Genomic DNA, 288,358 nt, shown 5'->3' on the forward strand with positions numbered 1-288,358 from the left:
TACCCCCAATTCAATCTGAAGCCATGGCAATGACAGTCTGTGAGTATTGGGTTACCTCAGGGGTGATGAACCATGTTGCTGGATAGATTGCTGTCTGAAAAGCCAGCTATCCTTCATGTTTGAAGTTATTAAACATGAAAACTCATTACAACAATAATGATGGTTTTGATATTTCCAGCTACCTCTAGTGAGGTGGCAACTGGAGAGTCCTTAATGAGGCATAAAGCTTCGGCTATGCCGTGAATACAAAGCCCAACTGGCTGACTGGTTTTCACAAATCTTACCTTCTGGGGATAAAGTTAAGCACAGGGATCTCTTGCACATAGTGACCTAATTCAAAGTCAATAACCCATGTTCTTCCTACTATTCACAACTGAGAAGACTCATTCTCTGGATTTTCAAATCCTCTTAGACTTCAAAGCACCATATCATGATGATGCTCATGTAATTATTATTTATGTACTCTAAATTTTATAATAGTCTTCCAGGTATATTTTCTAACATAATCCTGGAAATAAACTTGTAATAACAGAACAGCTTATTATTATCCGCTAGTATTGAAAGAATTGTTCTGAGTTTCATTCACATTTAATCTTGTAGTATGCCTATTACAGACACATTCATATCTGTACTGATTGAGATGCAGAGTCCAAGGGGAAATAAATGAATGTTCTTAAATATTTTTATACAGAGAAAGAATGAGATGTGTTCATTGATTTTTTTCTTCCTTTTATTCAGTAAATTTACTTTGTACAAAGCCCTTTACCCAATGGGATAGATCTGAGGGTTGGATATCTTTCTTAGTGGACCTGACAATCAAGGGAAGGGGACACATCTACCAGAGAATAATGGCCCAGAAGTATGGAAAATGTTAATGGTCACTGGATATGAGGAAATCACAGACCAAAGAAGGTCTCTAGGATGTATGATGTATGAATATAAGAATCTATGAAAAAGTTCAATGAAACTGGTTTCCCAGGATAATCTCAATTTTCAGTGTTCTGTGCTAGTATTTAGCCAAGGATGAGATGATATTTCTGAGTTCTTATTCCACTTACAGAAAATACTAAGATATATTTCTGACCCAGGAGGTTTAAGAAGTATGCAAATGCTGACTAAGTAAGAGAGTAACAGGATTTGAAAATGCAACTTTAAATAGAAGAGTAAATACATCATAAATATTAAAGGGAAACTGATTCCTTTGAGTTTTCTTGCTTCTTTTCTGGAATTGCATTTTGGGTAGCCTGAACTAGGAATTATGTTTTATTAAAGGCTTATGTATTCCTAGAGATTGTTAGTTTATCTTAGTAATTTTTTTTTCTTTTTGGTCAATAAAAGACCAAAATGAAAGAGGTGGCCAAGATAAACTTCCCAAGATTGGCCTTGATAATTGAGATCAGAGACATAAAAGTGAAATTTTCTGTATTCCTTAATAGGATGCCCATTTGTCTTTTTCTCTCAAAGGTATAAAAGGGACCAGAATTCAGAGCAAATATTTTGGGGCTTCCTATCTCTCAGATTCTTAAGTTCTTGTATATACAGTTTCAAAGGGGAGAAAACTTGGAGATCAATGGCTACCACTATGAACCTTTGGGGAGAATAATAGGATAAGTGACAGCAACCTAAATGTTCACCATTGATATCATACCCCTTATGGCATGGAGAAAACACTGAGCCTTAGAGTTTGAAAGTAAATACTAAATCCGTGAAGGATATGTGATTAGAATACTTTCCACCAAGTTCAGAAACTCATAAAAATCCACTAGAGAAGGAAATAGGATAATGTTTAGTAGCATGATCAATGGTTTGCAGAAACTTTATGGCACAGTTAGAAGGAAACTGTGCTCCCTCTCTCAACCTACTCTTGCACCATAGAACATTGACTTGACTGACAGTGGAAGGATGAGAAAATTGGATCGCTGTCTGCTGAGAGTGACTGAGTAGAATAAGAGGAATTCCAGTGCCATGGGGAAAAGTGGAAGGGTCTGGCTCTGACTAGCCTAGAATGAAAAGGTTTTTCATATAGGGGACATGATGATCTGTCTTCAGATATGTGGAAGATATACGTTGGTGGATGAGAATCCAAATTAATCAAACCATCCAGTATTTATGATTATAGACTGCAGACCCAATTGATTGAGTTCGGGTAACAGTTCTTTCTTTTATTTATTTAAATTCTTAGTTATTCTTTGGCTATTTCTTCTATTTTAATAGAGATAATTATAGTGCAAACATCATACCTTTGATGTGAGGAATTGTATGACTTTTTACATGTAAAATATCTAGCATAATATAAGGTAACTAGAAACAATTCCATTTGTAATGCATCGTTCCCTGAAGATGTAGTCCTTCATTGTATTAATCAACATTTATATTAGCTTAGATTAATGGTCATAATCAAATGATTATGGAACTGGGAAAAGATATAAATACCAAGATGCTAATCTGAGAGGTCTTAAGTTGCTGAGCACAAAGACACCTCATGGGTGTCTTGGGAGGGTCTGGATGATCTTCAAACTCTTTGAGTACTATAGGATTTCATGATCCCTACCTACAAGAAATCTAAGATAAACTGATAGAGTAGTGAACTATAAGAATGTGAGGAAAGCGTCTCTAGATTCTATCTATATATGTCTCTATGTCTATGTTTATATTTGTGCCTATTTACAACAACTTTAACCTACTAATCCATGTAGGTTTGCATAGAAGTTTAACTCAATGAACTCCTTTGAACTTGAATGATCTGCTTCTAATCTAATACTAACAGTATAATGACCTATTCCACCCTGCTGTTCTCCGATTTTGTAAAAGAAAAAAAATGGCACTTTTGTTTGTTTAAGACAGCTACATTAAGAGTTTCCTGTCTGGTGTGTGTGGTACCAGTGGGAAGGGGAGGAAGTGGGGAAAGGGTTTGGGAGGGTGAATATGGTTCAAATACTGTGTACACATGTATGAAAATGGAAAAAAAATGAGACCTGTTGAAACTATTCTAGTAATGGAGAGATGGGGATATAAAGAGAGTGATGGAGAGGGTGAATTCAAGATGTATTTGATATGTTGTAAGAACTTTTGTAAATGCCACAATGTACCCCTTCCCAACATAACTATAAAAAATTTTTTTAAAACAGTATAATGATTTAAACATTTGCAAATTCTTCTCTGTTTTATATACATTTTCATATATACGATTCTTTTTCCCTTACAACAAATAAATTGTGGAATGACTTTAACTCTGTGGTTGAACATTTTCAGTATATAGTTCAGGTCCACATCCTAGACTGGGTAAGAAAATCTGAACTCACAACTTGATTTAATTCCATTTTGTGCCACTTTTTTCCAGATGTAATCACTGTTTTCTTCACAGAATTATTGACAGGGACCAGTAAACATGTCCCCTTGAGGAGAAAGTTCATTGTAAATAACTTCTCGTTAAAGTCTTACTGGGTTTTTCTTCAGTCAACATGAGTGGTAGTTAATACAGAACGAGGCTCATGTCCCTTCCAGCATTCAAAAGCCAGAGTCCTGGTTTCTCAATTCCAAAGGTAAGTTTTAAAATGTAGCTGCCTTTATCTTACTGGGATGAAATTCTGGTTGTAACTGGAAATTAATAAAGTTCCAAAGCAAGAAGTATGTTATTATTTCTTAAGTCAGAATCTGGCTGCATCCACATGGAGCCAATGAAGGAAAAGTTGCAGTTAATTAATTTGAAATAAGCAATCATTACTTGTGCAATCAGAATCCTTACTTTTCAAAGTAAGAAAACATGTTTTAACATTGGCTTTGGAAAATATTAAAATGTATGCTTACTAAATGACTTAAATGTTTGGAAATTATCTTGCCATAAACAGCAATGCAGACAGAAATAGAGCTTGTTAATATATTGATACTGATGTTGCCATCACCAGGTGCCACTTACATATTGTGCCCTTTCTGGACATCAGAAACATGTTTTCTGCATGTCTATGTCTTTATGCAAGATTATACTTCTTTTCATGAACATACACAGAGATGTTCTTCTCACCAAATGAAAATGTAGCAAAAACATGCAGTTCTTTGGGGGAAAGAAACTGAAATTGGAGTAAATTCAATCACAAATAACCTTCATACCCCAGGCCAGAGAGATTGACAGTTCTATACTGAAATAATTCCAAATAACCAATATTAGATGTATTTGTATGTTCAGTGTATTTGAGGGAAAAAGTCATTTCTGCAAATATATTGTTGAAATGGCATTTATACAAGAGCATAAACAAAGCCTAACTAGACTAAAAAAGATACAAATGTTGCAGAGTGCCTCTCTGACAGATGGAGTTCAGAATGCACAGGTGAGGAAGTAGATAGGGAAAAAAGCAAGTGATTCTGATATTTGCTTGTATAGCTCCATCACTTATTAACCCCCAAAGTCACTCCATATCCCTATACCTCTGCTTCTGAATATTTTAAAAAGAAACATAACAACACTTTTCTTACAGGGTTTGCTGCCAAATTTAATGATAAGGTTCTAGGTCTTTAGAAAAGTGTGGTAGCAAATTGTAATGTCTTACTATCTCTTATACTGTATTCCTGATAATCTATTTTCTCAAAGCATATAGCAAAATACAGTTTTATCATTTTTGATCAGAATTTTAATAAGACTCAAACATACAGTAACTGTTATCAGAAATGACTTTATTAATAGATACATTGTAGCAATTTTTATTTTTATTTGTATTTGCAATTGACAAATTCAAACATATTTATGAAATAAAGTATGATGATTGGGTACATGTATACAACGTTTGATGAACTGAAATCTATCTAATCTCTTCAGTGGAAACATTTTCATTTACTTTTCTTATCTCCCTGCACTAAACAGTGGGGGACTATTCACTGGGTGGGACTGACCTATTTCTAACTGGATCGGGGAGGAGTTGGATGAACAGAGAACCATCTCCTCTTAGCTCTTAGTCCTTGCTCTATGCTACAGGTTGTCTGTATCACTAAGATGTGTGGTAGTGAGATCTCTGATTGCTGAATATTATCTAAGTGTTATTTCTCACTTGATTCTGAATATGTGAAGAGAAGAGGCATTTTATTTACCATAACCCATTAAACACGCCAGCTGATAGAATATGCCCAAAGATACATGTCCATCACTGTGTCCTGGTATATTACAGTCTCCCTGAGCAAAGGGACTATTTGTCTCATCAGTACTACACTAAGGACTAGAATACTTGACCAGCAAGTACAAGTTGATTGCTAAAAGAATTATCCTTCATCAGTCTCTAAGCAACAGCTTAAATTGAATTCTAGATGTTCCAATCATCCTGGCATTGTTATCACCAAAGAATCTGCCTCCTCATTTTTCACACTTCTCTATATCCAAATTTATTACCATAGTATAATTGTGTAATGTTTATTCAGAATACCTATAGGAATCCTGTTCTCTGTGTAAAGAGTCTGGATAGACTATGCTAGATGGCCCTCACAAGTGGACCAATAGAGGCTACAACATGCCAGGCACTAAGAGGAGAGGAACTTAGGGAGCAATAAAGTCATCACATTAAGCTTTAGGGAGATGACCCACTGCACTGTGCTTTATCCATAGTTTGATTATTAGAATGACTACCTAGTGACATGAAGGGAAGGAAAAACCAGCAAGAGATTCCGGGCTGTAATCATACCTGTTGGTATAAAGTTGACAGTGTTGTAGTTAGAATTGAGTGCCCTGAGACTCTAAAATACATGGTTCAACTCCTGGGATGAAGAAAACAAAAAAACAAAAATAATAGACAAGTTTTCTAATGATATAAAAGCACTATGGCCGTATGGTAGAAGAGAATACTAAGGACAGACATCCATAGATATGAAGGTGTGCACGTGATGTAAATAGGCTGTATTCCTGGTGCGTCTTCTCACTTAGACCTGAGTATTTCTAGCATGGACTGCATTATACTTTGACCATGGATATAAAAGAAGACTGCAAGTGGATAATACAGGAGGCATAAACCCTTATTCCTAACAGCATCCGTTTCAAATGCTAGTATGTATTAGTAAACAAGATGATGCTGCTGGACCTGAGGCATAAATTCAGTCAGTGTTAGGTAAGATCAGCTCTGCAATGGTGTAAGCCTACATTTTCGAGAGATGGCCAACTTTCTTCCACTGAACAGGTGAAATCAACAGGGCTGATCAGCTCAAAGAAACAAGTGTGCCCAAATTTATTGTCTGGGAGTTCACTGTTGATCATTATGTTTTCCCCGCCTTCAAGCATCTCTGCATAAAATTCTGTCTTTATGATCACTAGCCAGTGAATCTGATTTGACTACTTGTCATCAGAGATGTGTAAGAAAATTTAGAGGATCCCAGCAAGATTTTCACATCTTTAAATGTAAATAATTGATACACCTACCATATTTATGTTGATGTAAAGATTAAATCAGCTTGCAAATTGCATAGCATAGCGTCTATTATATAGTTGAGTGTTGATAAATTCTACTTATTTTTTAAACAAAAAATGATTTAACAGTTTAACAGCCTTAACATAGCTGCATTGCCGATTTATCTATGCTAGGTATCTCTTTACTGAGGCATAGGCTTGACATTTGTAGAACAGCTCAGCAGATTGTAAGGTTTGTAATGCTCAGCTGAGTGCTCTTGGTCCCCTAATCGGGATCAAACCTCTTCCACATCAAATTCGAACGCTCCACTTCAGATGCCTAATGTGCATATGGAGCAGAAGAAGGTAGAAATTGTTTTCCATATACACAATGTCCATCTATACCTATGTTTTTCTCTGAGATGTTCAAAAATGCTTGGCCAGTTAGCTTTTTGACATTTCCAAGAGCACTTACGTATCTTACATCAGATGATGGCAATACTTTTTTGTAAAGGATCAAATAGTTCCAACTGCAGGCTTTGTGGACATATAATCTCTGACTTAAATGTTACTCTCTGATGCTGCAGTACAAAAGCAACCAGAGACAAAATATGATGGACGAGGATGGCATTCTAATAAAGCCACGTTTACATAACGAGGTGATAGGTAGTTTGCCAGCTTCTACCTTAAACCATCTTAGACTAAGCTAAAAATGCCATGTAAGAATCTGGACAATCAGATTCCGCCACGTAAGAATCTGATGAAAAAAGGGGGAGGTTATATTCAGAAAAGCATGAGATGGCTTTATGAGGCATCAAACATTTTAGAACAGAAATGAGATTATTATTTCTTAACTTCCTGTCATAATGTGATCATGACTGAGAATGTAAGAATTATAAACAGATTTATAACACTGAGGGGAAGAGAAGTGAGCTCTAGCAGGTAGGAGGTCATGGTATACTACTGACCTAGTCATTCTAATATCTATTGATAGCTAGATTTAAAATGAGAGCCTTGTCATAAAAGACACTTAAGTTTGAAAAACAAAAGCTGAGAATTCTTCTAAGACCCAGCTTTCAAAATTACTATATTGATATCACAGAAGTCTTCCCAGTATAAGGGAAATGCAGAGACATCAGCTCAGAGTGAGAGGTGAGTGTAAGTTTATAATAAAATGTTTATTCTTCCCAGAAATTTATTTATTTGAAACATTAAGGAAAAATCCTGCTGTGTGATAAGCACTGCTTGTAATACTAGAAATAAAATGACCAAAAAAACAACAAAAATACCTGGCCCATGATGTCTTAATAATATTGCAAATTTTGTAATGAGGATAAAATTTAATTGACTTTGCTGATGTTCAGCTCCTTCCTCTGCAAAATCTAAATTATTGGTTCATATCTTGTGAGGTGGTAAGTATTTTCAAAGTGTCTGCTGTGTGGAATACCTCACATGAATAAGGGTAATTGCTAGATGCCCAACACAGAGTGGATCCCTTCCCATGCACTTGGACTTACACGCATTTATTACTCCCAACTGCAGGTTCTAATATCTCATTTAACTATTCTGTTGTTTTAAGTGAAGTTGAAAATCATATCACATTAAATAAATCTACATAAAATTGCAAATTTAATATCAACTTAAAAGGTTTTCAAGGATGCAATTATGTTTCAGCATTTTTGTTATTCATTTACAGGTTCACAAGATGAATAATTGAAAGCTAATAAAAGAGTCACATCTATTGTCAGATAACAATGACAGATGTGGAACAACTTGAAACTTTATAATCAAGCTATGACTGAACTACAGGATTACAGGTTTTTGCAGAAGAGCAGGAACTCTGATCTTTATATGGGCATCTCTTCACCTGTGCAGATTTAAGGAAGAGCAGGTATTTCTTGTGTCTGTCTAGATGTGATTGCTAGGTCAGGTGTTGATTTGGTGTGGTTTAAAAACAGTCTCAGCTATAGATTCTGAGTTCAGGAAGATGAACCATGCTTATCTGTCTTATCCAATGTTTCCACCTTGCCCTGACAAATTTAAAATAAGACCACAAAATCTTCCTTGGGTGGGCATCAGCAGCTCATACCTGTAATCCTAGCTACTCCTGAAGCAGAGACCAGGAGGATCATGGTTTGAAGCCAGCCTGGGCAAATAGAGAAACCCTATCTCAAAAATACCTAACACAAAAAGGGCTGTTGGATTGGCTCAAGGTGTAGGCCCCAAGTTCAAGCCCTGGTACTCCAAGAAAATGTGACTTGAATTGGTTCAACATTATGGTATTTGGTCATTTTGTCATCATTGTCTCTAAGTATTTCAGAAAATGTTATACAAAATCTCTTCAGAGCGCTTTTCAGTCTTATAAATATCCATGATCACAGAAAAAGAACAATGACTTTTAGATTCACATAATTCACTCAAAATTATATTTTCATTACTCTAATTCTTTGGGGGGACATTTAAATAACTCTAAATAAATTAATATAATTATCATATGAGACAATCCTTAATTAATACCTTTTTTAATGCTAATGTTATTATCTAAATTTAATTATGGTCTCATTCATGACTATACATAAGTCAACAAATTGTGGGTTCTGGTAGACAAAAGAGGCAAATCTATACAAATAGTTTGTGCATCTTCCAGTGACAAAATTTGTTCCTTTCTTTTTTTTTTTTTTTCTTTTTCTTTTATTATTCATATGTGCATACAAGGCTTGGTTCATTTCTCCCCCTGCCCCCACCCCCTCCCTTACCATGTTCCCTTCATTATGATGAAAAAGGTCTAGAGTAGTCAACTTGGTAACAGGTGATGCTGTAATTTGAGGAGCTAGTACTGGTCTGTGCTCTTGGCACTTAGGGCTTTCTGTTGCAATGGAGTAAACCCAACCTTGGAAGTGGACGTCCATGTTGTTACCACTATGGAAGTAAAGCTACCACATGGCCACTTTGTTTAATTTCCTGGTAAGCCAGAGCAATGGTGGCTAGGAGAGAGGCTGATTGACATCCACTCATGCTTTCTTGCACCCTGATTTGTTGACAGCCATCTGAGTATGAAGAGAAGTGACACTACACAAATATCTTTAGTTTCTGTTTCCAACTTTAGGAGGCTAGCTACACTACCTCTGTAGACCTCTTTGTTCCAGAACTCTGTCATTTCCAAGTCTACAAATCTCCAACCAAATCAATGACCAATAGTCATGTGTCAATGGGGACACTTCATCTAACAAAGTAGAGAATTATGTTGGTCAAAGATCTGCCCACTGAGAGCATTTTCCACGATCTCAATCTTTTTAATTGTCACTCTTGATTAGAGAATTAAGTCTACAGAGGTCAACTGTTGATGATGTTAGCATGTATGTCAGGATCATCAGTAGTGCATGCAAGAGGGATTTTTAATTTTCTTGGTATTCTTGTTTGGTTTTCTTCTAGTCAATTGGTCATAATGTCATAAATGTGAATTAAAAAGAAGAAAACAACATAACAGCATAAAAATCAGCAGGACTGTGAACCAACTACTCATGCAAGGATACAACTTAAATGTGACTCTGAGACGAACTGAGCTGCAATTGCTCATATACCAGCTGATGAGGAATTGCTGCAGAACTCCAGACTTGATGGGCCCCAAGGTAACTCAGCTAAGGAAGAGTGGATCAGAGCACAATGGCAAGTCTAAATCTTTGTTTTAAGTTTGTGTCACAGGGTAGCAATCTTCGGAATGGGGCATCAGAAAAGAGACATCTTGTGAAGAAGCATGAATTCCATTGGATGTATTAAATCATAGTGTCCTAGAATAACAGCTGATTACATTCATCCAGAATGTGATGTGGTCTCTCTTTTTTCTCCATGATCCATTAGAAACTGTAAGTGTTAAGAGAAACTTAGAAAATGGGTTAGAGTGGTAGACTTAGTGAGCCTTATGTTGTCCCCCAGTAAAAGACCCATCAATGACCCTACCTATTTTTGTTCTAATGGAAGACAGTACATCAGAGAAACATGCAAGCATCTTCCAAACCACTGGACTCAAAAACTCTTCAGTGAGATGGAAGCTGCTGAATTTTCATGTGGCTTACCATCATTTTTCAGATCCTATGTGTTGCAGTTTACATATGAAAGGCCCCACAAAGGCTATGTGCTGAAGGTTTGGTCCATAATACGGTGTGTTCAGAGGTGGGGCTTTCTGGAGATATTGGAACATGAGGGCTCTGGTTTCACCAATGGATTAGTCCATTGATGGATTCATAATTTAATGCCATTATTGGGAGGTGGTGGAGTCTTTCAGAAATGGAGTCTAGTTGAACCAAATAGGTCACTGGGGATGTTCCCTTGGCAGTTATCTTGTCCTCACCCCATTCTTGCTCTCTTTTTTATTTTAAATATTTTGTTATATTTTAAATTTACTGTCACATTGGCTATCTGACAACATTTTTAACAATCACAGTTTTTTAAAAATTATTATTGTTCTCATTGCTTCTTGGCCACCATAAAGTCAGCGCTTCTTCTGTGCCATACTTTTCTGCCACAATGTTTCTGCTTGCCATGGGTCTAAAAGCAATGGAGCTAGGCAACCATGGACAGAAACTTGTGAAACCATGAGCTAAATTAAAACTTTCATCTTTTAAGTTGTTTTTCTCAAATATTTTATCACTACAATGTAAAACTGACTATATGCCATATATCTTTCTAATGCATTCAAGTTCTTACTGTTTTCTATTCATCAGATTTAATCAATATGCTGACTCAATATAGTATGCCAGTGAAATAGTTTTGGAAAGCCTACTTAATCAAGATTCCTAAAGAAAAAAATGGAAAAGCTCAGGAAAATTGGCATCATCTTGGATAAGAGGATAGAATGGTCTTGTTCTTCTGGACAGGTAAAAACACAATGCCTTCTCATCATTTTCAAATTGAAATAGAGGAAAATGTATTTACAGTATCAAAAACAGAAGATCAAGTGCCAAGAGCTGTGTACACCTGTTAAGTAAATACACACATTTGGATTACCAGCCTTAATTTATGTCATCACAGATTAGTGGCTGACAATTACACTCACTCTCTAAGATGCATTTGCCCTCTGTGCAGGCTAAATGGGAGAAGTAAGTGTGGACATAGTTGAAATAAGCAATGTTTCATTTTTCATTATTTATGGTAGCCCAATATCCACACTTTGTAATATTGTTTTTCATTTACTGTCTTGATAGAAAGAGTAATTCCTTAATACTTCCACTTGTCTTTTCTCAGCAGAATAGCCTTGACTGGAAGGGCCAGGAGCTGTGAGGGATTTTGATGACTAGAGATTATTAGCTGAGTCTTCAGCTACACTGAGTCTATGTCAGAAGGACTTGGGCCAAAGTACATTTGTCACTTGATGATCATATAGCCTTACTGCTTTGATTGCCATAAGTCAGAACCAATGTAATAATCTCTGAAAAGTTTTGACATATTTCTTTTCTTAATGCACAGTCAGTCCTGGTAATGAGCAAACAAGCAAATATACAAAAAAGAAGCAATAACAAATCATGCATGTATACTTAAACAATGCTTTAAGAAAGATTTATACAAAATTATTCACAAAATTAAAAAGGAGAAAATTCCCTGCAAGCTTTAGGAAGCTAGTTTAATGCTAACAACACAATCTGGAAATACCTTTTAGAAGGAAATTTATAGGCTCATCTGCATTGAAACACAGTGACAAATCATCCTCTCTCTACCCCTTTCCATCTCTTTCTCTAAATTGTACCATGGCCTAGTTGAGTCTATTCTAGGAATGCAGGATTGACTTAACATTTGGAAATCTTTTTTGTCAAATTGGAAAATGAGTGATGAAATCATTTGATGATATAAACAGATTCACAATGTTCCTTAGATAAAAATTCACGAAGCACTTGTGAAACAAAAGTATTTCAATAAAATAAAAATAGAATTCAAGATTATTAGTCAGAGACTCAAGCAATGGTTTGACTTGATGGAAAATGTGGAAAACGTCCCTTCTGAGACTGAGGACAGGGAGAGCATAGCATTATTCTAATTTCCACCCCAATTTGTACTGGAGACCATAGGAAGTCCAACAGCAAAAGAGAAACATGTAAGATATATAAGGGTTATAAAGATAAAAACAACAATCTCATTAGTAAGAGGTGAAAGAATTGCATCCAGAGAAATTCCAAGTGGGTCTTTGCATCAATTATTACAGTTAATAAGGGAATGTTGCCAGGTTGCTAGAAACAATAATCAGTTACATTTGTGTAAACCAGCACTATCCAAGTTAAAAATTGAAATAAAAAAACCCCACTTATTTCCTATCATATCAAATATATTTAATATAGAAAAACACATTTAACAAAATTGTACAGCTCCTAGTTAGAAAGGTATAAAAACATTTCTGAAAGGAATTAAGGAATATATTATTAAATTTAGACATGTGTTTATAAGCTGGAAAATAGGAAATTATAAAGTTAGTGTCTTGCCAGGTTCAACGTTTCCTATCAGTCTTAATATATTTGTGTGGGACTTATTATAAGGTTGTTCTGCAACATTGCATATGGATAATAGTTCTACATATGGGTAATAGTTAAACAAGTAAAATGATTTTTAAGAACATCACAGCAAGAGTTGCTTTTCCAGTAATTAATGCTTAATACAAAAGCCAAGGTAAATGTTATATGCTATCCATGCAATGATATGAAATAAACAGTCAGTATTACATAAAAGAATCAAGTAGAAAGTCGGGCACATTTTAACACTTGATTCATGATAAGGATACAACTTGAGAAAAATAGACAAGAAATTTTATTTTCAGTAAATATTTCAAGGGAGGTATTTATCAATACAAGGGAAAATTGCAATTTGACCTATATCCCATTGTATAATTAAAAATATATTTTAAATATGAATACTTAAAAAAGAATGAAGTTTCTGTGTGATAGGAAAAAATTACCTTCAGTATATCAAGATAGTCAAATAACATTTAGAAAGAATACTGAAAGAACTAAGGGTAAAAATATACTGACAATGTTGATTATTTTAAAATTAAGAATTTCTGAAATGGAAGGATGATTGCATTGCATATTTGGATAAGGAATATTAAAGTCACAACAGTTAAACTTGAAAGACAGGAACTTCCAAGTGAAAGTAAAGATGTAGATACCTGAGAATATTGGTAGAGTATACGTGGGGGCAAGCATGATGCCAATTGTTTGGCAGTTAGTGAAGTATGTTCTAAAAGTAAAGACACAGAGAGGAAAACTCTAGTACGTGATGCTTGGTATATTCCTAAAAGATACATAAATGATTTGCCAGCACACATATACAAGACTCCTTGTCACAGCAATTCTAATCTCCTCATATGATAAATGACATAGATATCCAGTAGAATACATAAATTTTCCCCAAAATTTTATGTCAATGAAAATGAATTCATTAAGCCATCTCAAGGATATATGGCTAATTTTCATGAGCATAGTAGGGACTAAGAGACGACAGATGGTAAGAATTCAGACACTGTCATTCAGAATAGAAAGAGTTCCTAAAATAAAAAAAAAATCAAAATGCAGAATTTAGAGTTGCAAGCTTAAGTGATAAAACCATAAAGAAAATCAATGAAGGTCTAAGCATGAAAGCAATGATTACTTGTGAAGACGGAGTGCTTTGTAAGTGCTGGAGAGAGTCTCTGTCTTGGGTTGGTAGTCACACAGTTTGCAGTTGTAGTTATCACTGAGCTGTTCAAAGCATCTGGAATCACTGAGACCTAGTTTTGGTTTCTGGCATCTTGAAACTTGGGCTAAGTTTTCTGCGTCTGAGCTTCCCTTATCTATATAAACTATGTGTGACATGGGGTGAGGTGGGGGAGGCTGCCTAAGGGGTGTAAGGACTGATGCCACATCTGTAAGACTTCCTAGACCAAATATGCAAAAAGATATCTCCTCCCTCTTTCCTCTACTCAATTGCTCTGCTCCCCCACTCCTCTAAGACACCTTCCAAGACACATTCCTCTCTGTCAAATAAGTAACCAAGGGATTGCTGCTATGTGAGAGAAGCCTGGTTTGGTGGACACAGCAGTTTTTTTGTTTTTTTGTTATTGACAGTTTTCTCCAGAGTGATATGTACTTACTGTGGTGACAAGACCCAGAGGCTTATCCTTAATTTATTGATCAATTATAAGATTTTGTTATTACGAACAGAAATAGTAGATTTACACATTTGAAAATTTAAGTAAATGGATGTGCAACTGAGATAACATTACTAAACAGTATCAAATGTTTTGAATAAAAATGAAGGATATGGAAGAATAAACAGAAATACTGACTATGATCTAGATAAGCAGAGTGTCATGGGAAGCCTAGCAAGGTGCATGATTGAGGTAGTAAACCTGGCAAATACATGAAAGAAAGGGATTTTGGGCAGGGGCAATAAAAAAGAGGAAGACAGTGGGTTTGGGGACAGTAAAGAGCCTAATAGGTAGACAGAGTGAGTGAAAGTATAAGCAAGAGACACTACTGAAGCTTCCCCCAACCAGGTGAAAGCTGATGTAGTGAATGAATGACTACAATATTAACAAATGAGGTTAGATTTCAAGCCTCGCCTTTGCTCTTTACTAGCTTTGTGATGATATTTTTTCTTTCCTTTACCTGAGCCTATTTCCACACCTATGAATGCGATTCACAGAATAGTTTCCTATGTGCTCAAATAAAAAAATATTTTTCAAAGAAATGTTTGCAAATGCTAGGTGTTGTCTACATGCCTAGTGTAATAGAAATTGAAGACCCCTATGTTTTTCCTTAGCAATTGCAGCTTGGTAGAAAAATAACATCATCACAACCACGACAACATAGATTCTGATCTCCATCAAAAATTGATATTTCTCTCATTTATTTCTCATAAACAACTACAGGAACTCCAATTTCCTGTACTGTCTCTCAGCTAGTTCCACTCCTTCGGCAGAAGGTAGGCACAGTAATTCTGGGTGCTTTGCCTGGTCTAGGACTTTCTCTACCATGCTGTTTTTTATTTTCTAGAATATATTTGTTCAAGAGATTTTGAAGAAGTCACTGCAAGTTACTTGGCATATTCCCAACCTTCAGCCTTGCTTGGTTTTGCTCAGGGCTACTGATAAGGAAGCAATTTAAGTAGCTTGTTCTAGGGGTTCTCAGCTTTCTCAATTCTTTATTTGATTTGTAACTCAAGACAAGGTTGGTATTGATAACTGAAGCTGGGCGTGCATTAGCATTCCCCATCAATGCCATGAACAATCAACTGATTGACCCATTTATGCAACAGTTACTATTGTTTGCCACAGACATTCCAGGCTGTATTGAAAGATCTGTGTCATTGACACAAGTGCTGAGTTTCCTGCACTAAAGGGGCTTTCTTTTAACTTGGAAATAGAGAGCATTACGAGGAGTTGTGATGCATTATAAGTAAGATTATCAGGGAAAAGCATTCCTTTAAAATACTAATCCATAGGATAATATCTTGAGAGATGGTACAATTAGTAATGTTACAGTTATTTTCACAAATAATTCACACCAAGAAGCATGCCTCTTTCCTTCAAATGGACTAGATGGCCTTAGTCCTCGTTTGCAAAAGATACTCCTAGTATCTTTTATTATAATTATAATTATATCTTAATTATAATTAATAATTAACTCTCAGTTAATTATTAATAATGCCCATCACTATGGGGTATTTGAAAAAAATTACAATGGCATTCTAGCAAGATTATTTTCTATAGCCAAAAAATTGTTTCATTACTTGTATTTTATGAGACATACAGTGAGATCAGAAAAATTCTTGTTGTGAAAAACTTGAATTTGTTCTAACACTATTGCTTTATTAGAAAAGAGTTCAAGAATACAGTAATTATTTCTTAATTGATTGCATGTATTTTTTTTTATTTATAGAACCAGCTGAACCTAGCTGTACCTCAAACATGCCTAAATAGCCTTATTCCACAACCAGGTTATGAACCACGCCTATCCACAGGTGGTGGTCTAACTTTCTGTTTGATTTCAAGTAATCTTCTTCTACCACTTCACAACACGTCCAAGTGCTTGTCTATGCATTTTTCAAGGCAATGTGTCACATTTATTTTAGTACTTATAGGTATTTATAGTATTATTTTAGTACTTAGGCATATTTAAATATGCCACTATTTTATTATACTCCTATCTTTTTACTTTTATTAGGAGTAATTGGTGAAAATTTTGAGTCTTGTGTACCCAATCCTATTTTCCTAAAATGTTTTGTGGTTTCTACTCTCCAATTTTGCATAGAGTAATGAAGGAACACTATTAGTTCATTACACCAAAACTTACTATAATTACTAATTCAGTGATATGTTTTTTGTCAACAGCCAATATTAGAAAGTCCTTGACTCAAAACAATGAGTTTGAATGCTATACTTCGTATCTAACCAATTCAATTTCATGGTTAACTCCTCTATTCTCCTGGTCAGCAGTTACATACTCAGTTCAGCTCTCAGCCCAGGAATGGAGTCAGAAAAAGAAACAAAGTGCAATCCAAAATAATGATTTAAATTTCTGCTCAGGCTTATGTGTTCTACCTTATCAGTCAGATACTCAGTTAGACACCATGAGGTGGGTTTACAAACTTATGTTTACAAATCAATTGCTTTTCAGTGTTATCTAGATTATTTTCATATTCATATGGTTATGACCTGCTGAAGTCAAAATTTTCTCCTGTGGTCCATCTGATTCCAAAGTGAATGACCTGTCCCTCTGGTTTCATATTTGCTTATGTATGCATTGAACTTTTGTGAAATGTATATTGTGGATGAAGAGATCATTTGTGACATCAGTGTTGGCTGGTTGCCACATGAGTGAATCACTTTGATAGCTTGAAAAAAAAATCAAGTGACTTCGAAGTATAAATCATATTGATATTTCAGGGTTTATCACAACCCTGGAATGCAAGAAAGAAGAGATGGAGGGAGTAAGGAAGGGAACAGAAGAAAAACAAAGGCAGACAAGAAGAAAGTAAAGGTATAAGTAAGGAAGCATCATTTGTCTGTGGTTTATGTTTCAAATCTAAATTCCTCCCCATCTGTGTCATCAGGGTGTGGAATGCAATGTGCTTTCCCTGTCACAATAAATTACCTTGATTATTCATGCTGATGAATCCCGGGACTCACTCCCTGTAATACAAAGGATTTTATGGTCTCTAGCCAGTGCTTCAGATCTACAAGAATACACAGACCACGAAGGTTAATTACAATATTCCACTAATTGTGTTTCCTTGTCCTGTACCACACAGAAACAATAGAATGAATGTGCCTATAATTAAGACTTAAAAACTTTTCACTGAATCTCAGTGAAAGACTCATGATATAAAAGGCCTCATACGAAGAGAAATTATTGTCTTTTCATCCTTCAAAGAAAAAAATTATCCTTGACAAACACCACTGTATTCTTTAGATTCTAGATCAGATTATAACTTTTTTCCCTCATGTTGGACCTGTAACAGTGAGAAGTAGGAAGCACTCAGATTCTTAAATGACACTAATAATGACATTAGCACAATAATTTAGAGTGAAATCAAGTCTCTTTGTTCTTTTGCAATGTGTCTTGACCCACAAATTATTTATTCTTCATTTATAATTATGACATCATCCTACAGGTACAAATAAAGATGAATTTATGCAAGTACATCTTAGAAAACGGTACACGTTGTTATAAAAGAAACATCACTTTTTAAAGTGATGCTGGGATTCATTACTTTTATGAAATCCAATTTCATTCATTCAGAATCACTAAGCCTTAACAATTTTCTTCCTATTAATGTGCAAAAAAAGCCACTATTAGAACTCAAGCCACCTGAGTAGCAATTTTATATTGCTGGAGCTGTCTGTTTTAAACAAAGGGAGAAACGAAACAGTCCATTTCAAGGAGCCAATTATTTTTAGAGGCTTGTTGTATGAATGGAAGCCATTTTAGCCTTATCCTGGTACTTATGTAAACCAGCTCTGAGGCATAATAGAACCAACTTACAGATGTCCTCAAGTGAAGTGGCTAAATGGTGTGATTTCAGAAATAAAAGACTTTGAATATGTGATTAGCTAGCTGTTCCTTATTCAGTCATTTGCTCTATCTAGCTTTGAATTCACCTAGCTTCCTTTTTGAATATATGTGTTCCCTGTCAATAAACACCAATGCATAGCATTTTCAAGGTTCTTTAAGTGATGATTCTGTGACCATTTTTGTCCTTATCAGTGGGTTGCTTGGTCTGAATATGTTCAGTGATTGGTTCTGCAAAGCTAGGAGAAGTTTGCAGTTCCAGGTGCTGAAAGAGGTATTGATCAAATTACATTCCCATATGACATTTATTTATTAACTCTCATTCTTACTGAACTGTCTTGGAGCAGTGAACAATAACAGATTAGCTGTATGATGTACTTACATAGTGAGAGAGAGAGAGAAACATGGCTTTCCATGATCACATTGCTATAAGGCAATAGGTTCAGGAGATGATTAATCTGCTTGGCAGATTACAGATGAAAACCAGAAAGATTAAATTGTCGTGAAAAGATTATGTTCAATTTTCAAGCACTCACCACTCAAATCCATATCTGAGTCCGAATAATAACAATGAAATAAACAAAATGGACAAGAACAAGTTTCTGCAGTTTGGCTGCAGTGCCTATTAACTCAGCCCTAAGCAAGCACGGAATTCCTGGTCTCAGTTTCCAATCTAGCAAATGGAGAGATATCTCACCTACTAGGCCTGGCATGAGGAACAGTGAGACCTTGCAGGTTACAACCTCAGGCTAGTGTCTCTGACATATAAACATTCAGTAATATTGATATCTTTTAAAAATTCTTGCTTTTTTTGTACTGAGATTTAAGAACAACTTCATTTACTTCTTAGGGCAAACTTTAATCCATTTAATATTCTCAACCTAATTTCATGTATCAATAGCAAGGAAGAAAGAAGGCAAGATGGAAGAGTGCTCACTTTCAGTGAGTCTATCACAGGGTATGTTCACCTCTAGGTCATATAAGGGCTTTAATCACATAGTTATCTTAGGATCTGAGTTTTCCAAGAAAAGCAACCAGACATTGGGGAGTACAGTCACTTTGCTTGAGCTACAAAGATACATGTGCAGTGGATCCAGAATTTAGACTCATTTTTTGAATGACATGAAAACCAGTGCTCCTTCTGTGCCAGCTGTAAACCATTTTTATCCTTAACCTCAATATAAACTCTGAAATAAAGTAGAGTTGAGAATTACAACAGATAGCTTATGACTTGCAATTCCTAAAGCATTATCACTCTGGGCCTTTATAGAAAAAGTTTTTGGATCCCTGTTTTATAGTGTTTACTGATTTTTTCATTTGTTCAATATCTTCATAAATTTTTATATTAGTCTACTGATATAATTATTACTATAATTTTAATATGTAGAATTTCTTTGCTTATATTTATCATTAAAATATTTCATTATGACTTCAATATAAAGCCATTATTAGAAAGTAAACAGGAAATAGAGCATGTTTCTTAAACTCCTTCAAAAATATAACAGGAAAGTTCTTTTTACTATACCCTGTGATCAGTGTAAAATATTTAGAAAAGACTTTATTCTCCTATTCAGTAATCATGGTAGATAATTTACCATGAACATAGATGTGGCTATAATTATTTCCTGCTTCAAGTTCTAGAGAGGTATTATTGCCCCCTGTGTTTAGAAGTAATCTGTCATGGAAAAATAGGGTTGAAGCATTCATTCATTTATTTGCAAATGAATGAACATATAAGTGAAGATAGAATAATCATCTGAATGCTGTAAATTGGGATATAGAAGTGGGCAAACCCAGCTGGGAGTGGTCTTACGCAAGGCAGAGCAAAATTTGAGAGAGATGTTTTGCCTCAAAGACAGCAGGTGATACTGATCATAGCATTAATTTGGTCTCTGGGGTTTCAGGTGGTTTTTTTCATATCTAATGTAAGGAAAAACAGATATCCTATAAAATTGTTACTCACTGCTAATCTTGGTTCATCCATTTGTTCACTGCCCAACCATATGCTGAGTGTTGTTCTAAACTCTCCAGTAATCAAAAAAAGACACACTGCCTGCCTTTATTAGGATTACATTATAATTGGTATGTTAATAAATACAACTATCAACCTAATTGAATTCTACAGAACCATGGTGAATGAAAAAAAGCCAATCTCAAAATGCCACATATTCTAAAATTCCCTCTTTCAAAGGACAAAATGGTAGAAATGGAGAACAGAGTACTTGTTGCCAGATGATTAAAAAGCAGTTATAAAAGGGTGGCATCATTGTCCTGTGATCCCAGAAGTGTTCTGTCCCTTTAATAAATCAAAGTATATGGGTTGTGATATTGTTCCAAAGTTTTGCAAAATGTTCTCATTGGGGAAATTGAATAAATAATATGCAAGATATATCTCTATTACTTCCTGCAAATGCATATGAATGTATTACTTTCTCAAATAAAATATCTATTTTTTAACTTATCAGTTATTGAATTAGATTCTTGGTTACAAGTTTAGAACACAATTTTGTGAGGATAAATCCCATTTGCTGAAACAAAAACAGACCAAATGCAGCTCTGGAGCTGAGGAACAGCTTTGAGTTTTTGTAAAATCTGCATGTCCACAGCTTTCTGATCAACCTTGCACTGCTCTGTTATCTCTGTGTCAAAGATCTCACCTCCACTGTGTCTGGGCTTCCATAGATTCTTCTTGAGGTAAGTGTCAGTGAGGTGTTTGGGGATTTTCACATTGTCACAATCAATTTTTATGGGGCTGGTGATAAAGGAGGTCCAGTCACAAGTAGCAAGCCATTTCTCCTCTTCTAGAGGAAAACCACTCTCTTGTCCCTGTGGCACTCAGTGAGGATGATCAGGATGGTCCCCAGAGTGATGCTTATACCCAGCTTCCTCACACAACCACTGAAAGGTTTTTGGCTGTGGATCAACAGTTTCCTCAGGACATCTTCAGTGGGATAATATCTAGATATTTTGCAAAGCTTAACCACTAGGGCAGCACCATTCTTGTCACCACCAATTGGTAACAAGAACCTTTTCCTTCTTTTTCTTTTCACCTTTGGATTTAGCAGAGGAGTACTTCCTCTTGTATGTTGCCTTTCTGGAACACATAGAAGATTGGGAGTATCCGCCAATTCCTCTAACTAGTACTGTTTCAGCTCCAGTGGAACTTTTTACTTTTAGGGTTAGTCCTTCTTAACCTTGCCATTGGTATGAGACTTCTTGGCTTCAGGTTTCTTCTCCTTGGTGGGTGGCTTCTCAGCTTTTTCACCTGCCATCTTGTAAGATGGGAAAGAGCTAAAATAGTTATTTTCAATTAAAATGTTTATTTTAAATTGACTTGCAGGTCAAGAGGAAAGGATGTTTTTCAGTTGGCCAAGATATTTGGGTTGTGATTCTTACCCAAAAAGAGATAGCATGTCAATGACTACTGATAGCATGTCAGTGACTAGTAATCAATGACTACTAATGATTAAAGTATCTTACATACATGTATGAAAATGTCATAATTATTCCCATTATTTTGTACAATTAATATACACAAATTTAAAAAAAAATTAAGAGTCTAGTATCACATGAATAATGTCACTAGTGAAAAAGTCAGAAGACACAAATGTGCTTGCCAAGGTGGGTAAATACTGGTTTGGGCAGACAATGAGGAAGAGGTAAGAGAACGGGAAGGAAAAGGAGATACACGTAAAGGAGCAGAAAGGCAGAAGAGGATCTGAGGTCACTTAGGAGAGAGATGCAGTAGCTCACCCTTTCCACTTTAAATCAATAGATAGCTTGATGAGAAAGGCATAGGCTCCCGGTGTGTTCAAATCAACCAATGTGTGTCCATTCTTATGATATTTTTTATTAATCTCATTCTTCAGGAGTATGACTTTTATATCTAAAAACTTGTAAGGAATGTTTTCATTTAATGTTTCTTAAGGTAATCCTCTGAAAAGGAATATGGGAAGATAAAACTGAGAGAATACCACTATGCTTCTCTGTTTTCTCAATTTGTGCTCTAGATAACATACTGCTAAATTTTGTTTGGTATTTCAGATTTGTTCTTTACGCAATTCTCATGCTCTGAAATAGGGAATTATTGTAATATTTAGGCTGGGATTTCTCTGTTGTGGTCAACTGCCCTCAAACTGCAGTGTGTTCAGCAGCATCTTTAATACCAGCTGCTAGCTGCTTTAGAAACTTCCCCTTATGTGACAACCTGAAATGTCCCAGGACTTTGGCAACTGTCTCCCAGGTGACAAAATCATCCCAAATTGAGAACCTCAGTCTTAGTTTGCCAATTAAAGTTCGGATGTTCAGAACCTTCACTATTTACCTCTAGCCTTCCCTTCTACTTATTTTCTTTCCCTGCTCTACACTATGTATTCCTTGAAGACAGGACCTGACCATACATTTTAGATCCTAATTACCTAGAACATGCTCAGTAAATAGCAGAAACTTGATACAAAGTTAGCAAATAAATCTGTTACAAAACAAATACTATAAATGACTATGAACGAGATATACTTGCTATTTTATAACTTTTAATATTTTTACCTTAGTTTTTATTATGATTTAGCATTAAATTTGTCATCTTAACCATTTTAAGTGCACAGTTTAGTGGTGCTATATGCATTCATATGGTTATGCTACCATCACCAACGTCTGTCTCCAGAACTCTTCATCTTAAAAACTGAAACTTGGCATATGGTAAAAAATAATTCCCCATGTTTTCTTCCCCTTGACCCTTGATAACCAGATCCTTTGAATATGGATTGCACTACTCTATGAGACCTCACGTAGGTAGAACTGTGCAGAATGTCTTTTCATGGCTGACTTGTTTTACTTAGTATAATGTCCTCAAGATTCATTCTCGTAGCATGTGTCAGAATTTCCTTCCTTCCTTCTTAAGATAGAATAACATTCCATTGTATAGATGCCTCTCATCTTGTTTACCTGCATGACATTCTCATTCACAGAGCTTCAGAATAATAAGTGTGCAGACATAGAACACGAGGGAGGCAGGATTCAATCTCAGGTCTTCTTGTAGATGGGGTTGTTCGTGCTAGTCTGTCTTATCCATCTTGCTACTCATCTTCCTAGTCATGTTGCTAGCTCATCATAACAGTTTAAATTCTGATCCATGTTTTTCTTGTTATTCTTCTTTGAAAATGTATCAGGTCATGGTCACATGCTTTTCCTTTTCTTCTGACTGACCTTTCTGACTCAACAGAGGACAGCTGTACTCTCTGAAAGAGAATTTGCTGCTAGTTGATCCCCCAGGACAGTAATGGTGGGGGACAGGGTCAATGAAGGGAGTCCAAGTGGTCAATATCATATTAAAACCATGCACTCTAAGGGCCACTGGACATTTTTGAGTCACAACCCCTTATTTTACACATAACAACGTGGCTACAGAAAAAGAGAAAATAGTTCTGCAAATTCACAGCAAACAAGCCAGAAATCTGGCCTGAAATGCCAAATGACAAGGACCATACATGTCTTATTTCATGGTTTATTCAACAAATAGAGAGACTTACCAGAACAGATGATAATGGAATATCCATAAAATCTGTCACAATATTTGTCCACTTGTATGTTCACTATTCACACATACATATATTATATATAATGCATATGCATATATTTACATAAGTATATATTTTTAAATTCTATAAATTATGCATACATTATATAAAATATGTATATAGTAGCATAGGCTTAAATGAAAATATAAATTCCTTATCTTTATTTCACTTCTGTCAAGATTATCTCCACCCCTCTAAAGAAGGTGAAGATTGGCAATACTTCTCCTAACATTCTTCAAGCACTCAATTCAATTTTATTTCCAAACTATCAATACCCTCTTGTCATCTATATATCCTTTGCCTTGTGTGATCACATCAAAAAGTACTTTCTTCTCTCTACTTAAAGCCACAAAGGACATCCTCAGAAAATTGCTTCTCTCTATAAAGACAGCACTGCCTTCATGTCTAGATTACCAACAAGTGCATTATTGATTTGTTTATGAAGCTTAAGACTATTTCTTTTTCTTTCTTTTTTCCTTTGCTTATTTTAACTTGTATATTGTAGATGTTTTTATAGAAACTTTTAATGGACTTTCAATAAAGAACTATCCTCTAGGAGTTGAAGTAGCATTTATCTAAAAGGGGGTCATTGGTATTTCTCTGTAGAAAGGCAGTACATATATATGGGAAAGGTGGAAGCATCAACTAAGCGAGAAGTGGATCTAGACGGTGAAGTGTGGCAGTAGTTAAGCTGTAAAGATTCTGAGAGTTCATGTTTGGCTCCTTAGTAATTGAGCCTGGCTACTAGCAACTAACACAGGCAATTTTTTTCTACCACCTTCCTTCTTTGAACTTCTTTCTTGGTGGTACTTCCTGTACCTTTGCAGAAGTCCTTGAAACCTGAGACCATACTTTTCTGAGTCCTCAAGCCCTCCCCCAAGTCCTTGTCAATAAGGGCTTTCTAGCAAGTAATGGTGGTGCAATATCCCAGTTCCTCTTCTGACCACATTGTCCCTCCCTCGCCTCTATACTAAAGGTGAAGAAAGCTACATACTTACTAGGGTTAGCATGCAACACAATTATATTGTTCTATAATTGAAAGAGAGCGTCAGACTGAATGGAGAAGTCATACTCTGTAGCTAGAACTGGAGTCTAGGTAAACGTCATAAGTAATAACTAAAAGTAAACATGTACTGAATGATAAGTAGAAATAATAACTTTATGAGACTGCAGAGAACTCAAGAGACCATTGAGGATGCAAAAATTGATGAAAATCTGATTAAACAGATGAGATTCAATTTTACCTGAAAGAAAACCTTAACATATATATGCGTGTATGTACATATATATATTGCATTACTAATCTATATTTATATATGTGTATTCAAATGTGAATGAATATATATTTATACAGAACAAGGATTACAGGCTTCTAAAAAAGCATCAGCAATGGACTAGTGCAAGGGAAAATCACAACATGTCGAAGGTACTGATGTGACGAATTGTACAGCAGCAGAGTTTATATGCAACTATGCTAGAAAATCACATTTGAAAGATGAGGAGGAGCCACAGACAGAAGCTGTTAAATGCCAGGACTTGGTGCTGGCAATTGATAATGGAAGAGAGAGAGACTTGGGAGTGTTTTGAGCATGGTGTGGAATTGCACATGGCAGAGGTGGAAGCAAACTCCAATGGGAGAAGACTGGAAAAATACAGACTGCCTCTTACCAGACTGCCGAAAGTATTTAGAACTTCTCCTTTGTCCCATAAAAACAGATATAATTTATCTTACAGCTGTTTCAAGAACTTCAATCCCTATACCTCTAGGATGCAGTATGCCTTCTACTCATGGAACCTGATTAACTTTGAACTTGTAATGCTGAATTATAATCAGTGATTGACCATTTCCTGGTGTTATTAAAGGAGAGTCAAAGGAAATGTTATTGATTTCCAGATAAGAGTGTCAATAGTTGCAACTGAGAAGAGAAAATTGATTGTTTAGCAGCCCTAGTGAAAGTTCTAGAGATGACTACAATGGGCAGTAAAAGACCCAAAAAGATAAGAAAAAGTTCAATTTTAGCAAAATAATGTGTGGACTCTTCATTACCAAGTAAATAAGGAGAAACAAAAGATTTCCAATTTTGAGTTTTTCTATTATAGGTTCTGTGACTTTTTAAAATGCCCTGGGACCAAGGTAACTCAGTGGAACAGGGTTTGCCTAGCATACATGAGGCCCTGGGTTCTATCCCAGAACCACAAAAGAAACAAGCATAAACCCCCAAACAGCAGTAATAACAATGAACAACAATAGCAGAATCCTTTTTTCTGCAGCCACAAGCAATAGAACATTCATTTGAATAAGTAAGTACCAAGCTGATTCTGAAAGAAGGAGAATATAATCCACACACAAAAAAAACCTAGAGAAATTCTAGCTTGTACTTTACTTACAACTAATCCTCACAAAGGACATTTTATAAATATTTATGTACAAGGAATCATGGACTTGCAAGTTTAAAATACAATGCCAGGGAGCCACAGCTTTAAGTGTCACAACAATGTCTTAAAGTCACATCTTCTAACTCAAGCACTAGTTCTCATTTTACTGCCTTCTGATTTACAGAAGATGAAACTAACATCCTTAATACCAATAGTTGAATCAGAGATGATTCCAGAGTCCAAACACATTTCCAGATCTATGCCATCTCCATCTGCAGTTCTCTTATGAATTTCCCCATATTCAACTCTATTTGCCATGACCTTGCATGGCATCCTGTATAGTCTCACTCACATTTTGACCTTATGTAAAAATGTGCACCCTCCTTTGCTCTGAAGTCCTTGATGGGAGAAATGCTCATGCTGTTCCTATCATGGTTTCAGACACACAGTAGGTTCACGTGAACTTTGAAGTGGAGGAACTATCACTGGGGTAGGAGATGAAGGCAGGACAAAGGGGCCCTTTTCTACTTTCTTTATTCTTCCAGGCAATTTATTTCACAAGTGAGCCTCCATGCATGAGAGTCTGTCATCTATGGAACAGGGGAACCTGGGTGAGAAGTTTGAAATAGTTCCAACTCCAGCTTCTTCATTTCATAGCTTCTCACAATTGTGGGATTAGAAGATATACTTTAGAAAGCAGTGGAACCCATGTTTTTGTAAAAGATATTTGAATAAATCAATATTCTGTTGGTAACTGTGACCCAGCAAATACTTAGGTAGCTTCTGGAAGAAACCTCCATACAACACTGAGAAGCACAATAAAAAAACATCAGGGGCCCAAATTCCAGAAGTGTGCAGGGAGTGAGAAGAGCCGTTGGGCTGGGCGTGACGGTCTTAGGCATGACATGTCAGTTCTACTGCTTACTAGCATGCCTTTTCACAGATTAAGTCACTTTGCCAAAGCTAAACCTGACCTTTGAGAATAGATAAACATATCATATGTGACCTCTACAGTCTTTTCCAACTATTCCATTCTATCCTTAAGTTATAAGGAAGGCACAGATGGGGTGAGATCTAGAATATAGAATAAAAAATTCCTTATTTAATTACAAGTTTTCTAAAGACATCACAGGTATGTATGCAGTGCTGATCAGGTAGTAGAAAACCAGAATATACAAATACCAGGAGCCCCTGACTTTAATCATGTAAATTGCAGATGGAACCAAAATCATTCACACTTGATTTGGAAATGTTCTTTAAGTTTATCTTCATTTTGTCATAGCATGTTTTAGTATACCTGTTGTATATCACTTAAATCATTGCTAGTAATATTTGAATTATAAACCTCAAATTTAAAAATTGCCATTTATAGTTGGTGGCTTATACACACACACACACATACACACACACATACATTAATACACACATACACAAACACATACACACACTAGCACAGTGCTTTGTGCCTTAGCAACCTCTCAACAAATACTTAGTAAATTGATTATAAATATATGCATGACATATCTATATTTGGATAACCAAAAAAGTGAATGTAACCATATATCTCTGTATGCATGTGTGATTTTTCAAATCAGACTTCTAAGCATGTCCACTGATAGGTGAGGAAAAGACTGGATTAACTGCTCCATTTTATAATAAATCTTTTATTCAATATCTATCTTGACATCTCTTGAAAAGCCATGAGAAGTGATTAATACGTTCTTAAACGACAAATGCATGCTTTGTTCCCAGCTATCTATTTAAATAGCCCACTTTAGCCTCCAATCAAGATGGAAATTAATGCAACCAATTTAGAAAGCCCACACGTTTGAAAGCATGATGAGGAAAATGCACGGGAGCGTACGCGCTCTCTTGTTTGCACAGACATAGAATGACATAGTGGAGCCTGACCTTCCCTTACATATATCCACATGCTTTGTGCTTTAAGAATGCAGAGCAGGAGGCATATTGTCAAAATAATTTTGATGTGCAAATAATCACTCAGCCTGAAGGCTACAGGCTCCACAGAGATGTTCATGTTGATGCCTCAATGATTGGTGAGTTGGCAAGACAGGGTCTGAACAATGAGGTTCTACCTCCCACTTCAGGATAGTTCTAGCCTAGCATGCTGACTTGTCCAGCAATGTTACATTTATCTGTTTAAATTACTGCAGAGGAGTGGAGTGACTAAACCTTGAGCAAAGTCTGTTATGGGACACTCTTGTACATGAATGGACCCTGAATTTTCATTGTCTGTTGTACACCTCAAATAGCCTCAAACTTCCCTTCTAGAAGTTCCAGAAGTGGATCTCCTATAGATCCGACATCTGCTTTCCTTTTTGAACATGATGCACTGTTCAATTTAATTAAGCTGCAGTATGTTCTCCAGGTGAACATACCTTCTGATTCTTATTTGTGGCACCCTGAACTCTAGAATAAACCCTTAGGATTGGTGTTCTTGCCAGGTCCATTCTGGTCTTGAAAGTTGAACATGGAAAGCTAAAGGGTCAAAGTATATCCTGTCAAGGAATTTAATGGGACATGATGAACAGCAAGACCTTAAAATACTATGATTCAGACGAAGAAAGAGGAGGAGAATTTTCCAAACTCAAGCAGCTAAATTAATTTCAAATACTTGGAATTTCTCAATTTTAAATTGACAGCAAGTTTAAAAATCCCCTGCCAATTTGTCTTTGGTCAAGAATAAAAATATAGCTCTTTCTCTACTCATTTAGGATGCTGTATGAATATTCCAGCAAAGGGAGATGTGTGTATGTCAAGTTACTCAGGAGGCAGTGATCCGGAGAATCACAGTTGGAGGCAGCCAAAATATGGTTTGGAAGACCCCATCTCAATGAGTAAACAGCTGGGAGTGGTGACACGAGCCTGTCATCCCAGCTGTACAAGATGCATAAACAGGATCATGAGTCAGGCTGACATGGGCATGAAAGTGAGACCCCTTTAGAAAAGTAACAATAAAGCAAAAGGGGCTGGTGGCATGGCTCAAGTGGCAGAACATCTGTCTAGAATGTACGAAACCCTGCATTCAAATGTCAGTGTCACCACTGAGAGTCAGAGAGAGAGAGAGAGATTTAATATGGAAAACTTGTTCTGTTTATGAAGGAAAAGCTCAAAGAATTGGTATTTTGGTCTGCTTTCTGTTTCTGAAACAGAATACCACAGACTGGTTAACGTGTAATTTTTCATGACCTTGGAAGTCCAAGGTCAAAAGACCATGTCTAGTAAAGACTTTCTCTTGCTGCCTGCCCCCTCACATGGCAGAAGTGCAGATGAGCAATTGTAAGACAGATCCAAACTTGTTTTCTATAGGAACTTACTCCCCAAATAACAGTATTTATTTATTCTTAATCAACCTATTTAAATATCTCATCTCTTAATACTGTTGCAATGCCAATCAAATATCTACATGATTTTTTGGTGGAGACATTCAGACATACCGGTTGTGTTGGTTATGACTCTAGTACTGAGAGGAAAAGATAGAGCCTGCTTCACCAGAACCAGAGCCAACCTGTGGGACAAGGGTCTACAAGGAGGCATTCCTGACTGGTATCCTGAGCCTTAACAAGGAGAGAAGAGCAATAGGCAGCAGAGCCACTCAACCCATACCTGCTCAAGGTGCAGCCACAGCCCAGAGACAGTTGTCTGATTTCTCCTGGTTTCACTTTCCCCTCAGCACCTCCCATTTGTTAAACTCAATGGGAAACTGGATGAGGGGGTGTATGGAAGCCTGAAAGATGGAGTTCGCAGTAGTCAAATTCCTACAGGGTAGAGCAGAGGCAGACAAAGGAGTGAAGTGGCTATTAATTTTGCCCATCATTCCCAGATGTGGGAACCTCTGGTTTAGAACTTGGATCTGAGGTGGGATCTTCCCTGCGGTTATTCTATGATTATTTATTTGACCTGAAACAACTCTACTTTCATTAGGATTATCATGCTGCCCCTTTCCCTTAACATTCTTGTCCTCTGGTATGAATACACCTTCTGTGAACCCACAAGATACTGAAAATGGGGATTTAAATGAAAACCCATGATACAGACCCTCCTTTCCTGAGAGGCGCAGCACTGCTAAATTCCTGAATTTCCATTAATTTCAGGTTCTAGATGACAAGATTTCCTATAGGTCAGAATATTAAATATATATATATATATTACTGCTTAAGAAAACTCAAGTGAACAGTCACTATGATATAATTAGACAAGAGAAGACATCATGGAAGGTTCAAGGATCCAAGAGTAGGAAGATCTGCATTTTACCTATTATGATGAGGGGACATTTAAGAAAAACTAGGGAAGAAGAATTGATATTAGAGATTGTATTAAAAAAACAAGTCTTAACCATCTGAGACAGGGAGAAAACATTCCAGAATGAAACAACGGTACCAAACTAAGTTTTGATACTACATGAAGTATTGAGAAATTGTGAAGTATCTGACATAAATGGAAATAAGCCTTAACTTGCTTGCCTTGCTGCTTTCCCAGTGACTCAGATGCTACAAACATGATGCAATTTTAGGGCCAATTCCATGTGGGCTCTTAAGCCTTTCTGATAAGAAGGGGTAAATATGAGGTGAGATTTTATTTTTTTTTTATTTTTATGTTTTGCAGTCCAAATTCAAATTTTATTTTATTTTATTTTTTCTTTTATTATTCATATGTGCATACAAGGCTTGGTTCATTTCTCCCCCCTGCCCCCACCCCTCCCTTACCACCCACTCCACCCCCTCCCTCTCCCCCCCACCCCCTCAATACCCAGCAGAAAGTATTTTTCCCTTATTTCTAATTTTGTTGTAGAGAGAGTATAAGCAATAATAGGAAGGAACAAGGGTTTTTGCTGGTTGAGATAAGGATAGCTATACAGGGAGTTGACGCACATTGATTTCCTGTGTGTGTGTGTTTTCTAGGTTAATTCTTTTTGATCTAACCTTTTCTCTAGTTCCTGGTCCCCTTTTCCTATTGGCCTCAGTTGCTTTTAAGGTATCTGCTTTAGTTTCTCTGCATTAAGGGCAACAAATGCTAGCTAATTTTTTAGGTGTCTTACCTATCCTCACCCCTCCCTTGTGTGCTCTCGCTTTTATCATGAGATTTTAAAAGAACAGCCTACAAAATATAAGCCTTTGTGACCAGTCACAGCACCAGGAGTTACAGACAACTTCTCATCTCCTTTGCTCCAGCCTCACCCACATCTAAGTGGCCATACCCACACTCCTTCCTAACACTGACTCTTGTACTTGTTCCAGGTGGTCTGGGAGCTCTGCCTGTATCCCTGACCTTGGTCTTACTTACAGTCATGGATTCTGTTAGATGGGATCTTGTTAAGATGCCCAAGCAAAAAGACTAAATCTTGTTTTCTTATGTTAACTAATATCAGCTCTGGAACTAGAAAAATATTTTATTTGGAAAGAAGTATTGGTATTTTTATTCTGAAAAGTTGAGTTTGGTGAAAAACCCTCTTTACTACATTCACTCACTCTCTAATTCTTTCATTTGAAGTTCAGTATACACTTATGCTCTAATATGTTCAAGATTCTCCTTTTGTATTTTTTTTTCTAGTTGACCCCTCAACGCCCACCTGAGGGAACATATTGGAATTTATAAAGGGATTTACTGCAAGTATTTGGGAACTGATCTAGATGAAACCCTTTATTTTTGTTGTTTTTTTTGCTTACTTTTCTCCTTTTTTCTCTTCTTTTTTTTATCAACCTGATGTCTCACTATCCTTACAATTTTTCTCAAATGTTTAAATGAAGTTAAATTTTATTGACTTATAAAATCAGTCAGTTTGTTTCAATCCATGGAGATTCGTTTATGTCTATATATCAGTCTACTTAATATAGTAATGATAATTCTATAAAAAGGACAATCCCGTGTTGATTTTATATCTGGAAATATTATGTATTTCTTTAGAACTTAAGTCCTTTTAAACAATCTCAATAAATTTTTTACTTGTATCAGTGGTCAAATTAAATGATACCTCTTAAAAACCATGCTGAGTATTAATTACAGCAGAATCAGTGGAAGATTGGAAATAAACACTTTTCACAGTCAGACAACACATCAAAGCTGGCAGGCACTCTTTAGTGCAAGCTACCCTGGGTTGCTGGCAATCTGTGTCGTGTTGACCTGAGGTCTGTTCTTCAGCGTGGAAGTTTATTTTGGCTCCTTGTCTGTGAGTGTGTGAAAGATAACACATCCAAGCATCTCCCAGGGAACACAAGTTTCAAGTCATGTAGAAAATGTTGTCTGTACCTTGGGCTTTTCTAGATTCCCTTATTGTACATACCAATGTAGCCTCACTAATAGGTTCAGGTCCATCTGAGTTCCCAGTCCTCAAGCAAAGAATAGCAATAGCTGGTCAAGAGAACATAAATATAAGTATCACTTTGAACTTATGGTATGTCTTACACTTTGCCTGAGATGCACGCACAAAAGCTAAAGGAACTGTCATTTGTCAAAGCTTCTATAACCTAGTGCCATCCATATTAAAAATTGATTCACATATTATCCAGAAAAACATATTAGTATCATAGTGTAAAGGCAAACTAAGTATCTTGCTGTATTCAGGCTGCTGCAAAAAAATATCTATACTAACTAATTTATGAACAGCAGAAGTTTCTGTTCTGGAGCCTGGGAAGTCCATGACCAAAGTACCAGCATTCAGTCTCATTCCTTACAGATGGCACCTTCCTTATGTCCTCACATGGCATAGGGACAAAAGGGCTAAGAATCTCCCTTAAGCCTGTTTTATCAGGGTACAAATACCATTCATGAGGACTCTGACTTTATGACCAAATAATTTCCCACAATGCTTACCTTCTATGACCATCACATTGGTGATAATCTTTCAACATAAGATTTCTGGAGGGACATGAACATTCACACTCTAACATCATGTTAAATAGATGAGAGTTTAATAAGATTCTGTAAAACTCCAGATGACACTACCAGAAAAAAGAATAAGGATTAAAGTCTGAGCCTCATTCCAAGAGTTCATTCATTCTCAATAGAGTTTTGTGCCACCAGGCCCAGACTCCTTCCATCTCCTCAGCTTGACCAAGGACAGAGACAGTGGTGTTTTTCCTGGAAGGTCATGTTAAGGTTTAGTTTACGAGCATGAGGGATTTGGTATACACAATTCTAGAGACTATAACCCAGATATTGTTATTCCTCTCTTACAGATTGAGAAACTGAGGTCAAAAGACACTAAGAAAATCCCACAGTCTATGATAAGTACAAGCTGCTGAATTTCATTTACTCTTTCTGCTTCCAGTGTAATTCTGTTTCCAACCTACCATTTCAATGCCCTTCCTTGGGGATGCACTGCTTGTTTTTTTATTTGTTTGTTTTGTTTTTTTAATAAGACTGTTTACTACTTGATCTGATCTTTTAAATTTTATTATTTTCTCGAAAGAAGAAAATTAACTAAATTTTCAAGGGCATTTTGCCATATCCAAGACATGGCTTTTGTTTCAAAGAATCTAGGCTATATTCAGTTTTCTTTCCTCAGAGGACAGAAGTCTTGTAACCCATTACTAGCATAGTCACAGCAGGAGACATTTACAGCATTACATGTAAAGAAGGGTAATTAAAATGTTGTGGGTATGCATTTTTTTTTTCTTTCCCAGAGTCTGCTTCATTCATACTGTGCGTTGGGCATCCTGTGTTGTCCTGCAGGATATACCAACATCCTAATTTGTTCGTCTCTAGTTTCTTGTAGAATTTTGATCAACTGCTGGAGATTCTTCAGGCTCTGCCCTGCTTGGAGGCCATGAGCCCCAGCCCCCCGCCCCAGGCATTCACAGACAACCCACTATATTTTCAAAGGGATAGGAATGCTTTTACTCTGCTCTTCTCTGATTCTTTGCAGAACTCTGAAATAGCTGTGGTTTCCAATTTTTAAGTTTCAGAATTGGTTCAATTTTTCAAACTTAGATATCTGTTTTGGACTGCATTACTTTCCCCTCAAATTCGTATGCTAAATCCCTAATCCTCAGTGGGACTGTACCATGAGGAAGGACCTTCATGAAGCTAAAGATAAATGAGTTCATTGAATAGTGTCTTAATCCCATAGGACATATGTCCTTATAAAAAGAGAAGACTCCAGAATTCTCTGTCTCTTCTCCCTCTCTCCTCCCACTCTGTCTGTCTGTATCTCTTTCTCTATCTCTCTCCTCCACACTCACACAGAATAGATGCCATGTGTAGTTTAAGCCACCCATCTTTGGCATTTCATATGGCAGACTGAGCAAACTAATATACTATTCATACTCTTTTCTTACAAAGAATGTGTTTCTTATTTCTTCATGCCTAATACTTCCATTTTATATATGGCAGCATGCTTTCACGACTTGAGACTTGGCTCATCCAAGCTTTGCTCTATAATATACTTTAAAATCACTGTATTTATCAAACCCCTCAGAAGTTTCATACTACCACACAATATTTTCTCAGTTCTGTACTATAGCACACAGCTCCCATGGCCCAACAGTCACTCAAATCTAAAACTACAACCCCTAAAACACTTTTCACCCATCATTTGGTATGTACTGCAGCAAAATTCAAGTTCTCAGAGATCTACAGGATAACTGGTGCTGTTCTATTCCAAATTTATACAACAGTCCCAATTTCCCTGTAATGCCTTCCACAGATGGTTTTTTTGGGAGTTCATTCTTTGTAGCTTATCTCAAATATTACTACTTGGAACAATCTAAGAATTTCTCCCTCTGCAAGTCAGGTTTCTCAGCCTTTTGAACACTTGGGTTTTGAGCTGTCTAATACTTTTCTGTGTAGAATCACCCTATACTTTGGAGGATGGTTAGAAGCCTCCCTGCTTTACTCAATAAATGCAAGAAGCACCCCAAACTTTGATGACTAATAACCTCTCTAAAATTGGCTGATGTTCCTTCTAGGGGCAAAACCATAATAATTGAAAGTCACTGATCTAGATGCTTCTAAGGGAAGCATTACAGTGGACTGTCATGCTAAAGAACAGACCACAAAAATTTCCATATCCTGATCCTTCAAAATAGTAAACACTTTACCCTAAATGTTAAAAATAAGTTTGTAGGGCTGGATATGGTGGTACACATCTGTAATCCCAGCTACTTTGAAGGTAGTGATTGGAAAGAGTACAGTTCAAGGACAGCCCCAATAAAAAGTTAGCAAGACTATACTCAAGCAACAAGTTGAGTGAGGAGGTGTACATGGTAATCCCAGCAATTAAGGAGGTGTAGGAAGGTGGATCACAGTCCAAGGTTGAACCCTGGCAAAAGCAAAACCCTACCTGAAAAATAACTAAAGCCAAATGGCCTGGGGATGTGACACAGTGGTTAGAGCACTTGCCTATCAAGCATGAGGCCCTAAGTTCCAGGCCCAATATGGCCAAAATAAAAAAAAATAAAATAATAACTTGGTAAATGTATTAAATAAATTAAGGGTCTTGAGAGGAAAGATCTTTTTGAATTGTCTGGGTGAGCCTGATAGCATTAAAACACGTCAAAACAGGAAGGCAAGAAGGTCAAAGGCAAAAGAGAAGGCCTGAAGGAGACAGATTGGAGTCATGCTCCTTGGAGATAAGGTGCAGTTGCTCATGAACACACTAGGGAAGGTGATAGCTTCAAGAAGCTGAAAAAAAAAAAGAGAGAGAGAGAATGGACTATTTCCCACCACCTTCAGAAGGAATTCTGTCCTGATAACTCTGAATTTAATCCACCGAATCTGATTCCAGACTTACTGCTTCCAACAGAACTAACATGTGTTTGTAATCACAGTGTCTCACTGTGAATGATTAATTAAAGACTCACACCCTGAGTCTTTGAGTTCTGGAGGGAAGCAGAGCCCTTGAAGGTCTCCACCTGCTCTTGCATGCATCCAGCTTCTAACACAACATACAGCCAATGGTAAGTGCCCAAACATATTTGTAATGTGGGTAGACTACCATCAAATAACATTTATATTACTGTGTCCCAAAATGTAAATCAGAATACATTACAAAAATCAAAACTATCTAGTTATTTTTAACATTTTTCAGTTTGAAGAACTTGTCCCATTGTATTTCACAGGCAGGATGAAATAATGATAAATTATGTGGAACAACACAGAGGTTGGGCCACAGAGTAATTATTCACTAAGTGGAATATTTTGTCATATTTCTGAGCCCATATTTTTACATCTATAGAAAAGGGATAGAAATACGTGAGGGAAAACATTTTGTATACCACCTAAAAATTAAAAGTAATACTTAAAGTGAACCATGTGGTGACTCATTTCAAAAGGACACAGGAGCAGAATGAGGCTCTCAGTTGGCAAAGCTGTAACAATTTCAGCACTAAAATTAATAAAGTATTACTGGATGTAACCCAAGATATGATATAAGCATCATCAAGTACACACTGATATGAGTAAGTGCTGAACAAATAAGTAAATGAAGAAAATAGACCTCCTCTGTAGAAGAATTTAAAATAATTTCTATTAAACATCATCCAGGTTCATTCCCAGGAGGACAGATGAAAAAAGAAAGAAAAGGTAAATTTCAGTGAAGGAAGCTGACAAAATACCTCATTCCTGTGCTGGAGGTTAACATCAACAGTGAGTCATGATGACAGTATGTACCTTTCATATGATGTGATCAGTGGCACTGAACCTATGTGGTCTTCCCCTCTCAAACATATAACCTGAGTCTAACTATGAAAAAAATCAGAAAAGTCACAGGTGAGGCACAGCATACAAAATGGTCAATTATTATTTCTCAAGGTATGGAAAATCTGAGAACCTGTTAATGTCAAAGAAGAGCATGACGAAATGTAGTAAAAATATAATGTGAGATCCTGGAATAGATGATGGACATTAGGTAGAAAGTAATGAAATCTGGACAAACTGAATTTGTCATAACCACACTGCAAAAGATCTCATTTTATTAATTACAGTACACACACGTTACTGTTGTAAGATCTCAAGTAATAGTGTATGGAGCACATGGCAGCTTTCTGTACAGCAACCACAGTTATTATGCAAAGCTAAAACTGTTAAAAATAAAATACAAGGTAGATATTTTTTCATTTTTGTTTTGAAGACCTCTGGCAAAAGACAATATAATGAAGACTCCATATATTAGTTTGAAGGACAAGAGTTAAAGGAAATGTAGCATGTCTAACGTTTGACATGTAGTAAGCAGCCAGGTGGTCGTTACAGAGGGGCATGCAGCATATGTGGGTGGTGAGTCCTAGAATGCAAGTGCTTCCACTCTGTCATCCCACAGCTCCATGGACAAGGTTTGTTTCATTGAAATATTTTGGAATGCAGTTTGCATTTCTGTGATCTTTAAAATAAATGGCCCAGTCTGTATGGCATATCTTTGCTTTATGTCTTTGATAATGCTTTGCTACCTGTCAGAGCCCAGCTCCTATAAAAATCCTCCATGGCATCTTCATGTAGAAGTGGATCAGGCTTGAATTCCATACTTACTCTTAAAAAAAAAGACTGGTACTTCCTGCTGCGGGGTGCTATATCACAGTTCATTGTACTTGTTAAGCCTGTGTAACTCTCCCCCTAGACTTTGATGCCTTTGGGAACAAAGATTATGTAGTATATATACATTTTCTAAATAAAAAACCCACTACAACATTTGTTACCTACTTTATGAATAAAGCAATTGATACTGAATTAGAGGGAATGATGAAACAGAAACAGACAACCAAAATGAATAATGCATTTGTCAAAAGTGTGTTATTACTTTAAATTTTTTCACCACAAGCCTCAAAGAATGGATCAATGTCAATGCCCTAAAGATGGATCCTAAAAGATTTCAGGAGACAGTGCCCTGGTTTTCAAAGAATGATTTGCCTAATCAGAAAAGGCATTTTCTGTTAGAATCAAGGAGTCAGCTCATGGATAATGAATCCTATTTGAATTATCTCCTCTCTTCTCATCCATTGCAGAGGCCTATTTAATTTTAGGGCTGGCAATTTATCAATTGAATTGTTGTTACATTTAAAAGTACTAAACAGTGTTAACAATTAATATCTTTCTCTTATACAAAGCATTCAGTTTAAATCATAAAAAAAGGCTCCCCCTAAATTTTTAATGCCTATGGACTCATGTACATATCTACATCCAAATGTCCTTTTCTGATGAGGACACTAGTTATATTGGATTATCACCCTCTTTAGTGCTCTGAATTTAATTGGTGCCCTCTGTAATGACCTTATATCCAAATACAGTCACAGCCCTAGATAGTGGCAGTTAGGCTTACATGTATATGAGTTTGACTGGGGATGGCAAGGGAAACAATTATATCCATAATTTTTATTCCCACAGGGTTAAACAGATAGAAATTTAAACTTAAATGTTTTTAATTCGCTCAGAAAAGAAAACAGTGCTCCATCTTCAATAGGAACATCAAAAATCCTGGAGTGTGTCAGGCACCAGACCTCAGAAATAAAAGAAAAATCCAAAACATAAACTTGGACATTTAGTAAAAATGTAAATTCCTTCATTGGCCTTTCTTAACCCATCCCTTTTCTTTCCTTCAATATCTGTGACACTGACTTTAGTCTTTTCACTGACTTTTCACTGACTTTACCATATGGCAGACTGAGCAAACTAATATAGTATTCATACTCTTTTCTTACAAAGAATGTGTTTCTTATTTCTTCATGCCTAATACTTCCATTTTATATATGGCAGCATGCTTTCACGACTTGAGACTTGGCTCATCCAAGCTTTGCTCTATAATATACTTTAAAATCACTGTATTTATCAAACCCCTCAGAAGTTTCATACTACCACACAATATTTTCTCAGTTCTGTACTATAGCACACAGCTCCCATGGCCCAACAGTCACTCAAATCTAAAACTACAACCCCTAAAACACTTTTCACCCATCATTTGGTATGTACTGCAGCAAAATTCAAGTTCTCAGAGATCTACAGGATAACTGGTGCTGTTCTATTCCAAATTTATACAACAGTCCCAATTTCCCTGTAATGCCTTCCACAGATGGTTTTTTTGGGAGTTCATTCTTTGTAGCTTATCTCAAATATTACTACTTGGAACAATCTAAGAATTTCTCCCTCTGCAAGTCAGGTTTCTCAGCCTTTTGAACACTTGGGTTTTGAGCTGTCTAATACTTTTCTATGTAGAATCACCCTATACTTTGGAGGATGGTTAGAAGCCTCCCTGCTTTACTCAATAAATGCAAGAAGCACCCCAAACTTTGATGACTAATAACCTCTCTAAAATTGGCTGATGTTCCTTCTAGGGGCAAAACCATAATAATTGAAAGTCACTGATCTAGATGCTTCTAAGGGAAGCATTACAGTGGACTGTCATGCTAAAGAACAGACCACAAAAATTTCCATATCCTGATCCTTCAAAATAGTAAACACTTTACCCTAAATGTTAAAAATAAGTTTGTAGGGCTGGATATGGTGGTACACATCTGTAATCCCAGCTACTTTGAAGGTAGTGATTGGAAAGAGTACAGTTCAAGGACAGCCCCAATAAAAAGTTAGCAAGACTATACTCAAGCAACAAGTTGAGTGAGGAGGTGTACATGGTAATCCCAGCAATTAAGGAGGTGTAGGAAGGTGGATCACAGTCCAAGGTTGAACCCTGGCAAAAGCAAAACCCTACCTGAAAAATAACTAAAGCCAAATGGCCTGGGGATGTGACACAGTGGTTAGAGCACTTGCCTATCAAGCATGAGGCCCTAAGTTCCAGGCCCAATATGGCCAAAATAAAAAAAAATAAAATAATAATTTGGTAAATGTATTAAATAAATTAAGGGTCTTGAGAGGAAAGATCTTTTTGAACTCCTTTTCTATTAATCTATCATTTATGCATGGTGTTTTCTCCCAAAAGAGAAACTAAAATTTTATTATACCAGACCTATGTCTAATACTCAAACATCAAGCAGAGTTTCCCCACACTAGTCTGGGTATACTTTGGAAATTGCACATGCAATTTAAATTACCATTCAAAAATAAAACAAAAGAATAATCAGTGTTGGAATGTGGAGAACTGAGGTGCTTAGTTTGCTAACTAAATGCATTCTTTCTTTCACATCTTGGACAAGTGTCCCCTGGCCACATATATCTCTCCATTAACTATCATAATGGTCCTGAAAGTGAGATTGTGACTTGCCCATAAGTAGCTGAGCATATGAAGCAATGTTTTCAAATTCACACACTAAATAAGAAAAGATTCTAAATGAAGTAGTTTGGGCTCTCATAAATTTCAAAGCCCATGGTCTGTTGACCTCAAAAATGAGGTCAGATTTCATGTTCAATGTACTCACTTGTAGAGCCCAGATTTTCACCTGAGATTTGCACAGTCCTTAACCTGTGCATATGTCTTCCTTCTCTATCTTATGTCCTAGAAAGGCTTGCTTAAAATTGAGAAGATGAAGGTTGATAACCCTGTACTTCCTCCTTTTCTCTAAGTTCCTTTGTTTTCTTCTGCTATCTGTCTACCACCAAGAGACAGAGACTCAGACTCATCTCTCTTCTGGATTTCTTCCCCAAAACATAGAGAAAGACCTCCTGTCTGTTACAGTTGAACATGCTGAAGAATTGGGAGGACTGAGCATGTATCATAAAATGAATCAACCCAACAAAGAAACAGCTCATAGCAAAAGTACAATTTTATATTAGGTTTACAGTTAGTCTTCTATGCAAAACTGTTTTGTGATAAGCATTCCCCTAGCTTTTCTCACCCGTGGGCTTTTTGATCTGGCTCAGAGACTTTAAATAATAGTGTCTCCTTTACCCATCTCTTTTTTTCTCTTCAAGGTGTTTCTTTCTCTTCTTCACTGTCCTTTTCTGGTAGAATACCCACATCCCACTGTGTCTTCTGCAGAAAAGTTCTGTCCTTGTCTCTAGTCCTTTGGAAGCAAGTCTGAGTGAGACACAAATGAGAATGCAAAATTTAGGTTGTGACCCTGGGTTGGAGAGAAGATGAGACATGGCAGGGCTTTTTTTTTTTTTCTTTTTCTCAAAGGAATAACAAGAGTTAGCCACAGGAGTCTTGGAGGAAGCTGGAGAATTAAGAGACCAATGTTCTAGAGAAAATAAAGCTTTCTTCCCCCCAAAGGATGTCTTACCAATTCAGTGATAAATCTTTAGGCAAACAAATAAAAATAAATTATAAAACATCTTCAAATTACTTTAAAAGAAAAAAACCAGGGCACCAACGCAACAATGGTATTTATTAAAATGTGACCCCCTACACCTTCTCCTTTGCTGTGCATATCTTTATAGTGGAGGGTTCCGAAGGCTTGCAGGACCTTCTCTTCCCCAGAAAATAGGGCACTGCCATTTCTGCCCAGCGTGTTCAGCACACTTTCTCTGAGCTATCTTTGTTGTTGGATGATTCACAGGGCGCTGCCAGACAAGTGTGCCTGGGGCCTATAAAAGCTAGCAGAGTTGTCTTGTATTCAACAATTTAGTTTGAAAGACATGGGCACCATTATCTCTAACACATCTAAAAGATTATAATTAAGGGCGACAGTGCTGAAAGAGGATTTCAGATTTTTTTTTTTTTAGCAACAAGGCTATAAATTGAGGATGGTACAGGATTCCAGACAATTGAACCTTCATGCAGGCATTCAGTCATAATTGGCATTGATTTAACAGTCCATAGCTCACCCCTGCATCATAAATTGATTGAAAATGACAAGCAATGACGATTAATACCTTTCAGGGACAACATTCTCTCTAAATAGCTAAATATCAGAAAAGATAAAATGGTCAATTTTATAGCACTTCATACCTCCCTCTATCCGTGGAAAAATCACACTAAGGAGCTCTAAAATAACAAATCTTTCCCAAAGCAAAACCACTGACTTCTAGGATAATCTAAATAGGATCATCCTCCTGTTGAGAGCTATCTTGGGAGAGTTGTTTAAAGCAGGGAGAATTCTACTCTTTGAACTTTGTGCTTTAACAAAGGCTTATGGCTGAAGTAATTGTTTACTTAGAAAGTTTTAGAGTTATGCTTGGGGTGCAAGCAGTAGGGCTAGGAAGCCTATGTTCGAATACATCTGTCCTTCTTAGGGGTGCATATTCCTTAGTGAAATTCTTCACTCGATTCTTTTGTGGCTCAGTGTTGTAGGGAGGATGTGAAAGTTAAGCAGTGTACCTAACATGAAGCACTAAGAACATGCCTATGTGCCATGAATATCAGCTATTAACATCAGTTACCCTAATAAGGGAGCCTGATGAATAATAGGGTTGAGAGGGAGAAGGGACTGTGGGGGTCTTTTTTGTGTTTTAGGAAAATGAAATTGCTTGTTTAGTTTTGAGTGCTAAATATATCACATGGTTTACAACTCAAAACACATAAACATGAAGGTAAGGAAAACAGTCATTGCTACGTTTGCTCACTTCTTACCCAGCTGCCCCAGAATTCCTGACCCCAGGAGTTCTGAAACAGATGATAAACATGCATGGATACGTTATGTCACCAGAGTTTATGTTAATTTAGTCCTCACAATGAATATTAATGTTCAAAACAAGAGTCTAAGACCAGGCAATCTGTCTTTAAGCTACTGAAGATATAAATACCTTAAACAAGCAAGACAAAAGAGAAATTTCCCCCACATATTTCATTTGCCTTTCATGCCACTTGTTCTCCACTGATGAGTTACCTAATCTTTCTTATGTTTTTATTTCTTCTTGTATCTGTGTCTTAACGTTGTGCCTTTTCCTTTTCTAACAACAGTAGCTTATTGAGCTGAATGTTTATTTCAGGATTGGATAGGTTCATCTTGACACACAGAAGCTTTGCATTTTCCAAAGCATCTTTTGTCCTCTGTTACTGTGGAGACAGACCACTTCCTGCAAACATGGCACCCAAGTGCTACTAAGGAAGGAGCAATGCTTCCTATAATTTTACAAGCTAGAGAAAGACTATGATACTTTCTTTATTAATCCTTGATCAATCCTGTTCCCATTGATATTGCTGAGAAGGAAGCATATACTTCTCTCTAAGATGTTTCTCTGCCTTTTACAAAAGAGTTCTAAAATCTACTAACGTTGAGCCCTCTGGACAGTCTGTTTTCTTCTCTTCATGTCTTCACTCAAATGCTGTGTTATATCAACATCTACTTTGGCCATCTTTACTCCTTACTGGAAAATAGGGACTTTACCTGGTACCTAGATTGGAGAAATATGACTATTTTGTATCATTTTTCCATTTTTATATTTGATAATTATAAGGAAAAGCTAATTCATGTAGCTGCATTCATATAAAATATTTAAGAATTATTTCATGTATCTCTCTTTCATAGGCCTACCCCTCCCACCATTTCATATGAATACAACCCACATTTTAGAGATGAAAGGCTAAGCCCCAGAGAGATTGGCTGACTCCCATGAGATCACATATGACCGAAATGCAAAGTATATCTACTAGTCCTTCCAATCTCTTTAAAATAAATTCTCCTTTAAAGCCAGGAGGGTGTTGATTAATAAGTCCTGTAATCTCATCAGGTAAATAACTATGTGTTGAGCACCAACCACTGTCCTGCTATTATAGAAAATAAGTAAGGTGAATTATAGGAGGTTGTGGCATGAACTATTAATCTTTCCCCAGAGTACAATTTAAATCACATCATAAGAATTAAAATTGTAGTTGACTGGTCTTGATTTTCAGCTAGCTACTGGGCACTTTAACTATTCTCATTTTATTTCCTTTAGAAACTGCTCCCCATTCTGATGGCTGCTTTATTTTTATTTAGGTAAACTAATGGGAATGCTATGGTAGGGCTATGGGAAACACTGGTAACTGTCCACCTCTGTATCATTCAATCCTCATCTTTCTTTTCTGTCTATTTTTTGATGGTAGCCTGGCTATATTTACTTCCTTCCAGATGTGTGTACCCTTCTGACTAACTTCTGATGAGTGGGTGGTATGCCAGTTTCCAATCTGCTGATCAAGATGAATGGACAAGTGTGTCCTACCTAGATTTTACCTTTCCACTCACTGCTATGCAAATGCAATGATTAGAGCTGCATTTGACACAATGAATACAAAAAATAGACCCTTCATGGTCAGGATGCTAGAGCCACCCTCCCAAGTGGGATGCCCACCTCTCAGCTACTACTGAAGTAAGTTATTATCCAGCATGATTAAAGAACTAGAGTCTTATGTCTTACTTTGCTGCAGCCGCATAGTCTGTTTTTCTCCTTAATAAATATGTTAATAGTTGCTGAATAGCATTTGTTCATTCCTTTGCACTCAGTCATAGACTTGTCTGGGAATATTATGTCACATATGAGTAATCTCTTCCTTCAGCCCTATCCCCAAATGCATACACACATGATTAAAAAAGTTTACAACTTGTTCATTTGTGTCCTTCAAGTTAATAAATTGGAACCAAAGAGGACTAGAGAAATCTAATCCACCCATGACCACTTTTTTTCTTTTGGAATCTAGTTTAAGTTCTTGTGACTCTGTTGGAAAAATTCAATCTTTAGGTACCAAATGGAGGGCACACTTCAGGGGTGGCACCCAGTCTGATCTTCAAAGTAAATTCTACATATGACAGAGGCTATCCCCAACTCTTTCCTGATGATCATATTTGCTACAATTCATGATACCTGCAACTCTCCAGGATTCTTGGCAAGAAACACTAACACTAAAACCTGGCTGCGACTTATATTAATGACTATGTCAAAGTTATTGTCCTAGTGAATTCTATTCCGTAGAACTGCTTAATGTTCTCTCCATTATTCTCGTAAGGAACAATGAGTAATAACATCTCTAAGCACTAGAAATAGATTTTCAACTGTCTAGGAGATTAGACTTTGTGTTAATAATATGGGAGATCATCCTTGCTGTCTGAAACAACAACCAACACTTAGTGAGGAATTACCATGAGGGTGGCCTGTTTTAGTGATATGTTATGCAGTAAGTCCTTCATCGCTCATCTGGGCTCTTTGAGTTAGGAACTATTGTCATACTCAATTTTGGATGGCATATACTATTGGGGGTTTTCCAGGATGTTTGGCATATCTCCAGATTACAGATCTGTGCCAGCCTTCAATCTATTTCTGTTGCCAGCACTATGAACCCCAGGGTTTTCTCCTGCTGTAAAGTACATGTTCAAATAACTTCTTGTTAAATGGAGATATCAACTTTCCAAGGTCAAATGAGGGAAAACTGGCATGTTAAGTGACTCTTGTATGCCACAGTGACTATCAGGGAAGCATTACCTAATTATCCAATACTCATCATGTCTCAGCAGATTTGAACCTCCTGGACATGATCAGTTTTCTTGGAAAATCTTCAACCTTTTCAGACGAGCCCTTCCTTGACCATGGAATAGTATAATTTGAAGTATGATTTTGAAAAACCTGAAAATTTAGAGTCACTGAAATAACTATTTTTAAAAAATAATTGAAAAAAAATTTTTTTACTGGAGCCTACATTGAGAGTTTCAAACTTTGACCTCACAGAGTCCAAGTGTCAACAAATTATGACTACAGAGTTTGCTTCTTAGAAGATCACAGTTCTGAATTCTACACCTGCCTCTAGTAATAGTGTGATCTTGAGCAAATTTCACAACTTCTCTATGGCTGTGCTCTATTATGTTGAACTTTTCCAAAGAAGGGGCTGGGTCAAGAATATGATGTCAATTGTTAGCTTATTTGGATAAAAAACTCAGGAAGTATAAATGAAGAAGGGGTGACCTAGGCAAAGAAGGGGAACAAGTCAAGAGATGATACATTAAAGAACAGACAACCACTGGAATGACTGGGATTCAGTTCTGATGGAAACTTGTAGGAAGTTGTATATGACACTCTTTATGTTGTCTCACTAGTGAGGTGAGCAGTCTGGGGTGTTTATCTACCAAATCTTGTCTGCCATTGACTGAGAATTTCTTTGGGAGCTGTTACCTTCTCAAAATGTCTGACCCAACCTACAACCAGCTCATTGGAAGAAGTCCTTGGGTAGAGATGCTTGTAAGGGAACACTGCAGAAAAGCAGAGGATACACACAGAGAGGTGTGGGGACCACATGACTCAGTAGATCAAATAAAAAATCTACATCAATATACTCAGTGTATGGATGCCAGGTAGACCTCAAGTTTATGTGTACTACATTAGTACTAATTATAAGAAAACTTTTTTCATAAGGAATTAAGAATAAGCCACTTACATACATATATATGTATGTATAACATATATGTAAATATATTTATTATTATTCTGTGATGTACCTACACACCTCAGTGACCTTCTCACAGGTATACGTGACTATTGCAGGAGTCACCAGAACCCAAGAGCAGGCTCTGTTGATCCTGTGTTATGGAATTGTGGTTACTCAAGCTAGGAGTGTGTGCCAAAGTGTGGAGTCATCTGTTCATTTGGGTGCTTTGTGATCAGAACATGGAGTCATCTGTTCATTTGGGTGCTTTGTGATCAGAGCATGGAGTCATCTGTTCATTTGGGTGCTTTGTGATCAGAACATGGAGTCGTCTGTTCATTTGGGTGCTTTGTGATCAGAGCATGGAGTCATCTGTTCATTTGGGTGCTTTGTGATCAGAACACGGTTGAAACTGTAGAATATTAACTGAATGAATACACGTCTTAATATTGTATTTTGCTCTATTCCAACACTCTGTAAATTCCTGTTTTTATTCCATTTAAGCAAGTTTACTGACATTTCTTAAAGAATTTCTGCCTCTTCCTTTTAATGAGCTGACACCTAACATCAAAGTGATTTCTGCAGAAGCATACTTTGTGCTTTCTGTGAATGATGGTATATGCATTTATTAAGGCTTGGAGTTTTCAACCTTTGGGAATGATTGATTTTTTAGCTTATTTCCATCCCAGTTAGTTTTAGTCTGATCCGTGATGTAAACAGACTGGGACTCACGAGTACATTAATCCACTTGGCCTGGCATTCCTTGAGCAGCATAATTTCCTCAGTCCAAAGACAAAACCAAGTTTCTGGCATTTTCTCTACTAAATCATTTAACATAAAGTCACAAATAAAGCAGAACAGGATTAAATGATATGTATTATGAAGTCAGCATATTCAGGTCATCTCCTGCCTGACTCTAGTAACAATGAAAAGCATAATACAAGGGCAGTTTACTGCCCCTTGATAGAGAGTTTTCTAGAATGGAAAAGTCCTATTTATTTTGGAGGGTATTATCTTTTGTGGGAAAAGGGCTGGGGCAGAGTCAGCTGGTGTTAAAATGCACTTGATAACCAGAGCGTGGTTAGGAGGTGCTAGTCATATGCTCTGGTGTAAATAGACTAATAAGTTACATATATTTTCTTCTCTGATCATTGCCTCATATTATGCTCTTAAAAAACAGATTTCTAGCTTGGTAAAATGTGATTATAAGTCCTTCCAGGGTGTGTTTTCAATTCTGAAGTTATAACCTTTTAGCTTAGCTATCCAGAATGTACTGCTTTTTATTTTTTGTTACTCCTGAGTTATTTTGGCTTTTTATGAATATATGATTTTTGACTTTTAATTCGTGGTGACAGACATACCCAATGTTACCTTATTTATCATTTGCCCTTAAAAGTATCTGAAAGCTGCAAGAAAACTGGCATGTTCCTGTATCTGCAATTTTATGTTATCATATTGAGTACATCTCAGCTATCCCTTTTCAACATTTTAATACATTTATCCATGCATAGACATCTCCTCCTTAGACAAACAGGCCCCAAATCAATAGAAAATCTTGGGACACAACTTGTTCCAATCTCATCCATCCAAAGGAGTGCAAGCCATAAAGCACCTGCAGATGCTCTTTTTTGATGTATTAAGCCTCTCTTTGTTGCCACTGATCATCCTTAGTCACCTCCCAGGAGAGGCTGGACATTATCTCTTCTTTCTAAATTCAATATGTGCCCATCGCTACCATATATTAGTAATCTACATGAGGGTGGTATGAGATCTTCTAATTCAATCAGTTGCTTCCACTTAGCTCATTCTTGGGGTAAACAAGTAGTGATGCATTAACCACAAATGGATGTCAAGAACTGGTTTTATTCTTTATCAGGTGGTTTTGCCTCAAAAACCTGATGGGTTTCTGGAACCCTTGTGGAAGTCTACAACACTTTAACCCAACACTCTTTAACTTGAAATTAACATTTTATCACAATCTGAAGAGTCTTAGACTCTTCCCAACTCATGTACTTTCCCAAGGAAAAGCTTGATATAGTTTTTTCGTATTATTTGCTCCATGAATGACTTGTTTCAACAAACAACCAAGAATACATACAGGTTTTCTACTCCTCCAGAGCTTATATTTTTGAGGGAGAGAAGGAAATAAAGAATGAAAAAAGAAATAGAAAGAAAAGAATATAAGAAGAAAGGAAGGGAGAAGAAGGAGGGGGATGATTTAAGGCACTGATATGTGCTACTAGGTAAAGAAGAACATGCAAAATGCATCTTGTGTTAGGAGCACATTGTTTATAAAGTTGGAACCAGCTCTTTGAAGAAGGTGACACAACTTTGACCTGAATAATGGAAAAAAGGAATCCCTGAACATACAGAAATAATTATGAGAAAAAAGTAGCAACCATCATTAGAGGTTAACATGTATGCTATCTGAGGTGTACAATGAAGGGTGATGATATTTGAGGAAAGGGTTAAATGGGCTGTGGTGGATTATGAAAGAAGCCTCAAAGAAGCTAGATTGTGGAGAATTTTTACATCATCCTAGGAAAGTGAACTCCTCTAATAAGTAATTTGGGAAAGACCCTCAGGCAATGGTAAAGAAGACAATGTGAAGATAAGAATAGAAGTCAGAGGAGCAGTTTGCAGGTTACTGTAGAACCACAGCCAAGGCATGAGGGTGTTATGGATTAAGTTTATAACAGTGGAAATGGTTAAAATCATGAAATTTGGAATATATTTTGGATACTTGATGATGGATTGACTACAAGGTGGAGAAACTACTTGCAAGGCAGAGACACAAGTCAATGCCATAGGGAGAACAGTACGTGGACAGAATGGAAAAAAATTTTTTATTTTAACATAGTAATTGTTAATCCAAGTAGGGGTTTGTAGATGGCACTGGTATTTATGGTCCCAGATCTCCGGGAAGAATTCTGAGATGGCAATACAAACTTGAAAGTCTTCAATATACTGACTCTGTTTTAAGCCAAAGAAATGCACACAATTGTTAAAGAGAGAAGCTGTGAAGAAAGTCAATTTTATCTTTACATCTTATAGAAATATAGGCAATTTAACTTGTTTTTCTTCAAATGTAAGAGGGGAATAAAAACAGCTACATTACAGATTGGTTGAGAATATTTAGTAAGGAGATACTGCTATAAAACCAGGAGGAAGTCTGATTGACTGATGTCTGGTTCACTTCAAACAACATTTTTATGATGTTTCCCTTCACTCTTTCTTAGACTAATAAGAGTTTGAAACTCTTCGGCCTTTGATTTCCTATACAAGTAATGACAATTTCGTTGTAGAATCTTTCAGGGACATGGCAAGAAGCAATTGTCATATGCAAAATATTAATATGAACAAGTTCAATGACTACTGATAAAGTGTCAACAAAGATAAAACAAACATAAATGGGTGATGAAGATGAAATCTTGGGTTTACTACTCTCATGGTCATTGGCAAGAGAAGGAAGCAAGAAGTAAGTACAAAGGAGCAAAAATTGCAACCAAAGAGATGACGTCATCCCCGCAGCCTCCAAGGCCAAAGGAGAGGAACTCAGCCCTCAAAGCATGGCCAGTATTGGAGGTCACATTGTGGTGAGGTTGAATACATACCTGGAAGTTCCTTTCCTCTCTCACCCTGTCTTCTCCTGATGCTTCCTATTGGTCAGATTCACCTGTAAAACAGAAGGAAATCCACTTAAATCCCACATAGACTGTCTGCATCAATGAATGAATTCTGAAGCAATCTTTTAAGACTTATCTATCCACACTGTAGAGATTAAATAAAATATTTTGTAAATTGTAAATGATTCCATGAAAATAAAAGATCATTCCTGGACTTCTTTGAGAAAGTACTCCTTGTGATACAGTTGTACAGCTTTCTTTTAGTAACTAAGACTCTTCTTGCATGTTGATCATGATTTTTTCCATAACTTAGGAAATTGTGCTCTTTGGTCATTTCTTCCTATGGTTGAGCTACTCTTCCCTGAAAATCTTTCACAACGTCCCATATTGGATTCATCCTTAGTCCCTCTTTAGTTGATAAGCACTTGCTGTGATCTAGGCTCTGTCCTTATGGAGCTATCATGTCCAAAGAATACATGATGCATTGTAATTTCTTGCCATTATAGAGCTTATACACTACCAGAGAAAATTGAATATAAAGAAATTAGTATAAATTTTAATACAAATTCCACAATGAGATCTACACCATCCTGTGGAGACAATAATGAAACTGAGATTTGATTGTGCAGGGAGAGCTGATATGCAAATCAGGATTAGTAGAGTTAGAAGATGGATGGGCATACATTACAGGCAGAAGAGTCAAAGCAGGGTGAAATTACTATCCTGGAAATGAATTTAGCATATTCAAGGTGCCCAAGGAAGTCCAAAGTGGCTAAAGAGGGAAATGAGGGCATAAAAGTAATCAGGATCTTGAGTATTTTGGTTTTCTAAAGTCTGGGAATAAATTCATGTTTTCCTCATAACTTTTTTCAAACTTTTTCTTCTCAATTGAATTTTTTAGTGGAGGTTTGAGCTGATTGGACTTGGTATTTAGAAAGACAATTCTGCTGCTTGAAGAATGGATGGGAGAGCGTAGTGCCAAGAGAAAAGAAAGATGATGAGTTTAGAACCCTCTTCTTACTCTGGACAGTAGCCCATGTTGGTAGTAGGGACTTTGAGAACCAGACAAATGTATGACATATTTTAGAGGTAGAACTTTCTGGTGGAATTATTGAAGATGGATAGAAAAAGAACACAAAAGGACATTATTGTTCATTAAGATGGGATTTCAATGAGACTTTAAGAAATGTGTGGTGTAGTCGAAGTTGGATTTGGAAAAGTGACTCTGGCTGTAGTGTTTGCTAAGCTTCTTATTATAATAGAATCTTATTTCTTTTCTAAAATCTTATATACCTCTGGATATTTAATGCATATGAGCTACTATTCCTTAAATGTATTTATTCTCTTAATAATTTGCATGAGCTGATTTTTTTTTTCTGGCTGACATGTGTTAAAATTAAAAGAAAACTTTATTTTATTATAAGACAGTAAAAGCCAGTGCTACTCCTATTTGCTAAATGTTCTATTTTGGTTTAATCTGAAGGACTTAAATATAACTTAAAAATAGAAATGACTTACTCACACATAATTCAATATTTCCCTCATCCTGTGCCCATACACCCACATTAAAGCATTAGTTAAGAAACACCAGCTTAAAGGAAGGGAAATCTTAGTGAAAGGCTATTAAAATCAAAAGTAACAGTGTCTTTAAATGTAAATCAAAACTATTACAATATTGTTTCTGAAACATTTCTGTGTGGGAGAAGAAACAACAACAAAAAGTAGAAATAGCCCTTATTCTCAATTCATTTAACTTAAGCACAGACTCACATGATAGAAAATATCCTATCGTATGAGACAGTTAATTTCCTAAGCTCCCACACTGCTCACAGAAAGTTAGTGAGGTTGTAGAATGAATCTTGCTCATTTATTCTTTCACTCAAGATTCATTCACTGGCCTCAGGCTTACGATTACTGGTGAAAAATAAATACAAAACATTTAAATTCAATATAGAAGTTAAATAAGAAAGCATGGAGAAATCCCTGTAGGTAAATCAGCAACAAAATTGATTCTTGTACCATTTACTGAAAGCTGACATTGAAGCTCCGGGGTGTAGCAAGAAAGTAGTGGGCTATTTAGAGAAAACTCAAACCATTTAGAATTTTGTGCACCCAGGTCAGACTCTGAGAAGTGTTGGAAGCTGCATTGTTGAATTTAATATAGAAATTACTGTTCATAGCACATTGATGGAGGTATAACATCCTAATATGGATTTTCCTCTAAAGAGTGTAGAGAATAAATGTCTATATAGAACTATTACTCTGAAGGATCCTTCTCCTCTGACTATCTTTCCTAATGAATTATGAAAATTTAGCATGAACAATGATCCCAGTGAAAGCAGTTTCTATTTTGTTTTTTATGCATATAAGAACCAGATCTTTTCATATTTTTATACCAAGTGTATTCCCATTTTTCCTTGTTTGAAGTTTATGTTCTAAGCACACCAGACTTCTCACACCCTTGCATCCTGTGTCTTGTAGTCTCTCATCTCTGTGAATTAACCCTGTCAATCCCTCTATTTATATTCAAAAGTCAACTATAGTCCTTTGCTTCCCAGAAGTCTTCCACAAATCCTTCTCACCCAGGTTCACTCTAGAGCTCACCCTGAACTATTGCATTAGGCTCTCTAGAATAGGGGAATAGTAACTCCTATTTTAAATCAAGGTTTCCAACAATTTTTAGCATCAAGAAAATCTGGAAAAATAGTTCCCTAGTCAAACTCAACTGCCCTGTGGTTTTATACTGTTTTTTGTATATAAGTTTTTTATGAATCTTATGTAATGGAGTTGTTCAGTTACAGAACTGTTTCTTCTCAACTGTGACAATTATTAGCTTATTTGATTGCCCCCTTATTTTTATGCCCAGGATCTATGAATTTTGAGAGTAAAGTAAGTGTATAGTATCATACAAATTCCTATGTTAATATCACAAAAATGGAAGTACATGCCAGTGATTCTATTATTTGGATGCTAAATATTATTGCATTAATTTTTCTTCAAATACAATCATGTTTGTACTATTCCAAGAAATTATTAAGAATTGGAAGCAATAAGAAATATTGCCTACTTTCAGTGGACTTAATCTGAGGAAGCTGTCATGTACTGGAGAATAATTGTGATTTTTGTGTGAATAAAACACACAGGAAGTATCTGTCTGTTGTTGGAAGATAAAATAATGTTTTCTGGAGTCTAATTTAGATGCTACTGTCAAAGCAAAAATTACACTGGGTAAGCTGAAGCAGGCCAGGAGATTTTATTGAAGACTATTGTAAAAGCACAATGCTGGAGTGTTGTACAGTAGGAATACCAAAAATCTTTAGCTTTGATTGATCAGTGGGATGTACCTAGAAGGTTGAGTTCTTCCAGAGTTGGTAAATGTATTTTCTGAGATTTGGGCATCATTTTTTGCTAATTCGTTCCCATCAAATTTAGGCTCTTTCTTCCAACAGAGAAGGGGAGATGCAGGCTTAAGAGTATTACATTTCAAAGACATCGTATCATGAGGAATATATTCCTGGGCTGTAAAACTGGTGAGATTCTTTTTAAAAAATTTACATCTCAAAGGGTCAGAAAAAGAATTTATAATGAAAAGATTTCTAAAGTCAGTGCTCTAAGAAATATAGTTGTAGGTCCCATACTTGGAAAGAAGTCTATTTGAAGGTAAGTGAAATGTACGGGAATGCTCTTTTGCGTACCATCTATGATAATTTCTCCATGATATGAATCTCCAGTAAGATTTCCCAATATAGGCAATCTTGTTCTAATTCTGTGGCAGGTATTTATGCATAATTCTGCTTATGTTTCTGATATATCTACTCTGACCTGGAAGGATGAGTAAGAGTTTGGGATGAGAACATCTGGGGTGAAGCAAATGACATGAGCAAATGAGGAGACAGAGAGATGAAAACACCAAGTATCTTAGGTCATTCCTTCCCATTTGTATCTTTATTGTCTTTTCAGCAGAAGAGTTTTACACAATTCATTGACTTAAGCATGAAACATGAATATAATGTAGTTTTGGTCTAACAACTATTACACATTTGTGTGACTACCATCTACTGCTTACAATATAAGCACCATGTAAATAAATAGTAAAATAAAAAATAAAAATAAATATAAAATAAATACAAAAACCAAAAATAAATAGTAAACACCATGCTGCACATCTTACATTAATTTCCTAATGCTCACAACAACCCTGTAGAATAAGAATTATTAACCCAATTTTCTTGAGAGAACGTTTGCCCAACCAAGTTACACAACTTGTGTAAAGTCACACAGCCAAAAAATGGCAGTGCACATTTCAAACTTAATCCACCTGCATTTAAAGCTTGAATTTTTCAATTTACACCACTCTGATTCCCCACAAAATATATTGGTGTTCTATTGTTGTGGTGTGTTATGCTGTTTATATTATATTATTTCATAATCCTACAGTTGGTTTTAGAGCTTAATCTCTCTGAAATTTCCAAGGCATATGAGATACCTGTGGCTTCTCAAAACTAAAGAGATGTTGGAGACCATATTGCAGGTTACCTCTTACAGTGGAGACCTACACAATTAGTACTGCTTTCAGTCTACAGTCCAGGCAATTAATTCCATGATTAAAACCCAATCAATCAAATCCTACTACATTCCCATTTGAGATATTGAAAATCTAATGATGTTTGAGCATTTTGTGGAGGGGGTGTTTTTCCCCTGCACCCTTTTCCTCTGTCCTTTGATCCTTCCTGAATTATTCTCCTTTTGTCTGCCAGAGACACCCACTTGATTACCTTTTTGTGTCTCTCTTTCTGAGGACAAGAGTAATTGTGTTTTCAGCATTGGTGTGAAAAGCCATGATCACATTAGAGAAATTGTAATTTTTCATTCGCTGGCAAACGAGCTTTAAAGAAGTAAGAGAAAATTTCATGTCAGCTCTAAACAGCTTTCCTCTTTGTCCTTAAAACACTTATCCATGTTTAATTTTTGAAGAGTAACATAGTTGTGAAAACTGGTGGATACAATCATGGCAAGAGAAAGAACCACAGGAAGAACAAAACAAATAAATGTCAAGGAACATGGCCACAACACTAACAATGAATGAGATTCTGCTGCCTAAATCAACAGAAAATGCATGACCTGTTGTTACTAACAAGACCGAAATCCAGCTGGCCTAGAGTCCACATGGCAGGGACTGGAACTAATTATTTGGTCATGCTCCCTCCATAGTGAACTCTGGGATACCTGCCTTTGGCTTCCTGGTTTGGAATTGCCTCTCTTGATGAAAACACTCTTTCAGTGAGAGGAAGTGGAAGGTGTAAACAACCTCCCAGAGTAGCCAGATAAAGAGAATGTACTGATGATTATATACTGCACATTTCACTCTTATAGAATGTCTTAATCTCAAATAACAAAGGAATGAGAAACTATCTGTTGTTATCTTGGCTCCTGTGAGTTCATTCAAACCAATTAACAAGAAATTTCCTACTTTATTGAAAAGATTGTTGCCATTTGTAATGATGAATTGTAAATTTTCAAGACTGACTATTGAGAAATATGGCAATATTCTAGAATGTCTTACTATTTTCTTGCCCATTCATTCATTTATTTGTTCATTTATAATTACTAAGTAGATTTCTGTTGTTAGAAACTATAAAATTGGGTACTAAGGACAGAAAGTTGTTTGGTAGTTAATTCTCCAGATTCTCAGGTCTTTGGATCAAAACTGGATTTATAACATTTTCTCCCCAAGAACTCAATTCTCTGAGCTTAGACTGGAATTGTAGCGCTGGCTTCCCTGGACCTCCAGGTAGCAGAAATCAGATCATGAGGTACATTAATTATATGAATCAATGCTTCAAAATGAATATCTTAGATATATTAATCAAAAACCTCCATATAACTTTTGGAAGACCCTCCTCCTGTTTATATATAACCATTTTATATATATATATATATATATATATATATATATATATATATATATAATTTATAAATAATGAAAATATAAATAACAAATTTATACATATTAATAATGAAACACCTTAAATATAAATACTAGAAATTATCAAAATAATGTATAAAAGCAATTTTTATGTTCATTCTAGTTTGCTTGTAGCAAATAATTAAAACTTTCAACTGTTATTTATAGAAATAAACTGAAGCTCAAGCAGCAAAACTCAGGGAGCAAAATGTTTGCAACAACAGCATTTCTTTCACTTTTTAAAATTAGCTTTGTAGAATTCTTTGTATTTCAAATTCAGTCCTAAAAGTCTCAGAGTCCGTTTGTGCGTTACATTCCCTTGGAACTTCGTCCAGCCCAGGATTCTTGGTTGTACTCGAGTCCTGGATTAAGAAACAAATTATAAGAAATAAAAGAAAATGGAAAAAAAGTTGATAAAGATTATGAGGCTGAGAAACATCTTGACATAGAGACATCCATTCAGAACTCTCAGCACACACATTGAAACAGACAAGTTGTAGTAGGAAATTGGCAAATAGCCAGGAACTAATTAAAGTATTGCTAACTCTGCTGTCCAAAGTTAGAGAATTTTCTCAGCAGCTCTAACAATGAAGTGCTCTTCTATAATGTCCTTTAGTTTCCCCAGCATGGAGTTAGATCCACTGCTGAGAGTGAAGACGACCAGAATTGCAGTGGGAAGTTGGGGAAAACAGAGAAGGGTGAAATACTTATTTTAAACGGTAGTGGGTAAGGTTATGAGAGTGGGGTAATTGTATTCTGGGCAGTTGTAAGAGCCTAATAAAAGCATGAAATCATAAAATTAAGGTAAACTCAATATTCTAGGCAGTATGATCTTTTCCAGTGATGTTCAGCTACTGTCTTATAGGCACTCAGACTTTTAGTTTATCTAAAAAGGATTTTTGTGAAGAAAGAGGAAAGGGCCAAGTGGACACAGAAAGATGTGAAAGAAATTTAAATGATGAGCCCTTGGATTCAAACAGGCCACAGAACAAGTACAAACAGGAGTGAGAAAGTCACAGTATTTCTGGGTATGATAGAGCAATGCTAGTTCTTGAGTAAGGAAAGTGAAAAGGTAATCATGGTGACATATTTTCAATCTGGTCTGCTTTTGAAAATGCTGTCCTGTTGAGTAGTTATGACAATCAAAATACTATTGTGCTCAATATAAAAAAGAGGCAAAGTGCCCAGTTCCCATTAGTAGCAAAGCAGCACTAGAGCTTTACTATTCTCTGAATGGGCTGACAGCATCTTAATCTGCTTGATTCTACTGCTAGCTTGGAATCCTGTGGAGCTAATGTCCAATTTCTCCTCTCACCACTTAATGTTGGCATGACATCACCTCAGACATCTCCTGTGACCTGCTTTATCCAAAATTTCAACACAAGACAAAGTTAGGGAAAAGCATTTCGATTATTAATCTACATACTGGACTTAATGTTGGAAACATAATAATGTCAGGGATATATGTAAACAGTCATACGAAGACAGAAATATTGTATCTGGGCAAATGCACAATGACTTCCATGTAGCAGACCTTCAATATATTTTGCTGCATGGTATTCTCTTTAACAATAGTTAAGGGTTTTCTTTCTTCTTTTCTCACAATAATAAATATTTGACTCAATGTTAATAATCATTTTTCTTTCCAGAAGAAAGACACTACAAAGAAACAGAAGTTGCTATCACCTCTCATGTTCAGTTTTTAACAAATTAAATTAAAAATACAGCCTGAAACTCTGCAGGTTAGAATGAATAGCAAAAAATTCTAACCAAACGCTTAGTGATACAATATTTAAGCTCAATGCTGGTTGCTCTCAAGCTTAGGAATAAAATATCCTAATGGAATAGGTGGTACTGTATAATCCTCTTCCTGGGATTCATTACATCTTGCCTTTCAAAGAGGACAGCTGGTAGATAGAAAGTGGAAGAATTTCAACAGCAATTTTATCAGCTTATAAGCTAGCATTATTTACTTTAAAACTTGCACTAAGAACCCAGCCACAGAGATTTGTCAACCAGCAGTTCATTGATATGCAAAATAGATTGTCAACAATTTCCTAATATTTAAATGGAAGATTATCCTGCAATAATAATAGGAACAGATTCATTAAAGGATATTTTATCTGCTGATTTGAAAGCTAGCATTCAATAATGAGATTTGCTTGTAGACTGGGGAAAAATTAATTTATAGAAAATAGGAGAGATTAGTTTATTTCAGGAATATTTTAGGTCAGAGAAACTCTGAAAAAATTATAAAAATTGAGGGAAAATGCATTCCATGCATTTTATTATCATTTATAATTAAATGAACAGTAAAAAATCAAATTTTGGTAATTTAAGCTATGACAAACCTTTTGTGCAAAGATAAACAAACAGTGTTCTAACGTCACTACAAATCCAGTTCTGATATTGGCTGAAAGTGTCTGTTTCTTGTGTCAATATTACTGTTGTCCAGAGAATGTTTCCAGAGATGATCATATCAGAAAAGACAATGGTAAATCATGAAGAATCTGAATATTTTATCTCCATTCCTGGGATATGTCAAATGCATCTTTAGGGGCTCTAAATTCACACCACATTAACAGATTTACTTTAGCATACCAGTCACCATCTTGTTTGTCCACAAATTTATGTGTCTCTTTATCCATTTGTTTATTTGTTTAACTACAACTTTTACTTTGTAGAAAAAAGTGCTGTTTTTAATATACCTTAAGTAAAAATGGGCTATATCACTTTGCAGCTTTCCCTTAAAACTGATTGCTACAGCTCACATACCACACCACCTCATGCAGCCTTCAACCAAAGGGCAGAGTGAAATGTAGAGTAAGAGGAAGCATGTTTTTGGCAAGGAATCTTTGTAAACATTATTGGTCACCAGGGCCTCCATATGACGTTGTAGTATCATCCCAGTCCTGATCTGATGCAAACTCAATGTTACAAAGGCATGTTAGAATCTAAAGCATAACTATTTTAGAACATCCCTTCTAATTACACACCCCTCCTAAGCATGCCAGTCCACATACTTAGGAAACTGGACATGGGGGACATAGAGAAAGGCCAACACTATCTGGAAAGAAGTTCCTGTGTCTGCCTTTGACCTGGAAGGTCTCACTGCCCTTGAATAAATCAAATAAGCCCTGCTGAGACTTTGCATTCTTCTTGAACTAATTTCAGGTACTCCTTTATTCCTCTAGATATTATATTCATGAAGGGTGAAGATAGTACTAACTTTTCACTATTAATAACATATCTTTGCTTATTGTTGGCTGTAATTGGGTCTAAGTACAGAAACCTGTTGAGTGAAAGGGGAATTTAGTGCTTAGTGAAGAAAATAATAGGGAAAGGAAGGAAAGAAAGTAGTCCTATTTGGAATTGACATTTGACCTATGTCACTTTGCTTACAGTTCCTCTACCTGGAGAAAACTGAAGGTCCTATAATGAGAATATTTTCTTGCTAAAATGAAAGCCACTCCTTTTAAATTACCCCTAGTGGACTCCTGTGCAGTCTTCCTGTGCCTTGAGGCTCACTGCCCAAGGGATGGAAGAGCTGTTACTGGTTCCTGGGGCATAGAGGTCACCTAGGAGTTCTGAATTTGAAGTCAAGTTTTCTTACTTACTGTTTTTCTGATCATATTAGGAGAGGATTTTCAGAGTTCCTCCACACTGCAGATTGTGATCCATTAGTGTGTGTCAGAAAATCAATTGAACGATATTAAGACAAGCTTTTGCATGTTCTTTCTGGTGCTTTTTGTTTTGCTTTGCTTTGTTTGCTTTCCCTTAGTTATTGATTAACACACAACAGAAACAAGTAGAATAGGATGCAGATTGAATCTATCATTCACATCAAGAATAAATATTGTTTTGTGATACATGCTGTATTAGTCAGGGTTGTCCAGAGAAATAGAACCAATATTTAGGAGAATTGGCTCACATGATGATGGAGGCTGGAAATCAAACAACACACTGTCTTCAAGCTGTAGAAATTGGGGAGGCATCTAGTGCAATGCCAGAGACTAAGGCCAGAGAACCTAGGGTGTTTATACACAAGGTCAGGAGAAGATGAGTATATCCAAGCTTTAGGCTTTAGAATGAGAGAGAGAGAGAGAGAGAGAGACAGAGACAGAGACAGAGACAGAGACAGTGAGAGAAAGAGAGAAGCTTCTATCCAGGCTTTACAGTGCAGATAGATCCTGTTTGCACTGGGTAAAGGGAAAGCATATTCTACTTACCCAGTCCACTGATTCAAACACCAATCTCACCTGAAAATACCTTTGCAAGCATAGATCTACACAGAAATAATGTGTTACTAGCTTCCTTAACCCAGTCAAGTTGATGCTACTACAGTCAACCATCACACATGCATGTGCATCTTAGAATGAAGGAAGGAATGGCAGGCAGTAGAAATCCCACAGGGGGCACAATGTGAAAAGGGCTAGATAGAGCCATCAGTACCATTTCCTCTGCCCACTTCCTTTATGGAACTGCAGTAGGAGATGTCTGGCAGACAGCATGCACACTAACACTTACGTACATCTCAGCCTTTCCATAACACCAGAGGACCAGTGGTGACAATGTCCAAGTGAACCTGATGGCAAGATTTGGTTAAGCAGAGAGTCTGATTCGTTCTTCATACAGCCTTTGTTCGTCACTACTGTGATGTGACATTTACATTTTGTGTCTCGTGGAGAGATGTTCAAGTTAAAATGAAGTGCTGAAGGGACCAGAGTGCTAGGCATGTTGTGAAGGGTCACAGGCAAACTTCTTGCCTGAGACCCACACTGTCATCACAGCAATGCATGTTGAGATAGGGCAAGCAAGTGTGTGTGTTTTTCCTCTTACAGATTATGCTGTGCGTGAGTTCAGCAACAGATGCTACAGAAACACAAAAGAAGGACACTCTTCACTATTCTGTGGTGCATTGTACAACCAGTAAAATAACTCCTCTTGAAGCAGAGACTAGGACGGATATTGGTCATTTTCTACAGTGAAGGACCCCTTTTTGCCTCTTCATCACCACAAGATCATGTGACCCACACTTTTTCTCACCCACTCATGTACAATTTGTAGATAGATGACTGGCAGGAGGAACTCTGAATGACTTCTTGAAAGAACTTCTGAACAGATACTGCTTCCTAAAAGACCAATGTGAGTTTGCTGACTTGCTCACAGCATATATCTTATATCACTAAAAGATCTATTTTTACAGAATTTAGACTATATACTGCCTCAGACCGAAGGATCTACTGTATAAGAAAGGGATGATAAAAACAAGCCTGACTATAGTATACCCAAAGTATTTGGAAGCAGCCAGCTATAAAATAAAATAAAAGGTTGGAGTGGTGTGTTCCAGAATGCTGTATATACACATCAGTAACACGTATTTGATGCCATTCTGGCCTCACGAGCCAGAATGCATGGTTCTGTGGTCTGAGTGGTCAAAGTAGGATTGGTCTCTCAGCAAACTGCCAGTATGTCATTTGTGGAACTCGTGCTTCCTAATCTTGAACCTTCAGAGCAGCTGTTAGAGTTCCTAGATTCCAAGGAAGGATAGCTTCCTTCAGGTTATGCTGTAAAAGTACCACTTTCTTGTCATCTGGGGCATGGAGAAGACCCAGAAGACAAATTGAGGTGTTACTCTGTTGATAAGGGCCACTTACCTGCTGATTTTGCAACTCTAGTCTTGCTATTTAACCACAAGAATATGAAGGAAGGTGTCTAACCCCCAGGAATCTTACTGAAGTGCTTCCTATTCCTTGGTATCTGAGGATGACTCTAGAAGAGAAATCAGAATAACTATGGTCCTGTAAGGTAAGGCAAACACAGCCTCTCAGCGTAACCAGGGTCACCCCACTAAATGAGCAATCTACACATTTGAGATGCTGGCTTAAGACATCTGGAATATGTACTAGAGGAGTAGATATTGAAATGATTGCTGTGTTGGTAACAGAGGCAGAAAGTGGGAAGGGTAGATTGCATCACTTCACCTAAATAAAGTATTTCCCAGAAATTGAGCTGGCCACTCCAGTGAATACTATTTGGATTTAAAGGAGACACAATTGAACTGCAGAAGGAGATCCCATAATCTCTTCCTCACATGTGCCTAATTAACCTTTTCTGGGATTGAGGGCCAGTGTTTGTGACATTGTCTCCATTGCCATCAATATCATGACCTGAATTGATAAGACTAGGAAGAAATGATTGTTGTCTCAGCCATCACAACATGATCCAAGCACAGAGTCCAAAGCCTCTCTTTTCTCATTTTATTGTAAGGGATTGAAATCAGTGAAAGCCTAGACATAGCACTGAGCTTTTGATTTAGAAAATTTAAGTAGAGGAAAGGGTTCAAATCAAAAGTAGGGTAGGTGACCTCAGCAATCAGGGGTAGACTTGTTCACTGGTGAAAGCTGGGCTGTAAATACTGCAATGTCATTCCCAAAGACCAAACTCAGGGGAGAGAAACTTACATTTTGATAAATGAGTGGCATTGACCTTAAAGGCCAGGTCTGGGCAGAAATGCAGTCTAAATGGAAACTGGTCAAGCAAAGCTCCCAATTGTAATAAGCACCAGAGTATATAAGCCATAGATACAGAATTGAAGCATACCCAAAATACCTCAATCTCAGTGGCCCCAAGCAAGACCTATTTGTTATCTTTAAGACTGATCTGATCTGAGCCAACAGGACTTGTCTCCAGGCTACTGGTGAGATTTTTATTTCTGGCCTCCACATGTCACTCTGAGGTTCACCTCAGAGGTAGCGGCCAAGTGGCACTTGCTATTCTTGTGGAGGATCACAGCAGCACCAGAGGACACATGGAACACAGGATGTTTAAAGTCCACCCTTGGCATATGCCTTTATCTTCCAGTGCTCCAAATAAATTATGGTCAAGTACAATGTCATTGGAACAGGAACATATGCACTACCCTAAGAAGTGGATATTTGCTGAGCAATAATTCCATGTATTTTTACCAGAGAATCAGTGTCTTTTCCTGACTAATTCTTATGAATCAATGAGTATTTGTGATTGATTTAAAGGGCCAGAAGCAGAAGCAGACTGATCCTCAGAGATGTAGATCCTGCAACTCCATTGTGTCACGTCAACAGCAATCTCAGGCTGTGACTCAGTACCAGTGAGCCTAATGGACCTAGTGGAAGACTGTCATTTCATTAAGTTATAGTAAGTTGACTGTGTTAAGCACTCAAGCTATTTGTTTTGGTTGAACAGAATTGTTACCTACCCCTAAAGTCATACCTATTTCTTGAGTAACACAAAAGACTATATTAAACATTGATCTCTTCTTTTTTCTAATTTTTATTTAAATTTATCTAATTTTGTATTATTTATTGATTGATTGATGCTGGGATGTAGACAAGCACTCTATCACTTAGCTATATCCCCAGCCTGATACTATTTTTTAAATTTATTTTTGTTATTGTTGTACTGGGGGTACATTGTGATATTTACAAAAGTTCTTACAATATATCATAGTTGAGTTCACAACTTCCAACATTCTCCTTTATCCCCCCTTCTGAAATAGTTTCAACAGGTCTCATTTTTCTATTTTCATACATGAGTACATAATATTCCACCATATTCATCCTCCTACACCCTTTCCTTATAGCCTCCCCCTTCCCACTGGTACCAACCCCCAAGCAGGACCTGTTTTGCCTTTCTGTTCTCTTTTTTATAAAAAAATAACATTTTGTTTTAAATAGCTGTATAGGGTGTTTCACTGTGACTTTTCCAGGGATGTACATTATGGGATACAGTGTGACAGTTCTTTTTCAATTAAATTTATTTTAACTGATACAGGAAAATTTCATATATTAATAGGCTGACATGACATTTTGATACATTTACTCATTGTGAAATGTTTAAATTAGGTTAAACTTTCCAAGCATTTATCACACCTTTGTTATAGAACATTCAAAATCCTCTCAACTAGCTATTTTGAAATATATGTCTATTGGATGTCAGGTTAAAAAGCACTCTTTGCCTGGATTCAGAGTAGGACTCAATGGGATAGTGCCACTCATGATCCTGTCCTGTAGATCTGTAAAATAGGAAGGAGCCACCATGAGAATAATCATGCTGGTTGTGGTTGAGTATGACCCCAGTCCTAGGAACAGAAAACTTTGAGTCTGTTTCTTTCATTTGAATTCTTCATTTGAAGCTATCGTTATAGGATGAATATAAAATGTCTCCCACAGGCTCATGCTTCTAATGCTTGGTCTCTAGCTGGTGACACTATTTTGGGAGTCTGGGTCTAACTGGAGGAATTAATCTCTGAGGTCATGTCTTTGAATGTTATATAGGGACTCCAGTCTGCTTCTCTCTGTCTCTGTCTCTCACTCTCTCTCTCTCTCTCTCTCTCTCTCTCTCTCTCTCTCTCTATTTCTCTTTTCCTGTCCATCACAAACTGAAAAACAGCTCTTCTCTGCTACATGCTTCTGTTGCCATGATATACTGTGCCAACACAAGGGGTCAACTGACCATGAACTAAACCCTGGGATACCATGAGCCAAAATAAATCTTTCCTTCTTTAAGTTATTTCTGTCAGGTATTTTGGTCACACCAAACAAAGTATCTAATATAACCACCTTCCTCTGATGGAAATGATCTTTCTTTTCATACATAAAACAACTCATTAGGCTGGAGTTTTGTTTTTTGTTTTTTGTTTTTTTCCTAGCTCTCAGGCTATTTTGGCTTTTTCTGTAAGTAAACTGTCTGCCTATTAGAGAGATCAACCATATGAGTTGCTTTTAATTGTCAAACTTTATGACTTACAAAGATGTCCATTTCCATCACATCCAGCAGCTATGCCTATGAACATTATGACCTACATAACTTGTGTATTCTGGGTTGAGATTTCAAATATTCTGTCTCATTGTTTTATACTTTGATTTTGCATATGATATAGCAATATGTAAAAGTTGCCTCACTTTTTTCCTCTTCTGATGCTTTTGTGAAAATGTAAAATAGTTATTAAAATATTAGTCAGACACCCGGCATAATGCTACTGTTCCTTAATGTGTTACAAAGTTACATGGACATATTAGTGACTGTTTTACCATGTGTAAATTGTAGACAACTACTTGTTCTGTGGAAATCTTGCAAAGGAAATTCAATAACTTTTGAAATAGTTGCTTGGCATATGGAGCGCCAATAAATGACTGATAGACACAATTAAGATTTTAAGTGTTTCTGTAGGCTTTAAAACAATATGCAATATGAGATGAAATTATTAAAATCTGCTAGCCATCTACTACTGTTTTACAAATTCCTTGTGTTTTCTATTTTAATATGCTAAAGACCTTTCTGTCAGGAGACCAAACCAGGGTATGTCTCTTCCTTGACCTTTGTTTTCTAATTCCATTGTGCTTATATTTAGAAAAATCTTGATTGATTTGTACCTATTGTTCCACTCATCAACAAATGACAGTTCAAGTCTGGAAACAATAGAAAAAGAAAATATCAAAAACAATTGAAGAATAGTCCCAATTTTTATTTTACTGAAATCTCCCAAAGGAAGGAAGCAACAAAAATGCCACTTTTGGCGTTGGTAATGTGCATTTTTCTAATTCATCCTTCCTGCGTTATTCTCCCTGGTTCATTTTAATCCTGATGGGATTCTCTATAATGGTCATTAAATTTCAAAGTACAGCACAATTAAGGATTAGTTAACTATTAGACCATGTAATGCCACTATGATTTATGCAAGCTTCATTAAAGTCTTTTTTCAGCAAAGATCTGAAGGGAATATGAAATGCATCAGATTTGAGAATTCAAATCATTTTAATGAGACTCTTTCTTTCTTGAATTCTAACCATGTGCTCCAGTGACGCTAGATGCTTCAAAGATTGTAAAATAGCATAAAAGGTGGGTAGTGATATCAAAAAGGAAATTTAATATTTAAATAACAGAAGAATTTAAAATGCGAAGGAAAAGCAATACATATGCTTATCTATCATTAGCATAGTGATCAAACTAAGGAATTTTAGGTTAGAATGCATTGGACAAGTTACGCAATCTTTCTAAGTTTCATTTACCTTCACTATGCATTAGATTTTTGCCAAGTTATCGCAAATTTAGCAACTTATTATAGCATCCATTCATGGACTCTTAATTCTACAGGTCAGAAGTCGGTGAGCTCAATAGGACTGTCTATTTAGAGTTTTCCAAGATTAAAAATAGTATTTGCTATTATCTGGTGAGTTTAGTGAAGAACTTCCTCCCATTCTCATTCAGGGTTTTGCAGAACTCAGTTCTTTGATATCCTGTTCTCCTGAAGATCATTCCTGTTTGTTTTGACATGTCCCTCTCTGTCACAAAACCCAGTCCTCATGCTGCAAATGTCTATGACATCTCCTTAAATTCCCTGCTCTCAGATTAGGCCTACATGAATATTCTGTCTATCTTATTGTCATCCAATGAGCAGTCTTAATTACACCTGTGGTCTTGGCCAGAGATACTTAAGTTATTTTTTAAAAATTTTTATTATGATAAACTCATTGTACAGGGGGAATTCATTGTCACAATTATGACTAGACTTATATCCCTGCCAAAACCCCCTTCCTGCCCCACTAAGGCAATCGCAAGAAGTTTCATTGTTCTATTTCATATAGGTATATTTATTCCACTAATCTCATTCCCTGACCTCCATTTTTTCATTCACCCTCCCACAAGTACCCCCACACACTGTACCTATTTAACATTCCTGTCTACTGCTACTAATTCCTAAGTCAGTGTTCAAAGGGGTTTCTTAGTATATCCATTGCAAGTATGGTAAATTATTTTTGTACTATGTAACAGGAGTGGATGCATCTTTGAAATTTTGTTTACCAAAACAATAAAATGTGACTAACAGAAATATATAACCCGGGTGATTTTTATGATGATAACATGCCATAATACAGGCAAAGAACTTATATCTGCATAGTAAATTTAACAAAATTTAGCTTTTTTAGCATTATTTTTGTTGTTATCTGTACTATCACTATCAAATTCAAATTTAAAAGATTTAGAACAACCATGAATGGAACTTCAAAGTGCATTGCTATTTTATGCAGTGTTTGCCTCACTCTGGAAGAGGTATTGTGAATAGAACCATATGTTGAGAAGTGCTTAAGTCAAGATTATTTTGTTTGCAAATAACAGAATACTAATTAAAATCATCCTGAGCACACAAGCACTGTGTTTGTCCATGGGGGGGGGTGGGAAGGGGACCCTGCCTAGAGGAATTTAATGATGATGGTCTCAGAAATGCACTTCATTTCACCCTCACACAGGCTTCATTCTCCTGTACTGTTCCTTCTTGTGGCTTACACCTTATTTCATTTTTAAAGATTTTTCATAATGTAGCTATCATTTAAAGTAAATCAATAATATGATGTGGTAAAATAGAGTAATAAAATAAACCCACATTGCTGTGGTTTGTCCTCCAGAAGCCTACGTGTTGGAGGTTTGATCCCCAGTGTGACAAAATTCAAAGGCAGTGCTTGTATAAAAGGCAGGGTCTGCATAAGCTAGGTGGGTCATAGGGGCTCTGCTCTCAGTAGGGAGTTGTGTGGTTTTGCAAGATGATGTTAACTTCCACGAGAATTTGTTGTAATGAAATTGTGAGACTGGTTCTTCTCCTTCTCTCTTGTTCTTTCTCTCTCGCCATGTGATCTCTCACATACACACTTTTGTCATTTGAGGCTCTCACCATAGTTGAGCCAGAAATCTGAGACAAATAAATCTCTTTTCTTTGTAAAGTAACAACTTTTGCTATTTTATTATAGCAAGACTGAGGATTTAGATAAAAACTATTTTCTTCAAGAACTTAAAAAGTAGGAGGGTAAGGAAGCATAAGTATGGTTGAGGTACTTTATACACATGTTTGAATATGGAAAATTAAAAACTGTCCAAGTCACTGTAAAAGCAAGTGGGGAAAGAGGGAGAGTAATGGAGGGGGATGAACCAAAGCAGGATAAAATATTTATATATGGAGATGTCACAAAGAAACCCCCTTTTTAAGTATCATATACTAATTAAAACATTTTAAAAAACTAAAAATCAATATAATTTAGCTCAATATCAATATCAGTATAATTTAGCTGTTTTCTTCCTTCCTTATCTCAACATTTAGTCCTACACAAAGTCAGATATGACCATGGATTTTGTGTGTATTTGTCCATCACTTATAAAAAGTAGTTTTACTCATTTTTTAGTCAAGGGCAGAAATAAGTGATTATTTTAACATAAACAATTTAATGGAAATGATTGCTGACTAGGGTTAAATCTATTAACTGGTTAAGAGAATAGGTAAATTAAAACAAAAGACAAGAACACACACACAAAAAAAAGAATTTATGTCCAATTAAGATCCACTGTAAGCATATATGTAAATGAAATCCCTCTGTGCAAGCAATATATGCTAATAAAAATGTAATAAAAAGAAAAAAAAAGAGAATAGGTAAAAAAGAAAAGACTAAGGAGTTGTACCGTGCCTAGGCCTGGGGAACATAGGTAAGAGGTTGAAATATGATAGCTTAGAAGCCTTGCAGAGCTGCAGCTCAGAACCCTGGAACTGCCCCAGGCTGAGGAGGAATTGACTGCTCATTAACAAGGGTTTGCAAGGGCAGAGGAGCATCCTGCAGGATGGGGCCAGGTCCCCTAAGTAGGAGTGACAGCCAGTGTTGGGCTCATGGGGAGGTCCAAACTCCCAGGGGCTCTAGAGCATAAATGAAGTTTCCACAGTCCTCGTGTGAACATCACAAATCAGTGTTTTCTCTTCTATGAAACACTTGTTCATGCACCTTGCCCATGTGAGGGTTGTGATTATCTTTTGAAAAATTACTTATAGAAACCTTTCCTTTTGTGTACTTAATTTTTTTATCTACTACACATTTTCTCCATTGTGCTGTATCCTTTTACTCTTAATTTTTATGAATAGAAGATTATTTACTTATTTATTTATCACAATATAGGTTAATAGCAAAAGGATAGAAAATATAGCTTGTGAACATTAATCAAAAAAATGTTGGAGTAGATATATTAATATCAGAAAGAGATTTCTTAAACTAAGTTGATCCTGATATTATCCATAACAGATAAATACCTCATAAAGAATGAAAGTTACAAAAATATATATCTCATTAATAACAATGAGAAAGAAATGCATAAAATATTAGCAAATTGAATACAGCAGTATATTAAAAGAAAAAGAATGTATCATGATCTATTGTAATTTTGTGGTGTACAAAACCATGAGAACAAATAAGTGAGTTTGGTAGAATTTTAGAATGGACTCAAAATATATCAATTGTATTCATACATACTACCAATGAAAGTTCAAAATTGCCAAGAAGACTAAAATACCAGAAAACTCTTAGCAACAAATTTAACATATGAAAGATTTACATATGAATATATATTGATCATACAGCTGGAAATAAAAAAATATCTAAATTAAGGGAGAAATAAGCTATACTACCATGGGTTTGAAAATCAATGTATGTGTGTAATTTTTGTGGTACTAGAATTTGAACTCAGGACCTCATCCTTGCTAGGCATGTGCTCTATTACTTGAGCCACAGCCCCAAATAGTTTAAAATTAAAATTCTTATACATTAAATATAATTGTGATCAAAATACCAACAAAACTTTCTGAAATCAACAAGCAAGAAAATTCTAAATATATTGTGAAGGGAAAAAAACAGGAGAGAAAATAATTTGAGAAAGAATAACAAAGTTAGAGCAGTGATTTCAAAACACTGTTTAAAGCTAGGTAATCAAAAAAGCCTCATTGTAACAAAAGAAAAGACTCATAAATCAATGGAAGGGAATAGAGTCCAGAAATAACCCTCACAAATAAGATCAACTGAATTTCAGTAAAGGTTCAAAGGCAATCCAATGGAAAAAGGATAGTATTCTCAACAAACCTGACTGTAGGAATTGATCATCTGCATACAAAAAATGAATATTGATCCATAAATCTATACAAAATTTAAGTAAAAATGGGTCACACTTCTAAATGTAAAGATTAAAACCATGAAACCAGAATAAACTTAGGATGAGATAATTTTATGTGTATGATTTCAGATGACTAAAAGATTTCTTAGGTACAATATTAAAAGCAAAATCCATAACTTAAGACAATAATTATGATATTGTATTTCACAATCGAGTATTCACCAGTGCCAGGCACCAGTGGTTCATGCCTGCAATCTTATCTACTCAGGAGGCAGCGATCAGGAGAATCATGGTTCACAGCCAGTCCAGGTAAATAATTCACAAGACTTCAGAAAAAACCCATCACCAAAATGGAGGTTGGGATGGCGGGGCAGGGTGGAGTGGCTCAAGGTGTAGGCCCTGAGTTCAAGCCCTAGTACTGCAAAAATATACCTATATATTGTGTAGAAAGTTAAAAGACAAGCTACAAACAGGGGTAAGTTATCTGCAAACACATATTTGACAAATAACTTATGTTCCATATGCATAAAGAATTCTCATACTCAACAAAAAAGAAAATAAACAGTATTCTTGAGAAAGTGAGTTTTATGTTATATGAATTGAATCTCAACGTTATTGTCAGCAAAGAGAAGAGAGTGAAATATTTCAACCAATACTTCCCTGAGCTGATATATGTTTGGAAAACAAACACAGTAAAATAACATTAGGAAAATGACAATTTGACAGTGATACCTCCATATCCACATTACAATTGCTAAAATTCGCAATAAAAACCCATAGCAAAAGAAAGTATTGGTGAAAAAGTGGATCAGAATTTGCATATCTCACTGATGAGAACACATCAATTTTAAGAAATATTTAACAATTTTTCATGTCAAACATAGACCTACCATGTTACCTAAGAATTCTATCACTAGGCATTTATTGATAAGAAACAATTTTATTACATACAAATCTTTACACAAATATTTGAAACAATTTTATTTATAACCCCCAAATGAATATAAATTATAGAATTATAGTTTTCTCTCTCTACAGATATATAGAGATATGTACACATATACATATAAACATATATATACAAATATATAGTACATAATAGTACATATGGTTTGTGATGCACATGTGTGTGTGTATATATATATATATATATATGGTATGAAGTGGTATATATGTATAGTTTGATAAATACCAAATACATATATGGCAAATACATAAATATGGATATGTAAATATACAATGTTCATAATCAAATAAATATGTACATGTGCTATGTAGTGTGTGTGCATATGTATATGTATACTACATACCATTGGAATGGTTACATGATCTCTGTGCAGAGATAGACTAGCCTGGAACTCCTGACCCTCCTTGCCTCAGACACCCTTCACTTGGAATTCAGGTGTACACCACTGTACACAGCTAGCCCCATATTTTTGAGGAAAATAAATACTGGTAACCATTTTTGAAAATGTGCTTAGCAATTTGCATTTTTATGAACCCTGTAGGAGAATTTTCCTCCACCCCACATTCTTTCCAACATTTGAAATTTTAAGTCTTTGATATTTTAGCAGTTCCAGGGCTATATTGTATTAATCCATCTTGGTTTCTTTTGTGTCTTCCTGATGACTAAGGAGGTTGGTTGCCTTTCATATGTAGGCAGAGCATTTGAGGATTTGAGGATTTTATTTTGTCACTTGGCTACTCTCAATGTTCAGTGCACTTTTACATAATGAGTCTTTTTTTCCTCATTAATTTATAGAAATTTTATATGTTACATATCTTATAAACATCTTTTCCTTTTCCATGTCCTATGCATTCTTCCTCTCAATGTTTGGTCACCAGACATTTTTCCTTTTATTATAGTCCTATTCATTATTCTTCTTCAGGTTCTGTTTGGTAAATATTTTCCCATGGGCATTTGTCAGGAATGAATTCTCCAGTAGAGATTACTAAAGGCTTAATTGATTTAATTTAGCCCTGAAATTAATTATACTTCTCATACAGAACATAGTATAACATTTCAATGGAAATATTTATCTACCAACCACTAAAAATTAAAAAAAAACAACTTCTACTTTACCTTCTTCTTTGTGTTAATACTTTTGTTATGAGTTGATGGTTCAATATGCAAGGTTATGTTTCTATAAACTGTGTTTTAGTTCATTGATTTATTTATACATCTTATTTCCAAAATCTTATGCATATAATTGCTTACATACAGAAGTTATATTTTATTTATTAAGTTCTCTATCTTTGTTCTTCCTCAAGAGTGTTTGAAATATCAGTTCTTTGCAATTCCATTTAAGTTTTAAAATGTTAGTCTCACCATATGGACAGGTTAAAGACAATTAAGATGAACTACTTTGGGTTAAAATTGATTTGATCTATAAATAAATATGCAGAAAATTGATGTATTTACAGAACTTGACACTTCTAACCCATGTTGACTTTGATTTATATTAGCCAGAGCTTATCGCTTTCCCTGTAGAGTTCTTATACAACTATAGCAGATACGTTTTTATGTATTTGATGGTTGGATGCTATTGTAAATAGTTTCTCTTAAAATTTCATTTCATGCTTGTGGGTGGCAGATAAAAATGCACCTGTTTTTGTATACTGACATTTTATTTACTATTTCACTAACTTTCACCCATAAACTTTCTATGTGTACAGTGATGATGATCTGGCATGATGATGTTTGCAAATAATCACGTTCATTTCTTCCTCCCTGAGCAGGCTGTATTGTCATTCCTTCTTGCTTGCTTTATCAAACTGGCTAGAATCTACATTATAATGGCCATTAAGATGATCAGAATTGACATCCTTGTCTTGTTTCAAATTCAAGATTATCAACATTTTACCACTCACATTGCTTATAGATTTTTGGAACTGTCAGTTTCAGGAAGTCCATTGGTATTTTGAGCTTCATAAATTTTTTTTCTTTTATCATAACTAGGTATGATGGTTTGTACCTGTAATACTAGCTACTGAGGAGGCAGAGATCAGGAGGGTAGACATTTGAGGCCAGCCTGGGATAAAAAGCTAGCGAGACCCCCTTTCAACAAGTAAGCCTACCATGGTGGTGTGTTCCTGTCATTATGGCTTGTGTTGGATGTAAGTAAGAGGACAAGGGTCCAGGGCAATGTGGGCATGAACACAGGACTTTATTAAAACACTAACTAAAGCAAAAGGGCTGCGGGTTGGCTCCAGTGGTAGAACGTCTGACTAGCAAGCACAAATCCCTGAGTTCAACCCCTAGTACCGCTCCCCTCAAGTTGTTTTTTTTACCATAAATGTGTGTTTAACATGAAAGTTTTATTGACTTTTTGATAGTGATATATTTTATCCTTTATTCTGTTAATGTGGTGAAAGATACTTATTTATAATATTTCCACTAATTCTACATTTCATAAATAAACATGCCATTTTTCATACTTTTGGATTTTACCTTTTAATATTTTATTAAAATATTGGCCTCATTGATCATAAGTGAGAGAAGTCTGCAATTTTCCTCTCTTGCAAAATCTTTGGTGTGATTTCTTGTGTTAGTCTTATAAAAGTAATGGTAGCATGGTTTCTCTTTTTAATTCTTGGGAAAAATTGCACATTTCATTCCTAGTTTGGATTCTCTTAGAAGTAGACCCTAAGAGCATTCTCCAGAGAGGAACTGGTAAGTATGTGGTGAAACTTAATAAAGGAAGGTTGAAGATATAAGCAATGATGCTTCTGCTGACCTTTTTGGGAGTTATAGAACAGAAGCAGTACTGCAGAGAAGCTTTCCCTTAAGTCAGGGGGCCATAGCTGTATGCAACCCTAGGAGAATATAAAGTTCTAGACACAGTTCAACTCTCTATGCTTGTGAGGTAGTTCCAGGACAAGTTTATTTCTCCTAAGAAGGCTGCAACTTGTAAACACTTACCAGTGAAAAACGAAGGAATCCAAGCATCCAGGACCTGAAGAAAGCACAGTGGTCTGCATGAGACACCATGGAACACCCCATTGAACCATTCAGATCCACTGGCATTCACCATCTTCCCTAAGTCCTCTCAAAGCTCCCCCTCTCTTCTGAGTCATATTTTCTGGGAGAAATTTAAAAGAGAAAGATTAATGGGATGAGAAATGCACCATCCTCTATATCTATGCCTTCACATCTGTTTCTTACCTCTCTCTTTTGCTAGTGTGACTGGTGACTTGTCTGGTAAGTAACACATGAGAGGCAGAAGCAGAAGTTCCCAATGCTTTCTTTTTTTTAATTGTTTTATTATTCATATGTGCATACAAGGCTTGGGTCATTTCTCCCCCCTGTCCCCACCCCTTCCCTTACCACCCACTCTGCCCCCTCCCTCTCCCCCCAACCCCCTCAATACCCAGCAGAAACTATTTTGCCCTTATTTCTAATTTTGTTGAAGAGAGAGTATAAGCAATAATAGGAAGGAACAAGGGTTTTTGCTGGTTGAGATAAGGATAGCTATACAGGGAGTTGACTCGCATTGATTTCCTGTGCTTGTGTGTTACCTTCTAGGTTAATTCTTATTCTCAGCTTTTATCAATCGGAGTCGTATATTGGGGTCTAGTTCTGTGTTTCCTCATGGATACTCATCCACACACACATGCATGCATCAATACACATACATATACATATGTGCACACAAACACATGCATGGTGCACTCATTTACTATTCAATGTAATCTGCTTAAATTATGAGGACTGATATTGGTGGTAATTTCTTCAAGAGAGAATTTCCACCTGTGCCATTGGGGACCAGGGTATAGTGTCATTTTGGTCCACTTCTGACCAACATTACTGCATGTTTCTCAACTATAGCTCTCCACCCAGCAGTGAACATTAGGGTTTGTTTTTAGATCCTATGTCAGATTAAAAATCCATTCCTAAAAAAGTGCTGCCTCTGTTCTTGAATACATTTCAGAGCTCCAGCTGAATCTCACAATTTTTGTCTGTGTGTTGTTTTGTTGCAATGCATTATAGAAAAAATAAGATTCAGAGTTCCTCCTTAATTTTGTAGGACTTAGAAGCACTTTAAAAGAAATACTTATGATATTCTCTATTACATTTTGTTGTACTGTAGCAGGTGAACCACTTTTATCACTTTAATCAGAATAGCAGGCAGTACTCACTCTGTCAGGCTAGGCTTGGTTCATTTTTTCACACTCTCAGAACAATACCATGAACAGAGCCTTATGCCTTTTGCCTAAGAGAATATGGGTACTTCCAAGAGTAAGATGGATAAGAATCACTGGATTATCAAAAAAGAAATATGTACAAAATGAGAAAAGTGGAGACACAATCACTTGTTTTGTTACTTAAACAGTTTGTTGCTGATTGATGGAAAGCTCTAACCCAACATATCCGTTTTCCTGAATCAATAAATGCCCAACTCCAGAAGGAAGCAGAGACAAATATAAATTGGGAACTTTATCCTTAAGAGTCTTCCGAAGCAAAAGAAAATAAACAATTTTAACTATGTTGAAATGTAAAGTACAGTAAGTTGAAATAGACTTTTCCTTGTGTATCAGAAAGCACACTGGAGAACATTCAGTCAATATATTTTCAGGTGCTGCTCTTGGCACTGATAAGGTAGCTAGGGGGTCATGAGAAAATTGTCTACTTCCTCTCGCCTTTTGTTTTGTTTAAATAAGGAAGACAGACAGGATGCTTTCTAAAATGGCACTCACTCTTATTATATAGTTGAGGATAATACTGATTGACTTCAGTAAATGTAGGATGATGAATATTCCATTATAGCCTGTAGTCACACTGCACATTTAATCTGCTTGTGCAGAGCAATTTATGTAACACTAGTGTCTCTTATGGGATTCATAGATGCTAAACTGCCCACCATCAACATTCTTAAATAAATCCCACCTATGAAATGCTTCCACATAGCCAGCAGCATATTAAGTTTGACTTTCACATCATTGTCTTTGTTTAAAAAAGTAGACACCTATGATAAAGCCGACATTGAATTTTACTTGAATTTGAGGCTCTGGCTTGTGTTTGCCCAGCCCTGCCACCTTCTGGTTCTGCGAACCCTGTTGATATCATTCAAACTCTCTGCCCTATATTTTGCTTGTTAATTATTTATATATGTATATATTTATTTATAGATATAATATATACACACATAATTATATATATCTATATGCATTATATGCACATATATAATTATGCATAATATAATTCCTAAATTAACATGAGTATTAGTCATTGTGACACAGTGGATTTTTTTATCCTATTTTTTTCAAAATTGGGTTTGGCCTGAGGGTCTTGAGCTTTGCAAGGTGCTTTTCCACGTGAGTCATGCCTCCAGCCCCAAAAGTGTGTTTTAATATTTGCACAACTGTCATGAAAATATGAACCACAACATATTTATTGGTAATTTCTTTTTAGGTTCTTATTCCATGTCTGAACATTAACTGTTTTAAAGCATTTCTATTGTATTAGTATGTATCAGTATTTTGTATTGGGATTGTATTTTTAATTCATTAATTGCATCATGATTTTTCTGCATAAAATGCTGCATTTCTTACTTCCTTGAAATATCCTGAGACCTATCAATATTGAAACTGCTTCCCAAGGAAACAGTTACAACTACAGTGTTTTCTTATTTTCTGTGTGCTTGATACTTTCATTCTGGGCCTCACTGAGTAACTTTCATACATAAGCTAACCAGTGGAGGCCCTCTACTCAGAACCACATGTTCTCTCTGGCTCTTAGCCCCCCAAAGGCAATATTATCTGCCCTGCTCATACCACAGCCAGACTGCAGACAACTATAGATGCCGTCTGTACCCCAGAGCCCACTGAAATTGCTCAAAGCAGACCGTCCTGAAGCAGTTTGTCAGCCTTGTCTGCTTTTCACACAGAGATCACACCAAAGGTTCTTCCATGCTTCTCTCCTCTCTGCCTCTGATGCTTCCCTCTGGGGGCTGGGTAAAGTTCAATGCCCAGTGGCTTTGGAAGCCTGGAGTAAAAATTAGTTTACAATGACAGACTCTCCTGGCCTTATCATGCCTGAAAAATAATAAGCTCTGCATTTTGCATGTTTTGGGCTTTTTGTGGTGCTGGGACTCACACTCAGAAGTTTGTGTAGGCTAGGCACTCTAGCACTGGGCTGCAACACCAGTCCAAATTGTAATTTGATAATACAAGACTTCTCCCATCAGGGGTGTTGAATTTCTATTTGTGAACACTCTCGGAATACCACTCAATCCTGGGTGGGGACTTGGTTGAGCAAATCAGACTTGGTTCATTCATTTTTGGGGGACTTCTTTTATCCCCAAAACATTTCAAGTTGATGTCCTTGAGTGAACAATTTAACAACAAAAAAAATTAAAAATCAGTAGCAACAAAAAGTCAATTAAATTGAATATCAGAAACTTACCTTGGATCCAGCAGGAACTGATGATTCAGGGCCAAATATCCATCACAAACTTTGGAGAGATTAGTGAATCCAAGAGTCATAACTGAGATTTCTTTATCCACAGCTAAAACTACCAGGAATGCATCAATGGTAATTGTCATGAATTACATTCACAGGAAAAAAATGATACAACTCTGAAAGGGCTAACCAAAAACAAAGAGAGAAAAAAATTATTAAAGTCAGAAAATTGAATAACCAGTTGTCACAAATAATCCCATGGACATCAAGAAGTTATGGGTTGGGTGCCAGTGGCTCAAGCCTGTAAGGCTAGCTACTCAGGAGGCAGAGATTAGGATTGTGGTTTGTAGACAGCCTAGGCAAAGAGTTCATGAGACCCTCTCTCATAAAAACCCTTCACAAAAAAGAGCTGGTAGAGTGGCTCAAGGTGAAGGCCCTGAGTTCAAGCCCCAGTACCAAATAAAGTTACTTAAGAAGCAGTTGAGGTGGAACATATCAGTAATCCTAGATACTCAGGAGGCAAATGTAGGAGAATTGTGGTTCAAGGTCAGCCCAAGCATAAAGTCTGTAAGAGCCTATTCCAAAAACAAGTTGGCTGTGGTGACAATTCCAGCGTCTCAAAAGGCAGAGGTTGGAGGACTGTGGTCCAAGGCCAGCCAGGGAAAAAGGGCAAGATGCTATCTGAAAATCAAGGAGATTAAGGTGAGGGAATATGGTTGACGGAATTCATATACCTATACAAAATAATATGATGAAACTTCTTTCAGTTGTTTTAACTGGGGTTGGGAGGGGCTTGCCGGGGGTGGGGGGGGGAGGTGGTGGGAGCGATCTAACCAATGTACAATGTAAGGCTATTTGGAATTGTCAAACTGAATCCCCCTTTACAATGAGCATAGCAAATATAATTTGGAAAAACTGGACTAAGGCTTGGCTCAAGTGGTAGGATGCTTGCCTAACAAGCATGAGACTCAGACAGAATTCAACCCTCAGTACTACAAATAAAGTTACTGAAGAGGTGCTATGAAAAACTTTATTCTCAGCTAGGTATTTGATAATGTAGATAAAATGGACCAAGTCCTTTAGAAACAGACCACCAAAACTCACTCAAAGAGAAATACATGATATTAAGATATTTGTATCCACTAAATAAATTGAATCAATAATTAATAACCTTAAGAAAAGGAGGTACTGGATATAGATTAATTCATTGATGAATTTTACCAAACATCTTAATAAAAAAAAATACTAGTTTTTCTCAATCTCTTCCTGATGAACAGCACCACCATCATACCAAATGCAGATAAAGACACTTCAAGAAAAAATACCACAATGAGTATCTTCCATGAACAAAGACTCCAATATTCTCCACTAAATATTAGCAAACATAATCCATCAACCTAAAGAAGCACTAACCACATGACCAGCTTGGATCCAAGTACATGTACTAGAAAGTTCCACAAAGTTCTATAAGAGTTAGGTAAGGTGATCTAAGGTTGTGTGCTTCTTAGTGAAGTTGTCAGGCATCAAGATGTAGAGAACAATGGGTGGTGCCCAACTGAAAATGAGGGAAAGCTGTTTTAAAAATGGGAAGTCAGATGGTGGGTTTTAGAATGGAGAGTAAGATGTGAAAACCTGTAAGTAGAACAGGGTGTTACATTTCACAGATACAGACATATCTCTCTATGTGACTGTACTGAGTGGCTGGAGTTTAGGACCACAAGTCTGGAGAGGGAGGCAGAACTCTGCTTCAGAAGACAGTGAGGTACGATGATAGAGTGGCTTAGAGCAGACTCTGGAGTCAAGATTCACATGGCCTAGGGTTGAACCTAAACTTCCCACTTCCTGGTTGCATGACCATTGAGAAATGTTTGAAGATTCTGTGCTTGAGATTTCTCCACAGAGAAATTGGTATAATCTTCTAATATTTTGATGAAAGTTAATACATGTAAGCCACTGCAAACTGACACCTAGTTATCACTCATTATTTATATTGTTATTAATATTGTTATGAATCTAAAATTTAGAATTTAAGCGTGTTGGTTGGCATTTGGAGTGTATCCCAAGGGCAATGGAGTCATTAAGATATTTTAAGTAAAGAGGTTGTACAGGATGGGATTTCCATTTTAGGACTAAACATAATCACTCTAGAAGCAGCATGGAGAGTAGCCAGGTGAATTATTGAGACAGATTTAGAGTCTTTAGTAGCAGTACAGGACAGGAAGAATGAAGACTGGCATCAACACCTTGCCATGGGGACAGGAGCTGTAGCAGAAGACAGCTATGAGAGATGTTTAAGGAGTGAGAATCAACAGGCCCTGGCACCTGATTTAGTGGGGAGATTGTGAGAGAAATGCTGCCTTGGGAAGCAATAAATAATCTGCAGGAATGAACACGCCTACAAGACAATTCTTTATTGCTGTAAACATTGCTCTGGATAACAGCTTTGTAAATCACTGGAGTGAATTTCTTAGGAACTTAGAGAACTGGAATATGAAGACTAACCCTTTGTGATCCCTTACACATGCAAGAGAAATTTTTGAAAATTCTTGGAATATTCCATGCATTGACATTTGGCCAGGGAATGAGTCGAAACCAATAAGTGGAGAAAAGATTACGTCAAGAGACAACTCTCAGCAACATATAAGCATGTAGACGATTAGAAGTGTCATCTGAGTTACTAACGGTGGGATGGAGACAGAAAGGGGCATGATTACACACACAAACCCACATGCACACTCACAGAGGTACAGGTACCTAGCATGGTTTTCTCAAATAACACTGTAGCATTAAAGATGTATCTAAAATATCCAGTGATGTTTAACACTTTACTATGTTTTTAGATATGCAGTGATTAACCTGAAAGAACTAATTTAATCCAATTTTTCTCATTTTCAGAAAAGATTTTCACATACTAAGGGATAAGGCATAACTTTTTCAGTGTTGTGGATTACAGAGGCAGAATTAGGACAAAGTCCACTCTTTCTAACTACTATGCTAATTTCTCTCTTTTTGCATTTTCCGCTTACATTCTTTCCCTCCATCCTTCCTTGACTATACAATGAACACTCCAAAATAGAAGATGTCTCCACTTTAAAACGTTTGCTGAAGATATTTCAGTCAGGATGCTCTACTCAAACTGCTCACAGCCAGAAAAAATAATGTAAATGCACATCATTCAAGTATGAGTGGCATGCCTGGGTATCACACAGGTAAGCAAATCAGGTCGCAATCATGTAATCATCTCCCATCTTAATTTCCTCAGCATTCACATTCTGTTAGCAGGATTCTGAACCTCCAGCCCTATAGTAAGAACACAAATCCCTCCTCCAGAAATGCTGGGAGGTGAGGCCTAAGTGAGGGTGTCCCTTGTCCTACATGAGCAGATCCTCTTGGGTTATTGTACATCCTGACCAACACTGCCTCTTGCAGGGCACCCTTGATACTGCCATTCTTGTCCTCTGCCTACTGCCTCCAGCAGCTGTCCACAACTTTGTTGTTCTACTCTTCCTGACACAGGAAAAACTTTTTCTCATTAGCACATAATCCAGATGCAATGTGCAGCTCATTTTGGAGGCTCAGGTGGGGCCTCTTCCTGTGTCTCTTTCTCTCTCTTTTCTGAGAAAACAGAACTGGGATAGAAGAGACTGACATTCTGCTTAGGCTTAAGCTCTACTCAGTTTGGACAGCTCATGAGTAGTGAACCTGGTCTTTGTTTCAGAGTGGCCTCTCATGATAGGTCTGAATTGCCCTGAGTACCCTAGGGCACAGCTCATGAGTAGTGAACCTGGTCTTTGTTTCAGAGTGGCCTCTCATGATAGGTCTGAATTGCCCTGAGTACCCTAGGGCAGATGCGTGGCCATTCTCTCCCTTTCATGCACTGAGGAATCTGTGAGGTGATAACTTCTTCTGCCTTTGAGAAGTGTGTGACCAGTAACATCTTCATATTTCCATGACATAGGTTTCCCAACTAGGAAATACAACTGCCATTTCATTCTCCATACTTTGAGAAATGACCTAAAAATAGAATATGGTTGCACATATATTACAGATGACTATTAAAGTGTTCCTCAAGGAACCTATTATTTCCTTATTCTTTGGGAAATAATGGAAAGTACCTATTTTTCCTAAATGCAGTTTCCTGAAATTGAAGGGATGAATGTTTGGAAGTTGAGGTGTAGAGGGTTTCAGGGACCGTACAGAGAGACTGAATATAAATTAAGTACAAAGCAACAGCAAATACACAGAAATGACAATGCATGGCAATGAGAAGGGGAAAGTGTTTATAAAAAAAAGAATAAGGAACATTTTCAACAAGGGAGAAATGTCATGGCAAGTGTCCCCAAACGCACATCATACCTTTGAGGAAGACCTAAATACTGACTTGTTTCTGATTTGTGGTTGTTCTTATGTAAACTCAGTTAATTTGAAAATACTTCAAAAGACATTTAGAGAAATAAGTATTTCAGTTCTGCAGTGTAAAATCTGAATGTCAAAAATTACATGAGAAAAATCTGCTATTAATAGGAACTTCTTGTCTGTGGAACCCTTCAATTAAATACATGGGTCAATTATGTTTAACCTATGGGAAAATACAAAGTTATCATGGACTCTTTATCATCATCATCACTACCACCACCATCATCTTTATCTCATTTGAATACTCTTCCACCATTAGGATGCATTGATGCATCACAGCATTTAGTTATCTGATCAACAAGCCCACCTGAAGGTGGGTGTTAGGCTACAAATGTTAGGGTACCTTTGAGGCTTGCAGCTCACTCATCCTGAAACCTGCCATGGCTAACATGACCCAAGCCACCACTTACTGGAACAAAGGGAGGTGGGACGGTTTCTGGGAACAGGGACTGTTTCTGGTTAATCTTGCTAAAACGGTATGTGAGTCAATGAGTTGAGACACCTGGTGTTTACCAAATTCCTGATAAATAATCTTCAAGTAATCTGGCCCCACCACCAGGATGTGGGAGGTATCAGAAATATGTGACCCCAGGGACCATAAAAATTGCTGTGTAACCGTGACTAATGTCTAAAAAAATATAAAAGCAGCCTGAATTTTGTATTTGGGGTCCGTGTTGAAACCCACTGCGTCGGGCGGATAACTGGACCCCAGCTGGCTGGAAATAAACCTCGCTTTGTGGCTTACATTATCATAAGTGTCTTTTTGTTCCTCTGAGGGGTAGTCAACTTTGGACCCCAACAGTGGGTACATCCACATTTTCCATAAAGGGAAGACTGAGTCTCCATTGTTGTAAGTAAATTGACTTAGGCTGTGCTGTTGTGAGAAGTCAAAAGAAAGATTGTATATATGTTTAAGTTTCTCACCACTTTTTAGCATTTGTGCTATAAAACAAAGCAATTAAACCATAAATTATGCTAACAAGTAAATATTAAAACGTGAGCTAAAACTGCCATTTCCAAGTCAAAATCAGAACTATAGGTTTCATTTAATCATTTCTATATTACACATGTATCTCTTTTCTTTCACACCTAGAATCAGGATTCTCAAGGATACAAGGGAAGATAAAGTTAGAAAATCCCAGTTATTCATCTATGCCATCCCAATTTTTTCACACAACATTTCTGAGGATGAGAAAAGTCTATGGTATACAAAACTTACTTACATAGCATACATATGTAGATATATATAAATTATGTGCATATCTGCATAATTTATCATACTCTATTGTTTTGTTTACTTTCACACTTTGAAACTGTTTAGAAACTCTACTACTGTACCTCATTTCCCTTCGTTTTTTATAGCACACTGCCTTCCATTTCTTCTGTGCATGGTACAGCCACTTCAGAGAGCACTGTTGCAGAGTTTGCTTCAACCATCTATTTATAAAACTAGATGTCAGTTATGGTGGAACACATCTGTAATCCCTGTACTTGGGAGGCTGACGCAGGAGGAACACATTCCAGGTTGGCCTGGGCTACACAGTCAGAACCTGTCTTAAGGGGAAAAAAATCTTAGAAAGGTGAAGTAAGGCCAAATATGGCTACTGATAATTTTGGTTACCATGTTCTTTTTCTCTTCCTGATGTTCATTACTTACTTCTTGATGGTGACTGGTCTGCTTAGATAACATTACTTAAGCATTCTTTCAGGGTATATATTCTGAGACGAATCCTACTTACGGTTCTGTTTTTCATTTCTGCATGCCCCTGTTCCTAAAGTTTGTTTTGCTGTGTGGATTTACCTACTGCTAATTCTCTCCCCCACTCCCTGCCTCCCTCCCTCCTTCCTTCCTTCTCCCTCTGTTTTGTTTCTGGGTTAGCAATTCTTCATTGAGTACTTGAGTTAAGGCTTCCATTCATTCATTGGTTTCCTAGGTGCTTATAATTGTTTGCTGAAGCTTTTTTATGGTGATTTACTTGAAATGTTTGTCAGACAGTCCTGACATTTTTGCCATTTTGATATTGGCACCTATTGATTATTACTTTTCATTCAGTTTGGGATCTTTCTTAGCATAACAATGATTATCTATGAAAAACAACATTTTCAGATTATATTGATAGACTTTGATCTCATTTAATCTTTTTGCTTTAGCTGCATTTTGTGACACCAACACTGCTTCAGCAATGTGTTTGATGGCATCTTGTCACTGAAATTCAGGGTCCTATCTGAGCCTCTACTGACACCCAAGGAGAGACCTTCTGCTTATTATTCAGAGCAGGGGAATTCAGTCCTCCCAGTGGGCTCCATGGACACCATGGAGAGGAAGACCTCATTACAGGACATCAGGTGTGGACACTCCAGCTCTGTACTTGGTCTTTCTTTTAAACCCTTCTTGGCAGGGCTGTGGCTGTCCTATGATGGTGTTTTCTATGAGACCTTCCACTAGGCCTTTGCTACAATGGGTATTGGATTCCAGACTCTTCTTCAAAAAAGTTTGGAGAAGAGAAATCATTGTCTATAAGATTTTCTGTTGCTAAGTTGCCCCTTCCTTAGTTTTTGGCTAGAAAAAGGCAGTTTTTGATGCTGTCATTTTTTTGTCTATGTCTGTTGGGATTTCCAGGTTGCCTGTCAGCTTTTCTTAGATAAAACTTTGGCATGGTAAGCCAAAAAGAAGACACAGGGACCTGATTATTGGGGTGATGCTCCTTAGGTCATACTGTCCCTGAACTGACTGTCACCTTCTCTCACTGCTATCGCTCTCTCTCTCCCCTGCCCTCTCTCTCTCTCTCCCTCCCTTTCTCTCTTCTGTCTTGCTCTGTCAGGTTGTTAGTTGAACTTAGAATAAGGAAAGTACTTCTGTTTCATCTTCATGGAATCTCTCTTACTTCCTACTCAAGCTCAGGAATTTTGTACTCACAGCTATCTCAATGACTTCAGTTCAAGCACCATTGGCCATTTTCCTTGGTAAGCTCTCTTCCCAATCATAACTGTATATTACAAACTTCTGTTTGTATGTTATCCATGTCCCAGAACCATTATCTAATAGGTCTGGACTGCAGTAGAATATAGATTTCCCCAGTGACTCTAATAGATTCTTAGCTTTTAAAGTCAATGAAGTCTAGCAGTAAGATGGCCCATTCTGTCTCCTTCAGCATGTAGGGAGTCAGGCTTAGGGGCAAAAAGAGGAAAAGCCAATGTTAACTTGTAGGATGCAGTCCAGTCACACTCAGTGCTGATTGGTTAACAGCTTTGTGGTCTCAGGCACATTGCATACAAACAGTGTGTTTTGCCAGGATAACATTCTTCCTGAAATGGGACTCTGGCCCTTAGCAAAACTTCAAGGCAAATGAGAACCTGTAACAATGCTATGTAGAAAAAACATTGCTGAATTCACAGATAATTGACATTTATTCAAATGAAGAATGTGGGTTAAAAACTTTCATCCTGAGAGGCTGTCCCTGTGTCCTGACCATGGTTTTCAGTCAAACAGCTGCCTCTGACAGAGAGGCCTTTGGTTCTGTAACTCCTTTGTAAAAAGTTTGAGATCCTTAGCATTGAACAGACCACCTTCAGATGTGTTTTGCTATCTATTCTCTCCTATTTGGTTTGTCACTGCTGAGACAAGAACTTTTTCCTGGATTCCTCTCTCACTGTTGCTACCTGGTACAGATTCCTCACTCTGCTGGTGCTGCAGGCACTTCCTATTTAAGGCCAGACACTTCCTTTGAGAAATCTCTGTTGCCTTTAGGGAGATGGGATCTTTTGACACATCAAAGCTTTGCCTCCATCACCACTCAGATTGTCTGACCTCACATTCTAGTTTATGATCTACTAGTTGCGTCAACCTGGATGACTCAATTCCACGTGCCTCATTTTGTTCTCATGAAAACAGTTAACACTATTGCCTCTCTCAGAGGCTCAAGATGATATTAAGTAACATAATATTCACAGTAAGGTTGATTTTTTTTTGTTTTTGGAATGCCTCTCATTGTAGTTCATAAAATTCTTAAGTCAAGCACTGGGGTCCCACTCTCATCCCATTCTTTCGTCTTCCTTATTTTTTTTCTTTCTTTTCTTTTTCTCATAAATATTTATTAGAATCTTCTGCTGATCCACAAACTAGGCTAGCATACATACACCAAACAAACAAGACAAAAACAAAGATTCAGGATCCTTTCTCAGGGAAAATAACTTCTAGAGATAAGTATTCATATAATCACTCACAGGACAGCTATCTAATGGACATGAAGAACATATACAGTGCTGTGGTTGTCACCTGTCATTTGCCAAAGAAGAAGAGAGGATGGGGACTGGAGAGAGTGGGTGGATAGGCTATCTAGGTCAGGGCTATCCAGACTGCTGTGGATGTCATGTCCTGAATACATGCATTATTTTGTTCTCAGATAGTTAAATAATGATAGTAAAATGAAGAATTTAGAATAGCTAGTTGATTTTTCCTTTATCCCTTCCTTTCCAACTTCCTTATTTGGGAGAGAGAGAGAGAAAGAGAGAGAGAGTGAGAGAGAGAGGGAGAGAGGAGGCACTACTTATGGAATAAGGGCAATATTTAATATTTGCAGGGGAGGGAACACGATTTGCACCACATTGTAAGTGTGAGGAGGTTTGCTGGAAACATGAAGCATTTATTAGACTCAGTAGCCTCTTGGTTCGTGGCTTCTTTCCTGTCAAAAACCTGCCTTCCTCCTTTATAGATCTGTCTGAAGAGTTAACTCTCAAGTGACTCCTCCTTCCAGGAGTGATAATTCAACTGCTTGCTCTCCCTTAGACCTTACTCTCTTCACTCTAATGGTGTTTTTAATCTCTTTGGCTCAACCATTTATGCAAGGGCTCCAAAGAATGGTTTGTTCTGCTTTCTGGTTTTATGTCTTTTTATTACACCATAGTATAGTCTTACAAACTCTTTGTCTTTAACATTTCCAAAACAATCTGCAAGTATTAGCTAACCAATCCATACCTCGACCCAGGGAGGCTGGGTCAGTGTGATTATTTCTGCTTTACAGATGAGGAGGCAGGATGGACAAGGTGAAGGAATTTGCTTGCATTTGCAAAATGTAGCGGAGAAAAGTATGTGCTCACAAGAGCATCCTTCCGAACCCATTCTGTCCTTTTGCCCTGTGCTTTAGACAGAGCTGGTAGGAGAGAGGAGGTCAGGTAGGTTAGTTAAGTCAGAGGACAATGTCATGATGATGGTCAAGACATCACCAGTGTGAGCTGATTTCTTCCCTCAATATAATTATCTGTCTATCTTTCTCTTGCCCACTGAGTGATTCTCCAGGACAGGGAAAGAGACTGCCACACTCACCTTTACAATAACCACATATCTGACACATAGTATGATTTTAGTCATAATATATGTGGTTGAAATATGGAAAATATGAGAAATAAAGGTTTCTTTTCTTCCCTAAACTCTTCTGCCTTCCATGAGCATAGTGTGTGCAATTAGTCACACTTACATTTGTGTTTTACTTATAGCTATAAAACTAGATTGCCTAATTCCTGATCTTGTTCTTATCACTTACATGCCTTGCAACTTTGGAAAGACCACTTAGCCTTATGAAGCCCGATTTTCCTCAGCTATAAAACAAAATGAAATAAAAAGAATAGTAATAAAATCAACTCAAAGCATTGCTGTGTGAAAATAAAATCAACTCAAAGCGTTGCTGCATGAAAGGGACTCAAATAATTAAGACAGAAACTGTTTGGAGGAAGACACTGGACTCATCTCTACCTGGAACATATGCACATATATAAGTATTGCTTTTTCTATTTCCACTCACTATGCCAAGCCCAGAGCATCATCAGAAGTTGAAAGTGGCAGATATAAACTTGTAGAGAGGTAAATTAAGGTAAACTACACTGAAAATTTCAAAGCAAAATAATGGAAATTGGCTTGAGGAATAGAGGTTGTCTATATAAATACTAAAACTACATGAAATATTTTGATTAGGAAAAGGTTTTTCCACCAGGAAAGTTGTTAAAATATGGTTCTTATACAACTATGAGGACTGCTGTATGCATTAGCATTTGGACTATCCCTACCATAAGGCTTTGTAACCATAGATTTGAAAAAATGTTTATTGACCAGTGGGATAATTTGTTTGATCATTGCTTTTACTTACAGTCACTTGAGCATATTATAAGAAAAAAATGTGCTTACTGTTTGATACAGAATTGGCTATAAACTTCACACTCTATTCATATTTATCTATTTAAAATTAGAGTAAAACTCTTCATATTCATAGATACATCTATACTGATTTGAGGATTATTTTAATTTCATTAAAAGCCAATTGTATTTATTACTCTACTTCTTTAGGTTGGGATTAAAATGTTACATTAATTTTCAATTTAAATATATTATTTTATTTTAATTTAACTTTAAATTTTACTTTTTGGGGCTCTGTTTCTCATAAAGTACCATATTATATTTTTCCCTAAAGGTTTTCTAAAGGCCAACAATATGATTTAGGAGTATTGTGAGATACCTGTAACACCCCTTAGGGAACCTTGTCTGCAGAGTAACCAGAATTGCAAAGCTTCCCTTGAAAACAGAAAAAAAAAAAAAAGTGGAAAGTACAAAAACAAACACATATTCTGAACACTCACATTCTAGGCTGTCCTTTTATTACTCTGATTCGGACTTCTGATGCATTAGAGAGAATATCCAAGAGGACAGCAAGAACACTTTTAAAGAAAATAGGTCAATAGCATATTTCCCCGAAGTAGATTATGCATGCAGAATACAAATGGCTTCCTGACATTCTTCATGAAGCAGGAACACAGAATAGCGGAGACCAAAAGAACAAGGAGAGCTCTCCTCATTACTTCACCCTTAAATAGGAAGGAGGGGAGAAAGGAAAAGGAACGCAGAGCAAGGAAAACACTGGAGTCTTTTCTAAAAGAATCACATTATGTGGGTGTGTTCTATTGACATTACAAGTCTTTTATAGCTTTATACTGAGTGCCATGAGAAGTTGTGCATTGGATGGGAGAAAGTTTATTTCTTAGACTGTGTCATCTATGACTGGTGTGAGCCTATCAGAGGAATGGCCATAATGCTTTTAGAATTATTGAAACTGGGGACACATCAGCACCACAAGGGCTTTGTGATGGCTCCACTTCCTTGATCATGGTGTTACTGCTGAAATGTGCATTTTTGGAAGTGTGGCTCCAGTGGTGGAGCACTTGTCTAGCAAGCATAAGATCTTAAAGAGGCAATGGAGAAAGATACACAGGTAATTACATCAAGGGATGAAATCAGCTCATACTGGTAATGTCTTGACATCATTATGACATTGTCCTCTGAGTTCATTAATCTACCTGGCCTCGTCTCTCCTACCAGTTGTTTTTAAAGAACAGGACAAATGTAGAAGTTCTAGAAAAATTTCCTGGTGTAAATCAGGGCTAAAGTCAGATTAGGCGATGGATATAAAAGACTAGTCCAAGAATAGGCTTTAAATTTTAGATTTTCATAGTGACAAAAAGTCTTATCTTTTGAGAAAAAGAAAACAAACATAGTCCACACCTAGATTGCTCCTAAAGTTGATATTGCTTTCAGTTGAGTTGTATGCAAACCTTCAGGAGGTCACTTTGGGTATTCTTTGCTTGTTTGTTTATATATTATTATTGTTAATAGTAGTAGTAGCACTGGGATTTGAATTCAGGGCCTCACGGTTGCTAGGCTCATCTAAGCCACACTCCCAGCCTCTCCTTTCCCCCACCCCCAGCATTTTTTTTTTCTTTAGTTATTTTTCAGATAAGCTCTGGTGTTTTTGAATTGGACAAGCCTTGGTCCATCATCCTCCTACCTATGACTTTTGTATAACTGGGATTACAGGCATGAGTCCATCATAACTGGCTTATTTCTTGAGATGGAGTCCTATTAACCTCTTGCCTACCCCTGCCTGTAACTGTGATCCTCCCAATTTTCTTCTCCCAAGGAGCTCAGATTACAGCCAGCAGGTTACTCTGATTTAGATTTTGGTTTTTGATCTATAGGGAAAAGGAGGCTGTGCTTTCTTCAGATTTTTTAAAGTAAAATATTATGCCTTTTGACCCACATGCATGTAAAGGTGGTCAAATTCCACTTGGAAGGTTTATGGGTTTGCACCGTGAGATTATTTTGTCAAGTGCCACTGATAGGAGTTAAGATAGGACATGATATTGACAAATTACCATTTTGTAAGGCAAGCTCACAATGGAAGGATGATCACTGCTGCACTGGAGAATAGGAAGCAAATTAATTAAACGGAGCTCTGACTGGCAGCTGGCTATAATGGAAAGCCATGGAAACAAACAAATACAAACTCCCCAAAAGCAAATAAAGAAGGAACAAAATATGTAAGCTGTGCAATAGCAACCAGGGAAGGTGAGGAGAGGTTTTTACTGGAAGAAGTAGCATGAGTAAAAGTTGGGATGTGCTTGTTTTGTACATAATAACAAGTGCAGGGTTAGAGTGTTTCTGACTTGGACTAAACTCCTGAAGTACAGTATTTTCATGCTCACTTCAGCAGCACATATTTTAAAATTGGAACAATACAGAAAAGATTAGCAAGGACCCTGTGCAATGACAGAAGTACAGATCTTTCAATGATTCCTTTCCATCACCTTCCTTGGGTTGATTTTGACTTTTGGCGCTTCCACTCACAGTTACAGGATATCACAGTCATTCTCAATCTCATATCATCAGACAAATATATCTCAGTTTGGTGCATGAACATTGTAGCCTAGAGTTTTCTTAAACGATCACAGAAACATCCCTAGAAACTTTTATGACTCTTTGAAAGATTCATCTTTTATGTCCATATTAAAACCAAATACTGGAAATAGAACTTTTATTATTGATTCAAAATAATTTTTTCACCTCTAAAGAGCCAGGTACCTGAGGAACAGAGTTCTATCGGAGTGAAATAAGATGTGTGAGGATGAAGTATGACAGGCTTTCTGGGAGCATCCAAAAGTGAATAATCAATGAGGGATGAAAAGCAATAATACTGGCACAAAAACAGACATGAAGACCAGTGGAACACAATAGAGGACCCAGATATGAAGCCACACAAGTATAACCAACTTGTCTTTGACAAAGGAGCTCAAAATATATGATGGAGAAATAGCAGCCTCTTCAACAAAAACTACTGGGAAAACTGGTTAGCAGTCTGCAAAAAACTAAAACTAGATCCATGTATATCAGCCTATACCAATATTAACTCAAAATGGATCAAGGATCTTAATATCAGACCCCAAACTCTAAAGTTGATACAGGAAAGAGTAGGAAATACTCTGGAATTAGTAGGTATATGTAAGAACTTTCTCAATGGAACCCCAGCAGCACAGCAACTAAGAGATAGCATAGATAAATGGGACCTCATAAAACTAAAAAGCTTCTGTTCATCAAAAGAAATGGTCTCTAAACTGAAGAGAACACCCACAGAGTGGGAGAAAATATTTGCCAACTATACATCAGACAAAGGACTGATAACCAGAATATATAGGGAACTTAAAAAACTAAATTCTCCCAAAACTAATGAACCAATAAAGAAATGGGCACGTGAACTAAACAGAACTTTCTCAAAAGAAGAAATTCAAATGGCCAGAAAACACATGAAAAAATGCTCACCATCTCTAGCAATAAAGGAAATGCAAATTAAAACCACACTAAGATTCCAACTCACCCCTGTTAGAATAGCCATCATCAGCAACACCACCAACAACAGGTGTTGGCGAGGATGCGGGGAAAAAGGAACCCTCTTACACTGCTGGTGGGAATGTAGACTAGTACAACCACTCTGGAAAAAAATTTGGAGGCTACTTAAAAAGCTAGACATTGATCTACCATTTCCATTTGATCCAGCAATACCACTCTTGGGGATACACCCAAAAGACTGTGACACAGGTTACTCCAGAGGCACCTGCACACCCATGTTTATTGCGGCACTATTCACAATAGCCAAGTTATGGAAACAGCCAAGATGCCCCACCACTGACGAATGGATTAAGAAAATGTGGTATCTATACACAATGGAATTTTATGCAGCCATGAAGAAGAATGAAATGTTATCATTTGCTGGTAAATAGATGGAATTGGAGAACATTATTCTGAGTGAGGTTAGCCTGGCCCAAAAGACCAAAAATCGTATGTTCTCCCTCATATGTGGACATTAGATCAAGGGCAAACACAACAATGCGACTGGACTATGAGCACATGATAAAAGCGAGAGCACACAAGGAAGAGGTGAGGATAGGTAAGACACCTAAAATACTAGCTAGCATTTGTTGCCCTTAACGCAGAGAAACTAAAGCAGATACCTTAAAAGCAACTGAGGCCAATAGGAAAAGGGGACCAGGAACTAGAGAAAAGGTAAGATCAAAAAGAATTAACCTAGAAGGTAACACCCACACACAGGAAATCATTGTGAGTCAATGCCCTGTATAGCTATCCTTATCTCAACCAGCAAAAACCCTTGTTCCTTCCTATTATTGCTTATACTCTCTCTACAACAAAATTAGAAATAAGGGCAAAATAGTTTCTGCTGGGTATTGAGGGGGTGGGGGGAAAGGGAGGGGGCGGAGTGGGTGGTAAGGGGGGGGTGGGGGCAGGGGGGAGAAATGAACCAAGCCTTGTATGCACATATGAATAATAAAAAAAAAAAAAAGAAAAGCAATAATAGAGATATTTAAGGAACTCTGAGAAATTTGACACTGACAGACAGTAAACTCTGTGGTTCAATGGGTCAAATGTGAACTTTGCATTCTGAGTTCATTAATTTGGGTCCCAAAATTCTTTTCTCTTTCACTGGTAAGAAAAAAGTGTAAGTAGGCAAGAATCAAATTTTAATGACCCCTTTACAATGTGCTAGACGCTTAAAATTCATGAGCTTCTGTATTTCTGATACACTAAGAGGTAGATATTGTACCCAACTTTCACAGTTGAAAAAATTGAGACTTGGAAAGATTAATTCACCCTAAGTCTCAATGGTTACTAAGAAGTAGAACTGTGATTAAAACTGAGGTGGGCCTGGCTCACGTGGCTTCTAGTTCTATGCAAGACCCAGCTACCTGTGCATTAAACCTGGAAGGAAGAGATTATGGAGGATGAAGATAGATATTGTGTGTGTCCTAACATTTTCTTTGTCACTGGATATGCATTGTAATAGCTACAGCAGCACTCAAAGGGACCTTCGTGAGGAAAGAAGGGGTGCAATTTGGTGATAGAATTTTCTCCCTGTCTTCTGGTTGCCTTCTCTGCCACCATCATGGTGATAAAGTTCAAGTTTGTTCTCTGTTTTGAGGCCAGTAGAGTTAGCACAGAGGAAATTAAGAGGGACACATTTCTCCACCATGCTATTCAAGGTGCCACTGACCAACCTGACCATCGCAGTTCCTCCACTGAGCCCCAGTGCATTAGAGTTCCAATGCACTGTCACTGAAGTACCCCACTTCACAGAGCAAGACATTCATGGTAAGATGGGACATATGGATATACCTATGGATAAGTCACTTTCTTCATTTTAAACTTACTTGTTGACTTAGGACCCTGAAATTATAATCAACTTGACACCCACTTGTAGGTACATCTGGATCACTTTCCAGACATCTTTTCTTCCAAAGATAGAGTACCCTAAAGGTACATGTGTACTTCAGCTTGGTGGGCAACAAAAACTATGTCTGACTGCTGTGTCTTGGATGGAGGTTGGCTTGAATGTGTGGACAGCTTGTCCACAGGTGCATGTCCACAACTCCTATTAAAACAGGATGGTATTAGGGTGATCCAGCACTGGATCTTGCCTCCACAGCCTCTGTTAATATTAGAAGTGGGCTAAAGGCTATTTCCTAACTTCCTAACTTATAAAGGAAAAGAAGAAAGCAGGCATCACACAAATTATATTGAATAGTACTCAGCACATTAGTAATATCTAGCAAGTTTGCATCCTATACAGTGGGTCAGGTTCACTAAATGAATTAACCCACTTAATCCTTACAAAATCTAAGTCTGTTAGAGTGTGATATAAGTAAAACTCCTTGTGTTGTATACGTCAGCACAATTTAACAGTTCTGGAGCTTTGTGAATTGAGCCATGGAGATAAAGCAGTTCACCAGAGACACCCAGTAGGGCTTGTTCCCAAGTCACCTGCCTCTCAGTCTAAGCCTGTATTTGCATCACGTCACCACAATGCCAGATGTAAGGCCCTTGAGATATAAGTGCCAGAATATATGTATGCATCTCACTTTACTGTGTCATATTTTGAGGACTTTTGATTTTAAGTTGTGAGATTTCACCTTGCTTTTATTTAGCTGTATCAAATTTCCTGCCTGTGTGCTGAGAGGTTTTTCCATGAATCATAAGAGTCATCCCTCTTTAGGAACCCTTGGTGGTTCCCTATTGTTTGCAGCTGAATGAACTTTTAATTGTTTAAACTGAATTGGAAGAACATTCACATTTGTTACCTACCTTCTGAAGACCCAGCCCATTCCTTGTCAGACCCCATTCCCTAGCCACATTTTACTGTTTTCCCTTCCTCACAGCTTTCATTGCCTCTCCTTCCTTATGCCTTCAGTACAAAGGGTTCTTCTGTCTAGATCTGCTCACATTCCTCTGCTATGTACTATTGTCCCATCCAGCTTAATTCTCATTCTCCAGTTTTCAACTTTGTGTCACCTTATCCAAGAAAACTTCTCTGAGACTATGTGTGTTAGCACCTTGCAATATTCCATTTGTAATACAAGCAATTTTGTTGGCATCACCAGGTTATTGTCTGTGCCCCTATAGAACTATTTTTTTGCTTTACAAGAGGATCTGTATATGGCTTTCTATTGAGTGCTCTGGATCCTACTCTACAACTTATGAGCAATTTGGAGTTAAACTAAAAACTGAGAGGAGCTCTCATTATTTGATGTCCAACTTAATCAAATCCCATAGCTTCTAAATCACTAAATGTGATTTTAGAAATAACTAACATTTGTTTCTATTTTTTCTTGGAAATTTCAATGGATGGGATTGTGTTAAAGATAAAAAGAGAGAAATATGGTAGAAAATTAAGTTAACTACTTATCCATGTTAAGATTATATAAATGGTAGAATTTTTAAAACTAAGGATTAGAATGAACAGATTCCAACTTGTTTTGAGCTTTGCAACCATATGCTTATTACCATATTTTCCCCGCCTTCCTCTTCCCTTTTCTACTTGAATTTTACCAGGCACAGACAGTTCATATCCAATTTTAGGTATAAATATAAGAAATTTCACATTTTAAAAAACAGTGAAATGTAAAAGAAAATTAAGTTTACTACCTTTTATTAACTTTTGTTATAAAACTATATATCCATGAGTTATCTCCAAACACAGAAATAAAACCAAAAAGGAAAAATGAAAACAAAAAAGAAGAGACAAGCAGAGTATAGTGGTACATGCCTATAATCCCAGAATGTGGGCATCTGAGATAAGAAGATCATGAATTCGAGGCCAACCTGGACTGCAGTCTGAGTTCAAGGCCAGTCTGAGATAGGCTGAAAATGACTTAAACAAAACTGAGGTTGGAGGTTTTAAGAAAAGTCCCCTCAAAACGGGTTAAATTCATCCCTGGTTTATAAAGCGTGTGGAGGAGCAGTATTACATTCAATATTAAAGAAAACAGATGAATGCAGTGCCAAAAAACTTAAAATTGTTTCCAAATATTTACATTTGCTTTGAGTTTCAAGGAAAATTACTGATTTAAGGATTAGGAAGTGAATGAGTATTTTTAATAACAATACAACACTGACACAAAGAGAAACAAAGCAGGCACCAGCTGCCTTTTTCTGAAAAGCAGATGGAGTATACTCATGGCTGCAAGGGATAAAAGGAAATTCTTGCTGGATATAAGAAAACAAAAGAAGCAGCAAAATGTGGAGACTGGCGGGCAGAAGACAAAGAGGAACAATGCTGAACTTTTATAAAGTGATGTGAAATACTGGGATCCTGGGAGTCATCAGCAACCCAAACCTATAAGGTTGGGTTCTCATTTTCTTATAAAATTTCTATATAACATTTTAAAGCTCTAAAAATTATTGTCATGCTTAGAATAAATAAGATGTACTGCTGTTACCTCTCCATTTCCTAACTGCTGTGTGTTATGAGAGAGTTATTACAGAAAATAATAAAAGCTTTGGAGAGACATGGTAAGAATAGGAAATAGCAGTGTGAAAGGATAGAACCCCAAACCCTTGGCAAGATGAATAATGCTATTTGGCTATCTGCAAAATGGAGCTGTGTAGCTGAATGAATTTTCATGCTCCTGTTAAGAACAGTTTATTCATTATACAAGCATTTAATGATTCCCTATCATGGAGTGTATGTTATTCTAGGCACCAGCAAGCAGTCCAGATGCTAATGGCAAGGGCAGATCAACAAATTAATCAATCACAACTAAATTAATGACTTAAGATGGAAATTAATATTTTTAATACAAATATAATATGACCACGCAGTACAGAGTAGTTGGCTATTTATGGAGATAGTGGGTTGGTGTATACTTCAGCTCAGATATATTATTTGAGCCATTCCTGAAGATTTTGAGGAAAAGTACTAGAAAAAAGATGGAGCATTGTGCAAAATAATCTATGAGATCAGAAAGAACTTAGAGTGCTCAAGGAAAAGAAAAGAAGTCAATAATGTATACTGAATGAGAGGAAAAGCCGGTGGGATGTAAGTCTGACTGGATGCACAAGCCCTTGCCGTGTGGACTCTGTCAACCCAGGGCAGAGACGTAGATTTGCATTTCCTATCAGGAGACTCAACTAGAAGTCTTTGCAATTTGACTTAGGTTGTTAAGTTGTTAGTTACCACTCTGTGGGAAGCTGACTTTGAGTAGCAAAAAGAAAGGCAAGCAGACCAGTGAGGGGAAATTTTCAGTTGTCCACATAAAAGATGGTGGTGAAGGGCAATGCAGAGAAAATAGTGGATACAGGTCTGGTCATAGAGCAGATTCGAATTGTTGATAGACTTCAGCTGGACGCAAGGGAAGGTTAGAAATAAGGGAATATTTGTAAAACAGCCAGTTTGAGGTACAGAAGTGTAAAGATTTCTCTTTGGCCATTGTCCATGCTTGGTTAATATTCTCTAAACACATAATCTCCATGCTCAGTAGGCAAAAGCATATTGGCATCAGATTCTATCTTGGGTTATGATACCCTAGAGCATCATGCATGAGCCACCATCCTAGACCAAAATCCTTACAGGACCACCATTTTCCCATCTCTGATAATTAGCTAAAGCATCTAATCCCACAAGTAACAACTGGATATCACGAACTACTGTAAAAAATATTGTATGGTAAAGAAATGCTCTACATATGATACACAGAGCAAGTCTCAGACAAGGGGAATAGCAGAAGAAAATTGATTTATTGTTTTCAAAATGAAGGGATCAGGTGGTGATGTATGAGTTCCGGGATGTGAAGGGAATCAAGAAAATTAAATAAATGTAAAGATACAGAATTAATGTTTATGTGCACACTATGCCTGAAGCACTTAGTCACATACAAAAACCATCTTAGGTGGTTATTTCAGGTGACTGAAACTGAGAGTGAGAGAGGGTAAACAACCCAGTCAAGGCCACACAGCTAGGAGTTGGGAAGACAGTCTTCCCACCGATCCATTTCAAGGTCAAACCTTGCACAATACTCACAATACTGACTCCCATCCTGGTGAGCAATGTGGGCCTCCACATCGACTCTATCACGTAGCTTGCTGATGGTAGTGTCTAATTCTGTCTTGTTTCTGTCTCTACTGACATTGCCCTAATTCTGATCCTGTTTATCTCTCACTTGGTGCATTGGTCTCCTTACAAGTCTCTTCTTTTTTTCATTGGTGGGACAGAAATAGCTCCTTTCTTTATTGTACTTGACACAGAAAAGTGTGTTTTTCACAAAATAGAACCTCTCTCCCTGCTTAAAATTTTCAGTGGTTTCCCACTCCTTGTGGAAAATTTCAAAGCCCATGAACTTGAAGACTAGCAAATACAAATTATCTTCAGCTTAATTTACCAGAGTCCTATTATGTCAAAGATGGTAATCTCAACTCATCCCCTACACTCATGCATACACGAGCCCCTGGCTCACCTAAGTTCAGTCAGAACTGAGGAGTATTCTGATTGCCACACTGTCTGATAGAATTGCTATATACTATTTGCGATCATGTTGCAGGGACTATTTGTGCTTTCTGAAACTAAGATGTTTTCAGAATTCTAGTAAATATTTAAATCTATAGATTGAGTATCCCTCATTCAAAATGATTGAGAACAGAAGTAGTTCATATATTTTCAGATTTCGGAATACTTTCACATACATAATGGGATATCCTGTGAACAGGATTCAAATCTAAACATGAAAATCATTTAAGCTTCTTCGTACACATAGATTGAATTGAATTTCACACAATATTTTTAATGAACCTTGTGTTTTGACAATGACCCATTCCATAGTCAGATATGGAACTGTCTAAATGTTCAGCCTGTGTACAATTTTAAATCTATATTTAAATATATTTGAGCATGTATGTGTGTTAAGTTTACAGAAGCTGAATTTACAAAATCCATGTAAATGATTATACTGTTATTCATGGATAAAAGTGGGAGTTTCCACAATTTCTTGAGTTTATAAGTCAGATACTCTACCACTTGAGCCACACCCCATCCCCCACAATTTCTTGAAATGAGGACAAGAGAGATAGTGCTAACTACTTGGGGAGGAGAGAATGACCTAGTAATGGACATGCTTCTCCCTCATGCTCGATGGATGTCAAGTGGTAAAATGTGGTAAGTTGGATGTAGAATATATTGAAAATGTAACTAGCAGATCTTTTAACGTGTTGTGTTTTCATAAAGTCTAAAGGTAGATATGTGCAACCGAGATGTCATGGAGCCTTAAGTAGCATGGCATCCACAAATTTACGAGTCTGAAATTCAGACTGATCTGAAGTTCAACTATCTCAGACTCTCTACATTCTCCTTGTAACTGAAAGGATTAATAGCACAGGGAAGATTTACCTTTTCCAGTTACACAACAGGGCATGTTTAATTGTGTCTAGGAATACAATTTTATTTTTCTCACTGACTAAATTGTTACATGGTAGGTTGAATAATTCCACAAAGACATTAATGTTGTGATCTGCAGAGCCTGTGGATACATTGCCTCACATGTAAAGGGTACTTTGAGATGTAATTGTGATGCCATCTCTTGGGTCTTACAGAACAAAGGCAGAAGGATCAGTCAGTAGTAGGAAATGTGACCACAGAAGCAAAAGATTAAAATGATACAAGAGGCCACAAGACAAAGACAAAAGGTAGCCTGCAGAAGTTGAAAATGACAAGGAAATAGGTCCTCCCCTGACACCTCCAGAGTAACAAGCACCGTTACTCCATTTACTAATATCAAGGAAGTGACAGTAGTCTGGGTGTGTCATTGTCACTTTCAAGTTCCCAAATACAAAGAGAAAGTAGTAAAGGTGACTTTAATATTTTGATACCAAGCACATGACACCTTGCTTCTCCCTTCTATAGGATGCAGTTCAACCTTGTGCTAGAGGGAAAAATGATTGCTATTGGGTATTTTTGCATAGTAAGTGCCATAGAAATCTGCTAGCACTCTTGCATATTTGATCCAAGAATGCATTTATTCTGAAAAAAAGGCTGATTTTCCACAAACATTGGCAATAGCAGGAAAATCAGAAAGTGGCTGAAATTTTGCCAAACATACCACTCAGCTTGTTTACTGTCTATGAATTGTAGACAACAATTAGTTAGAACTCTTTTCAGGTCACATAAATGACATTGTACAGTTTAGCTTGTGCATGCTGTTTGTCTGATTGGTTGAAAGCCCTCGTAGCTGGATTTATGGGCTATTTTATCTCTATGCTTCTCAGACTGCATGATGACTTAAGTAGGGCTCTCTGGTAGGCAAGGATATGACTGGTGTCAATCCAAATAAATATCTCCAATGCTAAGCAAATGAATAGAATGAGTTTAGGGGGGTGATTCATACTTCCTTAAGTGACTGGGACATGTACAGATTTCCTGGAGCATTTTTCTTAGGTCATTTGAAGCTTCAGATTTAGTCATCATCAAACTTTATTTTCAAAGTGTCAGTTTGGATGACACTTTCATTAAAACTGTTATAATTTTAATAATGATGATTATTCTGAAAACTGACAGCTTATTGGCATTAGGAGAGAGAAGCAATGCTGATTTATGTCTCCTGATGTGCTGTGAAAATGGAAGTTTGCAAATCCATTCTGCCCTAGCTCTGTCCAGCAATCTGTTCTTTCAGGTAAAGCCTAACTCTCACCCTGCTTCTGCTGTCCCCTCTCTCCAGGTTTACCAGTTAGGACCTCTATTACTTCTAATCTGTAGATATATCCTAATGCACTTGCTCACTTTCCCAGTCTCCAACTGCTAGAGCAGACATTAAGCCCTGCCAAAAGAAGCTCAGGCACCACTGGTGCCGTGCTTCAAGTCACACCATTCACAAAAATAAGCAAGTAGTAAACAGACAGCAATGAAATACCAATGAATGGCACCCACAAATAATAAGAGCATAAGCATACACAAAGAGTACAAGACCAGCTTCCAAATAGAAATATAACAAAGGGACAAAATGAGAAGTGAAGAAATAGCTCACAGGGTGTTTGTGTGTATATATTCATTTTTTTCTATAATAGAGTGACATTTTAGATCTGAGGAATGGGATGTGTTTATTAACAAATAATGCTAAAGAGACTGGCAAACAATTACAAAAAAAGTCGGGTACTTAATTCAAGTCTCTACTAGTGTAATTTCAAGTTTAAAATATTGCTAATAAAATTTTAAAAGCACTATGAGGAAAGATAAACAATTTCAGCCAAAAGATGGGAAATGCCTCTCTCAGAATACCATGGGGAAAAATCATAAAGAAAAATGTACATATATTTGATAAAATAAAACTATAAACTTGTTGTATATCATAGGACATAATAAAATATTTAAAACCAACACAGATTAAGAAAAATATATTTCAAGCACATAGGAAAGATAGAGAGTTGATATATTTCCAGGACTATGATAAATTAGAAAAGCAATTCTACAATAATAAAATGAGGAAGAAGGAAATACAAATATACCACATACTTAAAAATGCCATGGTACAAAAATACATAAAAAAGAATTAAAGTTTTTAATTCATCTAGTAACAGTAAACCTAACTTAATTTATTTTTTTTTAATTATTTTCCTTGTCTACAAAATTGGCAAGATTCAAAAAGAAATAACTAGTACTGATTCATTTTTATGGTTCTACCCACTTAAATCTGAACTATCACAAATGGCTCACATAGCAGAATTTTCCAAATTTAGAAAAAAAATGCCTTGCCATTTCCTCTAGAACTTGACGCCTTCTTAGAAAAATCAAATTCTCTGTACTGTTGGTTCAGAATGTAATTTCACTCAGAATGTGAGTGACTGAATGTGTGCAGACATTCATCTACATAGTAGCTTAGCACCCAGTGTGAATGTTTTCTACTGGGCCCAGTGCTGTGTTGGCTCTAGAGAAGAAATCTTGAGTCATCCAGAAGCTGGGGCTGTGGAAGCCTTCAGAGTCTGTCTCCAAAGCACACAGTTCATCAGTTGTGCCTCTTTCCCCCATCACACAGTTTTAATCATGCCACAGTTAACTTGTGGCTAGAGTCTGAGTCCGTTTTTGTCACTAGTTGATCTCTCCCACCAACCACAATGCCTGGGCTGTTATATTCACTCAAAAAATGTACAATGATTTTACAAACAGTGTGGACCATTCTTAAGTATATATGAAAGTGGCTTAATCAGAGGAAAGGTCAGGGGTTTTCTAAAGCAGATTCAAGTCTCAGTGGTGTGACAAACAGATAATCATGACCCCCAAGAGAAGCCTATGTGTGGGTCTGTGTAGATACTCTTTGTTACTTAGAACTGGGGTAGGACAAAACCAAACAAAGAATATCAATGGCAGTTAATCCTTTTCAAAAGCAAAGGAGCTCCAAGTGCGAAACACTTAACAGCACAATCACTGGACAAGGTGGGAAGATAACCTTAGGATGGATTCTGTTGTTTTCTGAATGAATAAGCCTAGAGTTCAGAGGATCTACAACCACCATTTGTTTCACAATACTCAGAAGACACACAATTGTAATTACTCTTATGAAGACAATTAGGTAAAATGCAAGTGATAATTTATCCTGGAAAGGACATTAAGGAGACTTTATTAAAATTCTCATTTCTCTTTTAATCATTGTAAAGGAAAACTAAGACCATAGTGAGAATGTATGTTGATTACAGTCATAGCGAAAGTTGGTTTCAGAATAAACACAAAACCAAAAAAGAACAAAATAAAGTGAAAATAAAACAAACAAAACAGAAAGTTGGTTCAGTTCTGAAAAATAAAGTCTTTTTCTTTCTTTCTTTTCCTAATTTCTTCTTCCTTCCTTCTCTTTCCCTCCCTCTCTCTTTTCTTTGCTTCCTTCTTTTCTTCCTATCTTTCTTTGCTCCATTCTTCTTTCTTTAACAGAAATTCTTTACAGAGATGAGGTGGGTAATAGGAGTCCCTCCCTTCTTAGGGGCTGGTTGGTCTAGGTCAAGGGAGGCTGACACATAGATAAGATTTTCATGAGCAAACAAGAATTAGATTGCTGTTAGGACTACAGAAGCCTGTCATCGTCATCATGTGGGTAAAACACTATACTCTAATTTTGGGTGACTAAGGAAGCCCAAACTTGAACATGTGTTAGTCTTTTTAATTTTTTTTTGTGGTACTTGAGAGTGAACTCAGAGACGCTACATCTTGAGTCACAACCTTGTCCCTTTTGGTTTTAGTTTGTTTAGTTTTAGGATAGGGTTTCTACTAATTTTGCCAGGGTTGGTCTTGGATCAGGATCCTCTTACCTCCACTTCTCTAGTAGCTGGTATTAGAGATACCACTCAAGATTGTTTTTGAGATAGTGTCTTAATATCTTTTTCCTGTGCTGCCCTTAAACCACAATTCTCCTGTCTCCACCTCCTGAATAGCTGGGATTACAGGTATGTGCCACCATGTCCAGTTCTGAGAAGTCATCTACTACATTTTTCCGTTTTTTTCTTGCTCTTCTAGACAGTGTCTTACATGTACCCAGAACCAGCTTTAGATGGCAATTCTCCTAGCTAAGCCTCCACAGTGGCTGGGATTATAAGTATGAATCACTTACACTTGGACATTCTAAGTCATTTCTTTCTCTTATAATATAAGTTCTGATGGGAAATTATGGTTTAAGTTAGAGAGAGATGACGTACAGCTCATTTCTCAATTATGTAACCCTATGAGTTAACCTGTTTAGCAATGCTTCAAATAACAAACTATCAAGGAAAAATGTTAACTAGGGACAGAAAATCATCTGGTTCAGTATTAAACAGCAGTGCAAATTATATATATCAAATCTGTGATAGCTCATCACCATGGACTTGAATTCACAGGAAAGTGGTCAACATGCAAAACGGAAATAAAGCCTGTGCTTTCTCTAAAATTTCTAGGCATGTCAGAAATGCCCATCTTTAAATGCAGCTTCAGGGCTTCAAGACAGATAGAAGCTGGCAGTGGTTTGGGGAGTAGTGGACGAGGACACCCCTGACACTCATACCAGAGCCCTGCAATCAATAGATGGTGTCAGACACTGCAGCACTACATGACAGGGGTGGTTTTGGAGTGTACGGCAGCAGAAATTGTTACTAAGTAGTAATTTCTGTCCTAATGGTGAAGGAAGATAATGCTTAATAAAACACAATAGCTAAGAAGGTTGATTCCCTAAGCATGAATCAGGCACCCTCTAGGTATTCTTGGGGTATTTTGGTCATTATTGAGAACTGGCAGAGGAATCATCTCACCAGCATTGTGTTCCTTACTCAAAATGGGGAGCTCTGAGATAACTGGTCTCATTAGGATGCTGACTAGAACCTGTTTCTGAACAGGTGATGTAAGCATGCACCAATCTTCCATACGCTCACGTCAGTCCTTCCATTCTGGCCTCCCAATCCCATTCTCATGGAGATCTCAGATCCAGACCAAGTTATGTCCTCCTTTTCAGCTGGGTACTTAATTGTATAAGATCCCACAAAACTGTGACACTATGTCTTTTTTGTAGTACTGGGTTTTGAACTGAGGGCCATGAACTTGCTAGACAGGCATTCTTGCACTTGAGCCATTCCTCCAACTCTTTTGGCTTTAGTTACTTTTGACATTTTATACCCAAGCTGGCCTGTCCTGCAAGCCTCATACCTATCCCACCAGCTGGGATAACAGATGTGCGAGACCATTGCCATGCTTTTGTTGGTCGAGATGTGGTCTCCCTAACATCATGATTCTTTTGGTCTCTGCCTTCACTTCCCAAGCAGCTAGGGTTACAGGTTTGAGCCAATTGTGAAAAAAGAAGCTATTAAAAAATGAAGCCAGAATAGCACCCATAAAATGGGGTGGTGGTTCATTAAATGTGGTACAAGGGGTCATTCTGGAGTTTGGTAACAGAGAGGAATTTCAAAGCAGACTGGCAATCAGGACAGATGGTGTTGACTGTATATTGAACCTAAGATTCACTCTTTAGTAAAGCTTTGCAGAGACATCTTCAAAGGAATATCAAATATTAATGCCAGAGCACCAGTTAATATAATTTACTTTTTGAGACAGAGTGAAGCAGATTGCCTTTCCCATTGCGTGAGGGTTACTCATCATCCAAACTATTGGCCCAAATAGAATGAAAATGCAGAAAAAGTTTGATGAAACACTGACTTTTTGAGCTGTGACACTAATCTGCCTTCAGTACTCTTGATTCATAGGCCTCTGGGTCTAGACTGGAATCTACATGATTGAGTTTCTGGCTCTCAGGCAAACAATCCCACTAGGTTTCAGCATCAGCAGCTTGTAAGGAAGTTTGTGGAAAGAATCCCTAATTGCATAAGCTAAGACCTTATAATTAATTTCTGTCTACTCAGGTATGGTGATACCCTCTTATAATCCTAGCACTCAGGGGGCAGACGCAGGAGGATTGCAAGTTTGAGCTCAGTCTGGGCTACATAGTGTGTTTCAGGCCAACCTAGGCTATCTACTCTGTCTCAAAGAAAATGAAAAGTAATCACTTCCTAGATATCTGTCAATATCTATATCTGTACTTATGCACATATACATCTCTGTCTATACCTGTATCTCTATATATTCTATTGGTTCTGTTCCTCTGGAGGACCCTAATACATTCATGTATTCTTTCAGGGTCTGAAATCACACTTGCTAGTATATTAAGCAATGGCACAGCTCTTCTTCTTGCATCCCATATTTAAAAAACAAAGCCATCCTACAAAATGGTTTCCTTTTTGTTTTGGAATGTTCAATTTTTTCCCTAGGTGACATGCATAATGCACAAGTTTTCACTTGAAATTATTAGTTATCAATCAGCTTGGAACCCAAGCACTAAGACATCTATGTCTTGGTGCTAGTGGTTGAAAAAATATTGCCCACCGCATCAAAGAGAGAGTATAGGAATCAGCTCTAGGTGTTTGTGAATTTTTTCCTATCTTTTCTAGCAGTAGTTCTCCTAACTTTCCATTCTTATGGTTGGGTGACTAATGACTTTTAGGGATGAGAGTTTAATTTGGAGATGTGTAGTGCCTTGGTATAAAAAAGTGTTTCTTTGCACGTGCTTCCCTTGACAAAAGTATGTTTTGAGACTGAGAAAACAGTCTGACTCACTTTGTGTATTGTATACTAAATCTTTAAAATGAATAAAACATTGATTTTCTGCATTAAAAGAAAGATGGATGCTTACAAATTAGATGACATTTAAGGGTAAAATTAATTTTAGAAAATTTTTGCGGCTTTTTCATTGAAAATATTGTTATAGTTTTTTCTAGTGCATTTTTAATAAGTATGGTTATTTAGAAGCAGAGAAAACATGTCATACAGTTTTATTTATCTATCTGTATAGGTAGATAAATCTGTTTATCTGTTTATATTTCCCCTCTAAAATAAACTGCCTTTCTGTTTATCTACACTTCCCCTCTAAAATATTCTTTGTGATTTTCCAATGAAATATGGGTTTAAGTTCCTCCCATCTTGGAAAAATTGTGGTAATAGCTTTGTTTTTCTCTTGCAAATTCCCTTTAATGAGAAAGATGTATTTGGGATCAACAATCCCTTGGGTTTGTCTGTTCTCATCTATTCCTTAACTTTGTTGGCCTTGGATTTTCTCAGGTGCTATGTGGTGAGAGTGGTTACTCCATGCTTGTTTGTGTGATTTCTTTTTTAATATGATGTATAGAAAAATATATAGAGAGAAACAAGTGACCTTGAATAGATAATAAGAAAAATATAAAAGCATATTCTAATCCTAATACTGTCTCTGGCATAAGACGAATTTCTATGAAAGTGCTCTGGGCCATGATGTAGATTCATCAAGGTTCACGGTGAAAATGCAAAGAAGGCAGACTCCCGAGGCTGGCGCCACACTTACAAAGCAGTGCTTGCTGATGGGAAGGCTCAGGAACCTGCAGTTTGACAGTCCCTCTGTGTTTATTATATTTTGAGAAGCTTTTGTGTAGTTTTCTATAACAATCTCATTCTCCTAAAATGTTGATTTTTAACATACAGTTATTTGTTAAATGCATATTTATGATTTTTGTCATTTTAAAACTTTTTGTGTAGAATTCCTTAAAGTGAATATTAAATAAAATGTTAGAGGAAAATCAGAAAATGCTACCATTCAATCTAGGGAAAACCGCCAAAGAGTTTACATTCTCAATTATCACAGACATACTGTCAACAAAACCTGCAGCAACAAAGCAATTATATTGAAAATCTAATAGAAAGTATGCTAATTACCTATATTGTTCAGGTGGGAGGATTTTCTGCATTTTTGCTTTTTGCTTTTCTCTAATTACGTGATTCATGAGTAGAAACCCTAACCTTGGTTTGACATATGATGTTAAAAATCAAAGTTTTGTTTGTTTTTCAAATTACAAAATTAGATACTAGGAGAATACAATTTATTTTTCAAATTAAGTTTCTGAGAAATAGTTAGATACTTATAAATGCTTTTATCATAGAGTGTCAATGAGTTGGGGTGTAAGTAGCATACAACAAATAGCACCTACTTAATGTGTAAAATTTAATCAAATTTACAATGTTGATACTCCTATACAATTATCCCTGTGATCAAGATACCAGATGTATCAAGCTGGCAGAGTGGCTCAATTGGTAAGAGTGCCTCCCTAGCAAGCATGAAGTCCTAAGTTCATATTCCAGTGCCATCAAGAAAAAAAAAAGATATCAGCTATATCAATCAACTCCAAGAGTTTCCTTTTGCCTTTGGTAATCCATTTCTCCTTGTCTGTGTCTATCTCATTTCTAGGCAACTGTTGATCTTCTATCACTGTAGAGTCGTTTGCATTTTGTAGATACTTTATAAAGGGAGAGATGGAATTTGATGCTTCATTTTTTTGATAATACTACTGGGGTTTGAATTCAGGGCTTCACGCTTGCCGGGTAGGTGCTCTACCACTTGAGTCATTCCAATACATCATTTTTAAGAGCTTTATTATGAGTGCTGATAACTGCCAGAGACAAAAATGCTACTTTCTCCCAAAAACAAATTATGATGCCTTTTTAAGAGTTTACTTCATGCCTTCTGCAGACTGGGACCATGGATCACTGGTGTCTCTGGCATACTGAGAGAACCAATAATTTACAGATTGAGGGGAGCGGCAGAATAAAGGGCTGTTTTAAGAAGAAAGTACAATACCCAAATTTTGAAGTTAAAAGGTATCACAATTATTCTGTCATGGAACATATATAGAGGCCATGAGCTAAAGAACTTTTCTCCAAGAGACTCCCCAGAATGAAGTGGAGCTCTGAGCAGGAAAGCTGGAGTGGAATCTGGGAGGAGTGAATAACAGCCAGTATGAATGAAATACTTTCAAAAGTCAAGAATAAACTGGGTATGACATCTGAGGGATTCTGTCCATGGGGTCCTACCTTAAATGCTTGTCACATGTAGACATTTGTCAAGATCTAACTCAGAGTTGCACTGTCAGCCAGAAAAGAATGTTATACCAGGTTAAGTTTCTTTATTTTCCTCTTTTGACCCCAGACAGATATGTTTTCTGTTCTTTCTGCAATTAATTACCACAAATTTCATGGATTAAAATATCTCAAATAAGTTATTTTGTAGTTCTGGAGGTTCTAAGTCTAAAATGAGTCTCACTGCACTAAAATGAAGGTGTTGCTAAGGCTGCATTTCTTTTGCAGACTCGATAAATTCTTTTGCAGCTGATAGAGTCTACCCATATTCCCTGACTTCAATCTACAGTATAAAAGTCTACAGTGCCAGACCAGGTCGTTCTTGAGTTATTTCTCTGGTTCTTTTCCTTCTACAGCCATCTTCTACTTTTAATGACCTATGTGACTACATTGGTACCCATGGAATTCAAGATAATCTTATTTTGAGATCATATAAGGACTGAAGGTATGGCTTAAATGGTACAGCACTTGCTAGCGAACACAAGTCCCTGAATTCAGATGCCAGCACTACTAAAAAGAAAAAAAGTAAAAAACGAAAAGAGAAAGAAAATCATATGATTAGCGATGTTAGTTCCCCTTTGTCATACAACCTAACATAGTGACAGATTCTGGGCATTGGGATGTTGGCATCTTGAGGGATCATGAGTGTTCCTACCACAGAGTCAAACGCTTATCTACCAATATGTGCAGAAGAAAAGCAAAGTTCTGGACTGGAGAGGGTTACTACCACACCCACTGTGCTGACAATAGGCTTCCTTCCAGCCAGAGGCACAACTGAGGTAAACATGCATACATGGGGAGAAGTCTTGACTGCAACTAAATTCTGAGACAGTATTATAGTTTTAGATATCACCAAAGTTTTTTTTATTCATTTATTCACATGTGCATATATTGTTTGGGTCATTTCTCCTCCTTGCCCCCCACCCTCACCCTCTCCTCCCAACCCCCGTCACTTCCAGGCAGAACCTGTTTGACCCTTATCTCTAATTTTGTTCAAGAGAAGACATAAGCATAATAAGAAAGACAGAGTGTTTTTGCTAGTTGAGATAAGGATAGCTATACAGAGAGATTCTTACTATTGCTTTCATGTACAAATGTGTATCATCAAAGATTTTAATTCTTTTGATTTTTTTATCTGTGTGTCTGTTATTACTTTTTAAATGAGTGACTAGAAAAGTCAAGGATGTGCTTTGTCTAAAGATATAAAGTTTTTATTTCTTATTTAAATTGGATTGCTTAGATTTTAAAATTAGAGTTTTCATTAAAAATTGATCCACTGTTCTGACTTCTCTTTACCACTGGATATTTGGACAATGGAAGACCTAATTTTTACTTGGCAGCCACTTCTGTAGGTAAACAATGTCCTGGAGTCCTCCAGGTACAGTCCTACCTGGAGATCTTTGTGAGTGTGAATCATCTGTCTGGTCTTGGTGGACAGTAGGGATTGTAATCACTAATGTAACACTATGCACGACTTAGTTTGTCAAATGAGTATACATTTGGTGCACTAAAAATCAGGGACCAGATGGTTTAAAATATTCAATTTATATTCTAGCTCTGTTCCATACAACTTTTATAGAATTAGACAAATTAGTTAATCCCCCTGAAGCTGAATTATCCATCTATTAATTAAAAAATATTATGTCTACCTCAAAGGCTTATAGCATATTATTAAAATTATGTCATAAAAATCTTATGGGATATTGTGAGTCAAATTAATAACATTTAGTAAAAAAGTGTTTTCACCAACATCCAAAAATTTGAATATAATTTTCAAAGATTTTTTTAAAAACATGTAGAATTGATGACATTTCTTACCACATGAACATCCCTCACCAGAACACTCAAATCTTGACTATCATGAAAGAAAAACTGGGAGTGTTTCTAAACTCACTAATTTATTTCACAAACATAAAAAAAAAGTCTGTAAGATAGCATGCCTGCTCAAAATTCCACATTAAATTAATTAAGAGATGTCTCTGGAATCTATACCACCTGCTATCCTGTGTTCATGTGAGAGAAGGAAGGTCAGTAAATTAATAGTAAATGAGGTAATTATCTAGTGAAATGCTGACATGGAAAACCAATGGAGAAATGGGGTCTTCAAGTGAAAGTGTGATTTGCATTTATTGTTGAACTAAGTCTATGGTTTGGATGTACAACATTTCATTATGAGGCTGTTTGTTATTACTATTAATGAAAAGCCCCACCATCTTTAGAATTTATAAAGTATGTTCACATATGTGCCCTTGTTTGATTCTCAATAATATAATGAGGTTTACTTTATTGCCTCATTTTACAGATGATGGGAACTGAGAGATGAGAAACTAAAGGAATTATTGAAATAAATAACTCACTTTAAATACTAGAAAATTTTCAAAAGTGGAATAATGCCAGGGAAATAAAGAGGTGCAAGTGAGGGAATAGGAGTTATCTCACCCTACACTATGTTCCTTATGATGAACAAACTGTAGCCAATATCTAGATGATGCAAGGGCATTATAGATCAATCCCTTCAATCACCAATAAATTATGCATCAATCAGGGACATCACAAAAGTCCATTCTAATCTAAGAGCTTCCCATGTGATCAGTTGAAGCCTGTGTTACAGCAAAATCACCTTTCAACATTTTTTTCAGTCTTGCTTCTCTCACTAGACTTAGAAGTGGTATTCTTAAGAACACTGCCTAAAAAATACACACAAATCTCCATTTGCTTTCTGAAAAATGTGACCTGGGAGAGCTGGAAACAGAAGTGGACCAAAGGAATAGAATCTAAACATGGCATTTTGAAGTCAGATTATTTTTGACTGGCTGGTATGTAGTTCCTTGTCAATGGTGGTGGTTAGAGTGCTAAGAGCCTCTCTGAATTCTGTGGCATTGCAGTTACTGAAATATGTTGGCTGCAGAGTAGAATTAGGGTCCAGTAGAAAAAATACACAGGAAGCCTCAATCCCTTAGATATGTGAGTTTGGTGGAAGTAGTTATAAGAAAAATGGATTTGACTGATTCTAGCTCAGTGCTATGGATGGTTTGGGACACGTCAATTAATGAATAACTTAAAGAAAAGGATAGAAGGCAGAAATGTTTTCTGGCAGCATGCAAAGAGATTTACATCTCCTACAGCTTAAGTATACAAAATGGAAACTAGACTAAGGACTTAATTACAAAGATCATGAAGTCAGATTCTTAATCCTGATAAGGCTGCTATATGAGAACCTCAGGACCCTGAGTAGAAAAAAAAGAAAGAAAGAAAGAAAGAGTTGCATCCAGGGTCTAGGTATGGAAATACCTAAATCAAAGAACTAAAATATCTGGGATTCTTCTCAGATTCCATTGACCATTCTACATGGTCACTGGTCAGTGCTACCCCTTAGCTTAGAGTCAGGGCATAGCTAGCAACTTATAAGTTAGCACAATTACCACTTCAGCATCTGTTCCCATTTCTCCTCTTAGTGCCCACTACTAAGATATATCCAACTCTCTGGTCATAATCTGGTCAAAAAAGTTCTAGAGCTAATGAGGGAGAAAATAGACAATTCAGAAGTAACTTCAGAACCTGGGCTGTAAAGACCTTAGGACCTGGGAGAGTGTGTTCAGACTGGAACCTGGAATTCAGAACTGGAGCAGAGGAAGAACATAAAGTGTTATATGAGTAAATCTGTCAGCAAGAGAGCTGTGGAAAATTAGAGGCAATGCTAATGAATGACTAGGATGTCATGAAATATTAGAGAACAAGATGGCCCACATTAAGCAAAGCACAAACTCCAGGCAGTACAGAGAAGCAGCAAAAGGCTCAGTGACAAAAGCATGATAGAGTGGACATTCTCTGCAAGGCCAGAAAACCTACCAGCCATCCACACTTTGCAGGAGGGAGCAGAGGACACATTTACCAACACAATGGGATCCTGGAGGTGAGGGGTACTAGCATCACTGAGAAACTAACAGATGATTCTCATCTTTTAGCTCCCTGGTAACAATGGAGATAAGATTCCAAATAACACAGGAGAAGAGTAGCACTTGACCATTCAGAAGGTAGATAGAATGCAATTATCATGGTAAGTAATAAGGTTGATGTGGGAGCCAAGAATATCTGATCCAACAAGAGCCATTGAGATGACTATGAAAACACAGAGATTCCAGAGACAAGTAAGGAGGATGTCCAGAAAAGTTACTGCTCAACCTATAATACCAAAAGAAATCAAACAGAGATTATTGACAAACTCAAAAAAGTAAGATATGAGCCACTTTCAAACCAAAAACTTATTGATTGAAAGGGAAACTATGTCCTTATATAAAAGGATCCTGAAAAAATTGTAAAGTGTATGACAGTGTTTTTTTAAATGATTTCCAAAAGGATACAGTCATTTACTTGGTTAACTGTATACTTGGGAGAAATTCATCTCTAGATGTATGAAGACAGATAAGAGTCCTAGTTGACACTGATTCCTGGAAACACAAAGTGTAATCATTGTTAGGGTCTGAGAATCCTATTCCTCCGAGAGACAGAGAGTCACGCGTGAATGCAATCAACAAAGCAGAGTTTATTGAGCTGGCAAGCCAGGGTCAAGCTCCCACACAGACACACAGGTCCGATTGGGCAGACAAGACCCCGAGCCTCTTTAGGGGAGATCTTATATAGGCCCCTACCGACCGTTACAGCAAAAGCCCGCACAGTACATAGCCAATGAGTTTGTAACACCACATACATTTCCAGCCTATCCATTTAAGAGTACATTACTTCTTAGCCTATAGACTCAAGGGTCAGTATTCGCGCACACGGTTACATTTAGCAAGCAGGCAGGGCACATCTTGCATGTACTTCTAGTCATCTTTCGCAATCTGCTCACATTCCTCACATTCCTCACATTCCACCTGCCCCCATCCTGTTTATCTTATCCTGCACTGGGCATCCTGTGCTGGCTTTACTGGTTTCTGCTATGGGGATCTGCTGGGGCAAAGGGCACATCCTTTCATTCCCCCCTTTTTTGGGAGGGGCTATATTGAGGAATTATTTTTAAGGGGATGAAGAGCCTGGTATTGTTGGCGGAGGACCAGAAGTTGGACAGTGTTAATTTGGTTTTTGATGAAAGTCACAAGTCGGTTTAGAATACAAGGTTTTATGGTGAACAGTAATAGGAGGATTACTATTGGCCCTGCTAGTGCAGACAGGAGGGCAGCTAACCAAGGGGACTGGTTGAACCAAGATTTGAACCAGCCTTTTTTGGCCTCTTTTTTTTTTGTTGTTGTTGTTGCTCTAGTCCTTTTCGAAGTTTGGACATAGAGTCGCGAACAACCCCGGTGTGATCGGCGTAAAAGCAACATTTTTTCCCTAGAGCCGCATAGAGGCCACCATTTTTAAGGAACAGTAGGTCTAGTCCCCTCCGGTTTTGGAGGACTACCTCGGATAGGGAAGTTAGGGATTTTTTAAGGTGACTAATGGATTTTTTAATACGGTCTAGGTCCTCATTGATGGTCGCCCTGAGGGAGGTGAGGCTGGAGTGCTGAGTGGCCAGAGAGGCAATGCTGGTACCTGCCCCTGCCAGGCCTATTTTAAATAGGGTAGCGATGGTTAGGGTGGTAATGGGCTTCCTTTTTGTCCGGGGGCGGTCGGACCAGTAAAGAACGGGATATTTAGCTGGATGGTAGAGGATTTTAGGCATCACTATCACCATCAGGCAGAATTTTCGGGAGGCATTAAAGACCAATCCAGCCAAGGGGGGAGTCAGCCCATTTACCGAGCATGCCCACCAGGCACCTCCGGCCGGGGTTATCCAATGGGAGGCATTTTAGTTTGGGCGCTTAATTATAGTAGTGTATAATTTTTTATTTTTTTTTGGGACCTGCCCTATATAAGTCCCTTGGTCACTGACCTGAGCCATGGTCAGGCCAGTGGGTTGGGCCTCCCAACCTGTTGGAGTAGTGGTATTAACTATAAAAGAGGAATTGATTTTAATAGCTTCGTAGAAAGGGGGTGAAGGGCTGTAGCAAAGCCAGCAAGCCTCAGATAGATTAGGGGCTGTCCTATTTAAGGTCTTAAATGAAGCAAACAGCAAGGTCTCCAGGGGGCTAGGTGGTACAGTGAAGGGAACGGTGGTTGTGGGTTTTGGGGGTGTCACTTTGGGACTCTGAGAGTCATTGGGAGTGGTGTTTTGGGGCATCCGGGGAGTTGTGTGTGGAACCAATTTTGTCTCAGACAACTCTGGCTTTAACACAGGATTAGGCCTTAACACGAGATTAGGTCCTATTGTTAGAGTAGAGACTGGTTGTCCCACACGCCGCAAAGTAAAAAGGGCTCCTGGATGATTTGTTTTGTAGAGTCTAACTCCCCAGGATTTACCCAATTTTTAATTTGTTGCCTTTTTTTTTAAATTAGTGAAATTTATCATAATGGGATTACAATTGGGGGGAGTTGGGCATCCCTTATTTATAGGTTTAGGTTGGTGGTATGTAATACCAGATTGAGAGACTCTACTTAACTGAATAAGGTTTCCCTGTTTGGGAGGTGGCCACCATATGTCTCCTGAGCTCTTACAACCCCATGACTTGTAATAATAGTCTGCGATTTTTTTACATTTTTTCTTGTGGTTGGGTTGGGGAGAGGGGCAGACATAGAAGTAACTTTGGCGTAAATCCCATTGTCCCCTGTCAGTGAATAAGGCCCTTAAGTCAAAGTATAATTCTGGGAACCAGGTGCTGGGAGGGGTCACCTTGGAGGTCTGGTTAAGAATGTCTCCTGTGGATACATCTACAATCATTTAGGTCAGGTTAAAAGGTTGATGTGGATTTGTATGCCCCAAGCAAGTGGTGGACAGGGTTAGAAAAAGGAATAAGGTTACCGAGGTCCAGTTTGCTCAAGTTTGAGTTTGAAGGAATTGTCCTTGTGGTGAGACACCCTTTTTGTTGGCAGGAAGTCTTTTTTTACAGCTACCGGGTCTGCCGGTCTGATGTGGGTGTAGTGGACCCAGGTGATGATCCCATTTTAGGAGGGCTGCGGAGCATCTGGGGTGTTTTTGTTTTTTGGAGCATCTCGTATCAGCCGGAGCTTGAGTGGATTTGTGGGATGTTTTCGTGTAGTCCAATTTTTCTGTTTTTCCTGAGGACGTGCCCGTCTCACATGGGAGTGGTGTATCCATGGTGTAATTTTATCGACCTTGAGGGCGGTGGGGGTAGTAAGCAGTATAACATAAGGTCTTTTTTATCTAGGCTCTAGGGTTTTGGACTGATGCCTTTTAACCCATACCATGTCACCCGGGACTATGTCATGTTTTGGAGTCGGGACCCTCTCAGTAGTATGGTACGCTTGAATTAAGGGTCATATTTGTTGTTGCACCTTAGCTAGAGCCTGTAGCATAGTCAGGTAATTTGGGGCCAGATCACCTAGTCCCGGGCTTAAGGTCCTCTGAATGATGGGGGGTGGAGCCCCATATAGGATCTCAAAGGGGGTTAGCCCATGGACATAAGGGGAGTTCCGGACTCGGAAGATGGCCAAGGGAAGGAGTGTCACCCAATCATTGTCAGTCTCCAGGGCCAATTAGTGTCCTATTTATCCTTTCTATTTGTCCTGAGCTCTGGGGGTTATATTTACAATGTAGTTTTTAATTGGCCCCCATAGCCTGGGCTAGTCCCTGCAGGACTTTACTAACAAAAGCCGGACCGTTATCTGACCCAATTGCCTCAGGCACCCCTTACCTGGGTATGATTTTTTCTAGTAAGGCTTTTGTCACTACCTGACTCGTCTCCCTCTTTGTAGGAAATACCTCCACCCAGCCCGAAAAGGTATTTATGAACACTAGCAAATATTTGTATCCAAACTTTTTTGGTTTTACTTCGGTAAAATCCACTTCCCAGCTTTTTTTCTGGGCCCTCCCCCGTTTCCAAATACCTGTGTGGTGTCCCTTTCTTTGTCCTGGTTTTATAGCTGTACAGCTAGCACAATCCTCCACAATTTGACGGATGGCCACGGTCTGGTTAGGAAATCGGAGTTGTGCAGATGTCAGCAAGTCTAGCAACTTTTTCCGCCCCAAGTGGGTGGACTTATGTAAGTTAGCTAACAGGAATCGGCCGAGTTTTTTGGGCAGGATTAGCTTGTCTTTTAAGTCACTTCTTTATTTATCCTCCCTTTTTTTAGTGAGGGAGTGGGCTCTCATCCAAGTGAAATCCTCCAAGGAGTATTTTGGCTGGGGAGGTAGTGAAGGGAGCTCGGGGACAGGCACATCTATAGCCGCGACCATGAAGGGACTCACCATTGTTGCTCTCCTAGCTTTTTGATCCACCCTGTTGTTACCGACAGCTTTTGGAGTCTTGGCAGACTGATGGCCTGGGACATACATTACTGCCACTGCCTTTGGTTTTTTTACTGCTATTAATAGACGCTGAACTTTGGCCAGGTTTTTTAAGCCTTTCCCTTCTGTTGTGCGAAATCCCCTTTTGCGATAGATGGCTCCATAGACGTGGATGGTACTGAAAGTATAGCAGCTATCGGTGTAGATATTGACTCATTTTTTTTTGTCCTTTTTAGGGCCTCGGCCAAGGCAATTAATTTTGCCTTCTGGGCTGAGGTTCTGGGTAGGAGGGTGTTGCTCCATACCGTGTTTTTTTTTTGGTCGACCACTGCTGCCCCTGCCCTTTGGACTCCATCTTGGACAAAACTGCTTTTATCAGTGCACCAGTTTAATTTACAGCCGGACAGTGGAGTGTCCTTTAGGTCAACCCATACCTGGGTAACTTTGGAGAGGAACTCCTTGTAGTCATGGACAGGTGCCTGTAGTTTCAGGTTGGGCAACAGGGTGGCAGGGTTCAGAGTTACGGGATCTGTGAAGGTGATCCGAGGGGAATCCAGCAAGAGCCCCTGGTAGTGGGTGAGCCTGGCATTCGTCATCTATTTTCCAGGGGGTTGTTTAAGGACTCCCTCCACCGGGTAAGGGGCCATGACCCAGAGGGCCTGTCCAAAGGTTAATTTGTCTGCTTTTTTCACTAACATGGCAACGGCCGCTATGATGCGAAGGCAGGGGGGCCATCCTGATGCTACTGCATCTAATTTTTTGGAAAGATATGCCACGGGTCTCTTTTAGGGACCTAACTGTTGGGTCAGGACTCCTTTGGCTACCCCCTTTTTTTTATCCACAAACAGAGTGAACGATTTTGTGGGGTCTGGTAGGGTCAAGGCAGGGGCCTGGAGAAGGGAGGCCTTTAGCTGGTCAAAGGCCCGCTGTTGTTCCTCTCCCCACCTCCAATCCGGAGCCTCTTTGGTGGCCTCATATAGTGGTCTGGCTATCTCCGCAAATCCCGGAATCCAGAGTCTACAGAACCCTGTGGAGCCCAGGAACTCTCTCACTCCCCTAGTGGATGTGGGGGGTGGAATAGTCAAAATAGTCTGTTTTATGGCATCAGTCAGCCATCTTGTCCCATCTGTGATCTGATAACCCAGATATGTCACTGACCTTTTACAGATGTGGGTCTTTTTGGCACTCGCCCGATATCCCAGCTCACCTAACTCCGTTAGCAGGTGTTTAGTAGCCTCGCTGCACTCCTCTCGGGTTTCTGCCGCTGACAGTAAGTCATCAACGTACTGTAGTAGAGTGACTTGTGGGTGACTCCGGCGAAAGGGCTCCAGGTCCTGGCTCAGGGCCTCGTTAAACAGGGTGGGAGAATTTTTAAATCCTTGTGGCAGTCTGGTCTAAGTGAGCTGTCCGGTCCAGCCCCCATCTTCTTGCCATTTGAATGTAAATAGCGGCTGGCTGATTTTTGACAATGGAATGTTGAAGAAAGCATCTTTTAAATCAAGGGTTGTATACCATACTTGTGAGGGCGGTAGGTGACTGAGCAAGGTATAGGGATTTGGTACAGTGGGATGAATGTCCTCCGCCCGCTCATTTACCTTTTGCAGGTCTTGCACAGGCCTATAGTCCCCGCTTCCCGGCTTTTGGACGGGGAGCAGAGGAGTATTCCAGGCGGACCGACAAGGCCGCAGTACTCCTTCCTTTATTAGCCTGCGGATATGAGGGGCTATGCCTCTTCGAGCCTCTTTGGGCATAGGATACTGTTTTACCCGAATGGGAAGAGCAGAAGCCTTCAATTGTATAACTACGGGAGGGAGGTGTTTGGCGAGGCCAATTCCCACAGTCTCTGCCCAGGCCGTGGGAAATCTTTTTAGCCACTGGGCTATGTCCCCTCTTGGCTCCTGTCAGCTCTCAAACAGTCGATATTCGTCAGCCAATGATAGGGACAGGACGTGTATCAGGCTCCCCTCCCGATCAGTCACAATTATTTTATCTGGTTTAAAATAGATACAGGCCCCTACTTTGGTGAGCAGGTCCTGTCCGAGTAAGGGAGCAGGGCTCTCAGGGACGACCAGGAAGGAGTGTGTGACCTGGTGTTTTTTTAAGTCTACCTTTTTTTTGGTAGTCTATGAGCATAACTGTGTACCCGTGGCCCCCTGAATGACATTTGTTTGTTCCTTGTTTAAAGGTCTACATGCCTTGTTTAAGACCGAATACTGGGTGCCGGTATCCACCATGAACCCCATCGGCTTCCCCTCCACACATACAGTTACCCAAGACTCGGGGAGGGGGTCCGAGCCCCATCTCCCTCAGTCCTCTTTTCCGGCTAGAAGGACTCTGGCCTGCTCCACTGCTCGTTTTCTTTTCCTGTTACCTTCAGGTCTCCTGCCAAACCCTCTTTTTTTTTTTAACTTAGGGCACTCTCTCTTTTAATGTCCAGTCTCTTTACAATAAAAACAGTGTTTCTTATCCGGGGTCCTGGCATGGCCCCCTTCCCTGGGTTGGTCCTGGACACCCGCTAGGAAAATATGGGCCATTTCTCTTTGTTGCTTTCAGTTTTCCTTAGCCTGGAACTCCCTGTCCTCCTTTTTTAATTTTTCTTGGGCCTCCCTGTCTTTTTTTCTTTGCCTTTCCTCCCTTTCTTTTGGAGTTTTTCTTGTGGTAAAGACCTTTTCCGCTATCTGTAACATTTCCCTAATGGTCATCTCCCCTAAGTTTTTTTGTTTATTGAGTTTTTTCTTAATGTCTGGAGCTGCCTGATTAATGAATGAGAATACCACAGCAGACCGGTGGATCTCCACCTCGGGGTCAATAGGGGTGTACTGACGGTATGCCTCATAGAGGCGCTCTAAGAAACCGGCCGGGCTTTCATTTTCCCTTTGGACAACTGCCTTTACCTTTGCAAAGTTGGTGGGCCTCCTAGTGGCTGCTCGGAGACCTGCCATAAGAGTCTGGCGGTAGATTCGGAGACACTCCCTACCTTCTGCTGTCCTGAAATCCCAATCAGGGCAGCGTAGGGGGAAGGCCTCGTCTATGGCCGGTTGGAGGGTTGTGGGTCTCCCATTGTCCCCCAAGACGTTCTTTCTAGCTTCGTGGAGGATGCGCTCCTGCTCCTCCGTCGTAAAAAGAATATTGAGCAGCTGGTGACAGTCGTCCCATGTGGGGCGGTGTGTATGCATGACAGACTCCAGGAGATCTATGAGACACTTAGGGTCTTCTGAAAAGGGTGGGTTCTGCGTCCTCCAGTTATATAGCTCACTGGAGGGGAATGGCCAGTACTGAAACTGTTGCCCCCCTCCCGGTCCTCCTTGGCCTACCATCCAGACTGGAAATGTGGGGACAGTTTCCTCCCCATGTGTTGATGAGGAGGGCCCATCTTCTCCCTCCCTTTTCCGTACCCCTCGGGGGCAGAGTCTTTGACCCATTCCTCCTCTGGCCGCCAGTCCTGTTGAGGAGGATGAGGAAATTTCCTCCTCCGGAGCACTGGCCTGACCAGGGGGAGTCATGTATGGGGGCGGCCGATCTTTCTCTACCCCCACGAGGGATGGGTAAAGGGGGGAACTCTCCAGTAAGACCGGGGGTGGTAAAGAGGGTGTCCTATTTTGAGGACTGGTCAGGGAGGGAAGGGGAGGTTTCTCTTCCTCTTTTATGACCAAGGCAGGCGTGACTGGGGTTTTAGCCCCGGGAGCCGAACTGGAGGGGTGAGTCAGAAAAGCTGTTAACCAAGGGGGGGGTTTCCCCGCTAAATCTTCCCAAACCAAAATGTAGGGGACCTGATCTGGGTGGCCTTGATTGCCTGATCGGAAAATGACAGCCTTGACCTTAGTGATCAGGTCTAGGGAGAGGGAACCTTGAATGGGCCATCCGACTCCAAAGGTGGGCCATTCTGCAGAACAAAGGGTGTCGAACTTACCTTTCTTAATGACCAGACCTGCATTTAATGCCCTTTTTTTGACTTCTGGAAAGTGAGAGAGAATCAAAGACTTTGGGGTTGCTTGTCCCTGTCCCATTGTGGGATGAGAAGCAACCACCAGGAGAGATAGAACAAAAAGGGTGAAAGCAACAATAACTCCACACACACAGAACACTCTCCACCACTCGCTTGGACCGGTCCTTCTCTCACGCTGGTGCACATCCCATTCAATCTCCTCACCGTCCAATTTGGATATCAAACCGAAAGGCGTCCACTTGACGTGTGGTCGATCGACTAGTTCAATTAGTTCTTCACCTGGCGCCAGGATTCCTGAAATGCTCAAGCCCAAATGAGAGGAAAGCCTCTCCCAGCAGGACCTCATGGTCCCCTTAACGAGATTCCCAGAATGAATCTCCCCGGGGATTGGCCAAATCCCCGCCGTGGCCCAAACGGGAACAATCATCTACCAATTAGTTCCCTCCAAATGAGAATCTCAGACTCTCCCAATGCCTAGGACTTGGAATCACCTCTGCTTTCTCGTGGATGGTCTGCCTTCTCGAAAAAGGGTATCTCGGTGGGACCTCCAAATGTTAGGGTCCAAGAATCCTATTCCTCCGAGAGACAGAGAGTCACGCATGAATGCAATCAACAAAGCAGAGTTTATTGAGCTGGCAAGCCAGGGTCAAGCTCCCACACAGACACACAGGTCCGATTGGGCAGACAAGAACCCAAGCCTCTTTAGGGGAGATCTTATATAGGCCCCTACCGACCGTTACAGCAAAAGCCCGCACAGTACATAGCCAATGAGTTTGTAACACCACATACATTTCCAGCCTATCCATTTAAGAGTACATTACTTCTTAGCCTATAGACTCAAGGGTCAGTATTCGCGCACACGGTTACATTTAGCAAGCAGGCAGGGCACATCTTGCATGTACTTCTAGTCATCTTTCGCAATCTGCTCACATTCCTCACATACCTCACATTCCACCTGCCCCCATCCTGTTTATCTTATCCTGCATGGGGCATCCTGTGCTGGCTTTACTGGTTTCTGCTATGGGGATCTGCTGGGGCAAAGGGCACATCCTTTCAATCATAAGTCTGGTTAGAGGGGAAGTGAACAAAGATCAGGTAATAAATATAATGCAAGATGATTTGTGGCTTATAGGGAATGTATCGGGATAGTCTTACCAATCCCTAAATATATGAATAGAATGACTCTCTAGTTAACATAATATATTAAAAAAGTTGCATTTTGTTAGTCAGATTTCCAATTCTATAACAAATCCCTGAAGCAATTAATTTATAAAGAGAAAAGATTTATTTTGACCTAAACTTTTAGTGTTTCTAGTCAATGATTGAGGATACTGCTTGCTTGTGGGCTGGTGGAGATATAGCTCATCATTGGCAGGAGTGTGTAGCAGAACAAAAATACTTGTCTCTTGGCCAGGAAACAAAGAAAGGAAGGAGTGGGGGGGCTGGAGTCCCACAATTCCCATTAAGGGCATCTTTCCAATTACCTGAAGACCTCTCAATAAATCCTATCTCTTAACATTTCTACCAACTCCCAATAGCCTCATGTTGGAAAACACACATTTATATATGGAATTTGAAGGACACTCATGATCCAAACCTGAACATACATCACAGAAGGAGTGAGAGAAATTTCTGAGATTTGTGTTATCTTTAAGACCTAAAGACCAAGTGCTTCAAAAGAAAAGGTATGTACCTGGAGGGGGCGCTGTTTTCTCGCTCCCTCCCTTGTTGGAACAAGCATTCTCTCTCTTGGACCTGGTCATTACTGAACCTAACTGGGCTTAACTGGCGGTGACTGGAGATTCAGAGAAGTCACAAGGTAGACAGACAGACAGAAAGTGGGGTCAGGTGTGTTGGGTGCTCAGGTGGAAAAGCCCAACCCTCATTGCTTGTTTTCTCTATCTTTACTCTTTAAGGCCTTACTCCTTGCAGCTCTTTAAAACCTTGCTTCTAAAGTCTTCTCTAAAACCTTGCTTAAAAACTCTTTCCTTAGACTCGCTGTGTGTCCCATGTTTGCTCTTAACTTATCTTTAGCTTAATAGCTCTTAAAGTCTTTTGCCCCTAGGCTTGCAGCTTTTCTTTAGCATTCTCTTGTTAGCTTTCTTAAAGCCTGGTTCTCAGACTTGCAAAGTCTTGGTCCTCTATCTTGCACTGCCCCATGTTCTCTTTGGCTTTTCTTTAACTTCTAAAGCCTATGTTAAAGTTCTTTCTTTGGCTTAGCTTTCTAAGGCCTATGTTAAAGTTCTCGGTGCAGACTTTCTATCAACCGCTCTTCAACCATTCTTTTCCCTTCAGCAATTTCCTTTTAACAATTCTTTTCACTTCCAAAAGCTTCCTACACCAAAAAGCCCAAAGCAAAAGAATCAAGCCAAAGCCCCAAGAAACCAAAGCCCCCAAAGCCCTCTAAACCAAAAAACAAAGGCAAAAAGCAAAAAGCCCCAAGCCCTTCTTCAGCTGGCCTTTTATCCTTTTATAAACAGGGCAGAGCAGAGGCTTCTGGGAGAGGCCTGACATTGTCACAGGAGAAACCTGCATTCCTGCTTCTCTGAACACAAGCTTAGGTGACACAGCTGTTCTGCTTTTCTGTTTCATGGCCGGGGATGAGCCACATCTCACCTTGCTTATGTCCAGTTCTTACAGGCTTTTCATAATCCGCTCTCCACATGTACCCAAGATAGAAGCCAGTGCCTTTTTGTAACATGATGTCACAAAAGACATCCCAGTGCAGTTGTACTCTGCTTGTTTATTCACTAAAGTAAGTCAGAAACTCTCCACATATAAGAGAAGATTACAGAATAACTTCATATGCCAGAAGACAGGATAGGAATAATTCACCTGCTGTAACTGTGTGATCCATTTGAGGACTTGTGCTCTCCACTCCATGCAACACTGGGTTTGGATCACATGACACAAGTAAAATTATTTTCAGAGTCTGTCTTAGCTCCTGAACTCTCAGCTGCTGCAACCATATGGCAATTTCACTGTTCTGTGCTGTCATCACTTCCTAATGACTCTGATGGTTGTGTATAGTCCCAATAAACCTCTGACATGCAAACTGCTATCTGAACCTCTATTTTATGGGGAACCCAATCTGAGAGAGGCAGGTAAACATTCTACATCATTTTCCCTCATGTATTGAGGTTAAACCTCACAAGAACATTGTGTTATCCATGCTGTTCATTTTTAATCAACACTCAGTTGCTCAGCAGACAGTTTGTTGAATAAATGTATTCCCTTTTCAGAAAGAAGAGAAAAAACTCTCAAGTGTAGTTCATAAAATCCTTCATTAGTGAAGCTATTTTAATCATCGATCCTACAACTCTTTTGATCACGATTCCTTTGCTAATTTTCTAGAGGATTAAAAAGCATTGTTTTAAAAATATAGAAACATATAAGAGTAACATGTCATAGGTTTTTAGGGGATTGATTGAAATACTTAAGTTTGCCCTCCATCCAACAAGATGGAGGCTATTTGATTCCAAATTAGTAAAAGGTAATTCCAACAAATGAGATCATGTTATAAAGAGAAGAGACAGGAGAGCAGGAGCAAAAGAGAAGATACCAAGGAGGAAGGACTTGAGTTGAAGTGGCCAGATGCTTGCTGAGGGGCTAAGTGCAGTCTCTCTTGGCAGTGATGTCCTTCCTATTTTAAGGTAGTTTTTCTAATTGTGCCTGGCAAAGATACACATTTTAATATTCAGAAGACTAGCTTCAAGGCCTAGGTAAGAACTCCAGGGGAGGAGACTTGAAACATGTATTTCATTGATCCCTAGCATTCCTATGATTAATTGTGTTAAAGAAGCCAGGATTAGCAGATGCCAAAGAGAAACTGATAAGGAAAGAGAACAAGGCACCTGGTCAGTGGAGAGGACAAAGTAAGTCGCAGTGAGAAGTCTGTGTGCAATTCCATGTGGGTAAAGGAACAAATGCTGCCTGTGAGAAGTCAGGATGGAGTAAAGACCTCAGGAAGCCTGTGCTGTATGAGACAGCACAAGTCATTTCTCTCCCAACCTTGTTTCTGTTTCCTCAGGAATACTCCTGCAATCAGGCTCTCCTATATTTTCTTTCATGTCCAAGTCTTTATGACTCTGAATCCCATTTGGAGGTCAGTGCTGATTAAAGGCCTGGTTAGTTATTCATTGGCTGTTTTTTCAGATCCACAGGGGTTGTTTCTCTCTTCTTTAAAATGTAATATACCTACTTGACACAAGTTTTATGATATTAATAATAGCTAGCACTTAGAGAGTACTTATGCATGACAGGGTCTGTACTAAGGCCCTTACATATTGTAATTCAGTTCTTAAAAGAACTCCTGAAGTAGACTCTTTTTTCTTCCTTTCATAGGTAAGGAGACTGTCTTAGAGAGTTAGGTGTAAGAAATAGTGTTAAGACTACCAATAGTATTTTATAATAATAAAAAACATGCAATAAATGCTTGTTCTTGTATAGGCAGTAAGCTAGGCACGTTACATGTACTAACTTACTTCATATTCATGGTTTCCACATTACACCAGTATTATTCAAACTTTTCTAAGACTTGAACCGTTGATCTTATAAGAGATAAATGAAGCTGCACAAATCCACACTACTGGAATTAGAATTTGAAAACTGCAAGGCCAGTATGAATTTTGTTATATATACTTCTATAACATGAACAAGGCAGTTTTGATCTGCTCATTTCCTGATACATTGCAGACACACACAAATCATTCATTTTCACTTCTTACCCACATCACCACCGATTATAGGTTTCCATCCTTTGAGGATCTTCTGCCTGATGTTCATGAAAATGTGAAAATGGGGTATCTCAACCATGTATAGAATTAGAGGTAAACTGCAAGTCAGGGCAGCTATTTTATTTACAGGTGGCTTTTCATTTTTGATTTTTTCTTTCTTTGGCAGTATACCATTTATTTTTAGATCAATGCATAAAAAACATACACTAGTAAGACAAATCCACTGATAAGCTTTGGATGAATATTCTGTGCCTAGTGCACAAGTATAGAATGTTTTTTTACTGGAAAATGGGGGCACCAGAGAATGGGTGGATTTTGTTGCTTCTTCTAACCCTTTCAATGAGCGACTGCTGATACCGAAAGGTCTCTGACATTTTTCAATTTTGTATGTTTCAATGTAGCACATTTAGCACCTCTGCCTTCTTAAATATATTTTCATTGTTTTTCATAAACAGACATTTCCTTATCTCTAAATTAGTTGTCTTAAATTTGTGCATAGATTACATTCAACCTTCAGGCCTCACAGCCTATCAAAAATGTTTCCCCTTATCTGATCCATGGAAACATTTTACCTATGGCAATTTTGTCCTAGAGAATCTATTCGTGGTATCAAAATGTGTGGCTGTAACTAGAGCCAACAAAAGCTAAATGTAAAATGAAGGTGACCTTTCCTTGGCACAGTTCTCTTTATTTTTCCTTTTTTTTCTCTCCCTGTGTAATTGCCTTTAGAGCACAGTGCCCACATATGCTGTGTATGTTGGTAACTGACTTCTCTCAAAAGCTTTGCCTAGAAAGAATACATAAATGAGCCACATTTTAATTAACAGGATAGTAAATAGTAGTTGGATTCATACTGTCCTTGGTAGGGTGAATTGAAAATTGCATAGGTTTTGGAATAGAACAAACTTAAGAATAAATTCTAGTGTAATTTAGGAAGAAAAAGATATACCTTTTGAGACCTCAAATATCTCATCACATAAACTCCTCTAAGATTGTGTTTAGAGGAAAATTGGTCTAGATTTGTATGGTTGTAGAGTTTAAATGATCCAATATATTTAATGTTGCTTCCTGGGAGGAGGCTTGCATTTCATAGGTGCATGTTGGGAGAAGTCTATCTTTCTTAGATACCTAATACCCAATCCCCAACTTAAAGATTTTCTGTTTTTGTATGTACTTCTGTCTCATAAATTACAGCATAAATATTGACCTGCCTTATTGACTACCTTTTATAGCTAATATGATGCACTGCTAAATAAAGCTATCAGGTAAAGTAGCATTGTAACTGTACTCTACTCAGACACAGAGAAATATTAGCAGTGATTAAACACACAATTGCTTTCAGGAAAACAAAACAACAAAAGTGTCTCATGCATGGACTTTACCCTGAGAGTACCACTCCTAGTAGCCCAGCCCAGGGGGAAATAAAAGCAAACAGAATAACTAAATAATACTGACTTCAAGGGGAGTAATATTTCTCAAAAGCACTAAGTTCAAAGCTTCATGTCACACTGTTTAAAAATTAATGTTGACAGGCCCAGATGTCTACATCTATACTGCATGCCCTCTGACAGAAAAACCCTGTGGAATTCATTCCCAAAGCAGTGTCATATCTACAGTCACTTGCACTGTATGCTTTACTAAACACTGCATCTGTTCAGAAAGGTAACAGCTTTGATTAAAAATGATGGTGCATTTTTAATCAAATATGGGTTATGTTATTTTGGAACCAGAGACAATAGATACAGTTTAGATTTCTGCTTTGTAGGAAGAAAAAGGAAGTCACATGTAAAAAAAAAATTCCTTTAATTCCTCTCTTCTTCTTCTACCATATCTTCAACAGTCTTCCCATCAGTATCTCTTAGAAGGAAGATTGTTTTGCAAGATTCTGTGTGAGGAGACAAAATTGTGTGAACCTGGAGTCATGAAGACCTGGATTCTTATTTAGAACTTCTCTTTCTCTGCTGAATTAATTTTGATTTGTTATACAAGCTATTGAACTTTAATCTCCTTATCTTCCAACTGAGGATAAGAATAACCTTGTGATCGAGAAAAGGTAGATGCCATAACATATGAAAATCACTTGACATGTATGAACTTGCTCAATAATAGAGGTAAGATCAGCAGCACTAATCACCACATCAGAACAGATGGGAATCCAATCCAAAAGTTTATTCATACTCAATTCTCTAACTTGCATAACTCTGCATATTTATAAATTACAGGTAGGAGCTTATAAAAGCCTATATAAATTATTGCACTGATATTTATCATTTTAATTCTTTTCAAGTGCATTACCTCTTTGGGACCTATCCCAGTGTTCATCATACCCATCCTGTCTGTGACTGCTACCTGTTTCTTTCTCTTAACTTTTACAGACTCTAAATTGTTTATGTGCATTTTTAGGTCATAATATCACTTGTTTCAAATGACAACAAATCTTTGAAAAAGGTATTTGTGTTTACTACCTTCTTTAAAAATCACACTTACATTTATTTGTCCCAGGATATTTTATTTTTTCACAGCATCCTTCAATTGTCTATGACATTAAAATGTGTATCTTCATGCCTTCACCTTCTACTAGTTTTTAGCAAATTCTTTTAATTAACAATTTAAATGAGCAATTAACAATTAATTAAACAGTGCATGTCTAATTGGTAGTTCAAACTCACCCTGACCTACAAAATAAGATGTTATTTCTAAGAATAATCCCTAATCCCTAATTTGTCTGTCATTCATACAAATAATCCTAGAAGCCTTGCCTGCTCCCCTGCTCTCCACTTCAGAACTGAGACCAGCATGTAAAAACCAGAATGTCTTTCACATCTCTCCTTTTCTTTCCATCTGCAAAGGAATTGCCCTTGACTTTCCTTTTGCATTTTGTTCAGTTTCCCTTTTGTTTTTTCCTTCCCAAATCACAAATCCTGTAACTTAAAACTCTCTCTTCTTAGAATTCCATAAATTGAAAAGAACATATGAAAAATAAGCATACCTATATTTCTGTATATCTCTTCTATCTTTCCTAGTTTATAAAGCTCTTGAATACCATAAATGTATTTACTTATTATTTTACATTGTACATAGTTTGGGGTCACACAGGATTGTTTCTTTTCTTTTTTCTTTTATTTATTTATTTATTTATTTATTATTCATATGTGCATACAATGCTTGGGTCATTTCTCCCCCCTGCCCTGTTTCTTTTGTTCTCTTACCATTTCAGGAGTTATACATGTAGAGTGTTAACAAAAATGAATTATGATTGACTTTGCCTTTTGTAAAAAAAAAAAACACAGCAGTCTAGGCTATACTCCTACAGTAGTCTCCATTGGTTCCCCTGCTTCAGTATCCCATGTATCTGGGTCTACAGGAATGTACCACTGAATCTTGCTCCAAAAAACAATTTTTAAAAACACATTGGCCTGGGAACAAAGCTCAACAGTAGAGCACTTGCCTAGCATGTGTGAGTCCATGGGTTCAATGCCCAGTACCTCAAAAATTATAAAAAAATTCACTATTGTTCATTCTTACCTGATTTCAATGTGAATTAGGTCACTAAAACTTAATCCAGTGAGTGACATTGAGTGAGATTTCTGAGTCATACTTTCAATATACTCTTGCAATAACTCATAATCTGTTTGCTTTTATGCATATTTGCTATGCCACAATTATGTTCATTTAGTCCACTAACATCTTAAATATTTGCCACAAATGAGTTTATATTTTTAAAGTGAAGAAAAATTAAATTTCTTTTATTTTTCAGTAGACTACGTAGACTTCCAAGAGAAGCAAATCTATGAAGAAACTGTATAACTCTAGAATTCTCTGAAAGCTGAGGGGAAGGGGAGAATATTAGTCTCGCAGAGGTTCCAAAACACACTCAGGAAAACAAACAGCCCAGCCTACACGTGCTTCAGGACGCAGGTTCCCCTCCCACAGCCACCATGGGTCTCCCAGAGCACTGATGGAGCTCCCACATACAAGGATTGTGTCCTGGCTCCCACCCACTTCATGGATTTTTGTGTTGTTTTCTTTGTCCTAGACTACACTGGAGAGGTTTTAGTCATTTTGGCAAACATCTAATCTTGCTAAATATCTGGTACATTCAATTGAAAACCAACAGACATACATTGAATCATGTCTAAAATGTCTAAATGGACAGAGGTAGCGATTAAGCTGCGTAGAGAGTTTTGTTAGGATACTATCAGAAATAGCTCTTAATGCATACATCCATTCACTTAAAAAATATATATAAATATAATTAGAACTATATGTTCCACTCACTGCACTGCTCAAAGTACATTTTCACAGAAAAGTAAGATCTAAGCCCTGGCTACATGGCCTGTGCAATATGGTAAAGGAGCAAAAAAAGGCATGGCAGACATTCTCCTTGTATTTATAAATTTGTCCATTTATTTATATATGCATGAGAAAGGGTTTTGTTTCTATTGCATTCATCTCCTTACACACCAAACACAGTGTCTGTGCACCTGATGATGCTTAAATATACTTTGTAAATAAATAATGGATAATTATTAATAATTTAGACATTAATTAGTCCATTTACCTGTTTTAGTTATCTCTTTAAGAGATCTATAGTTACCTGATACTTTTAATTATTTGGAAATTGGCAACCATATTTCCTGACTCAAATGATAGCATTCCTTGCAGGTTTCAGTAAGCATTAATCCCTTCTGGTCAATTAGTTAGCTCGTCTAATTCTCCATTGGCTTTTGGATCTGGTTCTGAGAATAAACATACAACCACACCATCTTGTAACTAGAGATGTTACAAAGGGCATTTGTAGAGGACATTCTTCCTCGATCTTTCTTAGGATACCATGGCCCCTTGAGATGGTATCATGTAATAGCTTCATTGACAGATGCAGGTCCAATTTATATCTGTTAGGAGAACAGTTGGGAGAGCAACTTTACACTGCTTAGCAAAAGAGACCACTTATGATCCTACTAGACTGCGTAAATGTCCTCTATCACATTTGTTGCTAGGAGACAAAATAGGAAAAAGGTGTGGTTACCCCACCATTGCACTTTTTAAATGAAAAGAACAATAAGAAGTATGGTGAAACTCATAATACCAAAGACAGATGAATGTGCAAGAGATTGTAAAATCATTATCTCTACTATTGCTAAGCCATTGAATTCCTGGTTGAATAGGACAAAAACGCAAAAACATTTTCAAATACTGTTACACCTAATACCTATTTATACAATTGTTTAATATCATACTGTGTAAAATAAAATAGCAACCAAAGATTTATTCAAAGGAAATTATTTTAAAATCAGGTTTTATTGCAACCTACATATCATCACACTCAAACATTATCCCATGTTTGAATCCAGTCTGATCCTACAAGAAATTGTCTGTCCTTTCCAATAATCTCAATAGAAAAATGTACCATTTATTTCACACTTCTGTCCTCCAAATATTGTAAAAGTAAATAAACAAACAAAACAGGAATAAATTTGACAGAATGGCTTCAGAATTCATGCTGTTACCCTACTCCTATTTGTCTTTTGTTAGTAATAAAAGCCAGTGCATTGGAAGTGCAGTAGAAAAGAAATTCAAATGTCAAATTATGTATTGTTAAAAAATTTCCTGGATAAATTAGCCAAATACACAGTGGCAGATTTTTTAATCATAGAGAAATACAAGTAAGTGGATACCAGAGTGAAAATCAAGGTGTGCTGTGACAAACAGGAGGTCTGAGAGTCTCTGATGAAAAATGCTGCAGGACAATATTTACAACATGTGATGGCAGGAACTTTGGAGCTCTTTGTTGTTAAAAACGCCCCAAGAGCTATGCAGAGCATTTTTCTCCTTTCCTACCAACCCCATGATTCCAAGTCAAATAAAAAAAAAGTATGAGCTACTCCTGTCTTCTTCATTGTGCTCTTAAATGGTTCTCCACTTCAGAGATTACTGTTATAGTGACAGTCAGGGTATAGGTTCTGGAAACATTGTGAATTGGTTGCTCGTGTGTACTAAAATACCTCATGTATGAATGGTAGCAGGATTGCATATGAAGTATTTTTTTTCTGGACTGGATGCCAGTGCTGAAATTCCCTGACTGTAGGATTTCACTTGTTCCCACCTAGTTATAGATAAAAATGACTTTCACAAGACTCATTCTGCAGTTACCATATTTTGTCAGGCTTATTGGAAGAACATTACAAGTCCCCAAGACTAAGATATGTAACCTTTGAGTTGTGAGGTTAAACATGTCAGATTTTACAGTTTGGCACCTCTTCATGATGTGGATGCAGCCTTCATGCTGGTGCTCTCGAGCTCAACACTTGTTTACCCTGTCTTACATCTGCCATGGAAGAACATCTTGGTATACAGACCCTAATAAGAATTGTAGTTCTGTCATGGTTACAAATTACTACATGCAAAGCCTACTTCATTTTCTGATCAGAAAGATTAAAACATCTTTCCATATAAGGAAATCATGGCAGTTGAATTATCATTTTTTATAAAAATAGTGTTATACTGCTTAATGGGTAAGTTATTACTATCCATACAACAGTCCCTTACAAATTCTCATCATAAAGATAAATTTCCCTAGCTTGTAGACTATAGTTAAAAACCAGACAAATTCAGTTACTGAAAGATTGTCATTGCAATCCCAACAAAGATCTTAGAACTCCATTTTCCAAATGAGGAGAGAAAAACATGGTAATTCTCATTTACATAATTGTGTGACATAAGGACAATTGTCTATTTGTTTATTTAACAAATGTTTATTTAGTAAAGCACCCATAATTTTAAATGCCCTATATTAGATTTTTTACAGAATATTTTTGTGTATATACACATGTATAAACATGTGCATATATAGACATAAATACTAATATTTTATTTATGTATAGTTATATATAGATGAATACTTATGTACATATGTATGAATACAAATAAGTTGGTGTGTGCACATGTAGTGTGTGTGTATTTTTGCTTGCCATACATACATATGCAATTATTTTTCTTCTCATGCCTTGAGAAGATTAAGTGCTTGAGTTTAAAGCCAAGTTAATTTATCTTAATGAGGTAGAATTATAATAAAGTCTCCTGCAAAGGAGAGATACCAGAGAGGGAGTGGTTAGTATCTTGAGGAGCTGAAGTAGATCTTCACAGAAGTTGGTACCAATGCTTTGTGTTTTGTAGGTTAAGTAAGAATTTACCTCCTTGTGGAGCTGACGGAAAGTGTGAAGGGATATACTGAGCATCTAGAATATATAGAGCCAGACAGACATATGATCAGCTTTTCACACTGAGAAACTCAGTGAATTGAGGCATGTATGCTTTAGCGAGGTGGTGTAAAGTAGCAAAACTATTACTTCCTTACCAGAAAACCCACCGTCACAATGACTTAAGCCCCATATAAACATTAGTTAGGAGCTAGAAAGCTGATAAGATAGCTTTTTAATTATCAAAGATGGAGGTTATTTTTACTTTTCACACATCATATTGTATTTTGAAATGATCTCTAGGCACCCAATCACCTCCATCCTTCAGGAGAGAAGACAGCCAGAAGAAAGGCAGAGCTGACTCTTATCGTGTCAGCTGCTTGGAAGAGGGTGTCCTGGTTGTCCCCAAATCACACTGCAAATATATCTCATTGGACATGTCCATGGTAAGGCAACAATAGGTGATATTTAAATTAATATATTGTGGGCCTAGATAAAACTAAGAATAAACATTAAGGAAAAAGTTACAGTACATATCATTTAGGCAGTTAACAGTCTCTGGAACAAATACTTTCAGGGATAATCTTATCTCTAATGAGCACCTACTATGAATGTGCCATAATCTAACATGGAAACCTCAATCTATGGTGTTGCATTTAGCCTCCATGCCAACAATAAGAATTACTTTCTAAATCTCATGGGAGTTTAAATGTCTTCCTAAGATCAAACAAACAGTGAATGAAAAACTCGAGTTTTACCATGGATCTTTATGAAACTAAACCCCCATCCTACCTACTACATATCACATCTTTGGTAAATTAACACAGGTGAGGCCTCTATGTCCCATGGAAGAAATGATGCTTTTTTGAAGCTGTTACATATGTAATAAATTAAATATTCTGGTTTAGTTTATAAATCATCATACAATTTAGCTAGAGGATAATGATTTAAAAACTTGGTGAAACTGTAATTTCATTTATAAGCCACTTAGGTTTACTGAGTCAAACTTTTACCAAATCACCATATCATGTTTTTTTATATTAATTTTGAGTATTTGTTTTGACATAATGACTTCAGAGATTCAGGGACACTGGGGTGATGGATGCAGTGGTAATGTTCAGAGTTTCTGGAAAGGGGTATAGACAGGGGAACTTCCTTGAGCCTGGGACTGGGCTCATTCACAATATGAGATACTGCCTCTTTCACAGGTCTAAGGTTTAATTTCATAGGGAGAAGTTCATCTTTTCTTTTTATGGGAAATACTTGCAAGATCTGGTTCTCTGTTTCTTGCTTCTTGCACTCTAGGCTACTCTGGGCATAGCCCACAAGAATAACAAGACTGTCTTCTCCATGAGGAACACCATGTTGCTCATTTATGCTATGGAGTTCCTTCCCATCTCAGAAACACTGCTAGCATTCTCTGTTCTAGTATATTTAGCCCTTTCTGTTAGTTTCTATTTATTCTTAATAATTGTATAATGCTTTAAAATTCACAATACAAGCACAAATATTCAGAAAGGCTTTCTTGACCCCATACACATCTCTAGCTAGGACACCCCATCTTCAACTTCATGATCCATGGTTACTTTTAAGTTGTCTGTATTCCCATGCTCCATTTGTTAGCCCCCCTTAGTGTGACTTCAGTAGGTTTTCTTCCCCAAAAACCTAGCTCTTCCAAGGTTACCAATGACTTGTGAGTCATCACCTTGAAGCTAATTGTTTGGGTCCTCACATTTTCTATATTCTAACAAAGACTCCATTCTACTGATAATTTCCTCCACTTGAAGGCTTATCTCTTGGTTGTCATCATCCCTGTTTGCTGTTTTCTTTCTCCAGCTCTCAAGATATTTCTGTTTGCCCCAGTCTAATCCTTCTCCAACAGCTTATTATTTACCATTGTCTCTGAAGGCTCCCTCTTAGGCATTCAACTCAGGGTGACTTCATCCACATATTGACCTTGCTCAGTATGTAGGCACTGGTAGAAACCACATTTACGAGTTAAGTCAAGATTTCCTTCTTGCACTTCTAGCACATGTTTCTAATTTCCCTCATTAGAGCTTCCCTTAATTGTCTTGTAGTCATGTAAAATTCAAGATAACTAAGAACAATCTCAATATTTTCAGCCAGTGTGGTCTGCTTCCAGCATTTGCAGATACTGCCTTCATCCACTGAGTAAAACAAGTAAATACTGTGGCATTTCCTATTCCAATCTCTAAATAATTTTATTACATTTACCTCCTAAATACTTTCCATCTTTTTTTCCTAAAGCTAAACCACCCTGCTTTACATTATCATTTTCTCTCATCTGGATGTCTGCAATTTTCTCCTAATTGGACTGTTCACAATTTCTTCTCTAATTTGATAGTCCTCCTTCCTCCTCTCCCTTATCCTATTTCCATATGTTCTCCATAAGATAGCCAAGAGAATTTAATCACATCACAAACCCACACTGACTTAAGATACACAAAAATCCTTTTATACTCCCCTAAGGATAAAGCCCAAAATCTATGACATGGCTATGATTCCCTGCTTTCCACTGTCCTCTTCTTCTTTTACTCCATTTCACACCAACTTCCTCACCACTGGGTGAATCACAACCATCTGAACTCATGCTATCAGACCCCTTCTCTTACAAAACTTGTGAACCACAGGGCATCTCCTCAGTAGTATGTGCTCACCCCACCTCCAACTTCATTCTTCTACTGACTGCAATGTCCTAAAACACCTTCACTGCCCTGAAAAGGTTTTGATGATTGCTGCATTAAGTCAGTTCTCACTATTACATAACAGCAAGTGACACTTGTCATATTTGAGGAAAAGAAAAGGCAATCAATCTTAACTAACATTGCATTGTTATGGGGCAGATTTCAATACCAAAATCTTATAGAGATTTTATTGACTGAGGAAATAACCCATTTATTCCCTGTTCAACAATGTCTGAATGATATGACTTCAAAAATTCAGAGATTCCTAAAGGGCAGGGCTGCCTTACCTGTGAATTTTTCATTGCTGGTTATGCTTGCAACACTACTGTGGTTGATTCCAGTGTGTAACTCCTTTTCTCACTCTAGACCTGATAAGATAAGAATCAGGACTAGCTCTGAATATACCTTCTAAAGTGTAGCAATATTGTCTTTAAAAGGGCAAAATTCTGTCCTGGGATAGGAGCAAAATAAATCTTTCTATTGCAATACATGAAGAACAGATATACATATAGTAGGGAAGTTATACTGCTGTGTATCTGTTGCTATAGTTTGAATGCATCCCCCAACTTTCATGTATTGGAAACTAAAGTCTCCAAATTCACATGCTAATGATATTTGGAGGTGGGGTTTTTTGGAGATATTTAAGATTAGATGAAGTCATGGGAATGGTGCCCCCGTGACAGCCTTAGCTGCTTTATAAGAAACTAGAGAAGGACCTAACCTAACATGCTTGCCCTGCCTCATCTCTTGTTGAAGGCAGCAAGACAGCCTGTAGGAGATGGTGACAAGACACAGGTGCCGTGCTCTTGGACATTCTCCAAAACTGCAAGCTAAATAAACTTCTATTGTTTATAAATTACCCAGTGTGATATTTTGTTGTACAACAGAAAATGGACTAAGACATCTGTGATATTAAAATTTCATGAGGTAGGAGGAGTGTATAAGGAAAATGATGTCTAAAAAGGCTTCTTATGGGAGCTATAATGAAAAATAAGTTTGAAAAACACTGTTAAATCCCCTAAACACCCCCCACACTCCATCCCATGCTACTAGAAAAAAAGAATCCTATAGCTATACAGGAAATGGCTTTCTAAGTTTCAGTACATTTGAAAATCCTTAAAATCCAACTGAAAGTTAGACAGAGTCTGGTGCAATTCGTTGTGGATCTATTTGAGAATTTGGTACAAATTATTGAGATGTAAACCAAAGCGATCCCCAATCCCAAAGATTTTATAGTGCTCTAGATGTAGATATGGAATACCTCCTCAAATGTCACTATCATGATTGAGTATTTACCAATCTTGTGAAGAATTCAGACAAGCTTCATGTTCACCTTTGCTTTGGTTTCACTGTGGATATTTTCTCCCAAAGGTCTACATGTAAGGGCTTAGTTCCCAAAGTGATTGTATTTAGAGATGCTTTAGACCCTTCAAGATGGAGTCTCATGGGAGGTCCTGAAGTCACTGGTGATATGTCCTTAGAGAGGATTATGGTATCTTCTTCTGGTCTTTCTCTACTTCCTGAATCATGAAGTGAGCTGTTTGTTCTGACACACTCCCCACTGCTAAAATGAGTTCCTTTTATCAAAGGCCCAATGTTTTGGGTACTCAATCTTGGACTGGAACCTCCAGAAGCATGAGCTAAACTTTCTCTTTATTTTTTAAATAAATAGATTTTGTTTGTATAGAAGTTTTTAGGTTCATCTCTAAGTTGAATGGAAAGTACACAGAGAGTTCCCATACATACCATATCACTACACATGTGCAACTTCAGTACTATAATGGAACCTTTCTTATAATTTATCACAATTGAGCAACCAGCCTTGGTATATAATTAAGACTCAAACACATGTTAATAAATTGATAATGGCATGAATCCACTATGCATTAGGCCACACACAGTGGTTCGTGTGTGTAAATTCTAGCTACTTGCAAGGCCGAGATAAGGAGATCTCAGTCTGAGGCTGGCCCCAGGCAGAAATGGAAAACTGTATCTGAAAAATAACTCAAAATCAAAATAAGGGCCCAAGCCTTGGCTGAAGTGGAGTGCCTGTCTAGCAAGTACAATGCCCTTAGTTCAAACCCTAGAATTGCAAAAACATTTGTAAGTTTATATTTATGTACAAAACCAGTTGTACATAAAACCTTTTTATGTTCCACTTATTCATCTATTTCTCCTCCTGCATAATCTTTGGAAACCACTGATCTTACAACTATCTCTGTACTTTTACCTTTTCCAGAATGTCATGTAGTTGGAAATTTACACTGTGTAAGTTTCTTTCTCTTAGAAATATGCACTTAAGTTTCCTTCATGTCTTTTCATGACTTGGTAGCTCAAGTGCTTTTAATGCTAAATAATATTCTGTGATACCGATTTACTATGAATTACTTATCCATTGTCTTACTAAAGTTTCTGTTGGTATCTATAAAGTTACATGCTTTTTGCTTCAGTTAGTGTGCTTCTTTTTATAAGCCATTTATCTTCAAAAATTAGTTGTTTCAGATATTTCATTATTCTAACGCAAAGCTAAATAATATAAGCTTTATACTCAAATTTCTTATATAGTACCCAACAGTGGAAGCTAAGTGGCTAACAATAAATAAAATGGTATCTACAATTTATTCAACATCTCCTATATATAGACATTGGGCAATGTTCCAGGCTTACAATAACCCTTCTCATTGCTGTTATTATTTACATGAAGGCTATGAAGTCAACTGGCAAAGCAATTTGCTCAAGGTCATACACCTAAAACATAACAAGTTTAGAATTAGAGCTAAGGGCTATTAGAGGTAAATCTCTGGTATTTGAATTTAAGATTAAATACCACCACCTAAAGATGCTGTAATTCTATTGTGTTAAATTTAGTAGACTCATTTTGAGTTGGCTTCATTTACTATCTTCCAATGCTGTCCTTTTGAAAAGGCACCAACTGTATTGCCCTGTTGAAGGAAATACACACCTCTATTTCAACTGGTGATGAAAACTCTTGATCTGATGAATCAGTAATCAATTTTTAGTTTTCCTGCATTCTGAATGATGAAATCTAGTACAACTCTTACAAGTTGGCTCCTATTGCTATGGAGACTTGTTATGAAGAGCAGAGTGGAACTTGGAACTTAATGCTGAAAGATGGATATTTTAGGCTAAGTTGCTATGGTGTGGGGGTCGTCTATGTCCTCCTAGCCTAGTCATCATAAAATAGGTCAAAGAGAGGGATGCAAATATGCTGGAAAAATGGTGGACACTCCACTGCAGTCCTAGAAATACCTAAAGGGCACAGGATCAACAAAGGCCCAGTCCATATTTAACTCAATGTGTTCCACTTCAGTGGATCCTAGGCAAATTCCACTTGAAAAACCAAACCTTTATAACTCCATTTCTGCCAGTGACACAGAATCTCTCCAGTACATTTGCCAAGAATCAAAATAATACCACTGTGATGGTTAATTTTATTTGTTTACTTGCCTGGACCATAGAGAATCTCTGTATTCAGACAAATATTTTTAGTGTATCTGGGACTCATCTAACCAACAGAAGGGCTGAGTAGACCAAAAAAGTTGACCTTGTCTTGATAAATTGTAAATTCCTCTTTCCTAATGGTCTTTGAGCTGGTATACCAATTTATTTTTCTCCAGATTTGAACTTAAATACCAGCTTTCCTAGTTCTCTGAATCTCTGAATCATTTTTCATGTCTTGGGACTTGTCTTTTCCATAATTACATGAAGCAATTCTTTATATTAAATCTCTTTAGATATGTTTAGATAGAGATGGATAGATGGATGGATATTCATTTTTATCTATGTATCTGTGTATACAGAATCAGGTTGCATTTATATAGATAGATAGATATAAATATATACTATAGGGTCTCCATGTGATTGTCTTTGTCTCTGTCTCTGTCTCTCTCTGTATACATACACACATGCAGAAATATAACTAAGCAGGTAGATATATCTATATTTTTATATGTACATTTACCTATACATATATATTAGTTCTTTTTCTTTGAGAACCCTGAATGATACAACACACAATTACTCCAGATAATTTGGCATCATTCTTGTTGTATATCCCTAACTGTATGATTTCAGGAATTATTATATTTTCTTCAAAAAAGTTTTTAGAACTACCCAAACAGAATCGTCATTAACTTTATTACCCTCAATGCTATTTCCTGGAAACTTGCTAAAAATGCAGACTTTCCTTTGGACCCCCAGCTCTTAGACCTGAATTTGTATTGTGATTGTCATGCACCTTCGTGTCTGATCAGCACTAGTGAAGGAAACGAGAGCTTATTCCTTGCAACATAGAGTATATGTTTTCTTCATTTCTAAGGATTTGATCAATCATGCTTTCAAGACAGGGAATGACAAATTATAGAAAACAATGATGGCACACATAATAGCATCAGAAATAGCAACAACAAAGCACCCTGAAGAGGATGGTGATCCAGTAGGAAAGGATCCTGCATCTGACTGACTGAATGGCTTTGATCAAGTCACCAGTCTCATCTTCCTTATTTTCAAATTCAGTGTTGGACTAAGTACCCTTGCTGATTCCTAGATAGAGTAAGATGTAGTTTTACTGAAAGAGCAAGCCCTTCGTATGTGACATATTAAGTCTTCCTAGATTTAAAAGCCCCGCTTTTTTGTGTGTGTTCTTTTTTTTCTTTTATTTATATGTGCATACAATGTTTGGGTCATTTCTCCCCCTTTCCCTCCACCCCCTATCTTACCCCTCCACCCCCTTCCTCTCCCCCACTATGCCCTCACTACCAGGCAGAAACTATTTTGCCCTTATCTCTAATTTTGTTGAAGAGAGAGTATAAGCAATAACAGGAAGGACCAAGGGTTTTTGCTGGTTGAGATAAGGATAGCTATATAGGGAGTTGACTTGCATTGATTTCCTATACATGTGTGTTACCTTCTAATTTAATTCTTTTTGAACTAACCTTTTCTCTAGTTCCTGGTCCCCTTCTCCTATTGGCCTCAGGTGCTTTAAAGTATCTTCATTAGTTTCTCTGAATTGAGGACAACAAATGCTATCTAGATTTTTGGGTGTCTTACCTATCCTCATACCTCCCTTGTGTGCTCTAGCTTTATCATATGATCAAAGTCCAATCCCCTTGTTGTGTTTGCCCTTGATCTAATGTCTGCATATGAGGGAGAACATATGATTTTTGGTCTTTTGGGCCAGGCTAACCTCACTCAGAATGATGTTCTCCAATTCCATCCATTTACCAGCAAATGATAACATTTCGTTCTTCTTCATGGCTGCATAAAATTCCATTGTGTATAGATACCACATTTTCTTAATCCATTCGTCAGTGGTGGGGCATCTTGGCTGTTTCCATAACTTGGCTATTGTGAATAGTGCCACAATAAACATGGGTGTGCAGGTGCCTCTGGAGTAGCCTATGTCACTTTCTTTTGGGTATATCCCCAAGAGTGGTCTTTCTGGATCATATGGCAGATCTATGTTTAGATTTTTAAGTAGCCTCCAAATTTTTTTCCAGAGTGGTTGTACTCATTTACATTCCCACCACCAGTGTAAAAAGGTTCCTTTTTCCCTGCATTCTTGCCAACACCTGTTGGTGGTGTTGCTAATAATGGCTATTCTAACAGGGGTGAGGTGGAATCTTAGTGTGGTTTTAATTTGCATTTCAAAAGCCCCACTTTTGAGAGCATCTACTTGCATAGCTTGTATGCACCAGAAAATAATAATGGATATTGCTTCATCATGATTGACATCAGTGGGAAGAACAGGTGTCTATAGGATTCCTTTGCCTCCAATTAATTTCTAACCAATGACAATGGACAGACAAGAAGGTTCTCACTCATCATAGTAAATATGCTAAAATATTACACCATTAAAACAAATTCTATCTGATACTTCACCATCTAAACTGTATTTCAGGATCATGGGAGGAATACTCTCAAGGCCTTGTCTTACTTGAAAAATGTTATTTCAATTAGGTGAATATCATTCTTTACAGGATTTAGGTCAAATGAGGAGCAGTGCTAAATCCAAACCAAATAATATGTGTCTGCAATAAATTTCTGTTCCTGAATTATTCAAACATAACGGCATAGGTGACTCTTGAAGCATTCTGAATTAAGTAGAATTGATTTCTCACTTTTTTATGCTCTGTTGTACAAGCCTTTTTGTACTTTTACTTCTCCTTAACAAATAAAGTATTGATTCATCTCCACTGAACATGTTTTATTTAAACTTTGGTCTTTGTCAGCAACTTCGTCCTTAGTACCCACAATTCCCTTTTTCAGCTTCCCGATTGTCTTTTCATCCTGAAGGTGAAATCCTTTAACTTGTCTGCTTAGCATGAAGTAATAACACAGTGGGGTAAGAATTTATGAAGAAAAAAGAACACCCAAAAATTATCCTATTTTTTTTCATTTGACTGATTTAGAAATGAGCACTAGGCTTGTATTGCATGTCTCTAGATTTTTATCATAAAGTCATCATATTTTTCTTGCTCCAAGAACAAGCAAGCACATCTGTATGTAGACTAGGGGAAACTGGGCACAGAAGCAATATCAGCAATGGCCTGAATCAAAGTTGAAACTTAATAAACATCAGCAAGAAAATGAATGAATCAAATTTTTACCAGGATTTATTTTACTTCTTCTAAAATAGTTAACCAAAAATGAATAAAATCACTAAACATACAACTTATAGCTCTTGGTTCACTTGGCAGCACTCAAGTTTTATAAGAAAAAACATGAAAAATTAAATGAATCAAGAGAGGGTTAAGTAAGATTCAGGAGACCTGACTTCAAATAATCATGTGCCATTAACCTGTGCGACCTAGGCTTTTGGCTAAATTTTTCTACCTAATGTAAGAGAACACTGCTGTAGACAAGAACTCATTTTCCCTCCATTCCTGGGACTAAGATTGAGACCAGATGTTTGCCAGATTGTGTGTATAGGGTAAGGCAATGATGCTTATCACCCTCCTTGATTGTTTCCTTCAACCAGAACCTGGCCTTCTCTCTTCAACGTATCAGTGATCTAAGTGGTCTCCAACAGGACTCTCAGCATGAGTTTCTGCAAACTCTGACCTGCCCATACAGTTCATTGTGATCTGGCCACTCTTATGTGGCTTTCATAGGATATTTCTCTCCTTTTGCAATTTGGCTGCTACAAATTCCCGATGAGTTAAACCGCCAGGTACATTGCACCTGTCAAAACACCAGGCCGTTCTCTCTTAGGCAATGTCCTGCCTCTGATACCAATACTCTGCTCTTTTGTCTACTTCTGAATTTTGCATATGGAAATAGCTTTCCCCCATAAGTAACAGGTCTGGATCTGCTGTACAGCCCATGCCAACTCTCTGGATTTTCCCTTCAGTACAAGTCTGGACCACATGCTATATGCACATTCTCTGTGCTCTGTGCTATGATAGGTGCTAATGAGGCAGAGAGGAACTGAGCACAGTAACTAAGCTGAAGAACTTAACAGTTCAGTGTGCAAGACATGTAAATGCAGAGTTCTCCATATAATTAGCCAATTGCTGTTCCCATGGAAATCTCCCACAAACACATTATCTCCAGTCATCTGCCTATATGAGGCATGATGTGCAAACACTAGGTCTTGCTCAGCTTTGTGTTTTACTGCCAAAGTCATGTGGCCTCTACTCAGATGATTTTACTGAAACAATTTATTTTTATTCTCTTTTCGGCTATTTCAGTATGAATTTCCTAGAAGCTAAGCCAGTAGTCAAATACAAATGCCAGACAGTATGTTCTACTCAAAAGTACTTCCTCTGCAATCCAAGACTTTGCATTGAGTTAAGTCTCTAGTGCTGGCTTGCCTTTCCCTAAGGTGAGTTCTCTCACCTTAGTTTTATGGGTCCAAAGCTTCTTTCTTTTTTTTTATTGTTTTATTATTCATATGTGCATACAAGGCTTGGGTCATTTCTCCCCCCTGTCCCCATCCCTTCCCTCACCACCCACTCCACCCCCTCCCTCTCCCCCCCAACCCCTCAATACCCAGCAGAAACTGTTTTGCCCTTATCTCTAATTTTGTTGAAGAGAGAGTATAAGAAATAATAGGAAGGAATAAGGGTTTTTGCTGGTTGAGATAAGGAGAGCTATACAGGGAGTTGACTCACATTAATTTTCTGTGCGTGTGTGTTACCTTCTAGGTTAATTCTTTTTGATCTAACCTTTTCTCTAGTTCCTGGTCCCCAATTCCTATTGGCCTTAGTTGCTTTTAAGGTATCTGATTTAGTTTCTCTGCATTAAGGGCAACAAATGCTAACTAATTTTTTAAGTGTCTTACCTATCCTCACCCCTTCCTTGTGTGCTCTTGCTTTTATCATGTGCTCATAGTCCAATCCCATTGTTGTGTTTACCCTTGATCTAATGTCCACATATGAGGGAGAACATATGATTTTTGGTCTTTTGGGCCAGGCTAACCTCACTCAGAATGATGTTCTCCAATTCCATCCATTTACCAGCAAATGATAACATTTCGTTCTTCTTCATGGCTGCATAAAATTCCATTGTGTATAGATACCACATTTTCTTAATCCATTCGTCAGTGGTGGGGCATCTTGCTGTTTCCATAACTTGGCTATTGTGAATAGTGCTGCAATAAACATGGGTGTGCAGGTGCCTCTGGAGTAACAGTCTTTTGGATATATCCCCAAGAGTGGTATTGCTGGATCAAATGGTAGATCAATGTTTAGCTTTTTAAGTAGCCTCCAAATTTTTTTCCAGAGTAGTTGTACTAGTTTACATTCCCACCAACAGTGTAAGAGGGTTCCTTTTTCCCACATCCTCACCAACACTTGTTGTTTGTGGTGTTGCTGATGATGGCTATTCTAACAGGGGTGAGGTGGAATCTTAGTGTGGTTTTAATTTGCATTTCCTTTATTGCTAGAGATGGTGAGCATTTTTTCATGTGTTTTTTGGCCATTTGAATTTCTTCTTTTGAGAAAGTTCTGTTTAGTTCACTTGCCCACTACTTTATTGGTTCATTAGTTTTGGAAGAATTTAGTTTTTTAAGTTCCCTATATATTCTGGTTATCAGTCCTTTGTCTGATGTATAGTTGGCAAATATTTTCTCCCACTCTTTGGGTGTTCTCTTCAGTTTAGAGACCATTTCTTTTGAAGAACAGAAGCTTTTTAGTTTTATGAGGTCCCATTTATCTATGCTGTCTCTTAGTTGCTTTGCTGCTGGGGTTTCATTGAGAAAGTTCTTACCTATACCTACTAACTCCAGAGTATTTCCTACTCTTTCCTGTATCAACTTTAGAGTTTGTGGTCTGATATTAAGATCCTTGATCCATTTTGAGTTAATATTGGTATAGGGTGATATACATGGATCTAGTTTCAGTTTTTTGCAGACTGCTAACCAGTTTTCCCAGTAGTTTTTGTTGAAGAGGCTGCTAGTCAACAAAAGTCTCTGCAATCGAAGACTTTGTATTGAGTTAAGTCTCTTTGCATTGAGTTAGTGCTGGCTTGCCTTTCCCTAAGGTGAGTTCTCTCACCTTAGTTTTATAGGTCCAAAGCTTCTTTCTTGTAAAAAATGATCAACCTCTTTGCTTTTCTACATTTTTAGGGTAACTTTCTTTAGTGTTCCCTAACTTGAATATCTACCTACTACTTTCACAGTGAAAGATGCCTTCATCCCTAAAACCATTGGTGAAAACAGGCCGGTGACCACTTTGAATAGAAGGTTAGCTTTGATTTCCTTAGTTTCATCTAATTTCTCTGAACTAGATGAACAAACAAGAAAAATAGCTACAAAATAGCTACATGACACTTGCTGAACACATCATCTACACTACACATAAATAATTCAAGAATCCTATCTGATGCCATGGAAGAAACGATATCCTAGCCCCCCATTGTGCTAAAAACATTGTAGAATGCACATTCTAGTCCTGCCTTGTGGACTTTTCTTGAATTTGTACTGTGATTCTGAGCATACACACGAGTCTGTGCATGATCGAGGTATGTTCCTTGGGCAAATCAATTGCTCCCTCAAGAGGTGAGAGATGCGAATGAGAATACCAATAAAATAAGTAAAGTAAAATAAAATAAAAAAATTGGCAGCCTTTCTTGATTTACAGTCACTGTCTTTGGTGTAGTAAACCTAATCACATTGGTTACTATTTCACTACATTCGTCGCTGGAGTCCATTAGAACAGTCTAATTTACACTGCAGTGTAATTCATCTGTTTTATTAAGGTTGTTCTTGTATTTATGTTAGAAGTGAAAGCGGCCTCTGGCTGAATGTTATACAGTCATTCTGTGGAAATGCCATAGGGCACAGCAGTTAATAAACCTGGGAACTAGATTACAGCACCAGTATTGTTGACATCTGACAAGTTTACTGTGAATGTAGTTACATTGATGCAGGATCTTATAAAAAGAGACATTAGCATCATTATTACAAGTCCATTCTAAATAACTAGAGACCATTTATGAAGGTAGTTAAAGTTTCTTTGAATATACTTGATGGAAAATGTTACCTTTTAATCTGTCCCTCTTCTCCTTCCCAGGAAAGCTTAAGTTTTGTTTACATTGATGGTAAGAAAATTACCTCATCATAGAATGGTGAGTAATTGAAGACAGGGAGATTTCTTGGTTAAAGCATGCTGTAATTCCAATGAGAAAAGAAATTCCCACAAAAATCAGCTTTAGCTACTCAGAAAACTTTCAGCTCTGTGCAGAGCTCATGGACAGCTCTCTTCTGTAAATAACCAGCAGTGAGAGCTGTCAAGGCACCATCTATGTGGCCCCCTTAATGATGCTCACAGACAAGGCATTCTTATATTGCAGGATCCTAGTCACTCCCTGAGTGTCTTCCAAGAACTTTGTTTCAAAGAACTCATTAGTTGCACTGCTGTATGGATAGAAAAAAAATCTTCTTTTCTGGAGGAGGAAAAAAAAAAGAGTATGGGGAGAAAAAGCTAATGCCAGCTATGATGTACCAGATACAGAAGAGGCACAAGAAATAAGCAGCAAAGAATTACTGAAAAAAAAAAAACAAAGGCAGTTCTCAGCTTATTATTCTCTGCCTCACAGAAGAAGATGAACTTTGACTTAAAATAGACTTGAGCTTGAATCCAGATATTAAAACTTAACACACTGGGAAAAGTGCTTTGAATGGTGTCTGGCATGTGACAGGTACACAATTCAAATTTTGATCAACAGTATTAAAGCCACAGAAGACAATATCAAAACCTAATACTGTGCCTTCTATATTATTGAAAATCATCAATATTAATAAAACAAGTCAGTATGTTTTCTCAAAATCATTAAAACATGACATATGAATGAACTTCAAGGAATGACACTAATGGAGAGAAACATGTCAGACAAAGTATGATGAGTCCTGCAATGCATGGTTACTTCAGTAACTTCATACGGCAGAAACCGTGAGATATAACATGGTGTGTGGAAAGGAATAGCAGCCTAACTGTGGGAGATCTGGTCCTGGCATTCATTCTACCTCTGTTTCACAACTCCAACTCCATATTGGTAATTCTGCCTCCTTGGATTTCTGCCTCTTTCTTTAAGATTATAGGATAAGAACACCTGAGTGGTCACTTCTAAATTACTGTATCCAGCATTCTTTAAGGAAACCAAAATTTCAAATTTGGTGTTGTAATAATTTGAACAGATGCAGGATGATAACCTTGTTATTTCAGTCTGCCAAATCTTTTAAAAAATATTCCATCACCTTAACTATTATCACCAATATTAAGTAATTCACCAATTCTTATCAGTTTTACCTTCTAAGCATTGCTCAAAGGCATAATAATCTCTCAATTCCTACAGTTACTTTCTTAGTTCAATGCTGTATCAAATCTTGCCAGGATTATTAGGATAGCTTACAGAGATTCTCCAACTCTATCTTTTTATTTTTTCAATGTGTATTCTGAATTTTTTTTAAGCCTATGTAAGTCACACCTTGTTTACTCACAGTTTGGGCATTTGTTTAGACTATTGTGACTATTAAGTGAGTTAATGCTTAAAAACACTTAGAAAAGTATCTTCCTTGCCCTAACCATTGAAAATCACCATTGTATGTCATGTTAGTACATAGTGTCAAATCCTGGAGATAAAATGATAATGAAAGAACCTGTGGTTCACATGTATTTTACAGTGCAGCATAGAAAGCAAGCATTCAACAATAGTTTACTTAATTAACTACCTCTTTTAAGGCTTGATTTGTCAATCATCTGAAGAATGACATATGAGAAAAAATTTCTGAAGACCACCAGAGTCCAATTATATCTACTTTTCCTTTGGTGTCCATAAGAAGCCTGATTATTGAGAACCAAAATCTAGGGAGTCTGTGCTTTTGTTTTTAGTTCATATTAATTTTTCATCAAATGTTGTCATCTTTAACAGTTTCTAAGCCTTCACCACGACCATTGTTACCACTACAGCTGACATCAAAATTTCTGTAGGAACTTTCTAATAAATCTCCTTGTCTCACTATTGCTTCAAGATAAACTTCTTTATACTGGCAGGGAGGAAACACTGAGTTGTGTGTGTGGGGGGCACTGGTGATATATTAGACAGAGGCAGATAAATGTCAAATCTTAATAAAACTATCCATGTAAGGCTAAAGTTTTTGTAGCTATTTTACTGAGACATCTCCCAATTTCAAAGGCAGTTTCAAGCACACAATTAAGAAAAATACATCAAAATCAAACTACACAATTATGCAATAATATAGAAGAGAATGAAACCATTCAAAAACACCAGTACAATGGCATGTTAGTTTCTGCATTGTTGTGACAAATTACCTGACATAAAGAAAGAAAATATAGATACCACTGTCTGATAGTCCATTCAGTCATGAACTCACAATGACTAATACCATCCTCATTACCTAGTCACCTTGAATAGTGCCAACAACTAGGCACCAAGCCTGAAATACATGAGCCTTTGTGTCTGTTTCATATCCAAGCCACAGCAACTACTGATGCCAAAATATTTTAACAGGCAGATAAAAATGTATATCACTGTCCCTATTGAACCTAGATAAGCTACATTAATTATTTCATGTAATCTGGTTAAAATTCAAAAATCAATTAGAGGGCTGTGGGTGTAATCCTGTGGCAGGACACTTGGTTAACATGTGTGAGACCTCCATTCAATTCCCAAAAGTGCAAAAAAAAAGAATGTAATTAGTTAATTAGTCATAATAACCTAATAAAAGAGAAACATCATAGTCATGCTATCTTAATAGATACAGGAAGAACATCTGACAAATTTTAATACTCACGCATGATTTAAAAGATAAAATCTCAGAAAACCTAAATCACAAGGTGTGACTTTACTTTGATAAAGGGTCTGCACTATGAATTAACAACATATTCAGTGAAATATTAACCTCTTAGTTTAGAAATTTTAAAAGTCAGGCAGGAATGTCATCCCTTGCTGCTTTATATTTACCATCATGTTGGGCATTCCAGCAGAAAAATGAGAATTAGAAGTAAAATGCAGAAGTAAACTTGCCTCATTTTGCAAATGAGATAATTGTTTTTCAATAGAAATTTTATGTAAATATATAAAAAAGCCTACTAGAATTTTAAAATAAGTTAATTAAGGTTTCAGGAGGTAAAATCAATATGGCAACATTACTATATTTCTGAATCTAGCAGTGAGGTATTGGAAAGGAATAATTTAAATATAGGCAAATATGTAAAATGCTCATAATTTATATAAGCAATGTAATAAATGTAAATGTTCACAATGGTTTCAAAACACATGGCTCAGGGATAACTTTGACAAAGGGCATGCAAAACTCATGCCCTGGAAAATGTAAAATATTTCTGAAATAATATAAGGAAGACCTGAGGACATGAAGATGTGGCACAGGCATGAATTTCACTTGTCCAGATGGCTAAGATGCCAAATTTCCCTAAATGAGAATATCAGTTCAACACAAATTCAATCAAATGTTGGCCTGTTTTTCAGAGAAACTGAAAATAGGATAATAAAATTTCTAGGCAAATGCAAAGGCCTGGAAAAGGGTACAAGTTACATTATGTGATTTATCATAAAGCTTCAGTATTCAAGACTGAATGGGTGGTTTGGCATAGGATAGAAATGCAGAAAACTTTAGTTGAACAATAATACAGGAAAAGGCCTACACTTATGTGGTCAACTGATAGTTTACAAAAGCAATATTGGATTTAATGAAAACAAATAATATGTTCTCAACAAATCTTTTAAACCATTTATCTATAATTTTTTTTAAAAAAGATAAACCTTGCTAGGCACTGGTGGATCATGCCTGTAAGCCTAGTTCCTCAAGAGGCAGAGGTCAGAGGATTGCAGTTCAAAGCCAGCACAGGTAAATAGTTTGTGAGACCCTATCTTGAAAACACCCATCACAAAAAAGGGGTGGTGGCATGGCTCAAGGTGTAGGCCCTGAATTCAGGTCCCAGCACTGCAAAGAGAGAGAGAAAGAGGAGAGAGAGAGAGAGCGAGATGATAAACTAACAAAAATAAAGAAATAAAAGGAAAGGAAACTAAACCTTGGTCACTACTTTAAAACACACTCAGAATTTATTTATGGAAAGATCATATAATACGCTTGTATTGCAAAGTTAAATTTTATTTTGAAGATTTTGAATGAAACTGTCATATAATACCACAATCTTTGCAACCTGGAAATAGCAAATATTTCTTAGAATGGACACAGAATGCAATAAATAGAAAACTAAAAATGATAAACTACTTCAAAATTAAAACCTTTTGTATCAAAAGAAATCACTAGGAAGGTAAACAATGAACATATAATAGAATCTGTATCCAGAACATAATGATAAGACAATGCAGCATGCTAAGATGGCCCGATACAAATGTGAAGGCATCAGAGCACATACGTCACCTATTTTTGTAAAATATATATATCGTGCTCAAATCATGTGTGAAATTCAAAGACAATAATAATGACATGCTAGTATATACCTTCTACCCAGGGAAAAACTTAAAGAGTGGCTGCACTAACACTTGCTAAACATTCTAAGAAAACTTTGCTATTTTCAGGTTGCAAGGATTGTGGTATTATTTAACTGTTTCACTCAAAATCTTCAAAATAAAATTAAACATGGGAAAAACCAAAGCTTTATGCCTTTTAATAATTGTCATTAAGAAGGATCCATCATCATTTTGATAGCATTCCTGACAAAACTACAAGTCCAAATGCATTACATTAGTTTCTGTGCTCTGGAAGAAATTCTGGAATGTAAGAAATTTAGTTTTTATTCACAAATTTTTGGAATTTGTTTATAACTTGAGTCTTACCAGATAAATCCAAATTTGGATATTGTATAACTTACCTGACTTATACTTATTGACAAAATCATGGTGTAAACATACTAAAATAATAACTACTCTGCTTTTAGTACTGTATTTTTGGCTGTCTTTTCTTTTTTGTTGTTTTTACATTTATTATTAAAAACTTTAATGCTAAATGAAATGCTTAAAACATTTTTTTGCTGGCATCTGAAAATTTAGAGATTTAACAAAATTAAGAAAAACTTGCTACATTATAAGAGCATTCTTCCTTTTTCAAATACTCTAATAAATACATTTAGATCAGTGATAGATGATAGATATGACTGAAGTATACTAAGGCAATATTTAGTTTTAAACACTTAGTAAAACAAAATTAATGCATGTATTATCATTTATGATAATGTAGTAAGTAAAATATTAATGTTTTAAAAAATGTTTTGCTAAGGTACTTGTCCAGTTAGAGAAAAATATGATGTATACTATGACTCTAACAAGGCAAGTCTATGACTTTGTGAAAATCTGCATAGTCTGTCATGATTTGATTCGATAAGACAAATCTTGGGGTTTCTCTGTACTACAGGTCAATTCATTGAAATCAACTAAGCCTATAAAAACATTTAACAGACTATTGGTTAAATTTATAATATTCAAGAAATATTATTTCCCATTGTGTCTCTGTCTATTTTTATGGCATATATTAATTGTACAAAACAGCAGGTTTCATTGTGCTATTTTCACATGTATACATACTTTGGTCATATTCAGCCTCTCATTGCCCTGTCTTGTCTCCCTTTGTCCTCTCTTTGGTCCCTGTGTTCTTCCCAAATAGTCTCCCTTCTACTTTTTATGCCAGTTTTCAAATATTATTTTATTTTATTTTTTATTGTTGTACTGGGGGTACATTGTGCTATTTACAAAAGTTCTTACAATATATCAAAATAGCCCCCTCCCCCATTACTGGAATAGTTTCAGCAGGTCTCATTTTTTCATTTTACACATATGTGTACAAAGTATTTGCACTATGTTCACCCTCCCACACCTTTTTCCCACATCCTGCTCCCTCCCATTGATACCAACCACCCCCTGCCCCAGGCAGGACCTGTTCTGCCCTCCTGCTCTCCAATTCTGTAAAAGAAAAATATTGACATTTTGGTTTGTTTAAGATCACAATACAGGGAGTTTTCTTGTGACATTTCCATGTAAATATGTATTATAATCTGAAATTGGTCCATCTCTTTTATTTTTCTTCTTTCTACCTTAGTCACCTTCTTATGGTGATATCAACAGGTTTAAAAGTTAGAAGTCCAAAAGACACATGTTTTCTCCCATATGTGGAATACAGACCCAATACAAATACAGCAATTTTATGAAGAACATGTCACGCTAAGGGTAGGTCACATATAAGAGAAGGAGGGTATAAAAAGGAAATTAATAAGATAAATATAATTGATGTATTCTCTATACAAGAAAGAATATAGAAATTTTAAACCTGTTGGATGTCTTCTTATAAAGGACTTTAAATCTTCAAGGTTAATTGATCCCTCCTGCAAAAACATTCAGAAAACAATGTATATCTGTGTGTATGTCTGTCTGTGTGCATACCTGTGTTTGTGTTCTATGTGTCCGTGTGTGTATCTGTATCTGCGTGTGTGTCTGTGTGTCAGTGTGAGTGTGTGTGTGTCTTTGTATGGATGTATATCTTGAGACATAGAAGTATACATGGAGGGGAACAAGTATTAGTAAACAAGTGGAATCAAGTGTTTAAATGCAATATTGTGGGTAAAGAGGATATGCCACTCCTTATACTATGTTTGCAACTTTTCTACAGGTGAGATTAATTTTAAAAATAAGAATATATGAGTTAATAATGCTGTCTAATTTGATCACAATTATAATAAAATTCAAAAACCTGCCATGGTTTATGAGGCCTTACACTGTTCACAGCATCATCCATTGGTATTTCTGAAGCCTTCCCTGCTCATACTTTTGATATTTAGTGCTCCTTCTGCTGGGATCTTTGTTTTACCAAATGTTAGTAACTCTACTACCTTCTCTTTGTTCAGGTCTCCAACCCCAAAGGAAATAATTTGACCTTCCCCTGAACAATAGCTTTCCTGTTGCTCTCTCTCCTCCTTATCCTGTTTAAAGATTTTTTTTCTAAATAAACTGCTTACTGAGATTATATTAAATTATCATTTCCCTTCTGTTTTAGAATATGTATATAGGAATTATGCTTATTCATATCTGTGTAGACAGAACACAAGAAATCACCTGGCATGTATTAATAACTCAATAAATACTGGAAGAAAAAAATTAATGAATTAAAAACCATAAAATAGTTATTTGATTATTGTTGTGATGATAAGTAGATCAGAAAAAAATAAAACAAGTTCTAACCTACAGAAAGAAACTCCCTTTTGGGGCTTATCTGAAGCTTCTCGCTTTGTGACATTTTTGTTCACTGTCCTTAAACACATCTAGGACACCTGACCAATTGTTCACAATACAATGGGCACTCAGTGTTTCCTCATTTACAATGTGATATTCACAGGACTTTGTCCAAGTACTCATACATGACTATGTGCATTATACTTACTTTTATACACTGGAAGAATGCCTAAAATTGTGAGAAATTAAAATTTTTATTCCCCAACTTTGTGCAAGTCTGATAATCCTTACTTTTCCTTCTTTCTCCCAACTTTGCACCTGCTATATTTCTAAATAGGTTGGACTTTAAAGACACAACTAAATTGCATTGGGTTGAAGGTAGTGAAAGTGTCTTCTCCATATTATAAAACACCCAAAAAACAGAGAACCACATAAACATCATGAATTTGAAATTTGAAAGGATTCATAGTGCCAGGCAGTGGCTCCCACTTGTCATCCAACCTACTTGGGAGGTAGGATCCACATTTTTAGGCCAGCCTAGGCAAAAAGTTAGCTAGATCTTATCTAAAAAGTAAGCTAGGATTGGTGGCACAAACCTATGGTCCCAGTTACTCAGAAGGTAGAGGGAGGAGGTCTTCTGAGAAACAAGAGTCTATCTGAAGCAGGAAAAAATTAAAAGCAAAAACATTTGGGACATTACCCAAATGCTAGAGTGCTAGAGAATTGCCTAGCATTTTCACTGCCTTAAGTTCAATCTCCAGCATACATACACACACACACATATATATATATATATATATATGAACAAGTAATGAAGAGAGGAATTAAGATAGACTCTAAAGTACTTGGTCCAAACAATTGTGAAATGGTGTATAGTTATGAGGCAAGCTAGCAATAGGGAATGAAGAAATCCCCCCACGGAACTGGACCACCCTCAGCAAAAGGTCACTCCATGCTGGACTTCTCCTTGTCCCCACCAGTACCATTCTTGGAAATCTCCTCTCATGGTCATTTTATGGTCAGGATTGCAGTTATAAATTACTTTTCAATTATAAGTTCTTTTGCAAGACCAGGGAGTCTTTTGGCAAGTTCAGGCTGAAACATGGCACACGCTGGGTAAAGTAAACTCTGTCTTCAATTTGACCACTCAGGTAAAGCCCTCTACTTAGACCTTATGAATATTGGTACCAGTTCATACATACAGTTAAAAACCTGAGAATCAGCACAAGTGCACATGCAGAGTGTTCCATGTTATATGACAAAATAACTTGTCATTCAAACCTGTCAATTGCCCTAGCCCTTCCTGTAAAAACCCTAGATTTTTCCCAACATTTGCCCATATAGAGTATAAATTGCCTTTGAACAAAGATTGGAGCTTCTGCACCACCTAACTGAAGTTCACTGCTTTCTCTTTAGTGGTGCTGGTACTTTCCTTTCCCTTTCAATAAAGCTTTTCTACTGCTTTGCAAGGTGTCTCTGTTCAATTCTTTGTTTCAAAACCCAAGGATCTGAGGTCTTCTTGATCAAGGTCTTCTGAGACTATCCACTGGTAACAGTTATTTAGGAGAGTGATGTCCATTTGTAATATCATAGTTAATATCATGAATAGGAAACGTTTAATGACAATAGATGTATTTTAAAGTTGACAATGACTGCATACATTATGACAAATTGTCACCACACTGATAAATGAAGTGGTGAGTAGACCCTGATTGTGGAATATCAGATCTGGTTTCTCTATGAACTCTGACACCATCATACATGTCTCCTACGTGGATAGTTAATATCTCTCTTGAAGCCTAAAGCAAAACAAGGGAATTACACTAAATAAGACCTAGATTTCTTCCCATAATAACGTTCCACTTATAATGATAGCATTCTAGACTGAGCCAATGCACATATGTCATTTCAAAAAATGATTCAGTGATAACAGAAAACAAAAGAGCATTCTTGGGTTTTTCACACCTTTACGGAAAACATAATACTTATATTTCAGAGGGCATGAGGTCAACTCTGTCCATGATGGTATGCTTTTATAAGGAATAGGTGCCCTTTCTAGGAGTCCCAGTCTTACAAAGTATCTAAGACTAATTAAATCCTTTCGTGCAAACTTTAAATACACTTAATTAAAATAGGTAGAGTCAGGAAGATTAATTCTAAACGTAAGTAGGTTAAAGTGCGGGCTCATTTCTTCTACTAATTAGTTGAAGGATGATCTTCCTTGCCAAGGGGCCAAACAGCAGGAGATTCATTTCTTTAACTTAAATCTCTTTTTAAATGTCTGTTTGAAGGCTTTAGGTTTTGGAATTTGAATTCTATAAAATGTGAAAGCTGGGGATTATTTCTTCTTATTTTATACTTAGTTAAGCCCAAAGCAGGGCTCAACAGAGATCCAAGGATTATAGAGCACCCAATGGTCAGTGAATCTGCACAATTGGACAGCAAAACTGGCCACATGGTAATTTTATTATCACTTCATCACTCTTCAGAGACTGGTCTAACTTCCTCTATTAGGATAGCTTTTCAGAAACTGTGACTTCCTCATTTAAGTTTTGATTCCTTGCAAATACTCATTTTGACACTGAAGTGATAGATTTCCTAGGCGTAAAGCCACAAGCATCCTTGCAGATTTAAAACTCCTCCCATGAAAATGTCAGTAGCATGACTTGATTAAAATGGTTTGCAATGGTAGAGGCACAGTCCCAAGTGGTTTGGGAAGGAATACCCACAGGGTGGCTCCTACAATTTTGAATTTTTTTGTATCCTAAAATGTAGTTATGACTTTGTTACAGAAAATATGCAATGTTGGTATATTCAATCCAATTGCTGTCCTCATCTTTATCAATTTTTGTTTCTTCACATGATGTGACACCATGCCAAGGGGATTCCTTTGCAGCTGAAAGATTCCTATCTTCTTAAAACTAGATTCCCGTTGTCAGAATGCATTTTTTCCATGAAATGTAAGTCTGAAGGAAGTTTTATGGGAGTTCTTTCTGAGAGATGGGACAACTGGTGGTACAGGTATATACAATATTAATCATAGGCTCACTTTCTAGACAGCATTTTCTTATCAAACTGGTTTCACTTTCCTTGTATTCCCTTGATCTCACCTTAGAATGCTTTTAATGTTTCTTTTCTAATAGATCTGTACTGATCCTGAGTTTATTTATTTATGGGACTGGAGTTTGAACTCAGAGCTTCCTGCTTGCAAAGCAGTCATTATACCACTTGAGCTAAACCTCCAGTCCATTTTGCTCTGGTTATGTTGGAAGTCGGATGTCGGAGCTATTTGCCCAGACCAGCCTCAAACCCAGATCCTCCAAATCTCAGCTTTCCAATTAGCTAGGATTACAGGTGTGAGTCACGGGTGGCAGGCATGATTCTGAAATTACATTTAGATAGTATCCTTTATCTGATATTTCATGGGAATAGAAATGTTTTGTATTTGGGGGTTTGTTTGGGGATGTTGATATATTTCACTATACATAATGAGATATCTTTAGGAAGGGACCCAAGTCTAAACAGAAATTCACTTATGTTTCAAAAAGCAGCATCTATCTATCTATATCTATATCTATATACACACACATACACACAAACACACATACACAAATAAATGTAAACTTATACTGTGTACCAAGAAGCTGAAAAACAATTACCAGGTGGTTTTTCTTTCACCTATTTGTCAAATATTTAGTGAAGTCACTGTTCTAGGCTAAGACAAACTGCTTGTTAATAGAATTTTGTATGGTCACTCACTTTGTAAATGACAAAATTACATTTAATTGGGAAAATTTATATTTCTTGTATAAATTTGTATAAGTTGGTCTTAAAACGAACTTTATTTTTAGAACAGTTTTAGGTTCAGAGAAAAATTAAGAGGACTATAGATTTTTTTTACAAGTCTTACCCACATGGAGAGCCTTACTCACTATCAACTCCCCACTAGAATGGTACATAAGTTATAGTTTTGTTGAACACACATAGACATATCTTAATCACCAAGGCCCATAGTGTACACTCTTGGTGCTGGGCATTCTGTAGACTTAGAGGAATGTATAATGACATTTACCCACCATTATAGTTTCAGCAGAGTATTTTCACTGCACTAAAACTCCTTTGTGTCCCTCTTATTCTTCCCTCCCTTCCAATTAGAGTTGTAAGTACTGAAGCCATGCACTTAGAAAACTATGTTAATAAAATGTGTTAGAAAACCCATCTTATTCATCTTTGTTTCCTCATCTCCTGATCTAATGCTATCAACATAATTACTCAGTAAGAATTCTCAAACGAATAAAGAATGATCTTCTAAAACTTATAAATAAGTTCTTTGTCTCCTGCTTTATTTTGATTTTATAAAGGAATAAACCTAGAATCATAAATAGTAGAGGTGAACATTCCCATCTCCATTAAATTTATAACATGGAAGTTAGATGAGAATAACTTGTTTGATCATAAACAAACAAGTTAAGATCCCTACCTTAACTTTCTCCCCTCATTGGATTTTTTATTTCCTTTTCTGTATTATCTTGTCAAACATGGAGATTTTTAAACATTTCTTGCTTATTTCTGACTTCTCATGCAAATCAGTCCCCAGGGAGAAAAGTATAAGGCAGTATCAGTTTCTGCAGCCTTGAATCAGTCAAGGGAAATAAAGACATTTGAAGACATGTCATTCCTGAGAACTCAGGTGGCAGTGTGAATAAGTAGCTGATCTCCATAGTGAAGCTGTTTTCTCCAAATATTGACCCAAAATTGGGAGTTAGAAGATAAAATTGCTTACAGGAAACCTCAACAATAGTCTGTCCCAAGGAATTTCTCCAAAAGACAAAAGTGCATTGATTCCATCTTTGATGATTTCTTGCCTCATGACCCATTCCTTGTCACTTCCAAGCCTTAGTCCTCTTCAGTTAAAGATAAGCTCTTAAGATTTTTGCCAAGTTCCTCCTTAGTGACATACGCACTTAGCAATGTGAACATATGCAATAAAGTGGTATTAAGCAAGATGGAAGTGTGTGGAATTAGCAAATAAATATCTGGGCTCTGGCCACAGTTACAACCTACTGAACTATGGGAATTTGAGGAGAATGATCAAAATCTCTCAGTTTCAGATTTATTAAAACAAATATGAAATGCAACCATATATGGTAGAATATGAGAGTAAGCACTCTTTAAATTATAAGATCCAAATGTGTTGACTTTCAGCATTCATAAAATGGATTAGAAAAGATCATTTTTAGCCTAGGTTTCAGCTAACTGAGAAGAGTTGACAAAAATCCTTTTATTCAGGAGTGTTGAGAGTCCATCTACATGGAAATTACAGATAAAATAGCTGAAATAGCAAATAGCAATCTTGCTTTTTTACATAACTTTAGAGCAAAATATAGGTTGTGGTTGAGAACAAGAAGTTCAAATTTAGAAAATTCCTGTAGGGAAAGTTCTGGGAGTACTTTGAAACCTGCCACTGCCTTTGAGGAAGTATGGTGAAGTGGGCTTCTCTATCATCCAAAGTGAAATCAGAGAGACTATTGATGTACTGTTCCCCGTCTGTTCCCCAGGCAAAGGGATTAAATGAGACAGGATAAATAGACTCACACTTGAGAAATGCAAGGGCCAGTAAAAGCTTATGACTATATATAGTGGGCTAAAACTTCATTCCAATGGATTAATAGACACAAACACATGTTTTTTATGACTCAATGTGTGTGTGTGTGTGTGCTGTTTGATCAGAGACCCTCAACCTACTTGAAACCTAAATTGCTTTTAAAATCAATCAGGGATTAAAAGGAAGTTTTAAGTAAATAATAACTCACACATCACTATGGATGAGAAATTCCCAGCAATGCAAGTCTGTAAGGAATATCACAAAAGTGGTATGAAAGTAGTGCTTTAGAAAGAGCCTTATCTTTGAGCACTTCCTAAGTCCAGAGATGGTTTTATTTAAGTACCCATTGTAAGCATTCAATCTGATTCCAGCACCAGTAGAATGAATTTTGTCTCATTTTCTTGCCTCCTCTCCAATACTTAGGTCTTAACCTGAAGAAGATTCAATTAAGATTCTCTCTTCTACTGTAGGTTGATTTCTTTCTTTCAGCTGGAAGAGACTCTGGAAGAAAAGCAGCAAGGTCTATATGTGAAGTTCAAAGTCTTCATGTATGCTACTGAGGATTGACACATTACTCACAGAATTGAGACAGTTCCTGTGATAAGAAGACTCTACTTTATTTGAAAGTGACCATTTAAGTCACAAAAAGCACTTCGAGTTTTATCCAAATGGAATAGGAATAAAAGAAGATTGAAAGGTTTCATAGGGAATATTGAAAAGTTTCATTGTAAGAAAGAATAATAAGTTTCTGATAATTTTATCTGAGACTCTTGCTCATTCAATTGAAATATTATCACCAAAATAATCATTTTTGTTATTATTTTAGATGCTTGGGAAATAAAACTACACTTCTAATGTTCTCATTTTATTCTAAGGAGCAAATAGGATTGGCATATTAGAGAACTTGGATAATTTCTCAGGAAACCATAGAAACAGTAGCTTCATGAATTAGGCAACTTCTAAAGAGGTAATGAAGAATCTGAGCTGAATACACCACGTTGGTTCTGCATTATTTACACATTCATTTGTTCAATTCCTGAATATTTATATTGGATGAGATACTTTGTCATATTCTTGGTCTACAAAGTAAGTGTACCAACACATTCAAGGAACTCACAGTTTGAAATGGGAAGAGACAATTGCAGAGTGGAAATAAGGCATGATGACCACACTAATAAAAGATCTACAGGGGTGTGTGTACACAGTCTGATGATAACTAAAAGGAGACTGGTATAAAACTGAGGCCAACAAAAGGTTGAGGTAAATATGTTTCAAGCAAAAAGAACAATATACAACAAGGCACAGAGGCTGGAGAAAATTCAGTGTGCTCTATTAGCTAAAGCATGGGTGTTGCAAATAGTGTAGATTTAAATGATCCTAGCTGCAGGACCATAAGTAAATTGCATAACCATTGAGAGTGACATGGAAAAGAATATACAAAATGAGATTACAAGTATAACTGAGGAATATAAGAATCCATGCGAAACTTTAAACTGAAAAATTTCTTAAGAAAAACACTGAAATATCTTTTAAGAAAATGATGGTGGCCATTGATTGAAACAACATCTACAGAGGAAAAATTGAGAGACTACCAGATTCAAATGTCAAGAGCATGGAAGAGAGAGTTATGAAGTTGGAATAACAGAAGGGGAAACAATCAGGCACACTTCTCACCTTCTGAGCAGACATAGTTTAATGCAGTTGAAAAATAGTCATATCTCATTTAATGTGTTATATGAAGATTGCAATAAAGGTATGGACTTACAGAGTTGGGTTTTGGTGGACAGAAAGGTTTTAGAAATGAAGGTGCGTTATCAGTACTTTAAGAAAAATAGAGTAGATGTGATTTTCAGTGAAAAGACATATAATTAGAAGATAAGTTGGTCCAGTATTAAATAAATTCTTTTGAAATGGTTGTGGGTTTCACCACAGTAACCATGTGTTTATGTAAGTTCTTTTTGACTAAAAAAATGTGAGACTGAATTAGCTAGACTTTTTCTTACTGGATTGATGAGAGAATTTAAAAGGAGGGAAGACTTACTTTGGCTCACAGTTTCAGACCATAGTCACCTGGCTCCTTTGCTTTGGTCTTGAGACAAAGCAGAACATTGAAGAGGCAGGAGTGCAATAAAACAAAGCATCTCACCTCATGGCAACCAGGCAGCAGAGAGGGAGTAGCTGCTGATGGTTTCCTCCTTGTCCCTCTTTGATTTAATCTTGGCCTCCAGTCTACTGGACAGTACAACCAGAATTCACAGTCTGTCCTCCTGTTTCCTTTAATTATTCCTGGGAATGCCCTCACAAAAATATCCAGAAGAACGTTTTACTAATTTTCTAGATATTTCTCAATCTAATCAAGTTGACAATCAAAATTATTCATCACAAGGATTTAGTAGTGAATCATTTTAATTGTATGTAATTAGGGAAACAAAATGGACAAAACCTTAAAAATTATTTAATAATATGTTTAAAAGTTTATGACTCCAAATCATCCTGATTCAATTTAAAAAATAAGAACTTTAATGAAAAAAACTGAAGACAGATTTATAGGTAGACTAGAAGGTTTGTATGCATGCATGCATTAAGTACAAATAACTGAAATAAAAATTATATCAATTATATGATTAAAAATGGAAGCAAAGTATAAATGAAATGAAGTTGGAATATAATGGACTATTATGGAGCTTTAAGTAAAGAAGAAACACAAATATTGAATAATAATAACACATCAGAATTTACCTTCCAGCTAGAAAATAGTTAAAAGAATCAAGTATGCGCTGAGAGATGGATAAATACTAACCACACAAACAGGATTTGAAACTGGTAAAAATTAAATTTCCATCATGCATTCATTCACATAAGAAATTTTGGTGAGGAACTAGCAGGTGTAAGCATAAGTTTTTTAAGAAGCTGTGTCTGGATCTGGGGAAGTATCTCAGTGTTAGGTTGTTTGGCGAAGATGCAAAAGGCCATGGGTTCCATCACTAGCACAGCCAAAAAACTAAAATAGAAAAGTGGACTCTGTTGAAGCTTTTATTCTAATTCTACAGTCTAAAACTGGGATCTGCTGAAGCTTTAATTCTAATTCTACAGTCTAATACTGGGGTGCTCAATATGGCAGCTTCCAACACATGAGGCTATGGAGCATGTGTAGTGCAGCAAGACAAAACAAGATTTTATCTAAGTGTTAAATAACTGAATTTGAGGTTCTATTAGAAGCTTTAAAATGATATTAAAATAATTCTAGAATAATTGCATGTTAAATTGATATGATTTTAGCTTTTCTTTTTGGTAGTACCGGGGTTGAACTCAAGACCTTGCACTATCTAGATAGGCAGTCTGGATAGAGATGAAACTGTATTGTATGCATGGATGGAAGTATTTCAGTGAAATCCCTTTGTAGTGCTAAAACATGCTAATAGAAGAAGAAATAAAAACAAAACTCCCAAAAATAAATGATACAATTTTAACATTTTCAGTTAAATTATTATAATTATCTTCACTTTTTAAAAAAATGTTCTTAATGTGGCCACTAAAAAGCTTAAAATAATAGATATGTGGCTTGCATCATATTTCTATCAGAGAGCACAGAGAATGGGTTTTAAGTCTTAAAAATATTCATTTGCTTTGCCTCTATCCTAATGAGCCATTCAGAGATGCATTTAGAATTCCCTGTAAAATAATAAGTGTTCATATTATTCTTGGGTAAAATAATTATAAACAATCTAAATACTTAATAATTAGAAATACACATCTTCTATGGCATATCTATTTTCTAGAAATTGAGCAAACAGTGAACTATGGTATAATTAAGAGCATGGGAAAAGTATTTAAATTAGTGCTAAAGAGAAAAAAGTAGGATTAAAATATGTATTCAGCTTGTTCTGACATGCACCATATGTACAACACATTTATGTATCATGTTGAATGTTTAGCAAACTATATGGAACTTCTCTAATTATCTACATAATCTCAGCTTCATTCACTACACATCTCACTACATGCCTGTCTCTCTCCATATATATATATGTACATATGTATATGTATATATATATACGTATATGTGTGTATAAACATGTATACATAAATTATAAATATAAACATAAATAATATATATGTATTATAATTTAATTGAGTATTTATTAAAATAGCAGAGTTTATCATATCAAGGTAACTGTTCTACGAAGGGCAGCCTATTTTATGCCTCAGTCTCCCAAATGACACACATTTTTTGAAACAATAAATAATCAGTGTATATCTATGTTTTTACCATTACCTTTAGTTTTACTTACTCTTATAGTGTATATTTTGTATTCTCTGACAAGAATAAGCTATAAAAACTCATAAACATTACTGTGTAGTTTCACTATCACTTTTTAAAGTAAATTTTATTAGAATATAATCATTATATGGGGGGAATTCATAGTGACAATTCCAAATAGACTTATATTGTACATTAGTTACTTGCCCCATCATCTCTTGCCCTCAGTCCCCTCCTTGCCCCACTTAAAGCAATTACAAGAGGTTTGTTAGTTTTGTTTCTTATAGGTATATGAATTTCATCTACCATATACCGTCACCTTAATCTCCTTCATTCACCCACCCCCTCCCACTTGTACCTCACAAACACACTGTACCTATTTTACAGTTCTGTTTTTCATTGTAAATATTTAAGTTGATACATTACTTTGATTGGTTCAAACTATTTGATGACTGAAGACAGAAATCAAATAAGACATTAGAAGATGGAAAGACCTTCCATGCTCATGGATTGGTAAAACAAACATTGTGAAAATGGTCCACATGTTCAATGCAATCCTTACCAAAATGCCAATGACATTCTGCACAGAAATAGAAACAATTAATCTTGAAATCCATATGGGAAAAACAAAAGACCTTGAGTAGCCAAAGCAATTCTGAGCAAAAAAAATCCAATACTGGAAGAATGACAAAACTCAACTTCAAATTATACTACAGAGCCATAACAATATAAACAGCATGGTATTGGCACAAAAACAGACAGAAAGACCAATGGATCAGAATAGAAGACCCACACATAAACCCATGCATCTACAACCAACTGATCCTCAACAAAAGAACCCAAAGCACCCAATGCAGAAAAAGACAGCCTCGTCAACACATGCTGCTGGGAAAACTGTATATCCATATGTAGAAGATTGAAACTACATCCCTGTCTTTCACCCTGTACAAAAATCAATTCAAAGTGAAACAAAGACCTTAATATCAGCCTTGAAACACTGAAACAACTCCAAGAAGTAGTAGGAAATATACTTGAAGAGATAAGTATAAGGAATGACTTCCTAAGTAGAATTCAAAAGTTCAGCATCTACAAGAAACAATGAACAGATAGGACTGCATCAAACTAAAGAGCTTCTGCACAGCAAAGCAAACAGTCACTAGACTCAAGAGACAGCCCACAGAATGGGAGAAAATCTTTGCCAGCTACTTATCCAATAAGAGACTAATATCCAGAATCTACAGAAAACTCAAAAAACTCAACCCCCAAAGAATCAACAGCCCAATGAAGAAATGGGCACATGAATTAAACAGGGAATTCACAGAGAAAGAGGTACAAATGGCCAGTAAATGCATGAAGTATTCAGTTTCCCTGGTTACAAAAGAGATGCAAATGAAAACTATCCTTAGATTTCATCTCACCCCAGTTAGAATGGCATAATCAAGGGTAATAACAAAAGCAAATGTTGACAAGGATGCAGCAAAACAGGAACGTTATACACTGTTGGTGGGAATGCAAATTAGTACAAACATGGAAAGCAGTATGGCGATTTCTCAAAGAGCTAAAATAGAACTGCCATATGATCCAGTGATACCACTCCTAGGCATCTACCCAGGATACAGTAGAGACCCCTGTACACTGATGTTCATTGTAGCACTATTCATAATAGAATAGATTTGGAAACATCTCAGGGGCTCTACAAGTGATGAATAGATCAAGAAAATGTGATGTATATGCACAATGGAATGGGGTATTACTCAGCCATATGGAATAATGAGATGTGATTTGAAGGTAAATGGACACAATTGGAGGACATCATGTTAAGTGAAGTAAGCCAGGCTCAGAAACACAAAGGTCATATGTCTTCTCTCATATGTGGAAGATAGATCTGACAAATAAACATACATATAAAAACAAACATAATCACACACAAACTCAGATGTAAAACATGTTTGTAATGGCGGAACTACTATATGGGACTCAGGGAAGAGGAAAAGGAAAACAATGCTAGAGCACCAGGAGTATCACATAACTTAAGATATAAAGGTACATGATATAGGAACATGTATCACTACCACTTTTTGAAGAAGAGAGACTGAGGCCCTTATACTTTGATTAACCAGCTAAAGGTTCACAAGTTGCCTGTGGACTGAGCCTGGTATCTACATCTTCAGAGCTGGTTATCTTAGTGCACCATGGTCTTCTCTGTTGTGAACTGACTGTGTAGTTAGAAAAAGTCAGAGGAGAAAGTAAATGAAGTTGAGAGAACTTACATGATTAATCAAAAGGTACAGGAAATTAACTGAGCTAAAAATTTTGTTGAATAGTTGAGAATGGCTTCAGGGAGAGAAATGAAAGATGGCAATATACGTTTGAATGATAGAAGTGGTGACAGTTTCATAAATTGTGAAGGATGGAAGTATAGGAAGGTAAGGAAGAGTAAATCCATTGCTCAACATACTTGTTCGTGGGCAGGTAGAACACGCGGGTAGCAAGGCTTATCATGCAGTTCAAAACACAACAGTAAAATTTTACCCAAACATTGACACATAACAGAGATAAAGGAGTCAGACTGAAAAGAATTACATTAGAGTCTTTCATCAAATAGCGTTGGTTGGAAGATCTGATTACTATAATCTACTCATTCAAGCTCAGGGAAGTTTATGAGTATTGCAGGGGGCATAGTTTGACATCTTACTAAAGCTTTTAAATTCTGGAAGGAAACAATATCTTATGGTAAGAGTGATGTGGTGAGCAATGATGAAGATTTTTCAGAAGGAAGATGTTGAGGAGAGCAAAGAGAAACTCATAAAGCTTGTATTTGTTTTTCTAAATACAGGATGGCCTCCTGTAACATAACCTGAAGAACTAAGGTTCTTCTGATGTTCAATTGCAGCTTAGTAGTTGCTCTCAAATAAATTGAAAAGTATACTGATATGCACATATGCTAATCAATATTTGCTAATTATCATGTGACTTACATTGAAATTTCTAATACATGTAAATTTACATGTAGATGTCTCCAGATTTCTTACTAGAACTAAATGACCATTAATCCAGCATTCAAATGATAGCCATACATACGCAGTGGACTGTATACAGTTCAGATATTAATATGTATAATGATGTATCTGTGTACATAATGTGCATTTATGTATGTTTTATATGTTTTTATGTTGAGACATAATGATACTGAAAGCATTAAGGTGGTCCACATGTATATTCTCATATCAACATGCTCATGTCCTGAGAAATCCTTGGAAAAATGAGCATCAGTCTGGGAGACAATACATATTTGGAAAATAGAAATGTGCAAGCAAGCAAATAATCAGACTAGGAATGAGGACTATCTTTCTTGTTTCTGAAAAATGAGTGATGTCTTTGGATTCAATTTCCTCAAATAATACACAAAATTCCCTAGCCCCTACTTTCTCCTCTTGTCACCATATTCCTGTTGTGTGTTCACAAGTTTATGCAATTAAAATTCTACATTTTTAATGAAATATTCCTTAAAATATCTATCAGAATCAATCACTACTCTCCTCTGACTTTATAGTCTGAACCTATTTTCTTAAACTTTCTTAGATTTTGGTACTATATGTGGTTGTATATTCTACTGTATTAATCTTCAGAATGCAGCTTTCTGGTATGGACTGAATGTTTGTAACCCGTCAGCATCAATATGTTGAAACCTTAACCCTTAATTTGGTGGTATTTTGAGATTGGGCCTTTGGGGGATAATTAACTTTAAATTAGGTTTAACCCTAAATTAGGTTGATGAGATTGATGTCTATATTAAGAAGTACCAGAGTGCTTATGTTCTCTCTCTCTCTCTCTCTGCCACCTCTCCTACCTCCATGGAAGGACATTAGGTGGCCAAGGCCATCTGCAAATCAGGAAGAAATTTCTCAACAGAATCTGACCATGCTGGGTCCCTGATTTCATGACTTCCAACACGCAGATTGTGGGAAAATAAATTCCTATGTTTAAGTTACCCAAAATGTGGTAATTTTTACATCAGCCTGAGCTAACTAAACATCCTCTAAGGAATGGAAGAAAAACTCTCAAGAATTCACGGGGATTTTCTAACAATTGCTTAATGGGAGTCATTGAGGACGCTTCTCATAGGGGAAACACTTACCTAGGACAAATCATGGAGTTCTGCTCTGCCCATAATGAAGAAGCTACTATAACCCCTGAGTCACAACTACAGCTAACCACAGAACTGGATATAGCATATGATGAAATGGATTTCAGAGTTTGGACAGCAGCAAACACTGTAATCTCTGAGACAATGGGAACACACTAGGTGAGTCTCATATTGGCGTTCCAGACTGTGATGTAGGTGGATGACACCCAAAGACAGGATGTGTGTTTCCTCTATCTCTCAGCAGATGGGGATAAGACAGGAATTTAAAATTACTGAAGCAGTTTTTATAAGCTAGACCAGGAACTGAAGGGGAGAGGGCTTAGAGTAAAGATATAGATTCAGGCTTGCTCCCAGGTTCTTGTACAAGAGCTGGTTTGTGCTCACAACAATAACTTTGTGATGTCTAGTAAAGACTGCTAGGTGCAGGGAGAAGAGCTGAACAGTGATGTTGACATTCTTGCAAAGCTAGGAGATACTACACTTCTGGACTCACAGCATCGAGAATATTCAATGAACACTCAAGTCAAAGTTCAGACACTTGCTAATTGCACTTTGGGAGTAAAGGACCACATGCTAAAGTAAAACTCACAGTCTAGGATAAGGACCAGATTGGACCAGAAGCTAGGATTGGACCAAGTCCAATATGTTTAATATCAGACAGTATCAAACACCATTAGTAATATCAACAGCATACCAAAGCAAAATATGATGGCCTTGAGGGTGTTATCATAGAAGAGAAATTTAAAAGTAGAAGAAATTATGATTTTTTTAAAAAGTTGTAACAATTAATTTATCTAAAGAAATTAATAGTTATTGTATTTTATAGATGTATATTTAATGAGAAAAAATATTTACCTCATCACAAAATATCCCAAAACAAATTGCTTAATAATTTTCAAAGGGAAAAGTAATTTTGTAGTGAGAAAAACAATTAACAGACTTGAATAATATCAAGTGCTTAATGTTAAACTTACCACTGTGGGGAACAACAGAATTAGGACACTTTCTGATAAGATGTGATCGGAACTCAGCATCATTACGATGTTATGTTATTAATGTGACAGAAAAAACGTTACTGGAGAGTATGTTAGTTGGTAGGATGAATTGGCATTTTTCTTATGCTGGTAGTTGTATCGTGGGCAAGTAGGGGTATGAATTTATTTGTTGCATTGTACAAAAAGACAGGAAGCACACTTTTGTGTCTCCTGGTCTCTCTGCCTCTTAGAAAACCACCAGAATTTAGTTGTGGGGCTCCATCCAAATGACTTTCTGTAAACCTAATCACTTTTCAAAGACCACATAACCTTAATCAAATTAAGTATCCACTATCTTAATACATCACAGTGGTATTTAAATGTCAACACCTGAAACCTTGTGGAATACCCAAACCATATCCAAACCACAGCAGGTAACAAGCCATCAAGTCATCCTCAAAGACACAAGAAAAAGGAACATTTGCACTATTCTTGCAAACTTGAAATTATTTAAAAACAAAAAGAAAAAATTATTGCAATAAATTTTAAATTATGATAATAAATACAGCAAAGTAATAAAAATAGCCATTAAAAATGAAAAGGCAAGGCATAACTTAGATGATAATATTTCAAGGCATGTATTTAAAAAAAAGTTGGTCTAACTAACTTATAAATAACTCTTAAAACTCTTTTATAAGAAAATAAGCAACCAAATGAAACATGCCTGTATTACTAAAGGTATAAATAGGAACCTAAACATATGTGAGTGGACATTAACCTCATGAAAGATGGTCATTGTAACAAAATAAAAATTAAAGTAGCAGTTGGATATTCCTTTATTTCAAAAGTGTAGCCAATATTTAGGAAAGTCTAACTATACAAAGTATTGTCAAGAATATGATTAATGAGTGGAAAGTATAATAGTACCATGCTTTTTGCTAGTATTTTCTATTATTTTTATTATAAAATATTATTTTATTACCTAATATCAATCACATAGCACAAGCAGAGTACTCTTTTCATACATCAGAAAGACATTAAAATGTTCAATAAAATCTGTGCAAGTATGTTTACCATAGTTGTATTTATTATAACCCAAGCTAGAATTCATCAACAGAAGAATGGAAGAAAAATCATGGCACATTCATACAATAGAATACTGTTCAGCAAGAAAAAAACATGTAAATTCCAACAACTTGTAAGAACAAAAGTGAATTCAGAAGGAAAAAATGTAGAAAAGAAGCCAAGTACAAGACACAAAATATATGATTCTACTCACATTAAACCCATGATGAGAATCAAAATATGTTGACAGAAATAAAAACAGTGGTTGATTTGGGGTTGCAAACTGACTAAAATGGGCCATGAGGGAAGTTTCTGGTAGAAGGGAGTGTTTTACACATTGCCCAGGAAGCTGTTTATGTGAGTATATGCATATGTTAAAATCTCACCAATGTGTATCAGTAAGATCTGTGCATTTTAGTCTACGTATGTTTGATCTCAATTTAAAAGTTGATTAAGACTAATGTTGTGCTATGTGGTAAACAACTTATTGTGCATAAAGCATAGTCTCTGAGATATAAGTGTTCTTCCCAACACCAATGGGGACAAAAGATCTCAAGCTGTGTATTCACAGAACAGAAAAATTTTGAATTTATTTCTGAAGTGATAGGTAATATTTGGCAAACTATTTAAATATATACAAATTAATCAAGGGAAGTATTTGGGGCAGAGGTAAAATTTCAGGAGTTGTGAGAATGAGAGGAAATCCAATTTGTGAGATATGAACAGGACATCATGGAGGGACCGGTAGACCCAAGGACTGCATGAGAAAATATTAAGGTTAGATTGGGGCCATATTAATTGAAGTAGAGGGGAAAATTAGAGTTTGACATCTCAAGAGGTGCTTTTGTAAGCCACTTCAAGGAACTGACCCTGAGGTCAGTACTCATGATCACTATAAGGATAGATTTTACAACACACTCTGAAGAAGAAATCATGTCCCAGGAAGAGACATTTAATTCCCCAAACATGGATTCTCTGATGTGTTTATGAGGATTACCAGTGATTCCTACATTTTCTTTCAGAGAACTTTCCTAGGGATAATGCATTCTCAACAACATCTAAATTTCCCACAAACGTATTCCAGGCATTGAATGAAAATAACTACAACCCTCAGATACTATAGCCAGAAAAACTATCATTCAAAATAGATGGAGCAATAAAAGTCTTCCATGATAAGCAGAAGCTAAAACAATGTATGACCACCAAGCCACCACTACAAAAGATTCTTCAAAGAATCCTGCATACAGAAAGTGAAACCATACAACCAACAAAGTACAGGCAGTACCAAACCACAGGAGAAGAAAAGGCAAGAAAGTAGAGACTAACACTGACTTAGAGCCACACAATCAAACCCTTAAACAACAAAGACAACTAAATGACAGGAATCACCACATACCTATCAATACTAACACTGAAAGTTAACGAACTTAATTCCCCCATCAAAAGACACTGTTTAGCAAACTGGATTAAAAAGGAAGATCCAATAGTCTGTTGCTTACAGGAGACGCATCTAATTGACAGAAACAAGCACTGGCTGAGGGAAAAAGGCTGGAAGAACATTTACAAAGCCAAAAGATGCCGAAAGCAGGCATGAGTAGCAATACTTATCTTGAACAAAGTAGATTTCAAACCTATATTGATCAAATGAGATAAAAAAGGACATTTCATACTAATAAAAGGGGAACTACACAAAAAGAAAATAACAATTATCAACCTACATGCACCCAGTTCTATCAAACATACTCTGAAAGACCTAAAAACATATATAAACTCCAACAAAGTGGTAATGGGAGACTTTAATACCCCCCCATCACCAATAGATAGGTCATCCAAACAAAAAATCAGTAAAGAAATCCTAGATCTAAATCACACCATACATCAAATGGACCTAGCCAATGTCTACAGAATATTTCATTCAACTTCTGCACAGTACACATTCTTCTCAGCAGCCCATGGAACCTTCTCCAAAATCAAACATATCTTAGGGCACAAAGCAAGCTTCAGCAAAAATAAGAAAACAGAAATAATACCATGCATTCTATCTGATCACAATGCATTAAAACTAGAACTCAACAACAAAACCAGCAGTAAAAAACGTGCAAATAGTTGGAAGCTGAACAACACATTGCTCAATGTCATTGATGAAGTAAAAGAGGAAATTATCAGGTTCCTGAAAGTTAATGAAAACGAAAACACTGCCTACCGGAACCTATGGAACACAGCAAAGGCTGTCTTGAGAGGAAAGTTTATAGACATGAATGCATATATTAAGAGGACAGAAAGATCTCAAATCAATGACCTAATGATACATCTCAAATTCCTAGAAAAAAAAGAACAAGCAAATCCCAAACAAACAGAAGGATAGAAATAATAAAAATAAGAGCTGAAATCGATGAAATAGAAACAAAAAAAAACATACAAAGAATTACTGAAACAAAAAGTTGGTGCTTTGAAAAAATAAATAAGATTGACAGACTCCTGGCAAACCTGACTAAAATAAGGACAGAAAAAAACTCAAATCAGTAAAATCAGACATGGAAAAGGGGAGATAACAGGAAATCCAGAAAAATCATATAGACTACTTTGAGAACCTATATCGTAATAAATTTGAAAATCCTGAAGAAATGGACAGATTTCTAGATACTTATGACCATCCAAAATTGAACCAAGAGGACATCAATCACCTGAATAGATCTATAACAGCAACTGAAATTGAAAGAGCAATAGTCTCCCAAAAAAGAAGAGTCCAGGACCTGATGGATTCTCTGCTGAATTCCATCAGACCTTTAAAGAATTAATACCAACCCTCCTTAAACTATTCCAAAAAATAGAAAGAGAAGGAACACAGCCTAACTCATTTTGTGAAGCCAGTATTGCACTCATCCCAAAACCAGACAAAGACACCTTCAAAAAGGAGAACTATAGGCTAATCTCCTTAATGAACATTGATGCAAAAATCTTCAATAAAATGATGGCAAACCAAATCCAACAACACATGAAAGAGATCATTCACCATGACCAAGTCAGCTTCATTCCAGGAATACAGGGGTGGTTCAACATATGCAAATCTGTAAATGTAATACAGCACATTAATAGAGCAAAGACAAAAACCACCTCATCATCTCAATAGATGCAGAAAAAACCTTCGACATGATCCAACACCATTTCATGATAAAAGCTCTACGAAAACTAGGAATGGAAGGAGAAGCATCCCAAACAATGTATGCACATATGAGTAAGCGAATAAAAATAAATAAATAAATAATAAACTGAAATTATATGTTCTTGGAACAAAGGTCAAGAAGGAATAGTGCCATTGCTTTCACACAGTATCAAAACTCCAGCAATTCCACTACTGAATATATATGCAAAGGAAAGGAAATTAGTATGTCAAAGAGACTTCTGCACCCTCAGGATTACAATAGCCAAGTATGGAATTAACCAAGTTATATAATGATTCATGTATAGGTAAATAAAATGGAATACTAATCAGCCATAAGAAGAATGTTTTCTTTTTCAGCAACATATATGGATCTGAAGACCACCATATTAGTTGAAATAATAAATATAAATACTGTGTGTTCTCAGTTATATATGGAAGCTGAATGCAGATCTCAAAGAAGTAGAGTACAGTAGTCGTCATCAGTCTACAAAAGATGTGAGGGAGGAAGGATGAAGAAATGATGGTTAATGGGAAAAGGGGTACATGCTGGAAAGGAAAAAATGTTCAAATGTTTAAAGCAATGTAGGGAACTGATTGAAAATAATTAATTGTATATTTGAAAGGTAGAGAAACAGCTGAATTTTCCTGACACAATGAACTGATAAATGTTTGTGATTAGTGATATGTTAATTACTCTGTTCTGATTATTACATATGATAAACAAGTAACCAGTTGTCACATACACTGTAACCCACTTGTACATATACATGTTTTATTAGATTTGAATTAATTTTTATAGGACTTACAAAATACTATTACCATTATTTATCATGTTAAGCTTGGTGATCTGGTTATGCAGAATTTCTCCCTTTGGTCCATGGTGAAGTAACTCCTTTGTTTCCCCTTCCCATACTGTGCTCTTTGGAAGAAAGTCACTATTAGTATTTTACAGTTATGTCCATGTTTTTAAACACAATCTTGTAGAATGATACACTTTCTCCACATATCACTGCATTCAGGCTGTCTTGATAATCAACAACTCTGGTTTTAATTCATTTCTCTTCTACTCTGCATTGGTTGCTTTAAGCCCTGTCAAACTGTATCTTTCTTTCTTTAACAGAGGCCTCTGCCTGCTAACTGACTTATTTCAAAGCTATAAATACCATCAGCTTATTGACATCATCACTAAGGGGTGTCTGGGATTGACTATTTGCTGGCACCTTTCCCCTATATCTTAGCATCCTGTGAATACTTATAGCACCAACAAAAACATTCTGTCATAATTATGCACTTACACGATATCATCATTTATTAAGTGGGAGTCTTTTTTTTATCAATAACCACCATATCCAAAAGAAAAAGACTTGAAAGCTCTTTCTATGTCTTAAAATTATATGGCTTAAACATGAAAAAGAACATTTATTATTTCCCTCCTTGGCAATTTTAAATAACATAACCTCACCTTGAACATGGTAGTTGAAACATTTCTTCAATGTCCTGATTTCAGTTACTTTGGGTAAGTACACAGAAGTAGTAAGACTGGATAGTATGGCAGTGTTGTTTGTAATTTTATCTTTTACATTTCCATCAGTGCCTCATTACTTCACATTCTTCAAAGTGCTTGTTTTTCATTCCTTTTTTATAATAATTATCATAATAGAAGTTACAAAAACACAAATGTCTATCAATGGATGAATGGATAAAAATGTGACATATACATTCACTGAAATATTATTCAGATCCAAGAAAGAAAGATATCTTGCCATATACTATAACATGGAAGAAGTCTGAAGACATTACACTAAGTAAGATAAGCCAGTCAGAGAAGGAGCAATACTGCATGATTGCATTTTGGAAAGGAGTTTAAAGCAGTCAGACTCTCAAACACAAAGCAAATGGCAGAATGATGGTTTCCAGAAGTTTGGAGGGAGAAGGGAGAAGTGAGCGCTGTTGTTCAATCTGGACGAAGTTTCAGTTCTGTAGAATAAGTTGAGAGAATTGCTGCCCAGCATCGTACCTACTGTGATTACAGAGGGCTGGATCACATCAAAGTGTTTTTAGGGTCTGAATTCAAAGAGGCTCAAATATCATCAAATTTGGAAGTTGATGTATACATATATTACCCTGAAAGTTAACAGAAATAATAATCTTTTTTAAAATACAGGATATATTTGCATATATATATGTATGTATATGCATGTGTGTGTGTGTGTGTATATATATATATGATTAGCAAAATACTCATGTAATTGAAGCTGGGTGATAGGTGTATGGGGTTAAGTAGATATTAATTGAATTTTATGTATTATCAAAACTATTGTAAGGGAAGGAAAGCAGGAAGGAAGGGAGTGAGGGAAGGAGAGAGGAAGGGAGGAAAGAAGGAAAGAAAGTGAAGTTTTTATAGCTCATTATCCTAACATTTAATGGTGCTTTCTCAAAGAATAAAATGGCATGAGTAAGTGCTGCATAAATATTGAAATCACTGCATTAAATTGCCATTAATTCAGATATCCATGCTAAATGCAGAATGATGTTGAATGGATATAAACCAATTCTTTTTACTATTTACTACTGAAAAAACATGGTAATTATTATCAGAACAAGAAATAATATAGGAGAAAAAAACTCTGGGTAGCAAGGATTAATGGCGTGGATCAGAATATGACATGTAGTGATGTTTTGCTGTAAATCAAAATTTTGGGATTTGACATCCAAGTCCTAGTAATGATGACATCTGGTTTTATCTGAGAAGATTTATGTAATCTCTTCCAATTTAAATAAAACCCCTCAGACAGTCACTATTCTATCTTTCAAATGTGGAAAATGAATGTCTACCTACCTCATAGGATTCTTGTAAGTAATGAGTGGACTACATATAAAAAATAGTCTACAGTGCTGTACAGTGTCTAAACTTTGAGAAAATTCAGAATGACACAAAGGCATAACTTTAGTGCATCTTTTAGGAAAGTGGTTCCTTAAATTGGTTTGGAAAATTTGAGTTAAGTGATAAAATATTTAAAGTAATAGTATAGAAATCCTCATGAGATGATTTTATATCCTTATGGGAAGACCCCCTACAATTTGAGTTCTAAACTTTTACATTCTATTAACTGAAAAAGAAAGTAAGCCAATGTTCCCCAAATATAATTTGCCATTGTTTCAGATTCTCTCAAACTCTTGATGAGTCATAGTTAAATAGATTATAAACTTTGTAGACTAAGATTATAAACTGCCTTGAGAATCTAAAGGATTTTTCACTGACTCATTACCTAAAGAAAGGAAAGGAAAGTCTTGTTCAGATGGGTAGATGGGGATCCAGTGTCTCCTGTCAACCCTCAATCCGTTATTAACAGAAATGTGCCAATGCTGCCATCAAAATACTCTTTGACTCGTTTGTCCTAACTCCTTAATAAACTGCATCTGCTCTCAGCTCTGTACCACAAAGGCTGACTTTGATCAGACGTCCATGAAATGTATCTTAAGTAACCATCTCTCTGGTTTCTTGGCCAGCTCCCTAATTACTGCAACTAACTTGGCCCTCATTTCCCCTTTTTAAGTTCCACTCCATTAGGAAAGGAGATCATATTTTCTGAACTGATGAAATTAAACTCATCCATATTTTTCCAGTCATCATAATTTTTACAAAGAGCCCATCTAATCCATTTTTGGCAAGAGAATGACAATATACACTAGATAAGTGCCATTAAGATGAAACAGTCATGCTCTCAAATTAGAGGTACTTAAATTATTTGGTTTAAAATTTAGTTTGGCTTTTGTTGTCTTCATTCTTCTAACCCTTAAATACATGTTTTGCAAGGGTGGTCATTTAACTCACATCAATATTTCTCTTGGTGCAGCAAAGAAATCTCATTTTCCAGGTGTTTTGCAATCTGAGATGTTATATGGAAACTGAATTTGGAAGCTTAATGTACAGCTTATCAGCTTGTCAATGGATGCACTAAAACCCCTTACCTATCGTAGCAAACAATTCCAAATGCAACACTTGAACATGAGCCACCTACATCATTAATTTATACCTGAATTTGGAATAAGCCAAGACTTACTCATGATAATAGCTGGAGCCCCAACCTCTACTAACCAAGAATTAGGTACTAAGCATTGCAGAGTCTGCAGAAATATGTGAGACACAGAGACTTCCTGTTCAGTTACATCTTGGTAAGAAAGATGGCATTATGTAAAAACAAACCACTCTACTATATGATATTAGATAAAATAAAAAGATCAGTTACTGGACATAGCATTCTGGGACAGTGCCAGTTAATTCCCTGACTGTCCACAAGTGAGTCATCCATCAAAAGGGATGGTCAAAAAGGGAAACTTGTAAAAAATGATCATCATAATAAGAATTAATAGCTTAATTAATTCTGTGTTGGATGCATGGAGAGGCAGGATTTAGGGCTTACTTATAATTAATTGACATGTTGCACTGTGAGAGCTATGAAGAGAGACAAAGAATACTGGAGGTAGAAGAAACTTAATACTTAAGCCAGGCCATTTGGTATCAAATGAGACAGCAATGCAAAGAAAGTAGGAAGGCAGGGCTTGCCTTGCTATGAGAAAAAGAGAAAACAATTTAGAAACCAACAAAGATAATGAAATCCTGATTGGTCACTAGAATGAGGAACTAAGAGAAAACAACTCCTAAAAACAGGATATTGCAGACCATTTTCAAAAGTTGCTTAACGTACTCCATACAAAGGTAATAACAGTCAAGAGTCAGACCGCATTTGAAAGCCTGATGGAGATAAGGGAGAAATAACTTTCACAACAGATACCAAAGAAGTGTCTGAACCAAAGACCCGGTGGAGATTTTGGGGTGGGTAGCAGTTCATTGACTTCCAAGAAGATTTCCTATAGACCCCCTATAGCAAATGATAATTTATTACCATATTTTATTCAGGTATTGAACTTTCCATTTGTTATCGAACCTTCCTTCTGCATTAGGTATAATTTGATTTAGGAAAGAAGCTGTTAAAAAATGGACATAGTATTTATGCAGTTCATAGTATAGAAGAGTAAAAAGGATTTTTTAGGATTGTTCTGCATATTATGAAGGAGAAGTAACATAAAGTAAAGAAAGCAGAACGATTCAGAAGAATCAGGAAGATTTCTTTCAGGATGACAATTGAATTGAGGTCTCAATTAGAAATCCCTTGAGAAGCCAAATGCCCTGAGGTTAACAGAATCATGAACATATTGGTTGAATAATGAGGAAATTGGAAAAATTCCATTGGAAATGTTCAGAGGTGAATCCCGGGAGTAAGTAATTCAGATTACATGTGACTGATAGGCAGGATCAAAGATTTCATTATTTCTGTGAAGTGATATTAGAGGTTTTTGGATTGTGTGTGTGTGCATTTATGTCAGTATTAACCATCCAAATCATATATAATGAACTTAAAAGTCTCAGGAGAGTTTGACTGTAGGTCAGTTAGGTGGCTCAGACACACTGAAGAAAGATGACAAAAGCTTAGGTTTGAGTGTAAAAAATGAAAATAGAGAGAAATTAATTCAAATGCACTGTGCAAGTTCAGTTGTTGAGAAATGGCGTCTGAGGAAGGTTCAAGTTTCAATAATCAATTCCTTGTTTATAATTCCTATGACTAAAGTGTGCTGCTACATCTTAATTGTAGCTACTTTACAAAATATGGAAAAGTATAAATAACAAGATTAAAAGTAACCTAGACTTAACTAGATTACCACTATAAACACACTGCTAGATATAAATATGCTGTTTTATAAAATGGGGGGTTTTATTATAAATATAATTTTAAATCCTGAGTTTTGACTTATAAGTCAAATATCGTACAGAACACCACAAAACCATTTAGCAGCTTATATTATTTTGTCTTATAAGTCATAATAATTTTTAAAAATAACTTTTTATTAGGCATTTTGGTATTTCAAAAATTTTTACACTTATAATTAATGCTATTGTGAACATTCTTTCATACAAACTTTGTAAATATCTCTGAATGCCTCTTTTGTATTAAATCATAGCTCTACTAGAGTAAAAAATTCATTTCATTGTCACTTTTCTTTTTTTTGTTTGGTTATTTATTTATTTATATTTTTAAAATTATTTTATTCATATGTGCATACATTGTTTGGGTCATTTCTTCCCCCTTCCTCCCGCCACTGTAACTTTTCTTATATTGCAAAATCATCTTCCAGGCATTTTGTTGCAATTTATGGATCTACCAGCAATGTAAAGGAGCATGCATTACAATTTGATAATCAAACTCAGGTTTTTGTTTTCCTACATATTCTTTGTCAACTCTGGGGTGAGTGTATTGATAGGTCAGGGGTCCAGACTCCATGGTGAGCGACTCATCAGATACCTGTCCTGGCTCTGGGCAGGATGCACAGACTTGACTGTGGCACTCACTTCTGTAGGTGGAAACAGCTTTCTTAGAAGAGAAAAGGGTTGTGAACTATACAAAAGCCCTAACAGACAGTTAGTGATGGTTAGTAACTAACTGCAAAATACTAAGGAACTTCTGTGGAGGAAAAGTATAATTATTGGAAAATGTTGTTTTCTATTGTTGTTAAAATATTTATGGGCTTTAAACAATATATGATTACAAATACAAATATGACTTTGTTTTTAACTAACTTGTCCCCTCCCCATTTTGCTAAGGGAAAGGCATTCTGTTTAAGACCTGGTATATTTTTAAGTGTTTAACCATAGTCTTTATGATTCAAAAATATCCTAGTTGATAGCAGCTCCCACTTTATTTGGATGTACAAGCAATCAGATCCATTTTTTTACTTAAATCTAATAGGTCTGTTAATTACAAGATCAACAAATACTTTATATATGCTCTAATGAATGTGGTTATTCAGAAAATGAGAATTTTAGGAAATTATAAAGGATATTTTGAGGCAGCCAAAGTATCCTTTATGTTGGCAGAATAACAAAAAGTTATTCTACCTTCTTTCATTAAGCACTTCCTGTTTCTCTTCAGATCTGCTAGGTGCCCAGAGAGAACCTTTTCTAGACTGAGTTAAGGCTAAAAGTGTACTGAAGTGCCAGCCTAGGTTTCTAATTGCTGCTGTAATAAAATATTGCAAATTTAATTACTTAAAGCAATAAAAATTTATTATGTGACAATGTTGGGAATCAGAAGTCTAGTGAAAGTATCAGGTAAATTCGGACTGGTGGCATCCTCTGGGTGTCTCAGGGGAGAATTTGATTGCTACATCTTCCAGAGTCTGGAGTCTTCCGGCTTTCCTTGTCTCCTGGTCACACTATGGCAGACCATCTTCTATTGCCACATCACCTCTCTGGCCCTGACCTTCTGTCTCTCTGAATAAGGTATCCGGGTTAAATGGACCGGCGAAACAATACATGGTCTCCCCATGCTGCCTTAGTCCCAGACACCGCACAGCTTTGGGTATACCTCTTTTCACCACCAACTTTTTCTGTTCCCATTACCTTGTGATAGTAATTTTATTTTTTCACTTTGGTCACTGACTCATTTTTCCAAACTGACCTTTACATTTTTTTCTCAAAGTAAATCTGGTTAATCTTTATTGAACTCCATGTCCCAACCTGGACCTTGGACTGTAGCTGAGACAAACCCGAGGGCTCACTTTGCTTCCTGTGAGACCCAACTGGGCTTTTATGTGTCAACACCACCCAGTGTGCTCTTGTGCTCAGAAACATTTGTCTTTTCATAATTTCCACTAGTCACTACTTCTGCTTAGGAAGTGTATGAGCTTTATTATCTGGGATGGTGAAATGAACCTGTCCTTACCCATCCTTAGGTGGCATGGCTCAATTGATTAGCCCTCTCCAATTAAAGGCCTGGAGTCTACTTAAACTGGAAATGCCATAACTGTATCAGTAACCTCATTTAGAAAACAAGCATTGCTTGAAATATTCACCTTTATTTCTCACCCAAAATATTGGAAACTTGAGATATTTACTTTTGCTTTTAATTCAATTAAGGTTTCAAATAAGTGTCTTTGTAGACTTAAAAAACCTATTACTTTGCAAAGACTTATACATTCTCAAATTACATTGTAACTTATACAACCTTTTACTGTAGTAAGGCAAGTGCTATTTGCCTTCTTTAAAGTTGAGAAGACAGACTCTGAAATATTAAGTGACCAACCCAAATTACCACTGCTAGCAAAAATAATAAGAAAATGTTAAAGAATCTTAATGTACTCCTCTAATAGAAATCATTTTTTTTTAATTTTTCAATTAGCATAAATTAATAATTCTAGGAGAGTTCACTGTGATAATTCCATAGATGGGTGCAGTGTACTTTGAATAAGTTCACTCCTTCCATTATATTCACATATTGATCCCTCCTCCTTCCCCCTTTTGCAAACAAGAGTTTGGTGGGCTTGATTTTGCTGTCTTTGTATTTATTGTACCTACATCCTCCTTACCCCTCAGTATCTTTTCCTACCCCACCCTGCCTCCCACTGATCCCCTAAATAGTCCCCCTTTTACATTCATGTCCCATTAACATCATCATTTTAAGTCTAGGTTCCCACAAATTAGTGAAATGATGTGATAACTATTTCTGCACAGATTCTTGTGTAACTAAATACATAGTTAGATGTGTTAATAGGTTTGATGTGGTGGGATGGCTTCAGAGTTTATTCACTTACAAAGATGAGATAATTAATATGAAAACACATGTATCTTGCTTCAGTTTCTATTTTATTTGTGAGAATGAAATATGCTCACCTTCTAAACAAGGCTATTGAATTTGCATTGAACACACAGTTTTTAAAGTGCTGTGGAAAACAAATAATGCTGACATAGAACCTGAAGTAAATGATATTCTAAACAGTATCTATTTGTGATCAATGCTAACAAACCCCAACTTATTTTTTTCTCTACCTTACCTTGGGAATCTTCACTTCAGTCAGCTATTTCTGTACCCATTCCAGAAATTCAGATCTATGTGTTTGCACTATTGACCTGGTGTTCTGGTTCCCAGAATCTGATGTTTACATAGAAGTGTGAGAAGAAGCCACACCTTAGAAGCTACAGTACAGCTTCCCAGCACCTATTCAGACTATCAGGAAATGGCTTCATCATATTTTCTGGCCCCAGCAAATCAAAATGACAACAGTTCTTATCTGCCCAAGTGACAATTTTTAGCTTATTTGGGGACAGCTTTAGGTTGATTCTCTTGAGAACAAACACCACAAATATGAACTAGAAACTTGAAAACTGAATTATAATTCTGGGTTATCTGAATACATTATTAATGTCTGTTCATCTTCCAGAAGGCAACCAATAGAAAATTTCTAAAATTCATTTTCCCTTATCTCAACAGTCATCATGCCTTTGAATTTTGGATTGAAGATGGGCTAGTTAGTTGTCACCTGTCATGTTCTCTTTGCTGTAACTTGATATTTATTGTGTCTCCGAGTCAGTATGGCAGATCTGCAAGAATGATGATCTTGGAATAGAAAAAGGAAAAAAACATTAGATTTGACATCACAGAAAATAGAACTGTCCTTCCACTGGCTTTGCTGCCCTTAGACTTGGATTTTTAATGTGTTAAATATGGAAAATGATAACTGCTCACCCTATTTTACAATTATATTGTACAAAGCAAAAATATTTTTGTGCCAATCATATGTAACTTATACACCTTACACTATAAAATACTGGCACTTCAGTGGAAATGACAGCTAATGAGAAGCACAGCAGCCTGGTGGCTGTGGATTTTCATTCTATTCACCTGGGGGTAGTGCCCTTGGCCAAATCCCCTGAGTCTTTTCTCTTTATCTAGGAAAAAGAAGGAAACATTTAATAATCCCTAGTGCAACTTTCAGCACCAATACGCTACTGTCTAATATGTATGTTATTATTTTGTTAATGTAATACTGTATCATCTATTAAATTTTCTGTAATTTTCTTCTAAATGACTATTTCTCAATTATTTCACACCTTACAGGCACATCTGTTTTATCTATGTCCCCCAGCATATGTTCTATGAGAAATCATGCATTATAAGCATCTGTTTTTTTCAAAAACTATTCAATTCTCTTCTATTATTTCCTCCCTTCATATTCATAACCTTTCCAAATTAAATGGCATTGCCACATTTAATTCAGTAGGCATCTACTTTATTCTTGGTGATAAGCTACACAAAGAGAGGCAGTATACATGAGATTTCAAAGGGAGAATAAATAGCAATTTAACGCAATTCAGAAATTATACTAAATTGTAAGATGGAGCAAGCAACAGGGTGAGTAGAGACATAATAAAATGGAGTGTGAGGAGTTACAAATGGGAGATAATAGCAAAATTAGAATTTGTTAAAAACAGATTTACTAAGGAACAAATGTTCTAAGAATACTTACCTAAGGAGAAAATAGGGTAAAAGTGTGGAGGCAATGAAAGCCAATCATTAGTCTGCAAACGTGTTGGACAATCTAAAAGTTTAGAGCAAAACTTGGAACCCATCACTACATTTGTTTCATTGAATGCAGGAAATCTATATAGAAATGTGTTAAGCAGCAGCCCAACCTAGGCCAAATGCCATGACTGCTGTAGGGCCTAGAAGTAAGGGTTAAATAGTTCATAACTCTTTCTTTCCTAAAAATACACCACAGTTTTGAGAGGCTGGTGGGCAGGTGCGCACCAGTCGCCATATCAGGTTATGAGGGCAAAACCGAGGCACTTATATAGTAGAAACACAGCAGAGTGGATGTTTGGTACTTGTGTCATCCTGGAAACCAAGCTGGAATTTTCCAGATAGACAAATTGTTGAAGATGGAAGAAATTTCAGATGGATTGAGCATAAGGAACCAGACCAATTCTCTTCTTTTCTTAGCCCCCATCCCACTTTGTTCCCTCTTTTTGAACTCTGGACTAATATCACTAAAATGTATCATGGCTTTTGAATTAGCAGCGTTCATCTCTGCCCCAAGATGGGCCAGCTTTGTTTTGAGCACTTTCTCTCTGTTCTCACTTATCGGTAGGGCTGAATTGTTTTTTTAATTTAAGATACAACCCTACATAAATTCCACAGAGAAGATCTATCTACCTCTCCTATTGCATCCATGAGTCAGGCTGAGTTAAGTTTCTCTACTTTCTGCTCCCCCAAATTTCCCATTTCTCAACCACTTTAATAAAATTATTTTCAATTCTGCATTTTCTACTGGCTTTTGAGATTGTGAAATCCAGTCAAGGATTTGCTTATAGTGCACTTTTAAATGTGTAGCCTGATATTTTGAGACCCTTGGTAGGAACTCAGTCAGTGTTTGTTGAATAGATTAGTGAAGAAAATGCATATTTATTATAGAAAAAATCATGTTTGATGGAGTGATGTTGGGACAGCAAAATGAGTCATTGCCTGCATATTGGGCTGAGAGAGTTTGTGAACATGAATCAAATACATGCAGGACCTAATTCTACTGTTAACTATCTTTATGAATTCAAGAGGATAATTTTACATCACCGATCAGTGACAAAACAGACAACCCCATATCTCAAAGATTAAATGGGGTACTGCATTTTATAATATTTAGCACAATGCTTGATATGTTTCAGGAAGCTTGCAAATTTTATTTGTTTCCTTCATTTAGTTTTCACTCCAAAAAGACTATGCTTCTGAGATGCCATTTTCAGGTGACTGAACACCTGCTTGTTTGTAGTAACCAAGTGGAGATAATTTTGGACTTGTTTATAAAGTAAGACAAAATACTGATGTAGGATGCTGTGAGGAGCATTTATATTTCAAGGACTCAGAAAGTCAACTATGGTAGGAAGAGAAAGCTACTGTTTGAAAAATGAAATGAGTTAGTAATCTTTTTACTTTCTATAATAATGCCACATATTCTTCTCTCAGTATTTCTTTGGGAAAATATTCATCTGTGTAAATATGGCCAGTAGAACTGAGAGAAGAGTCATCTGTGTGCATTCATGGAAAGAGGCTACCAAGATTCTGTGTACTCAACTCCTGTCTGAAGGTAGCTGAATCTACAAATGTCCAAGAGAAAGGATGGGTTTTGATGGAAGGCTCAAAATTGAGTTTGTCCCATCAGTTTTCTTCAAACAGAACAAGAACCACTTTCCAGAGCCGATTACATAGAGATGGAATCTGTTTTCATTGAATTACCAGAGTACATAATGGTTCCTGTTGTATTATTGAGCAAATTCAATTTTAAAATTCAAAAATAAAAACACATTTTGTAGAACTATTTGAATGGATTTGTTATCTCCACTAAGAAACTAGGTGATTAAAAGCATAAAATAATGCATGTTATTGCTTTCTCTATTTTTATGACTATTTTATTAGAAAAGGCATTAGCTATTCATCTACGATTGATAGATGCCAAATAAACTGAATTAGACTTATTACTAAGGCTTCATTAAGTCAAGCAATTTCAATCGCTCACTTAATGTTCTCTTTAAACTTGGCATGATAATTAAACTAAAACTATGTTAATATTTGAAAATTCATCTGGTTTTTGAGACCTGGATCAAGTATCTCCTCTTCCAAGAAGTCTTTCTTGTCCACTTCAACCTCCTGGACTTGGTCAGTACCTCTATTACTTGCTTGAGGACCCTCCATGAGACATTTACACCCCTAGAAAGATACTTCATGAGAAATTCATAATAATATTTGTGAATTTCTGCTTCCACTCATGAAGGACAAGATGGTTTAGACCTATACTGCTGGCAAACACACCCAGAAGATGGCGCAAAAAACAGGAGAAGAAAAAAAAATTTTTTACATTGGACTATAAGTAACATCAGTCTGTAATGCCTCAGTAAAGAAAGCACAAATGAAGTGCATAACCACCACTTGTGCTTCTGTCTCCATAAGTAACCAGCACAGGATGGAAAACCCAAGAAAATTCCAACCACCTCACTGAGCTAAAGACAAAAATGAAAGTTTGAAAAAGAAAGATGAAACTTGTGGGTTCCAAAAAAGATTCCTTAAGTACTCATTAGGACCACAATCTATGCCCATGCAGAGAAAAATCTTATAGTTTAATAAACAAGAAAATTTCCCAAGAAAAGAATAACTATCATAGAGCAATAACTTACTTCTTGATTTTACAATTGACAGTCAAGAGAACTGTATGATGAATGATCCCCAATACTTACACAAGACTGAAAACTACTGGAATTCCTCCCAACTGGGGAAGAATCCATGAGAATTTTAGTAGAGGGTCCAGAAGGACACAGTAAGTATTGTTCACACAGCTGTAGAATGAAAGCCAATTTTAAACTTTCATGAAACATCATACAAGAAATGCTGAAAGGGTCAAGTGAATTAATTTCCTAGCCTTATAAACCAACAAGTCTTTAAAGCAAGGTTAAAACAATGCTTCAAAACATAAAATGCACAATGCTCCTCATCAATTATAAGTCCGCAGATAATAAAAAAATTAGAAAAATGTGACCTTAAAACAGATGATAAAGTGTCCATAAAATACCTGTTATGAATATGTTCTGAATACTCACATATAGTGGAAAACATTAACATAATGGGAAGAAATTGGAAGATAGTTTTTAAAACACTAAAATGTCACTTCTAACAATGGGAAACAATATTTTTAACAGCAGTTAAAAATTATCATTTATAATTTTTTGTTTTCCACTGATTTATCCAGAACAATGTTAAGAATCTAACATCTAGAACCAGATGACTGAGTTCAGGAATTGTCTCCACTAACTCATGAATGTGTGACCTTGAACACTAGCTTGTTATCAGTGTTTCAGATCTTTCATATATAAATTAGAGATAAAATAGTAATTACCACAGAGGTTTGATGTGACACTTGAATAAGACAACACATGTAAAATGCATTAAAGAGTGAAGGACAGTGATTAAGAAAGTTATATAGATAAGGTGAATTTGAACAAAATAGATTATATGCATGTTGTAAATAACACAAAGAAACCCTTTTATGCAATTAATTTATGCGATTTTAAAAAAGTGATCACATGATTAAGTAAGTACCTTCTGCTAGTGATTTTAAATGCATGTTAGAATATGAAGCTTAGAAAGTATGATAGCCTTTCTAGGAGCACAGACCCAATAGGAAGTACTGGATGTCAGATTGCACAGGGTAGACCTGTCCTCAGATGCCCTGCTCAAGCAGTAAGAAGCACAATCCCTTCATGATACACATCTACCTCCACGGTCTTGGGTTGTTGAATTGGATGATTTCTTCTCTCTTGCCATACTCTTCCAAGATATTCTTTGTTCCTAGTCTCTTCACTTTAACATTTTGATCTTAATCATTGGAAAAACAACTTTATCCAAATTTGTCCTCCAGTTCTGCTTTCTTTAGACAGAAGTTTGCACGAGATAGGAAGTATAGGAAGTAGTGTTCTGGACTGCTCCAGGCTTTTTCAGGGTTCAGTCAGACCTTAATAACTCAAACCAGAAGGTGTTATGCAAACAATTGTGGTTCATAATATTCTTTTCTCTTGGATTACCTAGAACATAATAGCAACAACATAGGACTGACTGCTAAAGTCTATATGGAATAAGGAAAGCAATAGGAATCATCAGAGATGTTTTCATATAAACTTTTATTTCAAATATGATAAACACATGTTGGATCACAGTTGTTTAGTTCTATGCAAAGCAAGACAACTAACCAATTTCCATAAGCTGCACCTTTGGTAGAGCAGTCACTAAATGGACTCTTCCTCCCTGAGAAAAACAGCTGTTAAGACAGGGAGACTGGTCTAAACTCCACTGAGACAAAGATGCTGTGAACATTAAATGTCTCCAGTTCTGGAGCCATCATTTGATCAACCTTTTCAGTTCTCCTGTACACACCTTCCTGCTGCTATGAGATACCAGAGAGCTTACAAGTGGGCTTTGGATTATAGGAATTAAATGAAGTATGTAAGTATCAGCTTCTTGTATTTGGAAAAACAAATAACTTTAATGGGCTTTTTAATATTTGGTAAATACACATAAATTATATTTTGCATTGTGAAAGTACCAACCCAACTACATTTCCTGAGGCTTTAAGTCCTTCCATAGACTATAAAAGATGGGTAGAACTGCTGCCATATAAGTTCCCATGCACAAGTCAGTGTTACCACTTTACTAAATAAGTTTGTCATTCTCCACAATGATGATGAAGGAAGGCCTCCTGTTTCCTACTTCCCATTTTCCCCAAGAGCATCTCATTTCCAAGGACAAGGATTTTCTAATTCCCCAAATCTACCAAGTATAATAAAACTAGATGTCTTCTTTTAATTAATAAACTTCTGAATCCTTAAAAAAGGAAAATTTCACAGCATCCTGTTGTATGTCACCCTCTGCTTTGAACCTCCCAATGAGTTCCTAAGTGAGAGCATGGTTGGTAGCATGTCATGCTGCACCTCTGAGCTCTGCAAGCTGACGCCTGTATTTCCTACCCTCTGCCTCCTGTTTGCACCACTATTTCTGCTCATCTACACCATTGCTTTGCTCTATCCTTTGTCAGTCCTTTAAAAATGTCATTTTCTTTCTTTCTTCCATGTATTTACACTCTGACCTTTATGCTGTTCATATCACAAACTTCTTGCCTTCCTACTTTAGAAACACACCTGACAATAGTATTCAGGTTGTATACTCACTGCCCCTACCATCACCTTCACTGTCAATCAATCCATATGCTCACTACATGTGTCACAATGTACACTATGTATGTGTGTGTGTGTTTTTTTATTAATTTTCTACTTTTCACACTAAGGGCTCCATGATAAGCAGAAACATCACTGGGTTTTGCCAGTGTCCAGTGTCCAGATAGCATCTGGGCCAAGAAGAATTTCAATAACAGTTGTACAGAATCTTGCGATGGAAGCCCTGGAGGAATACACAGGTTTTAGAGACCAGTAGAACATGTGTCTACTCCTCACCCTTTTACCAACTTTGCTTTCCTCATGACTAAAATGGAGATGCCAGATAACTTGCAGTGTAATCTTAGACGGTCAATGAAGGGTAGATGTTACTTTTATTAAGTTTATTCCCCTGTTCTTTCAGAGATAGAGCTAAATAGAATCTGACTCATTTTGCACCATGAGCTTGGTTAAAAATTCTGAAAAGAGATGTTAAGTTAAGGTGATAGGTTTTGATATAGAAAATAAAATTTGTGTGACTTCATAGATAATAGAAACATCAGGTAACAGAGAATGATGTAGACACTAGAAAAATCAAACAAAATATTTTCTAATACCAGCTCATGTGGGGCAATGTACAGTAATATTGACCAGTGTACTATTTTAATACTCACATAAAATGGTGGTCATGTGATCACCCTCTAAATTGAAAAGCATGAGTCAAAAATATGGTGGTAATTCAATATTATATGATATTTAAATATAATAAATATAATATTAAGTACAATAAAGATGCTATGGTATAAATGTTTTCATTCCCCAAAATTCATATGTTAAAAATCCTAACTCCTGATGTGGTATTATTAGGAGTTAGGTCTCTTTGAAGGAGATTTTATATAATAGGATATAAAAGAGCCCCCTTCCACCATTGGAAGTTATAGTAAGATGAGAACCATCTGTGAGGAAGGAGGGCTTCAGCAGACATGGAACTTGCTGGTGTCACAGTTTTAGACTTTTCTCAGCCTTCTGAAATGTGAGACAGAAATGTCTGTCATTTCTAAGTTGCCCAGCTTATGTTATCTTTATTATAATGGCACAGAGAATCTAAGACAAAGGGAACAAATGATTATGGTTTCTAAAATTCTGTATCCCCTGGGACAAACAAGACACCTCAAACCAGTTCTTCTTACTATGTTCAAATATTTATTAGAAAGCTAAAAATAAGACCCTTGCTCCTGTCAATTTCCAACTTCAACAGCATCAGGTATGTCTTTGCTACAAGACTGTGTGCTCCGTGGGGAAATCTTCACACTTAAGAGAACTTCATTGGATTTATGGCAGAATTGCTCATCCAGATAGTGCCTGGTAAAAGCTCAGGGCTGGGCTGGATAAGATTATGGTTCAAATTAATGAACTGAGAAGGAAATAGGAAGGTTGCATATTAAGTGCTTTCCTGTGAAGGATCTGGAGATCAAAACAGAATGCAATGAAACAATGAGCTACTAATGCCAGCCTAGAATGTGTCTGCTTTGGTAATGATTGTCCTCTCAAAATCCATAACCCAATCAAACCTGAAACCCAACATCCTCCCACAGGAAAGCATTTCCTTTTTAAAATGCATATTTCATATTAAAGTTAGATTTAGGGCACAGAAAACGCATGGAGAAACAAAAATAATAAAAGGAGATCACTGTTTCAAAAATGTAATAAGAGAAGAGAGAAAGGGAAGGGAGGGGAAGAAAACTGACATTTATGTCAACATGGATTTACCCAGAAGGTATTATGATAAATGAATTATTCATTACTGAAATACTGCACTATCTCACTTATATATGGAATCTCAGATAGTTAAATTCATGAAAGCAGAGAGTAGAATGGTGGTTTCCAGGGAATGTGTTGTGGAAGAAATGGAGAGATGCCCAAAACTATGACAGTCAAACTTTGTTATAAAATGACTGAGTTCTAGGGGAACTAACAGACAACATGGTTACTATAGTTAATAAGAAGTGTCACTTGCATGAAATTTGTTGAGAAAGCAGACCTTAAGTATCCTATTTCGTGTGTTTATGCACACACACACATACACAATGGCAATTCTGTGATGATGGCTGTATTAATTTGACTCTGACGATAATTTAACATAATATACCTGTATCAAACTCTCACTTTGTACATTTTGAATATATACATGTTTTACCTGTTATATTCAATATCATTATAAAAAATTTTAAATCAGAACCCTTAACAACACAGGGCACATTGGGACAATTTCATTTGTTTGCAAAATATTCTGAAAAATTCCCCTTTTAACATATCTCACTTCCATGTTGATATTCAGGGTTACTTTGCAGGTAGGATTACTATACAAAATGCAGATATGTAGTTAAATTTGAATTTGAAATAAGCAATGCATTTTTTGGTATGAATATGCCCCAAATATTGTCTGGAATATCCACTGTTTGCAGTTTATCTGAAATTAAAATTTACTGGGCAATCTACTTCTCCGTGTGCTGTCCCCTTTGAATGGTGGTGTTGTAAAAATGGACACACTAGTCAACAACGGTAGCTTTCCGGTCAGTGCTGCTTGAAGCAAAATGCGAGTGCCTTCTGGAGTTAGAAGACTCAAAACAAGATCTGAAATTAGAATATTCTGGCTTAACCATCTTGGTTTTATAGCAACTCTCTCATATGAGGAGTAGTGTTGAAATTGTGGCATGAAAGTCCCATGGATGATAATTTAGCAATTGGTTTATGATAGTGTTTTTGGAAAGTGTTTTCTCAAAGTTCCTGCAACATTTTTAAATTCAAATAACCAGTTAGACCAATGATATGAACACAGTTGCTACAGAAATAACAATGGTTTGTATGTGTGTAAGAATGTAAGTTACAGACACATATACAACATATTATTACATAAGTGTAAATATAAGTATTAATATAAGTTAAAAGAAGCTACATACATGTGAATATGATATATATGTATACATATTCATACTATGTGTATAGTTAATTTTAATATATATATTAAGAGAGAAAATAAATATGGATGTAGATATGTCTAACGATTTGAAGGCAAAGAGACAAATATACCTACCTGGGAAGTATAAAATTTGAAAACTGGAGTATTACATTTAGCTCCGTGTTTCCAGTTAACCTCAAAAAACAGAAGAAAATAGTGTATTATTTATTCTATTCTTCTACATTTAAAGGATTCCTGTTTAATCTGTTCTTCTGGCCTCCTCATTTTAGAAAAAGCCTACTAAAAGACATTTGTCTATGTGTAAGATGACGAATGTGACTTCATGCTTTGTTTCTTTGTTTGTAGGACATTCTGACTCCAGTAACACACATAGCCTGCACCTGCGGCTTTCACACCTTGCCTACACTCCTGGGAACTTTTGGGGTCACCACAAGCCCTACATTATTCCTACAAAAAAGAGGAAACCACACAAATATATTTTGAATGAGAGAATTGAATTTGAATAACTTAGCAAGGTTCCTTAATCAATGCTATCTTGATCCAGGATTGGACACTAAAGTCCACTGGAAGTGATGAGTTTTTTTGAGGCATGTATTATAATATCTAGCTCATAAAAATCAAGAGATTTGTTGTACTTAATCAAGTTTTCATAGAATAAAGAAATATGTAAGGGTACTTCCACTTATTTTTTGTTCCTTCAATTTAGAATTTTCCACAAGAATTTTCTATGACCAACTCTTTTTTAATCTTCATAATATTCTGTGGTTTTCAAATTATGAGCCAAGACCAATTGCTTGATCATAAAATCAATTTAATAATTCTGAAGTGAAATTTTTCTTCAAATGTAATAAAATGCAAAATCAAATATCTATGAGAGAAAGATTGAAGTACTTTATGAGAACCTTTGTTATTAATCATTAACAATATAGATGCATATAAATAATTTTCTTTAATAGATGTACCACTATGTTGTAGCTATTATAGTCTGAAAAACATTGCTTTGCAATCCACATTTCATTGCACAGGCAAAATTCAGCTGCTATCCTTTTTTCCTTTTTTTACAAATGAAGGTTTCTTGTAACACAGTCACCTTTGTTCATTAGCATATTACCTATTTTGGTTTTAGCAAGGAAGTGAGTAATTGAGAGCACAAATTATATGGACCTGAAAGCCTGACCTGTTTAATATCTGGCATTTTCCATAATGTTTACTGATCCCTAGATCAGAGTGCAGGATCAGTGAGAGGCAGCTCTGAGTAGCCAGGGTAAGGAGCAGCAACAGTGATTATCTGGCCTTTATTAAAGGCAGGAGAGAGACACAGAATATAAACTGGACACTAACCTCAAAATGCCTCCCCTTATATGTCATGATTTAGAATTTGTAACTGCAAATACTTCAAACTAATAATCCAGTGTAGAAACAGTATCATCTAGAGGAATGGAAACAACTATGGTTAAGAACACAGACTGGAATCAGACAGATGGAACGGGAATCCTGAGTACTTGACTTAGTGTCTAAATCCAGAAGGCTAATTATCATGTATGAATAACACTTCCTTCACCAATAAATGAAAGATAATAATGTTGGTAGACAAAATAAGAACAATTCAGGTAGTAACTTAGCTCCTTGATGGTCCACAATAATGTTGACTGCAAGACAATCATTAAGTCTGTCAGTTGACGGGGTTACTAGCTAGCTCAGGGACAAGATTCCTTTGCTGGGCATTCCTGTTGCTTTGTTCCTCTCTGTATTCCTTCTGTCCTCTTTACCCTCTCACCTATCCCTGTTGAGTTTATGTACAGCTTTTCCTTGCATGTACCCAGATCAAACATGCAGTGTATTTTCACTTTTTCCTCTTCTACAAACTTTTTCAATCCTTAGAACTTTTAAAAAAAAAAAAGATAAAACAGTAAATAAAATTTAGGTCAAAGGCAATGCATCCCGAATGTTGAATAATAATTTGAAGTCCAATTTTCTTTTTACAATAATAATTAATTTTGAGATAAGAACATTTCACATTTCAAGAGTAAGTTTAATAAATGACATATTTAATTTTATGATCTAAGATTACTAAAAAAAGAAAAAATATAAAATGTGTTATACTTAAGGAAAGATGTGATTAACTTAAGTTTCCTGCCAAGTCATCTGTCATACATACACAGGTCAAGGATGAAGTGAGAGTGCCTACACACCTACACATTTCTTTCCTTTTCTCCCCTCTTGTTCTCTCTCTGTGTCCCTCCTTCTTTCCCTCCTTCTCCCTCCCTCTTTCAACTCTCTGTCTCTCTCTTTCTCATCCCCTTGCCCCCCACCACTAGGAATAGAATTCAAGGCTTTACAGCTACATCACCAGCCTGCCTAAACACTTCCTATTGGTCCTCCCTTCTTCAGGGGAAAGTGATATGGAAAGAAGTCAGATGTTTCCACGTAGTGTAACGTTTTCACTGATTTTATTCTTCCTTTGATACTAATATTATAATGATGCAACAGACAAAGGAAAATAATGGTCTCCTTTATATACGAGATAAAGTTTAGGCCAAAAAATGGTTGTGAATTATTCAACTTGGTTGATCTGTGACTAGCCCTGGGTCCAGATAAAAGTTAGACGGTGAATGAATCATTTTGTAGATACTTCATCTGAAGAATTTAGCTCCATCTGTATCTATGAAACTGCTATAAATTTCCTCAGTTAAATGTAATTCCAATTGTTTAAGACTTTAAATATGAGCTGAGAAAATGAAAGATAATTTATTCAACTAGTCAACAATAGGAAAAAGTATGGACTGTCCACTGTTTGTCAATTGCCCTGTTAGGCACTGTGAAATATGAGAATGAGCAAGATATAACCCTTTCCTTAAACACGCTGCAGGTAAGGAAACATGACACCACAGTGCAGTGAGACAAGTGCTGGATTGCAGGTAACCAGAGAGCATGCATGGGAGCGTAGAAAATTTGCCTGCTTAAAATAAGTGTATACCTTCATTCATCCACTTACCCTCTAGATGTGTGACTGGGGAGCAGCAATAAGTATTACAGAAGACTTCCTGGGGGATACCTAAATGGATACCTGTGGGAAGAGTTTGTCAAATAAAGACAAATGGACAGCTCATGAAAAGGCTAAAAGTCAAACAATTATATAAGAAAGAATTAACCTCACTGTACACCGTGGATTTCCATTAACAGTTGTAAACTGATACTGGTTCATTGATTGCAATGCACTATACTAATGGAGAATATTGATAATAGGAGAAACTGTGGGGACTGTGGGTATAAGGAGAAGGAACATAGGGGAACTCTTTGTACTTTATGTTCATTGTTCTTCTGCAAATTTCAAAGTGCTGTTTCAAAGTCCATTGTTTTTTGAAGGCCAACAAAAAGTGCTTTTCAGACAACACAAAGTAATTGCTGCTTAGAATCTTAGAATGTGTCATGTTGATAGAAAAGGTAGAGAAAAGACAACTTTGGGAGGTCAGTACAGCTGAATCACCAATAGTCATACAGGACATTTAAAGGACTTAGGGCTATATTTTAAGCAATATTACATTGCTTGATGTGTGTAAGTACTATGTTCAGATGTTTGCATGTTGGAGATTCCTTCAAGAATTCTTAGGAAATAGATCTAGGTGATGCAAGACTCAAGGATGAGTTGCCACTCAGAAGAACCCAGATGTGTTGTAGTGGGTAAAAGTGAGTTGAGTCAGGTCCTGGGAAGTCTGGTCAGAGTTGCAGCTTAAAAGGGGGAAATAAGCATCTTGTCACTTGAATGGGCTGAGGACATCCTGTGTAACCAGTTTCCATCTCTTTCCATTTTCTGTAGGTAGATAAGAATGCATATGTGCCTCTGTGACTAAACACCAGGTTAGGGCTCCTTTCCTACCCTCTGTTGACAAGAAGGGTCATAGCTTTTTTTCTGGTTTCAAGGGAGTGTGGACACTGGGGATGAAACTTTGTAAATCATATATGTGTCTGTTTCAGACCTGTTAAATTTTATTCGAACATTCAACAGAAATGTTTTTAAATGAGCTATGCTAACAATGCCAAGATAAACACCATGAAGTCTTCAGTTTAGAGACTCACCATCTAGTGAAAGGACAAACATGTGAACAAGTAACTGTAATAGACAAACGGACTAAGTAAAGATCTGTGACTTTTTACCTGTTTTTACAACAAAAAGAAGGAATCACAGAGGTGTCATTTGAGTCTAATATTGAGGGATGAGTTGGAAGTTTCAAGAAAAGAAAATGTCGTGAACAGAGACAGGGATACACCAAAGAGGTAATATGGATTATCTCTGTTGCTGAGGTTTAAGATCAGATGAGCTCTAAATCATTGTGGAAACTAAACAGGGAAAGTTAGACTTCAGTTTCAAGGTCTTGGAACCACTGGTACAAAAAGAATACTGGGTGTACTAGGAAGATAAAAAGAAAAGGAGCAATAAGAAAAAGGAAAGTAAAAGCTACCCTGTGTCATACTGAGAAGACGGTAAATGTTCATGGTGCCTAGAGTAAGAATGGATGTCTGTCAGTGTCAGCATTCCAATTGGGAAATTTAATCAAGGCTGACAGGTTATTACTTAAATTATAGCCTCTGATGCTAGATAAAGAGAGGATGGAAAAGTCCAATATGTATATACAAGTCAGCCTATCTTTGTAGTCTGTAGACATGTTTTGCAGTACACAAAGCATTTAGAATCAAATGGCTCTCTAAGTCCTAACTTATCAACTTAATTCTGTGATCTGGATCAAGTTAATGAACTTCAAAATATTTTGTTATAAAGTTTGATTATTGGCATCTGATTCTCAAGTTGTAGAAATTTAAAAAAACATAAAATTAAAAGACATTGAATAAGGAATGTTATGCATATGCCTGATTCAAAATAGTCTCAAACAACTTTCACAGTTGTCCACCTTCTCCTTGAGAAGTCATCAATTCCGAGTACAGTGGCCAGCTTGTAAAGAAGTAGGTGTCCAATGTACATTTGTTGAGTGAATAAACCTAAGAGTAATGTAGAAAAAATTAACTTTTGTTCAAGATGACTTTGGTCTCCCCCACTTGGAGTCCTTCCCTTGACTTTCCAGCTGAGTTTCTGAATTCCTCAGATGTTCACTTATTTCACACTGTCACTTTATTAGCACCATATCTGTTTGTGAGGCGATCTGGCAAAGTTGATTTCTCTAGGCAACTGGCTCGTACTTTTTGTCCTTTGATTGCAATTAATGAGGTTAATTGTTTATCTACTTCCTCATTATGTTTTGATGAGGCCCACATGAGTGCATTTTCCAGGAATATAAGTATTTAGTATTAGTGTGTTATCTTATTGGGAAAGCAATGTTATTATACTGTTTCATTAATGCCTGTACATGTGGTTCAATTAAGATTTACAAATTAGGTTTAATTAAGATTTATAAGCAGCAAAGTGAACTCCTGGTTGTGTTCATACTGCTGATTCTTCCTCTTTTTCCTTTTATTTTTTACATAGTCCTAATTGTTATTGAAAACACCCAGTAGGTGCTGGAATTGCAAAAAGAAGTGTTGTCTGTGAGCTTCTGATTCCACCTGCCATCCTTTGTCACTTCAATGAATGAGACCCAGCACTTAGGTACCAGAAAACACACTACATCTGAGAAGTAGAAAACTACCCAATCACATTGCCCAGAGAAAGCTCATGGGCACTGGAATTACTTTATGCCAGTGTGCACTCTCTAATTCTCAACTTCTTTTTTTAATTAATAAGTTTTCTTTGTTCTGCTGGGTGAGGATGCATTGTGGTATTTACAAAAGTTCTTACAGTATATCAAATATATCATACTTTAATTCACTCAATACATCATTTTCCTTTATCCCACCTTCCCCCATTTCTGGAGTAGTTATAAAAGATATCATTTTTCCATTTACATACATGTGTACACAGTTTTTGAACTATATTCAGCCTCCCATATCCTTTGTCTACATCCTCCTCCCTCCCACTGATACCAACCCCTCCGATTCTGCCTTCCAGTTTTATAAAAAAGAAATGACATATTCATTTGTTTAAGATAGCTATGAGAGAGAGAGAGAGAATGATATCTTTTTAAATGTATTACTACACAAAGGTATTTGAGATGCAACAAATTTAGTAAAGTATCAATCATAAAATTTTAAGAAATAATAGCTATCATTGATATACTATATATGATTAGTATAAAAATAAAATAAACAAGGCAAATGGAACCTGCCAATATATGACCAAGTGTATGATGTAGTTATAATGTTCCAGTGTGTCAATCTTCCTTTTGTGAGTGCTATTCAAATGAAACAAGTGTACAGTGGATATCTATAAGATATCAGACACTGAACAGCATGACAACCAAAGTGAACAAGACCCAAACAATAACTCTCTGTGCAGAAGTGGGGAAGGCCATTTATGGGAAAGACAGGGAAGTACAATCCATGCTAGAATCAAGCATTCTTCTCTTTGACTGTTGGTAAGGAGGGAGAGACTTCCTCTGTATGGATCAATCAGGTCTGGGCTCACCTGCTGCTTCTCCTCACATGCTGCCTTTTGTAAATAATTCTGTCTTCCCTAAAAGAGACGACATGCTATAAAAAATTATCAATCATGGCTATCTCTAGACCTATGCTGATCTCCATGTTCCATTTTATTAACCTGGGTGTGCCTCTCCTGTGTGGGATAACCGCTCTATTGTTCTTTCCTGAGTTGTGAAGTACTGCATTGAAGGTCAAATACCACTGAATAGGGAGGTCTAGAAGACAGCAGTTCAGATACCCTTGGCTATCTAACTCCCAAAAATACAAAACTCCCAACATCACCAAGTCTGTATAGAGACAGAGTCGTAAGAGCACTTAAGAGTGCATAGAGGAAAGGTTAGTTCGAGAAGAATTAATTTAGAATATAACACATATGTACAGGAAAGCAATGTGAGTAAACTCCCTGTATAGCTATCCTTATCTCAACTAGCAAAAACCCTTGGTCCTTCCTATTAATGCTATACTCTCTCTTCAACAAAATTAGAGATAAGGGCAAAATAGTTTCTGCCTGGTAGTGAGGGGGTGGGGGTGAGAGGAAGGGGGCAGGGGGAAAGGGAGGGGGTGGGGAGAAGGGGGGAGAAATGACCCAAATACTGTATGCACATATGAATAAAAGAAATTTAAAAAAATAAAAATTAAACAAAAGAGTGTATAGACCAATGACCACTTATCTTTGAACACTTGATCACACAATATTGTTTGAGCTAATTGGATCATTAACCAGAAGGAAGGCAAAGACATTGACATAATACTATAATAGTTACATTTAATTTAACTTTTCTCTGCTAGGTCTTAAGTTACTGAATTTAACTCTTCACAACCAGAGACTAAAGTGGTATAATGAAATCTATCAGTAGTGTTCAGGGAAATGAGATATATTCAATTTGATATTAAAATTTAACACCAAGATTCTCAACCATTTCTGTATTCAGTCTGTCCTCTTCTTACGCATTTCTGACCACAAAACAGTCTGCACAGTGTAGGACAGATAATGACCCCGATGAATGGAAGGGATCTCACAGTTCCATGAAGTCACCTTGACACTAAATAAGTATGTCTCTAGAAAACCTCTTTGATATGCAGAAAACTTAAGTAGAGGGAGTTATATGAAGGATTTATGCCATTTTTTGGTTTAAATAAATGAGGAGACAGTATTCTGATTGACATTTGTACTATCCAGTTATATCATAGATATACCTTGTCGTGGAAAAAGTCAGTAAACAAAGAATTTAATGTGAAATTGTAATAAATTGTAATAAATGGCAAACAGCACAGCATCAGGAATGGCAGTGGTTTGAAGGACAGGCCTAGACTTGGGATTGCTAACTCAGACTCTTATGGCCTAAGAGTGGCCCCTCTTTAAGTCATTATTTCTCTATCTTAAAGAAAGAAATGTTGGGACATCCTTTCCTGTCCTGCCTTTTTCTAAAAATCTTTAACAAAATTCAGGGAGATGGTGAATATAACATGAAAAAAGATGGGAAAATATTTGGTAAGTTGTATATGGCTACATAAATATAGGAGTTATTATTATGTTGATTATCATTGATGACAGCCAGGACAAATGTGCTAATTACAATCATAAAATGAAGATGCAAATGCTTTACTCTGGACTTTCAAGAGAGGCTTACTCTTCTCCTAAAAAGAGCGATTATAAGCACAAAATATTCCTTTTTATTAGTACTGCAATGACCATTCCATGTAATATTAATAACAACAATAAAATGTAAGCCACTTCCACATTATTTTTAGGAAAAAAAGAACACAAGAGCTAAAAAGTTGAGTGAGCAAGAACTTGTCCCTTTTAATGATGAATGTAAAAGAGCAGTGGCTTTTCTAATAAATTTGGGCTGCACTCCAATATCCCTTATTTTGAATCCCACCTAATTCATGTTTTGACTCCCTTTGTTGCTTGGCACCATTTTTGGCCTTATTGGTTGTGTGAGTATAAGTAGCCATGATGAGCACTGTAGCTCATTTTTTTTTTCTATTATCCAACAGATACATATTTCACAAATTGTTCTGGTCCTGTCCATTGGTATTTATCACTACATTTTGCTTGGATTTTTGCGTGAATTTTGATTGCATTTGACAAGGTTCACTTCTAAGTTCCTGTTTAATTTGGGTTGTTTATGCATATGCTGAAGCTGTTACCTAAAACACTGTCACACTTCAGTTTCTACATTATTTGGCACAAACTCTACTTGTGCAGCTGGATGAATTTGATAGGGAAACATGCCTGCCTTGATTTTTTGATGGCCACTTCTGATAGCCATGTTGACTGTTGTACCTTTCAGTCTGTCTCAGGGTGAGAGCCATGTCTGCCTTGTAATATTGTCAGTATCAGGAAGGAAATAACAAAAGATGCCTGGGAGTTTATTCAAATTACTTTTAATTCAGTTGAGTGAGTATATAGTTTCCTATTGGTTTTGTAAGCAGTGGGTCTCCCTGGGCTAAAAGTGATGATGTCAACAGTCTACATTCCCTCTCCAGTCTCTGAGGGAGAACGTGCTTCCTTATCTTTCCCAGTTTGTACCAGATGCCTGAATTCCTTAGTTCATGACCCCTTACCCATCATCAAAGCCAATAGGGTAGCTAGCATTTTCAAATTCTGATTTTCACTCCCCTGTCTCCTTTTCATCCTAGGAGGACCATTGAGATTACACTGGGTTCACCAAGATTTTCTGGGAAAATCTCCTGATCTATGTGTCAGTTAATGAATAATTTCATTTGCATTCAGGTACATTCCATCCCATGCAACATGGAACATTGAAAATTCCTGAGAACAGACATATACATTTTGGGGCTCATTATTCTGCATATTGCAGTGAGAATAATTGAATTCTGAAGAAAATAGAAAATATTACTAGAAATTCTGTGGTGATATTCAATGTTTTGTCATTCACATCAAATCTGTTAAGAGAAAATCACTAACAAAATACAACAAAGGAGTAAAAAAGGATCACAATAGTCACTGAAGGATCAGAGTATAAAATGAAATAAAATAAAACATAAAACACAGGAGCTAAATTTCCAATTGTCTCATTTTTGGATCACACATTTGTCAGAAAACTCTTAGAATTAGTATCGTTGGTTACCAAAGTATAGAAAAATATAATTTTACATTCCTTGGTCCAGTAGTCCAGATGTTGTATGTACATTGTACATCAGTGGGAGGTTTCTGGAATTTAATCTACCTTGTACCTTTAACCACTCCTCAAGCCTCCTCCCTATATCCAGCCAGAGGAAGGGGAAGGGATCCTCAGAGGAGGCACCTCACTCTCTTAAAGCCTGTCCCCAGAAGGCACATATTGTTTCTGCTTACACTCCATTGAGGAAATATTAGGTTCTTGGTTGTACAAAGTTACAAAAAATGATCTGGAATGAAGCCTAAACAGACCTCACCATTATCCCATGATACCAGTAGTGGATTTTCTTACATTCTTTGCCATCTCCTCACAGGTCTCTGAACCTGAGCATCACGATGCTATCTTGATCATTCTGACTGTCTCCCTGACTTCTCAGCTGTTTTCCCCATTACATACAACCTCAACAGCCCAACAAATTTGTTTGCTTCCCACTTTTGTAACCATGAAGACTATTGACATGGCACTTGGGGACCTTGGCCCATACCAATCGTATCACAAATGATGAGTATGCAAGGGGTGTATTTAAGGAATCATTCATTTAAACCACAAACAACAAAAGAGAGAACTCCAGTCCAACTAATCTATAATTTGTTTTATTTTAGTGGAAAAATAACAATTAAAGAAGTTTATTAACTATCTTTTTCCTCACCTATAAAATAAGCATAATCAAATCTACACTGAGGGTAGGCTATATGGATTATGATAGGTAAATAAAAATGCACAGTCCTTTGCACAGCAAATGGCAATTCCTAAATAAAAAATACTATTAACATCACTGCTATTTATATTGTTTTGCTAAAATGGTAATCCATTCTTTACATTCTCCTTTTTAAAGAAAAGGAAATTAAATTTGAAAGATTAATGAGATATAGCCATGTGCTTTTTTTCTTTTGTATTAAACTGTAAGCTTTATATGTGACTTTGCTCCATATATTTCTTAATGGATTTTTTTGTTGCTTGGACTATGAGAAAACAAATCAATGCAACATTAAAAATTAAGCAGAGAATATTACTTTCACAACTATCTTCTTGGCAATGTGAGAGATTGAGAAATACCCACTAACTCAATCCTCTAAGCACTGTACATGAGAACATAAATTTCTACATCTGGATGCAACAGTTTATAAATAAACCTCTTGCTAATGTGATCTCCAAGTGTAAATTCTATCAATATTATACAGTTTCATTAATTCAGAGACAAATAAAATCACCACTCATAAGAAAATCTCAAATGGTGCTGAGTATAATTTTCAGTTCATAGAAGACAGATACAAAGATTTGCCAGGATGAATCACACATGATTGCAAACTATGATCTGGTAGCAGAATATTTTGTTACATACTTGCCAAGTGGGAATCTGGTCACTTCCTAATTAAAAATGGTAAGTTTGTTATTTCCCAAGGAAGTGGTTTTATCTATGCAAATCTGTGAAATCATCAAAATATCAATTAATTATTTGGTTAATTAATTAAGTCAAAAGGAGTGGCATAATGTATCTTTCTAAGTGATGATTTGTTAGTAATATTTAACATACTGTTAACATAGTTGAAATAACTATCTCCATCTTCTATATACCTTCTAAAAGCCAGACATTGTATACCATCTCATTTAATTTTTCTAAGAAGTTTATGCGTAGTTTTTTATTATTAGTTCCATCTTAATATGTGAAAACTAATGTTTATAATAAGGAAGTTTGCTATCGTTGCACAGAGACCTGTATTCTGGGGATGGGGTCAGAGTCCTAGGCACTACATTACGCAAACATCTGAAAAGAATGGGGATCACCGTTTTTAAGAGTTGTGGAGTTAAGTGTAAGATATTTTAAAAATGAGTTAATACACAATTTAGAAGTGCTATATGGCATATTCACATGGTATGACAAGACCACCCTCCTCTTAAAGTAAATTTTTTTTGTTTTAAAAATCTATCTCCTCGGCAAATCATAAGAATTAAAATTGATTACATTAGGCCAGATAAAATACTATATACTCCTTAAGGACAAGCCAACCCTGCGTTGGACTTTGAAATAGAGATACTAACATAGTAACGACATCAGAGTTTCTACTCAAAACTACAGATACTAAACAATTATAAGAGTCATCTCACCAATCTCCTTTCAACCCATGTCAGGCCAGATGCAAAGATCTCCCTTTAGTATTTCTTGCTCCAGTCATAGTTTGAGTGTAATTTCTTTTTCATATACTGAAACAAATAAAAGTATTCTTGAAAGTCAGCTGGTCCACCAGCGGCCATGATGATGGAAATGAGCATTGGAAAGCCATCCAGAAACTCTCAGGGATAGGACAGTCTTGTATATAAGGATATAGACTCTGGTGTTAAGCTATATCACTCATTACCTTTGTCACCTTGAATAAAGAACTAAGCCTCATTAATTCTCATTTGTTTTTACATTGGTGAAGTGAACCATAAAATATCTTCTCAATTATTTTATAAGTATTATATAAAATAAGGAGTTGACCATAGTGCCTGGCACACAGGATTATTTAATAAATGTTGACTATTTCTTATTATTTTTGTGACAGTAATTACTTTTTATGGAATGCAAAATGAAGTATGAACATCTTCACCAGTAAGCCTCTTTCCTACAGCATTAATAAAAAATCCTTCAGAGATGTGAGATAGCGGTTTCTTATGGATGTTTTCTCTGACTGATCTCATTTATCCCACAAACTAACATAGGATATAGGCCATAACATTCTCATTTTGGCAATAAAAATGGAAACTGAGGAATATGAAAAATGTTTCCTAGAATTTTCTATTGATTTTCTAAGAGCTGATGTGACACAAAATGCAAATGGTAAATTATATTAATGACATCTTCTCAAGCTACAAACTTTGTCTTGCATGCTTAAAAATTTTAATACCACCAGTTTATTGAGATTGATTTTATTAATACTTTGAACCATTTGCTTCATTTAATAAGACAAAGTCATCCCACTGAATTTCAGTATTAGCCATAATTAATGACATTATGAAAATTAATGATTTCTTCATTTATACATTAGGACATCATCAGTGCTAATGATCTGTTTATGACTTCTCTGCTGACGGCAGTTAAAAGAAGCTGAAATTGAAGACAAGACAAAAAGCCTACATTGTTTTACAACCAACATCTTCACATTTAGAAAATCTTTAATTCTGCAATCATCTGGCAAACATATTGTTAAAAATAACCAGGATTTTAAAAGCCCAAGACATATTCAGTCAGCTACTATGAAGTGATCAATACAACACAGCAACATTATCTAAGCACATCTTCCAAAAGTGTTTTTCCATTGAGATATCATTTCTACCATACAAGGGTCTTCTTACAGGAACCTGAAATAAATTGGGAATTAAAGTTTAAAAACTGAAACAAAGTAGGGAGGGTAAATTAGATCTTTATATATTAAGTATTAAATAACCATTAAACCATAGAAGTAAAGCCTAAAACTTTAATTTAATATGTTAGAATCTAGGACTCCAGACAACAAAGTTGTAGAGTTACCAAGAGGAGAAGCCTGGCGATCTCATAGAGACCTACTGGCTGATCATGTGAGCAACAACTCAATCAGGAAATTTACTAATTTGGGGATAGGGAAGTACTGCTCAGTTTTTCATTGCCTTGGGCCAGAAAATTGGAAGTTTTTTTACATACAAGTATTGATTTGAAATATTTGAGGGCTGGAGGTATGGTTTAAGTGGTGAGCACTTAGCTACCTACGAAATGGGAGGTTCTGAGTTCTATCCCCAGTACTGCAAGAAACAAAAAAAGTGTTCATTTGAAAAGACTTTATAAAAATAAATGATAGGTAAGAAAATGATTAATTTGCCCACAAAGCAAGTATAAGAGAGGAATGTCTCATACATTCTTCCTCCACAGACAGGATACTGACAACATAAATACTTTATGAATCTGTTGTGTAAATGGACAGTCACTAGCACCTAGATTCCCTGACTCTTCAGATCTCAACCCTCAATCCCTGATGGGCACAAAGTGCCCCATTGGGAAGTTACTCAAATAAAAAGAATGGGTAAGATAGGTTCTTTGTCTTCCCCATAGGAAAAAAAAAGTAGATGTCAACATTTACCTTTGAAATGCAGAAAAATCATGGCCCTGGTATTCTTCATTCTGTTGAGTCCAGGGTTGAGTTGCCTCATCTGGCTGACTCAGCAGACACCCATCCTGTGTATAGGATTAAAGAGTATTTGATCAGTATTTTAGTGAGTCTCCCTCAAGGGTGACATGTGATACACATGGATTCTCAGAGGAAAAGAATTTGTTCTCCTCAGTCACAGGTCATTTTTCATTGGGCTTTCTTGTAACATTGTTTAGACACCCTATCAAGAACTCCTTTTTGGAAAACATAAACTATTAATACAGTTAAAATCTTCAATTCATTCTAAATAAATCCACGAGGGAGTGAGGCCTGTCATTTATTTTGGGGCATCTTTAAGTGGCCACATAGTACACTAATCTAGAATGTCTACATCCTCAAATTCTTCATGGTGGCATTTTTCAGTTTCTCAAAAGACCTCATGCACAGCCAATATAATGAGACTAAATAAAGACATCACTTAGGTGGCTAAGCTGAATATATTTCAGAGGTCTAAGGCATGGATTAGATTTAAAATGGCATAATTAAAGCTAACTAGTTGATCATGAAGAAGGATTTGGGAGTGAAAATGTTTCAAGTACTTATTCTCTGCTCTACTCAGATACCCAAGGTACTCTACCATCCATAGGTATAGAGTTTTGTCTATCTTGTTCATCACCATCCTCATATCTTAACACTGTCAGACAGAGTAAACAGTTTATAAATACCTGGTGAATCAGTCATAATATTGAGACAATCTTTAAATTATAGATGCTAAGCACCTATACAAGACAAGCTAAAAGAGAAATATGCTGTTTTTTTATGTCCATGGATGATATTATGTTCAACCAGTGCAAGGAATAATGATTTTAGAGGCATACTGCCATGAGCAGACCAATTTCTTCTGATTTCTGAAACCAGATGACATAAAACCAAGTCAATAAGTATGATGATTCTAGGGGAGAGACAAGGAAGATGATTGGTCAACTTTTTTTGCTTGCCACAAATCCTTTTGCTAGGTAAATAGTATAGAAGCATCTTAACCAAATGTCCCAATCATGGACAGTAATTTAAAAACTACATCTCTGAAAAGCCAGCCAGTTCCAAGTCATATTTAGTAATCATGACAATAAAATTCAATGGTTATGTAGTACTTTATATTTCACAAACATTTTCATGATCTTTTTAAAAAAATATTTCACCTTAAAACAATTCTGGAGCTAGACATTATTATTATTCTTTAAATTTGAAGATAAATAATTTCATATAATTGTATTCAAAATGCTTTGGAAACAAGTGCTAGGATTCCACCTCAAACTTGTGGAAGCAAAGAGACCAGCTTACTGGCCCCAGGATTCATGTTTGGATAGACAGAGCAACATAACTATCTGTCCTCTACTTCAAAGACTAAAGGGTGTTTTACCTCTCCTCCTCCTCTTCTCTTTTGCTACCTCTGCTTATTCTACATTAATGGATAATAGCAACATGTGTTGCTGTCAATGACAGACTCTCCATAACTTAAGAGAGTGAAAATTTAGTGCACCAACTCTCCAGTGCACAAAGGCAAGACATATGGATCATTGGAAAGAAAATATAACAAATATTCTTTAAGTCAGGAAGCTTAGGCTACTCTCTGTACTAACAGATCCGGAGGCTAATAGTTCTGGATCCTGAGAAAGAGAGGTTTATGACTCCATGCTCCAAAGGCCAGGGGCTTGTAGCTAGCTTTAAGTGCTCAGGTCAAAGCTCACTGCTCTGGGCATTAACTATCAGTGACTCCACACTTAGTGATCAGCAATCCACAGCTCATAGCAGCAGTGTTGTCAGTGGTAGACTGAGTCCAGTGTTCTAGCATTCACTTCCTGAATGTCAGGACCCTCAGGTCCTAAAGCAGTTAGTGTTACAGTTCTCAGTCTTTGGGTATCAGAACCCTTATCCCTTAAGTTTTGGCAGGGCCATGGAACACTTCTAGTGATTGGGGCCATAGACTCTTGTTTTTGACTACTCACAGCCTCTGCTTCTGGTCTTGGCTTTCCAGTTCTCATCTTCTTCTATCACTCTTAATTGTCTCTGTCACTTCTGCTACCCCCTGCTTGTGCCCCAAGCCCCTCTGTGGAATTCTTCAGCTATTCTCTTGCAGATTCAGCCATTGTCACTACCACAGAGCCTGTGATCCCTGCTTCTGTTTCTCTTCCCTCCCCTCTTTGTGTTACCAACTCAGACCAATAGTTTTGAGATAAAAGTAGACAAAGAAAAGTTATTTTGTAAAAACCCATCACTGGACCTAATGTTGCAATATCAGAGAGTAGCAGAGGAGTTTGTCTCCTAGCTGACTTAAAAGTGAACTGAATGGCTGGTTATACAACCAGAAAGAGATGTGTGGCATGGGTGTGGCATGCAAATGAAGATCATATTGACACCAATCACAGCACAGCGTCATCAATTACAAGGCTTCAGTGGTAATCACAGGCTTCACATTACACCAATCACAAGATTTCTGCTGAGTCACCAGGATAAGTGCTTGTCTCAGGCAAGGTGATTGCACAAGAGTTGCAGGGCAAGCAGAGATACGCTGAGTTCACTGAGATTTTTCTTGGAGCAATGTTTTCCTAAACTGGTACAGATTACCTGAAGTGGACAAGACTGGGGCTCCTGAAGCAGGAGTTGCAGTTGTAGTAAATCCCTGTCAGAGCTGGTATGTTCTCAGTGTGATCTTAAAGTATCCAAAGCAGCCAGGTTGCCCTGAGGTAATCCTACCACTTACCAGAGAAGGGGCTTCTTGGGTAAGAGTTCACCACTGAATGCTGCTAGTCATAAAGCAGGGCTCAAATAATTTCTCCTATTGAAAGGCCTGAATACTCCACTGCTAGTAGCTAAGCTCATTTACAGAAAAAAAGAAAATGATAGGGTACTTTCCTAAAGACTTGAAAACCCAACACAAAATCAACATTCTCAGTATCATTTAACAATGCTTACCATGCTTATTCTTACCCCAGCGCCCTAGGGGGTGTTGAGTCCCTCTGATCCGTCTCAGTGGGGTTTCTCAATGGTTATCTTCTGAAGGCTTCCACTTTCCTAGAATAAAAAGGTTTTCATCTGAGAGTGAAAATGGTAGTGGGGCATTGGAGACTGATTTTGAAATAAGCTATGATATATTAAGCAGCTTTCTAGGAGGCAGCTGTTGAATTGGACAATGTCATGTTATTATCATGAAGTACAGAGGTCTTCTTAATGATGATGCATTAAAACAAGACCTGCCAACACGGTGTCTAGTTTTTCAAACTTCATCCAGATGTCCATGTACAAGAGTATAAGAATTGGGATGTTAGGTTCAATTAGTTTGAGATTTTAAAAGGCAAACTGAGAAAGAGGTGAGTCTATTTCTCTTTGGCCACCCCATGAGCATATCCAAATTTCTAAGACCACAGGCATGACAGGTAAATTCATGTCAGTAAACATACACACTCAAAGTTTTAACAGGTCTCTGCAATAACCAAAAGTCATCTTTTCACTGTGACTTCTAACCAGAAACTTCAGTTTCATCATAAGGTTTTAGACACAGTAAGGATTCAAGATTGGGTTTAATCCATTTTATTTTTCTGAATCCATTAAAACCTTGGAATGATTTTTTTAACCTTGGATATATCCAACTTCCTGAGTGGGTAAGTTTGCCCTTTCATTGAAACCACATCCATCTCTAATGTTGTTATATGGTGATTACATGGGCTTTGTAAAGAAAATGAAGCAGAGAATTCTTGTCATGTAATTATATTTTAAAAGCCAAATAATAGAAGCTACTTTTATTAGCATTAACAATTATCAGCCCTCTTAACTTCAGCTGTGATAAAGAAATCCCTGGTAATGACTTCACAGCAGCTTTACCTACCTGTCATAGTAACATGAATAATAAAATTATTATTCTATTAATTGGATGCAGGCATTCTTCATTTAAAAATACACAAGAGAGGAAAATCATTTGGTAGGTAACCGTAGAAATACCAACAAAGGTTCTTAGTTCAATACTCTACATCCTTTAAATTCCAGATAAATTTCTTGATAGATCAAAAATAAATTTCTTGAAGGTTAGGGTTAAGGGTTAGAGTCACAAAACTTTAAAGTTGAGAAAAGAGCCTCAAAATTATCTCAATAGCTGTAAGGTTAGAAGCCTAGAAGAGTAAGTGAATCTTATAAAGGAGAAAAATGCTGGACAAGGTGCATCACAGGTTATAAAATTCAAACCAGGTCAAAGGACAACAAGAACTACCTACATGCAGTCATAGATTTTTCCATGAAGGAGGCATGGTCACTTTGTCTGATCATCTCACTTGTCAAGAAAGCTTTTTAAATTAACTTTTACAAGTATTTATTTTCTTAATAGTTTACTTTAAAATAATGTATATTTGACTGCTAACACATACACACATGCACACACAGACACAATTGACAAGTTTAAATAAAACACAGATGTATTCAGGCCTCTGGGCAACCAGTTGGCTCAATGTTGATTAGTCCAGTTAACAGTAATTGAGTCTTAAAGTTGCTATTTGAAGTTCATTACACTTCAAGAGTTTCTCTTGTTTCTCAATCTAGAACTATGCTCTATACCACAAAATTTATATCATCATTGACTCTAGGTGTTTACAGTTTTTTGTTGAATTTTTCTGGTTTAACTATCCCCAGCCTTAGATTTAATAATTGTGTCCTACAGAATTTAAATGACTTTCTAATGATGCATAGATAATGAGAAATAGAGACAAGTCCACAAAGAGGTCTGGTATTCTTTCTAGTCTCTCGTTGTATGTTTATTAGGCAGACAGGGGATGAAACCTGATTATCAATACTCAAAGCCTTGGCCTGTACTTTAATTTTTTTTTTTTTCATACAATAGCTCAGGTCAGGAGACAAGGAGCCAAAAGCACATCTGCATGTGAGTGTGTGAAACCTGTGACCATGTGCACCTGTGCACCTGTGCATCCACAGAAGACCAGAAAATTCTTGGGTTTTCTTGATGATAGAGCTAGTGAATTTACATTAGACAAACCATTGGTTATTATCCTCAACCTCTACCTGGGTTGGCCCTCAATGACTCTAACATCTATTCAAGTTCTCCCTAAAAAACAAATTCCAGAAAATTCTTCACTGCAACAAATCTTCTCATCCTTGTTGTTAGTTATCATAGCCTTGTTTGAAGTCCAGTGAAAAGGAAATGTAACTACAACTTAGCATGTATAAAAAGAAGATGTAGGACATATATGAAATAAGGGCAGAATTTTTTTGTTTTGTTTCCTTAAGGGAAAATTTTGAAATATCATCATGGTAAACCTAACAAATAGAAATCAAATGGCTTGGCATTCCCTGAAAGAACGAATCCAGGAGTGATATGAGTCATAAAGAAGAAGAGGATTGGACTGAAGACATGACAATCACCATCTGACAACTGTGAAATAATAGAGATGACTAGAAATAGGACAAAAATGTATGGGATTGATTCCAACATGTCCATTGCTCCTATCTTTCTTCCATTTTCCAGGATACCTGGGTATCACTGCCATTCTGCATGAAACACTTCTTCAGAAACACTTGGATCACATCTTGGTTTGGATTTATCTTGTATATGTCTGTGACATGCACTTAACCTGCACTTGCTTCAATGTTACCCTGTAATATGTCCCTTGTGTTTGTCTTGATTAATGTTGTCCCCAGGTCAAACAGCTTAAACTTCTCTAAGATGCCCAAAGGAAGCCAGGACAGCCTGCTGGGCAGCCATCTGACTTAACCTGACATTGAGCTATCACTGGGAAGCAAAGGCTGCATCTCATATTGGCTTAAGGAATTTAGGTGTCCACATCGCTAAATCAAAGTGACTTAATACAACAAACAAAGAAAAACACGTCTTTCTTTGGAGACATTCCACACTGGATAAATCAACCTGGAAAGTTTATTTTTATTTTTTAGAGGAAGACAACTTTGGTCTTGACAAAGTGAGCCTTGGGTTTACAACCCTCTATCAGCATTCTCTCTTGTCTCCATCTGTCTCACTATTAACAGCTCTCACTTTTTCACTCTGCCTGTTCCTGTCTCTGTGCTTAGCAGAATGAAAAGAATATGATCTTTAGGAACATACAGGTTTGAAACTTAACCACATGTCCTTAGACAAGATTTTCAATCTTTATAAAATGCAGACAATAGTAGATTTGTTCTATGATTTTTAGTGAATTGTGTGAGCCCAAGTCTGCAAGTAAATCTAGCATATTAGAACTGTTTGATTGAATTAAATATATATGATGATATACTTTTTTTTTTCAATTTGTTCTCACTTGATTTTTTTCCTGTGGTATCCCAACTCTCCACATCTCTATCTGGTTTACATTCTGTCTCTTCCTACAGACCTTTGCTCTGAAAATGTTTTCCTCAGTGTTTCTTCTCCTCTTCCTCCTGCCATAGTTCTTTGTTTTGGTCCCTCCTGGCTCTCTCCCTGTTCCACTTTCATTCCTTTGTTTCTCTCCTATTTCCTTTACTAGTTTCCTCTGCACTGATACATTTCTCTCTGTTTGTTCATGGCTAGTCTTTCCTTCTTTCTTCATCTTATGTCAAAGTTTCTCCCTCACTGCACATCTTCTGACACAGTGCAATCCTCTTTGTTCTGTCTGTGTTAGCCTTTCTTCTTTGATACTTGGTATTGATACTCTTCATGCCCTCTCTGTCCAGTTGGCTGTTACCTCTATTCATTGCTTACCTCTTACATTCTATATTTTACAATTTTCTTCTTAAACTTATCTTCTACCATTTAAATGCCTGCAATGCAATTGGGGTTGTATATATGGAGAGTGACATGTGATCCATTTTCTTTGGATTATTTTGACCTTGGCTTTCCCTTGTATGATTTACAAGTTGTTGTCCCATTCACAGAGTCAAGTCTCTGTTGGTTTGATGCCCATGCTCCACAACACTGCTTCTCAGTCAGTGTGATTTCATATTTTACGCACCATGAATATTGTGCCTAGAAGGACACAATCTTTCATTGCTATATAGCAGGTGACACAAAGAAAATTTGTTACAAAAGAAAACAAACTTAGATACAGATGACTGTTGAATTAATAACAAAGGTTAAAAATCATGTGGGAGAAAGACGAAAACTTACAGGTTTAGAAAAATATAACATTATTGTGTATTTGTGTATGTACTTGATGAAGGTCATGCATTTAATGAAATATCAACATCACTTTGTATATGTTAGGAAAAATGCCACTCTCAAAGAAAGCTCATGAGAAAACTCATGTCCGTAGAGCAAAGTTTAATGGCAGGCCCAAACTGACAGGTTGGCCAGGGAAAAGATGGTGCAGCCCCAGTCTGGGCGAGAAGAGCAGTGACTTTTATAGAAGGGGGAGGGTAAGGAAGTTAGTAAAGGTGCTGTAGTCTCTGATGGGGTGGGGCTGTCTTAGAGCACGGGAATTTGTTTAAGGGCGGGGCTGCCATTTTGGCTGATTCACAAAATGGCGACATTATTGTTCTATCATTCCCCCATTTTTTCTTTAATAATGATGAGGGTAGGGGCTGAGGATCAGGAATTGGGACGAAGCATCAATCTCTTTAACTGTTTCCTGCTGGCAGGGGGCATTGTATGGGGTGAGATCCTCAGGCTCATGTGGCATCCTGGATGGGGCCTTCACAGTAGTTTTCAGGGCGGTTTTGGAGAGGTTGATATCCCCGGAGGTACAACTGGTTAAATTTTTGATTAGCAAGAGCAGACATGCAGTATGATACAAGGGAGGGAGCTTAAGAATAGGAGAGCGAGTACATAAGCATTAGGATGGGCATTGGCCAGGAGAACCACTGTGAAATGTTCTTCCCTAGACAATTTCAAGAGTCCTCCAACTACAGAGAGAGAAATGGGTGGCCATACATTATCTAAGACCCAAATAGGAATATTAAGAGGAGCAAAAAAAGGTGTCTGTTCAGGGACTACATACCTAGGGATCTAAATTCTGCAAAATCCTATAACTGCCAGGAAAGCTGTAAGCTGTCTTATGGTATGGGGGTTGCGAAATGGAAGATTGGTTTGATGCATTTATGACTCAGAGAGTGAGTCTGTCCCTTTAAGGCCACACCTAGGTAGATGACCTGTGGGAGGCAGGGGCTGTCAGGATTTAAATGTAACACTCTTGGATAAAAGAGAGCTTTAGCTCATTATTTTATATAAATTGACACTTTTAACTTTTTAAATGTTTGTACCATATTTAGATAAAGTATCATTTAAGACACATAAGCAAATATGTAAATGAACTCTGATTTAGTAGTACTTAAAAGCTTGACAAGATCAGCAGAAAACACAAATAATTTCTTTGACAAAATCTTTCTCTGTAATGGTTTTTTGTAGATGTTACTCAGAGCAGAACAATATTAAGATAACCTTGTTATTTTATAGACATAGAGGATTTTAGTTTGACATGACCCTAAAAATCTTTTAGGCAACTCTTAGATTATATTCAACTTTAACTTTATCACACAATGAAGTTTCTTATTATGCACTTTTAAAACTTACTTAGACCTTTATATAGCATACTAGACCCTTTGATGGCTTGTTTTTATCCCTCTTATTTGAGACAATCTTTAGGATAAACCCTTTTTTACAAAATCCCTTCTCATCCAGAAAACCATTCCTTTTTCCTTTAACTTCCCCAAAAATACATTTATTACCTATTTAGATCCTTTCCAGTTGTTTACTTTGTAACTTGTATTTTAAAATTAACTTTTATAAGAATTTTAAATTTATTGTAGGGGCTGAAGCAACTAATTAGTAGCCCTTATTGTTTTTAGGAATAGGCATAAGGCCTCATCATCCCTCAGGCTTGAGGGGATGTTGTTTTAGGTGTGGAAACTGTGAGGGATTTTTGAGTTTTATTTGAATAGGGAGGGCCATCCTGGCTCACCCTACACTCATCTCATCAGTCCACACTGTGGAATCTCTTTGTTCCTGAAGGAGGGGGCAGCAGAGAGAGCTGCCTGGGAGGAGGAGAATTTGAGCTCTTAATTGAGATAGTAAATCCTGTCCCAGCAGGGACACTGGAGAGTTTCAGGTACTATGGGGAAAGAGTGACAGAAGAGGAGGTCTCCCCCAGAGCAGGCCAGAGACCAGGTAAACTAGCACTGTAAGGGCTGGCCAGATTTGTCCTGAACAATAACTTTTGTCATTGGACCGGGGACCAGGAGAAAAAGGTAAAACAGAGAAACGGGCTCCACTGTCTAGGAGAAAAATGGCCTTTTGTTTTTCTGCCATTATGGCTCCTCATCATTGACGCCAAGAAGTGGAGTGTGGACAGGAGGCTTGGACCCCTCAATCCATAGGAAGGTGGAACCTCACCTTGCATCTGGTGACGGGGGCACTTAGACCTTCAGTGGTTACCCTTGCAGAGGGCATGGCCCCGGTTGGGGGCGGGGCTGTCTCCCGGGCTGTCCCCCTTAAACATTCTCTGCAGAAGTGCCCCTCCTGTCCACCACAGTAGCAAATTCAGGATACAGGTCCCAGTCGGGTGGGGCCCTCTCTGAGAGCAGCAATGAGGCCATGGTGTCTCTTATCTTTTTCTCTCTTGTTAGGAAGGTCCCAGACATACAGACGTAGCCATAAATACAGACATGGCTAGCTGTATTACTTGCCTCAGTGACTTTTCCCTTCAGCCACAGTCTGAGTTTTTTACGAATATCTGGGGCTGACTGTTAGAAATTTATCTTTGAGGAGAACCTCTCTCACCTGTGACTCTGAGTCCACTGTGGTATGCTTTCTGATAGCGTCCTTAAGATGCTGTAGAAAGGTAAGAGGATTTTTTTTCCTTTTAAGTTGTTGCTGTAAAGTAAAGTTGTTATTTTACATTGACACCTGACACTTTGGAGAGCAAGTCTCTGAACTGTTCTGGGCCTCAGTTTCCTCACTTGAAGAATGAGGGATCTGGTCTAGGTTAAACTATGTTTTTCCACTATGAAAAGGCTGAAGTGACATTAATGCCACTTATCTTCTTTACCATTTTTTTTATGTTTTTTGTAATACTGGGGAATTGAACCCAGGGCTTTGCACATGCTAGGCAGACATTCTCCCATTGAGCTACTTCCTCAGTCCCAAATATTATTATTATTTTTTACTTTCGCTGTACTGGGCTTGAACTCAGGACTTTATGCTTGTAAAGCTGCACTCTACTTCTTGAGCCATATAATCATTTCCAACCTGAGTGGCCTAGGCTAGAACCCATTGCTTTTCTAATGACATAAGAGTCTGGTCTAGTAGAAGCAAAATATCCTTTCATGTCAGTTGGAAGGTTTGGATCACAGAGATAAAGGCTTGAATGTATTTGTCTGAGCATCAGTATAGCTGTTTAGATGTTTTAAAATTTCCCTTAGATCTGGTAACTGGAAGGGGACATAAAACTTGCCCTCTTCTTACCATTGCTTGTTGAAGAGGGAAACACTTATTTAGAGGTTCTGAGTATTGGGGTGGCTTAGAGGATAGAAATTTGTATAGGGGACCTCAGTTTACTTTTACTTTTATAGAAAAGGTCTAATTGGAGTGTGGTATTGTAATTTAAGGAACCCTGTGAAGGCCACTTCTCTTGGTCACCCAAGGCACACTGAGGCCAGACCTCAGTACAAAGCTTCCAACATCTACAAGCCAAAGACTGGAAGATACAGATCCCATCTAGAAAGAACAAAATGTTAGGATCCTGTCTTTTAGCTAACAGCAGGCAGCCTCTTTAATAAAGGTTACTTTTTTAACAAAGAAATCATTTGTAAAGTTAGAGAAGGGCATTCAGAGGGCATTTCAGGCCAATAACAGTGCCATACGGGACAACTAGTGTTAATATTTGGAGGGAAAAATTTATGCTGAGGCCAAAAGTATAGAAAATTCTAAATGGGAAATTTAGAGACCACAGTAATGTCCATTTTGTTATTTCTGGAACTATAACCTTGAGCTAATTGGTTTACAAGGGCTGGGTCTGATGCCCTGAGGTGTGAGGTGGGGCTAGGAGCAGGACTTGTGCAAGGCCACTCCCTCCACACACACCTGGGACAAATGACCCTGACTGCCTAGGCCTGATCCTGTGGCCTGTCACCCCTCCCCCCTTCCTGTGTACTCTGCGTGCATTTATTCTAGGGGAAGTGGCAGCGGGCTGCAGCCATCGCCAGGTGTGGCTGGTGGCCCAGGATTTGCTGGGTCCTCTCTATGGATTTTCTTAGCTATGGCAGGTGTTTTTGCTGTGTCCAGAAGCCGGCATCCTGTGCACAGGTGCACCTGTTTTCTTTCCTTCCTCTTCTTCTTGGGGCGAAGTTATGGCATGAGCATGGCAGCTGCAGTTTTTATAAGTGCTTTTGTAAAGCAGCTGACTTAAAGTTACTTTAGACTGAGAGGCCTGGCAAACTAGTTGGAATAATTTAAGTCATAAAGTACCATGCTAGAGGTTTTTCATGGGAGGCAGGGTCCCAGTAAGCCCAGGGAGGGGAAGGCAGACAGAGAAAAAGGACACGTGGTGAGATCATGGAGAAGGCAGAAAAGGTGCACTGACATCTTAGGTAAAGGAGAGGAAGGCAGAGCCTGGAGGCATGACACATGCCTATGGGATTAGCCATCACCTGTGTCTCTAGGTTGCTCCCATTGATTGGTATTGGCAGGCTTTCAGCAAAACGAAACCTCCACTCTCTGGTTGCTGATCCAGGGCTTGGTCTCAGCCCACAGGAAGGGAGCATGAGCTCTCCAGAGCTGGAACCGCCTTGAGGGCAGAAGGCAAGGAGTGGCTTGCTTAACTCCATGATGGGGAAAGTTTTTCAGGAAGATAGGAGGAGATAGGCATGGTAAGCAGTGCAAGAAGTCTGTTTACACGGGGAAGGAGGAGGTTTGGGAGAGGAATTGGCTGATTTAGAAACTGGTTTACAGGCTAATAGAATCTGCTCAGGGGAACAGAAAGTACAGAGGAAGGGTTTGATGCAGAGATAGGGAAAGGATTGGACGTAGCAAAGTTCCTTCCATTTACCAGCACATTCACAGAGATTGCATAGATCCCTTAAAATATTGGGATTGAAAGTGCCATTAAGTGGCCATTTGGAGGCATTGACCAATGGATATTGGGTCCAGGCCTGATTACAGAAAAAAGAGAGCTTTCGTAGCTTAAGACCAGGCATTAGGCAGAGGGGCCCAAGGTTGGCCAGGACACATCCCATTGGGGAGTCTGAAGGAATTTGGAAGGTCTAACTCCCATGGTGAAGGCCTGACCTTAGGAGAGATATGGCGGGCATCCCCAAAATATCAGGTCCTCAGGAGAGAGAGAGAGAAATGTGGAAAACAACCCCCAGAAGGAACGTCTTCACAAAGGGGGGGTCCACAGTCCCAAGCGGAGAACCCAGTTCCTGGGACAAGAGCAAGCTGCTACCTAGTGCTAGGGTTTTTGAGGAAATGAGAGAGAGAGTACAGCTCAGCATGTGAGGAAAACTCACCGAGGGAGAGAGGACCTTAAGGAAAGATTGGCCAGTGGTGGATGGTGGTTGGAGGCACACTGGGGTGGAGGAACTTCCCTGTGAGCTAGTGAGAGAGTGGCGCTTTCTAGGATTAGGGGGTCCCAGTAAAGCAGCTCAGATCCCGGAGGAAAGCCAGGAGAGCAAGGTCAGTGCCGGGAACTCAACCCGATCCCGGGTTTCAGCACCAAATGTTAGGAAAAATGCTACTCTCAAGGAAAGCTCAGGAGAAAACTCACATCCATAGAGCAAAGTTTAATGGCAGGCCCAAACTGCCAGGCTGGCCGGGGAAAAGATGGTGCAGCCCTGAGTCTGGGCAAGCAGTGGCTTTTATAGAAGGGGGAGGGTAAGGAGGTTAGTACAGGTGCAGTAGTCTCTGGTAGGGGTGGGGCTGTCTTAGAGCATGGGAATTTGTTTAAGGGCGGGGCTGCCATTTTGACTGATTCACAAAATGGTGACATTATTGTTCTATCATTACATAGAGAGACTGATACTTAGAGAGAAGTACTTTGTCTAGAATTTCAGTCAGCATGGTAAATGCATGAGTTGGAATTAAAATCCATGTGTTTGTACCTCCACTTTTGAGTAGTAGAGGCTAATTGTGGGAGGCCACCATACAACCTACAACAAGTGCAGATGAATATATTGAAATATAAGCATATTACCACAATTGTGTTTTTATAATTGCTAACTTGTGGAAGTGGAATTATATGAATAAGATTTCCACAATGAAAAAGAACACTTTTTTTTTCAGAAAACCTCCCACTGTTTTCTGAAATTCCAGAGTAGAAAGAGCCCTTTTACAAGAGCTTAACATCCCCTGCTATTTTCTGTTTGGATAGCACAGAATGACTATTGGCTTACCTTACAGCATGTGGAGGACTCTATATGGAGAAGATCAGTCAGTGGGAGTTCTGAGAGTGGCAAGTGCTGGCATGGCCAGTTATAGCCAAAGGATTCTCAGTAAGGGCTACAGTGTCAGAGTAGGCTTGGTGCTGGTCTGGGAATGCAGTGTGAACCAACAGATGATTTAGAAGGAAGAACTGTTTGAGAAAAAGTCCTATAGTAAACATATGTTGGTCTGACTCCTAAGAACTCTGTTAGACTCCAAACCTGTGCAAGGCAATGGAATAAAAAATAAATTCAAAATTTCTATATTGCAAAGTTTTCAGTATTAAAGCTGTGGTCCGGACAACTTCTCAAACAAAAGTTCTAAAGATAGCACCTGAGGATGGATTTGAGTTGCACTGCAGAGGGACCATTCCTCCAGAACCATAGCAGGGCTCCGCAGGAACATGGGGTGTTAAACTCTATTCTACAGATGGAGGAGAACCTAGATATTTTCCATGCTTTCCCAACAGAGCCACTAAAAGAGGCTAACTCCAAAGATATGCTAAGTTAACCTAAAAATACAATTCAGTCCTGGACCAATTCATTTCCTGAGCAGTCACTTAGTCTACTTGTGAAAGATAAGGTATTATGACTTCTATGAGAGATACAGCATTATCTTCAACCCGTTTTTTTTTTTTTTTGTATTCTTATACACCTACTGCAAGACAAAATATACATACATTCAGAATTTCCAAAATTATAAAAACAAGAGATTCTTCTGTGAGTTTATACAAAATTCTGTCATGGTAACATAACAGGGGAAAGACAAAAGGAGAAAGGGTAAGTGTACTCCAACAGGGATAAATCTTGAAGATGTACTAAATGCAGATTCAGGATTCATGACAAGTGAAGGTAGAAATAAGGGGTTTGCATGTAGATATGCATTACCTAGGACATAATGGGTTATTTCTGAGTTCTTGGCTTTATCATAAGGCTTATTCTCAAACACAGGGCCAGCTGAAAGGATTGCCATAACCAGTGAACAAGACTGCTTGATGCCATTGTGCTTCTCAGGGGTGTGACTGGCTGAGCAGACATTTTGGCAGCAGAAGTGGCTTGCATTCATGAAAGCAAAAAATGGTAACTGATAATCAAGGAAAGAAAAACAATAGAAACAGACAACCAAGCACATGCACTTATTATTAACTGAATAGCAGAGAAGAATCTTAAAATAGTTATGAAAGTGACATTGTAATGGGAAATCAATATAGAAAAATAATTACAAAATTGATATAGAGAAATATATTCATATTAAATTTAAGTACATACTGTAGACATCCCAGACTGCAATACTTAAAAATTCATTGAATAAAATGACAGAGACACCTAGAAAATATCTAAATTGAGCAGAAAGTAAGACAATGAACAAACTGAATATCAAAGAATTATGGGGCACAGTTAAATGTTTTTGTAAAACTAGAATCATTAGAAAAACTAGTTAAAGTAATAAAGAAGAGAGATGCTCAAAACATGTTGAAAAACATTTGTCTACAAGTTTAAGAAATGCAATAAAAAACTGTACCCAAGAACCACTACAAGGTAGATAGCATGAACTCCATGAATCAGGGACCTTACTGAGATGCTGGAGATATACTTGGCTGAGGTAAAGCACAAGGGAGAGCTGAAACTTCAATACCTTGAATCCCTAGCCCATGGAAGGCGTTTCCATGCCACGATACACTGAAAGAACAGACAGGCCACAACCCTCAAGCTACCACTGCCCATCTACCAGCCAGCAGCCTGCTTGCCGGCCCACCAGCCCACCATGCTGTCACCCACCCACCTGCCCACTGGCTGCCAGCTCCAAATGTACTTGAGAGACCTTCAGCAGACCAAACAGAATACATTCCTTCTGGAGCCACACTTGGCAAAAAAAACACCAAAAAGAAGAAACAAAACTCACAAATCCTGAACTCCGAGCCCATTAAAAGTTTCTCCATGCCATGTTATACTGAGATGATAGGAGGGCTCCAGCACTGCCAGACACCAGCTCCAAACCTGCCTATGAGATGCAGACAAACAGGAATGGATACTACAGGAATAAGAGCAGAACTACTAAGACTGAAATTCTACGGTTCCTGAACCAGGAATTTTTTTTTTCTTTCTTTCCTTTTCTTTAAGTGTTTGCTTTTCTTGTTCACTGTTTGATTGTCCACCATCTCTCTGTGTTGATTTCTTTGGTTTTCCATTTTTTTCTTTGTTTTTCTTTTTTCTCTTTCTGCCTTAGTTTTGTTAATTTTATTATTGTAAGTTAGCTAATACTAAATTACACATAGACCAGGGACAGAAACAGTACCAAGTAGAATGATGGGAAGATGAAAAAGATATGGAAACCATTCTCCCCACAGAAATAAATTAGTATAGGATTCAGAGGGAAATGAAGAAAATGGATATCCAGATCCAGACTCCAATAAATCAAAGATAAACGATACCAAGAAACCCAACAAAGCCCACAAGAACACTCTGAAAGAAGAAATCTTGCAAGTAATCAATGAGAATTTCATACAGATGTTACTAGACATCATCAACCAAAATGTACAGGAGGCACTCAAGAAATTCCAAGAAAACAAAAATAAAGAATCTGCGAAAACATAAAAACAAATAAATGAACTCATAGGAGCCCTAAATAAACACCAAAGTGAAACAGAGAACACCATAAAAAGAGAGATAAATGAATTAAGGATGAAAATTGACAACATTAAAGAGGAAGTGACCCATGACATGGAAAACCTGAGAAAAAAAAAATGAAACAGAAATATAAAACAAAATGGCAGGCCACTCCATCAGACTAGAACAAAAAGAAGACAGAATCTCAGAAGTTGAAGATGAAATGGAAATTAAAGGAAAAACTAAAAAACTACTAGTTTTTTTAAAACAAACTTTAGTTGTCTGTTTTTACAGACAACTCAAGACCTGTAAAGGAATATGCAAGAACTCACCGGCTCCATTAAAAGACCAAACCTGAGAATCATGGGCATTGAAGAAGGAGAAGAGGTACAAGCAAAAGGAATTTGTAACATATTCAACAAAATAATGACAGAAAATTTCCCAAATCTAGAGAAACTATGCCCATTCAGGTACAGGAAGCCTCCAGGACATCAAACAGACTTGACCAAAATATAACTACCCTATGACATATTATCATTAAAACAGCAAGCACAGAGAATAGAGAAAGAATATTGAAGGCTGTAAGAGAGAAAAAACAAATAACACACAAAGGTAAACCCATCAAAATCACAGCAGACTTCTCAACAGCAACATTAAAAGCAAGAAAAGCATGGAGTGAGGTATTCCAGGCACTGAATGAAAATAACTTAAACCCTCAGATACTCTACCCAGCAAAACTATTATTGAAATTAGATGGAGTAATAAAAGTATTTCATGATAATCAGAAGCTAAGACAATTTTATGACCACCAAGCCAAAACTATAAAAGTTTCTTCAAGGAATTCCTTACACGGAAAGTGAAAGCAAACAAAACCATGAAAAGGCAGGCAGTACCAAACCACAGGAGAAGAAAAGGCAAGAAAGTAGAGACTAACATTGATTCAGCTGCACACAATCAAACCCTTAAACAACAAAGACACTAAATGACAGGAATCACTACATAACTATCAATACTAACACTGAATGTTAACAGACTTAATTCCTCCACCACAAGACACCATTTGGAAAACTAGATTAAAAAGGAAGATCCAACAATCTGCTGCCTAAGGAGATCCATCTGATGGACAGAAATAAGCACTTGCTGAGGAAAACAGACTGGAAAAAGATATACCAAACCAATGGCTGCCAAAAACAGGCAGAAGTAGCAATACTTATCTCAGAAAAAGTAGACTTCAAACTTATATTGATCAAAAGAGATAAAGAAGGACACTCCATACTAATAAAATGGGAAATACGCCAAAAGGAAATAAAAATTATCAACCTATGTGCACCCAGCATTAATGCACCCAATTTCATCAAACATACTCTGAAGGACATAAAAACATATAGAGACTCCAACACAGTGATAGTGAAAGACTTTAAAGACTGAATATCACCAATAGATAGGTCATTCAAAGAAAAAAATCAATAAAGAAATTCTAGAATTAAATCACACCATAGATCAAAAGGACCTAGCCAATGTCTATAGAATATTACATCCAACTTCTAAACAATATACATTCTTCTCAGAAGCTCCAAAATTGATCACATCTTAGGGCACAAAGCAAGCCTCAGCAAATGTAGAAAAATAGAATTAATCCCATGCATTCTATCTGAACACAGTGCATTAAAATTAGAAACCAACAACAAAAACAACAGTAAAAAATATGTAAACAACTGGAAGCTGAATAACTCATTGCTCAATGATCAGTGGGTCATTGATGAAGTAAAAGAGGAAATTAAAAGGTTCCTGGAAGATAATGAAAATTAAAATATGACCTACCGGAACCAAAGGGACACAGCAAAGGCAGGCCTAAGAGGAATGTTTATAGCCATGAGTGCATATATTAAAAGGACAGAAAGATCTCAAATAAATGACCTAATGCTACATCTCAATCTCCTAGAAAAATGAGAACAAGAAAATCCCAAAACAAGCAGAAGGAAAAAAATAATAAAAATTATGGTTGAAATCAATGAAATAGAAAGAAAAAAAACATACAAAGAATCAGTGAAACAAAAAGCTGGTTCTTTGAAAAAAGAAATAAGACTGACAGACCCCCTGGCAAACTTGACCTAATAAGAGAGAAAATACCGAAATCAGTAAAATCAGTAGTGCAAAAGGGGAGATAACAACAAATACCACAGAAATCCAGGAAATCATCAGAGACTACTTTGAGAACTGATATTCTAATAAATTTGAAAATCTTGAAGAAATGGACAGATTTCTAGATACTTACAGCCATCCAAAACTGAACCAAGAAGATATTAATCACTTTAATAGATCTATGACGCTAAATAAAATTGAAGCAGCAATAAAGAGTCTCCCAAAAAAGAAAATTCCAGGACCTGATGGAGTCTCAGCTGAATTCTATAAGACCTTTAAAGAAGAACTAATACCAACTCTCCTTAAACTGATCCATGAGATAGAAAGGGATCATCTGCCTAACTCATTATATGAAGCCAGTATTACTCTCATCCCAAAACCAGACAAAGACATATTCAGAAAGGAGAACTATGGGCTAATTTCCTTAATAAACATCAATGTAAAAATCCTTAATAAAATAATGATAAACTGAATCCAACAACACATCAGAAAAATCATACAACATGACCAAGCTGGCTTTATCCCAGTGATGCAGGGGTAGTTCAACATATGCAAATCTATAAATGTAATACAGCACATTAATAGAAGCAAAGACAAAAACCACTTGATTATCTCAATAGATTCAGAAAAAACTTTTGACAAGATCCAACACCACTTCATGATAAAAGTGTTAAGAAAACTGGGAATAGAAGGAATGTACCTCAACATTGTAAAAGCTATATATGACAAACCTACAGCCAACATCATACTTAATGGTGAAAAAGTGAAACCATTTCCCCTAAAGTTAGTAATAAGACAAGGGTGCCCACTATCCCTACTCCTATTCAACATAGTACTAGAATTCCTAGCCAGAGCAATTAGGCAAAAAGAAGAAATAAAAGGACTAAAAATAGGTAAAGAAACTGTCAAAATATCCTTATTTGTAGATGATATGATCCTATACCTTAAAGACACAAAAAAACTCTACTCAAAAGCTCCTAGACACCATAAACAGCTACAGCAAGGTGGCAGGATGCAAAATCAACTTACAATAACCATTAGCTTTTCCATACACCAACAGCAAACAAACTGAGAAGGAATACATGGAAACAATTCCATTTGCAATAGTAGCCTTAAAAAAATCAAACACCAAGGAGTAAACATAACAAAGAATATGAATGACCTCTACAAAGAGAACTACAAACCCCTGAAGAAGGACATCAAAGAAGACTACAGAAGATGGAAAGATCTCCCATGCTCATGGATTGGTAGAATCAACATAGTAACAATGGCTATACTACCAAAGCAATCTACATGTTTAATGCAATTCCCATCAAAATCCTAATGACATTCATTACGGAGACTGAAAAATCTACCCTAAAGTTCATTTGGAAATATGAGAGACCATGAATAACCCAGGAAATACTCAGCCAAAAGAGCTGTCTGTAGGAACTGAAACTAGATCCATGTTTATCACGCTGTACTAGTATCAGCTCAAAATGGATCAAGGACCTTAATATCAGACCTGAAACTCTGGCATTAGTACAGGAGGGAGCAGGAAACAGTCTGGAAGCAATAGGTACAGGCAAGGACTTCCTCAATAGAACCCCAGCAGTTCAGCAACTAAGAGAAAGGATGGACAAATGGGACTTCATAAAATTAAAGATTCTGCACAACAAAAGAAATGGTCTCCAAACTGAAGAGATCACCCACAGAGTGGGAGAAAATATTTGGCAACTATACATCAGACAAAGGACTGATAACCAGTATATATAGGGAACTTAAGAAACTAAACTCTCCCAAAATCAATGAACCAATAAAGAAGTGGGCAACTGAACTAAACAGAACTTTCTCAAAAGAAGAAATTCAAATGGCCAAAAAACAAATGAAAAAATGCTCACCATCTCTAGCCATAAGGGAAATGTAAATCAAAACCACACTAAGATTGCACCTCACCCCTGTTAGAATAGCCACCACTAGCAACACTAACAACAGGTGTTGGCGAGGATGCGGGGGGGAAAAAGGAACCCTCTTACACTGCTGGTGGGAATGTAAACTAGTACAACCACTCTGGAAAAAAATTTGGAGGCTACTTAAAAATCTAAACATTTATCTACCATATGATCCAGCAATACTGCTCTTGGGGATATACCCAAAAGACTGTGACACAGGTTACTCCAGAGGCACCTGCACACCCATGTTTATTGCAGCACTATTCACAATAGCCAAGTTATGGAAACAGCCAAGATGCCCCACCACTGAAGAATGGATTAAGAAAATGTGGTATCTATACACAATGGAATTTTATGCAGCCATGAAGAACAAAATGTTATCATTCTCAGGAAAATGGATGGAATTGGAGAACATCATTCTGAGTGAGGTTAGCCTGGCCTAAAAGACCAAAAATCATATGTTCTCCCTCATATGCGGACATTAGATCAAGGGCAAACAGAACAAGGGGATTGGACTTTGATCATATGATAAAGCAAGAGCACACAAGAGAGGTATGAGGATAGATAAGACACCTAAAAAACTAGATAGCATTTGTTGCCCTCAACACCGAGAAACTAAAGCACATACCTTAAAAGCAACTGAGGCCAATAGGAAAAGGGGACCAGAAACTAGAGAAAAGGTTAGTTCAAGAAGAATTAACTTAGAAGGTAACACACATGCATAGGAAATCAATGCGAATCAACTCCCTGTATAACTATTCCTATCTCAACTAGTAAAAACCCTTGGTCCTTCCTATTATTGTTTATACTCTCTCTTCAACAAATTAAAGATAAGGGCAAAATAGTTTCTGCTGGGTAGCAAGGAGTAAGAGGGGGTAAGGGAGGGAGGAGTGGAAGGGAGGGGGCAGGGGTAAGGGGGAGAAATGACCCAAACATTGTATGCACATGTGAATAAAATAAAATAAAATAGAAAAGATTCCACCTCACCCCTGTTAGAGGCCATCATCAAAAATACCACCAACAACAGGTGCTGGCAAGGATGCGGGGAAAAAGGAACCCTTGTACACTGCTGGTGTGAATGAAAACTAGAGCAACCACTCTGGAAAAAAATGTGGAAGCTTCTTAAAAATCAAAACATAGATCTGCCATAGATCCAGCAATCCCACTCCTGGGGTATACCCAAAGGAATTTGACACAGGTTACTCCAGAGGCACCTGCACACCCATATTTATTGTAGCACTATTCACAATAGCCAAATTATGGAAACAACAAAGATACCCCACTACTGATGAGTGCATCAAGAAAACATGGTATTTATACACAATGGAATTCTACTCAGCCATGAAGAAGAATGAAATCTTATCATTTCAAAGTAAATGGATGGAACAGGAGAACATCATTCTAAGTGAGGTTAGCCAGGCTCAGAAGACCAAAATCATATGTTCTCCCTCATATATGGAGTTTAGGTCTAGGGCAAATACTGCAATGTGGTTGGACTTGGTTCACATGACAAGGGAGTGCACATACGGGAGGTGTGGGGATAGGTAGAAAACCCAAAACATGAAAGTGTTTGATGTCCCCACTCCAGAGGAACTAATACAGAAACCTTAAAGCAACAGAGGTCAATATCAGAAGGGGATCAAGAACCACTTGAAAGGTCAGTTAGAGATGAATCAACTTGGGTTGTAACACAATTGTACATGCAACAATGCTAGGAATCGCTCTGTATAGCTATCCTTAACTCAACTAGTGAAAATGTTTTGTCTTTCTTATTATGCTTATGTCTTCTCTTCAACAAAATTAGAGATAAGAGCAGAACAGGACCTGCCTGGAAGCTAGCGGGGGTGGGTGGGAGACGGTGGGTGCATGGGAGGCAGGAAGTAGAAATGGCCCAAACATTGAATAAATGAATAACAACAAAAAAGAACCACTACAGAAGACCTCATGCTCATCTCAGTCAAACTAGTAAAATTAATATTAATAAGAAAAGTCAGAAAATCAGATGTGAATGGTTAAAGCAAATATATATGCATATGGAGTAATATTCAGTTATAAAGAATAATCAAATTATGTCATTTTCAGGAAAATGGATCCATGTTAAGTGAAAGATGCCAAACTAGACTGAGAAATACAAATACTGTATGTTCTTTCTTGTACATGGAATTTAGACCTAAAAAAAGATTTTAAGAATGACACAAGTGTAAAACAAGGGTACTGTTTGGAGGTGAGTACAAGCAGGAGGGGGAGGATGAAAGGAAGAGTGAAGAGGGAGTAAATCTGATTAAAATACTTCATATGCATATGATAAAAGAATAATGAAACTCACTAAAGTTATCTAAAAAGGGTGAAGGGGAGATAAAAAAGAATAATAAAAGGGGTAAATTTGATCAAAGTACATGACAAGCATGTGTGCAAATATTACATTGCAAACCCTTTGTACAACTGATATACAGTAACAAAAATCAGCTGTAAATAAGCAGATAATTAGATCAGAAATAATGCTTATAAGTTACATGCAATAGTAATGACAAAGATGGAAGTCAGAAAAGAATAGAATGGTGTCTTAAAAAGTAAAGAAAGCAAGCCAACCAAGAATTCTAAACAAAGACATCATAGAGTGAAGAAAATAAGTCAACCAAGAATTCTAAGAGTCACATACTTACCTAAACAGAGACATTTTATGAAGACTGATGACTAGATTTTTTCTTTTTTTAAAAATAAAATTAAGGATACTGTGTCTATAATGGCATAAGCCTTGGACTGGTGTTGGTGCAGGGAACAGGTCTTTAAGAAGAAAATTCAGGCTCATCTCTCTCCCTCAGTCTTTCCCTCCCTTAGGCTTTCCAAGAGGGAAGCATGCAATTGTGTTATGCCAGGTGGAAGTAAATGACTTGGTCATAGTTAGAGTAACTAGGGCTCCAATAACTGAAAATGTGTTGTACATGGGTGTACTTTTTTCTTCTTTCTCTTCCCAGACTATTTCTGCCATGTATTGAGCTTACAAAGTAACATGAACAGGTGAGTAATACTATATCTCTTTGCTTTTTCTTTTCTTCCATGTTGCCTGAGAGGGGCATTGCAATCACTTGTGAAAGAACTTAAAAGTTTAAAATGATTTTCCTTTCTAAAAAGATTCACAAATGTTAGAACTAAGCCATCAACTTCAATTTAAAAAAAATACTAGCAGCACAGAGCACACAGATGAGAAATGGAGGGTGGTTCTTTCTGGGGTTAGGAGGCTATTCTGCCAGTAAAGCTGAAGAAAAATGAGAAAGTAGAGCTGGTACAGATGGGTATTGATTGCCTATAACTGTGCACCATGGGACATTCTAAAACAACCCCAGGGACTCTGGTGACTATGACTGGGTAAAAGCTACTAAAAATTGAATTTATTAGTAGTACATGATATGACTCTCTAAGAAGAAAATACAGACCCCTCTCATTCAATTAACTCATTCTGTATAAGTAGGGAAGAAATTTCTTTTGATTGCTCACTCATTTGTTTTTGCACTTGACAGCACTCAGTCAAAACCACATACAATAAATTCATAAATAAGGTATGCCTACTGTATGTTGAAATTACAGCATTTAAACATAGCAGATCATAAGGTTACTTCCTAGTTGTGTGATTCTTCAGATGGAAAAGGATTTAATTTGGAAGAATTTGTAGTCTTCCCAAGAATGGTATGCAGGATGGATGCTAAAATTGTGCCTCCAAATTAGGATTTGATAAATTGTATAACCAAAGAAATGGAATGACAGCCACACCCAGATAGCACTGAGAAAATTGAATTTGAATCTATGTTTTTAAATTTCTCATCTTTAAAAGATTGATATGCCACTGCAGATAAGTATTGATTGTTTGGTCAGCCAGGATTACAATTTTCTAAACTATATTCTTATTTGTCTGCCTTACACAGACACAAAGAGAAATACAGAAACTGTTTTAGTGAATATCAAGTGAGGATGGTAACATATAACAAATATGTTCCTTTATCTATATTCAATACACAAGTAATTCCAAACCGATGACAATTTCCCAAGGGACAGGTGCATGAATATCACTATGTACAATACATACATAGGTCATTTGGTCACCATCTCTGCAGCAGGTCCTAGCTGACTGAAGTCTAAAAAAGCTTCCATGAATTACAGTCTTCATCCATTAGGACTCACAGTTCCCTGTCTGTGAGTCTTTCATACTAGCCCTGTAGTATATTTGTGGGTTGCCTTTGCATTCCCATAACTGCCTCAGGCTATATTTGCTATGGTAAAACATTATGCATATGTATACCCAAGCAATAGATTATTTTCCTATAAAGGCCAGGTTTGTTCTTAATTGAAGGATTTGATCTCACCTTTGAGTCCTAAATTGAACTGCAATTGCCCACTCAGACAAAAGTTCTGCCCTGCATCACAACCCACACGATTGGGTTTTAACATCAAGCCATGTCTCCTGAATTCCTTTGTGGGCTTCACTGTCTCAGTTCTAATTGACTAGAGGTGTCCTGTGTTCACCTAAATTGACCTCTCCTCATAGAAGCAAGGGATTATTATCTGCTTCCAGCAGTGATTATCTTGAATCATCCACTTCTGCTGCCAGAGTCTTTGCTCAGCCAATCACACCCATTAGAGCTGAACCAGACACATTCTATCAATCACATTCATTGGATACTCAATCCTTTCAGCTGGCCCTGTGTTTGGGAATAAGCCTCATGATGAAGGAATGTGTCAGAAATGAAACATCATGTCCTAGAAAATGTATCTCTACATATAAAGCCCTTTTTGCTACCTCTACTTATCATGAATCTTGTATCTGCAGGCATTACAACCTCAATATTGATGCACATAAGAGTAAACCTTTCCTTTTATCTTTCTCCTAGTGTGTTACCTTGATAGAATTTAGCATGATCTCAGTGAAGTCTCTCTTACTGTATGTCACCATAGTTTTGGAAATTCTAAATACAGTGATGGCTTGAGTAGCTCCAATCCAGTAAGGGTACGGAAGTTCTATAAGTGTCACAAAAAATTTCTCTGGTTTTATTCCCTCCCAGCTGGTCATTGGGTATTGCTCCTTTATTGCGTCTTTTCTAGAGCTGAGCCCCAAAATCTCAAATCAGTGAATATTGGAGAAATGTTGCCTCGGTGGTTGGTCACTACTCCTTTCACTATGCCAATACACTTCCTTTCAGTTTGACAAATATTTAATTTTCCCCTGTAAATATATGCCTACCCTCAGGCACAGTTTTAAGCCAGATGACATTATTTGACACAGAGACAATTTCTATTCTCAGAGTGAAGGGTCTGTATTTGTCAGAGCCGTCTGGAGAAACAACCAATAGAATATATGCTTACATATAGGAAGATTTCTTTTAAGGAATTGGTTCATGTAATTAAGCAGGGTGAAAAAATCCAAATCATGCAGAATGCAGCATCATTGTAGAGACCCAGGGAGGATCAATGTTGTAGTTCAAGTCCAAAGGGCATTTACTGGTACCTTTATGCAGGGTGGGGGATGGTGACAATCTTTGATCTATTCAGGCCTTCAGCTGATTAGGTGAAGTCCATTTACACTTTGAAGGGCAATTTACTGTACTCAAAATCCACCAATTTAACTATTAATCTCACTCAAAAGTACCCTATAGAAATGTCCAGAATAATGTTTGAATAAGTACCTGCACACTGTGGTCTAACCAATGTGAAACAAAACAAAAAAAAATCAACATCTACTGAAATACTAAGAAATAAATTTTAAGTTCTGAGAATCTGAAAAGACCATCTTTATATTGTCTTCTCAGGGGGTGCATGTTCACCATGACTTTCCTGTTAAATTCACCCTGTTAAATACAGTACATGATGGGTGTCTGAATCTAGATACTATGCATTAAGCCTTTCTCTAACCTATGTCTCTGCCTACACTATGGTATCATGAAAACTCTTTTTAGCAAAAATGGCATCAACCTTTGAGCTTGGAAAGTCCTGCCGATTTTGTGGATGCTTTTGAGAATCATTGTTAAGAGATATGGAAATATTGGTGAAGTGTACTTTCTGAGTGTCAGGATTAGAGGCAGGGGATGAGATTTATACCTGATCAAGCTACTTACATTTTTAACTACAGGATGTTACAAAAAGGATATCATCACCTAGATGAGCTTTTGTTTTTTTCATCTGTAACTTAGAAAGAAAATACCTTCTTTACACAGCTATTTTGGAGATCAGATGAGAGAATATCTCTGAGGATCATTTGAAATTTTTATAATGAAGTCTTTAATTATATGAGATGTTTATCTCATGGTAAATTGCAGTAAAATATATTTTACCAACTAAACTGTGAGCTCCTTAAGTGAAAGGATAATGTCTTATCCTTTACAGTTAAATAATATCATACTGATATTATTTTAGTATATTTATTTATTAGTTCAACTAGTCCTTATGTATGTTCTATGTTGTATCTACTATGGTTTATTGAATGTTTATTAAGTGTATAAATGTAATAGGAAGGATCTTATGAAACTTTTGATGGAAATAAGTGAGAAGGTTGTGTATTTTTCTTTGGCCCATTTTATTTTCTGATTCCATTCAGCTCAGTCACCCACAGGTGGGGACACTTGGTAAGTAAACAGCTAAACTACAAATTACATGATTTTGGCACCAGCATCAATTCTAGACATCCCTGTAATTTCTCTGTCAAAACTAGATCCTCCAGTTCAGATGACCAAACTTTTCCATTTCTTTAGCCCAGACACCCCTCTGAGTCTTTGATACCTTACTGTTTTGATGTTCTGAGTTTTATTTTGAATTATATTATTTAATAATAAATGGAGTTACTTTTGCTATTTTATGCTCCAGGTGAGATGCCAACATCTTAAATCTATCGTTAGAATGTGCTCCTCTGTGATAATCATGAGGTGTAAAAACACTTGTAGTTTGGTGTTTTTGTCAATTTTTCATGATTCTGACTAGTATGAATTCCTCATGGATATACCAGGCAGTTCACTGAAGACTTTACAATCTTTACGTATTCTACTTTATTTAATCACTCTGTAAAAGAAGATAATGAGAACCACTATCACCATAAATATCATCACTTTTTAGGTGAGGAATTTAGAACACTTTAATGCTTGTGGGGTTTCAAGGCATCTAAGTGACAGAGATAAACTTGATGCCCAAACTGCTTAATTAAAACCCTATGTTTTGAGCATTATCAGCCTTATTTTTCATTGCTCATAATCTCTGCCTCTGAAGCTCTATCATCCTATCATGTCACTTCTAAATCTGTCTTCAACATTGGTCAAGAAGCAAAGGTGCCTGTATGCATCCAGTTCTCTCATTGTTGTCACATTGCTGATTATTCATCCCTTTCCACATTCATACCTGGGCTTGTCTTGCCTATTGGAAAGATTAGGGCACAACCAGACAAATTCAAAGACATGGAAATTTTGGTGAGCTATAATATCAAAAAGAGAGAGAACAGGATCCTTACTTTTGCTGATTTTACAGGTGCAATCACTAAGAAAAATAACTATTGAAGTTTAATCTTTGTCAAAGTGTATCAAAAATGACTTTTAATAAAAATAAAAGTCTGAGTTACTTGACCAAAATCCACCTATCTTATTTTATGTCAGAGAAATTCATCACCTTTTCCAATCTGAAGCACTTCTTGCTCTGAGTCACCCTTAACTCTTTGAGAAGATTCAAATATTTTGCCAACAAAGGAGTGAAAATAAATAAGCATGAGGAGGAAAGAGGATCACACATCAATCAGATGGAACCCTTGGCCAGAAAAATATTTGTATCAGCAAAGGAAAAATCTTATTCAGGATCCTATAAATGTAACTCATAAATGTTTAATCCACAATGAAGAAAAAAAACCTTGATTTGAATTGGTAAGGATACTCTTTTACCATGCACAGCTGTCTCCAGCAGCATCCAGACATTTACAGATAAATTCATAGTTAGGAAGTTTAAGTTTTCATTAATTTTCACTGCAATTTGTAAGTCATTTTCAATATAATGATATAATCACTTCATATCTTTGTTTCTAAATCAAAAGGTCTAGTTTTCAGTGCAAACCACATATCTGAATTAGTGAATTGCCTTTCCACAAGGCACAACTTTTCTGGAGCCCAGCTGTAAAAGCTGGTTTATAACTTATGCATGGATAGATGGAAACCATTTAAAGTACTGTAGAGAATAGATTGACAAATTCTCTCTGAAAAGGAATATCCAGTAAAGATTTTAGATGTTGTACAACCTACAGACTCTATCAAAACTACTGAACTCTGTTATATAGCAGTAAGCCAGTCATAAATAATGGATAAAAATGAGCATGGTTGTGCTCCAATAAAACTTTATTTATGGACACTGAAATTTGAATTTTCTACCTTTTCACGTGTCACAAAATACTGTTCTTGCATTTTTTAATATTTTAAAAATTTAAAAGTCATTTTAAACCTGAGAGAGCCACACAAAAAGTACAGGCTACATCCAACCAGTGGACTACAGTTTTACTGACCTCTGCTATAACAGTTACGTGTCACTATACATTAAACTTATGGATAGGTAAAAAATGCAAATAAAAAATTAAGATGATACTTTAGTGATAGCAAGCAAACCATTCTTCTAATGTTGTTTACTTAAAAAGTGAGCCAATTTTAAAAAGTAATAAATAAATATTGTGATAAGTATGACTCTAAAATAGATGATACCTCATTTGTTTGTAAAAATATTTCATTTTCATTAATAGTGAACCTGACTGGAAAACCCCTTAAATTCATCTACTTATTTAAAGATATGAGTTTCTTAATATTATAGGAAAAGTGATAGTCAATGATTATTTTGGCATATGTATGAAGGAGTACAAATCATGTTTTCATGTAAATCTGTATTGATGGGTGATTTTAAGCCAATGAGTATGAGGTTAGATCATGATGCTTAATTATAACAATATGTTGTTTCTCAATTATGATGTTTAGATTTGGTTGTATTCAATGAGTCTTACATTGTTCATAGCTTAAAGTAAAATACAAAAAAGTGCATTATTTATATTAAGAGTCATAAAATTCTTTATTACTAATTTCTTTGTGGCATGAAATTTGTGGAAAACATTTCATTCAAGAGTAGTTACAAAATTAATGCAACTCTACTAAGATAAAATATGTTTTTACAATACATCTACTATGAACGACACTCTAAGGAACTTAGTAATTTTTCTTCTAACTCTTAGGAAGAATAAACTCTAAAGTTGTTAATCAGGAAGAAATATGTGAATCTTAGATGGTTTAAATATTAATTATGTTTATTGAATTCATCTTGTAAAACAGGTCATGTGCTAAGTCTTCTTTCTGAAATCTTACTTAATCTTCAAAATACACCTTGTGTTAGATAATGTTTCAATTCTGTAAGTGAACAATAGGACCAGAAAGTTCATTAACTTGCTATCTCAATGTTCCACTTTTCTCCCTGCAACACTGAGTGTATAACATGCAAAGATCACTGCTGAATAAAGAGGCGTTCAATGAACAAGGATGTTAAGAAAACAAAATTTGTGGGTGCCTATTGTGAGTATGACACTGTGGAAGGTAACAAGCACATTTGTTCATCTATTCAATAAAAAATAATCTTCCTGTCAGTAAACAGGAATTTTTGTCTGAGCCTCACAAGGCAAGCATATATTATCCCAATCTTCAATAACCTTGAAAAATAGGAATTATGACCTTGTATAGCAAATGCAAAAACTGTGACACAAATTCAGGAACTCAAAGTCACAGTGTAATTAAGTGTTTGTGTCAGGAGTTGAACCTGTTCTTATTTAACTTAAGGGACTGCAAATTTCACTAGTCTTTCCCTTGTACCAACAAAATAAATGATTCCTTTGATCAAATGTCTTCATCTGCCTCTCCACAGTTTTCTCATTGTTTATTTTTACATCGACAATGATTTAAAAAGAAAGACAATTCCACCATGCCTAGAAGGTATCCAATTTTCTGATAATTTTCCAAATAATTTTCTTTGTTTCAGAAGTGCTGCTTGTGAAGAGGATATGGATGCTTGAAATGAGTTGGAAGTAGGTTTTTATTTGTTTGAAATTACTACACCAGCCTTCCCTGACATTTGCTGTTAATTATTCACTGGGAAATAGAGAAATATGTCAACACAACATTTGTCACCAGTTATTTAGAGGCTCAGGTTGACAGATCTTGGCAGAATCTTTGAAAGATGTATCTGACGTGGTTGCTTTTAGTCTCATTTATTTTGCATTCTCAAGAGTATAAAATAAAGTCTTCTGCTAGAGAGATAGTTACTCACAACAAAAACAAATATTTTGGACAGGTTTAACTGTCCTGCAACCCTGATTGACAAAGTAGGTGGCCTTGAATTGTGCATTTTCTTATGCTGTCAGGAAGGGAGTCATCAGGGGTTGTTGAAATGGGTTCACTTCAGGCATAATAGAAGTAACATGAAAAGCCAATCGTTTCTTTACCATTTCTCCAGACCACACACATGCCGACACACACACATATACATGTATACACAGTCAAGGAGACTCTTCCCTACATCTATTCACCCTCTAAATGATAGCTCAAGCCACAAAAGAAAAGTATGAACAGAGCATCATAAGCTCTTCCCTGTCCCAGTACATCAGTCTTGTCCAGATTGCCCTGACTTCTCTCATTGCATATCCTGTGTTCTCTTCTGCTTCCATTGAAGCTGATCAGTTCAAAGGCAGCTATTGAAACAATACTGTTCACAGTTCTAGAAGACTCCCAGACTCAGTTTCTATCTCTTCTTAATTAAAATTGGATTCTCAAATCACTTATTTATTACTCAATCCTACCAATGGCTATCTACCCCATTCAAAACAAAATTCAAAGCCCTTACAATATTGCCTAATTCTTATATAATCTGTTTTTTTCTTTAATTTGCCTTAATCCATCCACCCACTCCCTTTGTTTTCTCTGCTCTCCCATCAGTACAGGCAAATAATGGAAAGCACCATTCTCCTTCTTTCTCAGAGTTTTTGCTCTTGCTTCTCTGCCTGCCTGGAGTTTTCTTTCCTCTTGTATTCACATAGTCTTCTCCATTACCTGAGTGAGCAGGGTCGTTCAATTGTTACACTATCCAAAAAGCTCTCTCCATTCATCCTTACTGCCTCACCTGGAAGACACTTGCAACCTTACCTCCTGTCAACATAATTCTATGACAGCAGGAGCCATTGGAGAGCAGATGTGGGGGGAGAAAAAGGCCTCAATTGGAGCTATCTGAACAAGATGTGGATAAAGTTTCAGAGGGAGGCTGGTGTAATTTTCAAGGGTCTACATTTATCACAGTGAAGCATTTGAAGTTTATCATGAGTTCAATTGGAATTTATTGATATTTTCTTTTTAGGAAGAATGGCATTATCTGATTCATGTATTTAATGGATTGTGCTCATAAAAGATGGAAAATGGATTTGAAGATACAATAATAAAAACAAAGGTTTATTTGTAAAGTTCTGGGAAGACTTGAGAACGCTTAGCCTATCGAAGCCCACTTGATGTTAACCTCAAATCTAGGCCGTGAGTTCCAGAACCATTTGAAGGAAAACAAATAGCAATGATGCATGACAACTACAAAGAGGCAGGAAATCAGAGATGCAAAATCAAGGAATTCAAACCTTCCCAAAGATATTTTTAATTAATTTCTGGTACATACCTTCTTGAGGTTCCACAGAGTTCAAGTAGTCAATGGTAGAGTGCATTATGTACACATCTTGGTCATTTGCACAGTAATTCCTACAGAAATCATATGTGTGTGTGTGTGTGTGTGTGTGTGTGTGTGTGTGTGTTATAAAACTCAGTGAAAGAAAAAAGAAATATCTTTTTGAGAGAGCACTCATTTTCAAAAGAATGCATCACAGGTCACCTAAGAAAAGTTAATCCTAAAAGTTTCTTGGAATTTCTATCACTTCTAGACTGAGAAACAAAGCAAAAAAATGTAACAAGAATTTGTTACTACATGAACAATGTAGGAATCAAAGAATAACCAGTATAGTCAAGATTTTCCCTTATAGTTTTTCTTCTGGACAGGGGACAAGAATGTTTGAATTTTAGGAGTCTTGTATTTTAACATTGCGTCTATCTATGTATTTGGACCAAGAAAGAAAATACTTTTTCATGAACTGTGCTTGTCTGCTCAAGCTGGTCAGAGGTTCAAGGAAGAATATAATGAAATACATGAGGTCAGGATGGGTGTGTTGGATAATGTTGGCTTTCCATTATAAGAAGAGAGCCTGATGTCTATGGTCCAAGTCTGCTTTAGCTCAACTTAAATCACTTTTATGCCTTCATGTATTTAACTACTGTGCAGAATAAGCAAAGAATTCATTCAATATGGTCTTCAGGAACAGAGAGAGCTATAGGGCTGAAAGTTAAGGGGAGAAGAGTTGACCTTTTCGTAAGAGAACTTCCTTCCAAACAAAAGTTTAGCATTTCCCCTCTCATGGAGGTTTCAAATAACAGAGTGACTGGTATAGAGAATGTGATAAGTGGTATTCTAGCATCATATCTACAGTCTTGAGATAATTATATTAAAGATAACCCTAAGTCTATGGTTTTAAGTGTTTTCTCAATTATTTATCACAATCACTTACATTTTCAACCAATACTTAATAGGAATACACTTTTAGTTAGCTCAGATAGCTATGGCAAATACTATAGACTTGTGGCTTAACTGACAGAAATTTATTGTTGTAAGTAACGGAGGCTGGTAAATTTATAATCAAGGTGCAGGCAGATTTGTTGTGTGCTGAGGGCCCTTGGTAGACAGCAATCTCACATGGTGTGCTGACATGCCCTCTCTTTGGTCAGAGGAGGCTGGTAAATTTATTATCAAGGTGCAGGCAGATTTGTTGTGTGCTGAGGGCCCTTGGTAGACAGCAATCTCACGTGGTGTGCTGACATGCCCTCTCTTTGGTCGGAGTTCTTAGAGAAAGCAAAAGTGAAAGTGTGGGTGAGAGAGTCATCATGTCTCTTACTTTTGTTTTTTTTGATGCTGGGGACTGAATTCCAGGCTAGCACTCTGCCAAGAAGCTACATCTCAGCCCTTTCCCCCTTTACTATAAGGCATTAAACCCATTGTCAGGATACTACTTTCATGACCTAATATATGAATAACTGATGGAGATAATGTTCTGAGGGGAATAATATAGAAAACGGGCAGATATGGGCTGCTTAAACTCAATATTGTACAGAAAGAGTATTTTATTGACAAATTCTTAGTGTGAACACAAGTTGAGCTGAAAATAGATAGAAGAAAGGTGAGAAAGGTAGGGGAAAAGAAATAGCAGTTGTGAAATGGTTATCTGGGTAGCTCATGGAGGATCTTCAAGAAGAACTTTTGTTCAAGGGATGGCAAGGAACTTAAGGGCTCTAAAGAGCACCCACATTTAAAGTCTAACCAATGGAAGGGGGTGTAGAAGAGAGCCTAGGAAAGATTTGAAGACATTGAGGATAACACGGGATACCTAAATCAAGGAAAATCTTAATCTCAAGAAATGGAAGCAGTATGTATAGGTTAAATACTGAAAATAAACCATAATATTCTGAAGAAGAACATATTGTTTTCCTGCTCCTGCTAGACTTTGGTACTGTCTTATAGAAGAAGACTACAGGGGTAAGAGAATAAGCTTTCTTCGTGAGACCTGAGTGTGAAGACTGACACAGACAGTTACTAGATATTTCAGGGCAAATGTAGTAATACTGTATTTTCTTCAGTATGCTTATTATCAGAAATGAAATTAAATAATAAACAAATGAATCTAATGCATAGTTACAGATCATATAGTACTCTGTAGGTCCTTTTATAAATGGTTGAATATATTTCCTAGCAAATTACTAGAACTGCTGTAGAAATATCACAGATCCTAGCACAAAAAAGACAACAAACATATTCATACAATTGTTTATTCTTTCAGCAAGCTATATAAGATAGCCTAAATATACCAAGCTGATACTCTACTATAAGGGATAGAAATAACATAAATAAGATGAGGTTTAGAGCCCCAGTATTTGTAAACTTGTAAGGGTTTCTTGCCCATGCATTCACTTGAGGATGCATGAGGGATTTTACAAATTTAGAAGCAAATTCTTTGTATGTAACTTACCTAAGTTTCTGGAGATAGTACCAATTGGCATTGGTTCTAGAACAGCGTTGTTCAATAGAATTTTTTGTAATGATGAAAATATTCAGGAAGAACATTCTTCTACTGTGTTTGCAAAATGCAGATGAGTAGCAGAATTTTTAATAATACATTTTTATTCACTTAAATTTTATTTTCAACCATCACATATGAGTAGTGGCTGTCATATTAGACAGAACAGCTGGAAGACTCGAGTCTCCTACACCTGTTGCACTTAACATTTATCGTCTTTACCTTAAAAGAAGCAAAAAGTGGAGTCAGATGTAGAAATCTGATCATATCTTTTAGCTGTATAAATTGTTCCTGGAGAATACACAACCTCATATTTGTCAGCATTCCTTTCAATGATGTCTTAAATGGAGTGTGGCTGTGAGAGGCTGGGCTGTTTTAAAATTTTTTGTTTGGCAATCAGTTTCTATCTGAAAAGAATTCTGACTTGAAGTCATTGTCTATAATTTCTCTTCTTTTCCTTTCTCCAAGAAACAGACTGAAATTCAGATACATTTTCTCATTTGCTTGCATTTGTAAACTCAGGAAGAAATTTCAAGTAAACTGGGCAAAATTGGAGTATCAAACTGCAAATCCTTTATTTGCCATCAGAGCAAAGCAATGTAAGTCTCAGTTACCTATAAAATGGGGGGAAAAACTACACCTATCTAAGTCAAACGTGTTTGGTAATAAGGCATATCTAGCTACTTAGACCAGTAAGAGTTAATGCTTGTTGAATATCATAACAGAAAAAATCCAAAGCTTGAGTTTGAAGAAACTTAAGTTTGTGCAAAAAGAAAGATTAAAATGTAAAAGTCCATCAATTTGAAAATTAAAGTAGAAGTAGTGATCCTCATAGAAATCACATCATTTTCAGATTACTTATCCTTCATGAAAACATACATTGGACAGGTATATGGTGTCCAGCATAGATGTCAGGATTTCACAAATGTAGAAAGGCCTCATGACAATAACCAATCTAACAGCCATACACAAGGCTCTCTGCAAACTGATGGTCTCATCAAATTATCCATTCAAGTTGAAAATGTCAGTTTTAGCAGATGACACTCATGATAAGAGTAATAAAAGCATGACTTTCATAAGTAATAAATTTAATAGTTCTTATAGAAACGTTCTTTTTTATTGTAAATTCTCTACAATAGCACATTGCTAATAGAGATACTGTAGTATTACCTAGTTCAAACAGAATAGACAAATGAAATAAGAGTTTGATCATTTTCTTTCACTTCATCAGCAACAGTTTATTGATATTCTCTTCTAAGTGCTTGATATTGCTAAGTTTGTAGATAAAATGTATAAAATGCATAGTGCCTGTCCCTAAAGAGGTGCAAAAGCAATAGAAAGAGCCAGATATTTGAGTGACCACAAAATAGTAAGCACTGAATGCAAAAGATGTAAAAGGTCAGAGAACAGAGTGTGTGGGGGTAGAAAGTATCATGAGGAAAGACTTTACAATGTAATGCAACTCACCACAATATTTTTGCAGCTAGAGTAAAACTTTGCCAGTTTCATGGGATGGGGGTAGGGAATTCAGCAAAAGCAAGGGCACAAGGTGACCAGAACCATTTGCTTCAGCATGTACCTTGGAAAGAAAACTTCCAAAGCCAAGGGTGGGGTTCTGAAGAGTACAGATGATGCTTTGAAGTCTTGCATTATTCTTGTGGGAAAAGAAACTGCATAGGAATTTATGTACTTATTCCTGGATTTTAGAATGGAGGCTACAGAAATTGAAAGGCAGGAGAGAGAAAGGACAAGTGCTAAGCAAAAGATGAATCATGTTTGAATTAAGAAAATAACAGTGGGATAAAAGAAAGTAGCAATTAAAAAGGAGATATAAAAGGTAGCAGTTAAAAGAGTTGGGGTCTTTTAAAATTTGCAAGGATTTTACAAAGAAGAATTTTAAAGAAGAATTTTAAAATTTGCAAGGAAAATAATCAGATTCTTGGTTTGCCAGTTGGATTCAAGAGACATAGAAAGCCAATCTGTACATAGAAGACATGTTTTTCTTTTTTTTCCTTCCTTCATGTTCTTTTCCTTTCCTTTTTATCTTTTTCCTCCTCCCTCTTTTGGGGACCTGAAGTTTCAATCTACTTCAATATAGTTTGATTTTGTGCATCCTTCCTAAACATATCTGCATAATGCCTTGATGATATCGATCTAGAGGGCTTCTAAACACTTGAACCTGGGGCTGAGTAAAGACATTTTACTACAGATGGAGGTACAGGTGTGTTAGCATTAAAAACGGAGTGCATTGGGTGAGTAGAAAGATGACTGAACGATGGGAAATCTACTTTGTGCTTTCAGGGTAAAAAAGAAGAGACTCTTATAGATGTAGAGAAAATAGCTGAATGGGCGAATTAATAGGCATTGTTTTATTTGCAGTTTTTGTGACAAACGCCATGCTTATATTAATAGTGTACAAGTGAGTGGTACCTGGTCTGTGGAAGAATAACTAACAACAGGGATGAGGGATAGGTAGAGGCAAGCATGTGGCTAAATGATTTACACACATCTGGAACTAAATCCCAAATCAGAAATAAGTAATAACATGGAAAGAAAAATAATTGGGTATGTGGCTGAAAAGAATTGTCAAAAGCTGATAATTTGCAGAGATTATGTAAAAGATGAGAAATTAGCCATTTCCTTAGGGTTTTGCGAGTGAGATGCCGACGTCTAGTTAGGCAGAACAATACTGAGAGCCGTATCATCAGAAAACAGACTACGTAGCACACACTGTAGGGTGTGAAACAAGCACAAAAGGTGTAACTGGAAGAAAGGGGACAAACATGATAGGCTAACAGCCAAAAGAGTCGCAGGATAAAGGGAGTTTGTTGTTATTTGGGTGTTCATTTATATTTGTCTTTCGTGCTGTTTTGGTACTCATTTACTTATTTTCATCTCAGAGTAACTGGTACGATTATATATTCCATAAATATAGTAGTGGACATAACAAGTATGATTGGGAAACAAATAAATATGTAATGGAGCAAGGTATTTGAAAAGGCAAGAGAGAAAAGTTATGACAGAGGTAAGTCTGTCATAGCAGCTCCCAAGCAAGGGACATTTTACTCCCCAGTGGACTTCAGGCTAGGCCAGGAGTCATTTTTGACTCCCAGAATCGTGAATGATGCTTGTGGCATGCAGTGAAGAGAGAAAAGCAGCTCCACACCTCAGGATGCTCAGGCCAGTCCCTCAGAGGAGCAAGAGCACAGCCCAAAGTGTCAATAGAGCTGAAGCTGATGGACCCCACTCGACCAGGTGATATGAACGCGTACCCATAGGAAACACAAGCACTAAAGGCAGTTTTGCCCTTACTGTCAAGATGTGTTTCCCTTGGAAACAAATCCAAGATGAGGTCCTCTGAGAAAAATGAAGAAAGGCAAGAAACGGGATGAGTATAAGGAGGTGAGTGTTTGAAACAAAGCACAAGATGGTACAGAGTTTTCAGCTGGAAAACTGAAGGATGACAGGGAAGTTTTGAGAACAGTGTTGACCATTCAATCCACTGGAACTGGTATCCCACTTAAATCAAGCAAATCTAAACTAGCACCACTATTTTCACATTGCTTACCACAGTGTCCCGTGCTGCTGCTCTGCAGGGGGATGGACTGTCGCACCCTTGGCAAGCATTAGTATTCTGTGGATTTAAGAGAAAGTGACACCACACCTTTAATGCTTTCCACAGAGACCTGGGCATCCAGCTTTCCAGCTGTGACTCCAAAGTTGAACTTTACTTGGCCATGGGGAATTGAATTCTTTGTGTCACTGTGTTGACAGAAGGATACTGTCCAGTCCTTGGAATGGAAAAAAATACTCTTCACCAGCCTCAACCTGGGGAGACTGTATCTTGAAGTTTAATTTGATTTTTATTCTTTTTAAATAATTTTTAAAATTCTTGAAGACAAATCACAAGATGGTTGAGGCAGTATAGATGAAACATGTTAGTAACTTAGAAAAATGAGATTTTTCCCCAGAAGGTTGATTACTCATTTGGTAAGGGCAGTCATAAAAATGACAAAACCCAGATCTTCACTCTGAATCTTAATACATGTTTTTCCAATTTAAAGCTCGGTGAGCTTGAGTTTCCCCTATCTCTAGCACAGCCTTCAAGATTATACATCAGACAAAGGACTGATAACCAGAATATTCAGTGAACTCAAAAAAAAATAATAAACTCTCCCAAAATTAATGAACCAATAAAGAAATGGGCAAGTGAACTAAACAGAACTTTCTCAAAAGAAGAAATTCAAATGGCCAGAAAACACATGAAAAATGCTCTCCATCTCTAGCCATAAGGGAAATGTAAATCAAAACTGCACTAAGATTCCACCTCACCCCTGTTAGAATAGCCATTATGAAAAACACCACTAACAACAGGTATTGGTGAGGATGTGGGAAAAAGGAACCCTTGTACACTGCTGGTGGGAATGAAAGCTAGTGCAACCACTCTGGAAAAAAATCTAAACACAGATTTGCCACATAATCCAGCAATCCCACTCCTGGGGATAGACCAAAAGGAATGCGACACAGGTTACTCCAGAGGCACCTGCACACCCATGTTTATTGCGGCACTATTCACAATAGCCAAGTTATGGAAATAGCCAAGATGCCCCACCACTGACAAATGGATTAAGAATATGTGGTATTTATACACAATGGAATTTTATGCAGCCATGAAGAAGAATGAGATCTTATCATTCGCAAGTAAATGGATGGAATTGGAGCACATCATTCTGAGTGAGGTTAACCAGGCTCAGAAGACCAAAATTCGTATGTTCTCCCTCAAATGTGGACTTTAGACCTAGGGCAAATACAGCAATGTGGTTGGACTTGCATCACATGATAAGGGGAGAGTACATACGGGAGGTATGGGGATATGTAGGAAACCCAAAACATGAAAGGGTTTGATGTCCCCACTCCAGAGGAACTAATACAGAAACCTTAAAGCAACAAAGGTCAACATGAGAAGGAGATCAGGAACTAGTGAAAAGGTCAGTTAGAGATGAGTCAACTTGGGTTGTAACACATTTGTACATGGAAGCAATGCTAGGAATCTCTCTGTATAGCTGTCCTTAACTAGCAAAAACACTTTGTTTTTCTTATTATTGTTTATACTTTCTCTTCAACAAAATTAGAGATAAGGGCAGAACAGATTCTGCTTGGAAGTGAGGCGTAGTTGGGGGGAGAGGGAAGGGATGGGGGGTAGGGAGGAGAAATGGCCCAAACAATGTATGAACATGTGAATAAATTAATTTTTAAAAAGGTGGCATAAGGATGTGCCTAAGATCTTCAAGCATTGTACAAATGTTACTGATGCTACTATTGGAAAGGCTGGGTGAAGGACTGACAAGCTTTCACTGGAGGGTTGGTTATAACTGTGTATAAATCTGTAATTACCTCAAAATTTTGGAAAAAGAAAAATGCACACTCACACTGTGCTAACACAGTTATGGTTGTGTGTGTGGATTACTTATTCACTCAGTAATTCAAAATGTTAGGACCTGAGATTTTTTTCAACCTTTTACCAGAACTGTGAAGTTATATATGATGTCTATATTTATTCAAACATGAGTAAAATAAGCTTTGTCCTCCTCAGAGTCAGAGCTAACAAGTTGTAGGCTGTGATCAGAAATATACCTTACTGTGTATGTTCTTTTTAAAATTTTTGTACCTTTGCTGTCCTGCATCACTCCACTGCAAAGGACAATGCAGTCTCCCCAAGTCTTCAGTGAGAAAGGCAGGCAGTCTGATAAATTACTCTAGGGCAAGGGAGGCTACAATGTGGTCTTAACTGAGGTAAATCATGTTCTCCAAGGAAGATATCAACATAGAAAAGAGATCACAAACACCTTTGTGAAGGAGAAAGCAAAAGGAGTCCATCTGTGTTGTGGAGGACAGATAAGAATTCATGGCCGCAGCTGGGACAAGGATGGGAGTTTATCTCAGACAGAATGTGGTTGTACTTTTTTTGAGTTTTGTGTACTACTTGTGCTTATTTCCCCAGTTAGACTTTGCTACTTAATAACAGCATAGGCAGTCCCTCTTGGCTTTGTTAAGTATACATAAGGAAGAATCGTACAGTTGGACTAGAACAGTGAGGAAGAAAGGAAGAACATCAAGTAGGAGCTAGGTTAGAGAAATCAGCAGGAATCAAAGTGTCAGAATAGAACCATTATCTTCAACCCAATCCCCAGAAGGATGGAGTACTGGGGCATGGTACATGATTGATTTTGGGAGAGTCTTCTTATTCCAAACATTGACAATTTGGTTATGAATAACAGGGCTTTTAATTATACTTACCAACCACGTAGAAATGCAAGAGATTCTCTCATCTGTTTCACCAGCCTGCCACATGCTCAGACTATCAGTATAGATTATATTCTACTACACTGAGTGGGCCATGTCTCTAAGTGGCAGGAATCATATGTGTGCATGTGTGTGCATGCACACAATTGTGTGTACATGTGTGTGTTTCTTCTGCCCACGTATCCTAAGTTTGAGTTGAGACACATCTAGTTCTAGAAAGATACGAAAAAGAGACTGGTAAGGTCTAAGCCTCTGTTTCACAGTTTGGCCATCAAGCTTGCTAATTATAAAATATGCTTTCTTGTATTGGTCATTCTTCTGGTATCATGTACATCCTTTAAGGGGTTTGCAAGTGGGATTGACTATGGATTTGGACATAATCAATGTTATTCCTACACTGTAATTCCTAACCCCACTGTACTTTCAGGAATTCTTTTAAAGAGGATTCTTTTGTGTCCCCACAAACTTCTTTCATAAAATAAGTTTAAATCCCATTAATGGTTAAGGGATCATGAACAAATCACTCTCTTGAGGCTGATAGGGAATTCAAGATAAACAAAAAAAAGAAAAGGAATTTTCAAGAATTCCAGGTACTTATACTGAAATATATTTCTTTTATCTTTTTGTACACAAAATAAATTCAAAATGCCCCTTAATCACTGTCCAGAAAACAAATCATATGTGTAGAGAAGGCTAAGAGTGCTAAGAGGGGATGTATCCCTTTGATAAAAATGGGGACAGAATCCATTTCTAGATTTGAAAAGAGAAAATGTCTTCCATCCAAATTCCATTATTTCCTAACTATAGTTAGAACTATTTTATTATTCTGGGCAAGAAACGTAATGATGCCACCATCTCAGTACCCATAGTGGTGAGCCCAGTATATGGGTGTTCAAATGTTCCATATGTTCATGCTAAACTCAGACACAGCTAGATTCAATTTAAAGCAAATAGAGAAAGTCACCTCTCCCTGCAGTTCTCTCTGTTTATGACAAAGCCCCTTCATGCTGAACCTCAGGAACCAGGAAGTAATGGTGCATATCAAGTATGATCATGGAGGAAGAGCAGTTTTGCCAAGCAGCTCCTCGGGAACCTGTGTGGCTCCCAGTGTTCACCACTTGAGTTAGCAGTATCCCCTATTCAATTCCTGATACCAGCACTTGTGCAAACTCTTGCATTTTCTGCAATAATATGTCATCATTAACCATATGTCTTCTTTCCACCACCTTTTTTTTCCAGCCATTCTCCACCATTAATTTTTAGTAGTTTCCTAAAGACAGTTGGCTCCTATCCAAATGTAATGAGGTTGAGATTAGTAAAGTTCGATAATTGTCAGGGGAAGAATATAAATGCAATAAAATGCAAGTTTCTTTCCCTTTTTTATGTCTCTCAGTAATAGTAGATAGACTGACTCTGGTCATCTCTGGGCACTCCATTTGAGGAGAGATTATTGGGGTCATAAGGAGACCTGAGCTCAATACCAGTTAACCAGCAGTCATCTTTGATAAATGCCAAGAATATATTAATAATGATTAATGAACTTCATCAACATTCACAGAACATGTTATATCTGCAAAGACATTCATTATTTAATTTAAATTGACAAGTATTTATCAAGTTGCTGAATGTGACCAATGCCATGCTAAAATCCATAAAGTAAAACGTTGATAATGGTAGGGACCACTTTGAAGAGTGTTCCATCACATCAGAAGAAGCTTTATGCTATATGTCACAATTGTTTTCAGTTCAGTTCAGATTATAGAATAATTGTCAGCCTTTCTTAGAGCAAGATTCATTGAGGGTTTTGTTTTGTTTTGTTTTGTTTAGCACATCAGCTTTAAATACAACACCCTTGAACTATTGACCACTTGATTTGTGGCAAGTGCACTGAAGAAATGAATTTTTAGTTTTATTTAATATGACTTTAATTTTTTTTTGAAAAGTCCTGATAGTGCATCATTTGAAAACATCTAATATGTTTGTGACTTCATAGATACGTGGACCTATTTTGAAACTGCAAGTTGTATGAAATCTAAAAACAGATCACATATTTCCTATAGAAAATATATCATCTGGATTGATCTGTGCTAGAAGTGTAAAATACACATTGATTTCTAAGACTTAACACACAAAAAGTGAATGTATGCTATGCCATTCATAAGTTTTTATGATAATCCCATGTTAAAACGATAGCATGTTAGGTGTATTGAATTACATAAAAATTAATTTATTTTTTTCTTTCACTTTAAAAAATATGACTACTAGAAAGTTTTAATTGTGCACAGTGATCTTTGAAATAAAGACCATTCACCTGCCTCCTCATGGTGGATTACACTTGGTCATACCCAGTGACCTTTGGCTCTGTCAGCATGGGGTTTTCCCCACACCTCACTTCTCCAGTCCTTGGAGCACAGGACAATAGGCAAAGACATGTGTAGAAGCACTGCCCGAAATGCCCTTACATGGCTTCATATTTACATGTCATATTAACAGAAATACAAGCCAACTCCTCACTTTTTTTCATAAAAAGAGACTGAAAAGTAGACATGTTTAATACCCAGTTTAGGATTATAGGAAGAATTAATGACATATACGGCCAAAAAGTTGGTGTCAAATTTCAGAGTTCACAAAACAGATTCAAGTTTCATGTTAAAATAAATTACTGATTTGAGGGTGGGGGAGTGATTGTCTCCTAGGAAATTTTCTGTATTTTATTTGGTAGAGACAGGAATTTTTATGTCTGATAGTCTTTGTAAAACTCTGTCATCCTTCCTAGAGTTTAAGTTACTATTCAACTCGTCCGATTGGAAAAGAACTCATATACCTGGGTGGCAAGACTTTGTCCATGTCCCTCTCCTGTGCAGAGAGCGCGGTGTGAGCAGAGAAACTGCCCTTGCCCGAGAATATGAAGCAACACCGCCACCTAGCGGTTGCTTTGCCAAGTTGAACGACCGGCCGGCAATGAGTGCACTACCTGATGCGGGCATCTTACTCCACACCGCAATTGCGACGTTACTCTCTGCAAGCATGCAGCCTAAAGAAAAAAAATGAGTTTGGAAAATTTAGAAAGTTGCAATGCCATTAGAAATCATTTTGAATTGATACCCCATGTATTTGGAAAATGGAAATGGTTAATCCAGGCAGGCTTCTAGGTGGAAGGTATCTTTAAGGCATGATTTTCAAAATAACAGCATAGAGAATATTGCAAGAAGACACGGATGTGTTAGGTTTTTCTTTGCATTGGGTGAAATCACTGTTATTTTTGGTTAACCAATCTGTCCTGCTATGTTTACATTATAAACTATAATTGGCATCTGTAAATAGAGAATACAAAGAGACAAACATGACAAGACGGTGTCAATGAGTTCGATATGAAAGTCACATGTAAGTGCAAGGCATTTTTGTTATTTTTATGTTCTCTAGTGGAAAGCAGAGAGACATCCTAGAACAGCAAGTCTCTTTCATGCCAGGTATGTAGACTCTAGATAATTAATAGTAACAGCCAAAGTTTCTCAGATGTTTAAGTAAGAGCTTAAATTACACAGCTCCAGTACATAACCATTTTAATTTAATAGACTAAAAAGTTTCATTTTACCATAACAGAGTTACAACCACAGAGTCATAAAGTCATAGGGTGCCAGAATCGTTTATCTATAACACAAGTTTGTAAAAGCTCTGGACAACAGCCCCGTTCTCTTAGTGCCAGCTGTAAAGACAAGTTTGAGAGTCTTATTATTAATATTATTATTATTATTATTGTGCTGGGAGTGCATTGTGACATCTACGAAAGTTCTTATAATGTATCACAGTTGAATCCACCCCTCCATCATCCTCCTTTATCCTCCTCTCTCCATTCCTGGAATAGGTTCAACAGGCCTCATTTCTCATTTGCATACATGTGTACACAGCATTTGTACCATATTTACCTTCCCACACCCTCTCCTCACATCCCCCCACACACTGGTACCAATCCTCCAGACAGGACCATTCTGCCCTCCTGTTTTCCCTTTTTGTATTAAAAAAAATGGATATTTTTGGTTGTTTAAGATAGCGATACAGGGTGTTTCACTGTGACATTTCCATGTATATATATATATATATATATGTATTACAACCAGAACTGGGCCATCGCCCGTGTTTTTCTCCTTTCTACCTTAGTCCCCTTTTTATGGTGATTTCAACAGGTTTAAAAATTCCATATTCATATTCCATATTCATTCTTGTATAGGAAGTACATGCAAGGTTGAGCGTCGTATGTACTCCAGAGATTTTCACAAATAATTGATATGTTCTCTCAGGTGGAGAAACTAGTGGTAGGGATTCTTTATGGATAAGTTCAATAGAGAAATATAGACTGGGGAAAATGACTTGGAGAATTAGAATGGTCAGTTCTGTGGGTTTTACTTTGTTTTAGTTGGAAAAATGGGTACTTGTATAATAGTCCTTTCAGAAAGAAGTGGATTAGAATTCACATTTACATTTAAAAGATTGACCTTTTAAGAAGACTTCCCAGGTATCAATGCATAGCGTCTCTTATTGTGCTTATTCAAATCAACTTTCTGGAGGTACTTAGCAAAAAAATGAAGAATATAGGTAAAGGAACAAGTGCGTGACATAAATTTGTAGTGCTGACAGTGTACCAGACATTTCACTCATCCTCACTAATCCATGACAACTTCTAAGCACAGACATATTGCCTCTAATTTTTAAGTAAGAAAACTGAGGTCCTGTACATTTAAACAAACTGCCCAAGAACAAATAACCACCAAATAAGGACCCAAGATTATAACATAGATTTGTCTTTCTGTAAAACACTTTCCTTGTTCAGAGTACTGGGATGGGGACATAGCACAGTGTTAGAGCATGTGCTCAGCATGTCTGAGGCCTTGGCTTTAATTTTCAACAGAAAAAAAGAGAGAAAGAGAGGAGAAGGAGAGAGGGAGGGAGGGAATGTGGAGGAAGGGCAGGAAGAAAGGAAGGACGGAAGGAAGGATGGAAGGAAGGAAGGAAGGAAAGGGAAGGTGAAAAGGAAACTAGAAAAATAAAATGAATTAGATTATAAAAATTTCTTATTAGCCCCGTACAACGTACATGTACTCTATATTGCAAATTTGCAAAAAATAATTGATCTAATTATATTTCCCCAACTATGCCACCTGGAACTGGCGATTGTTTTCTTCTTCTCACTATCAGGATATCTGAGGGCTGACGCTCAAGAGGAGGCATCAGGTGATGAAGCAACTATCAATAGCATACTTCTTACTTCAAAACCCGATGATCTATCTGCTCACTGAAAACCTCTGTTAAATAAAGACTCTAAAAAAGCCTTCCCTTCTGCTGCTGACCTCTCATCTCCATCCTTGTTAATTTTCCTCATTTCCTTCAATTTTGATGAATTAATTCAGAAAATTACAATTAGGAAATATCTCCCTTTGCTGCCACTCTTGAAAGCCAAAAACTTGAATTAAAAAAAAGGATTGAAGGTGGTCTAAAGCATTGAGACACCTCCTCTCCTGGGGGTTCTGTTTTCCATTTTCATACAGCCTTATCCAAAGCCCTGTGAGATTATACAAAACGTCAATCGTATTTCCACTAACAGTTGTTCATTTTGTAGTTTTCATCCAAACACCTTAGTCACAAGTAATTGGATTTCCTTACTACAGAAGAACTGGCATTTTTATGATAATGAAGTTGAGCACAGGGACTCATTTGACATTAAAGGTGGTTTGCAAACATATTATGAAAATCTGGCTTAGATGAGTACATGAAAGAATAGATGGTTTAATTTCAAGATATAATATTGAAATGTCCATAGATATCAGACATTTACAGGTGCGTACTCTCTTAAAATACCATCGTGTTACCTAAAACTCAGGGAGGATTTTCAAAGGTGGTCCTTATTTCAGGGTCATTTCACTTATGTCTTTTATGCACCAGCAAGCCCTTTGACCTATGGCAGCCAAAGAAAAAAGAATAAGAGAAAAACATGTCCCAGGAAACCATTAACAACAACAAAACCCAAAGTGAAAAGCAGTTTTGTTTTAATTTTAAAGGGTTCATGAAGTAGAAGGAGAAATGTATCAGCACGCACACAAAGGTGAAAAAACATAATGCATACTGGCTGATTCTTCAAAAATAAATGATTGGCAGATACATACATTTTCAACAGATACCTACCTAGCTGATCTAAACTGAGCATCATTTGAGGTGGCTGATTCATTCTCACATTCACAGAGAGGTTTAGTCCTCACTTTAATTAGGTCCTAAAGGTAGGTCTGATTTAGGGAAATACGTATGCTCCTTCAGTAATGCAATGACCCCTTTTCAGTACATTTGTCACCATTAGCAACAAATGGCCTACGTAGATGCTCACTGAGAAATACAAGATATATGGCATTTCGAAGGATTTTAAGATGGTTTCATCTCAAAGTGTCCATGTGTACAAAAATTATCAGGGAGAATGTAGAAAAAAGTCCTAAAATGAGAATGCTGAAGGTACAGATTGGAGAGCACCAGATGTACCTTTAATGGTTTACAATTCTATAAATATGAACTTTTCCAATAAAATACATGAACTATGATTTGAAAATTTGGCATTTTTTCAGATTTTAAAGATCATGACATTTAAAACAAGCTCTTTCCAAGTGTACCTATTATCAGATAAGAAAACCTAGGTCAGGAACAATGAATACCACCTAGGGGTACACAGGGGGTTCATTTGAGAATCAGAACATTGGCTCAGATTCCCAAGACTTAGTCCACTGCCCTCAGGTCATTTGCTGATAGTTCTTGTTCTAGTCTTTGAAAGCCTCGATGCCTCTTCTTCATCCTCAATCACTGGAATCTTTAATAAGATTATCCATGCAAGGATAAACACAGAGTATATTTCCACAGCAGGGAGAAACAATTCAGCTGCTTCTGACACTAGAGGGAAAGACTGTTCTGCACTGGAAAGTCTAGTGTAGACTTTCCCACGAGCCTTAGGAATGTCTGAAGAGATCCCCTCCCCTATTTTCTTACCGTGAGTAGATGCTGATGTTTTCAAATGCATTTTGTGAGTCTCTTTAAAGGACTTCCCATTATCCTGCTAATGTGGTCAATTCTATCAAATGAATTTTTTATTTATTTTTCTCCTTTATTATTCATATGTGCATACCAGGCTTGGGTCATTTCTCCCCATTGCCCCCACCCCCTCCCTTACCACCCACTCCACCCCCACCCGCTCCCCCCCCCTCAATACCCAGCAGAAACTATTTTGCCCTTATTTCTAATTTTGTTGTAGAGAGAGTATAAGCAATAATAGGAAGGAACAAGGGGTTTTGCTGGTTGAGATAAGGATAGCTATACAGGGCATTGACTCACATTGATTTCCTGTGCGTGGGTGTTACCTTCTAGGTTAATTCTTTTTGATCTAACCTTTTCTCTAGTTCCTGGTCCCCTTTTCCTATTGGCCTCAGTTGCTTTAAGGTATCTGCTTTAGTTTCTCTGCATTGAGGGCAACAAATGCTAGCTATTTTTTTAGGTGTCTTACCTATCTTCACCCCTCCCTTGTGTGCTCTCACTTTTATCATGTGCTCAAAGTCCAATCCCCTTGTTGTGTTTGCCCTTGATCTAATGTCCACATATGAGGGAGAACATACGATTTTTGGTCTTTTGGGCAGGCTAACCTCACTCAGAATGATGTTCTCCAACTCCATCCATTTACCAGCAAATGATAACATTTCGTTCTTCTTCATGGCTGCATAAAATTCCATTGTGTATAGATACCACATTTTCTTAATCCATTCGTCAGTGGTGGGGCATCTTGGCTGTTTCCATAACTTGGCTATTGTGAATAGTGCTGCAATAAACATGGATGTGCAGGTGCCTCTGGAGTAACAGTCTTTTGGGTATATCCCCAAGAATGGTATTGCTGGATCAAATGGTAGATCAATGTCTAGCTTTTTAAGTAGCCTCCAAATTTTGTTCCAGAGTGGCTGTACTAGTCTACATTCCCACCAACAGTGTAAGAGGGTTCCTTTTTCCCTGCATCCTCGCCAACACCTGTTGTTGGTGGTGTTGCTGATGATGGCTGTTCTAACAGGGGTGAGGTGGAATCTTAGCATGGTTTTAATTTGCATTTCCTTTATTGCTAGAGATGGTGAGCATTTTTTCATGAGTTTTCTGGCCATTTGAATTTCTTCTTTTGAGAAAGTTCTGTTTAGTTCACTTGCCCATTTCTTTATTGGTTCATTAGTTTTGGGAGAATTTAGTTTTTTAGTTCCCTGTATATTCTGGTTATCAGTCCTTTGTCTGATGTATAGTTGGCAAATATTTTGTCCCACTCTGTGGGTGTTCTCTTCAGTTTAGAGACCATTTCTTTTGATGAACAGAAGCTTTTAGCTTTATGAGGTCCCATTTATCTATGCTATCTCTTAGTTGCTGTGCTGCTTGGATTTCGTTGAGGTTCTTACCTATACCTACTAACTCCAGAGTATTTCCTACTCTTTCCTGTATCAACTTTAGAGTTTGTGGTCTGATATTAAGGTCCTTGATCCATTTTGAGTTAATATTGGTATAGGCTGATATACATGGATCTAGTTTCAGTTTTTTGCAGACTGCTAACCAGTTTTCCCAGCAGCTTTTGTTGAAGAGGCTGCTATTTCTCCATCGTATATTTTTAGCGCCTTTGTCTAAGACAAGTTGGTTATAGTTGTGTGGCTTCATATCTGGGTCCTCTATTCTGTTCCACTGGTCTTCATGTCTGTTTTTGTGCCAGTTCCATGCTGTTTTTATTGTTATTGCTTTGTAATATAGTTTGAAGTCAGGTATTGTGATACCTCCGGCATTGTTCTTTTGACTGAGTATTGCCTTGGCTATTCGTGGCCTCTTGTGTTTCCATATAAATTTAACAGTAGATTTTTCAATCTCTTTAATGAATGTCATTGGAATTTTGACAGGAATTGCAGTAAACATGTAGATTACTTTTGGGAGGATAGACATTTTTACTATGTTGATTCTACCAATCCATGAGCATGGGAGATCTCTTCACTTTCTATAGTCTTCCTCAATCTCTTTCTTCAGAAGTGTATAGTTTTCCTTGTAGAGGTCTTTCACATCTTTTGTTAGGTTTACACTTAGGTATTTGATTTTGTTTGAGGCTATTGTAAATGGAATTGTTTTCATACATTCTTTTTCCGTTTGCTCATTGTTAGTGTATAGAAATGCTAATGATTTTTCTATGTTGATTTTATATCCTGCTACCTTGCTGTGGCTAGTGATGGTGTCTAGAAGCTTGTGAGTAGAGTTTTTTGGGTCTTTAAGGTGTAGGATCATGTTGTCTGCAAATAGGGATATTTTGACAGTTTCTTTACCTATTTGTATTCCTTTTATTCCTTCTTCTTGCCTAATTGCTCTGGCTAGGAATTCCAGTACTATGTTGAATAGGAGTGGAGATAGTGGGCATTCTTGTCTGGTTCCTGATTTTAGAGGGAATGGTTTCAGTTTTTCTCCATTAAGTATAATGCTGGCTATAGGTTTGTCATATATAGCTTTTATAATGTTGAGGAACTTTCCTTCTATTCCTAGTTTTCTTAGAGCTTTTATCATGAAATGGTGTTGGATCTTATCAAAGGCTTTTTCTGCATCTATTGAGATGATCAAGTGGTTTTTGTCTTTGCTTCTGTTAATATGGTTTATTATATTTACTGATTTTCGTATGTTGAAACACCCCTGCATCCCTGGGATGAAGCCTACTTGGTCGTGGTGAATAATCTTTTCGATGTGTTGTTGAATTCAGTTTGCCATTCTTTTGTTGAGTATTTTTGCATCAATGTTCATTAAGGAGATTGGCCTATAGTTCTCCTTTTTGGAGGTGTCTTTGTCTAGTTTTGGGATAAGTGTAAAACTGGCTTCATAAAATGTGTTAGGCAGTTTTCCTTCCCTTTCTATTTCGTGAAACAGTTTAAGGAGGGTTGGTATCAGTTCTTCTTTAAAGGTCTGATAGAATTCAGCAGAGAATCCATCAGGTCCTGGACTTTTCTTTTTGGGGAGACTCTTGATTGCTGCTTCAATTTCATTTTGTGTTATAGATCTATTCAGGTTATTAATTTCCTCTTGGTTCAGTTTTGGATGATCATATGTATCTAGAAATCTGTCCATTTCTTTAAAATTTTCAAATTTATTTGAATATAGGTTCTCGATGTAGTCTCTGATGATTTCCTGGACTTCCACGGTGTTTGTTGTTATCTCCCCTTTTGCATTCCTGATTCTACTAATTTGGGTTTTTTCTCTCCTCATTTTAGTCAGGTTTGCCAGGGGTCTATCGATCTTGTTTATTTTTTCAAAGAACCAACTTTTTGTTTCAGTAATTCTTTGTATGGTTTTTTTGGTTTCTATTTCGTTGATTTCAGCTCTTATTTTTATTATTTCTCTCCTTCTATTTGTTTTGGGATTTGTTGTTTTTCTAGGAGTTTGAGATGTATCATTAGGTCATTGATTTGGGATCTTTCTGTCTTTTTAATATATGCACTCATGGCTATAAACTTTCCTCTCAGGACTGCCTTAGCTGTGTCCCATAGGTTCCGGTAGGTTGTGTTTTCATTTTCATTGACTTCCAGGAACTTTTTAATTTCCTCTTTTATTGCATCGATGATCCATTCTTCATTAAGTAATGAGTTATTTAGTTTCCAGCTGTTTGCATGTTTTTTGTCTTTACTTTTGTTGTTGAGTTCTACTTTTACTGCATTGTGATCAGATAGTATGCACGGTATAATTTCTATTTTCTTATATTTGCTGAGACTTGCTTTGTGCCCTAGGATATGATCTATTTTGGAGAAGGTTCCATGGGCTGCTGAGAAGAATGTATATTGTGTAGAAGTTGGATGAAATGTTCTGTAGATATCTACTAGGTCCATTTGATTTATTGTATATTTTAGATCTTGGATTTCTTTATTGACTTTTTGTTTGGATGACCTATCTATTGATGATAATAGGGAGTTAAAGTCTCCCACAACCACTGTGTTGGAGTTAATATATGCTTTTAGGTCTTTCAAGGTATTTTTGATGAAATTGGGTGCGTTGACATTGGGTGCATACAGATTGATGATTATTATTTCCTTTTGGTCTATTTCCCCTTTTATTAGTATGGAATTTCCTTCTTTATCTCATTTGATCAATGTAGGTTTGAAGTCTACTTCGTCAGAGATAAGTATTGCTACTCCTGCCTGTTTTCGGGGGCCATTGGCTTGGTAAATCTTCTTCCAGCCTTTCATCCTAAGCCTGTGCTTATTTCTGTCAGTGAGATGGGTCTCCTGTAAGCAACAAATTGTTGGATCTTCCTTTTTAATCCATTTCATCAAACAGTGTCTTTTGATGGGTGAATTAAGTCTGTTAACATTAAGTGTTAGTACTGATAGGTATGTGGTGATTCCTGCCATTTAGTTGTCTTAGTTGTTTGAAGGTTTGATTGTGTGTATCTAAGTTGAGGTTACTCTCTAATTTCTAGCTTTTTCTTTTCCTGTGGTTTGGTGCTGCCTGTCCTTTCATGGTTAAGTTGGGTTTCACTTTCTGTGTGCAGGATCCCTTGCAGAATCTTTTGTAATGGTGGCTTTGTGGTCACATATTGTTTTAGTTTCTGCTTATCATGGAAGACTTTTATTGCTCCATCTATTTTGAATGATAGTTTTGCTGGGTAGAGTATCCTGGGGTTGCAGTTATTTTCATTCAGTGCCTGGAAGATCTCACCCCACGCTCTTCTTGCTTTTAATGTTTCTGTTGAGAAGTCTGCTGTGATTTTGATGGGTTTACCTTTGTATGTTACTTGTTTTTTCTCTCTTACAGCCTTCAATATTCTTTCCTTAGTTTCTGAACTTGTTGTTTTAATGATGATATGTCGTGGGGTAGTTCTATTTTGATCTGGTCTGTTTTGTGTCCTGGAGGCCTCTTGCATTTGTATGGGAATATCTTTCTCTAGATTTGGGAAATTTTCTGTTATTATTTTGTTGAATATATTACGCATTCCCTTTGCTTGCACCTCTTCTCCTTCTTCGATGCCCATGATTCTCAAGTTTGGTCTTTGATGGAGTCAGTGAGTTCTTGCATTTTCTTTTCACAGGTCTTGAGTTGTTTAATTAATAGTTCTTCAGTTTTTCCTTTAATTACCATTTCATCTTCAAGTTCTGAGATTCTGTCTTCTGTTTGTTCTCTTCTGCTGGATTGGCCTTCCATTTTGTTTTGCAGTTCTGTTTCATTCTTTTTTCTGAGGTTTTTCTGAGATTTTCCTCTCAGTTTTCTTCTTTAATGTTTTCTATTTTTGTCCTGAGTTCATTTATCCATTTATTCATCGTGTTCTCTCTTTCACTTTGGTGTTTATACAGTGCTTCTATGGTTTCCTTTATTTCTTCTTTTGCTTTTTCAAATTCTCTATTTTTGTTGTCTTGGAATTTCTTGAGTGTCTCCTGTACATTTTGGTTGACCGTATCCAGTATCATCTCTATAAAATTCTCATTGAGTACTTGTAGTATGTCTTCTTTTAAATTATTCTTGTGGGCTTCATTGGGTTCTTTGGCATAGTTTATCTTTATTTTGTTGGAGTCTGGATCTAAGTATCTGTTTTCTTCATTCCCCTCTGGTTCCTGTACTAATTTTTTGCTGTAGGGAAACTGATTTCCCTGTTTTTTCTGTCTTCCCATCATTGTCTTTGGTGTTGTTACTGTCCCTGTATTGTGTGCTATTAAGTATTTTCTAGCTTGTAATAATAACAATGGTAATATTTAGAATGGAAGGGTGAGCTGAGATGGAAAGCAAGAAGTTAAAGAAAAGGGGAAACAAATACACAGACAAGAGGGAGAAAGCAGAACAAGGTTTCAGACAAGAAAGTTTCAAAGGTATAAACAGAGATCATTAGTGTACTAATCGACAGTAAGCTGAACAGACATTAGAGGGACAGAGACAGGATTAAAAAACAAAAATTAAAAAAAATTAAGGTAGGAATAAAAATAAAAAATAAGTAAATGAAAGAAATATCTATATATTAAAAATGAATTAAAGTAAAATGGAAAATAGAAAATTAAAAAAAAAACCCTCCAAGTTCAAATGCAAAGAAGTTTCCATCTTAATAATTTGGGTGTCCGTCTCAGTCTCCATTCCTGGAGATGGTGCCTCAGATGTTATTCTGTAGTTGTCTCATCAAAGGGGATGCATAAAGTAAAACAAAACTACACATACACACACACACACACACACACACACACACACACACACACAAACCCACCTAGTGTCCTAAGTTCAAATGCAATACAGTTTCAGTAAGTTTTTCAGCTTGCAGGTGTAATTCGGTTGTTTTCTCATCAAAGGTAGGGAGAAAAAGAAAAAAATAGGAGTCTGGAGACAGTTCTGAGAATGGTATCTGTGGCTGTGGCTTGCCTGCCTGCTGCTGTCAGCCTGCTGTTGCTGGAGGCGTTGTTTATACAGATCTCTGGGGTGAGCTTAGCACTCACCTGGACCTGCAGGCTTTGTTTACTCAGAGTTCTCCTGTGCGGGAGCCTCTGCTACAAGCTTTCCCCTTTCCAAGCACACTGGGGGAGGTGACACTGCACCTGCTTTCTCAGGCCTGAGTGTTTATTTACAGTTCACGTGGGAGGTGGGTCTTCCCCCCTCTCCTGTGAAGTTTTCCTCCCTCCCACTGCCACTTTCTCAACTTTCCTGTTCCTGCTTACTGGGCGGTGCTGCTGCTCCTGCCAGCCACCATGTTTGTTTACAGTTCACGTGGGAAGTGGGTCTTCCCTGCTCTCCTGCGGAGTTTTCCTCCCTCCACCACTCTCACAAGCTTCCCCGCTCCTAGTTGCTGGGCATGCTCCCCACCCCCGCTCCCACCAGAGGCTCTCAGGCCCACCTGGCTTGTTTATTTACAGTTTATTTACAGTCCCGGGAAGGGTTCCCTTCCCCCAATCTTCAGTGCTCAGGGCGCCCCACCCTCTTTCCAGCGTGTCTTTATTGCTTTTATTGCTTATTACTCAGTTTCTCTTTTTTCCCCGGGTGGAGGTCAGTCTGTCCAAGGGGTTATGCTGCTCTGGCCCAGGCTTGTCTGTGGGAGTACCATGGTACCGTGAAGCTCACCTGGTCTGCATCTTCCCAAGCCATCTGGGCGCCAGCAACTGATGGCCCAGGGGCCCTCCTTGTTTCTCCGTTTAACGTGAAGTGGAGATTCTCTGCGCTGGCTGGAGGTGTGGAGGGGTCAAAGTTATGCCTTTTCTCAGTGATTATGCCTGCAAAGTGTGTCTCTGGCATCTCTCCAAGATTTCACTATAGGAGGCTCGCTTTCTGCTTCCTCCCTCTAGCTGCCATCTTGGAATCTCCTCCACATGAATTTTTTAAAATATCAAACTAACCATACATTCCTGGATTAAATACTACTAGATTATGCTGTATGATATTTTAAAATTTTTGTTAGGTTCGCTTTTATAATGATTTGTTTTGTATTTATAATTATAGAGAATATTAGGCTGCAATTGTCTTTCTCTTTTTTTGAAATGTTCTTATTAGATTTATTTTAAGCTGGTCTCAGAAACAAGTAAGCAATGATCACTTTCTGTTTTGTATGTTTCTGTATTATAACATATTTGTATGTTTGTATATTTACCAAAGGAAAAAAAATTGTTCTAGAATCATCTTTTGGGAAAGGTTTTGATAAGCATTTCAATTTCCTTAATAAATAAGTCATATTTTTTTTTCTTCTTCTGTCACTTTGGGTTAGTTGTAGTTTTCAAAAAAAAAATTGCTCGTATGATATAAGTTACCCAAATGTGTCAATACAAAATTATTGTCGTCTTATCTTAAGAACCCTTTAATGTTCATAGAATTTGTAGTAATAACACCTCTATCAATCTTGCTATTAAAAGACTAGAACTCTCCTTTTTCTGATCAGTTCATTTTGACAATTTTCTTGATATTTTCAAAGAAGTGTAAATGTTTATTTCCTAATTTATTGGTTTATTTCATTGACTGCTTTCCTTATTTCAGGTTACTTCTTTTTTCTAGTTACATTGGCTTTTTAATTTATTTTTTCTTCTGTGTGGTAGATTTATAGATCATTGATTTTCTGCCCTTTTTCAGATGCTTTTTTTCATAAGCATTTTAAAACTATTTTATGTAATTTAGTACCATCACTTTGGATGTATCATCCTTGAGTTACAAGAGTTTTTAAATTTCCCTTGTCATTTTATCTGATCCCATGATGTTTATAAAAATGTGCTGTGTTAGCTAGGAATTTTCTAGATACCTTATTGTTATCACAATAAAAATTAATTTCAGTGTGACCGAGTAGACTTTATAGGATTTTGATTTTAAAAAACATTTGATGCTTATATCTTGATACATCAGGAAAATTCTTGGAAAATACACCATGTAATCTTCAAAAGGATATTCATCCTGTATTGGTTGGATGTATTAATTCAAGAATTTTAATTAGATCATGATAGTTGACAGAGTTCCTCTGATTTTAAGCACATTACTGATTTCTTATTCATGTTATATCAATCACTAACAGGGGTATTGCAAACAATTGTGATAATTGTGAATTCCTTGACTTCTCACCTTAACTCTATTTTTCTTTAACTTTTTTACTAAAAGCTTGGCAAGTATGCCATGTATGTATTTCTGATTATTTTTCCCTTTCATTGTGGTGATATGATCCTCTTTATCTCTGAACAACACTTCCATCAATCTCAATGCTATCTGCTATTGAAATGGCCATTTCAATCTTTTTCTTGTGCTTTTTATGCATGGAATATATTTTTTCATGTGTTTCATCTTATCTATGTTTTTGTAATTAAAGTGTCTCTTGTAACCAGGTGATAGTACAGCTTAGGTTTTATGGTTTTTATTTATTAATATCTGCCTTTTCTTTAGAATATTTAAACAATTGAAATTTAATATATAACTTCATTAATTATCAATGTTTGGGATTTTAGTCTGCCATTTTGTCATCTGTTTACATATTTGTCCTCTTTTTTTGGACTCTATTCCTCATGTCTTTTGGACATGGTGACATTGGGATCATTTTTAGTGTTTTGTTTTAACAGTCTCTTTTACCCTTCAAACACATTGACATTTGCTTTATACTTATCATAGGTGTTACAAATTATATCTCTCAATATGTATATGTATATTATATCTATACATACATTCAAAACCTCACCAATGTTATAATGTTTTCTGTTAGACACATCCATATTTTAAAGGATTTCAGAGATAATAAATTGTCTTTCTAATATTTACCCAGATATTTATCATTTCTCTTGATTTTAAGCTAAAAGGTCTATTTTACCCTCTGGTATAATTCTATTTAGTTCTGAATAATTCTGTATAGAATTTCTTTTCAAAAATGCCTACAGGTGAAACATTCTTTACTTTTCTTTCATTTGAGAATGTCTTTATTTCTCTTTTGTTCTGGAAGAAAATTGTTGCTGAAAGTAGTTAATTACTGTGAAATGGATCTTTGAGTATTTGAAAGATGGTTTTTCAGTATCTTCTGGCCTCCATGTTTTGTCATAGAGAAAGAAAGAAGCAGAGACAGAAATAGCTAATAAATACATGAAGCAGTGTTCAACATCTTTATCCATTAAGGAAATGAAATAAGTACTACACTAAGATTTCATCTCACCCCTGTCAGGTGGCCATCACCAAGAAAACTACAACAACAAATGTAAGCTTAGATGTGCAGATAAAGGAATACTTATATGCTGTTGATGGGAATGTAAGGTAGTGCAACCACTGTGGAAGTCAGTGGTTGCAGTCTTTCAAGTCATTGTCCCCTGTACATAATATTGTCATTTTCTCTAGCTGCTTTCAAGATGTTGTACTTATGTTTAATTTTTATCTATCTATCTATACATACATACATACAAACATTTACATATATACTTATATATATACATGTTATTTTCTTTAACGATTCATCTGTTTTAGGGCACCTTGTCTGATTCCACAGTTAGGTTATTATAAATAGACCTGTAGTGAACATGGGTGTGCAGGTCTCTCTTTTATATATTGATTTACACTCATCTGGATATTTACCCAGGAGTGCTATGATGAGGGCATAATGTAGGTTTATTTTTAGGTTTTTGAGGAACCTCTATACTGACTTCCACAGTGGTTGCACTACCTTACATTCCCACCAACAGCATATAAGTGTTCCTTTATCTGCACATCTAAGCTTACATTTGTTGTAGTTTTCTTGGTGATGGCCACCTGACTGGGGTGAGATGGAATCTTAGTGTAGCACTTATTTCATTTCCTTAATGGATAAAGATGTTGAACACTGCTTCATGTATTTATTAGCTGTTTCTGTCTCTGCTTCTGAGAAATGTCTATTCAATTCCTTTGTCAATTTGTTAATTGGATTATTTGGGTGTTCACTATTTAGTTTTTGAGCTCTGTGTATATTCTGGATAGTAATCCACTGTCTATAGAATAGTTGCCAAATGTTTCCCCTATTCTGTTGATTGTCTCTTGATTCCGGTAACTGTTTCTTTTGATCAGAAGACTTTCTAATTTGGTTCAGTTCTGTTTTTCAATTCTTGCTCTTATTTCTTGTGCAATCGGAGTCCTATTCAGAAAATAAGTATTTATGCCTGTGTCTTTCAGAGTTCTCCCTATTTTTTCCCATTGTAGATTTGATGTTCAGAAATTACATTAAGATCTTTGGTTCATTTAGAGTTGATTTTTGTACAGGGTGAGAAGTAGGGGTCTAGTTTCAGTCTTCCTCATGTAGATAGCCAGGTTTTCCAGCACCACTTGTTGAAATGGCTATCATTTCAAAATAAAGAAATACCAGTGTATTTCTTTAGCTTCTTTGTCAGAGATCAGATGGCTGTAGCTGTGTGGTTTTATTTCTGGGTCTTCTATTTTGTTTCTTTAGTATTCATTTCTGGTTTTGTGCCAGTATCTTATTGTTTTCTTACTACAGCTCTACAGTATAATTTGAATAATGGTATCGTGATAACTCCAGCTTTCCTCTTTTTGCTCAGGATTGCTTCACGTATTCAGAGTCTTTTATTCTTCCATATGAATTTTACTATTTCAATGGAGAATGAAATTGAGATTTAGATAGGCATTGCATTGGATCTGTAGACTGCTTTGAGTTGTATAGCCATTTTCCCAATATTAATTCTGCTGATCCATGAACATCAGAGATCTTTCCACCATCTATACTGGCTTTATGGTATATGCTAGGTGCAGCATGAACTCTTCATAAACACACTGATATATGAATGGACACCACTGACGTATATGGTGAGACAAAGAAATGTTGCATTCATAAATCAGGTTTGCAATGGGTTATTAGAATCAGAGACTTTTGAATTATCCTATTTATTGACATTATATGTTTATAAAAACAAAGTTCCAACTTTGCCCTGCTTCCTGCTGTGAAATTGGAACTTATTGTAGAGAAAAGAAATGAAGAAAAATATTTCTCAAGAAAATCAATGTATTCAGTGGAAGTGTAAGCATTTCCTATTTAGTGGCAATTCCTTCAGGAACAGAATTTCAACCAGAGAACTTTCCACAAATGTCACTGCAGTTCATCTCAGATTGGAACATTTAGGCTATTGCTTCTTTGGCCATAGCAGGCACAGGAGTATATTTGTTCAAACCTGTGTACTTGAGTGCACTTTCTAAAGATTTGAAGAAAAAGATATGAGAGACATAAAGTACTTTCTTTTGTCCAGCTCTCTTATTAAAATGGATTTTTTGTGCTGCTAGAAGCAATTTTGAGACTAATTAAAAATTTAATAAATAGCCATAATATATTAAAAGTCAAATTATAATACTGTGATATTATTGAATTAGGGCAAATACTCTACACAGTGAACTCTTCAATAAATTATGCATGAACACTTCTGAATTGCTTACCTCAATTTGGACAATGCCAGAGATTAAAGTGTACCGTGTAATTTAGTTTGTAGTTTGAGGGCATAATGGGGAGAAGAGAAACAGAGTTTATATTAATTCCAGCTTATTTTAGTGTTAGTCTAACTTCATAATTATATTTGAAAATATTTATTTATCTATTTATTATTCACTTTATTTGATTATTTTTGGTCTTCATGCATTGTATTCGAAAATAAATCCACATCAAGAAGAGAGAAAATGAAAGCTTTGGAAATACAAATATTTTCCATATAAATGTTACCCATCTCCTGAGATTCTTTGCAGGAATTTTTACACTCACACATGTATTTCAGTATCATCTATTTCAAGCTTTAACATGGGAGGCACAATGCTAGCTGCTGGTTGAATAATTAAAAGCAGGATATTATTTGTGTGTGTGTGTGTGTGTGTGTGTGTGTGTGTGTGTGTGGTCTACATGCACTGGGGGCAGAGGTGGATGTTTAAAATAGGCAAATTAAGGCACAATAAGATAACACTTCAATAGATATTGTGTTTGGCATCTCATTGCCAAGTATGGAGATAAACATGAGGGATGTGGAAATATAGTCTCTCTGCTGAAGAGAGATAGCTGAAACCAGGTAGCTACTTAAGTCTATTAACTCAGAAGTGGAAACATGGAGATGCTGATTAAACAGTTTCCTAAAGGAAATATGTTTTATGCTTCTTCTACTTGACTTGGCATTAAGATGTAAGCATCAATCTGATTTTTCAGCCCATCTGCATTCCAATATGTACATTCATGCACTGCTGGGTTGCAATTACTCCCACCACGTTCAGAACTGAGATCCGTGTTAGCTACGTGTTCTAATTTACCAGGTATTCGTGCTTCTTTGTCAGCAGTATCAGTTCCTTTCTCTGAGGTAAGCTCTGAACACATCACCCTGAGTTTTACCCTTGTCCTCCCTTAAGATACAGTATAGGCAGTGTGAAGAGCCAGGCCATGATAAAATGATCTCTCAAGACTGCTTTAAAAATATGAAAATACCATGGCTTTCCCGTCATGGTTAGTAGAATTGGTTTGAAAGCAGAGAAGGGGAAGCCTTGCCATGCAAGTGCCCAGTGATGTGAACTTCTCATAGTACTATGACACAGGGCATCTCTGTGTTCACTGCACCTGATGCAATACATGACAGCTTTTACCTGCTAGATTAAGTTTGGTAAAGAAAAGCCATAGCATAGATAGGAAGAGAGAAGAGGCCTTCTGTTTTGTATTTTGGATGGAAAAACAAGCAGAGAGACAATATCTTTGCCATGAAAAAGGTAGACAACCACATCTAGTGGTTTTCACAGCTAAAGAACACTTTAATTCTATAATTCATGTTGGTGTGTTAGCTGATGAGTGTTTAATTGAAGTTTAGCATGGTTCCAAGCTGTACATTGAGTCTAGGCCTGACCAGCTCATTCCTTCTTTCTTTTTTTGGAATGAAGGGTAAAATCTGAGGTGATTTTTACATAGCAATGACTGTAGTATAAAATGACAAGAATAACTGCACAAATACATTTTCATTCTCAGCTGTGTCACATCTACTGCAAAATGTTGACTATTGAATCAACAGCCAAATACACAGCGAGGGACAAGAATGATGTTCTCCACATGTCTCCATGCCATGTCAAGTGCATGGATGTATAACACCTGTGCGTCATAGAGAATGAAGAACAGTGACCAATAATTCAGCCTGCAGATTGCATTGAGAACTTAATTCATAAAACAAAATATCTGAAATTGAACGATACCTGGATAAAGAGTAAACTGAAAAAAATGAATGAAATGGTGAAATTTTACTCCATCACTTATTATCTTTGTTTTCTCAGGAAATTTATGTAGCTCTTTTTCATTTAAAAAGAAAGAATCTAGATTTTAAAATATTATTTTTAGCAGGTAAGCACCTGACACAGAGCCTTGGCTCAAGAGTTGTTAGTTCTCCAAACCTAAGACTGGGAAGTAAACTTGGATCTGACTCTGTAATTCAGTATTTTAAGTAGACACACAACTACCCCATATTCATTATTGCTTGTGCCTATCATGGCAAAGCAGTCTAGTCAAATTTCTGCAACTGAATTGTTTATTAGTGTGTTAAAATGCCAGTGGCTCAATAAGTAAACAGTTATTTTTATATTTTTTCTTTCTCTTTTCCTTTTTTACAATTCCCATGGAGGTCAGTGGCTACATTCTGCACCATGAACTCATTTATGAACTCATTTTCAGCACATAGATTGGGCCATTTTATGCAAAAGAAACCATCCCAGTTTTGTGTCACAAGCCTATATCAAGGGGGCTGGTCTGCTATCCAAGTATTAACCAGGCTTAGCTTACAAGATCAGGCACATTCAGGGTGGTATGGAAAGAGGTTTAAGGAAGACTACAGAAGGTGGAAAGATCTCCTGTGCTCATGGATTGGCAGAATCAACATAGTAAAAATGGCTGTGCTACCAAAAACAATCTACATGTTTAATGCAATTCCCATCAAAATCCCAATGACATTCATCACAGAGATTGAAAAATCTCCCGTAAAGTTCAGTTGGAAACACAAAAGACCATGAATAGCCAAGGTAATACTGAGCAAAAAGAGCAATGCTGAAGGTATCACAATACCTGACTTCAAACTATACTACAGAATCATTGCAATAAAAACAGCATGGTACTGGCTGTGCCAGTGGAACAGAATAGAGGATCCAGATATAAATCCACACAGCTATTCACACCTTATTTTTGACAAAGGTATCAAAAAGATATGATGGAGAAAAGACAGCCTGTTCAACAAATGTTGCTGAGAAAAATGATTATATGCCTGCAGGAAACTGAGACAATATCACTGCCTGTACTAGTATCAACTTAAAGTGGATTAAGGACCTTAATATTCTACCTGAAACCTTGAAGTTAGTACACAAAAGAGCAGGGAATTCTCTGGAAGCAATAAGTATAGGCAAGGATTTCCTCAGTAAAACTCCAGGGGACCAGCAACTAAGGGAAAGGATGGACAAATGAGACTACATGAAATTAAAAAGCTGCTGCACAAGAAAAAAAAAGTCTTTAAATTGAAGAGACCACCCACAGAGTGGGAGAAAATATTTGCCATTTATATATCAGACAAGGGACTGATAACCAGAATTTACAGAAAGCTCAAACTAAACTCACCCAAATCAATGAGCAAATAAAGAAGTGGCCAACTGAACTAAACAGACGTTTTTCAAAGGAAGAAATTCAAATGGCCAAAAAACACATGAAAACATGCTCGCCATCCCTGGCTATAAAGTAAATGCAAATCAATACCACGCTAAGATTTCACCTCACCACTGTTAGAATAGTTACCATTAAGAGCAACACCATTGGCGAGGATATTTGGAAAAGTAACCCTCATACACTGCTGGTGGGATGTAAGCTAGTACAACCACTTTGGAAAACAATATGGAGGCTTCTCAAAAAACTACTCATAAATCTGCCATACGATCCAACAATACCACTCTTAGGGATATACCTGAAGGAATCTTACTCAGGTCATTACAAAGTCACCTGCACACCCATGTTTATTGCAGCACTATTCACATAACCAAGCTAGGGAAACAGCCAAGATGCCCCACTATTGATGAATGGATTAAAAAACGTGGTATTTATACACAATTGAATTTTATTCAGCCACAAAGAAGAATGAAATTTTGTCATTCATAAATAAATGGATGGAACTGGAGAACATCATCTTAAGCAAAGTTAGCTAGGCTCAGAAGGCCAAAAATTGCTTGTTCTCACTTACATGCAGATTATAGACCCAAAACAAATGCTGTAATATTATTGGACATGGGTCACACCCTGAGAGGAGAATGCACACAGGAGGAACAAGGAAAGGGGAGGAAGCCTAAAACTTGAATGTGGTTGATGTGCTCACAATAGAGGAGCGAATAAAGTAATCTTAAACTGGCAGAGGTCACTATGGGAAGGGGACCGGGAAGTAGCAAAGAGGTCTGTTAGACATGAGCCAGTGTGGGTTGAGCCAGTGTGGGTTATAATACACAAGTGCATGGAAACAATGCTAGGTATCTCTCTGTATAACTATCTTTACCTCAAACTAGCAAAAGTGACATGACTTTCTTTTTATCTCTTATGTTCTCTCTTCAACAAAATTAGGAGAACAAGAGGGCAGAACAGGTTCTTCCCTGAATTGGGGGGGAGGATGGGGAGAGGTGCCCCAAACAATGTATGCACATGTAAGTAAGCAAAAACATTAAAAGAAAAAAAAAAGGGATGGTAAATGTAGACTACCTGTGTACTTAGGAAGGAGAGGGAAAAACAGATATTGATGAGTGCTAGCAGTCTCTGTCACACCTGATGCCTCTGATTTGAAGCTTTGATTTTACCCTTGGCAGAGCCTATGTTTTGTATTCCCAAATTATATTTACCACTGGCATGCCAAAGTAGACTTCCACATTTTCATGGCATTGTGTGGCTGGTCCTAGTCAATGAAGCTGAGTATACTCTAATACTCTACAGAGAAATCCATGGATCCCTGTCTTTGACTCTTCAGCTGGTTAGAAGCAGAGATCCTGCAAAGCATTTTAACAAAACCTAAGATGAGGGGATATTACAAGATGGCAAGATCCAGGATCCCTAGGTAACTGTGTAAAAGACCACTTACCAAACACTCAATCAGAGAGAGATTGTCACAGAGGCATGCAGAATAATTGTGTTTTGTTAAATCACTGATTCATTTGTTTTTGTTTCAGTAGACAGCACTAATGCAATGTAGAAAGTAACCATGAAATGGCTGTGGCTGAAAATCCTGACAGTCAGGCAGCAGACAGCAAGGTCATTAACATCAGAGACCAGTGAGACATCGGTGCATGGAAAGAAATTGCAAAATACCTCACAAAACCGTGGGCCATGGTGACTTGAGATGTAGACCATGTTCCCATGGGCTGTGTGTTTGGAAGAAGAGAATTTAAGGTCAGTGCTGGATAAACCTAAAGAGGGAATAGCTAGTATGTAAATAGGCAGGAAAACTACCAGAGAAAACTCAGAAACTCAGTCTTGTCAGATTAGAAACTGAGTTGTAAAAGAGATGGTGTCTAGAAAGGAGTCAGAGAAAGATCTCCACTAAAACTTCATTAAACAAAATGATCCAGCATGGATGTGAATAAGGTGCAAGTTTTCTGCATGTTGCTATAAGTGGTCCCAAGAACACTGCCATTAATCTTAGAGGAAAAAGATAGGATAAAAGTATGAACTGAAACAAAGAGCTAAGTTTGAGAATCAAGAAAGAACTTTGGATGTGGCTAACCAAGCATTGGGTTGATAGCAAGGGAATTCTTCAAATGTGAATAAACAGGAAAAGATATGCCCCAAACATAAAGGCCAAATTGAACAATGGCAGACAAGCTCCTGTCAGATAATGGAAGTGTTTAAAGAATGATGCTAGGAGGAAATAGTTCCTAGCCCCTAGTGCTCAGGAGTGTTGGACCAGTTCATCGTCATTCGTCATTCGTCATCGTCATCGTCATTCCATGCAATGTTTCGGACATTGGATGGCACAATGATTGTTGAACTCAGATAGGGTTTCCCTAACTTTTGTCTGGACTGTTCTTGAACTTCAGTCCTATTACCTCCACCTCACAAGTAGCTGGTATTACAGAAATGCATCACCACAACCGATTCTCATTCTGTTTTGTTTATTAGAAAATCTCTTTTCCTTAATTCTTAATCAAACTTCTTTATATTTTTTGTGTTCTGACTAAATAACCACATCTTCCACAAGTCATTTTCCCCTCATAGTAAGAAAATCTTATTTGTCCTTCCTCTGAGAGCCCACAGCAATATAGATGTATATTTTTTTGGCTCATTGTATACAAGTTGAATTATTAAGAAGCTATGTGGTATAAGCTTTATTTACAAATATTCTGAATTTCAGTTTCCTCAACTGCAAAACCTGACACTTCTCAACTGTCAGTCCCTTTCCACCCTATTGTTTCCATAATTGAAAGAATTCCATAGCTATGTCTGACTTTTTATGAGGCAAATCACGTATTAGCTCTCAATAATGTTATATTAAGGGATTTAATTAAAATGTATTCACAAAGATGCATTTTGAACTATGGTTCAAACTATTAGTCTTTTATAGCATGTCTCAGGTAGACAGTCCTTTGTGTTTTCTCCTGAACACCCCTGAGACCATGTCGGGTGCCCCAGGTTTAATGAGACTCCATTCGGATCCTGTTTTTATGCTACAATGTCCTTTCATGATGTTTAACAAGGCAAAAAAAAATCAAGAGAAATGTTAAGTTTCAGGGAAATGAAAAAAAAGAAAGGAAAATAACTAATTCATTCCCTTTGTGCTTCTTTTTCTAGCAGTTTCATTTACTTGTTTTTAAAGGTTATCACCTGTTTCTCTCTGGCTAAAAATAAATTAATGAAATATTTTGTCCAGAAGGCTTTTCTTTGAAAACTCTTCAACTGCAGCCAATTACATCTGGAATGCAAGGGTTTGAAGCTATCAACCAGAGAAAGGGAGGCAGAGGGTGAGGAAGGAGGAGGAGGAGGAGAAGGACATTGCTTCTCCCTGGGTGGCAGTCACATTCTTATCACAGTCCTGACAGATGCTCTGATTCACACATACTAGGCAGTGAAGCTGTGACTAAACCTATTTTTCATGTTATTTTTTATTCTTATCATTTTTAAATACTCAGGTGTTTGACATGTTGGAGTGAAGGCAAGCAACTAAGTTTTTACGTGTGCACATTTGTGTGCATACATGTAGGCATTTTACAGATTACTCTCAGGTTTATTCACACTGTGGTATGATATGAAAACAGTAATGTCATAGAAGCCATTCCTTGTATTTTATAATTTTGTGTGCATCTCCCATTTGCCCCTACAAAATACACACAGATATACATACAGACACACACACACACACAATCAGCCAAAGTATCCACTCCTTTACATGGAAAGTCGAGCCTGCAGTTGTAGGTCAGAAGAGATTACTGAGTTACAAAGACCTAGAAATAGAAAAGAAGCCTCAGCTTTCTGCCACTTCCTGGTGACTTGGGTGGCATAGTCCAGGCAATGGAAGTTAGAGGCTGTTGTAACTATGCAAGCGATCATTTCACTTTCTAGCAGGAAATCCATGGAGGAGAACGTGATTTGCCCTCATCGATGGGCAATGCTGACAGGGCTACAACTCTGCAGAAGGCAACCTGGAGGTAAGCAGTTTCTGTCTGGGTCAGGTAATGAGGGCATGTGTCCTGATGATGCACTTTCTCTGGAAATGTGGGAGCAACAATGGAGTTGACCCAAAGTCAGCTTGCTTGTATTACCAATTAGCAGAAAGTCTTAATGTAGGTGATCCCTGAACGAAAAAAATAACCTTTTTGGTTCAAATTTTAAACAACCAATGAAGATACCACTGGTTCTTAGAATACACACACACACACACACACAGAGAGAGAGAGAGAGAGAGAGAGAGAGAGAGAGACTCACTCACTCAGTCACATTTGCTTCCATGGAGCACATTTTTATGACTTAGTTTTACAGACACAGTATTCTATACTGAGGCCAATTGTTAAGAGTTCTTGACTACAGAGTCAGCTCCTGAGAGACAGGTACTCCGTGACACAGGATTGACTCCAGAGTGACTTGGAGAAGGTTCTAAATCACCAGTGCTTGCTATGGGTGCATTTTGAGACTCCTTCTCCTGTGAGAAGTGGATTCAAGGTGAACAAGGACATCAGAGGACAAAGAAAGAAAAAGGAGCAAGTTAATGTTATTCTGTCCTTCTTACTGCCAAATGAATGTTGTGTTTAATGCTCAAAACTGTAGTTGTGTGTGAATTGTGAAGCACAAGATTTCTGTTTGGTTAGTGTAGATTTTATTTCATATGTCAAATATTTTATTGAATTTAATAACAATTTAAAAATTATTTTTGCTCTCCTTTTTAATTTATTAATTTAGAATTAAATAATAATACAGAAAATTGTGATTATTACTAGAAAACAATTTGGATAAAGAAAACAGGGAGGGTAAAATGTCTTCATGACTCCACAATTTAGAAGCATTCTGAGCTGGCTTCATTGCCTCAGAGAATAGGACTGTCCCAGTGAGCCAGAAACATCAAGGCTTATTCAATCAACTTTATAGGTAGAAACCAAGAAGTGGGAACCATAGCGGGAAAGAAGGGAGTGATTGATAACTGGTCAACGTAGGGGTCTCCAAATTTGTAGAATTCTTGTTCCCTTGAGTGTTTTTCGAAATAACAGAGGAACACTTTGAGAAGAACGCAAAGCCCTGATTGTCCAGTGATGTGCTGCTAGGAAGTAGGACTGAAACCATAAATCTCTCCATCTACAGAAGCAGTAGGCACTGTTGTCCAGATTTTCTGCCCCTATTGCCCAAGATCTCACAGCCACTTCACAAGTCGATCAAAGCTCTTTCTAGAATTTTCCATTCTTTCACAGGTGACTTCTCTAAACATAATCAATATATAACACAAAAAATCAGGTGGGTGTTCTAATTTTAGAAATGAAGAGACTGAATTGCAGACAGTTTAAATAACTTGCTTTAGATTCTTCATGTAGGAGGTGACTGCTGTAGGATTTTAGCATATCTAGCTTTCATCATCCTGACCCCATAAAAGGACTGCTTTTTAAAAAATACTCCACTACACATTCCCTATTGAAGATTTACAATATAATAATGAACCTATGATATCTTTACCTACCCTGCATTGGTTCCTGAGCCTTCACTGCTAATTTACTTATGCTGGCTTATGCTGTGTCCTTACTCCTGAAGGATATGGCTCTGTAAGATTCGTGGGCTGCAAACTCTCAGCACAAGTTAGATCAATTCACTTAATAGTGATGCTCTCTTTTCAGCTAGAAATACAGAAACATTCAACATAGCACTCAGCCAACATAGTTTTTATTGATTTATTGACATATTTATTTTTATGTCTTCCTTGATCTAAGACTAATCAAAGCAAGTAACAAGTTAGTGCCTCCTCCAATTCAGGAGCATTTTACAATTTCCTTAGGGAACTTGGAAAATCATGGACATTTGGTTGATGACACCTTGCATTTCTCATATCTCATACATCAGTGTTGATCCTGCTTTCTCTCTAGTGCCAAGATAGTTTTATTTTATAACATCCTCTTCACTAGACTTGCTTATTGACATTTGTTCCCTGTCTTCCAATCATGAATAATAGTATCCCTGCTTTACCATCCCACAATTCTGCATTAGAACTTGTTGAGTTCACAGCAAAACCCAAATATTTTCCTATACTTCTCACTCTTGACCTTGGCTGCCAACACCTGGGGATGTCACGTCATGGTAGATTAAATCATGCTGCAGTAACAAGCCCCAACTAGTGACATAAGAAGGCTATGTGACTCTATTTCCCCCAGGCCAACCCAAATCTCCTCTTACCACAATTATTCAGCCACATGGAGGTTTCACCTGAAAAATGAGAGAAGCAAACAAGATAAAGAGCATGAGGCAAATTATGTTAATCTCCAAAGTTTCATGGTAGAAGTTATTTAACTTCTATTCATCTTTTATGGAGGAAATCATGTCATATGATTGTGCCTAACTTCATAGGGATAAGAAAGGGAGATCGTGTAGTGGAGTGTTGTGGGCTGCTTGCCTGCTTTATCAATTGCCTTCCAGAGCATCACAACTGAAAAACAATGCAGAAAGACAATATTTGATTTTTAATACTTTTTATAAATCTTTTGATTAGCCTACATTCACAGAAAAAATCGAATAGCAAACTTCAGTGTATAAAATAAAAATTGTTGTTTTTTCTTTAACATTGTATCTCAATGTAGCAAACACTTTCTGAATTGTGGCTTTTATGCTCCATATAATATTCTGGGAATTATAATAATATTTAAAAAGTATATAATGCTCTACCTACTCCCCAGATTTTCAGATTTCTGCTCTTAGATAGCAATACTACATGGCTCATAGCACATCTTATTGGTAGTCAGGATTGCACACAAGGCCCAGGCTACTTAGTGAATCAGGTGTACTATCTGCACTCTCCTTAATTAAGTTTTCTGTTTCTTACTCTATTAAAGCATTGTCAGAGCATGGCTTCTTCATTTTGAGAATCTGCTGACATTGTGTTCCTAAGGGAAGTGAGTAATTCTGACAGAATAAAGATGGGGCTTGTGAGGGGAGGAAGATTGTGAGGCAGACATAGAGGTGTCATGATCAAGATCACATTATCCCAAAGCAGGTGAGAGAGGGCATGGCTGGATGGTGTGAACCTCAGAATATAGAGTGGATGGCTCTGGGAAAGGTGTGTCGATGCATACCTGGCTATTAGGTAAAGGACGTATGAGAGAGAAGGTACTTCTGCTTTTGAGGACTGAAGCCTCTTCTGAAGACAGTCACATTTTTATTTAAGCAAGAAGGTGAAGGGATGCAGAAAAGAGCAGAAAGCTGTGGAAATGGGCCAGGCACTTGATCTCTTATGTTTCCTTCATCCATGTAACTAGAATCTAAGTCTGTTTCTCTTTCCCTCCCTCCTTTCTTTCCTTTCTCTGTCCTTCTTTCCCTTCCTCTCTCCATCCATCCATCCTTCCTTTCCTCCTTTATTCCAGCTAATATGTAATTGATATTTTTAATATGTCCTATGTACCAGTGTTGTTTTATTGGCTGAGATCTAGCAGTGAACCCAATAGACTATTCATCTCTCTCTCTCTCTCTCTGAGCATGTATATGCGTGTGTATGAGTATGTGTAAAATGAGGCGTACAATGTGTTGACATCAATAGTGAAGCAAGATAACCCAGGATAAGAGAGTAGAGATTCTGGAAATGGTTGTTGCTCCTGTACAGGGTGCCACATGTGAGGTCAGGGAAGGACATTCTTCAGAGATGAAGAGTTAGACATGTGCCTACATAGATGGATTAAGCAGTGATCATATGGGTATTTTGAGGAAAATTGCTTCAGGAAGAGAAAATATCATGAGGTAAGGCAGGAATGTATTTCTTGCATTCAAAGAAGAGAAACAAATCAAAAATATCTGTAGACAAAGAAACAAGGAAGCCTTAAAAATAAGCACATGTGGCATGAAGGTGCATGTGATAAAGTCTGACGAGCAGGTTGGGAATTTGGAAGTTTGTTCCAAATGTGTTGGAAATGTTTTAGAGATCTCCAGAAAGAAGAATCTTATTTCATTCAAAAATATCAATCTAAATGTTGTCTGAACCATGGTCACAGAGATCTAATTATTCCTTTTTTTTTAATCTTCAGAGTTGAGAACTTTAACCAAGGTAGATTCAGCTATGCTGTTACTTTCTTAGACCAGCCTGAGCAAGCACTTGGCGCCTCAACATCCGAGTCACCTTCTCTGAAGAAAGCTGTTGCACTGGAGTTACTCATCTCACTTTTCTTCTAGCTCTTCTTTCTTTCCAAAGGGCCTATTAATCACATGCTGTTTTTTCTGATTAAGTTCTCAGTGTCCTGTCTTTTTTATTGATTAAATTCATTTCTTTGTATCTTTACTTTGTGCTAAAGGGTTTTTCTTCTATCATTCAGAAAATTAATGGGATCTTTTTTTTCAAATTGTTATTTTATTTTTTAATTGAACAGATTTATTGAGGTATAGTTAATATATTAAAAACTTATACATACTAACTACCTGCAATTTGGTGGGTTTTGAAATATGATGCATCTGTTAAACTATCACCACAATCAAGGTACACATGTCTATCATACCCAAAAGCTTTGCTTCATCTCTTTTGTTTCTTTTGTGGTAAGAAAACCTAAATTCTACCCTTGTCAGGATTAAGTGAAAAAATCCCATCACAGAAGGAAAAACACTGCATGATTCGACTTAGGTGAGATATATAGACTGGTCAAACTCATAGAAGCAGATGATAGTGTAGTGAGGAGTCACTTTCAATTATCCAACATAAATAAAGTTTAAAGATCTGATATACAACACAGTGTTCAGAAGTAACAGTCATCCCATTCTACAGAGGACCTAGTGCTAAGCTGAGAGACCCTTTTTACTTTTCATGCTCTCTCATCTGAGATCTAAGTATTTCAATGATGAAAAACTTCAGTGGGTAGGTATTAAGTGAACATTTATTGAAAAGAAATAATTTATTCCTTTTTCTTATTTTTGTGACTTATAATGTGGAAACTAATGGAGGGGACCAATGTGTGCTTGCTGCATGTGTGCATATGCACATCAGCATTTGCCAGTGGTTGGCTTCCAACATCTAGTACCAGATTTTCCACCCAAGAGCTGCCACGCAGAGGTTAAGAAGACACTCAGCATCAGAAGCCATGACTTGTCTCTTTGACTCAGTAATCATAGTGCTAATGACCTGTAGCCCAGACGGATGCAAAGATGTGACTTCTGCTGGTATTCCCAGAGTTTAACTCCCAAGATATAACTTGCTGGGGTCTCCAGGTTCTAGTTCACGTTCTGTATTGCTCCAAGCATTTTAACATCAATTTCGTTAAGATACGGTAATGGACATTGCTATCCTATGGCTATTTCTCTATGCATACCTTTTACATTCTTGCCTCAGCTTCTTTATGATATGATACTATCTGAATGCACCTGTGATATTCCAAATATGTCTTGGGATGGTAGAATGGCTCAGTGACAGAGCACCTGCCTAGCCAGCATGAAGGCCTGAGTTCAAATCTCAGTACAACACAAAAAAATCAAACAAATATTCTTGGGACACTAGAGTCACATAGCTAGCTGATAGAAGTTCCCAAATTGTCTGATAGTTGAAGGCTTTATTTTCCTCTCTACCCCATACATACAGAAAGTCCACTCTTACTGACAGACTTGTATCACCTGAAAAAACAAAACCCCAGTGCATTTTCTTTCAAGAAGTTCTGACTCCGTGGCTTCATCCATACTAAGAACTCCCTCCACAGTCAGACTGAGTCTGGGCTTCTGAATTTGCAGTGAGCTTGATTATTCCTTCTCTCTTTCATGATTCAAATGTATCCTTATCATTTTGATAGTATCTTAGAGGGACACTCTTAAATTTTTCAAAAAACTTATTTGTCTGTATTAGTTGTATAAGCAGGTTTCATTGTGACATTTATATATGTGCTTACAATGCATCATAATTATATTATCTCCACCCCCACTTCTTTGAACAGTTTCAACATGTTTCATTGTTCAATTTTCATACATCTCTACAAAGTACATGGACCATATTTGCCCTCCACACTCTCCACTTACTCTTCCTGCTCCCACTTGCACCCTTCCCTGGACAGGACCTGTTTACCTTCCTGTCCTTCATTTTGTAAGTATATACTGATTATTCAAAGGGGGATTGCTGTCGTTTTTCAGACATGTATATATCAAATTAACTCCCTTTGTAACTGACTTTCTCTATCACCCTGCTCCCCTATTATTCACTAGCTTATAATGATTTCATACACAGGTGTAATCTATTTCAATATCATTCACTCTATCATTTTTGTTTCCTCTCCCACCTTCCAGTAGTTCTCTTAGACAGACCCACTATTACAACTATATCATCTATCTACTTACCTCTCTCTCTATCATCTATCTATCTAAGATCATGTATGCATTTATGTACTCTTTTATGTATAGCTTTCACATATGAGTAAAACATGCAACTTTTGTCCTCATGAGCCTGGCTTACGTTGCTTAACCTGATGCTCTCTAGTTCCATCCATTTACGTGCAAACAACCTAACTTTATTCTTCTTTGTGTCTGAGTAATACTCCATTGTGTATATACACCACATTTTCTTAATCCATTCATGAGTTTTAGGGCATCTGTAAGGTTTCCCAAAGTTAGCTATGGTGAACAATATAGCAATAAACATGGGTATGCAAGAGACTCTGTTATATCCTGGCTTACATTCCTTCTGATATGTATCCAGGAGGAGTATTTCTGTAACATATGGTAAGTCTAGGTTTAGATTCTTGAGGAACCTCCACACTGCTTTCCAGAGCAGTTGCGCTTACTTTCACAACAACAGTGTATAAGGGTTTCTTTGGCCCCATGCTCCCATCATCAATACTTGTTTTTGTTATTGATGATAGCTATTCACACTGGAGTGAGGCAAAATCACAATGTCATTTTGATTTGAATTTCCTTTATGACCAAGGATGTTGAATATTTCTTCATATATTTGTTGGTTGTTTGTACTTCTTTTGAAAAGTGTCTGTTCAGTTCATTTTCCCAAATATTTTTTCCTTTCATTTGGGCTAAAACTTTCAGAGAAAACTGAGTGTGCCTAGAAGCATATCTACCTGCCATCTTCATGACATAAGCTGAGCATGCCTAAAAGTGTTCCTGTCCAGTGTATTAATCTTTGGAGTAATGCTCCATGACCTCAAGTGAAATATTCTCCAAAATGTGTTTGCCATCTTTCCTTCCTAAACCAACTTCAAACTGAGTGTGCTCAGAATACATCCCGCTCTTACTATTTTCCTGTATGAATATGCAGAGGCTCCATAATTGGAAACTCCAGGCTTCCTTGTTCAGGGAAGACACTGCTTTGGAAAAAATTCCCATGGTCTCCTTACCTGCTGCAGGTAATAGATCTTTGTTCACTCTTTTATTCCTTCACTGTGCTTGATTTTGACTTTATGATGTGAAACCATTATATTCAGTTATGTTTTTTCTTAGTCAGATTAAGAAAAACAAAAATATAAGAGACCCACTGAAATTTGGTTGTGCTGAGTTGTGTCTTAGCACAAGTAGGTAGATGCTATGTTTGAGACATAACCTAAAAGTTATTTGTTGCTCATATTAAATAAAAATGTAAATGAATGTAAATTTTATGTGAAACTCTTGTTTAGAAGATGTCATCAAAAGCCACTTTCACCCACATTCTTTGCTTAAGGCCAGCTTCTGGGAAAATTTATTACAAAATAGTTAGTTGAGGTCATTTTCCATCCATAACTATCCTTAAACCTGAGTGAGGCAGGTTTAGTCTGTCTTCAGAGTTGTAAAATAAGAACAATATATAACCCTTCAAATCCTATAGCAACTAACTTTAAAAGTAAATGCTGGGATGAGGGCATGGATCAAGTGGTAGAAACTGCCTAGCAAACAAGAGTTCTTGCGTTCAAACCCTACTACCTCCAAAATAGAAATAAATAAATAAATAGTTAATAAAGTAGATGTGTTGGGTAGCCTTTCTTGGTTCCTTCAGAACCATTTTCTTCCTTTTCCCATCATTTTTCTGTGCCCTGAGACATTGAATTTGTAGCAGGAATAACCTGGCTCATCTGGTCACCTGGTTTTGGGTAAGTAGGAATCCCTGACAAGAAATCCGAATGTCGCAGGGGGCAGAGGTCTCTGGTTTATGCACCTGGTGATTTCCCTGACAATCCATTGCTTGGGTAGTTGTATTTCCCTCCCTAAGTCTTCAGTTCCTACCTGGGGACCTGTCCATCCACAGCTACTGTTCTCTGTTTCAGTATCCGCTCACTGTATTACAATCATAACAAGGACATCACTCTTTGTTTTACTCAATGCTGCTTCATTACCCCTTGTCAATTTTCCTTTTTTGGGTCACACCTCCATACATAGTCTTGTGTTAATCAGTCTTCAATCAACACTTTGGTATGTGTTGTACTGGAATCCCAGTAAATAAAAGTACAAATGCATTACTATAGAAACAAATTATTCTCATTTTATTTTGAAACATTATTTTCTTACCAATCTTTGACCTGTTAAATTGCATGGTATTTTGAATCTAAGCCAATGTGTTCTCTTAATTTTTTCTTTAGTTATTTTACAGATTGAGTCTTGCTTTTTTGCCTGCAGCCAGCCTCCTTGCTATGCCTCCCAGGAAGCTAGGATTCCAGGTGTACACCATCATACATTGGTTGACTTGGGATCTTGCTAACTTTTTGCCTAGGCTGGCCTTGAACATCCAATGTCTTCCTCCAGAGTAGCTGGGATTATAGGTATGCACCAACATACCCAGCTATGTTCCCCTTTTTTCTAAGATTGATGTTGCTGTCATACCACCAGTCAGGTATTGAAATCTTGAAATGTTCAATTTGCTCATAATTTAGAGAAATTATTTAGAATGTTGTCCTGCACTGATGATTGGAACACAAACTTTGAAGCCTGGATATAAATTGTAACAGATAAAGTGCCTTCATTACTGCATCATTATAGATTTCACTTTCACACTTGTAAAATGGAAATAATTGGTCCTGATTTGCAGGGTAGCTTGAAGAAAAAACTAAAAAATCATGCTAAAGCTCCTAGCACACACTACATGCTATTCGTGGCAGTGCTATATATGCAGCAATTGGTGTCCATTTGTATCCATTCACATATCATTGGATTTAACCTACAAGTTCTTTCCTTCTATGATAACAATACTTTGCAAGATTTTATAGAATTATAAGCAATATATATGCAATGTACAACCTCATAAAAGATGGCTGCCATAATAATGAGGGAGATAAGAGATAAAAGAACAACTTCTACAAAAATGATATTCTTGTGGGAGTTGAGAAAAGGTTAAGCAATTCCAAGCAAAGAAAGTTTCTTGAGGTTACACATTTGTGCCAGTCATAACCTTTTTTTGGGCTTCTGAGAGCCTCATCTTTTTTCTCCATTGTATACAATATGTGTCTAGTTTCTAATAGTTTCTGAAGCTGTTTCTGGCCCAGTTCTTTCCAGAAGCATACATCACCTGCCTTTAAATATACAGCCAGACAACTGATGCTACCTGAGGCATCTCCAGGAGGTAGGAAATGCACCAGGGTTTCCTGAAAGCAAGAAATTGGGCCCTCCTTAATTCCATGCTTCCATCTAATCAAAGACACATGTATTTTGGAGTTATTTTAAGAACAAAAGATGTACATGCCCTTTACTACTTCTCAACGATCACAACATTACTGTTATTATGCCAAATCTTTCATAATACCAATTAAGAGACAACAGATCATCAAGTGTGCTTTCTTCCTGTTGACGAGCTTTCCTTGGCTCTGCTCCCTTAAAAATGATGTTCAGACATCTTCCTGAAAAAACATGGAATGCACTTTGTGTAGGGCTCATCTCCAGCTCTTCTGCCTCTTGTTTGTTTAATACCCAACCTGTTTTCATAACAACTTGACTTATCATTCTTCAACTCCAGGGGCAGCTCAAGTATCACATGATGACCACAGCCACCTCTACATTCTCATCATTTCACATCTATGCAATAGATAACTGGGCTTTTTACTTTTTAATCATACTATGGGGATTTTCCTTCTCCCTTTGGTTCAATTTTCCATGCCTCATAAACCCATTACAATAGTGAAGCCTCTATATCATATCAGTGTGAAAACTCAGAGTAAACTATAGAGTTCTTATATCAGGGCAGCCATTTTTAATGGTTACTTCAAACAACTTGCTGGAAAGTGTACCCAGTCTGTTTTCTCTTTGTGACCTCCTCTAAAACTTCCAGTGCACCAGTAGAAAGACATGTGAATCATGGTCTCACCATCTCATCAAGTGTGAAATAAATTGAGAATAGTTTTTCCTAGGTTTCCTTTCAACAAAGAAACAGAATGAATTCTGGAAGTCCACGGTGGGCTCACTAGAGTATAAATCTTCATCAAGATTTGGTTGCTGATCCTGTATAAGTATCAACTCAAAGTGGATTAAGGAACTTAGTATAAGACTTGAAACTTTAAAGCAGGAAAGAGTAGGGAAAACACTGACATTAATAAGCATAGACAATGACTTCTAAATAGAACTCAAATGGCTCAGCAACTAAGAGAAAGGATTGGCAAATGGGACTACATGAAATTAAAAAGTTTCTGCAAAATCAAAGTAATGGTCTCTAAATTAAAGAGAATTCTCATAGAATGGGAGAAAATCTTTGCCAGCTATATATCTGACAAGGGATTGATAACCAGAACATACAGGGAGCTCAAAAAACTAAACTCCTCAAAAATCAGTGATCCAAAGAAGATGTGAGCAAAAGAACTAAATAGAGCATTTTCAAAAGAAGAAGTCCAAACGTCTAAAAAAACACATGAATAAATGCTCAACATCCCTGGTCATAAAGGAAATGCAAATCAAAACCACATTAATGTTCCACCTCTCTCCTATTAGAATGGCGACCATCAAGAACACAAATAATGACAGATGTTGGCGAGAATGTGGGGAAAAAGGAACCCTCATATTCTGTTGATGGGAATGATAGCTAATACAACCACTATGGAAAACATTATGGAGGACCTCAAAAACCAAAAAATAGAACTGCCATATGATCCAACAATTCCATTCCTAAGGATATACCTAAAGGAATGTAAGTCAGGTTAGAATAAAGCACCTGCACACCCATGTTTACTGCAGCATTATTCACAATAGCTAAGCTATGGAAACAGTCATGATGTCCCAGTACTGATAAATGAATTAAGAAAATATGGTATTTATATACAGTGTAATTTTATTCAGCCATAAAAAAATGAAATTTTGTCATTTCCAGGTAAGTATATGGAACTGGAGAGCATCATCTGAAGTGAAAGTACCCAGGCTTGGAAGGCCAAAAACCACATGTTTTCTCTCATGTATGGAATACAGAGATACAAAACCAGCAATATTATTAAAAACTTGTCAAACTAAGGGGAGGGCACATACGAGAGGCAGAGGGTTAAAGAAGTTAAGAATGTGAATATTGTTGATGTACTTCCTATACAAGAATGCATATAGAATCTTCAAACTGGTTGAATCCACCATTAGAAAGGGACTGAGGTAGAAAGAAGAAAGATAGAGGAGACTAAACAAATATAGATGGACATGTCACAAGGAAACTCCCTGTGTAGCTATCTTAAACAAGCAAAATGTCATTTTTTAAATATTTTTCTTCTACAAAATTGGAGAACAGGAGGGCAGAGCATGGCCTGCCTGGGAAATTGGTACCAGTGTTCAGAGGATGTGGGAAAAGGGGGTAGGAGTGTGAATATGGTGCAAATACTGTGTACACATGTATGTAAATGGAAAAATGAGACCTGTTGAAACTATTCCAGGAATGAGGGGAACTGGGTGGAGATAAAGGAGAAAGGTGGAGGGTATGAATTCAAATATAATATATTTGAAATATTGTAAGAACTTTTGTAAATGCCACAATGTACTCCCACACAGGACACAAATTTAAAAAAAAAGAAAAAATAAAGATTTGAGTGGTGAAAGCTTAAAATAGTGCAGTGATGAAGTGGGAGGATATTAATTTCCTTCGAATGTGTCCTTTAAAAGTGCTTATGTAAAAGTATGATGACAGCTCAAAATTGGCCCAGGAGCAAGAAGTCATCCCAGCCTGCCCCCTTTGCCGCTTTCAGGCATGAATACCCCAGAGGATTGCAAATTAAAGGGAAGTTGGAGTTCAAAGTGAGGACTCCAATAGCAATGAAAACTCAAATAACAGCACACTTGGTTTTCTCGTAAACAAAGTGCTTCTTTGGTAATTGAAGGGAACTAATATTGGCTCAGATAACAATGTCAGGGACTAAGGAAAAAAGGGATCATTTCTAGAACCATCAAACTGTCATCACTGCATGGTGACACCTCTGGTGTGCATTACTCTTAGAAGGCATAACCTTCACTGCTATGGGATAATGTCTGGCTTCCTTTGCTTCAATCAGAGCAGGAGGAAGGATTTAGGATTACTCAGGAAATCACTACTGGTGAGAAACTAGAATAAACCATATTTCAAGATGCTTTTTCTTCAACTGAGGCCAATAGGAAAAGGGGAACAGGTACTAGAGAAAAGGTGAGATCAAAAAGAATTAACCTAGAAGGTAACACCCACGCACAGGAAATCAATGTGAGTCAATGCCCTGTATAGCTATCCTTATCTCAACCAGCAAAAACCCTTGTCCCTTCCTGTTATTGCTTATACTCTCTCTACAACAAAATTAGAAATAAGGGCAAAATAGTTTCTGCTGGGTATTGAGGGGGTGGGGGGCAGAGGGAGGGGGTGGAGAGGGTGGCAAGGGAGGGGGTGGGGGCAGGGGGGAGAAATGAACCAAGCCTTGTATGCACATATGAATAATAAAAGAAAAAGGAAAAAAAATGGTGTCAGGTACCACAACAGTAGCAGAACTTTGTAAAAAAAAAAAAAAGATGCTTTTTCATGAAGGAACAATTCAAATAGTGGAGATAGAGTAGATCTAGAATGGAAGAGTGTACCACAGTCTCCACCATACACTGCTTCCTGGAAGCAGCTCCAGAAGCAACATTTCCTTAATTCTTCCTTTACATGAAGTGATTGGATTTCATATCTGGAGAGCTTTTGTCTTCCAAAATATACAGGCCTCTGTATATTAGATAAATATGTTCTTGACCACTGCTAAATTCACAAATAGAGGAGTCTCGGTACCCAGCAGAGACTAATACTTTGTGGAATAAATGGAAACTCAGTAACTTTGTTTGTTACTCTCTTTTAACAGGTAGGACTAATGAGGAAGAAACTTACTGGGCCAACTCTTAAAGAAACTTCTTAGAATATAATGCAAGGCACATAATGGAAACAGTTTCAAAACTTCACAGCAGTGCAGTGTTAGTTTGTATCGGATGTCCCTGAGTCCTACACCACAGGGGAAGGAAGACATTGAAGAGTTGAATTCTTGGCACAGCATGGGGGAGCTGAAGACCCAAACCACCTCCATTACTTCCCATCAGATATCTGACTGAGTGATGATGGGATTTCCAAGTCCCTCTCACCTTCTAGGTCTGGACTCTGGTGTCTTCTGTTGATGACTTTTGACTTCCTTCTTCACTGAACAAACTAAAGCAATTCCCAACTTGGTGACTTGTTGACTTAATGTAGACTATAGTTTTTGGCTTATCCATTTGAAGTTGAATGTACATGTTTTCAATTACCAGGATGTTTTCTCTCGTAAGAAAAATCAGCATTATAGGTATGAGTTCTGCTTCATATATTTTAACTTTCTGATGGCCATTTTGAATGAGTTTGTGTGCTTAGCCCTAAGTGGCCCTTCAGCAACTCCAGGAAGCCTTAGCTTCCCACCCTTAATATGAATTGGTTGTCTTGCTATGGAGTTCCACCAAAAAGCATTCCTATATCCATAATACCTATTATCATTTTACATCTCCTTGAAAACAAGAAGTGTTATTGTGTCTATCACTAATCTTTTTCAGTGCATGAAACATGTAAGTGTTCTTTTAATCTATCATCTATCATCTATCTATCTATCTATCTATCATCTATCTATCATCTATCTATATCTACCTCTCTACTGGTCTATTTAAGTGTTTTGAAAACAGAATTTTCAGATAATACTGAGGAATTGTGCTATGCAAGAGAAGATTAAAGAACTTAAGTGTTATTAATTTAGGAAAGTTAAAACAGTCAATGGCCCAGGGATTTTATAATGCATTATTTCACAGTAGATCATGTGACTCTGTTCCTTTCTAATATATGAGTTCTCATTTTGAATTGAGCAAGTACTCTTTGGGGGAAGATAGCCCCTGTTGATCCTTTTGAATTATATTAAGCCCCCAGCATTCTGAAAATGATAGATATGCAATAAATCTATTATGAATGAATGAGAACATCAGAATCATTGGGGGATGAAGAAGCACACAATTAACTGCCATCTTGGTGGCACTTTTTTAAAAAAAAGATTCTCTGAGAACAGAGGATTAAATGACTGAAGTGGTATATACATCTGATGGACTGGTTAGTGTGAGTCACGAGCATCAGAGTGCATGGCCACCTGAGATGCCTGTTCAAAGACAAATTCTTCCCTCTGAGTCCATGTGATTGATGGTCTCACAGCAGCATGTGCCTGGCTCTATATCAAGGAGAGATTTATTAAATTTAATAGACCAGAATATTATTACACAAAGAATACTGTCCCTTAGCTGCTATCAAGTAACTCAGCCATCTGATGGTTTCACTCATTTCCTGAGCACTGTATTTTCTATAAGTGTTACTCATCATAACCAGATCTGGCCCATCTAGGTGACGGCACAGCCACACATGCCATCATACTTCTGGCCTCTTCTGTGTGGAAGCTTAGAGACCTCAGTTCTGTAGTGTTTTTTGTTTGTTGCATGTGTGGTATTTGTTGCTCATTTTTGGTACAAATTTCTATGTGGCATACCAATCAAAGTCAGAGAAGGCATGAAGTGATCCCTGATCCTCACCCTACCACCACCATGGATTTCTGGTCTAAGTTGCTTTCTCTGGTTTAGGTTGAATTTGTAAGGAAAAGGAAAGGAAGTTCATGGTTGACTATCAGGATGGTACTTTTGTTCAGTATAGTGGCTGAGATCCCAGGGATATGTAATTTGGATCTTTAGTCCAATATAACTGAGCAGGTGAGTCAGACACTGAGACGTCGAGACATGTGTAACTGGAAGGCCATATGGCAATTCACTACTAAGCAGGATTTTATATTCAAACCCTAATTTGAGCTTGAATAAGCTGTTATTGCTATAAATGAATTAGTACCTCATATCTTACATGGGTCTTCTACAAATTTGTCTCCCTTTAGCTCTACCACTAATGCCACATTTTAAACAGTTTTCAAGACATGTTTCTCTCTCTAAATTTATCCAAAGAAATCATGGGTACATCTATACTGTTCAGTAACACTGGTAAGAACTTGAAAGGCCCTTAATCTAGCTGAGAGAGTGTACCAGGCACTGCCTTAAAACTTTATCAGCTCTTTAAGAGTTCAGCTTTGATCATAGGTTTTTTTTTTTTTTTTAACTTATTTCCTCATGAAAGTCTAGCTCAGGATCACCTTTGGCTCTCGGTTGCAATTTTCATATATTCCACATGCATTTTGCTCATAGATTACAAAAATACTTATGGCTGTGAGTGGTGGTATACACTTGTAATCCCAGATACTTAGGAGGTAGAGATACGTGGTTTAGGGTCTGAAGTTGGCCCAGGCAAAAGCATGAGAGCCTATCTCAAAAATAAACTAAAAACAAAAGGACTGGGCATGTGACTAAAGTGATAGAGTGCTTGCCTAGCAAATGTGAGGCCCTGAGTTCAAACTCCAGTACCACCAAATAAATAAAATAAAATATGTACTATGGACGAACTAACTAATTTATATAACACATTGAAACCAGAATATCATTGGGTATATTTTTAACTTCCAAGTAGCCTAGGCAATGGTTTTGCCTATTGCTTTGATACCATGTGCAAGGGATTGCCCTTCACCCAGCCTGCTCTGAAATTTGCCTCAATACTTCTCCAGGCTTTTCTATTTCCTCACATTTCAACTTCTTCCTGACAGTCTATGAAAACCAATGTCATGTTTTATGTTAGTTTCCAATTCTGGGTTCCAATTATTTCTGTATCAGATAGAGGCTGCTATATAGCAAACCATTCCAAAGACTAATTGCTCAAAATAACCACACATTTTTTGTTATTATTTATTAATTATGAGATGATTCATAATGGTCTTATCTCTCAATTCTGTATTTTGGCACATGGCTAGTTTCTACCTTTGCTAACTTTGTCTGTCCCCTCTTCTGTGTCTGTGGCTTGTGGTGGGGTAATTGTTCTAATTTATCCTGTTTCATGTTGCGCTATGTTTTCCATCATGCTATACCCTCTGGTCTCCTGATGAGTCCACAGCTGATTGCAGACACAAGAGTGAGTCAAAACAAAGAAACGAGAACAAACCAATTGAATCCACATTGTTCCCAGATCATAAAATTTAAGCCAAATATATAGTTGTTTGTCAAATCCAGCATTTTGAAATATAAAAACCAACTGCTATGCTACAGGATATGCCAAAAACCTATAGAACATATGCATCCCAACATGTGTAGAAGGAAGGCAGAGAGATTGCTGACTGATCTGCCAATTTAAAGTCTCTCACCTATGGATCAAAAAATAACTTAAAATAAGTAAATAAAATTAGGCAGAAGCGGGGAGAAAAGGCCTAAGAGAGCAAGAGAAAGATGACTTGAACAGTTTCAGGTTTTAATTGGAAAAGAGCATGCCTTGAGTTAATGTGTACAAGTAGAGAACTTCAAAACTCTTCCCTAGAAATCAACATTAGGTTTTGGCTACACTTCATGGAGTATTTATTATGATCTACAACAGTCATTATAATCTGGATGGCACAAATATCCCCAAGGAACCATGGTGATATTGAGCTACTAGGAAAAGAGTTAATAATTGAAATTGTGTCTAAATTAATTGTGGTTCTCTCCTGTTCAGTTGGCCTCCCTTGGTACTAGAAAGCAGACTCTTCTGTGATCACAAATACAACCCCATATTCCTGTGATAAAGTGCAGCCTCCAGGCACTGTGATGCTATACCTCCATACTGACTAACCCCTGGGCTGTGGGTTGCAATGGGGGTAGAGAGATATGAGAAAAAGTTTCGTATTGCCATTATAAAGAAACTACTCTTCTTGGAAGAATTCAATTTGTGTTGGATCATAAATAAGTCTGCCAGTCCAGTGAATTTGAACTTTTGCTACAACAATCCTAACTCTCTTCTCTGTTCTCTCTTCCCTCTCCTCACCCTCCCCCCCCTCATGATTTCTCCCTCTGTTCCTTGATGTTATTAAACTTTCATGTGATGTAGAAACCAGGGAGATCAGATTGGATCCTAGGAACTTTCACTAATGTAAAATAGTTATTAATGGTAGCCCTTCAGTTTTCAACAAGAATAAATCTAAGCAGAATATAGGAGTAGATACTCCTTTGTGGTCATAAACACACACACACTTGTGTATGTGTATGTGCTCTTGTGTATATACACACAAAAGTACATAAAATAAAATAAAGTCAGCTACTTCTTTTTAAGCAACGTGCCACACTGAGATCTCAGGATTAGCCA

General features: G+C 37.0%; 1 long non-coding RNA gene and 2 pseudogenes across 1 annotated transcript; 2 read left to right on the forward strand and 1 right to left on the reverse strand.

Annotated features, from left to right (window-relative positions):
* Positions 1 to 3,461: 3,461 nt before the first annotated feature.
* Positions 3,462 to 227,149, forward strand: LOC141421751 (uncharacterized). The gene is made up of 5 exons (XR_012446456.1): positions 3,462 to 3,542; positions 8,055 to 8,249; positions 9,791 to 10,024; positions 11,080 to 11,232; positions 227,107 to 227,149. It is a non-coding gene; the product is annotated as an uncharacterized lncRNA (long non-coding RNA).
* On the reverse strand, positions 20,884 to 21,662 carry LOC109674041 (large ribosomal subunit protein eL6 pseudogene; annotated as a pseudogene).
* Positions 90,393 to 90,493, forward strand: LOC141422073 (U6 spliceosomal RNA; annotated as a pseudogene).
* Positions 227,150 to 288,358: the final 61,209 nt, after the last annotated feature.

The sequence above is a fragment of the Castor canadensis genome, chromosome 3, assembly GCF_047511655.1.
Source record: "Castor canadensis chromosome 3, mCasCan1.hap1v2, whole genome shotgun sequence".
Taxonomy (NCBI): Eukaryota; Metazoa; Chordata; class Mammalia; order Rodentia; family Castoridae; genus Castor; species Castor canadensis.